At 37.3% G+C, this 288,358-nt stretch overlaps 4 protein-coding genes, 1 long non-coding RNA gene and 1 other non-coding gene across 11 annotated transcripts; 5 read left to right on the forward strand and 1 right to left on the reverse strand.

Moving 5' to 3' along the window:
- The first annotated feature begins 28,016 nt into the window (after positions 1-28,016).
- Positions 28,017-29,916, forward strand: LOC134656257 (uncharacterized). Its single transcript, XM_063511775.1, has 2 exons — positions 28,017-28,022; positions 28,509-29,916. Exons 1-2 carry the CDS (start codon positions 28,017-28,019, stop codon positions 29,385-29,387), a joined length of 885 nt encoding a protein of 294 aa, XP_063367845.1. The 3' UTR covers positions 29,388-29,916.
- A 10,632-nt stretch (positions 29,917-40,548) lies between these two features.
- On the forward strand, positions 40,549-41,557 carry LOC134662152 (uncharacterized). Its single transcript, XR_010098026.1, has 2 exons — positions 40,549-40,818; positions 41,332-41,557. It is a non-coding gene; the product is annotated as an uncharacterized LOC134662152 (long non-coding RNA).
- A 12,158-nt stretch (positions 41,558-53,715) lies between these two features.
- LOC134658200 (peripheral plasma membrane protein CASK) lies at positions 53,716-211,315 on the forward strand. Of its 6 annotated transcripts, none has more exons than XM_063513812.1 (13): positions 53,716-53,928; positions 65,643-66,302; positions 194,846-195,037; positions 198,692-198,856; positions 200,681-200,749; positions 201,369-201,398; positions 201,800-201,898; positions 203,162-203,300; positions 204,619-204,663; positions 206,173-206,292; positions 207,396-207,506; positions 208,331-208,438; positions 209,135-209,521. In XM_063513812.1, the coding sequence occupies exons 2-13, from the start codon at positions 66,021-66,023 to the stop codon at positions 209,488-209,490; spliced, it is 1,716 nt and encodes a 571-aa protein (XP_063369882.1). In that variant the 5' UTR covers positions 53,716-53,928; positions 65,643-66,020; the 3' UTR covers positions 209,491-209,521. The 6 variants fall into 6 exon arrangements, with proteins under 6 accessions (XP_063369882.1, XP_063369889.1, XP_063369896.1 ...); XM_063513819.1 differs by having other exon boundaries at positions 65,674-66,302; XM_063513847.1 differs by lacking the exon at positions 204,619-204,663 and adding an exon at positions 211,048-211,315 and having other exon boundaries at positions 53,723-53,928; positions 209,135-209,310.
- Trnad-auc (transfer RNA aspartic acid (anticodon AUC)) lies at positions 145,274-145,346 on the forward strand. The gene has a single exon. It is a non-coding gene; the product is annotated as a tRNA-Asp (tRNA).
- Positions 211,316-219,710: 8,395 nt separating the features above from the next.
- On the forward strand, positions 219,711-227,579 carry LOC134657657 (elongation factor Tu-like). The gene is made up of 6 exons (XM_063513222.1): positions 219,711-220,060; positions 220,184-220,437; positions 221,108-221,231; positions 225,230-225,480; positions 226,435-226,663; positions 227,360-227,579. The coding sequence occupies exons 1-6, from the start codon at positions 219,757-219,759 to the stop codon at positions 227,560-227,562; spliced, it is 1,365 nt and encodes a 454-aa protein (XP_063369292.1). The 5' UTR covers positions 219,711-219,756; the 3' UTR covers positions 227,563-227,579.
- A 15,563-nt stretch (positions 227,580-243,142) lies between these two features.
- Positions 243,143-258,780, reverse strand: LOC134656266 (meiosis-specific coiled-coil domain-containing protein MEIOC-like). The gene is made up of 10 exons (XM_063511787.1): positions 258,421-258,780; positions 257,073-257,158; positions 255,526-256,553; positions 254,980-255,088; positions 254,146-254,368; positions 252,463-252,656; positions 251,468-251,580; positions 250,239-251,002; positions 245,445-245,552; positions 243,143-243,414 (listed from the first exon to the last, which is right to left on the reverse strand). Exons 1-10 carry the CDS (start codon positions 258,484-258,486, stop codon positions 243,181-243,183), a joined length of 2,925 nt encoding a protein of 974 aa, XP_063367857.1. The 5' UTR covers positions 258,487-258,780; the 3' UTR covers positions 243,143-243,180.
- Between the last annotated feature and the right edge of the window lie 29,578 nt (positions 258,781-288,358).

A 288,358-nucleotide genomic window follows, 5' to 3' on the forward strand; every position in this document is an offset into this window, starting at 1 on the left:
ATCGCAGCGGGTACAGCGCTCATTAATAACGAGTCAGCCCTTAAACTGACAGCCGTTAGCCTATATTTGAATGTGTTAGCAAAATGTTTTGACCTTAAATTTAAGAATTCTGCATGTCAAGTCATTACTTGACATGCAGAATTCTTAAATTTAAGGCATCATTATGCGGTATCAAGTTTTATGGTAGCAATATATGATAACGTCCAACGTCTGTCATAAACTTGTCTATACTGTTTCATTTTCTCCATAGTGGAATAATAAACAAAGAAAGAGCGCATACTTACCTACATGTTTTTGAGTTATGACTATGAAATAAAAGCTACATTTTAAAAGACTCGCCATTGATTTCGTTAATATTAACGTATTATCGATAAAGGTCAAAACTATTACTCTGAATTCAAATTTCGTCTTTAGCTCCAGATTGTTAGATTTATAAGCAAAGTTTTAAGTTTTCTACATTCTTTTCACGCTCCTTTTCTTGACTTTCTTTAAAGTTTATAACTGTAACTGAATTCACTATCTCTACATTTGAATAGAAATACATAGTGTTCATCAATTGACATATAGCGTCTCTGAGCCTGGCTAAATAAAATAAAAAATAGTTATATTAATATTCCTTGAATTAAGAAAAAATATTCCGACTCCATAATATTCCTAGAGTCTATCAAGAATGGATGTAAAACGAGTAAATATATACGTATTTTAATTCCTACACAAAAATGTACTCGTACCTACAGATATTGGTACCTAATTGACCGAAGCGTAGCGAAGGTCTACGTGTTGACTCGGGCATTTTGCTTTTGTATGTCCGGATGTTCCGTGAAATTTTGTGACCGAATTCTATGAGTGACGGTTTTTGGAAATTTTTCAAAATGGCGGAGTCGTGATAGCTCCCGCCTAAACAAATAGTCGTATCGGTATCATAAGAGTTTTTTTCTTTATGAGATATGTTTATAGATTAAATGGCCAAAAATTCAGAAAATTTGTATCGCTGGTTTTGGCGGTATTTAAATATTTAGTTTTTACTTGAGAATGAGTAGCTAAATTTCGTCAGCTTTAGTAAGAACTATAATGGTGTATTTTGCAAACGTTCGCTTTTTTTGTTTGTATTTTTTTATACTTAAATTTCGTATAGTTGTTTTTTAATTTAAAAAAATGAAAAATTTCATATTTTTTATTTATCAAGCACGGGTTAAGCGTATTCGGTTAATTTTTGTTTGTAGCTTTATGTAGTTTTTAATTTTTTGTTTATATTACATGTAATATTTTTGCCATACATTTATTCAGTTTTAAGCTCTACTCGCGAGGTCTACAGCTCACAGAGCCACTAGTAGGTATCTATTCCACTCACCACTTTCCATTTCTCTCCTAAGTAAAAAGTGCATGCAGCATGGGTACGATAGGTAGTTTTGATAAGGTTCATTTATCTATATCCTTCAGTAGGTGTCCACGGCGGACAAATCAACCTGTGCAGCAACCAGACAATGTAGGTTGTATAACCCCAGTCAAAATAACGGTTTAGAAAATGTTAGGAGAACAAATATTTCTACAGGTTGAACAATGTAAGTTACGAGTACTCATTTTGCTATTTTTGCTGCAGTTAAGTCGTAAACCAAGAAATATTAAATACTGAGATACTGACATGGGCGCCGGACTGCTATAAATATCTACATAGTAACTTATGAAGCAATTCCGAGGCTATAGGTTTATAGTAAAGATAGTAGGTATATATTGGTGGCAAATAGGCGTAGGTGCACTTGTCTTTAAGTAGTAATACCATTTGAAAAGCTTAAACTATTTCGAAAAACACCATGTCATTCCATTTCCACGGCAGTTTACTATTGATGACACATGGTTAATGGTTATTAGTTATATTACACAATTTCCGTGGCTATTCCTGTACCTACCGCAACCGTGGCTATTCCTGTACCTACCGTGACCAGACTCACAAAAATTATATCCAATATTTCTTTCGATAGTGTGAGGTCACTCAAATTTATCTATTAATATTTGATTAAATATTTACACATAAATAGAAACCATGTCATAGTTTGGTACAACTTCAAAAATAAAAGCAGATGTATGTAAGTACATATTTTTTATAAAATTGGTTTTTCTCCTTCCTTTTTCTTCACATTTTATTCACATTGTGCTGAGTACAAAAGTGCCTTGGCTAACACACTGAAATGTATTAAAAAGACAAATATTTGTCTCTGGGAAGTGTTAAGGGTCACCCGTCCCTCGTAATACAAGAATACCTTAGTTAAACGAAATCCTGCTGGCGTTTTTGCAAAGTAATAAATTAAATTGGATTTGGTAGGTTTGGTTTACATGGGCCGTTTGTTATTATGATAAATTGCTATCCTAAAGGATTCTGATACCAATTACTTATCATCCTGGAGTGGATACTACAACGCAGTGTACTTCTTATTAGAAATTTAAATTGTAGGTGAATAAAGTGAAACGAAATCTAATGCATTTGTCACGTTGTAACATTTTCCCTCGTTTGCATTTCAAGTGGTATTAAAATCAACAGTTAAGTGTATGTCACTGTGATGCCGAGAGTAAATAGAACATTTTTACTTGCAATAAAAATATTAGGAGGATGCCAAGATTCCTTTGTTTCTAAAGAGCGCAACTACTCGTATGTGGAATATCTCAGCGTTCAGCTGCATTTTTATATTGCTTAAGTTTACGCCTAAAATAATGTTTGTAAAATTTACGCACTAGGTATAGTGCCTGTTTTAAGTAGACAAGTGCAACATTTCGTTAAATGATCGTAGCAAAACTCAACATGGTTACTGAAAGTTTTTAGAATACAGAAAACTGTATTTATTAAATATTCGCCCGTATTGAATTTACACCCTGTATAACTGAAGCCTACTGTAACTCTTTTGTTGGCTGAGCCCACAATGAATATCGTATAAAATTATGACATGAAAAATTACTGGGCTCAAAATTAGAATCACACTCGACATACTTACAATTTTCAAATTGCCAGCAATCATGAAATGCTTTATAGAAAATAGCTAATTATTGAAGGAAATGTTATTTGCCACGAAAATTTAAATCTAGAGGCACACATAAATTATCCCCGGCTCAAATTCCATCCCAACTATTTAAAATGTAATCAGTATTTCGTCTAAATTTAACAGAATTCACAAGTTTTCGTATTAAATTAAATAGTTGAGAAAATGTGCTAAAACAGAGCTGACGCAGTATTTTGAGCACACAGTGTTCTTTTTGCTGAGTTAGCGCCAAATTCTCGTTGTGTTGGTCATTAATCAAATGCTAATGACTTGAAGCTCTGTAAAGTGAGGATGGAGATACGCGTTATCGGGGTAATGCAGCGATTTTTGCTACGAAATCCTACTATTAATATGATTAACGCGACCTCAGGTTTCCTGATTTAATAAGACGTAGATATTAGATTAGTATACGTGTATACACTAAAATGAGAGTGAGTTAAGGGTAAGTAAGTAATAAACTAGGTAGTTTTTAACTGAGCCATTTTTAATTTAAGTATATTATTTTAGCATTTTCTGATGGTACCATTTCGATTTGCAAAATATTTCTAATTGGTCAAAGTACTCTGAAAGTAAATCATATCATGATATAATAATCATTTAAGAAGTGGGTTGAAACTGTTGAGCCAAACTTGACTCGATGCGTGTCTTTAAATTCTTGGTTAACAATATATTATTCACAACACATCCGGTTCATTCAGACATTTTGGATTTCGGGACATTTGGATCGCAATATCGGTCCTGTTCCGAGCTCACTCGATCGCTTAGATAGGTACCTATCATAAAACGTTGCTAATTGCGATGCGCGCCTGGACAACACTATTTGATTCTAGCTAATTCAAAACATGCGCTATTATTAAAGAGATAGCTCTCTAATTAATAATGCAGGCTTAGTGTTCGATTTTGCCAGTCGAGGTGCTCCGTCACTTCAGCCGAGCGCGCAACAGACAACCCCTAATAACGCGCTACCTTATTTATTTAGAGGGTTAGAGACATTCAATTAATGTGTATATACCATCCTTTGAAATAGTAACTTTAGTCTTATAAATAGATGTGTCATATCCATGAAGTTATATTTTTTAAACTGGAGCGAGTTGTCACTTTTTTTGCCATACTAATTTGAACCTTATCACCGAGACAGAAAGTTGTTCGTACCAGACTAGAGAAAACGGTCCACTTGAGATAGAAAAACCCGAGCCCTGTGTCTCACTCGCACATGTTGCCAATGTTAAAAAGATACCACTGTGGTAGAAATTATATCATTAAACTACTGAATTTAATTACCTTCTTATACAATTTTAGTGCTATATTCAGATTACAGTTCTGATATATTTTAAGTAATTTGTAAATAATTATGATGCCAATATTATTAACTGATTAAACCAAGCGCATACACAGCAAAAAAAAACCTAAATTTTAGTATGGTAGGATTTGTAGTAACTTTAAATATTAATTGGTATCCCCAATTTGATGACATTTCTTCAAAACACGTGAATGCGAAATTTCTTAAAAATTGTGAAGAAATGTTGTGTTAAAGGTTGTTGGAGTGAAATAATTGCTAATTGTGGAATATTGTTTCACAAGAAAGCCACAATGATTACATTTTACTATAAAAATACAAGACAACATTGTCAAACTCATTAGGGTGACTATGATGTCGGCACGTTGTGAATCGGTCTCACAGAATTCTTATTATTAACGTAGGTAATGTAAAAGTAAGTTTAACTTAATAGGTATGTCTTTATTTCGGCATGTTTAATTTAAGATTTGTTATAGAATACCTAATTGAAGGAATGTTTACAAAAACAACATAACTGCTTAGAGCGGTTGTCATTTTTTTTAAGAACATGTTAATCGTTTCAGGTGTCAACCAGTGTAGTCAGTTATGTTGTTTTTGTAAACATCCCTTCAATTGCCAAAATTAAAAACCAAAGTGCTTAACTCCTTAAACATTACAGACTCTCATTTATACATAATATTTTGTTACGGAAAAGGTGTGTCAAACTGTTTATATATATGCAATCGATTCTTTATAGGTAGGACACATTTCCGTCAATAGAAAAAAGGCACCAACTTTAAAAAAAACGTCATATTTGCTAAACAGATCTTCAATGACGCTTACACTTAAAAAAAGCTGAAGTGGACAAAAGGGAAGCCTACCTTTATGAACATACCATGAGTGAGTGCTAAGGGAGTGTTCAAGTATTATGTAACGCAATTTTGGACACCTCCCCCCCATGTAACGCGCCGTAACGTTTATCTGTACCCCCCCTCCCCCCTAGTAAAACGTTACGTAACCACCAAGTGACCATTTTTTTACCTAAAGGCCACAATTATGTGGCGTAAAGTACTTACCGTAAAGTGGCGAAAAGTTCTGAAAGGTTAAAAAACAATGTTACGTAACGCGTAGTTCAAACCCCCCCCCCCTCCCGCCCCTGTAACGCCTCGTAACGTTTTACAAGACCCCCCCTCCCCCCAAATTCGTTACGTAATACTTGAACGCTCCCTAAAGAGGCCGACTACAAATGAAAGAAAAAACCCGACTACTTAAAATTTCACTTTATTTAGAAAATGACACACCCTACTGATATATTTCATGTTATCCTAATATCCCACATACAGATGTCTTATGGTCACCCTAATTAGAACGAGATGCAGGGCTCTAGTTTGACTTCTCATGTGGACACACTTTTTGGTCAATGTACTCGATCCAGTTTATTAACTCTAAATCCGTGGTCATATCCCATTTAATTGTACTCAGGAAATAGAATCCAATTGAATTAATTGAATGGTAACAATTCGGCATTGTTAGCAAAAGACAATAAATTGAAACTTCAATGGGACATGGCTGTAGTTTTGGGACATAATAAGTTAATTAATTTAAGTCATTGACTTTGAGTTAAGTACGTATGTAAAATAAGTTTTTGGCAAAAATTTCATTTTTGGTACAACCTTTTATCGCTGAGTGTACTTTTCTTACGACAGACAACTAACATTCATCGAGACAATTCTAAAAACCCCTAACACAATTAGGTTGCGTCGTTTCATCACAGACTTTCTATGGCCACGTCCTGTCTCCATCATCAGATCAGCTCGATGGTACCATAATATTGCATTGTCACCCGACCATAGAGAACCTCTATGACCCGACTTACATGTGTATGCAAAATTTCAACTCAATCGGAAACCGGGAAGTGGATCAAATTTAACTTACAAGATTTCATTACATAGTTACATACAGGTCGACCTAATAAAAGCTTGTTAATGTTGTGATAAACACTCATTACCTACATTTAGAATATTCTGAATATCTGTCGGTGGAACTATTTATATTGTTTAAATTATAATAAATCTCCAGTAGGGATAAGATGGCCAGTTTTTTATCATCTGTCATCATGCCTGGCACGTTCAAACAAGTAGGTACCTATGTAAGTATTGTAAGTAAGTGCGAAAGTGACGCATGACATGACAAGTGACAAAAATGCGACCATGATACCGCCGCCGCTGGTGTCGTCGTTTGGTTTAGGGGTCAATATGTTTGTAATCACACCGACTTGTTTTTACAAACCATAGATAATTACATAATAAGGACACATTTCTAAACAATATCACTTGAATTGACTTCAGAGATTCAACTACTTAACTCCAACTCCAAATTTGTTCACTCAGAAAACATTAACACTTTGTTAGTATTATCATTAATGATCAATGTTTGGCTAACCGTACTTCCCATTCCTAATCAGATTGTGGTGGGATAATATTAGGGTTGTTATTTGTTAGCATTCATGACTTCGACATAGATTTAATTTTAACTCCTCTGTGTGAAAGGTATTCTCTAAGGTATACTTAGGTATACCTACCATACCTATAACTTTTAGCTATTTCTTAAGGTCTGGAAGTCGGTACTTGTTCCGTCAGCTTGTCGCGTTACGTTAGTTACAAAAATAAACATGTCAAAAAGTTGCAAAAGCCTAAAATTAGATTAATACAGCGATTAAATTATACAAAACTATAAGAAAACTATGAGAAAAACAGGAAGGTACGTATCGAGGTGGCTTAGGGCCATTTTGCACGTAGGCAAGTTAAAGAAAAAGGTGGTACAAGGTAAAACAGGCAGAGGTCCCAAGCTTCCACCGCAGCAGGAAGGTTCAGGAGAGCTTTAAGCATCTCCGTAACGTTATCCCGTAAATTTCAGATGCAGATCAAAGAGAATCGTAATTTGAAAAGGAGCCAAAGATAGATATTATCCGGTTGGAATGCTCGGATTTGGAACGATAATTGTTCGCAAACAGAAGGAAGGGAAGGAGGTAACCCAAGGTAAACGCTACAAGCTTTACTAGCTATTTGTCACAAGGGACCTAACTGATCTATTCTCGATGCTCGAGACGTAGTATGACGTGACAGATGTTGAATTTCTTACAAAAGTTTTCTCATTTTACTCCCATCCGAAGTTAAGTAAATAAAAATATTAGTAGGTAGGTACATGTTTTATGATAACGCTCGGTACAAAACGGAAGTCTTAATTAAGAATTTATGTAATCCTTCGATCCACCACACTAATACTTTAAAAAGACAAAACCCTTTCAAATATTTTCGATTGCTATACTAAGAAACTTTGAAACTGGATAAGATTTTCTGCTGACCGCGCATTTCCTACGCAAATCATGAATCATTTCAGTGGCGACAATGAACAACACATTTTTATATCCAGAAGGTAAGTATTTTTTTGGTCAATTCAGTTTCACCACAAATGATATCGCTTTGTGGCCTGGCCGCAGTGCTGGCGCCTCAGTGCGCTTTGGACTTAATCAAAACGACTGCTGCGGTTATTGCACGATAAAAGTTACTGCAAGTAGGTATCTACATTTTAATTCAACATCTCTGCTCTACAATAGTAGTGGTGTAGAAAAAAGCCGTATAGATAACATTTATGAATGTTTATTGAATTAAAAACAAAATTTTCAACGTTGACGAGCTACTGCTGAAAGGCAATACCTTTCGGCTGTTAATGACATAGTTTGCTAGTGGAGCATAGGCAAAGAATACTTATATAACAATTAAAATATGTGTATTTTCAATATTTTGGGGTTGCCTAATGTAAGTTTTTGGTTACCAATATACAATAGACAATAACTTGGTTTCCATACTTTTGGAATTGGGTGTACTTTAATAAAGAGATAAGAGCTATCAAGTTCTGCGTCAAAGGCCCCGGAAAATATCCTATCTGTACGCGCGGTATTGTTCCTAGACGTGAAACTAACTGGATCCACATGATAAATGTGCTCGAGACACGTCTGCAAACTTGATTAGCGTAGATTAACCGAACAATATGAACTGGGTCGCGGCAAATTTAATTTTTGAACTAACCATCTATGTGAAGTTGCTAATGGAATCGGGGATGGTTGGTTAGACGGTTGCACGTTAAATTGATTGCATGGTGCTTTCGTAACAGGTTTTAACCCTTCTCTGCATGTTTCTTTTTCATTTTGCCCGAAATGAATATATGTGTCACGTAATTGTTTGCTGATTCTGGGAAAACTAGGGTAAAAAATATAAAAATTTACTGCGAAATCAGTGTAAGAAGTTGCATAGGCTAAATCATATTTATGTAAACATATAATTTTCAGTACGAGATATATGAAAAATCTAACAACCATCACAAAGCATACATCATCAACTTTTCCGACATTTCGTCTTAAAACAAATGTAATTTTTATAAGTGTTAGTGTTGAGAGTTGACAGTTTTAAAAATAAATATCAAACACTTCCAAATGTACCTTTAATTCATGGAATAATGTTATGAATGTTATGATGGAAATTTTCATTACCATGCAAAGAAGGGTTAAAATCGTTTACAGCACCTAATAAATTTTTTATTAGGTCACTACACATTTTCTTATTTTTATCTAGCCTCGTAAGCTAGAAGACGCTAGAAGTGCTGATTACGCTGCGAGTAAACACTATGACTGACATCATCATACAAATGCGGTAATACTCAAGTTTGTGTTAAGTCCCCAATTCGCATTGAACAAGCATGGAGTCTACACCTACAGCCCAACCCCTCTTGTACAATGAGACGAGGTCTGTGCCCAACTGGGAAACGTATAGTGGCTGGTTAGGTAAGTTAAAAGAAAAAAGTTTACCGATCCTGGTGACATGAATATTAGCCTAGGAATTTATTAGGTACCGATTTATTTACATATTATATACTATATATTATATATGTTATCATGAGAGAATTGAGAGACATTGCAAATACATAATTATACATTTTATAATTATGTATTTGCAATGTCTCTCAACTCTCAATTCTCTCATAATAACAACTACCTGCGGTGGTTTGAGTGTTTTCAACAGTTAATAATGTACTTGTAATCTCAAACACCGTACCTTTTAAAGAGACCAACTTCTACATTAATTGAAACATTTTTAGGGTCCCGTGTTAATTATGTTTTCATGTAAAGATGTAATTTATCATCCGTAATAACGTAACAACAGAAAATGTTCCCTAATTTAATACTACGTTATGTATTCGTACCATCTATAATATTATACAAAAGTGTAAAAGCCTTATTGTACTTTAGGGTTCTCTTAGTTAAACACTTTCTTAGTTAGGGATTTTTGGACTGCACAGCTGAAAAAACAAACGATGCAATTAATAAAGCACACAAAAGTAATCAATTAAAATCGGTAAACTCCGAATAAAAACAGAATATGAAACCCTCACTTGTAACTAGGTGTTACGCTGCACCATCATATTTAGTGTCTGTATGTCGAAGTTAAGCTTGTTAGTTGAATCCACTTGTTACGGCTCTTTGCATATATGCTTGACATTTTTTTATGCCCTTAAATAACATGTCGTTTTTTTTTATTTCCTTGATATCTGGGTTAATTATGAACATCACATTTACAATATGAAATCAATAGGGATTATGTTTAGCTCTTAACACTAATGGGGATCTAGGGTGCCAATTGGCGCATGAATTTCTGCAATCAAATGATTGCTGCGTAATCGAATACGTATTTATTTTAGCATGAAATCGTATCATCAGCGTATGTTCTGTTTAAGGTGGTTCGCTTTCCTTGCAAAAAACAATTGCGTTTTATTAAATCATTACACACTATTACTGCATAAATATGTGGGCATATATCTGCTTTCGAATATTCGTTAGCGCTAAATTGATAGTAAAACTTTGTTTTATATAGAAATCACGCAATGTTCTTTGCTCACTGCGCAATAATTCAGGGCCTGCGTTCAGCGACAACTACTTTGAATATTATTCAAACATAATCTGATTATCATGCGTCGCATACTCGTCCATTAGGCTTAGCGCTAGTGAAAGTGCGTGCTAACAATAGTAACCCAATCCCAGTCTTGATACTATTTTAGCATATTCGAGTAGTAGTTGTAAGAATGTCCTTTTTTTAGGGTTCCGTACCCAAAGGGTAAAAACGGGACCCTATTACTAAGACTCCGCTGTCCGTCCGTCCGTCCGTCCGTCTGTCACCAGGCTGTATCTCACGAACCGTGATAGCTAGACAGTTGAAATTTTCACAGATGATGTATATCTGTTGCCGCTATAACAAATACTAAAAACAGAATAAAATAAAGATTTAAGTGGGGCTCCCATACAACAAACGTGATTTTTGACCGAAGTTAAGCAACGTCGGGCGGGGTCAGTACTTGGATGGGTGACCGTTTTTTTGCTTGTTTTGCTCTATTTTTTGTTGATGGTGCGGAACCCTCCGTGCGCGAGTCCGACTCGCACTTGGCCGGTTTTTTTATACAATTTACGGCTAATAGGTACCTACAACCCTTGTTTTATGGTTGCAATTGTTGAAATTGTGCAGGGGTGTGTCCATTTTAATTAATAAAATTAATAGTTGAAGCACTTCTAGACTCGACTCCATTTTGAAACAAGAAAATCTCACTAGGAATTATATTCCAGGGTTTGCAAGTTTGTAGTAATATAAATGTGAAGCTCGCTTATATTTGGCGTGCCACACCTGTGGAATATTTAGCTTACTCGTTTCTTTGGCAAGAATTGATACACCGGTGAACCTGAATTAAGTAAATACCTTGATTATTCAGTAAGATGGAATGATTTAGTTTTTATTGCTTTACAAGTTTACTCCTATGTCTTAGGTTATTGAAGTTGCAACATGTTGCAAAGAAAGAAATGCGAAATTTCATTGTGGTCCATGTCAAACTGAGCTCTTATTTCATTTTCTTTAATTTAGCCTATCAATCATGACCACGATCTTTTAATATTGTATTGAGTCCCGGATAAAACTATTTACGCTATCCCGATATGAGAGACCCGCTAATATTGAAAATGAAACATTCTTTGCAGCGCTGTAGTCTAATAGAAGGGGCACAAGAGAGAAAATTTAATATGAAAATGTTTTGATGGGAGAGTCTAGCATCAACCTGAAAGCTTGGGAGTAAACATGGCTTTTACGTGATATTATTTTTGCATCAGATGTTCAAATTGTAATTAGAATATTTGAATTTTTGATGTGTTTTTTATATTTACATTGTAAAACCCTAACCTATATAATAAAGGAGGAAAATAATATAGCACTATAATATCGCAAGGAATAATCGTACCTAGGGTTTGCACGACGGATCCGAAATGTATGGGAAGATCCGCGGATCCGGATCCAGATCCGGATAATTGCATACATTTCGGATCCGGATTGCAAACCCTAATCGTACCCCAGTAATTGCTGGGTTTGGTGACGAGAAGACGAGAACATACAATATACATATACATAGGTACATGATTTGAATACCAACTTAAATAGAATAATACCCACAAAAACGTTCGGGAGGTTTCTATTCAATACAGAGTGCTTCCTGTAACAGGAGCAATAAATTAAACTGTAGGCTGTACTCCTCAAACTGACCAACATTTGTTCAGCAACTTTGGAAAATAACTCAGGTTTTGATTTTTATTACACTTTAAAGTTTATTCTAAGACGCAATGTATTGCAAATTTTGTTATGTTTAAAGCGTGACAAGCAACGTCAAACACACTGATGGCAGCGTACATTGAAGGCAATATTTATTTTGTATGAAAAAGAGGAAGTCTAAAGGATTCATAATTTTTAAAAGTTGCAGAATATTTGTATTCACGTAAGCAGGTATTCCATTTAGCACAAAACCCGCGTGTTAAAGAAAGTTTGTAGTTTACACGTTAAAAGATCAATACCTACATATTCTTATATTTTTTCACGTCACGTTTTTACTTAGAAATTAATGACATTCAAAAATATGACACAAGCATTACTGTAAGTCACAACTGCAAATCCAGGAATGTCTTCCCTCCCTGTTTGTCCTGCTATAGGTAGAAGATAAACATAGCTTGTTGATAAGAACCCCTTGGAAATCTTACATCTCGAAAGTGTCAGCACTCAATATTGCGCTCGTATTTGCCTTTCGCGCATCTAATCCCTTTTCAAAGGAAAGTTAATATCGTATAAGCACATAAATTACGCGCCGCGCTGAGCAATATTTCATTTGATTACATTTTTCATGCTAACGCAGCTCACGTCAAGTTGCACGATGCGACGCTCGTCTTATAATACCAGTTTATAAAAAACGACTAAAGCGAATGCGAATATTTATTTTGTTTAGTGTTACTTATCACTACTTGTTCAACAGATCAACACATAATGTACCTACACCTAATAATTACTTCTAAACTGCTTCAGGCGGTGAGAAAAAAAGTTCTTGGCTATTTAGTCACTCGGACCAACGCTGTACGCAGAAAAAGTAGGCAGTTTTTGTGTCGTTTATGTTATGCTATTCTGTTCAGTCGAATGGCATGAAAATGGCACCTAAATTTTCCCATTTATCAATGACGACCAAAGTCGCCACAGTTTACGGTGTGATTAGTTTTTTACAATGATAAATTTAAATTTCCCTGGAAAACGCTACAACAATTCATCTTATTTATCGTTTTGATTTGACTTGTGTGTCGGATAACTTACGCAGAAGTGCAGTTAAGGTAGAAGGTATATGATTTAGGTGTATTAGTAATATATTATTAGTGCCTAATACCAATATCTATTTACGTCGAACGTCAGGTTTGTGACTCGGACACTGTAAGTTGTAAGTGTAGTTGAAGCTTCCCGAATGTATACAGCATGGATACAGGTACATATATTATGTTTTTGTTACAAGTGCCCTTGTAAAGAGGTTCCGCGAAATATCTATCAATAAAATAAGCAATATACCTTAACGCAAGTTAGGGAGGGCAATAGTACTGTTTCTAATATATTTCTCATTTCGGTGTTTTCCTACTAAATCCTCTATTTCCGGGAACTACTATTCCGGAATCGAATTGCTCTGCCAAATGCTTCCCGGAACCTACAGTCGTATACGAAAACTTTTACAAACTTTCCTGGAACTATCCAAGTCTTACGTAAGTTTGTATAATCATTATTTCCCGATTGAATTTATGGCTATAGAATTATCGCAAAAAATATACTGTATGTAACAATATGATTGCAAGAGGTCTCTGGATTGCTTAAAAGTCAAAAAGATGGGAAGAACACAAAGATGGAAAGGAAGGGAAGAGTTTTAAATATCAAATTTGTACTGTGTGGAAATACCAGGCGCATGACCGGCATGACTCACATGATATCAGTGATATTATATTTTCACCTCAGCAGCTCGAACAAGGGTACTATGATTCTTAAAAACAGAGAGCAAAATCGCATTTTGCTCACTAAGTGAGACAAAATGACATTCAAGTGACCTTTAATAGTCAAATGTCATTTCAACATGCGGGGTCTAATAAAAGTTCGAAATACTTGGGTTCTATTATCTCTGTCCCTTTCACACTGTTAGCAAAAAGAAACAGACAAAAAAAAGTTAAAACGACATTCAACGGTACATTCACGGTTTATAATAGACCCCCGAAAAACTTCAGACCGCATCGTTCCAAACCACGTACGAGTATGAATTCTTAATAATCTATATATATAAATGCAAGTGTCCTGACTGACTGACTGACTGACTGACTGACTGACTGATTCATCAACGCAGAGCCGAAACTACAAAAGCTAGAAAGTTGAAATTTGCACACTAGGTTGCATTTGTAAAGTGTACAAGAGATAAGAAGCGATTTTGAAAAATTCAACCCCTAAGGGGGTTAAAAGGGGATGAAAGGTTGTATGGGGTTCAAGTTTTAGTTTAAGCTAGGAATTTGAAACTTTGTGAAAATGTATTATATTAAAAAACAAGAAAACTAATTTCAGCGTTTTTGAAAATTCATCCCCCAAGGTGGTGAAAAAGGGGTTGAAAGTTTGTATGGAGATCAAATATTTTTGTGAGTGTGGGACTTGAAACTCTGTATATGGGTATATTATTATAAGACAGGAAAAGTAATTTCAGCGTTTTTGAAAATTCATCCCCTAACAGGGTTAAAAAGGGGTTGAAAGTTTGAATCCATTACAAATGCTTTGAAACTTCTTAGAAAGGCATAATAGCCGATTACAAAAAAAAGTAATTACGACGTTTTAGGAAATTCAACCCCTAAGGGGGTAAAAAAGGGGATGAAACTTTGTCTTGGGGTGCAAAATTTATTTTAAGCTAGGACCTTGAAACTTTGCAAAAAGGTATTAAATTAAAAAACAAGAAAACTAATTTCAGCGTTTTTAAAAATTCATCCCCCGAGGTGGTGAAAAAGGGGTTGAAAGTTTGTACGGAGATCAAATATTATTGAGAGTGCGGGACTTGAGTCTTTGTATAAAGCCATATTATTAAAACTCAAGAAAAGTAATTTCAGCGTTTTTAAAAATTCATCCCTTAAAAGGGTTAAAAAGGGGATGAAAGGTTGTATGGGGTTCAAGATTTATTTTAAGCTAGGAATTTGAAACTTTGTAAAAATGTATTATATTAAAAAATAAGAAAACTAATTTCAGAATTTTCGAAAATTCATCCCCCAAGGTGGTGAAAAAGGGGTTGAAAGTTTGTATGGAGATCAAATATTTTTGTGAGTGTGTGGCTTTAAACTTTGTATATGGGTATATTATTATAAGACAGGAAAAGTAATTTCAGCGTTTTTAAAAATTCATCCCCTAACAGGGTTAAAAAGGGGTTGAAAGTTTGAATCCATTACAAATGCTTTGAAACTTTTTAGAAATGCATAATAGCCGATTGCAAAAAAAGGAATTGCGATGTTTTAGGAAATTCAACCCCTAAGAGGGTAAAAAAGGGGATGAAACATTGTCTTGGGGTGCAAAATTTATTTTAAGCTAGGACCTTGAAACTTCGCAAAAAGGTATTAAATTAAAAAACAACAAAACAAATTTCAGTGTTTTTAAAAATTCATCCCCCGAGGTGGTGAAAAAGGGGTTGAAAGTTTGTACGGAAATCAAATATTTTTTAGAGTGCGGGTCTTGAATCTTTGTATAAAGCCATATTATTAATTCTCAAGAAAAGTAATTTCAGCGTGTTCAAAAATTCATCCCTTAAAAGGGTTAAAAAGGGGTTGAAAGATTGTATAGGGCTTAAATTTTATTTTAAGCTACGAATTTGTAACTTCGTAAAAAGATATTTCATTATAAGAGAAGAAAACTAATGTTAGCGTTTTTCAAAATTCAATATTTAAGGTGGTGAAAAAGGGGTTGAAAATTTGTATGGAGGTCAATATTTTTTGTAAGTACGGGACTTGAATCTTTGTATAATGACATATTATTAGAATACGAGAAAAGTAATTTCAGCGTTTTTAAAAATTCATACCCTATAAGGGTCCAAAAGGGGTTGAAAGTTTCTATAGGGTTCAAATTTTATTTAAAGCTAGGAACTTGAAACTTCGTAAAAAGGTATTTTATTAAAAAACAAAAAACTTATTCAGCGTTTTTAAAAATTCATCCCCCGAGGAGGTGAAAAAGGGGTTGAAAGTTTGTATGGAGATCAAATATTTTTAAGAGTGCGAGATTTAAATCCTTGTATAAAGCCATAGTATTAGAACAGAAGAAAACTTATTTCAGAGTTTTTCAAAATTCATCCCATAACAGGGTTAAAAAGGGGTTGAAAGATTGTATAGGTTATAATTTTATTTAAAGCTAGGAACTTGAAGCTTCGTAAAAAGGTATTTTATTAAGAGAAAAGAAAACTAATTTCAGAGTCTGATAATTCATCCCCCAAGGTGGTGAAGGGGGTCGAAAATTTGTATGGAACCCAAATATTTATTGGAGTGCGGGACTTGAATCGTTGTATAAAGGCATATTATTACAATACCAGAAAAGTAATTTCAGCGTTTTTAAAAATTCATCCCCTAAAAGTTTAAACAGGGGTTGAGAGTTGGTAGAGAGTTCAAATTTTATTTAAAGCTAGGAACTTCAAACTTCGTAAATAGGTAGTTAGGTAGTAGGTTTTATTAAATAGTGGACTTGAAAATCTTCTGGGGGTTGAGAGAGATTATATCGAGATTATAGAGAACAATTTTATTCAGTTAGGGGCTTGAAACTTCGTAGCCAGGTTGTGAAAGACAAATCTCATGCGTTGTATAATAATTAACAAATGATTAACCGTTCCTACTGCTATCTTTTGCTGCGTAATGTTCTAAGCTAATGTAGAATTTATAACCACCAATATACAAATCCACGCGTACGAAGTCGCGGGCAACAGCTAGTTAATTAATAAAAATAAAGTTTAAGATTTGATAAAAACTGATAAAATACTATATTTTAGGTATTTTATTGTACAATTAAAATAATGAACTCAAAAAATACACAGATCATCACGCAAAATTAATTATTTTACTTTTAAGAATTTCTACCATACTTGACAAATAGTACGTATCCGCAATTCGGACCGTAACTTACAAAGATTTTTTTTACAAAAAAACGTTGTCGATTGAAGTGTCAGTTAATGTTTGTTATTTCTATATTATTTTACTGGAATTTATTATTACGTTTTGTTTTTGTGTTCCATTGCGGTAAATAAACTTAATTGTTTGTATTTCTTAAGAAAACATGAGTGCAGGTATTAAGTGATGAAGAAGGATTACATTTTTCAAGTTGTCTAATAGGTATGTTCTCACTGCTCAGGTGAAAAATGTTGTGTACTACACGAGATCAAAGTTATTTACATCTCGTGCGCTTTTGGGTCCCTTACTACGCTCAAGATTCTAAATCTTCTAAATCTCGCTACGCTCGTGAATCTATTATAGAATCTTTCGCTTGCACGGGACTCAAAATAAGCACTCGAAGAAATATCAAACTTTGATCACTTGTTGTACAATAGTTCACAAAACTTTTCACCTCAGCAGTGAGAACATATTAGAGAACCCGAAAAATGAATTCCTTCTTCATCACTTACCTCTATTCACTCATGTTTTCTTAAGATATACCAACAATTAAGTTTTCACCTCAGCAGCTCGAACAAGGGTACTTTGCTACTTAAAAACAGTGTGCAAAATCGCATTTTGCTCATTTTGTCTCACTCAGTGAGCCAAAATGCGATTTTGCTCACTGTTTTTAAGTATCAAAGTACCCTTGTTCGAGCTGCTGAGGTGAAAATAACTATTTCTGTGCACTACACAAAACAATTCTGTAATTATAAAATGCGTTCAATATACTTAATCATACCATCATACTTACAATACTTACAAACACCATGCGCTCGTACAATGAATAATTAAAGACAACATCACTTGTTTTATAATCATGTTTCATTAACATCGTGAAATTTAAAAAATCTTGCGCTGGAGTATCGTGCAACGGTGATGTTAATTCGTCTACCATAATGCAATGAAACCAGTCCCGCAAGAGCGCTTGTCGAGTGTAAGCAGTCGCTACGTTGAACTACATTATGCATTGAACATGAGCATAAGCTATTTTGCTAGTTGCTGATTCAGTCTCTAGAAAACACTGACGTTTAAGCAGCTACGACACAAGATACAAACTAGTTCGTTAGCAGGAACATAGATTTCACACCATGCCCCGAATTTTATTTTGTCATGGTCTATCCTATTAATTTCTCAGTCTTTGTTTCATAACAAAAAAAAAGTAATATGATTCCTTGTTCTTTTGCAGGTAAGCTTGTTTGAACTTCGCCGCGTAAAGCAGTCTCATACCAGGCAAGTGCGGTTATTGGATATTATTTAAGATATGGTTTTAAGTAAATTTTTGTAAGTAAAAACTCCCGCAATAGTTAATTTAAATTTTATCACTCCTGTAATTGAATTCGATTATCGCTCGACATGTTAATTGAACCCGTTTGGAGAATACACTTTGTTATTTACCTACTTGACCACGGTTCGATCGCAACGGTACATTCTTGGTCGCAGGAAGACTGGCGAGAAATTGTGTGTAGTTACATCGTAGCTAGGAGATTTTTGCATAGTAGCACCATGCAGTTTTTTTCTTGTTATAGCAGCAATACATTTGGCGTCTACACAGCCTAACTATTACTGTTAATGTGATACAGCCTGCTGACAGACAGGGTCAGATGGACAGCGGGGGCTTAAATATTGTAGAAATGTGTTGCCATTATTTCGATATTTGTAGCGGATATAGAAAATTTCGCTATATGCCTCACTATTGCTTGAATATGCAAGAGTGAGAGTTTTGGGGGCTTAAGACGTAATTGTAAAAAACGTGTAGGGCCTCACAATCTTCTTTACCTTGACCGATAAACGATTAAAGTCCCATTTAGACGGATCAAGGTTTTGCATGCATTATTCGATACATTGCTAAGTTTACAATAAATTCAGTCGATCGACCAGAAACCGCAATGTGACGAAAATTACATGCAAGTTCTTGATCCGTCTAAATGGGGGTTGAGCCAATCTCTCGCGTTATCATTATGCTATGTTGGGATTTGCAGTTCCTTATTCTAGAGCTCTGTAAGTATATTATTAATTCAAACGAAAAGTTCATCAATGCTAATAATTTTATACAGTTCGAAGTCCTCGCAGCCAACAACTCTTTTTTTCTCTGATCAATCTTTACTTTCTTGCAATCTTTGCCTTCTTGCTCGTTGACAGCATCATTAATAATCGCTGATTTGGCGCTGTAAGCGTTCCATTAGTGCGTTCGGGTCGCTATCGAAAATTGATTCGGGACCACTTATTGTATTTTAATGGACAATTTTACCACTCATTTTGATGTGTCACTTCTTTGCTAGCCATTAAGACTAATTTTGAAGTTTAAAATAACAAATATCTAAAATCAACTTATGTACGTCCTGAAATTTGTCGATGTATTCCGAGTATTATTAGAGCGCTCTTATACAGTAGAATTACTGTTACCATATAACGTAATTTTAAGATCTGATGTTCCCAGAACATTGTACAATTAGTTTTGCTTAAGGTACTCGTATTGTTTAGATATTTATAATTTTATATTTTCATACGGTACGGAACCTAAAGTAGGTACATGCAAACCTGACAATCCAAATATTAGTTGTATGTTTTTCATTTGAACTGTGTTTCTCAGGTTGGTAATTTCTTGCAGTCTTCAAATGAAACTTCTATTTTACATAGACGTAAAGTATGCGACCCGCAGCCGGCGGCGGTCGCAATTCAGGCCCCGCAAACACTGCATTCAGTGCACAGACTAGAAATATATCGATACAGCGCTCCTCGAGAAATGACTCCTTTGTTCCGCCGCCACAATGCGGCCGCCATGTTTAAAAATGTCCTGTGTTGTTCGTTTGTTTTTAAAAAAGTTTTTAATTAGACGGGTGAATATTAAAAACTAACTTTCCTTCAAACCTTAACCTTTTTTTTCTTTATATATTTCATATCTTATTTGTCCGTTTAATCTGTACCTACTTACGTCTCGTACGGCAAAAGTGTAGTGCTTTGTATATTTATACATTATGCAATGCCTGGTTCTCTTTCTCTAGCTCCTCTCAATGTGCGAGTCTAGCACGTTGCGTCCCTAACCAAAATGTAAGAAGTTTTTATTTATATTGAAATGTTTAAACTCCTACTTCACAGTTTTAAAATTTTGCACCTGAGGGGAGTGAGGGGCTACCGCGAAAACCGAAATTTGTAAATTGCGGGGATCTTTCTCTTTTACTTCAATGAAGGCTTAATTAGACTGACAGAGAAAAAAATAATTAAAAATTAAAAAACACGACTGCAAATCAAAAGCAAACTGTAAAGCTAAATGTTTTTCTAAAGGTTGCGTAATATGGCGATTATGGCGTATTAAGCCCGCTATATTGTATTTATAATGACGTCACATAGCCTATGTTACTCGGGATGATGTAAGGATTTTAATCAATATATATATTATAAAAGAAAGTGTACAATGTGCGTGCCGCTAAAACTCAGAAATGAGCCCCGATACGATCGATGAAGTTATATGGTGTGGTAGCCCTCTATCTCCCGTCAATGAAGAAGTTTCCCGTTTTTACCTGAAGCGTGTGCTTTTGAAGATATATAAGGGCTGAAAGTTTCGCCTACACCCAGACTTAGAAGCAGTCATATGGTTATTGAATATTGAACCTTAACTTAATAGACGAAAGTTCAGAATCGAACGTGAAACATTTACCTTCAAAAATTTGTACCTGGGGTGGTGTCTCGGGTCTCGGAGGCTAGACATTTCTAAAACAGTCCAGAACATTCGGGGAAATTCGAGAGCATTCCACAGCATTTCGGAATATTCTGGAATGTTTTCAAATGTTTGAGAACAATCTAGATCATTGTGGAACATTCCAGAACACTTTCGAATGTTATGGAATATTCTGGACCATTCGAAGGCTTTTTTATAGGGTCCGAGCGGAGCTACCTATTGGTAGGGGTATATAAAGCAAGATCCGTCGTGAGGTTCGAATGTTCGAGAACATCCCAGAATATTCTGGAATATATTTCCATGAAGAAGGTTCCTGTTCTTACCTGAAGGGTGGTGCTTTTGAAGATATAAGGATAGATAATTTGCCCTCTAGACATTTCTAGAACACTCCAGAGCGTTCGAGAGTATTCCACAACATTTAAGAACATTCTGGAGTGTTGTCGAATGTTCCAGAACACTCTCGAATGTTGTGAACTCTGGAATATTGGGCGCCATTGATTTTTGCAACTACCACACAGTCACATGTCTACTCTCTGAGCGAAGCCGGGTACCTCAGCTAGTAATATAATATCTGGGAGACCGAGCTTTGCTCGGAAAACATATAAGAACTCAAAAATGCGCGTTTTCCCAGAGATAAGACCTAGCTAGATCGATTTTTCGCCCCCAAAAACCGCCGTATAGCAAATTTCATCGAAATCGTTAGAGCCGTTTTCGAGATCCCCGAAATATATATATATATAAATAAATAAATAAATAAATAAACAAGAATTGCTCGTTTAAAGGTATTAGAAGACCTAGCTAGATCGATTTTTCGCCCCCAAAAACCGCCGTATAGCAAATTTCATCGAAATCGTTAGAGCCGTTTTCGAGATCCCCGAAATATATATAATAATAATAAAATAAATAAACAAGAATTGCTCGTTTAACGGTATTAGATAGATAGATAGATACAAGAATTGCTCATTTAAAGATATAGATAGAATATCATTCATGTAAATCGGTTAAGGCATTTAGCTGCTAGAGTGGAACAAAGAAACTTACATACCCACCCACCCACATACAAACATGAACCCTGAAAACAATACACTCCTTTTTTGGGGCAGTCGTGTAAAAACCGCCCAGGGGTTCTTACTGAGATACGACTGCTAGAGTTTAATTGGGTTCATTTTTTGCATCATTTAAAGTTGGGAGAAAATAAACTATTATGCTGCCATGGGTGTGGTCTAATGCTGGACAAGAAATAGGTCTAGAACTAGTAAAACAATAATGCAACTCTAACGATAATTAAGTTTGTGAAATGGTTTCAATTTAATATGTTGATCTACGACAATTTATAAATTTTGTTTTAAAAATATCGTATATGACAAAAACTTATTTACACGAATGCTTCGCGCAATAGATTCGTCTGGCGTGTCCAACATATACATATGTATAATAAGAAAAAAAATCACAGCCAACATAACATGAAATTAATTCTCCAACTTAAATTTAATTGCAAAAGCAATTCTTCTGAATTTGCCGCCATTTGTCGTGACGACTCAAATCTCACGTCACGCGCCCGGCATGTTTCATGTGCAGTGACGGCTGTGGCTTATCCAGCTTGCTCGACACGCCGTTAACTCCAATCCAATTGGGTATCATATTTACGTTTCTTCTTTGTTTAACTATCAAACGACTACGTATAGAAACTAAATTAGTACACATTTCCTTCATATTTTTGTCTTTACTACTTGTGTTGATCAAGTTTGACGTTAGTTAAATATGGAACTTTATTGCAGGGGTCGTACTTCACTTATTACTTGTACTAATAGTTAACCTTTTCGACGCCGTGTCAAATACAACAGCTGCCACGCTGACGCCACGTCACGTCACCGAAGTGTCAAAACTGAAATTGAACTTTATGCATATGCACGTAGGTCTATGTTGCTCTGTGGTCTGTGACCGATTAATCGGTCTTTGGCGTTGAACCTACGGTGCGGATATATCGGTCATTGGCGTCCAAAAGGTTAATAATAATGTAATCTAAAATATCATTTAAAACCGCCTATCTCATATTGCACACTTTTTACTTAACGGATGGTAATATTTTCCTTAAATTGCTGCTGCGTTGTCTACTTCCCATGTTAAAGTATTTATAGTTTTAAATAGCTTAGTCAAACTAAGCTATTAGTGTCCTATCAACACTCACTTCAGTTTGCGCCCTATATCCACCTACCTGGTAGCTACTTAGTTGTCATTATCATCTGTCTGCATCATTTTCCATTATCTGGGGGTGGCTTGTATTGTCCGTTTTAGCTTTTGGCCATTCTGGGCGATTTTAAGTGATATTTTTTAATTTTTTGTTCAATAAAATGTGGATGAAAACAAATCGTTACTCTAAAATGCTCTTACCAAATATAATTATATAACACGAGTACCCACAAACACAGTGGCCGGGTAGGCACTCATATTTCATACTGCGCTTTGAAATGTCTCTCTCGTTGGCCCGTTTTGTTTGTGATCCAACTATTTGTCTGCTAGATTTCGCATGTGTATTGCGTAATTTCAGTTATTCCACGTCCGCGTTCCCTAGTCTACCGTAAAATAGGAAGTTGTTCACTTGACTGTCCAAAACATTACTGATTGTTGAAGAAGCTACAGCTAGTGACTAGCGTGTACGACTTATCCCCTTTAATCGTTATTGCTCATAAATGGTGCAGGCATTTTACGCAGGCTTAGCGGGAGAAACAACAAAAAATCCCTAGGGAGTTAAGTTTTTTTTAATTATAATTACTTACATAGTTAAAACTTTTTCTAGCAAAAACGATGGATTGACAAAATAAAGCATCGAGAAACCTGTTATCTATAAGAAAAACAAGTAAAAGTAAAATATAGTTAAGAAAATTATAATGTGTTGTAACTCAAAGATATAAATCAAATACAAGTCGACATATACCTTTCTTCACTATATAGTACCTGAATATAAAAACTAATTATTTTCGAACAATTTATTTATGTGGCAGAATTGTGGCTATTAGAAAAAAAAGTCATAAAAAATAACCACTATATTGGACACAATAGGCTGTCAGTATTTTATATTTATTTATTTAAACTTAACTGCACAAAGATATACAATTATATACAAATGGCGGACTTAATGCCAAAAGGCAGTGTCTAGTGTCAACCATAATCATAAGTCTATAGAGTTGAGGTACCTACATATCGATAACAGATATATCGACAATTCATTTTGTCAATCCCTCCTTAGTTTAGGAATTCCGTAAAAATAAATATCAGTATATTTTTTATTTAATTTAAACCGTAGATGCTTGTAATTAATGGTAGTAAATTCAGAATGAGCCTTAACATCACATATTTTGAACCTTCGTTCTTTGCTAGCTTTAAACCCTACAAAGTAGTTTATGTTTAACATCAATTTTTACAAGCTTTATTTAGTTTCACCTGTCCCGTTGTCTGCCTGTAATCAAATCTTCCAAGGTAAATTTGATTCACTTCCCGGTTTCCGATTGAGCAAAAATTTTGCATACACATGTAAGTCGGGTGACAATGCAATATTATGGTACCATCCAGCTGATCTGATGATGGAGACAGGAGGTGGCCATAGGAACTCTGAGATGAAACAACGCAACCTAATTGTGTTAGGGGTTTTTAGAATTGTCTCGATGAGTATTAGTTGTCTGTCGTAAGAAAAGTACATTCAGCGATAAAAACTTGTACCAAAAATGAAATTTTTGCCAAAAACTTTTACCTAATACGATTTCTCGCCAAACATAGATATTTCATATAAGTGGCTGGCGTAACAGCTGACTTCTGTATCTGGTATCGTATTTATTGTAGTAGAAAAACCGAGATATAGGGATGCCATCTATCTTCTGATCTGTCACGGGCTGCTTATTCCGAAAATACTCGAATACTTATGGAATAAAACCTGACGAAGTTAAGTAAAGAAGAATGTTTGTTGAGTTTTGTTTTATAAACTGAATTAACGTTTAGACCCAGAGAGCATCTGCTATTTATTTAAAAAAAAATCGTCTACGTTGTATACTTAGGCCGAGTTACATAAGCTCAAATTCATTTTAGCTTTGTGACTACAGTTCTTGCTAATTGAACACAAATATACATAATTTTTATCTCATGTAATCGAGGATTTATATAGAAACAAAAATGGTTAATGGAACGACTAAACAACGGTAGGTGCTTTAGGCCTGTAAAATTAATGGTAATTAAGGGTTTCCCGGTGATTAAGAGGCGTACTTAATCGATAGATAAATGGTGTCAATTAACACGAAGATACCAAACACTTTGTCATTCTTTTAGGTTAGGAGACCATGAGAAAATCAAGCGAGTCACAGGCACAGAATTGTTTTACAATGCATTTTTTGTTACGTGCGGTTTGAAGCATGGTTACAGTGCCACAAAAAATGGCTTGTTTTTAATATATGGGATATGGAATAGAAACAATATTTTAATAACATAATAGTTATTAAAATATTGTTTCTATTCCATATCCCATTTTCATAGTAAATTCCTCCCCTTAACTATAGTTCGTTTTTTTTAGCATTAGAAATAAGGTAAACAATCTTGATGTGTCTTTTAATTGAAAAACACATTTTAAAAATAAGTTACGGCAAATATGTAACAATTATGAATCTAATACGATCATTTATATTCTTCTGCTTTCATAAGTAATAGTTTTTGATTTTTAAAAAGCGTTTTTCAATTAAATGTAAGTTGTCATAGGAAAACAGTAAGAAATAAAAAATGAACTATATTTGATTTCTTACTGTTTTCCTATGACAACTTACGCGTTTACTCATGCGGTTGTTTATATTAAAATGTTTAATGTCCAAGATCACAATGCAAAAGTTCTTCGACTTAAATTAGGTCCACCATTCACTGTCTGTACCACCTAATGGGTAGTTCTAGTCTGCCCTTTATATTTTAATCGCTAATGCGCTTCGGCTCGATCCACTCATTTGGATAACGGTAAGGCTTTTTCGACAAATACCTACATTAGGTAACCAACATTAAATTTGAGGCTGTTCAGTAATCCAAAATAAAACATGTTGATCAACTTGGCTCGTTAACGTGGAATATCGTATTGTTTCGTAATTTTTTTTTCAGTGGGCGTGATAGAGTCTGGCTACTAAAATATTACACAAATGTTTGGCGGGAAATTCAAAAAATCTTGGGCTGGTAACACTTTGTGTAGTAGGAATTATAGTTATGATACTAGAAAATATTTTTGATTTTCTGTGCACACATAAGGTACCTAAGGATATAAGTTAAATATACGTTGACGTGCACTCAAAGTCAGCTCACATAATCTCTACCACTATGTAAAGATTGTAAAGTACAGTCAACAATAAACACATACCTATGTTTATATACACTTTCTCACCATATACCATTGTAACAAGGCGAAAAATAAGATGTAGTGTAAATAAGACCTAGCTCGATAATACCGTAATATTAATCCATCACCAAAAAATTACATAAGTACTATGCCAAATATGCTAAATGCTAAGTAGGTATCAAAATATTTATAGAGCACCAACCTCCTAATTTGTTTATATTTGTTTAGGACTTGTAAACATTGCAGTTTTTCGTTATACAACGCTACACGTCGACTTCGCACATTGTCGTAATTATTTACGAGCTTAAATAATAGTTTGCGGACCTCACTCAGTATAGACATTATTAATTTAATATTATTTAAAATAAACCTCTTATAAATCGCAAACAATTTGAATGAATGACATAAATTGACAACTGACTTTATGCTTTTTTTTAATCATAGACAATTGGTGATACAACAACTTCCAAGACGAATGAAAATGGTACTATTCATTTGTTCCAATCATAATTCTATCTCCCCGACAAAATACCCTTACGCCGCGTGGTCCGATCGGCTTGTCCGATCAATCGGACTAAGAATATTTTTTTTTCCTGTTGGCTCGATTGATCGGACGATAAGTACTTATTGAAGTCTTGTAGTCCTACTATCGGATTAACGGGATTTTAAAAGTTCATCTAGTTCGATCGATCGAGCCACGAGACTTTGTAAAATCCTCTTAATACGATTACATAAATTTTATTCTTCCTGGTCGTTCGACCGATCCTTTCGTGGTGAATTTTGTATTCTGTTCATATGTCGAAAGTGTTATTTACTTAGTTAAGTAATCAATGTACTGTATTAGTTATTTTATTTACGATAAAAGAGCGAATAAAAAAATAATAATCTAAATCATAGTAACACGTACGTAAGTAACTAATGTTTATTTGTAATTTTTATCTCATGCCAGTTTCTAGTACCTAAGCTAAGATGAGATAGCCTTCATGTATTTTTAGCTGGACTTAACAAAACAGTTTCTATAAAAATAGTCCGATCAATCGCTTTAACAGGAAAAAAAAATGTCCCTGTGGTCCGATCATTCGGACTACAAGGAAATCAATTTTCCTAATAATTCGATAATCGGGCTACGAGAAATTTAGAGTTCGATCAATCGAGCCAACGGGAAAAAAAAATATTCGTAGTCCGATTGATCGGACAAGCCGATCGGACCACGCGGCGTAAGGGAAAATTCCCTTAGGTCGCATGGTCCGATTGACTAGTCCGATCAATCGGAATACGAATATTTTTTTTTCCTGTTGGCTCGATTGATCGGACTATAAGAACTTCTCAAATCCTGTCAGTCCTACTATCGGAGTAATGGGATTTTAAAAGTTCGTCTTGTTCGATCGATCGAACCACGAGGTTGTTTTTTCTTCCTGTTGGATCGATTGATCGGACATAACCGTAGACTTGATATTTTGCTGTCCGGATGACACATAAAGGTTATCTAATCTTAATTCATTACTAGACACTGGCATTTGATAAACTTTTCTATATTTTATTTGATGCGATGTCAGTTCATAATGTCAACATCTGATCAATGTCAATTTATTGAACCGGACGGACGGAAGATGGAGGAAATAATAGATCACAACAAAATTGTATTCTTACGCCGTAAAGGTGGTTGCGTATTACTGAATAAAGGGCATCAATACCATAAAAATAAAACGTATAAAAAAGGGCCGTCAGTATGGACATGCTGTAATAAAAAAACACAAAAATGCCGCGGAACGATTACCATTCATGTAAGTTTTAATCAATTTATTACAATTTTTAGACTATAATAAAAGTAAATTATGATGTTGTTAGTGAGGAATGACACGAGGAAGTTCCGTGTCATATAATAAGGTTTATTTATGCTAAGCTTATTCTCATCCTTTATTTTTTCACACAGGGTTTGCGGATCATACAGAACAAGGAACACGACCGTTGCGTTCCAGATTATACAAAAAATGAACTAGCTTATCAAATGGGACAGATGCGAAATGCAGCGAGTGAGTCGTTAAATCCTATTAAAAGCATATACGAACAGCACATAATGCCGTTGAAAGATGCCGGTACTGATTTCATAACTAAAATACCTAGTTATAGCTCCGTGAAAACTGGTCTGTATAATAGTAGAAAACGAGCAGCCGGTGTATCAAAATTAGTATTTCAACAACACTAGTGATGGGTAGGACATCAATTTAAAATGAGTTTGTATGAGTACCTCATTTACTAAAATGAGGTGTTACAATGTCTTACTTCAAATGAGGTGAGGTACTAGCATATTTTCAGCGTCGACTATTCCATTAATTCCAACGGCGACAAAAATATTTAATGTCTATACATATTTATGTATTCATCACTTCCTTTATAAATAAATAAATAGTAACTTTTAATTGGAGTGCAATTCTGGAGGTTAAGAATAGAACTTTTAGGAGAAAGATAATTTTAGAATCAAGTAAAATGAATAGAGGAGTGAAGTAAGACATTTTTGCGGTACGAAGTACTGCGACAAATTAACAAAATGAGTGGTACAAATGAGGTGCCTCACGAGTGAGCGACTCAACACTAAACAACACGCTGAGGTTGAGATCCCGCCAAAATTTGTCGACTTCAAATTGGAAGAGTATCGATGTGATGAAACTTGCATAATAGCATTCTGCTCAGAAGAAGCTAAAAAAAGGATTAACACCTATAAGATATTTTATGGCGATGGTACGTTCCATAGTTGCCCATCACCTTTCCAACAGATGTACACAATCCACGGGGACGTCGGGTCCACCACCGACAGTCTAAACATCGTCCCTTTGATTTATGTTTTCATGACGGATAGCACGACACAAAGCTACGTTACTGTTTTTAACATAATCAAACGACACTTGCCAGGGTTTAATCCGTCACAGTTTATGACTGACTACGAAACTGCTGCAATGAATGCCATCTCCGAAGTATTCCCGCAAGCTATAGTAAAAGGATGCTGGTATCACTACGCCAGAGCCATTCAGAGAAAGGCCAAAAAGTTGCGCATTACAAAAAGGCAACATGACAAGAGAATAGTTGCTTTAACACAAGTACTACCATTTTTACCGGTTGATTTAATACTGGAAGGATGGGAATACATCTTGGATGACCTATACGATTCAGATGATGACGAAATGCTTGAATTTAAAACATACTTTGAGGGGCAATGGTTGGAGCCTATACAATTTAAAGAAAAGTGGTCGGTATACCGGGAGCTTGTAAGGACAAATAATTGTCTTGAAGGATGGCACAGTAAAATTAATGGTCTCGTGGGCAAAAGAAAACGACCAAGCCTACTAAAACTACTGTCTATTTTAAAAAATGATGCTGATTATTATATGATCAAGATGAAAGGTGGGCTTCGTGAGAAACGAAAGAAAAATACTATAAAACGACAAGAATTTATTGAGAAATAGTACATTATTGCAGAGGCCGGGAAAGGGCAATTCGTGGATGAGTTTCGATTTTGTCGACAAAGAAGACGAATCCACGAATTGCTATTCCTGCCGAGGCATATATAGTGCTTTTCTCTAAACATGCGAGGAAATAAGGTAAAATAATAATTATTTAAGCATTAAGCATCATTCAATCGAACCTTCACGTCAAAAATGTCAAAAACAATTTCCCTCTTTAATTATCTTTTAAAAGTTAAGGGTACAAACTTATTCTGCCAGTCAGTACCATTCAATATTCGTTCATTCAATATAATTGTGCAATATAGTTGGTCAAACCAATTTGTCAGTCAGTAAGAACCAGGAAAACTATACTCATCCTTTTCTTTTGGGTGCTAGTACTAGTGTAAGACAAAGATAGTATGATTCTCTCTGTCTATGTTTGAAATGAGAAAGTCCTTTGACAAACTATATAAGCTATATGAACACGGATGCCATCCTTAAAAAATATAAAAATAACCTTTGATTTTATTAAGCAGTATTCGCACGATCATACACGAGCACAACGATCTTGTAAGAACGAGAGAAGTAAGGTTGTTTTGTAACGTTAAGGGGGAAGTACGTCCCTGTTGGTAGGGAAGGTAAAAGAAGTACTACCAACTCGTTAACAAATTCAATATTTATTTAAATAAAAAAACTAAGTTTGGAATAGGGTCGTGGGTGGTCAAGGCCCGTCTAAATTTGCACCCGAGATCCGGTACTGCCCTGGCTGGTCGAGGGTCCGCAGCAGGTGGGTGTCACTCGACAGCGCTGAAGAGGAGCAGGGGCGACGGCGGGCGAACGGCTATGGCTCCAACCCTGCCGTCGAGGTGGTGATGGAGTTTGTCGGCCGACGGTCTTGGATTTAAAACGTTACGACGCACCCTGTGGATTTCCAGATGTCTTAGTAAGGTGTTCCTGCTCGCTCTGCTTTTGTGAACACCCTGTGATGATGATGATGGGACCATGGGGAAGCCGGTGCACCATAAGCAGAAAGCGTGTTTGTGTTCACAAGCAGAGCGGAGTTACAAAAACGAAGGAAAAGCACAGAGTAAAGAAAGAAAGAAGAACAAAGAACAAAGAAGTGAATTTAAATAAGTAGGAGGGTACGTACACATACTTACTCGTACCCGCCACTACGAGAACAAAGGAAATTGCTAGATCATTCTGGAGCTAAAAGCATTTAGCAAAAGATGGAATGGAACGTAATATTAAATTTAGGTTTTGCGATTAATATGAATCGAATAACAAACTACTTTAACACTAAAGCTACTTATTCTAATGAAACGTTCAACACTTTGCACTTACCAATACGTGGGTGCGGGAATCGTAATATGCGAAAACGTCGCTGAGCAAATTTATAAATTAATAAGGTGTCCGCGCACACCTCAATTAAATTAAAAAGGTTAAAATTCGTACGGCGCGCGAGACGACACGGATAGGCTCCGTGTGCGCGGCGGTACGTGCGTATGCAAAGGTGGCTGGCGCGGACTGACTCTCCGCGGACAGCGGCGGGAGGGCTGCGCTCGCGCAACCGGCTTCTAGATCTTTCCATGACGTCAGCCAATAGGCCGGTCGCGAGTACAGTCGGTACGAATAAAGTGTGAACGTCCGAGTATACATGCAATACCTAATATAATTTGATTATAACTATACATCAAAATGTTTATTTAGTCTTACTTTACTATAGTAAAGTAGAATAAGACAATTTATGTAAATATAAAATTCATTAATAAAAGTGTATAAATAAATAATTAGTAAAATTTAAAATAATAATTAATTAAGATTAAAATGTAAAATAATAATTCATGCCGTAATAATTTAAAATCGATTATAAATAAGTTAATTCGTTAAAATTATATTAGTTTAAGGTGTAAAAATAAAATAATTAAAGCTTATAATTAAAATATGTACGTGCAACGTTACATTACCCCCTCGCGCCGGAAAAGGATTTTGTTCCTCAGAATAAAATCCGCGCAATATACGTTTTCGTATTTGCATTTACTATTTCATTCTACCTATCATACATCACGCAATCATAAAAAAACATTAGTATCTAGTTTTTTAACTACAGATGCTAATGCGCCCGGACTTTTGCAGGTAACCAGTTATCATTCAACCGGAAACCAATACAAATACATTTTAAGCACTGAGATAGATATTAAAAACGCGAATTGGGAAATAATGCAACAATTTTGATAAAACATATATTATTTATTTAAACCTGATAATTTTAAATCTTTTATGTGCCAAGTCCCTAAATTCTTGCCAGACATGTCCTCCAAAACATAAACCAAAGGCGACTTCTTTTCAAGAATACGACACTGTATAAACTTCGGAGCAAGTTTTTTACTGAAGTACTTATCTTTGTCACTTAAAACATAAGCACGTTTCATTACTATATCTCCTACATTAAATTCGACATGTTTACGACGTAGATTATAATGAGCGGTATTCTTTGCATGAGCTTGATATAACTTTGCCTGTACATTATCAAATATTTCAGACATGCAACCTAGATTTTCGGCGTAAATGTCACGTGGTAAAAACATTAAGTTCCTACCGAGGTCATTATCCACGTAATGCGTACCACAAGTCACAAGATCTCTGGCATATACTAAGAACGAAGGAGTGTAACCTGTTACTTCATTTGCAGCGTTATTCATGGCAAACTGTACCTTTGGTATAAACAAATCCCAAGTCCTATGATCTTCATTGACAAATGTTGATAAGCAAGTGACAATTGTGCGATTCTGACGTTCGACGGGATTAACCTGCGGTGTGTATCTAGGCGTATAGAATACATTGGGTACATTATATTTTTTAAACAAATCTACGGTCATGCCGCTAGTAAATTGACTGCCGTTGTCGAGAAAAATTGTTTGAGGAACCCCATGAACTAAAAAAAGTTGGTCCTCTATAATTTTGGTGATTATAGTTGAAGTGGCATTACGAATAGGAAATATAAGGCAAAATTTAGAAAAACAGCAAGTTATGACCAGGATATATTGGTTTTGTTTTCGAGTGATAGGCAGAGGGCCCATAAGGTCAATCGAAACCATTTGAAGAGGTCGACAACATTGTTTGGGGCGACCCATTTCACCAAGCACCTGATGGTTTTGATGTTTATACTGTAAACACTTATTACACGAGCCTACAAATTTTACGACGTCGTTATGCATCCCTGGCCAGAAGTATCTCAACGCCAATCGACGATACGTTTTAAAGATACCTAGATGTCCAGCCATGGGTTCAGAATGATTTTGTACCAAAACATCGTGACGAAATTCGCTAGGGACGACTTCCTTCCAAGAGAACTCAGAGGTTTGCTCGTGTTTATTTTTACACAATCTATACAAAGAACCGTTCTTAATGAAAAAATTAGGAAAATTTTGAGGTTTTGTTAAGCAAGAGTTATAAATATTTTTGTACCATGCATCTGACGTATTAAGGTAAGAATTTGACAAATCGATAGCGCTAATAGGGACAGCTCTGGAAAGAGCGTCGGGAATCACATTATCCACGCCTCGACGATGTTTGAGCTCGAAATTGAAACACGACAAACGTACTCCCCAGCGAGCCAGACGACCAGTAGGGTTACTTAGAGAAAGGAACCACTTTAAGGCACTGTGGTCTGTAAAGACAGTGAACGGCTGTCCATTCTCCAAATAACACCTCCAATGCTCAAGAGCTATAATTACTGCAAGTGTTTCACGCTCCGTTATGCTGTAATTACGTTCAGCCGGTGACAAGGATTTGCTCATGTAAGCTACCGGGTGTTCCTTACCGTCAATAATTTGAGTCAGCATTCCTCCTACGCCATAGTTACTCGCATCTGTATGCACTTCGAACGACTTGTTGTAATCAGGGCAAGACAACACTGGAGCTGAAACTAAACATTCTTTCAGCTTGCTAAAGGCAGCATCGGCTTCAGGAGTCCACTTGAAAGGCGGTCTACCTTTCCGCGTGGATGTCAGCTGATTAAGAGGACCTGCTATTGTACTAAACTGTGGCACAAACCTACGGTACCAGGTGGCAGTTCCTAAAAATTTCTTTATGTCCTTGACACTAGTAGGTGTCGGATAGTTTAAGATGGCGTCTACCTTACCTGGGTCCGTGCGAAGACCTTGGCTATCAACAACGTATCCTAAGTACTTAAGTTGACTTCTAAAGAATTGACACTTTTCCAAGTTTACTGTCAGGTTTGCTTGGCGAAGTTTATCTAATACCCGCAGAAGAAGTGACACATGAGAATTAAAGTCCTCGGAAACTATAATTATGTCATCTAAGTAGGCAAAGACTTTTAAGTCAAACTCTCTGAAGAGAAGATCAACTAAACGTTGCTGCGTTGCTGGCGCATTTGTGAGGCCAAATGCGGTTCTTTTAAAACGGAAAGTACCACGACCAGGAACATAGAAGGCAGTTTTGTCCCTATCCTCGACAGCAATTGGAATCTGCCAAAAGGCCTTGGACAAATCGATACTCGTAAGGTAGCGAGCGTCGCGCAGATTGTCCAATATTTCCGTAACATAAGGTAAATTGTACGCATCCTTACGAGTAACGGAATTCAGCTTGCGACTGTCAAGGCAGAAACGAGGCTGACCATTCTTCTTCGTGACGAGTAGGACAGGTGAAGACCAGGCGCTTTCGCAGGGCTCGATAACGTCGAGACTAAGCATTTCGTCGACCTGTTCGACGAGGATCCGTTGTTTCTCAGGCGACATACGATAATACCGTTGCCGGATCGGCTGAGCATCCCCGGTATCTAGACGGTGTTCAATAAGACTGGTCTTACCTAAACCCTTGCGTTCGGCAGAAATATCCTCGAACTGTGCAATGATGTTGTCAGCAATGGACTTCTCCGACACGCTTAAATGATCATAGCCATGAATAAATGTAGGATTATCTGGCTTTGGTTCCTCCTGTACTACTGACACACTACTTAAGTTAGGAAGAATATTAAATTTACGCCAAAAATCTACGCCTAATATAAAATCCGTGTTTACATCTGGCACTATATGAGCGGTAATAAAACGGAACTTATCTTGAAAATGTACAGGCAAGTTAATGTAACCCCGGCTCTGCATAACACGTTTGCCAACCCCTATGGCTGAAATAATTTGATCCTTATGAATAGGTAAACCTTGGAGTGCTGGATGAGCCTCACTTTTTAACACAGTTATAGCAGCACCAGAATCGAGTAAACCTGTCATATTAATACCATTAACTTGTACCGTTGCATAAGGACGATTATCAATACTGGGATCATCATTCAGAATTGCGTCGATCTTATACGAACTGAAAAAAATGTTGATCGTTTTCAGCCATTTGCTCCAATCTAAAGGATCAAAATGATTAACCAGATGGTGGGCACAATTCTGTCTATTTAGTTTTTTGAGGTGGAAGGTTTATCCTTTTTGCAAGTAGGGCAATCTGGGGACTTGACACCTTTATGTCCACACTTAAAACAATAAATTTCGTCCTTATTAGCTGGGCACTGACGCAAGTTGTGGCTATTATTGCGACATCTAGGGCAATACAAAGTTTTGGCCGAGGGTGTAGAAGTAACTGCATGTACCTGTTTCATGTTGTTAAATTTGTTAAAATTATTGTTATTTGTAAAAGACTTATTATTATTGTGATTTGAATGAAATTGATTATATTGTTTATTATTGTTGTTAGTAAAATACCTATTATTATTTTGATTAGAATTATATTGATTATATTGTTTATTATTGTTATTCCTGTATGTGAAATTCTTGTTACCATTCTTGTTATAACTATTACCAGTATAGGCAAACTCAGGTGCCAAGGTGTCAGCTGTCCGTCTGGGTGGTTCGCGAAAGTCGGCAAGACGTGCCTGAATACTTTCGTAGTTACGACAGTGATTACGTAACGTATCTATGTCAGTAATCGCGGCTGCTGACGCTAAAGTACTGGCATAGCAAGGCCTGATGTTATGGAGGAGGATCTCTAATTTCTCGTCCTCCGGTAAAGGTTTAGAGAGACGTGAGAATAACCCGGCCATGATTGATAGGTACACGGTAATGTTCTCGGATTCACCCTGCGTGCGTGACCGAATCTCATTACCCAGCCTATAATCATAGTCTTTCTGACCGAAATCTTGTTTAAGCAACGTGGCGAGTTCAACCCAGGTGGACACTTGACCCTTAATATTTCGGTACCAGTGTAGTGCATCACCAGTAAAAATCTCTGTGGCATAGGACAAAAGTTTAGAATCCGAAATAGACCTAGCCTCACAAAATTCAGTTATGCGTACCACGAAGGCACGGACGCAAGACTTGCCATCAAACTTGATCTTACAAAGCTCGTTGTGACTACCACGGTCGCATGTGACGTTTACGCTTATCGGTGCAGTGCTAACAACGGGTTCGGCGTTCGGGGCAGGCCCAACGGTCGCGGCAGCCGTGTCCTTGATGGAGTTAAATCTAGCTGTAAGAGCTCGATACTCCTGGTCGCAAACTTCAAACATGGGTTTGGTCGTTTCGTCATATACTATACGGTTGAGACGGTGATGTAAATGATTTAAGAGGTTTTGTGTGCGAAGCAAAACGTTCCTATCTGGTCGAGAATCTAAATGCGACTGAACTTTCGCGAGAGCATCACTAACGCCCTTTAAATCTGCAGCGACAGAGAAATTACTTTCTAAAATATCCTCGGAAGGAAACAAAGGCCCTAATTTCGAAATTTGTTTCCGCAAGTCCTGGACGGTGGAACCCGGTGTCTCACCACGAATGCTAACCTCATACTCCAACTCCGGCTTTTGGAGTGACAAAAATTTCACGGGAAATTCCATTTTATTAAAATTTAATTTAAAATAATAATAATAATACCGTGCAAAATGACAACCGTGGAAAGTGTTGAACGCTTGGTTTTAACTAACACTACTCCGCCTGTTACAATAATAAACTACGTAACGTTTTGGTTGGCAAAAAAAAAATTCAAGCAAAAATCAAAAAATAAAAAATATACATTCACAAAAATAAAAACAGAAAAAGCATTAATTATTGCAACTAGTGTGTACCACAAGACAACAGAATAAAATATTGCACAAGAAAAAATATTCATCAAATACTTGACTGACTGTACTAGGCTACACTGCACTAGCACAGGATGATTTAAAAATCCAATATAAATTAAGACACACAAAATGAGTTATATTATTATAGAATGTTAAAATTACAATTTGATTATTAATAAATAATTAAAATTATTATTATTATCGGGGTACACCTTAGTTACATGCAACCAAAAAAAAACAACGTTTCACAAAAATAAAAACAACAAACACACAAATTCTGCGGGGCAAATCTAGACCAGACCACGTTTAAGGGCGCCAATGTAACGTTAAGGGGGAAGTACGTCCCTGTTGGTAGGGAAGGTAAAAGAAGTACTACCAACTCGTTAACAAATTCAATATTTATTTAAATAAAAAAACTAAGTTTGGAATAGGGTCGTGGGTGGTCAAGGCCCGTCTAAATTTGCACCCGAGATCCGGTACTGCCCTGGCTGGTCGAGGGTCCGCAGCAGGTGGGTGTCACTCGACAGCGCTGAAGAGGAGCAGGGGCGACGGCGGGCGAACGGCTATGGCTCCAACCCTGCCGTCGAGGTGGTGATGGAGTTTGTCGGCCGACGGTCTTGGATTTAAAACGTTACGACGCACCCTGTGGATTTCCAGATGTCTTAGTAAGGTGTTCCTGCTCGCTCTGCTTTTGTGAACACCCTGTGATGATGATGATGGGACCATGGGGAAGCCGGTGCACCATAAGCAGAAAGCGTGTTTGTGTTCACAAGCAGAGCGGAGTTACAAAAACGAAGGAAAAGCACAGAGTAAAGAAAGAAAGAAGAACAAAGAACAAAGAAGTGAATTTAAATAAGTAGGAGGGTACGTACACATACTTACTCGTACCCGCCACTACGAGAACAAAGGAAATTGCTAGATCATTCTGGAGCTAAAAGCATTTAGCAAAAGATGGAATGGAACGTAATATTAAATTTAGGTTTTGCGATTAATATGAATCGAATAACAAACTACTTTAACACTAAAGCTACTTATTCTAATGAAACGTTCAACACTTTGCACTTACCAATACGTGGGTGCGGGAATCGTAATATGCGAAAACGTCGCTGAGCAAATTTATAAATTAATAAGGTGTCCGCGCACACCTCAATTAAATTAAAAAGGTTAAAATTCGTACGGCGCGCGAGACGACACGGATAGGCTCCGTGTGCGCGGCGGTACGTGCGTATGCAAAGGTGGCTGGCGCGGACTGACTCTCCGCGGACAGCGGCGGGAGGGCTGCGCTCGCGCAACCGGCTTCTAGATCTTTCCATGACGTCAGCCAATAGGCCGGTCGCGAGTACAGTCGGTACGAATAAAGTGTGAACGTCCGAGTATACATGCAATACCTAATATAATTTGATTATAACTATACATCAAAATGTTTATTTAGTCTTACTTTACTATAGTAAAGTAGAATAAGACAATTTATGTAAATATAAAATTCATTAATAAAAGTGTATAAATAAATAATTAGTAAAATTTAAAATAATAATTAATTAAGATTAAAATGTAAAATAATAATTCATGCCGTAATAATTTAAAATCGATTATAAATAAGTTAATTCGTTAAAATTATATTAGTTTAAGGTGTAAAAATAAAATAATTAAAGCTTATAATTAAAATATGTACGTGCAACGTTACATTACCCCCTCGCGCCGGAAAAGGATTTTGTTCCTCAGAATAAAATCCGCGCAATATACGTTTTCGTATTTGCATTTACTATTTCATTCTACCTATCATACATCACGCAATCATAAAAAAACATTAGTATCTAGTTTTTTAACTACAGATGCTAATGCGCCCGGACTTTTGCAGGTAACCAGTTATCATTCAACCGGAAACCAATACAAATACATGTGCGCGGCGGTACGTGCGTATGCAAAGGTGGCTGGCGCGGACTGACTCTCCGCGGACAGCGGCGGGAGGGCTGAGGGCCTACCGCGAACCACGTTCGACGTGTTGCCTCCCTGTCACACTTACGTACGAATTTACAAGTGCGACAGAGAGGCAACACGTCGAACGTGGTTCGCGGTAGGCCCTCTGCGCTCGCGCAACCGGCTTCTAGATCTTTCCATGACGTCAGCCAATAGGCCGGTCGCGAGTACAGTCGGTACGAATAAAGTGTGAACGTCCGAGTATACATGCAATACCTAATATAATTTGATTATAACTATACATCAAAATGTTTATTTAGTCTTACTTTACTATAGTAAAGTAGAATAAGACAATTTATGTAAATATAAAATTCATTAATAAAAGTGTATAAATAAATAATTAGTAAAATTTAAAATAATAATTAATTAAGATTAAAATGTAAAATAATAATTCATGCCGTAATAATTTAAAATCGATTATAAATAAGTTAATTCGTTAAAATTATATTAGTTTAAGGTGTAAAAATAAAATAATTAAAGCTTATAATTAAAATATGTACGTGCAACGTTACAGTTTATCTTAGTATCTCACTCTATCCTATAGCTTGAAATGATAGCTGATCGAGTCGTGTAGACGCGGCTCGCGGCTATAATAATTGGCTGTTTGCGTTTTTTATTTTTAAAAAGTAAAAAACACTACAGTAATAAGTTATTACTGTAGTGTTTTTTTCATTCCCGTCCGCTAGAACAGGACAGCGATAGTTTGATTTTTTTAAATTAGAGTTTGACAATAACGAAGAACTTCCCGTACTATTTTTGCTACAATAAGGTGAACATTTCCGAGCATATTGGAGAAAACGTTTATTATGCTTGAAATTACCGGTATGAACGTTGGATTTTTCTTGGAGCGACTGGCCTGGAAAGGGTTATTTCTTCATTAATTAGGAAGACTGGTCATTTCTAACATATAATTGGTCAAAGAGATGCTAATATAAGTTTGTTATATAATGAAGTGTTAAAAATATTATGTTATAATTTCTTGAACAACTCTGGTTGTCTTTGTTGTTATTGCCGTGGTAATTCATTAAATATGTGTCATACATAAACATTTTTGTCAATTCCTGCCTCTTGGCCGTTTTCAAGGCGTTACAAGACTATTTTCATGCTCAGCAGATTCAAAAGTTCACGAAATGTATTTTAGATACGAGTTTAGTACTTTCAAGATTAATTTTAAGCCACATTGCCGTATCCTTTGTAAAATAACCTCGGCGGATTTTCTTTTCAAAGTCAGGTTTTCTTTCAAGACTAAGCTAGATCGATTTTTCACCCCCGAAAACCCCCACATAACAAATTTCAGCGAAATCGTTAGAGCGGTTTCCGAGATCGCTGGTATATATAAATAAATAAATAAATATACAAGAATTGCTCGTTTAAAGGTATTAGATAGATAGATATTCACTAAAACTGATAGCACGGACCTCTTTAGTAGATATGCCAGCCTCATCACAGATAGAGACGCCTTTGGCCATGGTTTCTATAACAATTAACCTGTCACTAAATGTTATTGTCTGAAGATCTCTTCATTAAGCCAAAGTATAATATTTTGCGATTTGAATACACAGTATATGCCATTTAACTAACATGAGTTATTTTGAGTTAAACGGTAGTAATACTTCCGGGCCGATTTTGAAAAGGGCGATAGTCAACGTCAATAAATGTGTTTTCGACGATTGCTTCGCGGTTGAAGTACTCCCGATTCCATATTTGCAAAAAGCCATGATGTTATCGAAATACAACTTTTACCTGCCACCAAATTCACGAGTGTGCCGCGAACATATGGATGCCGAAAACTGGGACTGTATCATTAACGCTAGTACTGCTGTCACGAGTTTCAACGAAACTCACACATCAAACATAGTACAAATATATAAGAGTGTTCTGCAGTTAGCACAAATCACTGTAGCATCTGCCTTAGAGTAAAAAATAAACTATTATCAAAGAATATGCCTATTATTTCAATATATAAAATTTACTAATTCTAATTCACACCGAAAACAGGCTAAATCCATGAGCGGTTTTTAGAGAATAAGGGCTCTTAAGATTATTTGTTAGATATTTCCCTCGAAATCACTATTTCGTGGTAGTAAAATTCCGCATCGAAAGTGAGAAAATACTTTTGATATGTTGGTAGAATACAAAATTAACCATAAAACTACCGGTCGGACAAACAGGAAAAATAAAAATTGTGTGATCGGATTAAGAGGATTTTTCAAGCTCTCGTGGCTCGATCGATCGAACTAGACGAACTTTTAAAATCCCATTACTCCGATAGTAGGGCTGACAGGATTTGAGAAGTTTTTATAGTCCGATCAATCGAGCCAACAGGAAAAAAAAATATTCGTATTCCGATTGATCGGACTAGTCAATCGGACCATGCGACCTAAGGGCATTTTCCCTGTGGCCACGTAGTCCGACTGCTTTGTCCTACTAGTCGGACGACGTGGATTTATTTTTCCCGTTGGTTCGTCTATCGGACTGCATGGAATCGCAATTCCATGTCGCCCGAGTGATTGGTCTACCTGGCCTTTTTAATTCCTGTTAGATCGACTAATCGGCCTGCATGGATTCGCAATTCCGCTTAGTTCGAGTGATCGGTCTACCTGGCCTTTTTTAGGGTTCCGTAGCCAAATGGAAAAAAACCGAACCCTTATGGATTCGTCATGTCTGTCTGTCTGTCTGTTTGTTTGTCCGTCCGTCTGTCTATCCGTCCGTATGTCACAGCCACTTTTTTCCGAAACTATAAGAACTATACTGTTGAAACTTGGTAAGTAGATGTATTCTCTGAACCGCATTAAGATTTTCACACAAAAATAGAAAAAAAAACAATAAATTTTGAGGGTTCCCCATACTTAGAACTGAAACTCAAATTTTTTTTTTCATCAAACCCATACGTGTGGGGTGTAGGGATAGGTCTTCAAAAATGATATTGAGGTTTCTAATATAATTTTTTTCTAAACTGAATAGTTTGCGCGAGAGACACTTCCAAAGTGGTAAAATGTGTCCCCCCCGTAACTACTAAAATAAAAGAATGATAAAACTAAAAAAAAAATATATGATGTACATTACCATGCAAACTTCCACCGAAAATTGGTTTGAACGAGATCTAGTAAGTAGTTTTTTTTAATACGTCATAAATCCCCTAAATACGGAACCCTTCATGGGCGAGTCCGACTCGCACTTGGCCGCTTTTGTTTCCTGTTAGATCGATTAATCGGACTAGAAACTCTCACCATAAAGTCATTATAATAAAAACAATTAAGTTCATATTTTTTTTATTGTTATAGGATATCTAACTGAATAATTTAATCTAATTGTATGGGAATGGGAATAGTTTTCCTCGATTTGTGGCTTTTCTAGCCGGAATTTTGTTTTGGTTCCATACAAGCTTTTGATCCTCAATACTCTCAATAGGAATGGGATCGATTGGCATCCAAAAAATTTTTTGTCAAAAATGACCTTTTTCTCGCACCCTGTATGTTTTTCCCAAATCTGTAAAAGCCAATCTTCATTAATTTGAAATCGAGGAAAGGTCTTCTAAAACCGTTTTGTCGTACCAGCACGGGATCTGGTAGCTGCCCTCATTGACCCAAAAAGAAAATCCTGTATAGAACGAGCATCGGAAGTCCCTACCTGTCAAGAAAATTTGCCCCACGGATTCCTATGTCTGGATATTACGTAACAAAAGGTGTACAATTTCTACGACTAAGTCTATCAATTTTACATTTTTGCTCTAAAATCGATAACGGACTCTTAACTTGAATTTTATATGTGTTATGCTTTAATAAACTTTAGTCGATTCAATTACTAAGCTAAGCGGCACTTGCACCATCCCACTAACCGGGGGTTAACGAGTTAAACCGCTAACCCAGTGTCAAATTGTACCTAACCCCGGATATTGTTTGCACTGTGTTGCAGCATTAGCGACAAATGTATGGAACTAATAGTGCAGTTAGATTCCTAGAAATTGTTTATCGTGTTGTACCGAATGCTATAACTAGGCGAGAAGTTATCCGGGCAATTTTCGCTGAGTTATGGCTCGGGTCCGACCTGGATTAGACAGATAACTACCCGTGGAAGTAAAAGCGTTATTTCATTGTCAGCCACCTGGCCACACTGTTATACACTAACCTGATATTGAATTATCGTTTTGCCGCAGTATCTCCATAGCGTATAGGGCGTATTCAGGACGTCTACTGCGAACTTCGAAAATAAAAATTTCACGTAACTCAATCACCGTCACTCAAATACAACAAAAGTGACATGGACGGTTTTTGAACGTGGATGTTTGGGGTAATTCCCAAGACTTAAAAAATATTTCAACGTTTCAGTTTTATTTGAACGTCGCGCTCAACGAAAATGAATATCTGTACTAGTGTGACGAACTAATGTTGATATCAAATTGGTAACATTTATTTTAACATGGCCTTTAGGTACTCCTAAATATGAGTATCTTTTCCACTAGGAAAAGTAGATCTTTGTTTATTTATCAATATCATAACACGTTAGATTAGAAGTAAGATTACTTCTAATCTAACGTGTTATGATATAGGAAAATAAATAAGCCTGCTTGCTTTTTATCCTGTATGGATTATGTTTTAACCAGTTCTCGTGTACTACAACTAGTACTACTAAATCACTAAATGGAAGAAAATATTCCTAGTTCTTTTTTATAAAATTTTCATCTACTAATGCGATGAATTTATATCCTACAAAAAATCTATCGGGAAATGGGATATCATGAATTTCCACTGAGTTGGCTTTCCAAATAAGACCGATGAGTTCCGCAATCAGATCTAATGTCGGTAATGGTATCCGATTACAGGAAGTGGTCGTTAAACATCTAGGATTAGATAAGAAGTTTTACGATTTTTACTCACTTTCGGTTATTTTTCCATCAATCGTTGCGATACTCATCATTAATTTTCCTTAAATTTCGAAAATCGTGACTCATGGTACGGGTACTACTGGTTTATGTTCACGCGTGTAGTGAAAGTTTAATTCTTCCCAAGTTATTATTAAATTATTCTTTGATCGTTTTTATAGTTCAACGTCGTCATCAAACCTAAATGTTTCCATCTGACCTACTAGTTCTACATTTCATTTCATTTTTCATTTCATTTTTTTTTATTCATAACAATAAAATTATTGTGTTGAACATAAACTTAAAATTAACACTACATTAAATTAAATTACATGCAATTAAAGCTCAATGAAGTGATCCCAAGCTGATGGTATTAATGAAAGTATAAGTACCTTTATTCAAATTGTAATTGTTATAATTAAAATTATATCATGTCAAGGAATGAAATGTAAATAAAAATAAATAAGTATATTAAAAAATTAAAATTTACTAACTAAGATATAAGCAAAAATTTAATAATATCATCACTTTGGTATCGTCATAGAAAAATACAGTCACATTAAAACATTAAAACATAAAACTCATTAAAAAAATATAATAATAATATAATATATATCTAACAAACTACTATTGACAGCTATCGGCTATAAAGTCAGTTATACAATAGTACGACTTTTTTAATAAATAATTCTTGAGTCTTGCATTGAAAATTTTACTGTTTGTAATTGTTTTAAATTCAGTTGGTAATTTATTGTAGAGAAAAACGGCCTGGTAACTTGTGGCGTGCTTCATAACGTTAAGCCTCGGGACTACAGAATTTTTAATGTCTTTTCGCCTAGTAGACATCCTGCTTTCTCTCTCGGTCGTGCTCTCATACTTGTGTAGGTGTTTTACTAAGTCCGTTAAAAGTACAAGTATGTAAAGACACGGTGCGGTAAGGATTCCAAGTTTGATGAAATGGTCTCTGCAAGAAGCCATTTGTGGTATGCGTACAATCGTTCTGATTGCCCTTTTTTGTAATATAAAGGCAGCATTTACATTATAGTTATAGCTGTTGCCCCATAATTTGATGCTATAACGAAGCTTGGCTTCTATAAGAGCGTGATATACCATTTTTAGTTGTGTGGTATTTATAGAATCTCGCAGGCAGCGTAAGGCATAACAAGAGGAACTAATAGTATTGCTCAGTGCCTGCATTTCGTGCTTCCAGTTAAGTTGTGCGTCAATATAGACCCCCAACAATTTAACAACATCAGCTTGCATAATTTTGTTGCCGTTTAACCACTCACATGATTCCGATTTTAACAAAAGGTGCCCTGAACTGCTCTGCCATTTCGCAGATACGACGGCACAGTGTCATGATATTTTCAAAAATCGATAACTTTACTTCTGCTAAAGCATTTGCAACGATTCTTTTGGTTTTTTAATGATAAAGAAACAAAGAATTTATTTTACTACTATAGCATTGTGCTGTTATAATAAAAATAATTATTAAAAATTCACAAAGTTGACCCAATGAAATAATGTCCGCGTTATAGTAGAAAACTATTTTTAATTAAAAATCTAAATTGATAACGTATCTTTTTTTTGTATTCAATTTAAAGAAGACTTAATAAGTTTTTAATTGGTACTAAACATCTTGATAGCTCACCTATGAAATTGCCGAGTAAAACTAATTCAAATTCCGATAAGAAACTTTCGAATTGCTCAATCTGCTGTGAAACTATATATTATGTTCATGATTTTTTTGTGGCTAATTTAGACACTGAAGTACTAAAATATAGTAAAAAACAGTTTAAGACACTAATAATCTTGAAATAAAATGCATAACTTATGCAATTATAACGATGATAGTAGCTATATAATTTAAAATAACAAAAGAGTATCTACGTACCTACTAAATTTTGGTGTTTTTATAATTGCCGATCACCAACAACCGAACTAACTTATAACTACACTAACACGTTTAATACATCCACCATAACACACACTTCACAACATATTAAGCACAATAAACCAATACTAACTATTAACACATAAAATTATACTGATTACAAACGTAAATAAGCCGGTAAACTGACTTCTTCCATCTCAAAAATAAAGATGGCTACCCATTTAGGGTGGAGACACAACAGCGCGCGGTGCAGATGTTCAACAGAAATAGGAACTTTAAAATTGTAATACCTAATTAATTATTTATTTAATCGTATAATTATTTAGTTTATTCAATGTAAATAGCAAAGAAATATTAGTAAATACAAATTATAAGTAAGTAGTAAAAAAAATCCCAAAACGCGTATGCAACGCGTCTAGTACACCACATGCCTTACGATATGCAGAAATGCTTTAAGCAACCACAGTTGCCGGGTTTGTACTTACAATTTACCGTCACATGTTTTGATCGCTAATCCTGTGTAATACACAGTGATTTAATACATTCTATGGTTTAGTAATGTAACTTAATAATCGAACTATTTAATGTCTATTGGTTGCTCAAGATATATTTAGTAATCTTAGAAATGTAGGGCATTCAAATAAGAAACACGTCAAGAATCTACAGAACTATTGTTTTGAAGTGATATTATTTGGTCATCAATATTAAGTAGGTCTAAAATATAGTTTTAAACTAATAGACCAATAAACGCGGAGTAGTTTAATATACATTACTAATAGAAATATCTAAATTTGAATACTTGAGGCATTTTAAAACACGCAGCAACTTTTTACACATCGCACTTCCTGAACAACTTGCAAAGTAAAATAGATAAGAAATACTGTGGTTGTGTCTATATGGTTGAAACATTTTTTAAATATTGTCACGTTGGTAGTCTGTGTTTTAAAAAATGTTTATACCGTATCTGTGCAGCCCTTCACAGATAATAAATAAAAAACCGCATACACTCCTTTTGCAACTCGAGTTGCGACGATCATTTTAGAGGTGCGCAATCTTGAAACTCTAGTTGCTGGAATCATGTGAGTGGTTAAACTTATATCCAAACTATCCGATTTTTTTGCTGTCGCTGAAAATAGTATGACACTGGTTTTGTTGCTGTTTAGTCTTAGATTATTTATTGCGAACCACTCATTAAAAGCTAATACTGCAGCATTCCCCCTTTCATTTAACTGCGTCATATTTTCAGCAGTTATAATAGCATTAGTGTCATCTGCGAAAACAGCTAACTTGGTATGAGGTTGTGAATTTATTATATATGGTATCAGGTCGTTCAGAAACAGTACAAAAAATAATGGGCCGAGTATTGAGCCTTGTGGAACTCCGCGTCTTATAGTAGCAGTCTTTGATTTGACCACTTTCTCAGTGTCTCCATCTATTGTTTTTAATTCAATGTACTGCTTCCTATTATTTAAATACGAATCTAATATCTCAAGGACTTTTCCTCTAATACCATAATGCTCAAGTTTTTTTAGCATTATTTCATGGTCTACAGTATCGAAGGCGGAACTGAGGTCGAGAAAGATGCCAGCCACTTTCATCTTGTCATTCAGACCTGTTACCACGTCCTGAACCAAGGTGCCTATGGCCTCTCCAGTACCTACTCCTTTCTGGTATCCAAACTGTCTATCGCTTAGGACATTATGAACAATCAGATGTCTTTGCAACCTTACCTTTAATAACTTTTGAGGCGGCTTATGTTTATGTGTATTTAGTGAGATGCCCTTTACCGGCGAGTTGCTCCCATGTCCCATCCGGTTGTCTTCACGCCTCTCTTGTGTCACCGTAGCCAAGTTTCCAGTGCAATTTGAGCGATGAGTTTCAACGCGTGACAACGAGTCTATTTGTGCCTCAAGGTGAGAAATTAGTTCCTTATGCTCTTTTAACTCCGATTCTAGACTTTTTACATGGTTTTTTAAGCTCAGTAGTTCATCCACGTCCTCAGCTTCTGTTTCCATGGTATTATTCAGCAATGAAGAGTCCGATAAAGAACTCGGCGATGTCGGTGATGTTGGAACAGAGTGTTTGCTAGCCATGTTGTGTGTCGATGTCGATCCTTGGCCGAAGTTGGGAGATTGACACAGATTTTTTAATGTTCCATTTTCTGTTTGTAGCCTTTCGATTCTTCTTTTTAGGCCGTTATTTTCGATACTTATTTCTTCAAGCTGCTGTTGGGTAGACGCTAATTCAGAAGTAAGTCGGCTTATCTCTTCTTTCATTTCCAGTGCTGTTAGCACCTCGTTTACTGAGTAGTCCATACTTTTCGATAATTTTTCCTGTGACGGAGCAGCGTTTGTGGAAAGCTCAAGTTCGGATATAAGTTTGGAGCCCGAATCCGCATGAGAACCCACGTGTGGTAGAGAACAATCCTCATCGGGAAATATATTCTGTAGTGCGTTCAAGTCAACCGGCGAAGAAATAATATCGTTTGTTGTCGAAGATATATTCCGTACTGCGTTCAAGTCAACCGGCGAGGAAATAATATCTTTTGTTGTCAAAGTGGTATTAGGAGAAGACTCCGCCTCCGTAATTTTGCACCCATCTTTATCACTTGGCGTGCTTGTCCTTGGACAGCTTTCAGTAGTCTCAGAAACCAATGGTGTATGTGTGGTTTTCATACATAATTTGAGAGGTACCTAAAAGTGGACCTTGTCCACCGTAACTACTGCGATAGTGAGTGAGGTAAGGCGATACTGAATGTTTCTGAATTTAGCCGCTTAAGACAATAAAAGGAAACATTTTTTTATATAACAATTTGTCTGATTTGTGTATATAATATTTATTTTTACAGCAATTTGAAAATTGAATGTGGGGCATAGTTACAATTCCAACCAGCGAATTTTTTTTGAAGTGAAAACTTCTTTAGCGGCGCTGGGCACTTTTTGAGGTGGGGAAAAAATGACAAACTCGAGACAGCGTAAGGCGATCACGTGACCGTAAGGTTTAGATGGCCACTCATTTAGATAGCATTTAAATCAATAAAGAAAAACTCAATGACATTACATGAAAAAGGTTCTAATCTTGTACGGGTTGAAATACGAGGATCTCACAGTTACATTCTACTTTATATCACTCAAATATAATTCAATAAAGCTAGATCTTGATGAAATCGCTAATAAAAGTGAACTCTAGTACTATGGTGAATAAAACTCAAAATATCATGACCAAATATATTTAGATGCGAGGTCTGCAAGGTAACTTTACAATTGCTATCCGAATTTTAAACAATTAACGCTACAAATTTGAATTTCGAATTTTAAACAAGCTCACTGACCAGCAATTTCGGAACAAAAGTTTTTCAATAGAAAGGAGGATGGGTCAATTATACATAGTGCTGCAGACATTTTGGACTAGTCATTAGTTTTCACTTCTGTCGGCACTCCCGGAGTGCAACCCGTTGTTTTTTTTTTTATTGTTACCTTAGTCACCTATGTAGTAAAAACTTTCGGCCGTCTATTTATAAGATACTTATATCAAAAGAGTTTAATATTATTACATGGGTAAAAAAATCGACTTGAACATTTATTTATACCTAACAAAACCTAGATCGAGAATAACTATACTAATAAATTTCCTGCCAGCCTATTATGGATAGCTTTATCCATCTTTATCCACGTGATAAAATAACTGTCACTGTTTAACACCGTGGGAAAGAAAGTGACGGACACCGTTTTATCACGCTGTCACGTAGACAAGAACGACCATCATATCCGTACTGGATTCCGAAATATTATTTTCATTATGCAACAATAGCATATTACGTGCCAGCCTTCACGAGTTAACATTGCTAATATATTTTATAATTTCATTCATCATTGTAGCCTTTTCAGTTCAGCTATCTGTTCTATTCTAATAATGACAGGTTTTGGGATATTAATACCAGACGTAAGTACTCCACATCACCCCGACTTGTATCCAATACCACCGGTTATTACTTGTATTATCGGTGGAGAGCTCTTGACGTTTCCCGTTACATCTGACGAGGGTCCCGCAGCCACAATACCACGAATATACTGCGTTTTGAGTAATGCCTTGTCTGCCACGCCTACACTGTGTCCTATGTTTTATTTATATCCAATTTATTATATGTTACCACCTTAAATTTTTCATCAATGTTCGAAACTTCAATAAAATATGGATGCATTTATGCGAACCAGACACCGACTTAAGTAAATATAAATTTATAAATATTGTGGTACATTATTGTTCAGTCTCATTTTCATTTATTGGCAAACCATTAAAAACATTCAGACCATTAGAAATAACTTAAATTTTTACTTTAGCTAAATAATGAGCGGGCAAAGTTTAGTTTTCCCCGGAGTTTCCTAGAAGTGCAAATCGAGTTTACGAAGAATAAGGTCTTGATATCCACGAGTTTTGATAAATTTGCGAGTAGGTACTTTACAAAATGTAGCATATTTCTAGGCTTGGGAAAAAAAAACTTATTAGCGTGGTAGTTTGTGTATGTTAATCGAACATGTGATGTTTTTTATTTATTTATTTTTTCTCATAAATTTTTACTTAAGTAATACAAATTCTCCCAACTTGTAAGCTATACTTACATACAATACAACTCTACGCGAATGAACTGCAACCCTGACCGCAATAAACCCGAGAGCGGAAAGAAATTTTCATTTGATATTCCATTTTTATGGGGCTACTCGGTCGGGAGTCCCGCAAATGTTACTCTAACGGTGTCGGTCCTGAGAAATAAAGATTGCGCAAACGTTACCGTATTTCTGCCATACAAGCGTTACCTACGTGAACCGCATCTGGCGAGCCATGCGAATTTACCTTTACCTTTATTTAGTTAATGTCAGTTGTTACTAAAATTATTTTTATACTCTTGTATATGTTTTTATACAGGCAATAACTATTGTTATGTTATTATTATCCGGTACCCATGTATTTCTTTGTAGCTACAAATATATTGATTTGGCAGAGAATAAGCATTTCCATCAGGCATAAATTATTGTTATTTTATATGAGTTTTAATCTCAAATTGCCATCATACTTATTATTCGCACTTTCACTGTATTTTCAGCAACTTTGCCACAACAAAGCATAGACTTTATTTTTATGAGCCAACTTTGCTTACGCGAGCTAGCCATAGCCGCTCGTTTTGTTTCAAACTAATTCATATATCGTGTTTATAGCAGTAAGTTTTAATAAATTAACAATAACACCTTCAACAGTTATAGTTTTGAGGGGAACCTATTCTATTGCTTCATTCCGTTTGTTTTATTCCAAGTAGGTATGTATGTCTGTATATATCTTATACTATTTCAAGCTTAGGTAACATTATAACTAGGGAGTCGAAGTGGTCGCCATGGCCGAAATCGGCCGGAAGGATCATCATCATCATCATCAACATTATAACTACCTACTAAAAACTATTTTGAGTTTTCGGTACTTCAGCACTATTACAAATGCCATCTTTATGGAGGAAGTGCTCCGGCTTTTGATTATGGTAGACATCATATCGATCTAGCATACGCATAGCGATCATCTACCCCTCTTTCGAATTCGCTTTTTACGCACGGTATAACAGCTACTACAATCGTTAAAATATGTGTCCCTCAATAAATGAATCATTTTATTATATTATAATATACTCATTATCCATTAGCATTTCTATTAGTATGTTTATTTTTAACGAATATATCGAAGTTTTAATTAATCGCCATTCCGTTCCGCTGTGTAGCGTTTATCGATATATAAAATGATTAAAATCGACTTTTCACATTCCTAAAAACGCACACATAATGTTTTTACGCAACATACACAGCTTTGTAACCACCAAAATGGCAACAACTTGATTTGAAGTTAATTTTGTCAACAGTATGGTTGTCCTTTTTTGATAACGGGCATTTTTTACAAGAGCGAGGAGAGAGAAGTGATACTAGTGGCTGCGCCGTCAAATAGAACAGACAACGTTGGGGCCTTGGATGAAATAGTCTGTACTTTTTAAAGGTTTTTGACATAACTATTATTTCAGATTAGACTAGGAGGTACTCAGTAAAAGTAGACTGAAACTAATTAGCCAGTGGTTCCTAACCTGGGGGTAATTACCCCCGTGGGGGTAAAACTGCTATTTTACAGGGGTAATAAGCTAACCTAATATAACAATACAACAAACGTACACGTTTTATTTTTTATTACCATTGGGAGGAGGGGTAAAATCAGGTTCCCTAGTTAGTCATAGGGGTAACCGGACTGAAAAGGTTAGGAACCACTGAATTAGACGTTGCCTGGTGTTAATCAGTTATCTAATACTTAATAAAAAGCCACAACTAAACTTTCCTGTCAGAGTGACCGTATAGAAATTCAAGCTCTACAATTAATTTCACGATCGCCTGTAAAACCTCGGTAAGATCTAACGGTCTTCGGCAAGTTGTTTTGTAAATAAATTATATCGGTCGTATCGGTCTAGGTCTAGGTATAGAGCCCGTCCAAATGATTGGCGCTGAAATTTAATTATAACTCATAACCATCATCTCTCCCTATTTGCTTGTATCGATGTACAAACTGACGCCAACCTCCGCTATTTGCATGTATGTATCGACATGTAATCGTCGCAATTCGATCGCAATTTATCGATCCGCGAGCGCGTGAATGCCCCAAGTGTTGAACTATTTTGCTCATGTGTTGCCGTCGTCAAAACTGTTTCCGCCGTCGTCAAGGGATTCCTTGTGTACCATTTCTTGAAGCTATAAGACTAATAAGTCTGGCTACAAGTTCTGGTTTAGAGTTATTGTTCATAGGGGTATAAATAAATAAATTAAGAAATGTAACGTACCAACCGTTTTTAACTGTAGCAAATAAAAATACTAATACTGATATACAAAAAATCTAAATCATGCAGTACCTATAGGTACATTTATGGCACTATTCATAATAGTCTGTCAACTCTAACAAGCTATTGATAACCGTTTGTCCCTGTCTGTCATTTTGACATTTGCGTTTGTTAAAAAGAGATAAAATTTGACAAAGGTTTGCTAAGTTTTATGAATGAGGTTGGGGGTACGGTTGTAGTTTTTAGAAATTATTGGTGTCTTTTCTGTTGACAAAATTACTTGACATGTTCTTATTCTATTATCAATAAGGTCGCGACAAGATCATTTTGAACACCTCGCCCGCTTAGCAACTTCTGCTGCTGACTGTACCTAGGTAATGCTGCGGTAAAGAAAATAAAGTGCGCTGGTAAGTTGCAGAATTGGGTTGAGGTTAGTGCAGAGCAAATTCCTCAATGCCCTGTGCATTCTCCTAATGTACCTACCTATTGCAGTAATGGGTTTGTCGCAAAATGTAAACATGAAAAGCAACTTAAGTAAATGTTCTCAAATACACTTGTTATCAAAACAAAACCCGTTGCCAAAATACCATAGATAAACAGATAATACTCACGTCAAATCAGATTCCCGACATGTCGTCCTTTGATCCTAGAGGTATGTAATTATGTTTTCATTTCCGTGACATTTAATTTACCCGCTGCTTACCTTATTTAGACTAAGACGTTATAAGTTAACACATATTTCCCGTTTAACACATATCGCCAAACGGGAAATATGTGTCGTGATGTTCCGTTCGGGTCTTCATCTGCAGTTCCATTTCATCAAAATGTCATGTTTGATTTGGTCACTATATGTATGTATGACTATGAATGTTGAGGAGTAGGTAGGTACCTTCCCTCGATTCCTCATGGATCGCACACGATCAGAACTAGATTTTGACAAAAATGGGACCTATCTGTAAGTAATCAATTAAAGAAAAACAAAGGGTTGCACTCCGGAGTGCCGATAGAAGTGAAAACTCACCTCACTATGTTACCGACGCCCGGTAACACGATACATACGTTTAGCGGAGGTATTCTATTTATTTATTATATATTATTATCATTCTCAAATAAGATCACACTTTTTCATTGACATGTTTATTTACATACTGCCATGACAACGTCAAATTATTTGAACATAGGTAAAGAGTGTGTAAAAAGGTAAGTACTTATAGGTTTTGAAAAGGAGTCCGCAACGTAAATGTCAAATAACATTGAGTTTTTCTTTGTTGAGTTAAATGCCCTCTAAATTATGAGTGGCCATCTTACGGGGCTTACGGTCACGTGATCGCCTTACCCTTACGCTGTCTCGAGTTTATCATTTTTTCCCCACCTCAAAAAGTGCCCAGCGCCGCTAAAGAAGTTTTCACTTCAAAAATATATTTTCCTAATTGGTTGAGAAATGACGGAGTTCTGAGATGACTAATATAAAATAAAATATATATACGTCTTATATATATAAACGGATTGAGAACCTCCTACTTTTGGAATTTTGAAGTCTGTTAAAAATGTGCAAGATATGCCGAACGTCACGTCACTAGTAACCATCACAATTCTACTATGAACTTAGCTTATGGAGTATCTTTGGTATATTATTGTACGAGTATAGTCAAGTTCAATAGCAATTTATTGTTAGCACATGGCGTAGAAGTCCGGCTGTTCTGTTCGGGCTAGGCCTGCCTGGCGGCGAGTGGGTGAATGAAGGCGGGGGCGCCGGGTCCGCGCAGCCTCCGTCGCGCCCGCCCTCGGTCGACTGCCAGTTGACGTCGCGACGAGCGCAAACCCCCACGCCACGGTCGCTCCAAACACGTTTAACTAACCAAATAGTGACAATTAACCTGTGGAAACGTCTTTGTTATCGTAAGTAATCAGTCGTGTGATACAAAATGATCAAATCGGCGACCTTTTCGATAACGTCAATTAGTGCTACTTGAAAGTTATCAGTGAGTCTGCATCGTTTTTGCGCCATTTGAGGGCAATTACAAATGTGTCGGGGGCGTTGAGATGTGCGTTCTCGGCGTATCGTTAAGTCACCTGAGTTGTTTGGAGGTCGCCGCGTCTAGCTAGCTAGCAGGGTAGCTCGTGCTCGCCTGTCGCGCCGCAATCACGTGGCCATTATGATCACTTTATGGCAACTTGTTACAGTTGGCTTATTAGAACTTACCATTCCCTTGCTAGTTGCTGAGAAACTTATAACGATCGATTTTTCTCAATACCTAAATATTTTGTAATATTAGCGCCCTAGATTTACTTATTGATTGGTATATTTAAAATATTGTAATGACAGTTTTCGGTGCAGCTATGTTAGGTATATATCTGCATGCCAAATCCAAGCCAAAATTTATTCCGCACCACTGCTATAGATAATTCTGCCAGTTGGCAAGCTCCTAACATTTGGAACTCTCTTTGTACAAGCTAGTGAGATCGAGTTGAATTTAGAATCTCAAATGTAGTTATCAAGCTAGTAACATTTTTCATAAACTTGGTTATAACTTCCCCGAGTAATAATCTTAATCCTGTCCCTTAGAGGTCGTCCTCCTTTATCAATATATTTTGGGAAGGTCTATTACACGTAACTGCTTCAATGTCGCTTTAACACGTACGGAGAGAATAAGGTTTTCATTAGAAACCGCCTATTTAAAGTTCCTACTAAACGAGAATGCAGGTTTTATGCATTACGCCTTTACTTGATTAATTTCATTAACTAAACAAATACTTACCCGAAATCAATTTGTTAAATTTGTTTTTCCTTTCTTTTCATCTTCAATTTTCTTACATACCTACAGGCATATGTTATATTTAAGCGTTTATTCTGCGAAAACAGACACTAAGTTCTATGTACAAATTGCAAATCGAATCAAAATAAGGACTTTTTTTTAAAACGAAAATCTTATTTTTAAGTTATTCCTGAAAATCCACATTCTACATTGCAGTCTCGAATTCTCGATCAAGACCAGTTACCGCAACTAAGTGCCTAGCCGCAGCGATAAGCGTTCGAGAAATTGAAAAGGATTCAGTTTGAGAAAGCCTGCCCGTTTGTCGGATTAAATTAGCTTAGTTTGCGATCTCGGGATTCGCCGCTAAATACTTATACCAGAGACACACTTTTACTTCGCATTTCTTTCAAGTCAAAATGAAGAATAGTCCTCTTTCACAGATGATTTAATTTATACGAGTACACCCAAGGCAATCACTAAAGCAAGCTGTAAGCAAAGTATAATGTATAGGTATTCTACATATATGTAGAGTATCTTTTTACTAAGCTATATTTATGAGTTAGGTTAGGTTAGTTCAACATTCATTCTCATAATTATATTCGATCATTCGTTTCCGAAGCTTTGCCGGCTGAAAAGGAAAGTACTGTCTCATACCTAACATGCATGACCCTGACCCATATTGGGGTGCCCGAGTTGTCATTTGTTTATATGCACTTACGTACACTGCAGGTATACATAGATAGGAACTGTAACTACGACTTTGGGAGTTGGTACCTGTTTTAAAACGTTTTGAAACCTGTTTTAATTTTTAAGAGATGGTTTTAAAAATGTACTATTAGAAGCGTTTTCGGGCGATCCGATGTTTCAATCCAACCCGTCAATAAATCAAGCATCTAGTTATTTTTTTTAGAAAGGTACAAGGGATAAATAAAACCCTCCAGCTTTGTTTACTGTTTCGTGACCCAGAAACAGATTTCTCTCATCCTCAGCGGCGTATTATGTTTCCATTAGAGCTTGTTGACTTAACCCTTCAAGAGAGCACAGTGACTGCGGTTTTGCCTGACTTCGCGGGCTGCGGGAGCACGTATCAAGGTTTTACGATGCAGAGGCACGCAGCGCTCTGCTGATTTATTTTCATTATCGTGTACAGCTGTGCCGCCGGCGATATTTTTCACCGACCCAGATTGCAAAAAGGGCTCGCGCCTAAAATTAATAAAGTAATGTCACGGCCGTTGCGGAAAATATGCTCGAGAAAAAATACCTCTACATCCATCAACACGGCCAGCTGGGAAGTTTTTTCTTACTGATGAGTTCAGGGAATTCGATGCGGATGCAAAACCCGTTGAGCTCCGCAGAGATATCTCATTGTATGACAAAGGCTGATGACCCACTGACCCAATTGTAGACTGCAGACAGTATGTACCTTATTTGTTTCGCATTCTGGCACTGATTCCTTGCCAACTTATTCATATACATATTACGGCGGAAGATAACTTTTGATTCACTGCGTTCAACTTCTTAATCTGTTACGAAACTAGCTAAAAACTTTGAACATCTCACGAAAAATAACGTTTACACCAGCTAAACTTACATACTTCCCGAACCGACTAACTTCTTCTATTATGGACATACCTTACGCAAAGGCTTTTACTCGTATCTAACCCTTCAGTCTTCACCGCGTAAACCTTGGCTGAAACGTTGTGATCGTGTGTGCCCGGTTATCGTGTACAGTCTTTATACTTAGGTAGTTTAACGGCTGTTTTCTCTTAAATATACCTAATCTTCTTATTTCAGAAACTAAAATTGCGACCTATGCACGTTTATCTAATATCTTTAAACGAGCAATTCTTGTTTATATATATATATATATATATATATATTTCGGGGATCTCGGAAACGGCTCTAACGATTTCGATGAAATTTGCTATATGGGGGTTTTTGGGGGCGAAAAATCGATCTAGCTAGGTCTTATCTCTGGGAAAACGCGCATTTTCGAGTTTTTTTATGTTTTCCGAGCGAAGCTCGGTCACCCAGATATTTTGATTGTTATGTTACCTATAAAACTGGCTACGGATCCGCAAATGTATGCATATTTAATTTTGCCGCTTCTTAAGTAGGTATTGATAAGACTGGCCTACTGGGAAATTAATAGCGTGGGGTTAAAAATGAAATTCTTTACTACATGAATACATTTATACAATTTGGCGTATAAGTAATATTGGAACCTCATTTTCGCAGTAAGGAGTGGTCCGGAAAAAAGTAGCAGCACATTATGTGGATTTATCATTTTATTTTGTAATCATTTGTAAGCAGTTCATTTCTATAGTGATCTCTAGATACTATTCTTTACAATTAAATACACTCGTATTTAATATAAAAGGGTGAATTTGAGTTTTCGCGTTTATATTACATCTCTCATGACACTTTTTGAACAGTATCTTTTGAAGGAAACTATAAGGTATTTCTCATACACATCGTTTTTTCTATAAGTTTGATAAGCGAATTAATATATTATAAAATTATTTTTTCTACTCCCGTACTTTTATTTGTCATTTATAGGGTCGTGCACACACCTTTAAAATCCTACCTTATAGTTGTCAAGACAAGTCTTTAGTCTATTCCCCAAAAAAGAATTTGTGCATACACGCAATATCTTTTTGGCGATTTGGCGTTTTTAATACATGGTTGTGATTTAAAATATGCCGGCCGGAGCGCGGATCCGCATACGAAGAAAATATTAGAAAAAAATAATCACGGCACACGAGATATGATAAATAACAGGAGATGGGAAAAAAGTACCTATGTAGAGGTATTTGTCCTTCAACAAACGATATAAGCGAAGCAGTCAAATTTAATGAGCCCACGGATTTAGAGTTAATAAACTGGATCGAATACATTGACCAAAAAGTGTGTCCACATGAGAAGTCAAACTAGAGCCCTGCATCTCGTTCTAATTAGGGTGACCATAAGACATCTGTATGTGGGATATTAGGATAACATGGATATATCAGTAGGGTGTGTCATTTTCTAAATAAAGTGAAATTTTAAGTGGTCAGGTTTTTTTTTTTCATTTGTAGTCGGCCTCTTTCGTTCATAAAGGTAGGCTTCCCTTTTGTCCACTTCAGCTTTTTTTAAGTGTAAGCGTCATTGAAGATCTGTTTAGCAAATATGACGTTTTTTTAAAGTTGGTGCCTTTTTTCTATTGACGGAAATGTGTCCTACCTATAAAGAATCGATGTCATATACATATCAGTTTGACACACCTAACAAAATATTAAGTATAAATGAGAGTCTGTAATGTTTAAGGAGTTAAGCACTTTGGTTTTAAATTTTGGCAATTGAAGGGATGTTTACAAAAACAACATACCTGACTACACTGGTTGACTCCTGAAACGATTAACAATGTTCTTAAAAAAGTGTCAACCGGTCTAAGCAGTTATGTTGTTTTTGTAAACATCCCTTCAATTATTCTACAACAAATCTTAAATTAAACATGCCGAAATAAAGACATAAGGTACCTATTATGTTAAACTTTTACATTACCTACGTTAATAATAAGAATTCTGTGAGACCGATTCAAAACGTGCCGACATCATAGTCACCCTAATGAGTTTGACAATGTAGTCTTGTATTTTTATAGTAAAATGTAATAATTGTGGCTTTCTTGTGAAACAATATTCCACAATTAGCAATTATTTCACTCCAACAACCTTTAACACAACATTTCTTCACAATTTTTAAGAAATTTCGCATTCACGTGTTTTGAAGAAATGTCATCAAGTTGGGGATACCAATTAATACTTAAAGTTACTACAAATTATACCATACTAACATTTAGTTTTTTTTTGCTGTGTATGCGCTTAGTTTAATCAGTTAATAATATTGGCATCATAATTATTTACAAATTACTTAAAAGATATCAGAACTGTAGTCTGAATATAGCACTAAAATTGTATAAGAAGGTAATTAAATTCAGTAGTTTATTGATATAATTTCTACCACAATGGTATCTTTTTAACATTGGCAACATGTGCGAGTGAGACACAGGGCTCGGGTTTTTCTATCTCAAGTGGACCATTTTCTCTAGTCTGGTACGAACAACTTTCTGTCTCGGTGATAAGGTTCAAATTAGTATGGCAAAAAAAGTGACAACTCGCTCCAGTTTAAAAAATATAACTTCATGAATGAGCCTTCAGAGCAAGGCCTTTTAACTTTTAAGTGTCGTTTCTGCAAACGTTTCCTAAACGTCACAAACACAAGTACCTACGGAAGAATGACAATCAATGAGCACATAAAAAGATATGAAAGGAAAAATCATTTTCACCACACCAATGCGAGGAAAATTCTAATTGTAAAATATCAAACAAAATCAAACCCAAATGAACGTTATTAAATATCTATTATTCAAAATCATCATTTAAAGGTCAATTCTACTAGCCTAACATTAACATATGGAATATGGAAACAACTCAACAATTGCATCGGATTACTTTGCCTCACATGTGGATAACATGCAACTGTCTTATCAGTTTGAACGAACAATCAAGAGAGCTACCCGTTGGTGTGGTGAAAAATCATTTTACAGTACATATGGGGCGACACTAGTGCGTAAAATAGCACTTTTCGTGCGTATGTCGAAACTTTAAAGTGCCATATGTACTGTAAAACGTTGTTCGATACACGTGCGAACTGCGAATAGGTAATTCGCAACTCGTGTCGATTTAAAACACTCCCTTCGGTCGTGTCGAATTTCCTCTTTTTCGCACTTGTATCGAAAATAACTATTTTCTTATTATTGAAATAGGAATGCTTGAAATCGCACTAGATCATTCATATTTTAAGGCATCTTTTGTAAGCCTTTGAATTTTCCTTTTACTAATTAAAAACGTACTTACCCGTTAGTGAATGCTTTGCGAGTGCACGGCTTGAATATTGTATGCCTGCAGTGATTTTGAAAATTAATGTTCGGCGCAGTGCTCGTTATGATTTCGAACAAATTCGGTAGAATATTAATGATTTGACTTGACTCGACTATGTCGCCGTATAATTTCAAAGTTCAGACAGTGTCTTAGGGTCTGTTTCACAATGCCTAGGTATGTAAAGTCTTGAATAAGCTACTTGTCACTTATCTGACGAATAAAGTCATCGTTGGCGTTTCACAATCTTCAAGTAAGCTTAACTGGTAGGTAAATAAAGCCTTTAAGACTTAAGGATATATAAAAGATATACAGAAGGATGTATCTCTATTCTGCAAAGGACATTTTCAAATCTAGATTTCGGATTGTCTTTGCCAATATGTCAATATTCAGAGAGGAAAATGGGGACTACCTTTGTATGGAGAAGCGGCTGTCCCCTTTCCTCTTAAGTCCGCCATTTGTACATTTTTCTCATTTGTTTGTGCACTAAAGTTCAAATAAATAAATAGGTACATATGTCTATTGTGTATTAGGTACCTATATGTAGAATTGAATTTCTCAGGCCTAACCGCTGAGACCCCAAACTGCGGCTTGCCACAGACTAGACAAGTGCCGCTGGGACTGCCGTAACTTAGTACCCTATTATTCCACTATCTCTCTGTCCACGTACGTGAGATCCTTATTTATCGGCTCTGGCTTATGTACGAATGGTTTTTTCTACTTTGATTTTCTAGCCGGTTTTGAATTTTCAAATATGTTTAGCAGGTGCTAATTGTTGTCGTGATTCTGACATTAATTCTGTCTGTACTCTGTATTATTGTAGTATTCGTTTTTAGCCGTCTTTTGCGCCTAGTTATAAAATTATTCGGATCAGAGTAAACTTAATTTTGATCCTGTAACAGGGCTTTGCTTTTACAATGAGTCGTCTAGTAAACGAAAACGAATTTACCTAATATAGAAATACCTACTCTGATTTTTACCTATTTCAATAACGTCTTCTTTAGCATTTATACAAAATACCAATGAGTTGACAGCTACATGCGGAACATTTTAACACGAAATCTTTTCATAATGAATGCTTTTCTAGTATTTATATATTGTGAAAAATGTGAAATTAATGAGAATCAAGATTTATAATACTCTATATATAAATGCGTGTGTCCTGAGCCAGTCAACGTATTCAGCTTACGCGGGTAACGCGCGCGGCGGATAAAAATATTTCATTAAATAATTTGATTTGTTCCCTAGATGATATGATGATATGGGGGTTTTTGAATATTTATCCCTCTAAGTGCCACTTGCACCATTCCACTAACCCGGGGTTAACCGGTTAAACCTGGAGTTACCATGGTTTCCAGTACAATTTGACACATGGTTAACGCTTTAATTAACCGCTTAACCCCGGGTTAGTGGGATGGTGCAAGTGGCCCCAAGGGAGTTAAACGGGGGGTTGTTTTTTTTCTAAAGGGGTTGAGAAGGATTACGTCCAGAACAATTTGTTTCAGTTAGTTGCTTGAAACTTCATAGGTGATGTGACTGACAAAATGCTATGTGTTGTAAAATTAATAACAGAAAATGAACCGTCCCTACTACTATCTTTTGCTGTATAATGTTCTATCCTCATGAACATATATCAACCAACATACGAATCTACGCGTACGATGTTGCGGGCAACAGCTATAGTAATAAAATATTTATTGCTAGATCTATGTAAGCTTAAAAAAAATCCTATACGAAACGAGGTCATTTCAGAACTTGAATGTGTTAAGGAAACACATCGTAACGGAGCTTTTCCTAAAACTAAAAAAATACAAAGATACACGCATCTAATTATCTTGTAGCAATATTAGTCTGCATTAAACAACCACATACATCAATGCAAATTTAATTTATAATTCAACCTGATCGTCGAAACTTTCACACTTTACACATTCGTTTTGAGATACCTACGACAAAAAAGCGAACTGAAAAGCTAGAAATAATTTTTAGTTATGTTAGCTACTCAACTTAATAAATGTAAAACAGAATATAAGGTTCAGTCAGAGTCATAAACAGCAAACGGAAAAGTATAGGCTCATTTAGGATAGTGACTGTACCTGTATATTTTATTTCGATTGCAGTCGGGGACCTTGATATATTAAAATTTTCCCATTCACAGGTCCCCGACTGCAATCGAAATGAAATATACAGGTACAGTCACTATCCTAAATGAGCCTATGCTTTTCCGTTTGCTGTTTATGACTCTGACTGAACCTTATATTCTGTTTTACATTTATTAAGTTGAGTAGCTAACATAACTAAAAATTATTTCTAGCTTTTCAGTTCGCTTTTAAACTGCAGTCGTGTTTTTTAATTTTTAATTAATTTATTTTATTTTATTCATTTTAGTGACCATACATACCAACCACATTTTTTATGATTTAAGGCAATTTAGTTGCTTCAAGGAGCCTTCGTCATGTTGATCTTTGATATGTTAGCATAACACGTGCTTAAAAACCTAAATAGGTCGGACCCAAAAACCAGACGTATTGAAAAGTGCTATGGCTTAATATCTCTGCGAATACATAATTATTTCCTATTAGTCGGCTTTAGGCCTTCGCAATTAAGATACTTGGGGAAGCTGCAGAAAGCGTGCACCTTTCTTACGCTCCAGGCCTTCGGCCCTACGCGAAGCTCGGCCTTCGGCCTTCGCAATTAGGAAACTTGGGGAAGCTACAGAAAGCGTGCACCTTTCTTACGCTCCGGGCCTTCGGCCTTATGCAAAGTTCGGCCTTCGGCCTTCGCAATTAAGATACTTGGGAAAGCTGCAGAGAGCGTGCACCTTTCTTACGCTCCGGGCCTTCGGCCCTACGTGAAGCTCGGCCTTCGGCCTTCGCAATTAAGATACTTGGGGAAGCTGCAGAAAGCGTGCACCTTTCTTACGCTCCAGGCCTTTGGTCCTACGCGAAGCTCGGCCTTCGGCCTTCGCGATTACGATACTTGGGGAAGCTGCAGAGAGCGTGCACCTTTCTTACGCTCCGGGCCTTCGGCCCTACGCGAAGCTCGGCCTTCGGTCTTTACAATTAAGATACTTGGGTAAGCTACAGAAAGCGTGCACCTTTCTTACGCTCGGGGCCTTCGGTCCTACGCGAAGCTCGGCCTTTGGCTTTCGCAATTAAGATACTTGGGGAAGCTGCAGAAAGCATGCACCTTTCTTACGCTCCGTGCCTTCGGCTCTACGCGAAGCTCGACCTTCGGCCTTCGCGATTAGAAAACTTGGGAAAGCTACAGAGAGCGTGCACCTTTCTTACGCTCCGGGCCTTCGGCCTTATGCAATGTTCGGCCTTCGGCCTTCGCAATTAAGATACTTGGGGAAGCTGCAGAGAGCGTGCACCTTTCTTACGCTCCGGGCCTTCGGCCCTACGTGAAGTTCGGCCTTCGGCCTTCGCAATTAAGATACTTGGGGAAGCTGCAGAAAGCGTGCACCTTTCTTACGCTCCAGGCCTTCGGCCCTACGCGAAGCTCGGCCTTCGGCCTTCGCAATTAACATACTTGGGGAAGCTGCAGAAAGCAAGCACCTTTCTTAGGCTCCGGGCCTTCGGCCCTACGCGAAGCTCGGCCTTCGGTCTTTACAATTAAGAATCTTGGGGAAGCTACAGAAAGCGTGCACCTTTCTTACGCTCCGTGCCTTCGGCCCTACGCGAAGTTCGGCCTCCGCAATTAAGATACTTGGGGAAGCAGCTAAAACCGTGAACCTTTCTTACGCTCCGGGCCTTCGGCCCTACGCGTATCTCGGCCTTCGGCCTTCGCAATTAAGATACTTAGGGAAGCTGCATATAGCGTGCAACTTTCTTACGCTCCGGGCCTTCGTCCCTACACGAAGCTCGGCCTTCGGCCTTCGCAATTAAGAAACTTGGGGAAGCTACAGAAAGCGTGCACCTTTCTTACGCTCCGGGCCTTCGTCCCTACACGAAGCTCGGCCTTCGGCCTTCGCAATTAAGAAACTTGGGGAAGCTACAAAAAGCGTGCACCTTTCGGCCTTCGGCCTTCGCGATTAAGATACTTGGGGAAGCTGCAAAAACCGTGAACCTTTCTTACGCTCCGGGCCTTCGGCCCTTAGCAAAGCTCGGCCTTCGGCCTTCGCAATTAAGAAACTTGGGGAAGCTGCAGAGAGTGTGCACCTTTCTTACGCTCCGGGCCCTTGGGCCCTACGCCAAGCTCGGCCTTCGCAATTAAGATACTTGGGAAAGCTGCAGAGAGCGTGCACCTTTCTTACGCTCCGAGCCTTCAGCCCTACGCGAAGCTCGGTCTTCGGCCTTCGCAATTAAGAAACTTGGGGAACCTATACATAAAGCATGCACCTTTTTTACGCTCCGGGCCTTCGGCCCTACGCGAAGCTCGGCCTTCGGCCTTCACCATTAAGATACTTGGGTAAACTGCAAAAACCGTGCACCTTTCTGACGCTCCGGGCCTTCGGCCTTACGCGAAGCTCGGCCTTCGGCCTTCGCAATTAAGATACTCGGGGAAGCTGTAGAGAGCGTGCACCTTTCTTACGCTCCGGGCCATCGGCCCTACGCGATGCTCGGTCTTCGGCCTTCGCAATTAAGATACTTGGGGAAACTGCAGCAAGCGTGCAACTTTCTTACGCTCCGGGCCTTCGGCCTTCGCAATTAAGATATGCGGCCCTATGCGGAGTTCGTTATTAAAATACTCGGGGAAGTTGCAGGAAGAGCCCATCTATCTTAAGCTCCCAGTCTTTGCCCCCTCCGCGGAGCCCGGCCTTCGTAATTAATATTCTTGGGAAATTTGGAAGCGCGCACCGAGCCTGTCTTATGCTCCGGGCCTTCAACCCTACGCGGAGCTCGGCTTTCGACCTTTGCAATTTGAATACTTGGGGTTGTTGCAGGAAACGCACATCTGTCAGTACGCTCCGGGCCGTCATCCCTACGTGGAGCTCGGCCTTCGGTCTAACACTTTGATACTTTGTTCCGTCAAAGTCGGTGCAGAGTTATATCTGAAGACGGACTCTATACAATCTCAGACTCTCTACAAAGAACTTGTTTACACTTTTCTATTCCCTTAGCGCAATTTAGAACATATTGGCTTGGTTTCAAAACAAGTAAAATATGATTTATATAATACCTATGTATAATTTCTTTTTTTTTTATGATCAGCGACCAAACCACTTCCTTTTAATATCCCAACAACAATAGGATAATATTTGGTTTTATGACATTAGCTTTTCTTAACATATTTTGTGAATTCTTACTTTCTCGAAATTAGACTGAAACCCTCATATTGTATATATATTATTGATCGTCTTTCAAAGCGCTTCATTTTGATGCCCAACTCGATGGGTTTGCAAGATATTTTTTTCTTAAAGTTGCGCAATATAGCGTATTTAGTCCGCCATATTGTTTTTATAATGACGTCATATAGCCTATGTCACCCGGGATGACGTAAGGATTCTAATGATATATCATACATCTAAATCGGTTCAGGCATTTAGCTGCTAGGGTGGAACAAAGAAACTTACATACCCACAAACATGAACGCTGAAAAAACAATACACTCCTTTTTTTGGGCAGTCGTGTAAAAACCTACAAGAATCGACATACTGATTCTCATAACTTGCTACCTAACCTTTATGGTGAACTAGAAGTCAAATAGTCTAGAATCGATATGCAATCGCAGCTCCAAGACCAAGTCAGTACAATTGTTATTTGTTCAACTGTAACTGGTCTCGCGGTTACTACCAGAGGAGCAAACTTAAGTCTATTGTGAAAGTTTCCTATTTCGAATCCTTCCAGTATTATTTCAAAGTACAGCTATATTATCAGAGGAGCCTACATGGGCTGCTGGTGAAATTAAATATGTATATTGTTTATTTGGTTCATTTTAACGCACCGGGTCGTTGTTGATGGTTTTCGAAAAGGTCGCTCATTAAAATTTTATAGGTAAGTGAAGTGATGGAGTCTTACGAGTGTTTGCAGTGTTACGGATTCACAGAATGTGCGAATAGAACTAGCTATTGACATTTTAAATAGTTACAGTGTTGCTAAAACGAATTGTTGTCATAATTTAAAACAAAGGGCAAAAAGCTAAATAAAACGCATAGTGTAGTTTTGTAAGCGATTCGGATGAGAGGATGCGCGACTGGCGTTTATCCGCGCGGCGGAGACGCTAGCGGAAGCGGTCGCATCGAGCGGAAAGGGTGTCGGGCCGCGAGCGCGACGACTGGTGCCCGCACGAGGCGCGGCGTCATGCGCTGACGTGCCCCAGGCGCTGCGCGTGTTGCGGCGCGGCGCGATGCCCCCCTGGGCCTGGGCACGGGCCTGACATGGAGGAAGGCGGCTATTGGCGGCCATCTTGCTCGACGCTGTCGCTTGCTGAGCACCATGGCAGCGCCACACACCTGTGTGCGCGCCACGCGCCACAGCCCGCGCGGCTCGCTCACCGCCACCCGCCCCACACCCATCACCCGCACGTGCACCAGCACGCGCACGCGCATCATCTGCCGCAACACACTCACGCGGCGCACACTTCGCATGCCTCAACGTCGTGCCCGGTACACAGCCCATTCAGGCAACCCACGCCCGAATATTGTGCAGCACATTCACAGGTTAGATTTCGTTCCTATCCCTGAAACAGATTTTTTATATTTTTCAAAGGGACATAGATGATGCGGCAGAATAGATGACCCTGAATTGGAGAAACATGGTTGGTTACTTCCCTGATTTTCCATTTCTGGATCTCCTATACTGCTTGGAATATCAATCGCTTCAGTGGTCACGCAAGACGACGGAGCAGCAACGTGGGACGTAGCCGTGAACGATTTTCGGCGCCAAGTCACGCGGTTGCGGCATCTGCTAATAATTTATTATAGAGGAACAGCCTCAACGAATGGGGACAACATTTTCAATATATGATATGATTTATTTACCTCACAATATACAATACAATTTCATTTAAAATTGCACATGGTAAATTCTTAGTAATTAATATTGTGATTTGTACAATTAGGTATATAAATATCAAAATATCAGGGACAATCAATATTTCATAATAGCGATATTGAATATTATTTTTGTAAGTAAGATAATTATTGAAAGATGCCATGTTTAATTTTGAACCAATTTTTTTTTTATATTATTCTTAATATTACGTATGTTATCACTGTTATCAGGTTTGACTAAACAAATTATAAGCTATGTTGTTGTTAAGATAAATAATGCTAATAACCCGTCACAGTACTGCAGCTGGTCTTGATAGATGGTGTCTTCGTCCTTAATACACATAATGGACGGACGGGATCGATTCGCGAAGCTAGTACCTGCAACGGCTACCTTTGCGAAGCGTCTTCGCGGTATTCTTAATGACTTATTCTCGCTTTATTTATTTTTAACTGAAAAACCATAAGCCTTTCTTATTTTCTTCGAGCGGGTCATTAGGTACCTAAGTAAACTCATACATCAAATAGGAATAAAATTACTTCTGTTTGATGGATTATGATCCATCCTTTTTAGGGTTCCGTAGCCAAATGGCAAAAAACGGAACCCTTATAGATTTGTCATGTCTGTCTGTCTGTCTGTCTGTCTGTCCGTCTGTCCGTCTGTCCGTCTGTCTGTCCGTCCGTATGTCACAGCCACTTTTCTCCGAAACTATAAGAACTATACTGTTGAAACTTGGTAAGTAGATGTATTCTGTGAACCGCATTAAGATTTTCACACAAAAATAGAAAAAAAACAATAAATTTTTGGGGTTCCCCATACTTCGAACTGAAACTCAAAATTTTTTTTTTTCATCAAACCCATACGTGTGGGGTATCTATGGATAGGTGTTCAAAAATGATATTGAGGTTTCTAATATCATTTTTTTCTAAACTGAATAGTTTGCGCGAGAGACACTTCCAAAGTGGTAAAATGTGTGTGTCCCCCCCCTAACTTCTAAAATAAGAGAATGATAAAACTAAAAAAAAAATATGATGTACATTACCATGTAAACTTCCACCGAAAATTGGTTTGAATGAGATCTAGCAAGTAGTTTTTTTTTAATACGTCATAAATCGCCTAAATACGGAACCCTTCATGGGCGAGTCCGACTCGCACTTGGCCGCTTTTTTTTTCAATCGCGAGGCGTTAGTAATTTTTTCGGCTATATTGTTTATATTTTACAAGTAATTCATATCATGAAATAATAATTGTAACATTATCACAAATAGTGACAGGATAGCTGCTCCCAGAGATATCCCTTTGTACAGAATAGCCTTGGTTACACTCGTAGCTACATTCGATTTCAAATTTGTTGGCTGCGAGACTTACAATTTTGTACCTGTTCCGTTTTTGATGGGATAAAACATAAAAGCTACGTCTAAAATAAAGACACTAATATAGTGTTTCGTTTATTTTCAGTTTATCAAAAGTAACATTTTGGTCAATGATGGTCCAGAAATGCCGCTATTGACGGCTGACTGATCAAATCCATATCAGTTTCAGGACAACAAGTTAAAATCAGAATCAGGCTCACGAATCCTCCACTGAAAATTTCCCAATAATAAATTATTGTTAAAGCTATATATTATATTTATTTAGTTGCAGTAACATAGATGTTACTTATTTGATTTTGGTACAATGTTTGAATTACTAAAACGTTGAGGCAAATTATCAAACTCAAAATTACATTACTATCCACTGAGCTTATTGGTAACGAATATTTTATCTTTGAAAAGGAATTCAAATTAGAAAGGCTCAACTGAATCAACTTAATTAGATTTGCTGCCTTGATAATGTAATGTTTTCAGTAGCCTCCACGATTTGAAATGACCGGGCTCATAATGGACATATTTAATTTTATTCGACCATCAGAAAGTCGGGTGCATTATGCTTCCATCTGTGGCGATACGAAATAAAGTGAAAATAATACGCTATCATGTTATTATGACTTATTTTAAACTGTCTTTGCTATGATCCTATATACCTAACAAATCCTAAAATTATTGGCTGTTAGGTTTAAAACTGCTACAACTTAAAACATGGCAGCAGCCAGATATCATAAATATATTTTTGGACGCATGCCAAATCTTGACTGTCACTAAAATATAAGCCCCTTATCTACTCATTGTGACAGGGGTTCTCGCCTTCTGTTTAAAGCCGGCTGGTACTTAACATGCTACATTCACGTACGAAAACGGACAAACAGTCACATTATTGAACGGCAATATGCGTTACTTTTGGTTCATATTTAAGTTCATAAAGAAATATTATATAAACACTAAACAGTTAAGTCCAGATTCTTAAACTTCGTGGACAATACATTTTATAAAGTGACTCCATATAAATCAGCAACGAAACAGCCCGGCCCGAAGTAGTTATTCATCCAACATGCAGTTAACGAATGTTACAACGTGCCGTATCCCAATTTGGTCCCTCATTGTGGTTCTCACAGTTCATGGCATAATTTATTAACAAGCCTAGAAAATTGGCTTTGAAAATTAGTCAACGAGCGTATAGTAGCTGCAGAGTAGGTGCGTTCATATACGCTTCACCTAAGCTACGGCGAGGCGTTTGTCAGCATAAATCCGTAGGCACGCCCGGCTTTCCTGGCCCCTCGGTTTGTCTTTGTCTTGTCGGACTGGACAATACTCTACTCTATCCATATGTGAATCAAATTTGATCGTTTCCCTATCAATGAAACCAGTAGCCTTACCACGACTGTCTTAGCAATGTCAAACTTACATATTGGCTAACGTTTACGTAACTTACTTTCTATGCAATCTAGCATCTCGCTCGTTCTCGAGTATTGGTGCGAGCATGCGCTAGCGAATATGTCAGTGTTAAACTGGTACAATAGAAAATTTCCTTATTTAATATTTAGTTTAAAACAATAAACTTAAGGGTGTTTATACTGTTATTGTTTTATCACTTTAATTTATATTTGCGGTTATATAAACACTAGCTGTTGCCCGCGACTTTGTTCGAGTGGATTTTGATATTGGTTGTTGGAATTCTGTTAAAAGGTTCGTATGAACTATGAACATTGTGCACCAAAAAAATTAAAATATGAACTATATTCACACGACATCTCTAATCCATATTTTTTCATGTTGATGTTGCCTATAATTTTTTTCCTCTGTAATTTTGGAATTGCACAATTTCGCATCCTGTTCATTTTGTCTTGTTTATGTATAAAGGAATTTGATTTTTAAAAACTAAGCTTTCAAATTATGTATTTATTAATAGCTTGTTTCGATACTATATCAGGCAAAACACTTGGGACCAAATTTAAGGAAGGATATATACCTAATTACAAACAAAAGATAAATTTGGCGTTCTGAGAATTGGGGAACGGCGCAAGAAAGGGTAGGGATCGTTAGTGAGTTATTAAGTTTTATATGCTAACCCCTGTCAAAAGGAACATTTGTGGCTTAAGTAGTTACATACTCTACTTAAAGTTGTATAGGTACGGGTCACGGTCGTGGACTTGCGATTCCAAAATAGTACCTTTATTTTAATCTCACGTTATTTAACCAGGGTATTATTACTAACGATCGCTTTAATATTAATAGCCTAGATAACATTAACAAAGTATAGTAAAGATAAAATTAAGTGTTTAGCGTTTATATAATATTTCTTTATGAACTTAAATATCCGTCCGACTCGCACTTGGCCGGTTTTTTAGCATTAGAAAAAAGGTAAACAATCTTTATGTGTCTTTTAATTGAAAAACATGTTTTAAAAATAAGTCACGGCACATATGTAACAATTTATGAATCTAATACGACCATTTATATTCTTTTGCTGTCATAAGTATAAGTTACTGATTTTTAAAAAGCGTTTTTCAATTAAAAGACATGTCAAGATCGCTTACCTTCTTTCTAATGCTAAAAAAAACGAACTATAACTTAATTATTTATTTTTATCGTATGGCATTAAAGTTACTGGACTTAATAGTATGTATGTCGTATAACGAACTGTAAGTTCCATATCGGTCACAAAACATAATTATTGTATATTAGGGGCATTTCACGTCAAGCGGACAAGGAAAAAAAGTGAGGTCGTGGATTTTGTTTATATTCCGGTCAATTATATTACTAGTAAGCATAAATATGTACACACATTTATTATCTCCTGTCACTCTTTATTGCCTAGTTATGGGCTATTGAAGAATTAACCATGTTTGAGAAAATACATTTTTTAACGTTTTACTGAGAATCTAGGATATTTTTATTTTTTATAAAATACAAATGACACTGTTTCAAATAGTAAAAAGGATGTTTTTTTTAATGACTTGGTAAACATTTTTTTTTTTTATTTTTGTTGTAGAAAACCGAAAGTAAAGTTTTTACGTGAGATTTTGAGTCACTTCGACGGAACCCTTATAGATTCGTCATGTCTGTCTGTCTGTCTGTCCGTCTGTCTGTCCGTCCGTATGTCACAGCCACTTTTCTCCGAAACTATAAGAACTATACTGTTGAAACTTGATAAGTAGATGTATTCTGTGAACCGCATTAAGATTTTCACACAAAAATAGAAAAAAAAAACAATAAATTTTTGGGGTTCCCCATACTTCGAACTGAAACTCAAAAATTTTTTTTTCATCAAACCCATACGTGTGGGGTATCTATGGATAGGTCTTCAAAAATGATATTGAGGTTTCTAATATCATTTTTTTCTAAACTGAATAGTTTGCGCGAGAGACACTTCCAAAGTGGTAAAATGTGTGTCCCCCCCCCTGTAACTTCTAAAATAAGAGAATGATAAAACTAAAAAAATATATGATGTGCATTACCATGTAAACTTCCACCGAAAATTGGTTTGAACGAGATCTAGTAAGTAGTTTTTTTTATACGTCATAAATCGCCTAAATACGGAACCCTTCATGGGCGAGTCCGACTCGCACTTGGCCGCTTTTTCTTTAGTGTATGATATCCAGATGATATCTATTTCAGTTTATAAATACTCGTATTGTTTTAATGATTGCTTCGAACATACCTACCACAGACACAGCTATCTAATAACTACAAGAACAAGAACACGCTCCTTAAAGTCGCTATTAACGTCAGTATGTTACCCCTGCGTGTTAATGACGCCTAAGTAATCGCAATTCAAGTTAGACGACTCCAACCGACGACTGTGTAGCCGTAACTTTAATTCGGTGTTATATCCACTGAGTTGATTCAAGCCGACGAATGATTCTTTACCATCAGCACTTTGCTTGATTGAAGAAACCTTTCTTTGCTTAAAAATCTCTTCATTCATGTTCATCTCTATTTGCTTTTAAACTGAAAAAATAAGCAAAAAATTTATTTACAAACAAGATATATTCAGTGGTATTACTAAAAGAAATTAATAACTAGCTTAAATCTAAAATAGGCGCTTGAGGCCTTGTACCAAGGATGCTGGCGACATTTCCTCGCTGTATCGCAATGCTGATACGTTGTGCGAGGTAGCCGCCAGCTCTTTGGTCACCAGTTACGTCAACCAGACGCTTCGCGATTTCTGCGAACAACTTATGCGCGCTGGGACCCCATGGACCTAGAGTTTCAACTCCAAATGGTACAAAATGGTACTTATGGTACTGGAAATAATTTTCTTGTTCTTTCAACGTGTCGGCGTGCAATTCTCATACAAGCTGCAGTCGGGTTGCAGTCCGTCTTTACCGGCCCTTAACTTACCTTACCGGGATTCGAACCCAGGACCATCGGCTTCACAGGCATGGTCACTACCCACTAGGCCTGACCGGTCGTCAAGTTTGTATCATAAGGCGATTTCGCGCGGCCGCGTTGTATCCTCTTAATAATAAACGACAGCTTGTGGCGAGCTGTTGGGGAGTAACGACCCCTCGGACCCGAATGCTCCAGAGAGTCGGTCAGGGTCTCCGTCTCCGGCGTGTCTTCGTCGGTCGGAGTGGACCCGCAGGACTCTCAGCTCTGGCTTGCCTTCATTGGCCGTCCAGAGAGGAGTCGTTAGAGCTATATGCTCCAGGGGTGGAAGTGAAAGATGCATAAGACGCGAGTTGGCACAGTGGCTGTTAACAGCCACTGGGTAGAAAGCGGCGCACACCTCTCGACACCCCTGAGCTGCTCACACCGATGTTGCTCCTGGTCGTCATCAAGATGGCAGTTTCAGGAGCCCATCATCTAGGCAGCGGCAAGTCACCACCTGCCTCGATAACGTGTGTTAGCATTGTTATGGCAGGTGTCCGGACTACTTTACAATAACAACAACAACAACATCATGTCCACCTAAACTTCAATCCATAGACCGGTATACTGTTCACTTTTTCTACAATAGTCACAATGCCTGCTGCGCCCGGCTCATGGGTGTCTATTGTTGCACATGACATTAAAGCTCTCCAAAGGGCCTCTACGTGTTGGATCTATATCCCCACGCAACTCTATCAAAAGACCGGGATTTATAGGTCCGTGAAGTCCAAAACGACAAAATAATTAAGTCCACTGCGCTGTGGTAGTAATCAACCAGTTATGCCTATCTTAACGAAATTACTTAGATTTGATATCGTCGAGCCATAAAACTCGTGAATGCGAGGTATGTGTATGATTGATTTAATGCAATTTGCCGGCAGCATTGACCAAACAACGATTTGGCTGCAATGTCTCTGATATACTTGTTCATTTTATTGGTAGCAGGTTTAGCTCATGCTAAGCATGATTATGTTAAAGACGGGCGTGAGTACCTAAGAATCATTTTTTTTTTTGTTATCATGATTTAGTAAAACGGAACATAAAATAGAGCCAGCTGAATAACACACAGGCAGACAGACGGACAGCGCAAGCTCAGCAATAGGGCTCCGATAGTCACCCTTCAGATATGGATCCCGAAAAACGAGGGATGATTTTGCCTCGTAAGACGAAAATCGTATTATTCCACAAACTCTTCAATTCAATTGTGTTCAATTTTCAGGTAATGTGGACGGTCCATTCCCTTCAAATCTAAGAAATATACCATATTTCTGCTACCAAGCGCCTTCGAAAGGACCGTGTGGTCTTATGTTGAATTCTTGGTTCTTCGATATTGTCACTAGAAAATGTATGCCGATGTACTACTCGGGATGTGGGGGCAACGAAAACAGATTTGAGTCTAAAGCCGAGTGTCGAGCGTATTGTGAAGGCACTAGACCGTTGTAGAATTTAAATAGAAAACTCTACATAAGTACCTAAGTACTTAACAATCTGAAACTATACGGCGTTTATTTTCTCACTAAGCTGTACACCACTAAAACATACTTGTTTAGTAAAATGTTTTTTTCTTATTTTATTTTTTTAATTCTTTAACATACATGTAACAATTTGTACCTCATTCGTAGTTAGAACAAGAGTTTGTCACGCGACTTCAATTCATAAGTTTCATATAAGACATGGGTTTCATATAAGACATGGGTTTATATGTTATATGGTTGTATGTATGTTCGTATAAGATGTAACAAAAATAGTGGGATTTTTTTTTACACGAAATGGATCCTTACTACTTTTGTTACACCTTGTACAAACAAAAACGAATGTAACGTTGAAATATATCCCAATATCACTGTTTCGAACAAAATAAACTTGGTGAATGGAAAGTAAATAATACCTGTGAAGTAATGGAGCGGCGCGAATAATTATTAAGCTTTTGTGTCTGTGGAGAGTGGATGAAAGGGTGAAATGGATGTCCATTACGTTGGATTTTAACTAATTATTGAATTTGTTATGGCCGTTACCAATTGTATAATCAGTGATCCAGCGCTTTTATAAAAATCTGTTTTAAGGGAATATTTTTACAGAACCCATGGATATGAACAAATAACGCCATGAATTTGTTATGGCCGTTAGCATTTGTCTAATGAGTGACCCAGTGTTTTTATAAAAATCTGTTTTAAAGGGATATTTTTACAAAACCCATGGATATGAACAAATAACGACATGAATTTGTTATGCCCGTTACCATTTGTCTAATCAGTGACCCAGCGTTTTTATAAAAATCTGTTTTAAAGGGATATTTTTACAAAACCCATGGATATGAACAAATAACGACATGAATTTGTTATGGCCGTTACCATTTGTCTAATCAGTGCCCCAGCGTTTTTATAAAAATCTGTTTTAAATGAATATTTTTACAATACCTATGGATATGAACAACTAACGACATGAATTTGTTATGGCCGTTATGATTTGTCTAATCAGAGACCCAGCGTTTTTATAAAAATCTGTATTAAAGGAATATTTTTACAAAACCCATGGATATGAACAAATAACGACATGAATTTGTTATGGCCGTTATCATTTGTCTAATCAGAGACCCAGCGTTTTTATAAAAATCTGTATTAAAGGAATATTTTTACAAAACCCATGGATATGAACAAATAACGACATGAATTTGTTATGGCCGTTATCATTTGTCTAATCAGAGACCCAGCGTTTTTATAAAAATCTGTATTAAAGGAATATTTTTACAAAACCCATGGATATGAACAAATAACGACATGAATTTGTTATGGCCGTTATCATTTGTCTAATCAGAGACCCAGCGTTTTTATAAAAATCTGTATTAAAGGAATATTTTTACAAAACCCATGGATATGAACAAATAACGACATGAATTTGTTATGGCCGTTATCATTTGTCTAATCAGAGACCCAGCGTTTTTATAAAAATCTGTATTAAAGGAATCTTTTTACAAAACCAACAACAAGAAACGTCATGAAGTTGTAATGGCCGTTACCATTTGTCTATTCAGTGGTCACTGTCAGCGTTTTTATAAAATCTGTTTTAGAGGAATATTTTTACTGAACGGGATATGAAAAAATAACGACAATCGACATTTAATAAGTAGTATGTAATCTGAGAGGTAATTAGGGATTGCAATCCGGTCCGACGGATCCGGTAATCCGGCCGGATCCGGTACATATTACAAGCTACCGGATCCGGTAAAAGGAATCAAAGCGCTAAAATATAAAATAACAGCTTAAAACACTGCAAAATTTTCAAAGTTCTCGCCAATATTCGAACGTAATTCTATATTATTGCTCCCTTCCCCGCGTTCCCGCTCGCAAACAGCAACACAACAACTTGTTTGTTAGTTGAAGCTTGACGCCAGTCTTCTACCGACGAAATATGTATCGTTCTAGAGCTTTGGTTGAGATTCCCGTGCACCGTAAGTACTAAATTATTTTATATTTAATTAATTGTGTTGTTATTTTATAATTTAATGTACAAGTACACGTTGTTTCGTTTTATTTAGTACAAACCATTATAGCTCAGTTATAATAAGTGTTAACTGCATTTAAAATATAATGAAGAAATATTTATAAGACTTCATTCAGCAGTCAAGTTAAATGTTTTGTCGAATTTAAAGTAAATAGAATATGTTATTTTGTTATTATTATGCTACTAAATAAAGCGGGAAAATGTTTTGTGTGAATAAATGAATATATCGGTATGCAGTATGTACGTTAATTTTGTTTGCTCAAATTAAAATGGTTGAATTGAAAGCACCTTTTTGTGGGAGTTGTAGGTGGGGCTAATAAAAACGTTGATTTTTTAAACTTAAAACTGTCGTTTTATTAACCCATTAGAAAAATATGCTTAACTTTGCATATAACGCTAAAAAACATAATAAAATACGTGACTTGATGGAATCTATCTTCCGCAATACCAATCCGGCCGGATCCCCGGATTGAGGCCAAAATCCGGCCGGATCCGGCCGGATTCAAAACCAGACCGGATTGCAATCCCTAGAGGTAATATTTGAGAGAAGAACTTCAACTGAGCGGAAAGGACACTTGCTAGTCTCTTCTTAAGTTTTACAACTTGATGATTTAAAGTTAGTGTTTTCCTCGCGTTGGTGGTGAAAATGTTTGTGTTTCACTCGGTGACAAATTTTATTTTGCCCTCTCAACGCTCAAGATTTATTTTCGGACTACTCGCTACGCTCGTGGTTCAATTTTGGAAACTTTCGCTATCGAGTATCAATATTAGCACGAGGGCTTAAACAACAACCTTCCCCTCTTGAAAACAAATAACTATTACACAACCTCAATAAGTATCTACCGAGAGATTCCTCACAATGGTATTATAAATAAATAAATAATTATTATAGGACATTCTTACACAGATTGACTAAGTCCCACAGTAAGCTCAAGAAGGCTTGTGTTGTGGGTACTCAGACAACGATATATATAATATACAAATACATAAATACGTAGAAAACACCCAAGACTCAGGAACAAATATCTGTGTTAATCACACAAATAAATGCCCTTACCAGGATTCGAACCCAGGACCGCGGCTTAACAGGCAGGGTCACTACCCACCAGGTCAGACCAGTCGTCAAATATTTAATTATAATAATAAATAATAATACTCAAATCGTATGAGTTCCCCATTTTGTATACGGCAGAAATCTACAATTTTAAATCGTAGATACCTTTAGCCTTGACCTGGAATCTCCTTTTGCTCAAACCCCTCCAAATTACAGGTCCATGTTTACGAACGACTAACCAACCCAATTTAGCCTTCTAATAAGCAGTGACCCAGGTCTGCCGATATGAATTTGTGGCCTGGGGTGACATTCACCGCCAGGGGTGCTAGTCGGGTTCTCTGTTTGTAGGCGCTTTTCGCTACAAAACAGAAAATACGTGTTATTGGCTAATGAGTTAATAGGAGTGGGTATATTTAGGTATAGGTATATTAGATCAGTTTTCCAGATTTCTCTGTTGTAACCTAACTGCAGATTGAGTTAGGTGGAATTTATAAAAGTTGTAGGTAATACGTTTTCAAGATTATAAGTTTTTATATAAAAACACTCAAACTCAACTAATACCACAACATACAATGTCATAACACCACACATATTAATGTCATTTCGAACATCGTTAGCCCGTGACAACTTTAATAAACTGCACTGCATCTATTCAAGTGGGTTGGCAAAGCGAAATTTGATAAAATAATGTATATTCTTCACTGATAGACTGCGGAGTAGGTATATTCTTACCTGTAAATCAGAAGAAAGTGAGGTCTAGATTTATTAATTTCCGCTACCTAAAGGTTGTCTGGAAGAGATGGCTTTTTAGCGATAAGACCGCCTGTTGTTTAACCTCTTCTTCCTGTATTATCTGTATTGTTTTCTGTAATGAGGTGTGCAATAAAGAGTATTTGTATTGTATTGTCTAGTAGTATCTTTCAATTGAAATATTTTTGAAGTGAAAACTTCTTTAGCGGCGCTGGGCACTTTTTGAGGTGGGGAAAAATGATAAACTCGAGACAGCGTAAGGCGATCACGTGACCGTAAGGGGCGTAAGGCGATCACGTGACCGTAAGCCCAGTAAGGTGGCCACTCATAATTTAAATGGCATTTAAATCAATAAAGAAAAACTCAATGTTATTTGACATTTATGTTGCGGACTCCTTTTCAAGACTCTTTACCTATGTTGAAATAATTTGACGTTGTCATGGCAGTATGTAAATAAACATGTCAATGAAAAAGTGTGATCTTATTTGAGAATGATAAGAATATATAATAAATAAATAGAATACCTCCGCTAAACGTGTGTATCGTGTTACCGGGCGTCGGTAACATAGTGAGGTGAGTTTTCACTTCTATCGGCACTCCCGGTGTGCAACCGTTGTTGCTTTTTTTATTTAAAACCGTTTAGAGGTAACAAAATTGAAAGCTACGAAAAACATTTTCAAACGCCCCAAGAGACACTGAAGTCCGACTGAGCTGAGGCGACAGAATGTACAATTTCAAGCTCTGATTTACAGCCCGTAATGAATTCCTCTAGCGACAGGAACACTACGAGCTTACGCGTTGACCTACTGGATATTCAATATTACCAACTTTCACCTACATATTTTTTCAGTTTAAGGAAACTGTGTTTATATATATAATATATATGAAGAGTTACGTTATTTACAGTCTATAAAATAAAAAAGACGCAGTTATTTGATGAAACATACCTACTTACGACTAGGTACTTTTTATACTACTTACGTCAAAGCATGTTACTTGAATGGCCACTGAGCTTACTTATGATGAACGCTGTAACGGTTAACAAATATTTGGATAGCTAAATGTATTTAAGACTCTTGTTCCCTAGATATATATTTTGACCGCATACTCTCGTAGCCGGTCTACGCAGACGCGCTGTGACCCACTTCGGTGCTCATTAACGTGTGGCCACGACGCGTCGGGTACCACAATACGATGGTTTACTTATTCAGCTGCTGCATTTTTGGTTTGTAGGAAAATGACCAAACATGTAAAACTTGCCGGGAGTTCTTTATTAGTATCTACTTACTCATGTAAATAGAAGTGAAGCATGTACGATCTCTTAAGCTACTTCGTATCGAGCGATCCCACAGTAAGCAAAATACATTATTTGTCTAAATTGTTGAGGGTAGAAAATAAGGTTGCTAGAATGATTACAAATGGCTCCTTTAGGATCGGACACGCTGTATGCAAATATGTGCAAATTTGGATGAAAGTGTCATTTTATTATATAAATTATATTATAGTGTTTGTTGTATCAGTAGTTACAGCTATTGAAAATATTATGTAATGTAATGTATTTGCTGAATTGACAATTTAATTGTTATAAAGCTTAGAATAAATTTAAAAGTGGAAAAATTACTGCCTTGGGTGAGACTTGAACTCACGGCCTCTGGCTCTTGGAGTTCAAGTCTCACCCAAGGCAGTAATTTTTCCACTTTTAAATTTATTCTAAGCTTAATAGCATCGTTCGCAGACGTTTCTGCTTGTTAAAAAATAAAATTAATTGTTATAACTTACTTATGTTAATATGTGGCGCATTTTTCTACTTGAAATGACCCGTTTTAATATATTTAATATGTCTGTGTCCTTCCTGTTTTGTTATTAAATTAAGTATGATACCTATGTAGAATGATGCTGTTGGTTTATTCCACAGAATTCATTTGATTGAGGGTGTGTTGTTTTTTCTTATAGACTTGAAACCTTTTACCACTATACACGGGGAAATTTATTCGGTGATCAGAAACCAATTTTTCTCATTCAGTCATCTATGGCGATCACCTTGTAGCACTAACACAATTCCAAGTTAATTTTAGGGTTCCGTACCTCAAAAAGAAAAAACGGAACCTTTATAGGATCACTCGTGCGTCTGTCTGTCCGTCTGTCACAGCCTATTTTCTCGGAAACTACTTGACCAATTAAGTTGAAATTTGGTACACATATGTAAATTAGTGACCCAAAGACGGACATATAACGTAAATAAATGAATTTTAAACATGGGGCTTTTGAATAAAGGGGGTAAATGAGAAAGTTTAAAAATAAGGTTTGTCAAACTATATCGTGCTACAATATATCTCTTGTTCTTTACCTATAGATGACCGGAAAACCTATTAGAAATGTGCAGTCAAGCGTGAATCGGACTTAATGTACGGAACCCTTGGAACCGAATAAAAATAAGGTGTCTACTGTCTATGTATCCAGTGGTTATTAATATTAACGATATCATTAAATAGATATTGAGAGACGGTAATTCTATTTAGGTTGGAAATTCAATTTTTCGAATCGTGTGTAAAATTACCTTGCTTTTATTTTTCAATTTCACATTTCAATGAAACGTAAATGTATCGTTTTGTTCCAGGTAATGGCGCGTAAAATTTCTTACAGACGAGAATAAATTATGGTGATGTATTATGAATTTTCTTTACGCGTCTACATCTGTAGACATACAAAATACTTTTTACGAATATAACATATTTGAAAATGCTCTACTCTTAACGTGTGCACCATTGGGTGAAATAGCTTTTACCCTATGGTGTTCTTTCCCTAAGACTTGTGAAAAACCGCACCCGAAATTCCGGGCCTGTTATGCCTAGTAACAGTGATGAAGCACGAGGGGCAAACTGAAAGTTTTTAGAATAGAGACAACTAGTAATTAGGCGGTCAATCTTTACTTTAAGGCGTTCTTAAACTCTTTCTAACCACGTGTACAAATTAGAATGGAATCAAATTGAAACGCACACGACTCATTCTCCCAATCCATGTTTTGTTTTGTACAGAGGTTTTGTATGGAAATTGTTAGGCACTCATCAATATAAAAAAATCTATTAATATTAATTTAAGTATTCTTTTTGTTTACTTTTTACTGCTGTCATATGAATACTTTGGGATGTCAGAATCGGCTACTATGCCAGTTCTTTGTTGGTAATTATTAATAACCGCACAACAGCGATGTTAATTTTTGACTTCGCTGTTGAAATACATGCTTACCTTTGATCATATGTTTAAAAGTACGAAAGCTTTTCGTTATTAAAATTTCGTTATATATAAATGAAGCCTATTGTAACTTATTTGTTGGCGGAGCCCGTAATGATTATAATCGCTTACCATCGGGCGATTCGTCTGCTCGTGTGCCTCATATATCATAAAAATAATGAAAACATAAAATTATGGCACGAAAAAATTTCTCAAGTAAGCATCGGAATAGCGCTCGACATAATTTTCAAATTGCCAGCAAACATGAAATACAAATTACGGCCGAATGAAATATACATCAATTCATTTATAACGAATTATATTATAATATTTAAAGCCTTCGCGTTTTGAACACATATTAACTCACATTTATAGAACCAGAACACCAGAACCAGAACTTGGGAACCAGTTATACAGAAGTTAAAGCCAAAGGATCTATCTTCGGACGTGTGCGTGGATATTGTGTGTGTTGCGTGTCGGACTATTGACAATAATTAACATTATGTGTAGTGGGTGGTTTGAAAAATGTGATGTCTACCCCAAACTTTTTTATACACTTTTCGTCGGGTAGTTGCACAAATCTCTGTTTTAACATTTTGCTGGGACATCAGTTGGCCGCGACCATGACCAGTGAAACCTGTGTCGAAACGTCGGTATATAAAGGTAATTGAATAAATTTCGCGTTAGACCCGTCTATGTGAGTTAATATGAATTATATTATATTTTCATAATTTGTATTCCTAATTTTGTAATTTTATCTCTAAATGGCCCATCCTAAGAACTTTAAGTGTTACCTATGTACTCGTATAAGCTTCTCTTTATATAGATGGCGCGTTGTTATTCGACACCGCATTTTGGTCGGTAGATAGGTATACGTTACGAGTACGAGTATTATGGCAAGTTTGAATTTGTAAGCGATAAATGTGGTGTGCTTAATCCTATTGTCTTGAGGGATAATCGAACTGTACGACATATGGAGTAATAGAATCCGATGAATTATTCGCTTCTTTTATTAAAGTCATTTGTTACGGATACATCAATCTTTATAATTGTTAGTATCATCCCATTGAAAGAATACTCTTAAGCTACATCCATTTTGTAGAATAGAGACAATTTCCTACACCCACCTGGCGAACTAATAACATAACGCGCGGCGTAATTACAATGCTCATGAGAATAAATAATATAATACATACTTTAGACATATGGTTTTAAGGCGTAAAATTTCGATAGTAGTAAAAACTTTTCTGTCTCATCCACTACTTTTACATTCAGGCCAATAAGGCCAATTCAAACCTTACACTGACATCAGAGTGATATCTGAAATATGTCCGCATATGTAGGTATATAAACATATACGAGAGAAATGTACGATAACTAAATAACATAATTCAGAACTCATGTGATGTCAGTGTACGTTCGCATTGGCCTAATTATCATCGAGTATTAAGATACGGCCAGCATAGATCAACCGTGAGACCGTGTTGTGATTGTGTGACCAGTACGGTTATCATCAGTTTGACACTGACATAAACGCCGTCGAGAACGTAATTTACTTTCTATACATCTCGCTCGTACTCGCATATTAGTGCAAACGAGATGTATAGAAAGTAAATTACGTTCTCGATAGCGTAAATGTCAGTTTTGACACTGTCAGTGACTCATGGTACGGGCTCTGGGGACCGAGCGAGTTTTGAATTTCGAGCGCTCGTTTTCGTGTGGCTCCCTTCAATATATCTCTACTACTAGGCATTTAAATTCTATTAATAGAATTGAAAACAAGTGGTCAATACCACTAGATTCCCAATTTATATTGGTCGTAACAAGTCAGACATGCAGAAAAAAAACCAGGACGAATGTTTGAAAACTCGCTTCCAAGCTTAATGTGTGTTCATGCTGAGGCCCCATTTGTCGTTCGCCATTCGGTGCATCGTAGGCATTAATAATTCGTAGGGCGCCACGTGCATTATCAAAAGGCTGCGCTAGTTTCGTATGTTGACGTTATTTTAGGTCGACTTGAAATGTTGCTTTTTAAACGAGTGATTTACTGAATGTTATCCTCGTTAACAAATAATGAACAGGCACAGTCACGACCTTGTCAACGGTACATACTAACACTCTTGATGAATGTTAATGTAATAGCCTGTCCGTGAAAAGCACAGAAAGCACAGAAATTACGGCACGGCATGGGAGCTCATTCTACGGTTAAAGCATTTTCGGGAAGATATGCGATCAATTCGACCGCTTTTTGTATGTTTCTTACCTCATAACTTCATCAAATCTGTAAGATCTTCAATAAAACGAAAGTAGAAAGTCTTCGGGTATTTATTATTAACATCTACTTAGAGATATGCACAATATTATTAATATTATAATAGAGCGAGTTGTGTAGCGTATCAAGGAAATATATGGCAAGCGGCTGTCACAGTGACACTTGGTAAGGTTTGACAGCACGTTGTATTTACAAAGGATGTTATGATAGGTGTGTTTATAGAGTATGCTACATCTTTCCCTTTTCAACGAAAATAAGTTTACAATTTCCAATTACTTAAGTTTTAGAATATTATACATTGGTTTTTCTCCTCCCCTTAAAACGAAGACATTTGCTATCTATTAAGCTAGTGAGACTTAAGATTATCCTTACAGACTATACTAATTACACGCAACTTAGAACTGCGCATTCGACCAACCCTGTGACTGTTTGGCTGATCTGGTGAAACATCAAGTAATCATGCCGGCCTTATATGATACGATGTTCTCGTATATTTAACATTATTTTTATCTATGAGATCATACGACCTCATGCCATTACAATTGGTTATGTTACCCTGTAACCATACATTTTTATTAATATCTTTCTTCCACCAAACATCTTGACCCACAACAAATGGTTGCTTATTTCTAGATCTCTTATTATAATTTATTACATTACTATTTCTAGTTTTACTAAATATATTTTCTACATTTGTGATAGTCTTTGGTTGTAAATACTGTGAAGTAACTAGTAACTTTGTTTTTAAATTTCTATTCATTAATAGTTCACTAGGAGTGACATTGGTGCCAGATGTGGGTGAAGCCCTATATTTTAGTAAAGCTAATCTGTAATCACTTTTATCTTCTAAACATTTGTAAAGCATTTTTTTCGCAATCTGAACACCCTTTTCCGCCATACCGTTCGATTGGGGATACCTGGGACTTGTATATGTGAACTTAAATCCCCACTCCTGTGCAAAGTCCCTACACTCCTTCGAGTCAAATGGAACATGGTCAGATACTACTTCAGCTGGAATTCCAAAATTAGAAAAAATATCCATCAGCGCATCAATTATGGACTTGGAGCTTTTATTTGTTATCTTTTTGATGTCTAACCATTTTGAATAGTAGTCGTAAATTATTAAATAATTCTTTGTTTTAAAATCCATAATATCAATAGCTATTTTATAAAATGGTAAGCAAGGTATGTTGTGCGGCTGAGCGTAACTTTTCACAGATTGAAAAAGAACTCTTAAGTGTAACCTGGTCTACACGTAAGTTTCATTACTTCATATATGGACGTAAAGTGACAATACTTAATGATCACAAACCCCTAGAAAGTTTACTTAAGAAACATCTTCATGAAATACCGTCGCCAAGGTTACAAAGATTGAAACTAAAACTATTAAGATATGACATAGAATTTCTACTTTCTACTTTCGTTTTATTGAAGATCCTACCGGCTGCGCCATGTAAGATCTTCAATAAAACGAAAGTAGAAAGTCTTCGGGTATTTATTATTAACATCTACTTAGAGATATGCACAATATTATTAATATTATAATAGAGCGAGTTGTGTAGCGTATCAAGGAAATATATGGCAAGCGGCTGTCACAGTGACACTTGGTAAGGTTTGACAGCACGTTGTATTTACAAAGGATGTTATGATAGGTGCGTTTATAGAGTATGCTACAAAATCTTGATGAATTCAGACCCATACCTGGAAACATTTAGAACTAAAAAATGGTGCCAAATCAAATAGTTAAAATGCAGGTCACTAACATCCCCAAACTATTAACGGGCATTTCCTTCATTCTTTCCTTCTACGACAGTGTGTTTTTAAAATATGGCTTAGCATCGACATATCAGTTGCTAGCTGATATAAAAGGAATAATATTTTATTCCATCATTGTTGATGTCGGTCGAAATTTTTTAAGATAAATTTTTGCTCTTAGGTTTATGTTTATTACATAACATATTTCAGGAAAACGCATGGATTTCTGCCGCTCGTGTGGCGGTGAAGTTAATTGAAAAGTTTATAAATAACATCAATCACAAAGTTGATTTTTAACATATGCTGATGGGGTTGGGTGTGGGAATTGCGAATATCCAGGAAAACTAAAAATACAATTAGCAAATATGTACTTCATTACAATTCAGTGAAATTCATAATACAAGACAATTCAAAGTCACATGAAGCAAACCACACAGTGTTGTGAGTAACGCTTATTTTTAGGCTTAAAGCCTCGAGCTCTCAAGACTCGTAAGTCTTGAATACTCGACTATATTTGAGAATTGTATTTATTTATTTTACGCGAATGGATGTAAGAAATCGTCTTTGCCGCCTTTGAGGCGTTAAGCCTCGAGAGTCTTAAGGGTTCGAGTCTTTAAGCCTCAATATGAGCGTTATTCACAACACTAAAACCAAAGTTTCCGATATAGCTTCCTAAATTAACACAGTTAATTTGCTAATGATCAATTTATAAATATTATTCCTTTCCTATCTTCAGATATCGACACTCCTACTGGATCACGTGATTTATTTAAATGTTAAATAGTTAGCTTCGGTTAAATATCTTCTTTGATGTTGGAGGACGACCAAGAATATGTCGTAATTTGACGCTTGTGTGCCGTTTTAGCCGTTTGGTTGCATTAAAAGAAAACAGGGAACTTTGTCTACGGCGCCGCCACATCATATTTGTCAAATGATACTTCCGTGGACAGTAATCCTAAGAAAAAAAAAATTATATGGTTTATAAACCGAAAAAAGTTGCACAAATTCAATGAGTTTTTTTGTTGAGTGGTGAGCACTCGCTTGAAGCGTACCATTAGTGGTTTAATCTAATTAATTAGACTCCAAGTTCATAGTTACACTGGTCACATGCAAAACGCTCGGTAAGCAATTGAAATACATGTCCTGATAACGTTAATTAACAGAACGAGTGGCAAACAAAGCGGGTATTTGTCTGATGACTTTCGCTGTTAGCTGTTCGTTTAACAATTACTGACGTATCTCGAGGTTTACAATTGGTCCCCGAAATTATCTAAACCACAAACGGCACTCCGCAATTAATAAAGCCAGCATAGAATTACAAAACAAGTTTCTTCGTCTAGCGGTATAACGGCAATTAATAATATAAATAAATACCGAATCATATATATATTTAAAAAAAATCTCAACAAGTTCAATAAAATATGTGTAGATTGTAAGTTCCTAAACTAAATACTAGATTGTAGACCTCACAGTAAGTCTAAAAATGTTAAAACGCTTACATAAGTATGTATGTTCGAACTTAAACCAAGTGACTTAAAACAAGTGAGTCTAAACCGTAAAATTATTCAAAGTATGTATGTTATTGTTATTTCATTGAGTCATTGTCTATCACAGTGGACTCACAATGATAGGCGCCACATATCCTAATGACGATGGCGCTTAAGTCCTTTGTGTCAATTTCTGCCATTAGAACTAAACGAAATAACAAAAAATCTATGTAACTATCAAACCTACTCACAAAACTTCATGAGAATCGGTTGAGAAATATGAACTGTACATGAAAATGTAAGTTTTTGTCTAAACCTAAACGGAGACCTTCGCATGGTTTGTTAGCTGTACGTCCAATACGCAGTTCGTCCAAATGATATTTCAATTCGCATTTCGTCCAACACGTATTTGATCCAACATGCATTTCGTCCAACAGCATTTCGTCCAACGCGTATTACGTCAACACGTATTTCGTCCAACAGCAAGTCGTCCAATATGGATTTAGTCCAACACACATTTTGTCCAGTAGGCATTCCGTCCAACTCGTATATGTAGGAGTCTTGTCAAGAAAAATATAATTATGAGCCTCTCATTACTGCAGCCACGGGTCATTTATGAAAATTCGAACCGTTTGTCTGAGTTACGTACGCCTTTGTACGACACACCTGTGCGTGAGCGGCGCGTTTTCGTGAACCTTGTAGGAAGGCACGAAGGTTGACATTGGGCTTTGGGCTGTAGCCGCACGGGTCAGTTGACGTATTTGGCGGTCAAGGGCTTTATGGAATGGAAATAAAGATTCATTGATTGTCGAACGAGCGAGCGAAGCGAAGTTCTTCCAATCAACTTGGAACACACGGCTGGCTAGAGACGCACGTCCCGGCATTTCGATATTTCTTGACTGAACTATCCGAGGATAGTTTGTTACGCTATAACTAAATATAGTATATTTGTTCTAATTCAATTGAAATTAGGTAAACGGTAATTTTACTCAAATGGTACCTTTTCCCTGTCACTGTCACAGATATATGCCACGTTCACACAACTTCACATGAACGCGACATTTCCATGCATTCCCTGCGCAAAGTTGCCAGCTCGCTGGCAAATCAAAGGGTCTACCGCGAACACTGAAGTCCGCAAATTGCGGGAATTTTTTTCTGTTTTACTCCAATTGGACGTAATTAAAGTGACAGAGAAAAATGCCCACAATTTGCGAATTTCGGTGTTCGCGGTAGACCCTCAGGATGGAACTGTCGCATATTTGTTAATCAACATTACGTAACGAACGTCAATGAGGAATTTCACATGCTCAGTGTGTGTTGTGTAGGTATTTATTCTTATCCTAGTCTTCCTTAGTCTTATCCCAGAGAACGACACGAGCTTCCACTAGTGAAATTAAAAAGTCGACATCTAAATTGTCAGCCATTTTTGTGCATTTATTAGCACGTGAGAACTATGCAACAGCAAAACAATAACTACCGAGCGGTGCGCCGTCCGCCGCGGCACGGCGCCGTGCCGTTGCACCGTGCACGGCACCGTACACGGCACCGTGCTACTGCACGGCGCCGTGCCGTTACACAGTGGCCGGCGCCGCACCGTGGACATGTGGCCGGGCCCTAACAACTCGTTAACGGCTCGGACCGTGGGTCCCAGTAGCACCATATCATCGGCGTAGCTGATATTATTCACCATTTTCTCATTTCCCATATCCTCTTAATAGACGAATCACGAAATGGACGAACTCCGTAATGATGAATCGCGAAATGGACGAAATGCAGAGTGACAAATCGCGAAATGGACGAACTGCGTATTGACGAATCACGAAATGGACGCATCACTTATGGACAAACTGCGTAGTAGACGAATGGACGAAATGCGATTTGGACGAACTGCGTATTGGACGTCCAGCTAACAAATCCTTCGCATCTCTAAAAGATTTGTTAGCTGTACGTCCAATACGCAGTTCGTCCAAATGATATTTCAATTCGCATTTCGTCCAACACGTATTTGGTCCAACATGCATTTCGTCCAACAGCATTTCGTCCAACGCTTATTACGTCAACACGTATTTCGTCCAACAGCATGTCGTCCAACATGGATTTAGTCCAACACACATTTTGTCCTACTGGACAAAATGTGTGTTGGACTAAATCCACGCATTCCGTCCAACTCGTATATGTAGAAGTCTTGTCAATAAAAATATAATTATGCGTCTCTACGATTTGTTAGCTGTACGTCCAATACGCAGTTCGTCCAAATGATATTTCAATTCGCATTTCGTCCAACACGTATTTGGTCCAACATGCATTTCGTCCAACAGCATTTCGTCCAACGCGTATTACGTCAACACGTATTTCGTCCAACAGCATGTCGTCCAACATGGATTTAGTCCAACACACATTTTGTCCAGTAGGCATTCCGTCCAACTTGTATATGTAGAAGTCTTGTCAAGAAAAATATAATTATGCGTCTCTCATTACTGCAGCCACGGGTCATTTATGAAAATTCAAACCGTACGACACACCTGTGCGTGAGCGGCGCGTTTTCGTGAACCTTGTAGGAAGGCACGAAGGTTGACATTGGGCTTTGGGCTGTAGCCGCACGCGTCAGTTGACGTATTTGGCGGTCAAGGGGTTAATGGAATGGAAACAAAGATTCATTGATTGTCGAACGAGCGAGCGAAGCGAAGTTCTTCCAATCAACTTGGAACACACGACTGGCTAGAGAGAGGCACGTCCCGGCATTTCGATATTTCTGGACTGAACTATCCGAGGATAGTTGGTTACGCTATAACTATGTAAATATAGTAGGTATATTTGTTGTAATTCAAATGAAATTAGGTAAACGGTAATTTTACTCAAATGGTACCTTTTCCCTGTCACTGTCACAGAAATATGCCGCGTTCACATAACTTCATATGAATGCGACATTTCCAAGCATTCCCTGCGCAAAGTTGCCAGTTCGCTCGCAAATCAAAGGGTCTACCGCGAACACTGAAGTCCGCAAATTGCGGGCATTTTTCTGTTTATCTCCAATTGGACGTAAATAAAGTGACAGAGAAAAATGCCCGCAATTTGCGAATTTCGGTGTTTGCGGTAGACCCTCAGGATGAAACTGTCGCATATTTGTTAATCAACATTGCGTATATAACAGTGGTTCCTAACCTTTTCAGTCCGGTCACCCCTATGACTAACTAGGGATTTTACCCCTCCTCCCAATGGTAATAAAAAATAAAACGTGTACGTTTGTTGTACTGTTAATATTGTACCGTTATATTAGCTAGCTTAGCGTTAGCTTATTACCCCCGTAAAATACCAGTTTTACCCCCACGGGGGTAATTACCCCCAGGTTAGGAACCACTTGTATATAACGAACGTCAATGAGGAATTTCACATGCTCAATGTGTGTTGTGTAGGTATTTATTCTTATCTTAGTCTTGTCCCAGAGAACGGGATGAGCTTCCACTAGTGAAATTAAAAAGTCGACATCTAAATTGTCAGCCATTTTTGTGCATTAATTAGCACGTGAGAACTATGCAACAGCAAAACTATAACTACCGAGCGGTGCGCCGTCCGCCGGTGTGGCGGCACCGTGAGGCGCGGCGGCACAACGCCGTGCCGTAGCACCGTACACGGCACCGTGCCATTGCACGACGCCGTCCCGTTACACGGTGGCCGGCGCCGCACCGTGGACATGTGGCCGGACCGGGCCCTAACAACTCGTTAACGGCTCCGACCGTGGGTCCCAGTAGCACCATATCATCGGCGTAGCTGATGTTATTGACCATTTTCTCATGTCCCATATCCTTTTAAACTCTTAATAGACGAATCACGAAATGGACGAACTCCGTAATGATGAATCGCGAAATGGACGAAATGCAGAGTGATAAATCGCGAAATGGACGAACTGCGTATTGACGAATCACGAAATGGACGCATCACTTATGGACAAACTGCGTAGTAGACGAATGGACGAAATGCGATTTGGACGAACTGCGTATTGGACGTCCAGCTAACAAATCCTCTAAAATAATACTTACTAAAATATATGGACGTACGAACAAATACTTAAAATGATTATTAGCACCTAAAGGAAAAGCATTGATAATTGAGTTTATCGATATGCTGATAAATGCTGAGTTATTTGTGTTGCTTTCCTTAAAAATGTGTGCTAATAATTATCAAGGATTAAGTCATTTTCGGTACACCAGACCAAATACCCAAAATGCTTGTCAGTGTCTGTAACTTAACCACTTGTTGTTAATAGTTTCTACTGAGCTTGTTGAGTATTAAGCAAGATCTTCACCCCGACCTAATTGGATAGGCTTCGTATCCCGGTCCTGGAGACGAATTAACATAAAACCCCGAGTAAAAACCCTGAATCTGCAGTAGGTATATTTATTAACGTAAGTACATATTATTCGTGTTCGTGATTTAAACTTATATGCGGACATATGGATGACATGAATAATAAAGAATATTGACATTTCTTTGTTCAATTCCAAATGTAATTTTATTCAATAGTAGTTTATTGCCACTTATGCTGATGGGGGTTTCTGGTCATACTGATAGTGTAAGGTTAGCAGGCCGAGCGGAGGATGATGAGTGTCTGGTCCGAATTATACAGTATCGTATTATAGAACCAAAACGACAATATTTCGTGATTAACGCTGAATGGGTTAAATTAATAAGCACCGTACTGGGAAACTCACTGTAGAGAATTATGTAAGCCACCCCAAACTAAATCGGTACTTACCGAGAAAACCTCTAATGCGGTAGCTCCGCAGCGACATAAGCAGTTAATCTGCACTCAGGCTACGCCACATGGTGCAGCCCGATCCTTGCAACTTACTAAACCTGTATTTAAATCGAAATGTACTTTACCTTGCTAATACTGAAGCTGCAAATTTTAATGACTAGTAAAATGAATATTATTTGTAACAAAAAATTGTCTGTCTCTTTTCTTCTAACGGAGAAAGGTGACTGTTATTAGAGTAGAGAACCACTATTTAATTTTTATGCCAGGCACTGTTTGACTCTGAATATTACGGTGCGAAGTACGAAATAACAAATTCAGAAATAATAGTACATTATTGTCGAGGTTCGGAAGTAGCTACTTGCAGGCTGAGGATTCGTTTTAAACGGACGACCTTGGGAGTCCGTTTAATTGAATCCGAAGCCAGCAAGTAGCCTTCCAGCCGAGTCATATATAGTGCTTTTCTCAAAAATGGTGCAAGAAATAGAAATATTTTACAGAACTTACAGAAGCAACGTTCTAATTTTCACAGAAAAAAATACAACCATTAAAAAAACTTGCTTGCCGCCTTTAAAAAAAAAAGAAGTGTATTTTTCTGCTCAAAATACGCCAACCTATTTGAGACACCTAAATAGTCGCGGTACCAACATTAAGCCTGTAACAGACTATCGCACCGCACCGCGACCTTGGAGCGTCGCACCCATAAGTGAGAGCGAGAAAGAGATATCTGTTTAACCCATAAGTGAGAGGGAGAAAGAGATATCTGTTTCTCGCTCTCACTTATGGGTGCGACGCTCCAAGGTCGCGGTGCGGTGCGATAGTCTGTTATAGGCTTTATAATAATAAGTGCTGATCATCTGTTTGGCTGTTTAAGGGACCTATGCCTTCATTTGATATGGCCATTTAAAGTTTTAAAAATTTTGGAACTCGTTAAATAATGGAATTTGTATGCGACATTGCAGTCCCGAAATCGAGACTGCAATGTTTTTAACTTTTTAATTTTTTGAATGACCATAAACTACGCACTTCGCGACCTATTTTTTAACCGGCAACGTCGAAGTTTCTACCGAAAGAAGCATGTAACTTGAAATGTGTGTAGTCGGAGTAAATAACAGGCACAAAACTACGATGGAAATGTTGCCAAAGACCGCGCGAAACAGATAGTCAGCAGAAGGTGATCTTGGGCTCGGAAGCCTACTGCTTGAGGATGCAAGTTGCAAACCCTAATGACTGCATAGCATATAGTACCTAACTAGTACAAGTGAATGAAGTTACTGTGACGCGACTCCTAAAAACTCGATTGTAAATCTTTTTTAAGATAAATATTGTGAGGCAGACTAGAAAAGTTTCATTTTAAATAAATGGTCCACGTTAACCTCAGCCAATATTTGAAGCTTTTTTATTTTAATATAGAGATTTTATCTTTTATATATGAACATAACCTACGCTTTAAACAAACGGTTACAAATCCCTTTCTTAATAGTAACATTAACATTCCCTACATTCTTTATCGTCTATCCATTTAATTTAAATGCAGAGTTGGCGCTATAAAAGCCTTGTAGACAGTTGAAATAACCTTCTAAATTATTCATTTTTTGTTCAAGATCGGGAAAGTAAGTAGGTCAAGGTGAAGCAATTTATTTTACGGGGCTCTCCCTTATACAAATAACGCTACCGCGTTTTCCTTCGCTCAGAATCTGAAGTGAACAATTTAAACAGTACGAACGCGTTTACAGCGACGAATGAAACTTCAAGCGTCGCTGACTCCATTCACTACTAGCCAACGTCAATTCTGTAAAATAAATGTTTCCGAAAATTAAGCATGCTTGCAAAATTTTCACCTTGTTATTGCCACCGTGCAAAATGCATGGTGGGGGTAAGTAAAGCGGTCGCAGCGCATGCGGTGGTAAAAATTGGCACTAACGGAATGTTATAGCGTCTTTAACATTTCAAGTAGTATATGGCTCGAAATGGAACTTAAATTTACGATTACTCCTGTGATATTCATTTGAATTGTTTGTTGTACCTAATAATCTCTATAAAATAATATAGAAAAAGCATTAGTATATCTAAGCTCCATAATAAATGTAACGAGTAGGTACTAATCATAAAGGGTCGTTAAGAATCAACGTTAAACTGGACATAGAGTTTACATATTATATGTGTAATAAAAAAATATTACGCACGTCTTAGATCTACGTCTTAGATTCTACGTATATAACTCGAGCTGAAATTTTTGCTGCTTCCCTATTTCCTGTTCTCAATTGGTACTTAGTTTGTACATCTTTATTGACAATGCTATTCAGCGCAAACGTGGGGCAATCAAACTTGTGTATATTTTCCATGCAGGTATACAAAACTTTGGAATCACAAATTATCAGGTGTTGCTGCGCTCGACCTATTTCCTGTTCTCGATTGGCACTTAGCTCGACAATTAACTTTGCCGAGGACAGCATCAGGGATGTTGCATCGTAGTTTACCGAGTTCATCGCCTCAGTTTATGAGCGATTGTGGTTTTCGATTACTTGTCATGGCTTAATCTGTAACTATAGTTGAAGAAATATTATTTGCACTAATTAATGTTATATAGCTAATGGCTCTTTTACAATAGGGGGTTTGCTTAAATTGAACCTGAGCTAAACAATCTTGATCAGGTTCCAGTAATAACCAAGAACAAAGAACTAAATCTAATATAATATCTATTTGGGGCCTATAGGAAGTTACAAACAACGGCATTTATTTTCGGGGTTGAAGTAGTCACTTATATATGTAGTTACTTTTCAAATTTATTCCTTTCTAAGTCAATATAACATACTCGTAGTGAAAGTGAGATTGCAGTGTAGTTAGGTACCTAACCTAATAAGACTTTGTATTGCCAACTACGCCACTAAGAATGCAACCGATCTCAACTGTAAAAAATTGGACGCATCTGGGTATTCTAAACATTCCCCTTCAGCACCACATTTCAAATCGTCCTTTGAATGAAATACACTCTAAATAAATGAAATCTACTCGTAAACACACAGACGACGATGTTAAGTGGCGTTTTATTTCGCTAAAAAAGTAGGTACATAAATCTACATACATATGTGTGCAAAATCTCTCTAGTATGAGATTATGTTCTAAGATCTTAACATTTAATGCATACTTGCACTACATTAAAGTTTTATTATTTCAAGTGTTCATGTAAAATGAAGTTTTTAATGGAGTAGGACGCTGTAGAGGACGGATGTTATAATAGAGTTGACAATTTTATGCTATTAGGAAAGTCGTAGTTTAGCTCGATGCCACTGCAAGAGGAAATTTAATATTGCACAGCGAAATCCACGAAGCATTTTCCGTTGAGTAAATTAGTAGGTATTCGAATACGCTTACTTACTTATAACTTATAAATTATTTAAAGTAAAAAAGCAGATTGGCAAATATTGGTTGGGCGTCTTTTAAATTTTAAGTCAAAATCTTTACTTCGAAAGAACATTGGTTCAAAATCAGGATGTTATTAACCTCAAACAAGTAAAACCGCTACTGTCTTTTCGAATAATTATGAGGTAAAAACAGTTTCCCAAATGGGTCAAGAGGGTAAAATATTAATATAGTATTCTTCTTTGACAAAGGAAAGAAAACCTATGCGTTACATTATCTACTTAACTTTTATTTATTCATTTTGCAACATTTTTACTCCTCGTATATACTTTTTGTAGAACATGTGACAATAAGCATAATTCCAAAATATGAAGTTATTTCTTTACGCTTCGGTATCAATAGTACCTACACATTCTGTTTACACATAGGCATGTATTATTCTCCAGCTCACGTTGCTCAACCTAACTGGAAAAGCATGACCCAGTTTTTGGTAGATTTCCATTGAATGTAAAAATTAACCTACTTTATTAAAGGGTTACTTCTTTCACGCTTTCTCGGCAAACAGTCTGTACAAACTCTAATTAGGTATAACGTTGTAATGTACTAAAGCTTGCTGTCAGTGCCTTTCGTTGTATGTACAAAACCAGTCGCATATTAAATTAACCTACCTATATCTTATTTGTTGTCGAAAAGGCGTCGTTGGATGAATATAATCCGTTAGTTATCATTAATCTTCGTAAACGTCACCTACCGCTCCGTTTGTGGGTTAAGAATCTATCAATGCATACCTGTAAATTCAGCTTATTATAAAGTGATGATCATGTATTACGGCCTGCGATTATTGTGCTGTGACTAGGATGTTCGCCTGATTAAATAAATTAGCTGTCTGTAGGGGAGAGTAAATAAATGAGACATAATATATTTTAAACATTTTCGAACTTGGCACCATTGAATACCAATTTATTGCCGTCCATTTGTTGCAGGATCAGTGCTAGTAGATATCTCAAGAGCAGTACGAAGAAATATTTATAAATTCTCAGCAAAACAGTGCCATAAAAGTATCACCCCATAACTTATGACATAGTTTAACAACAAAGCGCTAGCGTTGCCGTCGTAACTTCGTCATGTTAAAAATCTTTTAAGAGTTTGACCTACCCGCTCCCCCGACACATTTAGTTGCATAGAAGACCGACTAGAGTGCTGAGGTCACTTGGCGCGCTAACTTATGACATCATTTATATGCAATGTTGTCTCAAAACAGGGAAAGGCGAAGATATAATTTACCACGTTTTACTTAGCGCTCCCATTTATGATGCCCATAACAAAGTTGACCACATAGGGAATACTATAGTTTACGTGACGCATTTGATTATTTCATTACATTCATTTTTTTATTTCATTAATTAAATACAAACGTGATCTTGCTGATACTTTGTTCTTACTCTATTTTGTACATAAGTTTAATGTGTTTGTTTTTGTTGGTATATACCAACAAAAACAAACACATATTTTGTCGAGTATATACTCGACAACATAAATCTATATGGGTTAGACATGAAAAAAAGGTGACTAAAGTTGGCCAAACCAATTTGTCAGTCAGTAAGAACCAGGAAAACTATACTTATCCTTTTCTTTTGGGTGCAAGTACTAGTGTAAGACAAAGAGACAGTCCTTTGACAAACTATAGTTTCAAACTCAAGTCTGTTAAATTTACTTTTGTTATAAAATTATATAAGATCATCGTAATAAGATTATATATATGCTTGTATAGAATGAAATATACCTATGACATATCCTTTTCACTGTTGGCTAATTTTAGGGCACAGACAAGACATCCTCTAGACTGAGCATAGTAACGCTACCCCCTGCCACAAATATACGGTAGTTTTACTCCATCTTCGAGTCAAAGTGTCAGAATCCCCTGCCGTGATTGGTCCGTGTCTTTGAACGGACGATTCACGGCACGGGATTCGCTCACCTAGTCCCCCGCACCCCAGTATTTTTGGCAGCATCGGTTTCATGAAATAATTGCTCTAAACTCCGTCTAGAGGATTCCTAGTCTATGTTTTAGGAGCTGTATTTTTTAGGTGATACTAGATATATGTACGTAACTGTACTCAATACTGTGAGCGACTTGTTATGACAGCAACCCTGGAATAGCTGTCAGATTAATTTGTTGACACGACGTTGACTGAGTGAGTTCGTGATTTCTGTATGATGCTCTGTGCATTTGCTTTTGGAAATTTTACATCATTTCCATACAACTCATGGAAATGCATGAGAGTCCGCAGAAGCGTCATAGAATATTCAAGTGTTTTTTGTAGGGCATATCTCTCAGCTCTTTCCACTAGCTGATTTTAATAATTAAATTTTGCCGAAACTTTCCTAATGTTACAACCTGTCGGCAACAAAGGAGGCGTGTGGCGTGTGCTATTATTATGCTAATACACGGATTGAGCGGTTTGTCTTTCTTTGACATTCTTTGTCAGTGTAAAGATTTAATTTTGTTAAAATTAATGTTGATCGTAAAGATGGTCCAATTCTCTCAAAGGTCTCCCACTGCTAATCTTGTAGGTAGGTATGATATATTATAATCTAGTTTTCCTATAAAATAATTGAATGTCTAGTCATTAACAAGTCATTAACAATTAATAAACATTGATTTTGGTTTATTTATTATTTTATCATCACCCACGCTCCATCTCGATATCCATAAAATGGTTAATCTGTAATTTTCAATAGGTATGACTGGCCGGAATCATGATCTTTGTCATTCCTAATATAGGTATATACAGTACAGAAGGATCCCTGTTTTTTTACCTGTCGATAAGTTTTATGTTACCGAGGTACGACACAAAAAACAGTCGAATTAGCTACTCTTTATGAAGCGCGATTTTTTACTATTAAGAAAAGAGTTATCTATTGTAGAAAAGTTGACTGAAGAACTAGATGGTGCTATAATGTACTACGAGTTACGATATCTAGACCCGTTTCTCAAAAGCTTGTACCTTGTAATACAAGTGGAAAGTCCCTTTCTAACAAAAGCTGTCAAAAAGCGACAACCGCTGTCAAATTCGACGCACGAATTTTCTTAGACCTCTTTTACTATTAAAGTGCCGTAGGTTCAGAGAGCGGAGTTTTTGAAAAATCGTACCGAGATAATAATACGGTTGCCAAAAATGTAATTGGCAATCTTGAGAATTTTCTCTAGGGACTTCAGCGATTCGAATACAGATTTTTTGACTTTCGCTCGATACAAATAAATAACGAACATAATCTTTGATCCTTATGAGACCGCTTACTGTGATATCACAATTTAACAACGTCCTGTATACTTAATGAGTATTTGTTGATTTTGAAATGAAAGCGCAGAAAAAATCCTGAAAGCGTAAAAAAAAGATTTTTTTTCACTGAGAAACGATTTTAGGACATTAAGATACACTATTAAATAATAATAAACCCCATTTCAAAGTTGTGTTAAGTTTTTATTTATGATTAACGCCGTGAATATATTAAACTCGTTTGCATTCTAGTGAAAAATACGGTAGCGGCACGGAACAAATGCACAAAAACCGTTCAACGTTCCATCACTTCGAAGCCAGATCGAAATCCAATCAATTTATTCTAGCAATAAATTGAATTTAGAGTGTTGAGCGTGGGATTATTTTATTCTATCCAAACTTAACTGAATTATTTCAATCGTATTTTTAAGATTGACAAGCCTGTATATATTTGTACAGGCTGATATTTTAGAAAGTCATTTGAACGGGCATTAATTATAGATAAAATATTGAATAGCAAAAAGTTTTAACCTGATTTCACATTTATTTTATATGTATAGATAAATGTTTAAAAGTTGAACTTTTGCAATAACTACGAATAGATTCAACACCCTCACTTATTAAATTCGGTTCAATATTTGAAGGTGGATGACACGGCGTAATAAAAAACACGCCATCCCTGCTTAAAAATTCAAGTCTGAGATCCTGACAGAATTATATCAGGTTTATATTGACTAAATACACTTAATATTATCACCACATTTAATGTTACTAAATAATTATATTTCAAATTGATAGGAAATGATAAAACTAAAGATCTTTAAACTTATTAACGCTCCAATTAACAGGTCTGAATGGGCAGCACACGTAGCGGGTTAACCTATAGCGTACCGTACCACCAACAATTGACTTTGCGTCGGGAAAGCTTTTAAGGAACAATCGTACCGGATTAGCCTTTCTACTTGTCGGATAAATGCTAAAGGTTCGCTGTTTACTGCGTGTTTATCTTACGTATGTAAATCACCAATTATTAAGTAGTCAATCGTGAACATTAATCTTCCACATAAAACCTAGGTTGTATGTCCCTATCTCATTCTATCTCTATCCTGGCTGTAGGGCTGTAGCTTCCAGAAATGGCATGTTTATAGAAAAAATGAACAAATTTGTTCCATCTATCTATTAATTTATTTCTATATTTTTAACAGTCATAATAAAAAAGTATATTTTTACTGAAAACAAATCAGAGCATTCAAGAAAAAAATCTTGCCGAAGTTAAAAACGTGTTTCCTTAATATTACCTTAGTTAATTACTTGGGCATTGTGCCGTAAAATTTTCCCTTTGTTAAAATTTACAAGCCTTCCAGGGGATATTTCCCTTACGAAGGACACTTAAATTTTTCATTACGGCCTCTTTTAGAAGGACAGTACTTAATTGGTGTTTTTTATTCAAACTACTGAACACAAGATGCGTTTATAATTGTATGTCAATGACTGCGTCGTCTGCGTCTTCTATTATTATTTTGAGACGTTTTTAGCTTTGAGTCTGAAATATATGTACTATGAAATGTATTGTTTTACTGCGCATATTTCTATGTCTGTAGTTTTAATAATATACATACAAGAAAAGTTTTCCGCTATGTTGCATGCAGTTGTGCCAAATCTAGCATTATGCAAACAACAGAAAAATCGTGCTAGCATTTTTGTCTGGATGCATTACTATTATATTTAATGACTTCATCACAAAGAGAACTTAGCTTGTGGCATAAAGTATCTTTTATCTGGGTTATCTACTGAGAGCGTCTAGACTGGAATGTTTCCTTTCTGTGGATATTTTATAAACCCACTTCAATTTTACAAGCAATATCTTAACAATAGATGAATTTGGCTCTAAAAGGATTTAAAATACAAACATTCGATTTTATATAAGTAGAGACTTTACAGGCTTGAAATGGTTTCATTGAAAATGGTTCAATATGGACCTTACATGTAACACTACAATGTTGATAACTTATAATCCTCAGTAATTAATTGTTATCAATTTCAATTTCAAAATCTTTAATGTCAAAATAACACATGTCAAAAATTACAATAAAATAAAAATACAATATAAACAACTAACACTAAATTAGAGACACATTAAAAATACAAAATACAAATCGATCATGAAAAGATTAGTAAAGGGTTAAACACCTACCAGGAATTCTAGGTTAACATGGTGTCACCTCTCTTTATTTTTATTTTTATTTTTATTTAATACCTATTCAATTTGACACAAGTGGATGACTTTTTTTTAACTATAAAAAAATTACCCACTGTTTTTATTTTTGTATCTAAGTTTTTTCAATATTGTGCTTTTATTTTATGTTAAAATTATTATTAGTCAATTATTTGCATGTCGTGTCTTCGACTGAATACTGATACTTACATATAAAACTGTTGTCATCTTGTACCATACGTATTCTGGCAAATAAAGAAATTCTATTCTATTCTATTCTATGCATATAAGAATAATCTTGATTACACTTTACTCAAACCAACCACCGAGGAAGGTGCCTCGTATTATATTGACCTTAACAAGGCGGGCATCCGACTGAAGCTTGTCACGAGGTGTCACCACGTTTCATACCTGTGGGTCTATTGTCAAAAGTGCTATAGGGCTTGTACCTATTGAGATTATAAATACCTATTGACTTGTTGATGTCAATATAATCTCATTACTGCTGTTGTTTATATTTCCTGCTTCTCTATCACGTAGCCATTTGTGCAAGACCACGACTTCATTGGTAGGTCTGGTATTTTTTTTAAGACTTCTGGAATTCATTTAGTAACGAAATAAAGTAGGTACGTATACCTAAGTATCAGCATTCTCTTGAATGCATCCCTGCAACACAAAACTACCATTATTCCCTTTTATTTCAAATCCGGTTTTATTTGAAATTGTTTGAAATATAAAGGCTGAACGCTAACTGTCGAATGTTTATCAAAATAGGTTTAAATTTATAAAGCATAAAATATAATAAAAATTATGTGTTCATATAAATACTATCGCAATTTTGCAGAAATCTATATCGTCGATCGAGCTGCATAAATGCGAATAGAAAAACCGCTGGACCGAAACGGTTTGTCCATCAGAGCGGATATTTAATGGTTTTGGATTTTACTCTTTTTCGTTTCTATTAATAGTCTTTTGTAACGTTTATATTTAATTATGTAGGTATGTACCTACATGTACATTCGACTTCAAAGTAATCCACCTTAATTTTTTGTAATAAGGTGAAAATGTAAACATACTCGTAGATATCTCAGAAGTCCACTGTAGGTACCTCACAGTAAGTGATTTTCGATGGAAGAGTTTGGTAAATCAATTTTATGTTTTCCTTTAAGAGTTTCCTAATCTACAATTTAGATCCTCTGTTTACAGATAGAGAGAGGCAATTGAAATACTTCGTCCTTTTGCAAATTTATCCTCTATCTATTGGTTGGTTCACTTTCAGGCTTAAACTATCGTTTAGTCACGCCATATATTCTGCGGAAAGTTCGCAGCGTAACGCCCCGTCATTGAATTGAATCTTTTGTTCCATTGTTGGTTTTGGCTCTCATATTTCGCGAAACTTAATTTGAAACTGCGAACTCTGAATGAGTTTTTTTTTTCTTGTAAAAGTTAAATTAAGGAGACCACGAATATAATGGAGCTAGGCAAAAAAATAGATGTCGAGATTTTTCCCATGGACATAATTCCTAATTATCCTGAGTTAAGTGGTTGAAATTACAGTATAGGTATAATAAACCCATACGATTTGATAATTGCAAAGTTTTTAAAGATCTTATCTTTTATTTCGATTGGGTATATTAGGTATGATCCTGATCAATCCGATAATGTAAAGGTGAATATGAAAAGATTTGAAAGTATTTACATAGATTTTATTTCTCGAGTTCGATGATTGTATAAATTTTATTTGTCGTATTAAATTTGGGTTTTTTTTTCATTTCATAATGATTGATTTATTGATTGATTGATTATTTATTCATAAAACATAATGTTTTACATGTCAAATAAGGTACATAAACAATTTATACACTAGATCTTAGGTAGATAAGTATTTAACACGTACGTACTAATTTACTTCTGCATGCATTGCATTATTTTCTAAATTGGTTTGACAATAAGGTTCGTAACTTAGATTTAAATATTTGGGTCACTACACGCCTCGACAAATTCGTCAATGATATAGCAAGCGAGGCTTGTTAATAATGTTTTTAGGCGATTTGCAAAAACAACATCGCTTTGTACTAATTTCATCTCCATAGGTAGTGACTAGTGAGTTATATAATCTTGCGCCCGTGACACCGAGCGACCCTCGAGTTTTTGCGAATCTGCAACGCGGCACGACCAAAACATTACTTCGACGGGTACTGGAATGAGTGGTTTACAGTGAACGCATATAAACCATGGAAGTATTCTGTCCGCTCAATTATGACCCAACGTAAAGTATTCGATTGTAGGCGGTGCTTACAGACTGTTCGATTGGCAACTTCAGTGCGGCCGAGATGACAGTCAGTGACGGATGGCTAAATTGGTTTATAAAAACTACGTTTTTTTGTAATTAAAAATGTCTTCATGTGTCGTGAAGTGGTGCAGAAGTTGTTTTAGTTCATATCAAGGACAGTGGAATCACTTTTCACTTGTAGTAAACAGATAACTTCAGTAAAATTTGGAATAAACATGACGACATTTTTTCAATACTACCGTGCTAAGCTAAAACGTAACAACTGCATACGACTTTCATAACAACATACGACTTTTTAAATTGCGAGGATAATAGGGATGGTTTTATGCCAAATGAAGTAGACTATTTTATTAACTTATGATTGGTTTAGGTATTTTCTATATACAGTAGAATCCGCTTATAATGACATTGAAGGGAAGTAACAAACATGTCATACTAAGCGGATGTCATATAAATCATAGTTGATCAACTTTTTATTTTATGTTTTCCAAATTAATCTCAAACTATTTGGTGAGAGATGAGTTTTATTAACCTTATACCAATTATCAACTTTCACCGAGAGTAAAAACTAAAACAATTTAAACGCCACAGACGTCCTCGCAGGGAAAGATGTGGGGTCGGCCACGAAAACCAGCGAATTTGTCAGTATAACCGGACATAATTCTATAAAAATAGTATTTATAGGTCGAAGTCATCTTATCCGACTTTGTCACAAAGAATTTCATATGAAAACCAAACTTCGCACAGTAATTGCGTCATAGTAAGCGGTTGGTCAGTATAAGCGGAGTCATAATAAATAAATAAATAAAAAAAAACGGATAAACGGATAATAAACGGATTCCACTGTAATTATAAATGTAGTAATAAATTCCTTCTTACAGATTTGTATTTTCCTTTTTTATTTCATGAGATGGAGCTATAAAAAAACTACCTAGTTATTTAAAATTAATAATCAAATTTGGTATTGTCATTTTACATTACTTTCCATTCAGATTCCCACAAGATGCTATTCGCAGAGAACTATGGAAAAAAGCTGTCCAATTAGAGAGACATGAAATTGAGTGGATGCCTGGCAAGATATATAATGTTCTATTCAGGAGATAACCCGTGAGATAATCATACCCGGTCTCCTATATGTAGATACATTTTTTTCTATCACGCTTTCACTGAATTAATTTAACAAATACACACATTATCTCAAAATGTTGATCATTTTAATTCACCCTCTACTGTCACATATATGTAGGTTCTCTCTCAAGCCATTTCCGTCAGTAGAAAAGAGCGGCGAATTTAGAAAATGTAAGCGCGCGAACGGTTATGGTCCCATACAAAATTGTGATTATGCGCCTTTTTCTATTGACAAACTTGCTTGACCGGCTATATACATATAAAATATTTCCATTGGAACTGAAAGTGGGGATTTATTGTGACTCCGCCTGTTCAAATGTTGTTGACCCGATTCGTGTACCCATGTAAATTTTGCAGGCTGTATAGCCTGTCCGATTTCTAAGATCAAGTTCGCCGTACATTTACTATGGCGTACTTGATCTTAGAAAAACGGACAGACTATACCAGTACGGCTACCATCAGTTTGGCACTGACAAACGCCGTCGAGAACGTAATTTACTTTCTATACATCTCGCTCGTACTCGCATATTAGTGCAAACGAGATGTATAGAAAGTAAATTACGTTCTCGATAGCGTACATGTCAGTTTTGACACTGTCAGTGACTCATGGTACGGGCTCTGAACGTGACTTCGCACTGCCATACAGATTGATAATAAAATATACAAAATACTTATTATAGCGGAATACATTTATACCTACAACAATGAATATTTAATTATGTTGAGTTAGTCTGTCATTTAATTTCATAACAACATTTTAACTAGTTATCTTTTAATCTGCATTAAATTATTATACGTGAATTATTTGACTGGTTCTTCAATGTATGGCATAAACCTATCCCTGTCCAAGTCATATTCTAATCAAATATGAACCGCGAACTCTCAACGGCCAGTACGTACAGCAAGAAGGTTATTAGCGGATTAATGTCGCTGATTGGTAGTTATTGACATTATATGCATTTCATCTACACTTAGCTGTGTACGTTAGTGTAATAGAGACAGGCTCTGTAAACGTATCGTCTTATTTAAATGTAGGCGTAATTGTGTATGTGTGCTAATTTGGCCCGAGAATTTGAACGGTAATGTTCCCAAAGGCGGTTTCCAGTTATATGCTTTCACTGGTGGTGTATGTGTTCAGGTTTGCTCTCACATATTTGCAGGCGTTAAATATAATGGTGAGAAGTATGAGGGTTCGCGAGGCGTACACAGCTTGGTCTACAGCTGAAAAAATTGTTCACGCCACTCGCCTTTTTTGACCTATCTTTTACAAGTAGTTGTAAAAGATAGGTCTAAAACACTATTATTAGATTACCTACTCACCGTTGTTTATTATTAATTTAGGTATATTTTGCATTACGTTGAGTCAGCGATTACTTTTCAATTACATTAATATAACTTGTGTCCGACATTAATGTCACTTGTAATAACGATACTACTCAATTTAAATCAGAACTTTCTTAAATTTTATTTTGAAATTTAAACTCAATGGTAACGCGAACTCTGTCTCGTTACATTAAACATTAACTTAAGCAGTAAACTAATTCTGAAATAGTTTCAATAATGAAATTCCTCCAGGCGACCCATTTCGCAGGCGAAAGGTAGCTTGGCTCTTTGCCACTTCCGTCAGTTTGGCCAGCTCTGTTCCCTAGGAAATTAAACTGCAAAAACTAACTAGCCTTGAGATATATTGCATCTGTACTTGTATCTGATGCTCGCTTCGGTCTTCCAGCCAATTGTGCCCGGTTTTATTTTTTACAATCTAAACCGCATTCAGGCTAATTAGCATTTTCGCTATGATTCCGAAACTTTCTTTGGAACTGATATTCCTGCCCAAATTAGACGTGATAATGTTAATCAATCATAATCATCTTAGATGTAGGTACGTCTGAAAAACTTTTTTTTGTCTTTTACGAATCAAACGAAAGTTTCAAACAATTATAGTATTATTTACACATGATTTTGACATGATTCACACTTTGAAGCTTTAGATCATGGTTGACATACATTATTTCGATACTATTTGTTCTAAATCAATATTCTGATGGCTTGTCAACAGGACATCAACAGGGGACGAGACTTCCGTATTTTTGTTGCTTCAGTGGGCATCAAATATATCGGAGAGGCCAAGGTGCTCCAAAATATTCATATACATGCACTTAACTATCTTGATACTAAAAACTTTGTTCAGATATTTGTGAAAACCTTGGCCGATCCGATATATCTGATGGCTAATGTCCGGACCTCGTAGTCTTCGGTATTCCACACAAAAAGGCGCAATCTTGGAACGAATAGCATGAGCACGCGCGTCACTTCACACTGCGGCTGAGTAGAATCCAATATTTTTGTTGCAATGCAGATACTTATCTACTGAAATACGATACATTGTTATATTACAATTTTTTGGGCATCTTCGGTTATTTCCAATGTACCTAATCTCAAACTGGATTTATTTATTTTCTCAATTTGGAAGTTTCTAGGGTACAATAGATTGCAGGCTTATTTGAATTTCAAAGGAAGTAGAATTTATTGACATGTTGTTCCAAAAAAGCAAATTTCGACCAAGGTCGAAAGGAGGAGGTTTGCGCACTGCCAAGGAATGGAATTCCTTGCCGGCGTCTATATTTTCGAGCTCATATGACCCGGCAACCTTCAAATCAAGGGTGAACAGGCACCTTCTGGCAGGCTCGCTCCATCGTAGGCCACGTCTTCGCCTCGGCTAGTCTGTAAGCCCATTTATTTATAGTTCACGTTGTCTATAGGTAAACCGTTGAAGCTTTAGGCCATGCGTTGTCTGCCACATGCATTGAAAGTCATCTCATATTGTGTTGTGTAGTGTAGTGATTTAAAGAGGGTGAAAATGGTATTATAAGTTTTTAACGACTTCTATGCGCACGAAGTCGTGGGCCGATGCTGGTTTCCCTATCCGTCATGTTGATATTTAACGATAAGAGCAAAGTTATTTGCCACCACTGATCATTTTAATCAATAGCCGTATTAATTTATGACCAAGGAGCAAGGAGACTGATGATAATGTTTTTACTTTCTTTTTGTAAATTATATCTCCACTCCTTTCATATTGTTTGGCGTGTCACCAAATATTGACAGGGATATAGTTTCCGTAGAAACCATACATAGAGGGCAGATACTAGATATGTATATGTATCTGGTAGTGTTCCTGCAGAGAAATCTTATGTGTAATCTGTAATGTATGTCACTAAGAGATTAAAAGCTTATCGTATTACAGTATCAGTATCCTCATCAATGTCATCGTCATCACAATAAACTACGCGTTTTCATGATTTGTTTTACCGTTGTAAGTAATTATCATCTTCACCTTTTATGTAAATCAAAACAAATACTATGTGTGCAAAACACGTTTATTTTACATGAGTAGTATACTACCTATTACCACCAACTACACCGAGTCGTATCTGTTTATAACGCAGCCTGTTTCGAACTACTAACAAGTTTATAAAATAACTTTGCACTTCCTCTTTTCTAATATCCCGGCTACGGTTTGTATTCCACACACGTTGCAGGGGTCGGACTAGGGTAACGCTAGAACTGCTACAACTTGGTACTTGTACACAGATTTAGCATAATTTAGTAAAGTAAAATAATGAATAATTACATCTACTTGATCTATTATGCATTTGCCGGCAAACATAGTAATGTTGATCTAATCCGATTTATTTTTACAATAATATCGTTTGCCGTTTGTTCGTAAGCCGGCGGTTTGCCAGCTTTTCAAGTAAATACTCTTAAGCTAATTTCACAAGTTTTGATAAAATAAATTTTTTATGTATGTGTATCCATTAGAATTTATTAGATGAGTAATATTAATTGGGCTTAAATAGGCTTCAAGCCCAATTAATATTACTTAATATGTATAATACATTAGGACATACAAAAATAGATTATATAAGACGTTCTAGAGAGTTCTTAAGATGTTCTAGAAAAGAACATCATAAGAATCGCAGGACCGCAGCATCTCGGTGACAAATAGAAACACGCGGTTCCTTTTCACCCGGGACGTACACCCGCCTCCAAGCCGCTTTGACTATAAAATATTTCTTATTGTGCTTACGTTTCGCTCCAGTGAAATCCTGAAGATGTCAGCCTTTGTGATATTTCCCCTTCAACGCTAGAGTTAAGCTGTGAAGAATAATTGAGATAAGATGTACTTAATAGTTTTTAAGCAAATTTTGAAACTTACCTGATCGTGATGATGGGGTCCAATTTCGTCGCTCACAAAATACTTACATATCCCTTGCGGTAGTGTACACTTCTTCTACTTCATTGCCTTAATCCCAGTATATAGTGTACTCTTATGATGTAAACATTGACAACCGACAGCAGTTGTTATTTAGCATCCTCGCAGAAACATTTTAGTTCCTTGGGTAATGAAATATAAACCTATTATAAACAGTTTAGCTCTATTACGTCAACGATATATTATAACGATAATCTATATACGAGTTTAAACGAAAAAGTCCTGACTGGCTGGCTTAAATAATTTGTTGTTGTTATGTAGAACCGCGAATGCGGTGGTGGCCGAGTGGATATGACGCCCGACTTTCAATCCGGAGGTCGCGGGTTCAAATCCTGGCTCGTACCAATGAGTTTTTCGGAACTTATGTACGAAATATCATTTGATATTTACCACTAGCTTTTCGGTGAAGGAAAACATCGTGAGGAAACCTGCATACATCTGCGAAGAAATTCTAAGTTGTATGTGAAGTCCCCAATCCGCATTGGGCTAGCGTGGGGACTATAGCCCAAGCCCTGTCGCGCATGAGAGGAGGCCTGTGCCCAGCAGTGGGACGTATAAAGGCTGAATTATTATTATTATTATGTAGAACCAACATTAAAATCCATGCGAACGAAGTCGCGGGCAATAGCTAGTCATTATACCTATCAGGAACTCAATTTTACCAAAGTGTCGCTTCAAGGGTTTTGTTTGTACGTCGATATGATGATGACAGAGAATTACCGCAAGCGTTAAGAGAATAATAGGTACTTAATCATACTCATATTACTCGAAATACGAATATTAGATAAACGATCATTACCATTTGAAATATGTACAGTCACCATACGGGATTGTTACGCCATTTAGGGTCCTAGCTAAATTGGTTGTTCGATACTTACACTATGGAATGTCCAATTTAGCTAGAACCCTAAATGGCGTAACAATCGCGGAGCGTGATGGTACAAGACTCAAGAGCCAAGCGAGACTACTGAAGTTTATTTCCATAAAACATTATTTTAATTCGAACTGGGACTACTACTAGTAAATTCCGAATCAGTTTGGTACTTACTTATTTATTTAAAAGTATGTAGGTATGGAGCCTGGAAAATGATATACAGTCAGCAATACTATTCGCTTAGTATACTATATAAATTTAGATCTTAACTATGTTAAGCGCTTTAAATTATAATTAGGTACGGGTATTCTCGTTGAAATAGATGATGGATCATGCTTTGAGTACCTGACAGATTTCTTGCTTTATGAAAAAATATTTAGATGTCCATTGTGTAAAAATAGCGGCATTCCATCGATCAGTCTGAGGCTGAGGTCACAAAACGTTGAGCGGAGAACATTTCAGAATGAGTTCTCAGTCGATGCACAAATGAATTGTTGACCGGACCAAACAGCCCGGCGATAGCCGACTGTTGGCTCACTTATTGCTTCCTGCGCGTTCTTTGTAATAACCGTTATTAAGTTTTTGACGGAGCCAGATCACGTGATTCACGTGGAAAGCCAATTGGAATTGTGGAACATTGCTTTAATTTTCTTTTGATCTCAAAGTTTTGATTTGATGAAAAAGTTATAGTAAGTTTCAGTCTACATTGATTATTTACCATCTTTAGCTATTTTTAGGAGACTTGACGACCCGTTTGCCCTAGTCTGTAGGGTAAGGGCATTTATTTACGTGATGACCACGGATATTTTCCATTCCTGGGATATGTGTGTTTTCTATCTATGTAACTGCTTCTAAATATTTACATATCGTTGTCTAATAAGTGCCCACAACACAAGCCTTATTAAGCTTACTGTGGGGCTTAGTCAATTTGTGTCAGAATGTCCTACATAAATTCTTAGTAACCTGCATGTTTCACGATTTTCACAATATTTATGAACAGCGGTCGGACAAAAAGTGCCGATGACGTAAAAATGACGTAATCTTGCACACAGGATGATGTTTGAGTTTGTATTTAAACTTCCGTGTGACATGTAGTAACAAAGTAGTATTAATGAAGTAACAAAATAATCGTAAATAAATCCATGGAATTAATAATACAGGTGGTAGGGTGATGTAGTGAATAAAATAAATGTCTTCGTTGGTATATCTTGATTACAGCAAGAGCAGTATACGTGTTTGTCACGTACCTCCAAAAACGGAAAATTGCCACAATATTCGAGTACAGATGACATTTTAGAGCGTTTTCTTATACATTAGTAAATATACATTTTAGCTAAATATAATCGTGAAGATACAATAGCTAAACAATAACGAAGTCAATTTATTGTTCATCTGATAGACAATGTGTCAGTCAAAAACGTACTTACTCATTTCAAGTGGGGATATCGTTTAATAAAGAGGTTGATAAATGATAAGTGATAATTGTTTATGAAAATCAAAAATACTATTTGAAATCATCCTATAAGTGGTTTGACGTCATCCGCACTTTTTGTCCGACCCCTGTTTATGAATATATTAATCATCTAAAAAGTGATTTGTCGAATTTGGCATTTCGCTATCTTACTAGACTAGAGGAGAGGGGGAATGTCAGACCAAGTTTAAAAATTTTAAAGTTTCAATGCGTCTCCTGAATTTTTCACTCGAATTGAAGCCTAAAAGAACCGTCGACAGCAAAAATCTGCTATCAAATACTAAGCTTTCAAATCTAGAAAAAGTAACGGGTCGCCGGTGCGTCTCGCTTGGCTCTTGTACCTATTTCAACCCGCCTTGACAGCACTGCCGAGAACTACTGAAATTGAGATTTTACAGACGATTTGAAACTGGCAGTGAAGTTTTCGGTATTTTCGTTACGTTTCGTTATTGCGAGTGAGCAGGGTGAAATATACGGGTTTGTCTAACTTTAGATTCATGTAAACATGGGCTTATTTATTTAGATAAGTATCTCGTGTTTGTTCCGCCGTTTTTAAATGAAAATGCTAAGTTAAATATGAAATTGAATGTGCATGTGAGATTTTGTGGAGCGGGAAGTAGGGCAGCAAGTAAACAACACGAGTATTGCGTAAAGACTGGCCTTTATTCAGACAAGCGTTACCTATTTATACTTACATTATTAGAGACATGCACGAAATATAACTCCTCACACCTCCCCTTTTAAAGGAAAAAAAAATGTATAACATATAACATTTTTTTTTTTTAATATACTAGTGATTATACAAGATTTGTTTACTTTTACACTTTTACATAACAAATATATATAATATATATTTTTTTTAGCTAATTCAATATATCTATATGTATATATTATTCATAGTAGGGCTTAGTTCTATTCTTATGTACTAACATTGATTTTCCATCAATTTCGACTTCCACATTAGGAGACAAGTCGCGTAAAACTCGGTATGGTCCCAAGTAAACATTTGCTAATTTATTGCCAACTTCATTTTTAATCAAAACCTTGTCGTTTGGCTTGTATAAAATACAATTTGTTTTTGAATCATACCTGATTTTTCTTGATTGTTTAGATTTTATTAAATTCTCACGTGCTTCTTTTTGACTTAATTGGATTCGGTATTTTAATTCTTTTGGGTAGCTTTCATGATTATATAAGGGTTGTACTATATTTCCCAACAAATTACTAGGTAAATTACACTTCCTGCCATACACAAGTTCAAACGGGGTATATTTGGTTTCGGTATGCACCGATGTATTAAACGAAAAACTCCAAAATGGCAGCCAAGTGCTCCAAGTTTCAGGGTGAGTATCAGTTTGGATACGTAAGAATGCAGCTAAATGTTTATGCGTGTTCTCGAGAGCGCCTATACTTTGATGGTGATACGCTGTGGAGTTTAATTGTTTTATATTTAGTAGTGTACTTACCTCTTTAAAGATGGATGACACAAACTCCGTACCCCGATCGGAAGCTATCTGCCTGGGAACGCCGTATCTAAGTATAAAATTGTTTACCAATGACATAGCTACGTCTTTACTTCTTTTAGAAAACAATGGATAAGCTTCTACAAATTTTGTTAGTTCGCACTGTAATGTGAGTATGTATGAATAACCATCATCATCGGTCTCTAAAGGGCCAACTAAATCTAAAAAAATTTTTTCGAAGGCATATGTTGCAGTTGTCGTGATTACCATTGGTTCTTTAATGGGGGTAGCATATTTATTTTTTTGGCACTTGTCACAGCGTTTTACAAAACTTCTAATGTCATTTTCCATTCCCGGCCAGAAGTAATATTTTTTTAAATTATTATACATTCGTCTCATGCCCGCGTGACCACTAGTGGGCAAAAGGTGAAAGTCATTTAAAATTATCTTACGTTGTTCGCTGTCAGAAACTCTTATTATATCTTTTAAAATGCCAATTTTCACTTTTATTTGACATTCTGGTTTCTTTATTTCATTCATTAATTTTTGTATAAATATTTCCATCATTTTATTTTTTACGATGTATATCATGTTTATATTAATTTTACAACAAAACAAGTCCAGCTCTTTCACAAACTCGCCTGGCGAAATTTGTGATGAAGAGTCCAGAAATTTAATAAAGATAATGTTTTTATTGCAATCATATAAAAATATTTTATTTTCGTAGTCATTTTTTAACATGACTTTTTTTTTTCGCGTATCTAATTCCATCCTACTAATAAACCGTAACTCTACTGAACCCGGTAATTTATTATGGGTTTCTATACATTTCGGTGATCCTTGAAAATCATCCTTGATTGTCATATCCTGTTTAGTTATTGTATTTTCTATTTTCTTCGATTGCGCTCTGGTCGTAACGCATACGTGTTCACTTAGTGTCTTTAAGTCTTTACAAGTAATATAAGCACGCGACAATGCGTCAGCGGGCGCATTATCGGATCCTCTTACATATTCAATGACAAAGTCGTATTCTTCAAGCGCTAATCTGAACTTTAATAGGCGACTTGATGGATCCCGCATTCCAAATAAATAAACAAGTGGCTTGTGATCTGTCCTAATAATAAAACTAGTTCCGTACAAATAAGGCCTGAAATGTCGGACGGCCCAAAAAATTCCTAAGAGTTCCTTTTCTATAGTGGGATAATTTTTTTCTGATTTATTTAATGTTCTGCTAGCATAAGCGACGGGCCTATTATTTTCGTTACTCAAAATTGCTCCCAAAGCATAGCCAGATGCATCTGTCTGTAAAATAAACTTATTATCCGGTGAAAAATCCGGGTATTGAAGTACCGGAGGAGATGCAATTTTTTGTTTTAAGGTATCGAATGACACTTGACATCTTTCGTCCCATACAAAGGGGACGTTTTTCCTTGATAAATAATTTAAGGGTATTGCGATTTCAGCAAATCGCTTAATAAATTTCCTATAATAATTTGCAAATGCCACAAATCTTTTGACTTCGTCACTATTAGTAGGAACAGGAAATTTTTGTATCGCAGCTATCTTATCCGGATCGGGCAATACTCCGTCACTTGACACTACGTGACCTAAATACAAAAGTTCTTTTTTCAAAAAATCACATTTGTTTGGATTTAATTTTAAGTTGACTTTACGCAACCTACTAAATACATCCATTAGATTCTTGTTGTGATCATCTAAATTTTTACCAAAAACTATGAGGTCGTCTAAGTAGATTAAACATTTATCGTATGTCAGACCAGACATAGCGATATTCATCATCCTGGAAAAGGAATTTGGAGAGCTGCGTACCCCCATAGGCATACGGGTCATCATATACTGGCCAGAGTCAAAGGCTGTATATTGTCTACTATCTTTGTCGAGGTCACATTGATAATAACCATTTGCTAAATCTAAGTGACTAAAATATACACATCCTGAAAGAGAATCTAAAATTTCCGTTATATTAGGTAGTGGAAATTTGTCATCCTGTATACAATTGTTTAACTTTCGATAGTCTATTACTATACGCCATTTTTTCTCTTGTGATCCGTGACTTTTTTTTGGAACTAACAAAAGGGGACTAGACCACTCGCTCGAGCATTTTTCTATAATTCCTTGTTTCAACATATTATTTAATTCATCCTTTATTATGGTTTTCTGAGCATGTGGTAACCTATATGGCTTAGTGTATACCGGGACAGTATTAGGTTTCAACGATATAGTATGCTTATAAATATTAGTGGTACTTAATTTATCACCAGGTAGGAAAAATACATCAGGGAATTTAGCACACAAGTTTTCAATGGATATTTGTTCTTCAAGGTTTAGTTTTTGTAAATTGAGGTGTTGGAATAACGTTTTGAGTCGGTCAACATTTACTTTATCGCAATTGTTGAAGGAGCAAATATTATAATCACTAGCCTTTTGAACGGATACGCTAATATTGCATAATTGTATTTCATGTTCCGTTGTATTCAATATTCTAAGTGGAATTTTATTAAAAGTAGGTGAAACTAAAGACCCCGCTAAAAAAATACCATCCTGTATCTCGTTCGAACATATGACACAATCTTCAAGTATATCCGTACTTACATAATACACAGATTCTGACCTAGGTGGGAGCGTGAAATATTTTTGGTTGTCGTCAAGGGGCATGGTGACTTTCGTTTTATTATCTGTAGTCAAAGTTAAAGTATCATATTCTAAATCAATTTTGGCATGATGTTTTTTAAGAAAGTCGCGACCTATTATGCCGTCATTACTACATGGCAAGTTATCAAAAATGTAAAACTTATGTTCAAACACGTGCCCCTGATAGTGTAACTGTAGGTAAATAAATCCAATCGCACATTGTGTTCCTCCAATTCCATTAATAACTAATTCTTTTTTGCATATAGGAATATTCAATTTCAAAGCGCTGCGCAATTTTAACGCGCATATCGTAGCTCCCGTGTCAGCTAAAAAGGAATATGTAGTACATGTATTATTGTTTCCTATATTGAAACTTACGTAACTTGAATTTCCGCTTAAAAATATGTACTCTTTAGTCTCGAAAAAACTGGATCGGATTTACTTTATTTTCGACCGATTGATTTAGAATATTAATCTCATCATTACAGTGCTCATTATTTTTGTCAGTTTCATGTAAAACATGCATTCTTTCACGTTCATATCCATTATTTCTAGAAGAAAAGTACCTACCTTGATTTCCCCGGTAATTCGGCAAGTAGGCACCTCTGCTTGGACCGGCAGCGCCAGCCCCGGTGTAGGGTCGCGCTGTGCGACCCGGAGCTTGACCTTGCGTCAGCGGTGGCCGCGAGCCACGGTATTGGTTGGGTGACCCTCTGTAGTTTTGGTGACCTCGACCACGTACATATTCTCTGCTGAAATGATTATAATGATGATTAAATGCCAGCATGTCACCCGAAGTCGTTGTTATTGCCGTCTCTTCGTCTTTTGCTCCTTGTACAGCGTCCTTCAGCGATTGGTAATCGCGTGCTGCAATAATGGTGCTAATTCGCCGATTTCGCAGACCGTCCGCGAATTTTTTGATGACTTGTTTTTCATTAATTTTTTTTAATACATTAAATGTAGTAGAATCGCCTTCTGACTGCGCTATCGTCAAATTAACAAACAGCTCAGATAACTGCTTACCGTAATCGTCGATTGAACTCTCTCCTTGTTTTAACACCTGTATTTGATTTTGGATGGCAAAAGCTGATTTTTTAGTCAGTAAGTGAGTCTTCATGTCTGTAATCATACTTTGTACTGAACTATAAGTGTCACTTAATTTAAGTTTTGCTAGTTTTGTAATTCGGTTTTTAAGAACGAAATTAATTAACTGTGGTTTGGAATCTGACTTAAGCACAGAGTCGTAATATTCAATGGAATTAATAAGCTGCTCTATTACAGCCTCATCCTCTGTCATAATTGGTATTAAAGACAACGCGATTTTTAAGTTGAAATCTTCCATTGTGGAGGTTTTGTTAGAACTTGTGTATGATTTATTGCAAAAATCTTCAATCCACTTATATAGTCCTTGAATTTTATCACACTCTGTTTGAATGTCGACTAAATATTGACCCTCTAACTTATTATTTTCTATTTGGTCACGTATCTCCCTAATAATAGCACGAAACTTCCCATGAATTACACTTGCTTCGTTTAACTTAACTTTCAATAGCTCTGGTTTCCTTCTATCGTAACTAAGTTTTGATAAGTTTTCTTTTATGTTCTTTAAATCTGAATAGATATGAACTAATTCACTTGTCATGACAGACTAAATTATATTATTGCTATATATTTGTATGTTTTGCATTTAATGTTACTTAGTAGAATATTTAAAAAAAACTTACGTAAATTTCCCTTATTGTACCTACATGAATACACTGATATTAAGTACCTATGTTAAGTATAATGTCTCAGTGTCCATCAGCTAGCTGGAGCGGTGGCGGGAGAAGAGAACGTGGATAGATATATAAAAAAACACGCTATGCACTGGTATCACTTCACTAATCACATTACGCGTAGACACGAATTAGTCCTTGCTAGTACCGGCACGAGCAGCAGAGCATCCACGGCAGTGGGTATCCTCAAGTTCACGGCGATCGTTACGAAGAGATCTGCGAAGGTTGTATTGCACAATCCAGTCAGCAGCCCATGATTCGTGGCATCTTTTGTACAGCCTGTAGATAATGTATAAACCTCCAATAAACATTAAGGTGCACATCACAATCATCAAAATGCTAATCAACGAGAGGTGATTCTTCATTTCAGTCGTCGCATCATTATTGCCTTTCCCGGCAGAATTTTGGGTGATAAACACGGCATCTTTTTCCACTCTGGAGTTGCACATATTAATTTTTAATTGTATATTTATTCTGGCACACGTCGAATAAGAAATAAAAGGTATTAAATTGTATCCACTTTGTTCATATAAAGTGCGCGGTTGCACTTCCGACTTCAGAACCCGACACCGCACGTGGCAGGATCGCCATGTGGAGCGGGAAGTAGGGCAGCAAGTAAACAACACGAGTATTGCGTAAAGACTGGCCTTTATTCAGACAAGCGTTACCTATTTATACTTACATTATTAGAGACATGCACGAAATATAACTCCTCACAATTTAAAGAGAATACTAACTGGGAAATAACTCATTTATTGCATAATAAGTGTTATAAAATGAATATAAAACTAAAATTAAGTACAACTAATACTAAAGCTAAAAAATTAAAAACACCTATCAAAGTTTTGGGCCTTTGGTAAGGTGCCCATCACGCAGGCAGCGTTCCCGCGCTGGATTGCTATGGCCTCACCTGTGGCCTGCCTTAGGCGTTTGCTGAGTGCCTTGTGGAGCCCCCGAGCCCCCCTACCCCACGGACCTAGTGTATCGACGCCAAAGGCTACAAATTCGTAGTGTGCGCCGAGACAACTATATTTATTCGCCTTGAAGCGTTCTCGGGCGTCAGCCGCCGCCCCGGCCTGTTTGCTGGTGGCTGAAATGTAGGACGCCGCCAGCGTATCTGCGCAGGTGGCGTCCCACACCAGCGCGCGGCCCATCCGCCAGGGGATCAACGACATCCCGTCGGGGCGCTTGCCGTCATCCCTTGCGATCTGGGGCTCCAGAGCCACAGGGACGTCGGCGCTGACGAGCGCTCTCCTCAGGATGTCGTTGAGGACGGCATGACGGGATAGGCGGCCGGCGCCCGAGGAGCAGGTGAGTCCGTGGTGGCCAAGGCCAATACTAACTGATATGTGCAAAAAACTGATGAGCTCTTTAATAAAATCTATAGCAAAATCTTAATAATGTTACCGTTGCGACCGGAATAATAAAGTAAGCTATCAAATAGTATGGGCGTTTTTATAACATTTTTACGATTCTCATTCCCTATACGAGCAAGTTATGATATAAAATGTGGCTTCTCATATATTTTGGTCTTATGGTTGCCTTGTCACAAGTGGAAAATAGAACCTCTAGATAATATTTATAAACATTCACACACCCAATCAACGAATTGAATCGGCTAAACAAATCAAGGTGCTACTCGTAATGGATATCATTTTTAGGGTTCCGTACCTTATTGTGTGGAACCATTAATGCTATTTAAATTAGCTTACTTTTAAAATAATTCCTATTTCAATTAAAAACTTGGGTTAATGTAATTGTACATAGCGATACCTACCCTAGTTCACAGTCGTACTACTAACTTTATGTCTGTGCACTATGGTACTAATTACAACGAATTTTTCTCCGTAATTAGTACGATTGTGACCTAGGGTAACGATAGATAAATTGGAAATTTAGTAGCGGCTTTGAAATTAGACTCGCTATTAAAAAACCCTTCTATAAAATCCAAGTCGAAAACTTTGATTTGTGTAGATTATGTCTGATTCTTTATTGCTAATAATCTTTTTTTTTGCGAAGAAGGCACATTTTATTCGTGATTTCGCTGATAGAGCAGATAACAACCAAATGCATTCTATAGAGACCACAGTAGTACGAGACCCTCTGGCTGATCACTTTATTAGCGGTATTGCTATCTCGGGCACGACAACAGGTAAAACCCTAGTGTACAATAAAATTGATAACCGTTTAGTGAGACAGGAACTTGCCAAAGTTGACTGGACTCCAGTTTTTAACATACAAAATCCCAATGACATATATGAATACATAGCTAGTAAATTTAATATGATATATGAATCATGCACTATAGAGAGACCCATTGTAAACAGAACTGTAAATAATTGTAACTGGTTATCTGATAAGCTAATAGAAATGTCCCGTGCCAAAAATAGACTATTACAAATACACCTTAAGGATACAACCAATAAACAAAATGAACTAATATATAAGAGATACAGAAATAAAACAAATAGACTTATGAGTAAAGCTAGAAATAACTATACAAAAAAAGAAATATGTGATAATTATAAAAACTCGAAAAAAATGTGGGAAATAATTAACAAGTTAACAGGCAAATTAGTCAAAGCTGTTGACGACATGTTAATCAAGTCATTTAAAATGAAAGCGAAAGATCTTTCTAACAAATTTGCTCGCGACTTTGAAAGCAATGTAGAAAATGTACTGAGCTCATGTGGTATGTCGTTACTTGATAAGAGTACATATACTAATACCCCTAAGGTAACTTTAAAAATTAACAAGATTAATGAACATGCAATGAATAAAATTATTAGTAACATTAATGAAAATAAAAGTGCAGGATTTGATAAATTAAGAGCAGGAGATGTTAAATTTATTACTAAAGAGATAACGCCAGTGCTTACACATCTAACAAACCAGTGCATATGCTATTCTACATATCCAGATAAATTAAAAGTCGGACTAATCCGACCCATACACAAAAAAGGAAGCTATACCGACACTAATAATTACAGACCTATAACAATACTCTCCATCGTAGATAAAATAATTGAAAAATACATAGGAAAGAAAGTTAACGACTTCTTATCAAGTAACAAAATAATTCATGAGCGTCAATTCGGCTTTCAAAAAGGCAAAAGTACAACACAATTATTGGCACAATTTACTGATGAGATAAATAGACACCTTAGTGACAGGAAACATGTAATAATAGTACTAATTGATTTCAGCAAAGCATTTGATACCCTGAATCATCAAATTCTCTACGAAAAGTTCCAGCAAAATGGTATACAGGGGCCAACACTAAAATGGTTTAAAAACTATCACATAGAAAGATACAACACTGTTAGTATAGCAGGAGAGCAAAGCGAACTACTACAATCCTCTCATGGGACAGCACAAGGATCCATATTAGGGCCTACTGAATATCTAATATATGTAAATGATATGTGTAACATATTCCGATCTGCCTCTGTATACCAATTCGCTGACGACACTTGCCTAATAACAGCAAACACTAACATAAAGATCGCAGAGTGTCAAATGCAAAGCGAATTTGATAAATTATGTAAATGGGCACATGACGTAGGGTTATCCCTTAACTATAACAAAACTAAAATAATGTATATCCACTCACCGTATATTAAGATTAGCACAACTCCTAGAATAATAGCCCACGAACACTTGTGTATGCACTCTCGTTTATCAAGCTGCAATTGTGAGTCGTTAGAGGTAGTTGAAAACCATACTTACCTTGGTTTAAAAATTGACAGCAAATTCAACTGGGGGCCTCACGTTGACCATGTGTGTAATAAACTTAGGGCAATACTTAGCAATTTAAGCATACTCAAACACAAAATGCCATACAACACACTCCGCTTGCTATATATGGCCCTAGCAGATTCGGTAATTAACTACGGAATATCTAGCTACGGACGAACATACAACACATACCTACACAGAATTTATAATATACAAATAAGAATACTAAAAACCATAGTTCCATTAAAAATAAAGCAAAAATATAAGAATAACTATGATAAACTATTTCAATATTGTAGAGTACTTAGCATATTTAATAAAGTAAAACTGGCTATGATTCTTGAATACAAAGACTTATTAGGAAAGCTGGATAGATACAATAGACCGGCCAACCTCCGGCGATTACCCAATGAACCTCAGTTTAAAGTCCCTAAAACAAATAATGAATATGGCAATAGAGTCTGGAATGCATACTTACCTACTATTCTAAACAACTTTCCTAATAGAGTATTACCTAAATAAACCTAATAAGATTAAATATATAATAAAAAAAGAACTGAATTCCATAGTACAAGAATAATTAATAAATAAGTAAGCACATACGAGGGGCGTTCAACATATTCTCGGTATTGATATCTTACGACCTCTTCTAAAATTTCTTTCGTTACTGGCCGCTAAGGTTTATTCATTGACATTAAAAAAAAGTATAATTCGAACCGAGATGGTCTTTTGTTTTTCTGCAATTGCTGAACAAACATGAACATCATGTGCGAATTGACAATGTTAACTAAATTAGAACATCGATGCGTGATAAAATTCTTGACAAAACAGGGTAAAAATCAAAAAACCATAAAAGAGGAAATGGATTGTGTTTACCGTGTGTCTGCTCCTTCTTTATCTACCATTCAAAAGTGGTCAAGCGAGTTTAAACGCGGAAGGGAGAGTATTGAAGATGACCCTAGACCTGGCCGGCCTGTAGTAGCTACTTCACAAGAAAATATTGATAAAGTGGAAAAACTTATATTGGAAGATGGTCGAGTGAAGGTAAAATCTATAGCACAAGTAACCAATCTCTCTATTGGTACCGTACATGATATTATACATGACCATCTTAATATGTCAAAAGTAAGTGCAAGATGGGTTCCGCGAATGCTGACTCGGCTTCAAAAAGACATGCGTGTAGCTTGTTGTTCCGATTTTATTGACCTGTGCGGTGAAAATCCTGATGAGGTGCTGCAAAGAATAGTTACTGGAGATGAAACCTGGGTTCATCATTATGACCCAGAGAGTAAACAAGAGTCCATGCAGTGGCACATTAAGGGTTCAGCTCATCCCAAGAAGTTCAAGGTCATCCCTTCAGCTGGCAAGGTCATGGCCACGATATTTTGGGATTGTGAAGGAGTATTACTAATCGATTATAAAGAAAAAGGTGTAAATATCACAGGACAGTACTACGCTAACATTCTACGTCAATTAAAGGATGTAATTAAAGAAAAGAGGCGAGGAAAGTTAACCAAAGGTATTCTGCTTCTGCATGACAACGCCCCCGTCCATACTGCTCATATTGCCAAGGCAGCTATTGTTGAATGTGGGTTTAAAACTGTTACTCACCCACCGTATAGTCCGGACTTAGCCCTCAGCGACTTCTTTTTGCTCCCCAATCTTAAAAAGGATCTGCGTGGAAATAAATTTTCTGACGATGAAGCATTGAAGGCGGCAGTGGAGGAGCATTTTTACACGAAAGATAAAAAATATTTTTACGAGGGATTAAAAAAAATAATTGATCGATCTTTTAAGTGTATGAACATAGGGGGGGAGTATATTGAAAAATAAAAATATCAAACTTTTCGTACTTGTTTGTTTTCATTCTCATACCGAGAATATTTTGAACACCCCTCGTAGATATAATACATATACACATAAACATATATAAATACATAATTATAATAAATATTATTAGAACTTAAGACTAGGGAATAAGTCCCCGCTCTACCTAGTTAATAAAATCTTAAATATTAAAGATTGTAACTAGGTTTTAGAAATTGTAATTCTATTATTATTTGAAATAAACAGATTTAATAATGCCGCCGTCCCGGAGAGTCACTCAGGCATATCATTTCCGGTTGTTCTCATCTTGCTAACGGCGAGTACTTGCACAGACATAATCTCGTAGCCAGGATTATTCACCAGCAGCTTGCTCTTCTATACGGCCTTGTGGACCGCGAAGTACCGTACTACAAGTATTCACCTGCGCAAGTTCTCGAGAATGGTCGTGCCACGCTCTATTGGGATCGATCTATCATCACTGACAGGACTATTGTAGCCAATAAGCCTGACATTGTGATAATAGATCGATCGCAGCGCCGGGCCGTGCTCGTTGACATCACCATCCCCCATGATGAGAATCTCGTGAAAGCCGAGAAGGACAAGTCTAGTAAGTACCTAGACTTGGCTCACGAGATAACCGCCATGTGGGATGTTGATTCGACGATCATTGTCCCGATAGTTGTTTCAGCGAACGGTCTAATAGCGAAGAGTCTCGACCAACATCTTGAGAGACTCTCGCTAGGTGGTTGGATCAAGGGTCAGATGCAGAAGGCGGTGATCTTGGACACGGCGCGGATAGTCCGCCGGTTCCTCTCTCTGCAGCCCTGACCACCGGCAGCTTGGGCCTTGCCCCGCTGCTGGCGGCACCCTAGGTTAGGTTTTTTATAATATGTTTATACGTATTTTGTATTGTTTTTGTAAGTGTTTTTGTATTTTATTTTTATATCCATATTATAAAATAACCTAACTTAAGATGATAAATAAATAAAGAGAATAATAATAAAACATAAATAAACAACAAGTGACATGTCGAACATACACTTCCTATTGTACGATAAGAATAAATTATTAATCTTTTTTCATGGACTTGAAAACTTTTATAGGTACCTAAAGTATTCTTGTTTCTAAGCAGCTATCGGATAAAGATAATAGCAACACATTTCACTCATAAACTTTTCTACGTCTCATTATCTTGTTTACGATCGCGGATGAAGCCCTAATCGACTCCCTTTATCTATCCACTTTTCTTCTAAAGATGTCCCTTAAATTCAGTTACGGACACTTGCGCCAGGCTTTAGAGCTCTAAACTTTTCACTGTTATTTATTTTAATGGAAAGCGTTTTGAAGGCGAACTGTTTGAATATTGTGCTAAACAAAATTAATTAACACTGAACTTAAACACTTCATTCTGTGTAATGTTCTCTCTGTGGATCCATTCAAGCCATTTACCAATAAGTTTAATTATAGGTTTTACAAATATTTATTATTGTTTCAGGTAATAAATAAGTTGTCGTAGCAGGTGTTCCTTTTAACCGCAGTAAGTACAATTTAACCTACCGTAAATATACGAGGCGTGGGTTTCAGTGTTATGAAACGATTTGAAAAGATTCTTAAATCTTAGCTAACTAGAAGCCAGTATGTTTTTTTTTCCAGCGGCAATGTGTGACAGTTGTGACGTCGCGTCACTAAGTGCGACCTTTTGAACAAAAACAAAGTAATGATACCTTTACTCGTACCATATCGACAAAATATTTCTGATCGGACCAAAAAAATCTTAAATATCATTCCTAACTCCTTCACACAAAGGTTTGTTTGATTACCTCGGCTTTTATTCACAGCAGGCATGTACCTTTCGAAGTTGCCACATTTCGGACTAACTAGACAAGATTCGATTAGGTTGAGCAAAGCCGCCAGATAATTCCATTTAGGCCTAGCCATGTTGCGTGGGTTTGACTGCCATAAATCGAAAACTTGCAAAACAATCTCGATTTTGACGCGAAAAAAACCTGTGTAGGTATTTCTCTGTTCCAGATCTTACTTTACAGTTAATGGTTATTACTTTAATTAGATTTTTCCTTTTTTTATTTTAATAAAATAATACAAATATGTATTCGAATTACGGTTTATTTTAGGTAAATAAATGACAGAACAGTTAATTAAATGCAGAGTGTCCAGCGGCAGATTTCAGATTTCAAATTAAATTCATTTTCGAACGCGAAATGCCAGGGAGAGCCGGGGAGGGTGTTTTAGTTTCTTGAGTATTGCGGATTGATTAGTGGCAATAGATCGCTGGCCAGCAGACGTGCTATTGAGGAGTATTGTACCGAAGACTCTTCACTATAGCACCGCAAGACGTTAGTTTTATATTAAGTAATTTCGCAATATCCGGAAAGGGTTGGAGGAGTAGGTACACAGCGAAGGTCGACATTTAAAATTTCTTTTCATAAAATTAAATAGTTTAGCTTTAAGTAGGTATATTATGTTTTAGTCTTTTAATACAATTTTGAAATCGGAAGTCTGTCGCCAGTACACCTTGAAATTTTTATGCATCATATCATATTTAGGTATCAAGGATAGGATAGTGGCATCGCATAAAACATGGTACCTAACTGAAATAAACTACTCCCAACATCCCAACAAGATCGCCAGTCATAAAACCGTCAATCTTACTTTTCCGAAGCTCCAGTAAATCGATTTTGTAAAGATATTCACAAGGTAATTCCATCGGGAAAGTTTCTTTTCCAACTGTTCCTAAATCAATCTGTAACGTTTTACCTTCTTCCGTCTTAGTGTTTATGTTGGACGCCGTCAATCAAATTATCTTCCCAAAATGTATCTATTTATATAGAAATATCAAAGCTATCACAGCATTAATTTCATAGATGCACTGTGTTCTGGTTAGTTTCTTAAAAACCCTTGCCCTGCTTAAAGCAGGTATTTTTTTTTCGTATCATATAATAATAAACGAGTTTAAATGAAAAATAATAAACTGCATAAACGAAATAGTGAATTCATTATCAGTAGAGTATACTGTGTACAGTCAGCAGCAGAAGTTGCTAAACGGGCGAGGTATTCAAAATTACCTTGACACGCTCTTATTCTCTTAACAATACAGGCGCGTCAAGATCATTTTGAACACCTGGCCCGCTTAGCAACTTCTGCTGCTGACTGTACATATAGATATACGCTTTGAATCAGTACAAGTTCACTGCCTTAATAATGCGCCATTTTTCAAATCTCAAGCCTTATTGCTAGTGTTCGCTCTCAGAAGCTTCAGTCACGTTTTATATGAAATCGCTTTAAAGCGCTAAAAGCGATATTGCACAATCACGCCGAAGAATGTCGACAACTTTATCGTTTTAGGGTATCACAACAAACGTGATGTCACGTTTCTTTGCTCACTGAAATTTAGTTGCTAAATATTACGCAGTGTAAAACGTTATAACAGAAAAAACTACTGAATTATTTTTCGACTGTCCCGACATTGATGTCCCGATTTGTCCCTGATCTAAGATAATAAAGCTTGTGAGTATAAATAATGTTTGACGTTGGGTTGACAGTATCATTCTTAATAAGAATGTTATCAGTCAGGATATACAGCCATATTCGAACTTTAAGATACATCAAATATGACTACGAATACGATTGACACGATATGGATTGGATATGTCATTGTCAAACAAGTGTCAATAGTGACGTTTCTTCAAACAAACACGTCACTTTTAACACTTGTTTGACACTGATATATCTTGGTGATGTCTAATAGATATCTAATGGATATCTAATTCAAAATCGGAATCGGGCCCTTAGTAATTCAACTTGCAGATTCACCGCTTTAACTACGGTTCTAGCGCTACGTCGTAGCCGATATCATGGGTTTCCCGGTTATGTAGCGAAAATGCTTCGTAGAGGCAAAACGACGTGTCGTGATTAGCGTTGAACGGGTTAACAAACAAAAATAACATGATTAGGTATATGACCTTGTTTGCACACTGACGCCATGAACTACGGAAAGTTAAACGGAAAAGCTAAATTTCATATAGCTTTTCCGTAATTTTCTGTCGTGCGGTGTCATTGTGAAAATAGGGTATGTGCATATATTTAAACGAAATGAAAGCTTCATGAGAGCAAATCAATGCAAAAAATTGACAAATTTTATTTTCTTACCTATATCAATATCAAAGTTTACGAAACATTAACCACTGTCATAATTATATTTTACCTGATTAATCCTACTAAAAATAAGAATGACACTCGCACAGTGACAAGTGACACATGGCTTACCTTCAATCCATTAGTGCTTGGCCTCCTGAAATCATCTTTTCTCAAACATGCAATGAAATGTCGTCGCTCCGGGCGTTATATCAGGCTTCGAAGTATCACGTTTAGGGCGGAGCAACTCCAGAGAACTGTAAAGGAATTTCATACGAAATTGAAGGCCTGGGCCGGGAAGTAATTCTTTTTTAAATTCTAATGTAAACATGGGGTCTGTGTCCATGAACAGACTAAACAGCCGAATTATATTTTATTTTTTATTTTTTTGGTGAATGAATGGTTATCGGACCAAAATATCCGTGTTAACGCCTGTTATACACGAACGTACTGATATTAAGAATACGAATCTGTATGTATCAATGTGTTGATGAATAAATTTAAAATGTTGTCTATACGTAAGTCACCAGAGACCATAGACAATATTTAAAATCCTCTGCATTTATTTTATTTATAGAAATTGAGATTATTATTATCAGATTGTGTATAATGGCCATAATAAGGTCTATTCGAACACTACACACGCGAAATACGGACGACTTCCGTAAAAAAAAAATATGGCGGGATTGGAAGAAAAATTAAAAAACTTTTGTTGTGAAGTTGGATTTTTATTATAAAGATTATAAATTTGTTTTTTTGAGTGGTGTATTTTTTTATTTCATTGCATGTTTGAGAAAAGCACTATACATGCCTAGCCGTGAAAAGGTCTTGCCGGCTTCGTATCACTATCCGGCCTCCCTACGGTCGGCCGGCTATACCTACTCACCCGGCAAGCCCTTCTTTCCCGGCGTCTGCAGTAATGTACTATTCCTACAAGTCGGGAATAAAAAGTGCTTCAAATAAGCGTAAATTTCCAACCGTTAATTGGACACTGCCTCTGGTAGAGTATGTGGGTCTATTTGTGTCGTGTATTTCACTGTAGCTTTAAAATTACTTAGGTGATTTTGGTAGGTATATGAAGTATCGTTTTTACACTTACAGAGGAAAAGGTTTTGCACAATAAAATAACGTAGTGGTTTAATTTTTTTAAATGTTTTGCTTCTTGAAAAATGAAACTGTTCGTTTTTCCTCAGAGAAATACAATTATTCTCCGTCAACTTGCCCATCTTTTTTCTATTTAGTATAGTACGAACCAGACACTACCACTAGTAGTCAAGATTAATTACACTGTAGTGATCTATTTCGGTTTAAGTATGAAGTTAATTTAATATTTTGCTTCAGTATTGGACTGGCACAAAAGTCATAAGTAAAATATCTGAAACCTCTGTCCCTTGTTCTTTCTTTTTCTTCTGTTACAGTAACTTTTTCTTAGCTGTCACTGTAACTGTAACCGAAAATTAAAAGAGAGATTAATAAAGAACCAAAACATAGATTTAAATTACGAAATAATCTGCATTCAGTTAGGTGAAGTTATCTTCAAAAGATCAATAGGTGAATATGTTGTGTCTTAACCGTTTTTGTTCTATTATTAACTAAATATGCACCAAAGTATTTTTTATTGCACATATCGGTACCTTTACAATATTTATTATTTATCAACTAAGTACACCATCAATTTTTGAGATAAAAAGTTTGATTCCAGTTCTTGGTAAGAGTTTTCGTAAATATTTGAATGTAGTTTTTATTAACTTCCTATCTCTCACAGTTTCGGATTTCCGTCCCATTTTTCTGTTTCATATTGCAAATTTCTGTGCATGATTAGGACTGTTGGGACCTTTATTTACTTAGGTTTTTTGTTCTACTCTACAAAACATAAATAAGCTTTTAGGAAAAAAAATATAGACTACCTGAGGCTAGTAATTATGTAGAATATTGACAAGTGTGTGAGGAGGTTTTGTCAATTGATAATGTCTGCTCTGTATATGAGTTTGCTATCATATGTGGAACGTGATTATTTTGAACATTTCATAAGTAAGTTATAAATCTTTTATTGAAAAAAATAAAACAATGTCTACTAATATAATAAATGAAATCGACTTTGTTTGTCTGTTACCTTTTCACAGCCAAACTGCCTACAAAATAGTTTTCATATTTTGTATGTAAGCTTAAATAATATTATTGTGTAGTTGTCGATCAACGTTAATATATTCAACATCTTTTGGTACGATTTATTTCATGGCCCCGATAGCGCTTGACGCCTTTCACTCCATTGTACAACCAACGTTGGGCGCCACATATACGAACAATAATTCATGCTCGTTTTATTCGTTTGAACGGCTCTTTACATTGTCTGTAATAATCAAAACATAGTTTCTCCTTACGTTTACGCACATTAGCATTTATTTAGTAGTTAACTATAACTACTAGTGTTACGACAATGGTATCGATAACACAAGGTAAGTGTGACTTGACATCATATTGCAGCCTGTTTACACATCGATTGGTGTTTATTACACTAACCACATATCAATGTGTAAACCTATGTAGGCCAGTTACACTTACCCCGCAGCCATATTTATCGTTATTGACCGCATACATAGAACGAGTACTTTATTCACATTTAATGTATTTTCAGTTAAGACTTGCAAGCAAATTAATTGTCCATAGGTACCGTAACTATCGTAAATTTGTTTGCCTCCGACGTGGCATTGAAAAAAACGTATTTTTCTTTAAAAAAATTACTGTCCTTTGTGTATACACAACCTGCGTAATTAGTTTTCTTGAACCTAATTGCTGGCAAATTATTAAACTTAACGAAACTCTTTAATTAAAATTTGTAGCATGACCCAGTTATAAAACAATCCGCCTATCTTTTCTGCCCCTTTTTGGAGGAGTAGCTGATGAAGTCTGCTACAGAAATAATAAATAGCAAAATCTAGAGAGGGAGATGCAAATGCAATTTTACTTGTGGATATTTTCTTCCGTGTGTAAGCCAAACATTAACGTTTTAAAAATAACTGTTTTGCGGTATGTTATTATACTCATACGTATAAAATACTTATTACTTACGTCGCAATGTTTTTGCTGTGTTCGATTTTTACCCCAGACGGAACGGAGACGGTAGGTACATGCATTTAGGGTGAGAAGCTGTTTATTTGTGTTTGTGTTTGTGCACGCGAAAGAATGTCTCCATTTATCTCTGAAACGGCCTGGCCTATATTAGGTTTCGGTTTTCAATATAGGTTACGTGTTTCTCCAGCGATGGCTTTGCGATTTTAATTCACTATTTGGCACTATTATAATTTTGTCGAGGGTTTTAAATTCTGAGTTTATCGTTTTATTTTTGTTCCAATGGACAATTTAATTAAAACTTTCAAACATTCCTATAATCCGCGTCTTAAATTTTCTTATGACTTTTCTTTAAAGTAAGTATTTAAAGCATTTACATTTTACAAGGGCCGAGAGAACACGTAATTGATAGCCTCGGAGTTAAGGATGAAGTGGGCTTCGGTTAAATTCATTTCGGAACATAAAAAAAGTATATTAGGTCGTGAATGGGCCCCACCCGTTGTAAAAAAGATTCACTCTTCATTAAGTGTACCGATATTGCTTTTCTCCTGTTATAAATAGCAAAAAATTGAAATTTCTTGAAATGAGAAAGAAAATAAACACGATATCATACGACGTATTTAAACATTGAAATAATATACATACTTGTTAATATTATGCTGGTTTATTATTCATATTTTATTTATTTATTAGAAATAACGCAGAAGTAAGCATGTGACCAATGGAAGTAAGTAAGTACACCTACACATATATGCTTTTTGCGAAATTATTTTTTATAAGAAATAAAACACGTACACACTACTTTGAGCTAATTTAAAGACTATACATTGCAGTATTTTAATAAATTCAACGCACTAAATCCTTTTCTTGGTGTAAAAAATAGACAACAATAAGGTATTCAATAATAGTAAGGCATGTAATGCTGCAGAAAACACTATAAAATTTGATAATACTGTAACTAAAACATACAATCCTTATAAGTAATGCGGACAAACGACGTCGTATGTTGTTATAGATGTTCACAAAGCCATTTATGGTCGCGATTAGTCATCCGACATTTGGCGCAGACACTGCCCTGCTGGTTATATTAGGCAGCTTGTGTTGATACAAAACTTTTATTGGCCATGTTGTTCCATCGATAAATTAATACTGTCTTCTCCAAAGATATATTAAGGTTTCAATCTCCGCGAGCACTTTCCCACAGTCAGTTGTTGTGCCTTCAACGAAGAACGACAAATTGTAGGGATATTTATTGTTTGGCAGCAAAATAAATACGTATATTTTGGCAGGAATGAACAAAAATATCTTACACTTTCAGTATTTCTAGGCTTGTTTATGTCAAGAAAACTTATAGATCTAACACAATATTTATGCAAATCTATATAGATGGCGGCCGATCGTAAGATGCATATCGTGAAACGTAAAAATCTTTGACCCGTTTCCTGAGTCGACGGTGCTCCTATTTCTGGGCAGTTTGCCCGAATCTAAAGCAACCTAACGAACCTATCCTACCTATATATTGGTTTAATGTCACTATCGTCAAAACATTACACAGGAACATAACGATCTGCCTGATCTTACGATCGGCCGCCGACATAGACATGAAACGAACGAATAAGATGGCAACACTTATTGTTATTTAACAGCAATGAAAATATGTCATTTGGTAGGTATACGAGTAGAAACTTCCTTTATAAAGTTAAAAAAATGATTAGCATTTTAACTTGATTATCGCCCAGGAACATCGCGGACCATTAAGACCATTAAATAAATGAAGACGTCTCGCGTTCACCTTACATTGGCACTTCAATACTACTTAGCAAATTTAGTATGAGAGCGAAACTGGTGTTGATATCCGTGAGCTTTCTTAAGTGCGGAGACTATTGAAGGGGGTCTATACCGAGGTCTTGTTTGCCAAGCATAACTGCTTACCGCAGAGCAGCTAGAAACTTTCGGCTTTCGCTTCCATATAATTGTAAATTTATTTTTTATTTTTTTGGCATTTGGTTGTACTCAGATTTTCAAATCTCGATACAGCTAATTTTGGTTTACATAGTATTCATTCGTGTCAGCTATGTTGTTATTATCGTCGCGTTCTGGGGGTGTCTAATGTATTAATTAACCTACTACATGTATACTCGTAAAATAATTAATATACACAATTGAAAAATTTCAATTCCTAAACGTAGGTAATATAATTTCAATAAGTACAGAAAGTTCGACTTAAAAAATATTTTATATTCACTTACCTAACTTAAGCGAAAAATTCCGCCCTTGGAAGCCCGCCTGCGGATTATCAGCTTGTGTATTTGTCAACAATAACCTTATGTTAACCTTCAGGCCGTTCTTCTTATTTTATTTCTCGGTAATTTATCAAGGAGCGTCTTGCCGTTGATACGAGCCGTTTCCTGTGCTCTTATGATTGCATTATGGCTTTTTCCTTCTTGACTTTGCCTTTTAACAGAAGGCAATGAAGATAAACGTTATAGTCAGTTAATAGGTCAGTAAAAATTTTACGTTTCTTCTTCGGTATAATGTTGCCTTTCGCTATCTCCGTGACAGCACACACAATTTGACGGATTATCGACAGTAATTAAACGTGCTTATTATATTTTACTGTTAGGAAAACAGATTATCAACTTTATGGCTTATTGTAAATATTTACTTATGTATTTCTACCACCATTCACCAAACCACCATCTACTAAACCACCGTAACCTTAACAAGCCACCAACATCATTATCTAATAACCTTCCATATTTATTAGATGAGCGCGTAGGTACACTGGTAGTACGGGGATGGCCCACGGTTCAAACGTAGTTTATCTCGACCAGTTAGGTACATGGAGTTGTGGATCCTCGGGAAACTATTTGTTCTATGAAAAAGGAATGCGTGTTCTAGATGGAACTGAAGTGGAACAGTTGGAAAGTACTGAATTGAGTGCCAACGATGGCCAGCAATTGCAGCTACGTGATCGATCGATGGCATTTACGGCAAATCTTCTGTAGATTTTTATGTCTTACTTTATTGGCACCCTGTTCAAGACTTGGAAGTTGTAGTTAAAACACTAAATGGAACACTGTTTCACTGTAAGAATATAATAGTAATAGCCTTTTACTATGTGGTATTATGACCCCAAAAATTGGCACAGGCCATCTACTTCAGCGTTATGACGTGATAAAAATCATGAATTAAACTTTTATGAATTTCAAAATTCAATATGTCTTAAAATTGGCTCTCGCCTCGTTGCGAACAGTGCATATTGCACCCAAACTACGCATAGAGCATACATGTGTGCGGTATCAAACGGAAACAGATTAAATATACAACACTTAATTCATACACTGTTCTAAAATATATTACTACAGTTGAATACGGGCCAAAAACTATAACGATGACATTACTTTTAATAAATGACATTACTATTTCTAGTGACAGTGTATTGATTGCAATTAAGAAATGACAGTAAGTTACGGTGTTAGTTTTATCTTGCTGCATTATAAATAAATATTAGGGGACATCTTACTCAGATCTATCTAGCCCAAACCTAAGCAAAGTTTCGACTATGGGTAGTTACGATACGCGATATACTCATTTACTTTTTATAAACATAACGTGAAATATATTAATTCAATGTCCAAAATTCGACCAAGGGCGAAGGAATAATATCATTATCAACACCATTTCGTTTTGTTTGGTTCGTGTTAACATTTCCCCTCAGCTAAATAGTACACGTTTGATACATGACAATGGCGGCGTCATCCATCATCGTGTCGAAACCGGCTTTGTTTAGCATAGAATGTCCAAGAGGCCTTATTTCTAGTAGAATAGGGAATAAGGTGGCTCAGGATAAAACAGTCATTTATCTCTTTTCTTTTGTGAAAACCGGTGTCGAGGGGTTTCCGCTTTACTTTAACGCGATATTTTTCAGTTTGCTTTTCTCGCGGAAAACCATTATTGCGCTAGTTGCTAATGTCGCTATGCTGGAATTTTTACGATGAGGACTAAGCACGGGACGGGAAATCTTTTTTTTTATTTGTTAAGATGTGAGAAAGCTATGGTAACAATGAATAATTAGTATTCCTGATAAAATATATATTTATTTTATCCAGAATGTGCCATGCAGGTGTCACATCATTTAAAGCAGTACGGCATTCAAACCCTTGAACAGCGCAATGTCGAATGGACAGAAGCACTTCACGTATTACAAGCCTATTGTCGTACTGCGTATTATGTTCGTTGGCGGCGAGCACGATGAGAACAAATGATGAAGGCTGCATTGTGCTGAGCTATCCGCAATAAGCAGTAGGTAGGTATTATTATTTATCTAAAACTAGCTTGTGTATAGCATATAGTAATAGTAACAAGTAAGTTTGATGGTGTAGTGACAGCGAAGATCTGTATATAATGGAAACCAATTTTAAATTACTAATGTATTTCATTTGTTTCTAGACGTGTATTGCATACTCTACACACGCGCACGAATAATTAAAAACTAAAGACTCAATGTGGCTGTCTTTTGGTGCTGCAACAACTTATCAAAATTTTCGAACGATCTTTTATCAGGTTTTAATAAGCATCAAGATGGGGATAAGGAGTGACCGTCCGCTTTCGAGCGTTTTTTTGTAGCTTGATAGGCTACCGGTATCATCTTAACGGCAATTTGTTACGCTCTCTGCTTGCTCTGAAACTTAAGTAGCAAGTACCTTAGTACGACGTTTTACGTAATAACCTACTTGCGTTACTTTAAATATTTTTCTTGTCCTTTATTAGCATTGAAATATCCCGTACAATGGTATAAACAATATAGTAACTAATCCCATGAGTAGAGCTGGAGCAGCTAACAACTTTCGGACCAACCCTTGTAAAAATTAATAAAAAAATTAAGATGTATCTATACAATATGATTTTGGGACTTGGCTATCAATTCGGACTACTTACAATTATTTAAATTCTTTAAAAAGCTCATGAACATACATATGTATCCTTCCCATCCTGACCTACGGAACACAGACTTGGTCCTAGAAATCCTCCCAAGGTTTGACAGCGTGCCATGGAGCGTATTATTCTCAACGTGAAGCTGACCGCATCTAAAACATTATACCTACTACACTCCAAAACTGAAATAGCTGACGTGGCTGAAACAGCGGCCGAGCTGAAATGAGACTGGGCACGACATATATGCCGGATGACTTGTGGGCTAAAATAACAACCGATTGGGTCCCACAAAATCGAACCTGGGGTCACTGGGAGATGGCAAGATAACCTCGACGCCTTTGACGGAAACTGGTGGGAGACGGGTCAAGATCAGGATTCGTACGTGGAAAATTTTGGCATTTGCCCATCAGTGGGACATTCAAGGCTCATATATGGTGAGTGTCGTGTAACACTCGGTTGGAACGAAGTTAAGAAAGACGTGTTCATATTCATGCTCATGTTATGTTATGTAAGTTATATTCTTCTTCGTGTCCGTATCCGTCATCCTCAATTCCTCATCCACATTTTCATTCTCATTAGTCTCATTGCATATTTCGCAATAGTATGGTCTGTGACGGCAAAATCTGACACTTACTTACCTACATATTTCGCAGTAAAAATCTTACACTTTTTCCGCTAACCATCAGATAAGGAACATCGTTCTAATAAAAAAGTTAACCTTACGTTGTCTGTCTTTCTTTCAGCGGGTTCTACCTCAAGGACCGTTAAGTTTAGAATAAAATACTGGTTCAATTTTAAATAAATAAAATGAACATACTTCGAGGATTGAGTCATCAGTATACAGGGCGTCCCACGGCGATGCCACATGGAGGGAAAGTACCTTAAATATCATAGATAGCATATTTTGCTGAAAGAAGACTTCATTTTATTTTTAAAACTTAGTTAAATTGCATTCATACTTTTTTTTATAAATTTTATGGAAAAAAATATCGCGTCATTGCAGGAAAAGTACCTTAATTGTTGTAAATGAACATCTTACTGAAAGAAGACATTATTTCAATTTAAAAAAATAAGTTGAATTGCATTTTAAATAATTTCATGTTTAAACCGGGAATCGAACCCGCTACACGAGAAAAAAAAATACCCTGTAGCTTTGTCATATCGATCGAAAGGCTTCAATGTGAGAATTACTTTTTTGCTAAATAACGAAATAAAAATAAAGGCCATGCATTTTAATATTTTTAATACAAAATTAAATCAATTTATCAAATGCTCAAAATGTTTTCCATCCTGTTCAATACAAAGTCTCACTCTTTTCATTATTTCACTCCCTGTCGATTTTTTAATTATGGTGTGGTGGATATTTAAAATAATACGCCTAAGTTCTGCTTGTAGCTCGTGGACATTTTCATACTGGTTCTTGTAAACTACATTTTTTACATAACCCCATAAAAAAAAATCTAACGGGGTTAGATCTGGGGATCTCGGCGGCCATCTAGTTTCTCCATTTGTTCCGATCCAGGAAGTAAAGTGTTCATTGAGATAATCCCTTGTTCTGTGACTGTTATGAGCCGGAGCCTCATCTTCACATCAAATGAAAAAAATAATGGTCTTCCTTTTGTTTCCAACACTATGTTGTGATGGCGCTGTAACAGCGCGCACACAACATCCCGCTTCACCGCCGCGCGACGCACCGAGCCATCGCGCTTCACCGCCGCGCAGACCACCCACGACGATCGGCCCCCCGCCGCGCCGCGCACCGCACCCCGCGAGCCACTATAAAAGCGCGAGCGCGCGTCCGCCCGTCGGCAGTCGTCCTCGCCGCCTTCTGCTGTGAGCACGGCTCTCCCACGGTTGTGCCGGCCTGGGGTTACCGCGTAGGCACCCGTTCCTTTGCTTCCCCCCTATCCCGTTCCTGCGTTTCGGTTGTGCCGGCCTGGGGTTTCCGCGTAGGCACCCGATCCGCTTCCCGCCTATCCCGGTCCTGCGTCTCGGTTGTGCCGGCCTGGGGTTTCCGCGTAGGCACCCTAGATCCAGGATCGTCCTGTATACCTATCCGTCTTCATCCCCCTTACCCTTTGGGGATCCCGAGTATCCCAAATCGCGTGTAGCGTAGGGATCGCGTACCGTAGTGACTAACGGAGTCACCCCGCGCCGTCTTAGCCTAGGATACCTAGACTTACGCCCTAGATAGTTTAGATTCAATAAACCGGCATAAAAGCCCGTCGATTTGCATTTTGCATCTGTGTTTCTATTAGCTACCCTGTACCCCTCTCTCCTCTGAGCTAACTAGGAAACCCTGGTTCCTGTCTGGAACTGGGGAGTTGTATGAGGCCACGCCCGCCCCGGCGAACGTGACCCCATCACATCTGGCGCCCAACGAAATAACTCACGTAGGAGTCTAAACGGTATCCTGGAAGGAACCGGTGCTCGAGAGGGACAGGAATAAATAAATAAATAAATTTTTGTACCGTAGGGCCCTTAAACGTGCCTTTAACAAGTTTATTTCAGGGGAGATATTACGCCCCACCCGCCCGTTCAGCTACCCGCCCGTATAGCTACCCGTCCGAACATTACAACTGGCCTGTATATGCAGGCACCAGAAGCCCAGAAGGCAACAGAATACAGGTAACGACATCAGGTACCTGGCAACCATACCGGTAGGTACAGCAAATGCCTACAAGTTGGATATACCGGCTAAAGAAGCCCCAACTAATACAAGAAGCTACGAAGCGAGACATCCCGACCGAGGGTCTAACCGTGGAGGAGATACGAAAAGGCCTAGCAGACATCCTGAAAGAAGAAAACATGGCAGAAGACAAAGCCAAGGTAATAAATAAGTTACTAAAAGAGTGGAACCTGTCATTTAGGACCACAGACAACGCCGTTGAATTCATAGAGAGACTGGAGGAACTCATTAACGCCAGTAACGTCGAAAAGGGAGACATACTGCCCGCCTTACCACGCATCCTGCAAGGCAGAGCACTATTATGGTACAGGAACAACTCGGAAACCTGGAGCAATTGGGACCAATTCCTAAAGGTATTTAAACAGTATTACTACCCAACCGACTACGAAGAAGACTTAATGGCCAGGATCATAGCAAGAAAACAGAGGGTCCGAGAAAAATTCACCGACTATGTCACAGACATACAGACGCTAGTACGCAGGTACGGGAACCTTGACGAATCAGAAAAATTACACCGCATCCATGAGAATATGCTACGTAACTACAAACTATACATCAAAAAACAAGACTACAAGACCCTACCGGAACTATTAAAGCTAGGAAAGGAGTATGAAAATATAACAACATCTACGGACGACACCATGTCATCACCAGAAACGTGGCGGCAAACTACCGAATATGGAAAGTGGAGAGATGAGGAAAAACCGGAACACACGACCGAAGGTAGGACCAACAGACGACACAGCGACCAGAGACCGAAACCCGAACAGCGAGACAGTACGAGCCAAACAGGGCATCCGAGATATGATTCCAAAACCAGTTGCTGGTCCTGTGGGAAGCCAGGCCACAATGCAGACGAATGCAGAGGCAGACGCCAGATATTTTGCAGCCAGTGTGGAAAGCTGGGGGTGCTCAGCAGGGCCTGCTGTAGGAAAACAACCTGGAAAGGTTACGAAAAACTGGGAGCAGCAAACAGCCCACAACCGAATGACAATCGCCTGTATGTAGATATACAGATAATGGGAAAACCATACCGAGGCGTCATAGACACAGGCTCTACCAACTCCTACATTAACCAACAGGTGTACAACGAATGCAAACACATCGCGTACCAAGACAAGGTAAAAACAAGAGAAATAATCCTAGCGAATGGAACCCGCACCCGAGCCCACAATAACCTACTTGTTGACCTCAAAATCAATGAAGTAACGATAAAACATTGCCTGAGAGTGCTACCGACAGCAACGGACATCATAATAGGCATGGACATCCTGAAGCGAGTCGGAATGTCCATAAAATGGCCAGGAGGAGACCAAGAACCCGAAGAACACGATAGCAAGAGTACACAGAAAGAACACAAGGAGACCGGAAAAGGCGAAGACGGAAAAACCACAGAGAACAAAGACGAGACACACGAAATACAGCCAGAAGAGCAACGCCAGACGTTCACAAACTTAGACTCCGCGCAGCAGCCACCAGACTACCCACTCACAGAAGCCAAACAGGCACAATTGCAAGAAATGCTACAACAACAGTTCGAGCTCTGCGAAAAAAGCCCAAAAGGGAACACCTGGGTACAACATAAAATAAAACTAAAACATACAGAACCTGTAAAACAAAGATACTATCCGAGAAACCCGAAACAACATGAAATTATTAACAAGAAAGTAAACGAGATGCTACAACAGGGAGTAATCGAAAGATCACACAGCCCATATAGTTCACCCGTCGTCCTAGTGAAAAAGGCGTCAGGTCAGTACCGTTTCTGTGTAGATTTTCGTAAGATGAACCAGATATCAGAAAAGGACGCATACCCATTACCACAGATAGACGACACGCTAGAGAAATTAAGACAAGGCATCAAGATGAACCAAGAAAAAATCAGAGCAATCACGAACCAAAACACACCGAAAACCGCTAAAGAAGTAAGAACCTTCATAGGGATGACATCCCGGTACCGCAAATTCATACCAAACTACTCTGAGATAACAGCACCGCTAGTAAAATTATTCAAGAAAGGACATGTGGAAGCAAACAAACAACCACCCCGACACAACACAGAACTACCGCATAACAAACAATTTTCCGACGACCAGAACGATTTTCCGACGCCACAAGTACAAGGATTCGCCAAACTACAGGAAATATACAATATCATACGTAAAAATCAAAAACAAGCATCGGGAAAACAAAAAAGGTATTGCGACGGAAACAAACGCCAGTGGACCCCCCAAGTAAACGACCTTGTACTAAAAAGAAATTTCACCCTATCAAACGCAAACCGCAACTATTCCGCAAAACTAGCACCGAAATACCTAGGACCATACGTAGTGTTTCAACAAAAATCACCAGTGATATACCTACTACGGGATAACACGAGAAGAACAAAGATCATAACCGCCCATATAAAAGATATCAAACCATACCATTATTAAACTGACATAAAATAAAATTAAAAAACACAATAAAACTAAATACAACACGACCGAACAAAAACCAACCTTAATAAGGCGACATAAGGCTCAACGCCAAAATACAAAAATGAGGAAAAATTAAAACAAAAATAAAGAAACCAACCGGTATCTACATTACTTACCTACAGAAATGAAAGCACCGAAAGCAACCATAAGGGAAAAGAGAAAACATAGCATGAAGAGGAAAAATATAAACATACATTTAGTATAGATGTCTACATTAAAAAAAAAAAAACAAAAAAAAAGAAAGTAAAAAAAAAAAGAAAAGAAAAGGGGGATAACGGAAGGGGACATTAAAAGGCATCATGTACTTATACGGTGATTTTTCCCCGACAGGTAAAAATCTCCAGACGGGTGACGGGACTGTGATGGCGCTGTAACAGCGCGCACACAACATCCCGCTTCACCGCCGCGCGACGCACCGAGCCATCGCGCTTCACCGCCGCGCAGACCACCCACGACGATCGGCCCCCCGCCGCGCCGCGCACCGCACCCCGCGAGCCACTATAAAAGCGCGAGCGCGCGTCCGTGCCGTCGGCAGTCGTCCTCGCCGCCTTCTGCTGTGAGCACGGCTCTCCCACGGTTGTGCCGGCCTGGGGTTACCGCGTAGGCACCCGTTCCTTTGCTTCCCCCCTATCCCGTTCCTGCGTTTCGGTTGTGCCGGCCTGGGGTTTCCGCGTAGGCACCCGATCCGCTTCCCGCCTATCCCGGTCCTGCGTCTCGGTTGTGCCGGCCTGGGGTTTCCGCGTAGGCACCCTAGATCCAGGATCGTCCTGTATACCTATCCGTCTTCATCCCCCTTACCCTTTGGGGATCCCGAGTATCCCAAATCGCGTGTAGCGTAGGGATCGCGTACCGTAGTGACTAACGGAGTCACCCCGCGCCGTCTTAGCCTAGGATACCTAGACTTACGCCCTAGATAGTTTAGATTCAATAAACCGGCATAAAAGCCCGTCGATTTGCATTTTGCATCTGTGTTTCTATTAGCTACCCTGTACCCCTCTCTCCTCTGAGCTAACTAGGAAACCCTGGTTCCTGTCTGGAACTGGGGAGTTGTATGAGGCCACGCCCGCCCCGGCGAACGTGACCCCATCACAATGTTATTTGGCAAAAAAATAATTCTCACATTGAAGCCTTTCGATCGGTATGACAAAGCTACAAGGTATTTTTTTTTCTCGTGTAGCGGGTTCGATTCCCGGTTTAACCATGAAACTATTTAAAATGCAATTCAACTTGTTTTTTTAAATCGAAATAATGTCTTCTTTCAGTAAGATGTTCATTTACAATAATTAAGGTACTTTTCCTCCAATGACGCGATAATTTTTTTTCCATACATTTTTTTTTCAAAAAAAATTAAAAAAGTATGAATGCAACTTTACTAAGTTTTAAAAATAAAATGAAGTCTTCTTTCAGCAAAATATGCTATCTATGATATTTAAGGTACTTTCCCTCCATGTGGCATCGCCGTGGGACGCCCTGTATATTAGCTTTGGGGTTTGGTGGCGCGAGTATATACAACGTGTCCCAAAATTCAACGATAAGTTGGCACCAGAAGATGGACCTGCTCATGACTACTCGAGGAAAAATAAAAAATAAAATTGAAAAATTGTAGACATAGTCGTTAAAAATACCTGTCGATTTTCATTTTTTTTTTGTAATTCCATAATAAATTGAGATATTTTTTTTCTTTTTTTTCCTCCAGTAGTCATGAGCAGGTCCATCTTCTGGTGCCAGCTTATCGTTGAATTTTGGGACACGTGGTATATATATATATGTATTTCTCAAAATCATTTATTTCTTGTCCTCGAGTTCAATTCCCACCGATTGAAGAGAGGACGGAAAGCGAACTTCCGGTTCTGTCTGAGGGCCGTTCAAACATCTGAAAATAAACTGATAATGTCGCCATATGGAGATAATATAACATGGTCGCTTATTGACAGTTTTGGGTTGAAATGTCAAATATTGTGAAAGGTCTTTTAACTTCTAGGTATTTCTTATATCTATAAACATGTAACTGAATATAAATATGTCACGCGTGTTTGCCTTTACTAAATTCGAAGATATCTTCAGACATAAAACTGATAATGCCTCTATTAGTTCATTTATGTTTTGTATCTTTATAACACGGATGAACGTGAGATAGGGACCAATGATGATTTATGAAATTATGACTATTTGGCTTTAGAACGTATACGAAAAATAAATTTATTTCACTAAGGTTTAGAATATGCACATAGGTAGGTACACCCGGGGCCGTTGTTTTTTTTAATAGGTTTTTATCTTTATTATTGTATATTGATATGTTAACCAAAACAACTTACACCCCCAATTAAGATAAATAATACAGCCTAGTAATTAAAGGAAAGGAATAAGTGTAGGAAAAGTTACATATCATATACAATTGAAATTAAAAGAAAAGTATTTACCTAAACATGATTGTGTTTGTATGTTTTTAGGGTACCTCAAAAAGAAAAATCGAAACCCTTATAGGATCACTTTGTTGTCCATCCATCTGTCAAGACCCTTTATCTCTGGAACGCGTGGAGGTATCGAGTTGAAATTCAAACCATTCACGCAGGTCTACGGTCCCTTGAAGCTGAGAAAAAATCAAACTTCTAAGTTACGTAAAAAAATAGGGCCGTTTATGCTGCAAAAGACGTATATTTCGACACAAGGTAATCAAAATTGATAGGGTAGGTACTTCCCGTTGACCTAGAACTATGAAATTGGGCAAGTAATATCGTCTTACACTACAAATACAGGGACAAATTTTAAAACTGTAAATTTGTAATAAAATAAGTTAAATTGGCACGGAACCCTCGGTGGGCGAGGACTACAGCACCTGGCCGGTTTTTTTCTATCGAATCTACCCAGGAAAATATAATTTAGTTTCCAATAATAATTCAAGTAAAAAAACAAATATGAGGCCACATTTATTTGTTACCGTAATTCCAAAATAATTGAAATATTATCAGCAAAATATGTTAGCATCATCCACCCCATATTTGTGTTGTACGGTTATGAAAACATTAAATTTAACGATTCACCACCACAATATTTTTCGTTTCAGGTAATATACAAGCTGATATCGGTTTACGGCGAACCGTTAAGAGACCGTGAGTATCCGCGTTTTAATTAAGAATAAAGCTTCACGCAGTGAGGCATGTTTAAAGAGGTCGAGGAAAACGTGCCACTTCCAGTTTTTTAGATGTAGAGCAAACATTCTACATCAGAAAATAGTAAGTAGGTACTCTACGATATAGTATACAGAAGCACTAATTTTACATAACGCAAGGCTGTACCTACAGGAATACGATCATGATTGTAAGTAACTACTTGTGAATCACGAGTAAGTTAAAAATAATATTCGATTAAAAGTTCTGGTCTTAGGACGAGGCTGCAGCCGCTGCAGGGTTACCAGGTGCAAGCGGATTATCGGTTTAGCTAAACTGCAAACTAACGCACTCTGCTCTGGTGTTACGGGTCTCCATGGACGACATTCATATAAAGTGTTGTTGGTAGGCGAATTTTTATTTACGCCGCTACATAATAGTTTTAAGCGCTATAGATTCTACGACCAGCTGCTAATAAATGTCTTCACATTTAACTCCATTTGTGCCACTAACTCCCATCCATTTCATACCTTGCCTTGTAAGTTATAAACAATTTAAAAGTTTTGCGATGAAAGTCTCGGCTATGCAGAGGATCAAATTAAATTTGAGAGTAATATGAGCCGCTTTTCGGCCGGAATTCACTAATTTTATTACCTTAATTAAACGCTTGGCGAGATACTTGCCGAGTTTTTGTAACTGTAAGTTTATGGTTACGTACATAAATTGTAGGCAGGGGATTGGCTTGACTTGTTCTTTTATTGTCTATATAGCTTCAGTCATTCTTATTTTTAAGTATTATAGCCGGAGAGCTAGCCACGGAAATACATAGGTATGCAATTTATAGAGCAACGAAATCCCTCTAGTTAGTGTGCCATACTATCATTATTAATTAATTTGGGGCGCCTGGCAGCTGTTTAGAGGTGGGTGCGGGAGTGGATGGACAACAAAGGGGTTGTAAAATCAATCGAAGGTGTGCAATTTATAGAGCTCTGAGTTTGGTGTGATATAATAGCTAATTATGTATTTAATTCAAATATAACAATGCCAGGTGTTTTATTTGGGGGAAAAGTAGTGCCAGGTGATGAAAATACACAATTACTTGTGCGCCTACAGGAAGATCATGAGCAAATTGCACCTGACTCACAATTGCTTTAAGCATAGTGTCGTATATGTCTTCTACTTTTTATACTGTCACAGAATAAATAACAGTACTCTGTTCAATTACGCCTAGGTAAGTGTTAGGAAAAAGTATAATAAAGTCAGGTGAAATTTTCTCGTGATCTTCCTGCAGGCGCGCAAGTGATTGTGTATTTACGTCACCTGGCACTACTTTTCCCCCAAACAAAACGCCTGGCATTGTTATATTTGAATTAAATACATAATTAGCTATTATATCACATCACACCAAACACAGAGCTCTATAAATTGCACACCTTCAATTGATTTTACAACCACTTTGTTGCCCATCCACTCCCACACCCACCGCTAAACAGCTGCCAGGCGCCCGGATTAATTAATAATGATAGTATGGCATACCAACTAGAGGGATTTCGTTGCTCTATAAATTGCATATCTATGGCCGTGGCTAGCTCTTAGACCATTAGCATGTAGATAATAAATAAAAGATGTGTAAAAATCCTACAAAAAAAATGTCAATTCGAGGCACTGAATGAAGGTTGTTGGGCTAGAATATACTAGTCTCTGGTAGGTATTAGTAGGGACAAACCCCCTTGTTCATAACATTTAACATTACATTTTTTTCTGTCAAATGCAAATTTCTAATTAGTAAGGTGCATTGCGGTGCGGTAACTTTAAAAGTGGAATAATTTAAAAAAATTGCACAGGTCTACTAGAAACACTTTTTACTATGTAACAGTAAGAAGGAAACCTAGGTAAGCATTGCAAAAGCGTTTTAATAGCTATTTAGGTACGTAGTACGTAAAGTCAAATGTTACCTAAATTTGGTGCCGATGCATTGTTTATTCTAATTTTAATGTAATGTAAATCAACATCCTGCAATAAAATATGTCGGTTATTATTTTTTTAACAATGCAAATAAAAATATTTACCATTTTTCTACGTATAGCGCCATCTGTCGATTTTTCTTGGAGCCGCAGTAGCGGGCAGCGGCAAGTACGAGTATAGTTGAGCGCTATATCCCGAAGCTGGTGAATAGCTTGTAGCGCCATCTAGTATCAAACTCTCAATTTGTCTCGGCAAACGTTAGGATGAAAATTTGTCTAACGTCAGCATAAGGATACCCCAGCAGTGGAGAAGAGGGCGCTAGTAACTTTCTACATGCCTGACATCTTACTCCCTTATTCATAAAACTTAATAAGCGTCTATTCACGGCTTTACTATTCAACATCATGCTTTAACGACTTGATAAAATGACGCTAATTGATTTATAGAGATAAACGATGTCCATGAAAATATGTCCATGAAGTTAAAGCTCAGAAAACATATAAAATCTCAAAAATGAGTGTTTGCCCAGAGATAAGACCTATAATATAGCTAGATCGATTTTTCGCCAGGACAACACTCATAATTAATATTGTTTACTTCAATGATGAGTCACATTTGTTATTATAATTTATAAAGTGCTTGCTATCGATAACACTTAATAAAGTTTGTCATAATAATAAAGGGAGGTTGAGGAGAGGCGCAGTAACGCCACCAACACTTAAGTCGATATTTAATTAATCACTAGCACTAGTACGTTTTTGCCCCTCGAAAAACCCGTTTATGTTATGATTTATGATTTATTGTACCATTTTCCTTCAAGTCAAAATGTACCCAAACTGTATAGGTACTTATGATTTCCGAAACCAAATTTACATAGGTATGTATTATAACGTAGCGTACCCTCTTTTATTTTCATATAAGTGACATCGATGAAAAAAAGGAATAGTAAAATGAGAAAAAATCCACTACAATGTACAAAACATTAGGAAAGCAACATTTTTCCCGAAAACTATTCCGAAACGGAAGTCTGGGACCGAAACTTGTCCCAAACAACTAATTTAGCACTTGTCACCCGTCCAATACCCCCAGTTGCCTCCCATTGCCGATATTGTCAGTCCCAACCGATCACATGTCCCAACGACCGAATGTTTTAATAGCTATAAAACTTTTCCGATTGCTCGATTCCAGTTCTAGTAAATTTTCCGTGTACCTACCGTTACTTTATTGCTGCATCTTTTATGTATGGAGTCCTTAAGGTTGTGAGCTTATAAAATCTTACTCGCACTTAAACTTATAAATTATTAAAGATGAAAGATTTGCTAGCTATAGATGAGGTCTTGGTGGCTCAGATGGCAGAGCGCTGGAGTATCGATCCAGAGGCCGTGAGTTCAAGTCTCACCCAAGACAGTAATTTTTCCACTTTTAAATTTATTCTAAGCTTAATAGCATCGATCGCAGACGTTTCTGCTTGTTAAAAATTAAAAATAGTATGGGTAGCGTACTCTTAACTGGTGAATTTCCAATATGACTTGGAACTCCGGTAGCCGTTCAAGAAATGTAATGCTCTTACGGTAAATGTCGCTCGGGTCCCCTTGACCCATATGGTGGAAAGATTTGCTGGCTATGGATGAGGTCTTGGTGGCTCAGATGGCAGAGCGCTGGAGTATCGATCCAGAGGCTGTGAGTTCAAGTCTCACCCAAGACAGTAATTTTTCCATTTTTAAATTTATTCTATATAAGCTTAATAGCATTGATCGCAGACGTTTCTGCTTGTTAAACATTAAAAAAATATATTAATTTTAAAACAATTTAATTTCTGTAATGAACTAATCTATCTATCTAATACCTTTAAACGAGCAATTCTTGCATATTTATTTATTTATTTCGGGGATCTCGGAAACGGCTCTAACGATTTCGATGAAATTTGGTATGTGGGAGTTTTCGGGGGCGAAAAATCGTTCTAGCTAGGTCTTATCTCTGGGAAAACGCGCATTTTCGAGTTTTTATATGTTTTCCGAGCGAAGCTCGGTCACCCAGATATTGAATATTAATTTAGTTTAGACTCTACACGCCATAGCCCGTGCCTAGATTGTAAGTTATACGTCGATACAAAAGTCATACGTCGGCTAAAGCTGCAAACCTCTCAACCCTATTTGAAGGAGGTAAAGAATTTTTGGCTTTCAATCAATCAATCAATCAAACTTTTATTATATTTTTTTTTATTGGCTTTCGAATTATGTTCTTCAGTTGTTTTGCAACGGTTCAAACGCGTCTATTGTCACTTTGAGCTCGTTATAATACTCCTATCGACATCTAGTGGCGGTATTGCGGAATAGCTGTCGTCACGGATTAATTTTAGCACCATCTGTTGGCATCCAGAGATACTCGATCAAGTGAAAGTCAACTATATTTCTATATTGTTTATGGTTATTTTTTAACTTTAGATATCTTCTTTAGTGGTTTAAATATTTAGGTTTAATTGTTCGAAAATATTAACACGCAATATAATTAGTCTTTTAATTTGTTGTTTTCTAATATTGTTTGAGACATCCTTTGCTACATGGCAAATTTCTCGACTCCGCGTCATAGACGCAAGCTTTAAAAAATAATGAAAGGAAATCGATTGCCGAACGCGATCCTCTCGGGTCACTTTGGATTTCGACAGCATGTGAGCGGGCAGCGTCGCATCCTCGGTCAATTCGTCCTGGGAGGCATCCCTTAAAAACATGCAACCACGCTTCTTATAGCAAGGTAAGTAGCAACTCGAAAGTGTAGTGTTAGGATAATATAATCCAGTCTCTGCAACGTTATTGATTTTCCATTCTTTTGTTACAGCACACACAAATAATGGCGTCATGTACCGTGGTTCCTTGAAGGGCCAAATTAAAACTTATTTTTATACATGTCGGAATTTTAGTATCGACAGTTTCAATGAAAATCCGGGTAAGAATTCGCATATTTATTGTAAAAAGTGTAGTTTTCCTTTTTTCCGTCTTTGTCCATATGTGGCAAATGACCACGTGGCAGATTGTAAGTTTTCCTGTAAATTCTTGAAGTAAGATGGGAGTTTTAATTATTGCTGGGTTTATTTTTGTAGGATATGGCAGGAAATGCACATGCATAGTCAAGGTGTGACATGTTTCTTATGATAATTCTTTTCTTTAGCCTTGATGCCGGACCATCCATCCGTCCCTCCATCCGTCCATCCATCCGTCCATCCACTACTTGGGCACGCTTACTCTTTCTCCGGGCACGTGTCAATGCTGGATGCCGCTGTAGCCTTGGGCTCGTGGTCCATGCTGCTCACCGCGACCTTGGCGTGACTGGGAGAGTCAGCCAACTGGACGCGCGCCGACGGTTTCGACGCGTGTCACCGCGACTTTTGGCTGCATCCTCGGCACGCCACTGGAACAGCGTGGCCACGGCTCCCCTGCCTTCTGCTACAGACACGTGACGCAGGTGTGATCCAATCTAATCTCTCAGTTAATTTTAAAACTTTAACAAACACAACAGTGGCCTCTTTATAGACTTTGAATGCTCGGTGCATATTTTAGTGACTAGAACTTGATAAACTTTAATTTAGACTGCGTGACCAGTCCACTGTATTAGTATTAAGCTTAGATACATAAATGATAGCGTAAGGTTACCCGTTGTATTACCTGATAGTTCTTTTTTTTCCAATATACAACTATCTCAAGCTCAAAGAAATAGTTTACTTTAAATCATTCTAGCTTAACCTTCTTTTGTACGCTGTACAGCGTGCTGGCGCCCAATACATAGTTATAAATACGTTTAGTAAGTATATTTCTTAAGGAATTTCACAGACGGGTTGTGTGACAGCATAGCGTCGAACCTACGATCCCTGAGAAACACCACCGATAGTCTACAGCTCAACAAAAGTGACAAAACCTGTTACAGTTTGGGGAAGTTTATTATTACAGTACATACTTCTACAACATTAATTATGATGTATCTTCTCCAGAGTTTATCTATGAAAATTAAAAAAAAAGTAATTATGTACGTTTCTATGAGTGCTTTCGACGATGTAGCAAAAGTTATATCAACGAGTGCACAGTCATATAATGATCACGTACGCGTTATTTGACATACGGAGAAGGACACACGACGACATAGCCGTGGAGGCTAATCGCTCCGTTGAGATTACTCGGGATCAAAGTAAAAGAGGCTGTCAGAACACGATTTGTCTTCCTGTACAAGTCAAAGAATCTCTCCTAAGCATAGATATTTATGATTGTGACTACGTTTGGGACAGCAATTAATGGAATACGTGGGATCAGATGTAAAACGTGATTAATCTTACTCAAGACCGTATTTATGTTGGTATCTTTAGGTATTTGGGCGTTGATTCGAGTAACCGGAACGTTGCGTAAATCCTATCTAATTATTATAACTATTTAAACGTATATCTACCGGGATAGGTTGCTGAAATAGAACTTTTTTATTTAATGTATTAATATTAAGAGCCGGTACATACCAGGGACTGAAAATTAAGGTACCTTTAAAAACGGTTTTGAGCGGTAGTTTTAAAGGTACCGGACCGTTAAAGTAACATTTCGGTACCGGATCAAAACTTAAGGTATCCAAACAAGCTTCCGTCCAATAAATATTTAAAAAATACTTTTCATAATCTGGCATCATAGTCATATGAGCCCATAAAAATAAAAGGTTAAAGAACGATTACCCTTTATCGAACGAGCGAGCGAAGCGAAGTGAAGTTCTTACATTCAACTTGGAGCACACGGCTGGCTAGGAGCACGTCCCGGCATTTCGATGTTTTTCAGCTGAACTATCAGAGGATAGTTTGATACACAATAACTTAAGTAAATTTGTTCTAATTTCAATTAAATTGGGTACATGTGTAGTTGAGGGCATTATATTTTAGTCATTAAATTATGAGCAGGCTCGATCAAGGGGTTATTGAGCTAGAAGAGCTTAGAAGGCTAAAAAGCTATTTGTCAGGGGTCTTGCTATTCTGGTCATCTTTTTTGCAAGAAAGTATGGTCGAGTTTGGTATCAAATAAAGTGCTCGGCTTACACATTTATAATATAGTTTTTAAATTTACAATTTTAAAATAATGATCTTACATTTTGGCGAACCGCGAGTTCTCAGTTCGGGGCGAACTACTAGTAAATATCACCTTAGTCAACGTGTCGGTAGCACACAACTACATTACAAATTTACGATATCTTTAGGTATGCAAGAAGTCCTGGACTCTGACTTTGGCACCAAAACCAGTTTATGGCTGGTTTTGGCAAATCAATGCCCTGGAAAGGGTTGTAAAAGTAGCTTATCTTCTTAATGTCGTAGATACGTCGTACAACCAAGGCGTAGGAAAGTCGTGAAAAAGCAATGAAAATCCATATCTTTGTGTAACCAAGTAGGCACCTTATTAGGGCGAGCGAAGCGAGCCCTATCACTATTCGACAAACTATGCATTCTTGTGGTACACTTTACGGAAAAACTACTGCACTGTTAGGTTTGAGATTTAACATAATAATTTAAATTCATGTCTAGATGTGTTATCAAACATAAAAATATCATTTTATAAGCCTAAAAAAATAAAATAAAGTAATAACACTTTGTATTACAACTAGCGCCATCTGTTGGCAAAATAATGAATTAACATTGGTGCTAATGTTAATTATTTATTTCTCTAACAGATGGCGTTAGTAGTAAATAAATAAATAAATATTAAACATTCGTATACAAATTGACTAAGCCCCACAGTAAGCTTGTGGCTGGCTTAAGGCTTGTGTTGTGGGTACTCAGACAACGATACCTTTTTTTTACCTATACGAAATACAAAAGTGGGTTAAAATCGCTTCGCTTGGTTTGATTCCCAATTTAGCAATTAAGTTTCTGTGAATACCTACTAGAACAATCAATCTTGCTGTATATTCACTGCGGAGGTCAATTTACTCGTATGTTTTGTGACGCTGATGAACTGATCAGTCATGTTGTGTTAGCAAACTTAAATCGGGTATTTTCAGTTCGAGAAACCGTTTTGACGCCATTCATTTATTACGTAAGACGATTTTGGGGTGGAGGGGGATCGAACAATATCTTATTTTTTCTTACAAGGGGGCGGGAGGGGGTTTTTATAGTTCTTACGTAAGATCACAAAGATGCGATGTTTTGTAATTTCTATGAAGTTATAACGTTTAAAATAATAATAATACTTCCACACTATGCTATCAAACACGGTGCAGAGACTGCAGAGTTAGCGTAAATGAGCGCAAGTAGGTACCTAGGTACAGGTACAAATAAACATTCATAAAAATATATTTTTGAAAAATAAACACTAAAACAAACCCAACGTGTACTCCTTTTTAGGGTTCCGTAGCCAAATGGCAAAAAACGGAACCCTTATAGATTCGTCATGTCTGTCTGTCTGTCCGTCTGTCTGTCCGTCTGTCTGTCCGTCCGTATGTCACAGCCACTTTTCTCCGAAACTATAAGAACTATACTGTTGAAACTTGGTAAGTAGATGTATTCTGTGAACCGCATTAAGATTTTCACACAAAAATAGAAAAAAAACAATAAATTTTTGGGGTTCCCCATACTTTGAACTGAAACTCAAAATTTTTTTTTTCATCAAACCCATACGTGTGGGGTATCTATGGATAGGTCTTCAAAAATGATATTGAGGTTTCTAATATCATTTTTTTCTAAACTGAATAGTTTGCGCGAGAGACACTTCCAAAGTGGTAAAATGTGTGTCCCCCCCCCCCCTCCGTAACTTCTAAAATAAGAGAATGATAAAACTAAAAAAAATATATGATGTATTTTACCATGTAAACTTCCACCGAAAATTGGTTTGAACGAGATCTAGTAAGTAGTTTTTTTTTATACGTCATAAATCGCCTAAATACGGAACCCTTCATGGGCGAGTCCGACTCGCACTTGGCCGCTTTTTCATTTAGATTAATATAGGGGGGACGGAGGGTGAGGGGGTCAGCCTATTCTTATTATTTCTTACATAGGGGAGGGAGGGGATCAAAAACTGGCAAAAATTGTCTTACGTAATTAATGAATGGCGTCTTTAGTGTTACTATTGCTTGGAACTGCTAAAATTATAAATAAAGATAAGCGTATTAATACAAAGTTAGTCGTTAAGTCGTTAGTTAAGTCGTGTATCGGCCCTAAGTCACTGAACATAGTTATAGTTCAGTGACTTAGGGCTGATACACGACTGCAACTTGTATGGAAACTGCACGCCGACTGCACGCCAATTGCAACGTCGGCGTGCAGTTCAACAAAATGACCCAGAACCCTGGCAGTTCCTAGTGGAACTCAGGTTTGGTGCAACAACACAAGGTGCAAGGTGTTTGGTGCAAGGCACATTATGTTTTAGTCATCCGACTCATCTTGATGAGCACTTAGGAGAGTAGTACCCAAGATAGAGCTGATGCTGAAACCTGACAGTACCTAGTGGAGCTCGGGTTTGGTGCAACATATATAGGCACACGCTGTTTTGGATATCCGACTCGTCATGTGATCACTGGGTATACCGTCCAGTACCCAAGATAGCTTATGCTGAACCCTGACAGTACCTAGTGGAGCTCGGGTTTTATACAACATATAGGCACACGCTGTTTTGGTTATGCAACTCGTTTTGATGAGTACTCCTAGGAAAGTAGTACCCAAGATAGAGCTGATGCTGAACCTTGGCTGTACCTAGTGAAACTCAGGTTTGGTGCAACACAGGCACACGCTGTTTAGTCAATCGACACGTCTTGATGAGCACTTGGAAGAGCAGTACAGAAGATAGAGCGAATGCTGAACCTTGGCTGTACGCTGTACCTAGTGGAACTCAGGTTTGATGCAACATAGACACACGCTGTTTTGGACATCCGACTCGTTATGATGAGTACTTGGGATAGCAGTACCCAAGATAGAGCTGATGCTGAACCCTCGCTGTACCTAGTGGAACGTGGAACCCAGGTTCGGTGCAACATAGGCACACGCTCGTTTTGGTCATCTGACACGTCTTAATGAACACTTAGAAGAGCAGTACCCAAGATAGAGCTGATGCTGAACCCTGGCTGTACCTAGTGGAACTGTGTTTGTGTGTTTATGTGCGGGGCAGCGTGATTACCGCCAGTAGGTGTCCAGACTTTTCGGTCAATTGTGTGGTGTAGACGGAAAAATAAATTCAAGGACATTGGCTCGCTGACCCAACATTATGTAGGAAAGCAAGTTGGCTTCCTTGCAAAAAGTAAGTACTGGGCAACCGTGTAGGATGTAATAAGCGCTTATGAAATTGTATAATTACGTGTGGATGATTTTTTCGTCTGGACACATTTTTAATGGCCAAAGCAAAAGCTGTAACAGACAGGCGTACCGGACAGCAACCGGGGTCCGGTTAGTATATTCCTTTCTTGTTCTCACTTATAGCTGCATTCTTAACGGACTTATTACGTAGGTACCCACTCGATCGAACATGAAACAAGCCTTGGATTGGATCAAATTCGCGGTCCGGTACGTTTAGGTAACTCCGCGAGCCCTTACAAAGCTCTGCTTTTTGCTAGTATATATATACCTTTTATCGAGTGTGAAGTAATTTCCTTAAGCAAACCTCGTGTCTCGTATAAAGAGAATATTTTCTAGAATGTAACTTTTTTGACCCTTGCTTTCTCAAGTGTTTATTAAAAGTAAGTAGATCTTTACGTATAACCGTGTTGCATACCTAACATAATTGTATATACACTAGCAAAAAGCAGAGCTTTGTAAGGGCTCGCGGAGTTTTTCTACCTAAACGTACCGGACCGCGACTTTGATCCAGTCCGAGGCTTGTTCCATGTTCAATCGAGTGGGTAAGTAATAAGTCCGTTATAAGTGAGAGCAAGAAAGAAATATACCTACTAATTGGCCCCCGGTCGCTGTCCGGTACGCCTGTCTAATACAACTTTTACTTTGTCCATTAAAAACGTGTCCAGACGACAAAATCAAATTGCCAATATCATCCACACGTAATATACAATTTCATAAGCCCTTATTACATCCTACACGGTCGCCCAGTACTTCTTGTAAGGAAGCCAACTGGCTTTTCTTTTCTGGCAATGTTGGGTCAGCGAGCCAATGTCCTTGAATTTATTTATGCGTCCACACCACACAATTGAGCGTAAAACTATCCCGTCTGGACACCTACTGGCGGTAATCATGCTGCTCCGCACATAAACTTATGTATAATTTGCTCTCTTAAGTGCTCATCAAGACGAGTGAGATGACCAAAATAGCGTGTGCCTATGTTGCAACAAACGTGAGTTCTATTAAATACTGCCAGGGTTCAGCTACAGCTATATCGTGAGTATCTCCTAAGTGCTCAAAAAGACGAGTCGGATGACCAAAACAGAGTGAGCCTATATTGTATAAAACCCGAGCTCTACTAGGTACCTACTGCCAGTGTTCAGCATCAGCTACCTTGGGTACTACTCTACCAAGTGATCATCATGACGAGTCGGGTGTCCAAAACAGCGTGTGTCTATGTTGCACCAAACCCGAGTTCCACTAGGTACTGCCCTGCCTCGGGTTTGGTGCAACATAGACACACGCTGTTTTGGACACCCGACTGAACCCTGAACCCTGAACCCTGAACCCTGGTTCAGCATCAGCTCTATCTTGGGTACTACTCTCCTAAGTGCTCTTCAAGACGAGTCGGATGTCCAAAACATCGTGTGCCTATATTGCAAACCTGAGTTCCACTAAATACTGCCAGGGTTCAGCTACAGCTCTATTTTGGGTATCTCCCAAGTGCTCAAAAAAAACGAGTCGGATGACCAAAACAGCGTTTGCCTATGGTGCACCAAACCTGACTTCTCATAGGTACTGCCAGGGTTCAGCATCAGCTCTATCTTGGGTATTGCTCTCCCAAGTGCTCATTCTGACGAGTCGGATGTCCAAAACAGCGTGTATCTATGTTGCACCAAACCTGAGTTCCAGTAGGTACAGCCTGGGTTTACCATCAGCTCATCAGCTCTATCTTGGGTACTGCTCTGCCAAATGCCCATCAAGACGTGTCGGATGACTAAAACAGCGTTTGCCTATGTTGCACCAAACCTAAGTTCCACTAGGTACAGCCAGGGTTCAGCATCAGCTCTATCTTGGGTACTACTCTCCTAAGTGCTCATCAAGACGAGTCCGATGACTAAAACAGCGTGTGCATATGTTGTATTAAACCCGAGCTCCACTAGGTATTGCCAGGGTTCAGCATCAGCTATCTTGGGTACTGCTCTACCAAGTTATCAACATGACGAGTCGGATGTCCAACCCAGTGTGTGTCTATGTTGCACCAAACCTGAGTTCCGCTAGGTACAGCCAGGGTTCAGCATCAGCTCTATCGTACTGCTCTCCCAAGTGCTCATCAAGACGTGTCGAATTATAACATGACTGATCAGTTCATCGGCATCACAGAACAGAACATATGAGTAAATTGACCTTCGCAGTGAATATGTCGTAGTCCGATCGTATAATCCGCCGTATTACATTACGGCTAGCCGTTTTCAAAAACAGGAGCGTTTTGAAATGCGGCGGTTCGACGATTAGCCGGATTGTCATTGCGATACGTACTTCAATAAGGCGGCCTACGTGTAGCCGCATCGTATCTAAGTACTATTTAGATTATAGAGTGACCAGTTCTTTCGGTCGCCTACGTAACCGGAGTTTGACAATGTTTGCAATTTAATTTATTTTTACTATGGTCCCACCGCACTACATGTTTCTTTTCCAAAACATTTCCTTCACAACTTAAATAGAAACCGCCCAGAAATAGGAGCCCCGCATTTGCGGGGCTCCTATTTCTGGGCGGTTTGCCCTTCGGGCATCTGAAGCTACCTAACCTAACGAACCTAACCTACTTACCTACCTACGCTTTTTTCCCTAAAGTGTAATGTTTTCACGGACGTCTCACTAAATCAATAGGTAGGTAGGTTAGGTTCGTTAGATAGCTTCAGATGCCCGAAGGGCAAACCGCTCAGAAATGGGAGCCCCGCGAGGCCGGGCTCCATCTAGTTAAGTTGCGAAGGAAATGTTTTTGAAAAGAAACAGTTCGACGAACTCCAGATTTGATGGACACCCCAGCGTTTTTAGGGTTCCGTACCCAAAGAGTAAAAACGGGACCCTATTACTAAGACTCCGCTCCGTCCGTCCGTCCGTCCGTCTGTCACCAGGCTGTATCTCACGAACCGTGATAGCTAGACAGTTGAAATTTTCACAGATGATGTATTTCTGTTGCCGCTATAACAACAAATACTAAAAACAGAATAAAATAAAGATTTAAGTGGGGCTCCCATACAACAAACGTGATTTTTGACTAGGGCTTGCAATTCGAATATTCGAATATTCGAATTTGTCGAATATTCGACCTGTTTTGATATTCGAATATTCGGCCGCTCAGGTTTCGAATATTCGAATATTTTTTATTCCTATAAAAAAATCTATGTCATCCGCTGTAGTTACAGTTTCTGTGTGTTTTACGGGTATTTACAGGGAATGAGGAACGGTAGGTACCCAAATACGAAGGAAATAATATTTTTACTGTATTCCTCTCGATAGACTTCGTGAATACAGTGAAACCTAACTCAATTTAAAAGAAAACGAAATCAAAAAGTATGTTATTTTTACGGTGCGTAAGTTTTAAGTTAAAGGGTCATTCTGTTTATTCAGTACATACGTTAACGCGCTACGTCGCGCAAAAATACGCTACGTTAAGCGAATTTCTGAAGTCTAAACCTTGCCACTTATCGCAATTCTCAAATTTAATCGTACCAAACCTGCCCAACTTGGTAATCTAACCATGCACCTTTAGCTGACGAATAATCCACCCAGTACTCAACTAACTTTTTCCCTTAAATATTCCAATATTATATAATTAGCCGACCATTAGGAATAATAACTTGCCAAAACAAATAAAGTCAATAAAGATTCAAAATACAATGAAATTAAAGGCCTTTTTACAGGCCTCTGAGTGGTTACAAGTTAATTTAAATCGGAAAATAATTACCCACTAAAAAAATATCTTACATACCTAGGTGTTTGGATGGTTAAAGTTATATTATTTCACGCAACGACGCATTTATAATAAGTTTTATCTAGAAATATTAAATACGTCTAATTTTGGCGTTTTACTTGTTTTTATAAATGTGGGCATCTTATAAATAGTAGGATGATAAAATCTAGTCAATTAAGTGGATTTCTGCCAAATATCATTAGTTTTAGCAATATGTGTAAAAAGCTTTTGAATAAAACGATAATAAACCGATTTGTCGTTCCTTTTCTTATTTTTTATATATAATATTCGAATAATTATTCGAATATTCGAATACGTCGTCAGAAAAAGTCGAATATTCGAATATCTGAAAGTTTCGAATATTTGCAAGCCCTATTTTTGACCGAAGTTAAGCAACGTCGGGAGGGGTCAGTACTTGGATGGGTGACCGTTTTTTTGCTTGTTTTGCTCTAGTTTTTGTTGATGGTGCGGAACCCTCCGTGCGCGAGTCCGACTCGCACTTGGCCGGTTTTTTTTATTCATAGTTTGTTGTTGTTATGTCAGGCAGCGCCACGAGTGTTAAAAATGGGAACTAAAAACTGTCAAAGCGGCGGCTAATGACTCGCTGTATTACATTACGGCTAGCCGTGTTGAAGAACGTATGGCGCCGAATACATTCCGGCGGATTCTCATTCAGCCGCATTTCAAAACGCCCGTTTTTGAAAACGGCTAGCCGTAATGTAATACGGCGGATTATACGATCCGACTGCCACAAATATACAGCAAGATTATTGTTCCAGTATTCAGAGAAACTTAATTGCTAAATTGGGAATCAAACCGAGCGAAGCGAAATGGGTCTGAATCCAAAAATTTAACCCTTTTTAGGGTTCCGTACCCAAAGGGTAAAAAACGGGACCCTATTACTAAGACTTCGCTGTCCGTCCGTCCATCCGTCCATCCGTCCGACCGTCCGTCCGTCCGTCTGTCACCATGCTGTATCTCATGAACCGCGATAGCTAGACTGTTGAAATTTTCACAAATGATGTATCTCTGTTGCCTCTATAACAACAAATACTAAAAAATAAAATAAAATAAATATTTAAGGGGGGCTCCCATACTACAAACACGATTTTTTTGCTCTATTTTTTATTGATGGTGCGGAACCCTCCGTGCGCGAGTCCGACTCGCACTTGGCCGGTTTTTTTGTATTCATCGTTGTTAACACATAGTACATTGACACGAATTTTAATTCATATTTTTTCTAACAGATGGCGCTAGTAGTCATACAAAGTGTTATTCCTTTATTTTATTTTATTAAGTTGATAAAATGATATTTTTATGTTTGATAACACATCTAGACATGAATTTAAATTACTATGTTAAATTTCAAACCTATAAGTGCGATAGTTTTTCCGTAAAGTGTACCACAAGAATGCATAGTTTGTCGAATAGTGATAGGGCTCGCTTCGCTCGCCCTAATAACATTTCTTCTACCTAGTAATAGATATAAACGTTGTAAAAATGAAAATGAATAATTACAAAAAAAAATATGTCCATATACCTACCTTAAATTAATCGTACTAAAATATTGAACAGTTAAATATTTAATATTAATGAATTGTACCATTTATCACACAGACCTTTATTTATCTTAGCATAATTTTAGCAGCATGACCTATTAATTCCTCCCGGGTAGGCTTTCAAAGTGTTTACAATGCTGTCCCCCAAGAATTGCCTAAATTCATTAATTAGAGTAAATTCGACCGTTCTATGAATTAGTGAACAGAACTCGGCCTTCGTACAGATTCTACGTTATGATGACTCTAAATAAGAAATTGTGAAAAAGTGCTAGCTTCTATAGTCTTGCATAATAAGTCCAAAGTCACAAATCTTTCATACATAAAGCTCGATTTGACATAATGGAGTCGCGACAGACGCGCCGGGGCGTGCCGTAATTTTACTTATTTGTAATCTGTTTTTATATCTCAGTTACTAATGTGATTGTTTGGCCAATGTATTTCACTCCCCAATCATCCCGCTATTGTACCAATTTGTATTATATTGACAGATGGGCTGGACAAATTGGACGAATCGAACAGTCATTATAGGAATAAAAACAAGGTTTTATTTGGAATTGTTTGCTCTTTATAATACAAATGCAGTCTTCTGTAATAATAGGTTATGTGACTGCTACATAAAGAATTGCATTAAAATACGTACAGTTTAATAAAAAATCACACACGAGTGTGTTGGTAGGTTCCTTTGATTTTAGACATGATCGACATTTGAATGTAATTATAAAATCGAATTTTGAGGTTATTTTAACATCAAATTCGATTTTATAATTAATTTAAAATTTCACTTACACAGATTATAAAGTTGTTGTAACAAAGCAGTTAATATATTTATGCTGGCCGTAATTTGCGGCTTTTAAATGCATCGTAGAGGGTTTATGATGGGTGTGTAGATAAAAGCTATAATAATAATGCGGCCTTCATCTCATTTACGATATTAGCTGACTAGGTTTTCGCTCAACTCGTTGCCATAGCCCCTGCTTAGGACTTGAGCACGATTCCGATAGCTAAGAACACTCTGCACACAATCGATACTCTTACCGTAGTCGACATTTCCCAGCACGCTCACGTTAGATAATTTTTCATTATGAGGTAAGGGTTTTCCGAACACACGCTGTCCGTTTAACCTGTTATCAATCAATCAGTCAATCAATTAAATTCTTTATTTCAGCAAAAAATACCCATACATAAAGTACCAATATCATATTAAAATTAAAAATTAAATACTTATTAGTTATTATGCTACAGAAAACCTTATTCAGTACACGTAGTCGTTGCATTATATATTGTGTGACTTTACAAACATCACAAAATTATGATATTTAGCTTGCTTACCCCTTTAGGCCTTCATAACCAAAACGGCAAAAACGTAACCCGTCCGTGAGTCAGGTCCAGCTGTCCGCGTGTCACAACTATTTTGCTTGGGAACTACGAGTGAGTGTTGAAACTGTTACTAAAATTTTCAATATAGGTGTTTTTGATAATCCGCTAGTAAAAAATTGTTTAGTTAAAGTCCTAAAATAGTTATTTTCAATACAAGTGCGAAAAAGAGGAAATTCGAAACGAGTGGCGATAAATTAAAACACGACCGAAGGGAGTGTTTTAAATCGACACGAGTTGCGAATTACCTATTCGCACGTGTATCGAACAACGTTTTACAGTACATATGGCACTTTAAAGTTTCGACATACGCACGAAAAGTGCTATTTTACGCACTAGTGCGGAAAAGTAGCCCCATATGTACTGTAAAATATTTTTAAAAGGCGCACTCAGTGCATTGGATGGATAAAAAGTAGCAAAAAACGACACAATTCCATAGGTTTTTAAAAGTCGCAAGAATTTCTAAATTATTAAATTATACAACGGGACTTAATCACGTATCTAAGTGGTCTTCTCCGAGACCACGGGGACAACGCCGTCCTCGAAACGTCGGAGGTAAATCTTAAAACTTAGATACGCGATTAAGTCCCGTTGTATAATTTAATAATGTGTAAAAATCGAGAAAGTTTAAATCAGTGTTATTTCTAAATTTGTTAAAGATTGGTCGAATATTTTTTTGGAAATAAGCACTTGGAAAATCAACAAAATCAAAGAAAAGTTTGATTATAAAAAGTCTCCACCATCATCAGTTATGTAAAACGCGCAATATGAGAATAGGTAAGTATAATATGCAGGAGTTTGTAATACTAAATGCATTGAATTACTTTATCTCAGACAAGTTTTCACATTTAAGAGAAGAGTTATTAATTAGGGAACTTCAAGTCAACTGCAGTGCACAGCCTCAGATATCACTAGATAGTTTTGTTTGGTTAACTTTTGACTACTCTGCAGAGCTTAATCGAGTTAGTCGAGTAAGTTTAATATTGGTGCAGTAAAACGAAGAATTACTGATATGCTCACTACATATTACTCCTTTACATAATTTACATTAAATTGTATTATATTTACATTACGTTGGGATCCGTAATTGATTACTGTAGTATTCATTTTTCCTTTTGATGTTTGCTTAAAACTTTCATGTGCCGATTTTCATTAGCGTTGACTTATGAAATTAACAATTATTTAAATAAATGTTACTGTAATTACATAATATGGGCTCACATTTATTTCAAATTCTCAGGTGACACTCTAGAAAGACGATGAATGTTTATCTATCATCAACAAAGAGATAAGAGATTTTTTTTGATATTTTACCTATTAATAATAATTTCCATAAACTTTTCTTTTCAAACTTAAGTCAGGTTATTTTATAATATGGATATTTCCATTACTAATTACGAATCGTCGTCAATTCATAACAGGGAGCATATTGTGGTAGGTACAGTACACGACCAAATTCATGTACGATATTCTGCTATTGCGCCATCACCGTGCGATGACAAATGTTATTGCTTTGTTCCCGCAACGAACATCGAGAATGCAATAAAGTTCCGATGTTGAGAGTTCCTCACATTTCTGTGTTATGGAAATGTTTGATTTACATAAATACTTGTAGTTTACAAATACTTGACCGGTGGGCGAACGATCGTGCCTGAACAAACTAAATGAATTCAGTCTCAACAGTACGAGTAGGTACCTATTCAAAAGTATCGGTTCCGTTAAAAAGTCAACTTTATAAAATAATATGTGTCACTTTGGTTGTTTTGTACGTAAACGATCCTATTACAATTGAACAATCATTAATTTAAAAATATTGTATTTTTATTATTGAGCTGTATATTACCCAATATTTTTTCACCAGACCACTGTCGTAAAGCTTTCGAATGATAAATATTTAATAACGTTCATTTTAATTAGATTCTTAACTTACACTTAGTATTTTCCTCGCGTTGGTGTGGTGAAGATTTTCTTTTTCACTCGGGAGCAAAGTTTGTTTAACACTTTTCGCTCTCTCTCTCTCTCTCTCTCTCTTTCTCTCTCTCTCTCTCTCTCTCTCTCTCTTTCTCTCTCTCTCTCTCTGTGTGTCTCTCTCTCTCGCTTCGCTCGTGGTTTTATTTTGGAATCCTTCGCTTGCTGGGGTGTAAATATTAGCAGAAGGGGTTAAACAAAAATTCGCCCCCTTGTAAAACCAATTACTATCTTACCTTACTATATAGTGAAGAAAAACTTACATGTAATTTTCTTTCTCTATACAAGAACCGAGTTTCAATGGTTATAGAAACTGTACAAGAACCGAGTTTCAATTAGAGACAGACAAGGTCGAGTTACATTACAAGTTTGTATTATACTCTCGAGTCTGAACCTCCGTTTAACTGTAGCATCCCCTTCCTATTTACATGTACTTGTACAACTTCGAAACTAAATCTTCCTATATTACGGTTTACAATTAGGTAAGACATGTTCTAGTTCCAAAGAGAGAGAGAGCGCCATATATTAAAATATGTGCGAAAGTGATGCGAGTAAACCCGACCTGGAGAAAAATATATATTACAGGTTAAAAATATATGTCCTTCAATAACAAAAAGTATTGACGTTTATTTTGATGTAATTTTGTGTTATAATTAAAGATTAATTTTAAAGCGATTTTCATCGGATTAATCAATAAAATTCTTCTCCTATATCTTTTTTTTTGTTTTTTGTTTTTCCTGGAGGGCTAACTGAAACATTTAAGTCAACATAGATATTAAAATTAACTAAATCTGTAGCAAGCCGTAATGTTTCTTGTCAAATGTCAAATACCTATAACTTTATATGTTTATTTTTCATCACACTTGCACGAAAAAGATCTTATTCGTACTTCATGCAGGTGTTCTGAAGGGTAATGGTCTATATTGTTCCCGCGGGAGTTATGGATCGTGAAAAAAGCTATAACTCCCTAGGGAGCATCTACAATATTTCACTGTTATAGTAACTGAACTATCGACACCCGATACACGCTCGGGTACAAATAAAACATACCCAGTGCCACCAATATTAAACACGAGTTCCACCCGGTAGGTACTGTTCGACGTATCGACAAGTGGAAATTCAAGTGGAAATATGCCATTTCTTTGTTTACGGTTGCCATTGTTATTTTTACACAATGATCCGATCCCAACGATCTTTACTTTAAATTTAAATGTGTATGTGAGGTAAAAATCTTACATTGACACACTTGACAATGGCATTCAAACTAGACCGAGACTCTGTCTACGACTTATACCCGTACCATGAGTCACTGACAGAGTCAAAACTGACATCTACGTAATTTACTTTGTATGCATCACAATCGCACTAATATGCAAGTATGAGCGAGATGCATAGAAAGTAAGTTAGGTTCTCGATAGCGTTTATCTACACATGTTTGAATTGATGTTTTTTCTGTGTATATAGTTTACCAATGCCTGAATTTAACGGTTGAAGAAGAAAAGAAATGGACATAATTAATTAAAAATAGTAAGCATAAACATATTATGAAAGTGTACTTAATGCATGATCACCTTCAGCTTAAACACAACTCAATTAAAATCTAAATAATAATAGATAAATTTTGTTTGTAAACCTTTTTAAATAGTTGTGTGACATAAACAGTTTTAATTTAAATATTTAAACACATTTGCGAACAAAATAATATTTATATAGATAAATAGTATTATCTACATTTAAGTAAAAACTAATACGATAAAACTGACTCTCCTCCAACAGTAAATATATCAACATGTGAATAAAAAGTAATATAAATTATAAATTGCATCCTCTCTGAAGGAGGATCGATCTTGTAAATCCAATTTTCCGTGCAAATTCGAGGTAAATCGAATAACGCGAGGTAATTCTAATTTCTCAAATATACTTGTGATGCGACAAATCCTCCTTCATATTTAGAATAGATTTTTTTTTCATACTGGAATACTCGTATTTGAGTTTTGAATCCTTGAAACATTATAAAGACGAATCTTATTTGTAAATTTCGTAAAGTTTGGATTGGTAAAAATGGTAATTTTGTATTACAAATATCCTGTACACTACGTTTAATAGACTACATTTTTGTTATATGATATGATACTGAACAAGAGTAAATAACGTAATTTTAATACTTAAACAATCTACAACATTTCTTGAAACTGTTCTTATACATCATTTTGTATAATTTACCACATAATTTTTTTGATGATTTTTTAAATACTGCCCCTTCTCGTCATATATTGCCGGTGACGCACGCTCGGGACCTCATTATTAAAAGGCAACATGAAAAGACGTGCTAATAGAAACCAATACTTGGGGCCAGATTCGGATTTTGTAATAGACATCTATTAGATATCTTTTAGACATCGCCATGATACGATAACGATATGTTTAAGATCTAACCTGTCAAATTTGACATTTCCGCGATTCTGGAGATACTCTTGAACTAATTCCACAAGATATGTATTACTTAGAGATCTAATAGATATCTAACACGATCTATCGTAAAAGTGACATTGGTTGCACGAATTGCGCTGCAAAGGGGAACTAGTTGAAATCTAAACTATAACGTATCTAGAATGGATCTAGTACGTGTCGTCTCTTGTGAATATCTTGAAGTTCGAATACGGCACTTGTTATTTAGATATTACGTAACAAAAGGGGTACAATTTCAACAACCAAATTTATCAATTTTACATTTTGGCTCTAAGATCGTTAACGGGCTCTTAACAAAGCTCCCATTTGTAGCGCTACGCCGTAGCACGTAGCAGCAGTAATGGGCGTTTTCATTTTGTAGCAAAACATTCAAACAGAATGTGATTGTCAATTTAATGTTTAATTCAAAAACCATTGCAATATTTTTTTCCTATATAAACCAACATAGTTATATTAATGTTTAGTAAGGATGATTATTTTATTTATTATATGATTTATATCTCTTTGTAGGTAGGTATTGATGTTACTAATAAATTGCGTGATCATTGATTAATCTTCATTGTAATGTTAGACCGCTCTTTAGACGACGATAGCAGACCAATCGATCACTCAATCTCACAACTTCTCAATTGTAAGAGCACAAATGTGCAAAGCTGTCAAATTGTTTGTAATCCCGGCGGTCATCCTGGGTCTCTATTCCGGTCGGTCATCAAGCACTCAACTGAAATTTTCTTCCTAATCGGAGACCATACGTGACGGTTTTACAGAGTCGTGTGCTCAACAAGCGATTGAAATAAAATCCATGTAGACACTGATGTCTCTCGGAATAGTCGGAATAGAGCTTAGACTAGCGAGCAAAATAAGCTTGGCCGTTCAGTCAACGAGGGACTACGCGCCGGGTGGTCGTGCGTACGCTGCGTTCACTCTGTCGCTGTTTTCACTGCGAAACTTTCGTTATTGCGGAAAGTGTATCGTTTCATAATTATATACACAAATCATCAGTGTAAATTACATATATTTTATTTGTTAACGTGAAAAACTCGATAGAATACTGTTTAGTTATAGTGCAATTGGAACCTTTGGGCGGGTTTAAGCCAGATGATGGATATGGGTTGAAGAAATAAATGTCGATATGCTTTGTTATGTAAGTATACAATAAGCTAATTATTAGGGCGAGCGAAGCGAGCCCTATCACTATTCGACAAACTATGCATTCTTGTGGTACACTTTACGGAAAAACTACTGCACTGTTAGGTTTGAGATTTAACATAGTAATTTAAATTCATGTCTAGATGTGTTATCAAACTTAAAAATATCATTTTATAAACCTAAAAAAATTAAATAATGTAATAACACTTTGTATTACTACTAGCGCCATCTGTTGGCAAAATAATGAATTAACATTCGTGCTAATGTTAATTATTTATTTCTCTAACAGATGGCGTTAGTAGTAAAAAAAAAAATAAATATTGGACGTCGTTATACAAATTGACTAAGCCCCAGAAAAGCTCAATAAGGCTTGTGTTGTGGGTACTCGGACCACGATATCTATGTGGTGTTTTCAATTTCAATAATGTCGATGGCGCTTACGCCATTAACAACGATGAATACAAAAGAGGGTTAAAATTTTGGATTCAGACCCACCTCGCTTCGCTTGGTTTGATTCCCAATTTAGCAATAAGTTTCTGTGAATACCTACTAGAACAATCAATCTTGCTGTATATTCACTGCGGAGGTCAATTTACTCGTATGTTTTGTGACGCTGCACATGTTGTGTTAGCAAACGTAGATCGGGTATTTTCAGTTCGAGAAACAGTTTTGGCGCCATTCATTTATTACGTAAGATGATTTTGGGGCTGAGGGGGTCGAACATATCTTATTTTTTCACATTTTTTCTTACTAGGGGGAGGGAGGGGGTTTTTATAGTTCTTACGTAAGTAAGATCACAAAGATGCGATTTTTTTTAATTTCTACGAAATTAAGACGTTTAAAATAATAATAATACTTCCACACTCTATGCTATCAAACACGGTGCAGAGTTAACTTAAACGAGCTCAAGTACCTTTGTCCTGTACAAACGTACGTACAAATAAACATACATAAAAATATTTTTTAAATAATAAACACTAAAACAAACCAAACGTGTACTCATTTTTTCCTTTAGATTCTTACGTAATATATGGTAATATAGGGCGAGAGGGGGCGGGGGTCAGCCTATTCTTATGATTTCTTACATATAGGGAAGGGGGTCAAAAACTGGTAAAAATTGTCTTACGTAATTAATGAATCGCGCCTTTAGTGTTACTATTGCTTGGAACTGCTAAAATTATAAATTATAAATAAAGATCATATTATAATACAAACTTCAGCGACTTAGGGCCGACACATGACTGCAACTTGTATGGGAACTACACGCCGACTGCACGCCAATTGCAACGTCGGCGTGCAGTTCAACAAAATGACCCAGAACCCTGGCAGTTCCTAGTGGAACTCAGGTTTGGTGCAACACAGGCACATGCTGTCTTAATAAATCGACACGTCTTGATGAGCACTTATAGAGCTGATGCTGAACCTTCGCTGAACCTAGTGAAACTCAGGTTTGATGCAACATAGACACACGCTGTTTTAGTCATCCGACTCGTATCGATGAGCATTTAGGAGAGTAGTACCCAAGATAAAGCTGATGCTCAACCCTGGCTTTTGGTCATGATGAGCGATTGGGAGAGCAGTACCCAAGATAGAGCTGATGCTGAACCCCGGCAGTACCTAGTGGAACTCAGGTTTGTTGCAACATAGGCACACGCTGTTTTAGTCATCCGACTCGTATCGATGAGCATTTAGGAGAGTAGTACCCAAGATAAAGCTGATGCTCAACCCTGGCTGTACTTATTGCAACTCAGGTTTGATGCAACAAAGACACACGCTGTTTTAGACATCCGACTCGTCATGATGAGCACTTGGGAGAGCAGTACCCAAGATAGAGCTGATGCTGAACCCTGGCAGTACCTAGTGGAACTCAGGTTTGTTGCACTTAGGAGATTAGTACCCAAGATAGGTTTGGTGCAACATAGGCACACGCTGTTTTGGTCATCTGAAACGTCTTAATGAGCACTTAAAAGAGCAGTACCCAAGATAGAGCTGATGCTGAACCCTGGCTGTACCTAGTGGAACTGTGTGTGTGTGTGTGTGTTTATGTACGGAGCAGCGTGATTACCGCCAGTAGGTGTCCAGACGGGATAGTTTTTCGCTCAACTGTGTGGTATGGACGCAAAAATTAAATTCAAGGACATTGGCTCGCTGACCCAACATTATGTAGGAAAGCCAGTTGGCTTCCTTACAAAAAGTACTGGGCGACCGTGTAGGATGTAATAAGCGCCTATGAAATTGTATATTATATGTGGATGATATTGGCAATTTGATTTTGTCGTCTGGACACGTTTTTAATGGACAAAGTAAAAGCTGTAAGTGCTGTAACAGACAGGCGTACCAGACAGCAACCGGGGTCCGGTTAGTATATTTCTTTCTTGCTCTCACTTATAGCTGCTTTCTTAACGGACCCACTCGATCGATCATGGAACAAGCCTCGGACTGGATCAAAATCGCGGTTCAGGTAGGAAAACTCCGCGAGCCCTTACAAAGCTCTGCTTTTTGCTAGTGATATTTCTAGTATTAGGATGTAGGTAAGATTCATCCATGTTTGTTAACTTTTTTTATTTTACAATTTACGATTTTGTACGACCCGTCTTTGCAGGTTCCATAGTAGTCCCCTATTCCATTACACTGTACCAAATAATTTATTCCACATCCCAAACTCATCCATTCCAATAAACGTCAGGAATCCACAGCGTGCATCTCTGTTTCATTTATTCATTGAAATCCTGGAGTTATTCATGAATAATTCAAATTTTACCGGAAATTGTCACAGAATCGTTCGCATAATAGATTATTAACCTTAAGTCGGCCTTCCCTAATAAAAACGCGAAAGTTGTAAAAAAACTTAAGCTATGAAACAAAAGTTTTACAATCAACAAGATAAAGAATTCCCGTGGGAAATTTACCGTAAAAGTTAAGTTAAATTTTATGGTTAAGAAATTAGGATGGACACCATTTATTATTTAGTTTAAAAATCCCCAATTAATAATGTTTTACTTAAACGGACTGATCTATTTATAATCATAATCATTAATCATAATATCGTTTATTGCACCATGGTAAAGAGTTCTTACAAAAAATACAAAGTTTATTTTTAGTACGTATGTGAAATAACGATTCGAGCACTGTCTAACAATACTATATACATATTTGCATTTTTGTTATTTATTCCTACATTAAGACCTGATTCGACAAAAGGCCTTGGATATTTCCCAAGGCATTGAGAAATAGGTACCCGATTTATTAACGTTGGGGGTAAAATATCGTTCATATAGATTATTATAGATGACTTTATAAACAGATATACCTGCTCAGTGCAAAACAAACAGACATTATTTAGTCTGATATCCTTCACCCGAAGCACATGACTTGATAAATGTCATTGGTGAACCGTTTGCTCGGATTACGGCAAGACTAGATTTATTACTGTGGACGTTTTGGCTGCGACTTCTGTGATACTAACCCAAACCGGAACTGGATTTACTTTCGTCTTTAAATGACAAATTGCTCCTCTCTCACTAAGGTAAAGCTCCGTATCGCTTAATTCATTGATTTAAATCGGGCCATCTCGGAAGCGGCTAAACATTTGTCAAGTTTGCCGCTGCTTCTTATTGGGTCAGAAATGTTGATTTCTGTAGCATTTAAGGCCTTTGGGTTGATATGATTAAACATGAGTTTATGGTTTTCATGTAACTCTAGAGGTATTTGCAAAAGATTTTGATTCAAACATGTCATTATATAGTCAATGACCCCAAAGTCCTCAAGATCGAATTAGTAGGCAGTTTTGACGCTACGATGGAACACACAATTACCTTATACACTTTACACAAAGGTGTAATATTTGTGTAGTGTTGAAAGTATTTTAAATTTACCAGACTAGGAAAACCCACAGTATGGTAGGTATATGTAAACACATTTCGTGTTTACATATACCATACTGTGGGTTTTCCTAGTCTGGTCTATTTCAATGCATTTCTTTCGAATTTAGTTTTTTAAATTAAATGGAATGGTACAGTTACTGGCTATATAGGAACTGCTCAAGTTATTGGGAAATTCGAGTGTTGCCAAATGCAGTTCGAAAAGACTTACTTGCACGCCACGTGCTTAAGAAATCTTTATGGCAATATTCTATTGCGTTCGACTTTATTGGTTTCAATTTTGCAAAATATTAACCTTATCATAATATGTAGTAATTCATGCAAGAATTAACTACTAAGCAGTTTCTAAGAGACAAAGCTCTGGATGATATAAAAGATATTCGTGTTATTATATTACGAACTTGTATTCAAGTTGCATATTGTGTATAGTTACCACTTTTATTTGTAATGTTTACGGCGGTATCACATTTACTCGGTAGGTATTACCGGAAAAGGACATTAGGTATATTGTCATAATCATTGGGTAAATAAAATCGTTTCGCTGAGCCATTATTAATTATATATTTAACCCAAAAATATATCTAATATCTTTAAACGAGCAATTCTTGCATATTTATATATATATATATATATATATATATATATATAATATATATTTCGGGGATCTCGGAAACGGCTCTAACGATTTCGATGAAATTTGGTATATGGGGGTTTACGGGGGCAAAAAATCGATCTAGCTAGGTCTTATCTCTGGGAAAACGCTAATTTTTGAGATTTTATATGTTTTCCGAGCAAAGCTCGGTCTCCCAGATATTTTACATTTAACAATTTCCCCTTTTCAGATCCCCTGATTTAAAAAAGTTTATTTCGTTACATTTAACCCGTTACCCGCAACCGTGTTAGCAGTATTGTAATCATGATTAATGACTAACATATTACTTCGGTTAATAAGGGTAGAATATTAGGGCATTAGGAATAAATATGCAAATAATAAGCATGATGGACTCACAAAATCTAAGTCTATTAAGGCAAATCACAGATTCACATAATGTACCTAGAATCAGTTTTTATGGCTTTTCTTGTAATTTTGACGAAGGTGATTATATTTTTCCTCAGTCTCCCGTTGACCATGAGCGCTGTAAAGGGCTTTAAACGTCGGGATGGATATTAAATTCATTATACGCGATATTATCCATTTAAATAGCTTACTTTGAAGCCATCTCCGTTAGCTTACCCGCTTTAGGCCTCCCTCCCCTATACTTATATGAATTATTGAAATGCTGACGACCATACAATGTATTTGAAAATACTATGTCTAGTATTCTATTAACATAGCTTATAGTATGCATATATGATATTAACATACCCGCTTAAAATCATATAAGAAACTAAAGAAATATATTATAGGTATATTTTAAGGGGATCTGATACGACTGAACGAACACTGGTAAAGATAATCGCCTCCAATGCCTTTTATTTAATAGCATCATCCATCACTGTAATATGAAACCGCTTATAAATAAATGCCATGAAAGGACATCGTAAATCTACGATCCGATTTGCGTTAAGTCCCGTATACTGGTTCAAATTTGGTTGTGACACATAGTGGCATTCATAGTATACAAGTAGAGACGAGAAGATGCATCAAGGAGGTGACAGGTGACGGGCCGCTCGGTATCTTAGGTCAATAATTTTAAAATCTCTGATGTTAGTTGTAATACGAGTATCAGATATTAGCGTCCTCCCCTATGCACGCACATTGTTCACTTGTTTGCTTTCTTAGCAGATTACTCCTTTTGCAGAATTGGAGGTAAACATTTACTTATGCAGCCACCTATTACGGATTACTTTGTGATAATTTAGGTACTTTCCAATTCCACAACACATAGAACGTTTTAATTACTTACATTAGGTTTTTTTTAGACAAGACCTTAACTATAATATACTTACTTTGTTAAATGATAAGTCATGTCCGAGTAGTTATTCAGAGCTTATGAACGGTCGGCTTCCATTCAATCTTCGCCTGACAGCAGCCACGCGCTGTGCCGTCCTTCCTCGGTCGTCCTTTTACACGGTGCCGCGTCAACATTACCAACAACTTTCCAGCTTGTCCAGCTTAATAAAAATAAAAAAACTTTGTCTATCTCTTTCACTTTCTCGTATATGATATTTAATATCTGGGCAAAGCGGGGCTCCTATTTCTGGGCGGTTTGCCCTTCGGGTATCTGAAGCTACCTAACGAACCTAACCTACTTACTTACCTACTTACGCTTTTTTCTCCAAAGTGTAATGTTTTCACGGACGTCTCACTAAATCAATAGGTAGGTAGGTTAGGTTCGTTAGGTAGCTTCAAATGCCCGAAGGGCAAACCGCTCAGAAAGTCTAGTTAAGTTGCGAAGGAAATGTTTTTTGAACAGAAACAGTCCGACGAACTCCAGATTTGATGGACACCTCAGCGTTTTTCATAGTTTGTTGTTATTATGTCAGGCAGCGCCACGAGTGTTAAAAATGGGAACTAAAACTGTCAAAGCGGCGGCTAATGACTCGCTGTATTACATTACGTCTAGCCGTGTTGAAGAACGTATGGCGCCGAATACATTCCGGCAGATTCTCATTCAATCCGGCTAATCGTTAAACCGCTGCATTTAAAAACGCCCCTGTTTTTTGAAAACGGCTAGCCGTAATGTAATACGGCGGATTATACGATCCGACTGCGACATATATAAATTTCAGGAGAATCGCTAGTTCTAAAGCACCCAGTACCTATAGATCACTTTTTAATAACATATATAGATTACGGCTATGGACTAGACATTTTTAATAATAGAATAGAATAGAAATAGTTAATTAGATTTGTTGTCGTAAAATGTTTATTTTGTTCGGTTACAATACGTTTTTGATTTATAAGAAATCAATAATTATTTGATCATCACATGCATTCCCAATTTAATTTTCTATCTGCATTCTAATTAAACATCCAAATGTCAGGTATGTAGGTAATTTATTTAGTTAACCAACAAAATAACAGCAACGAAAGCAGTCACAAGTAGGTAATTTTATTGTTCCCTTTGGGAGGTGTTAATCACTTTTATGTGCTATACGGCTACTTTGTTAGTATTTGCAAGAGTGGCTGAAAATATATAAAGGCAGTTATTACTTTATTTATGTTTCACGACAAAGCTGCACTCGAAATAAGTCCCAAAAACGTTTTAACGTTTGAACGAAAGTAGGAAGTGTAGGAAACAAAGTTCGAGAGTAAAACAAAGAATCTCAGTGTTCTCCTAATGGTTGCTCTTGTGGTGCTATGTTTTTACCTATTTCTTTTTATTTGTTGTCCTATCGATAGCTTGCTCAGTTGTAGGTTGTAAGTAGTCATTAATTCCTGTGGGTGGGTTTTAGACCTCCCGATCACACAAAAATGCTACTGAGAGATTGGGCTCATGTGGGTCGTGGACAGTACAATCAATATGAAATCGCATATTATTGGTACCCACAAGTGGGCAGCAGTTGTTTTAACTGCAATAAAATTAAAGGATGATATTGAATAAAATAAAATAAAATATTTAAACAAATCTTTAATCATTTAATCCCAAATGGTTCAAAATACCTATGTTTAACGCACTCTTTTCTTGACCGAAATATGTAAGTACATAGAGTGCATCCATCTTGATCGCTTAAAAACACATTCTGGCTCCGTTGCGCCCTCTTTCTGTCGCAGTCCACATTCTAAATATTGGATTTGCGCCAAAATTGTAACTAGTTTCTGCGCACTTGCAAACATGCGCTCGTTATGTCGTACTGTTTTTAGGGTTCCGTACCCAGAGGGTAAAAGCGGGACCCTATTACTAAGACTGCACTGTCTGTCTGTCTGTCATTCTGTCGATGTCGCCAGGTTGTATCTCATGAACCGTAGACAGTTGAAATTGTCACAGATGATGTATTTCTGTTGCCGCTGTAACAACAAATACTAAAAGCCATACCATTATCACCACTCATGCCTCATACCATTTTTATAATTGTGCCCCTGATCTGGAGTACATATATTGGAATCCTAAAAACACGTAAAGTTACGTTTTATAAAAAAACTCATTTATTATTAACATGAAGGTCATAAAATACCTGTGGTTAAATTGCCACTTACTTTACTTCATTTTCATTGAAAAACAAAGCCGTTTCATTTTGATGTTGGGTCAAACGTAGATTACGTTTGCCCCAACATCAAAATGAAACGGCTTTTAATTTTATATAGAAAACCCTGGCAGAGACCCCAAAACATAATTAATGGTAATAAAACCACTTTATTGTTTCTAATTTCTTTGATTATGCTTTGAATTATTAGTTAATAATTTATAAGGCTTTGACGGTGTTTATATTTCCAAATGAAACAGAGTAAACATGAAACATTGCTGGCTCATTGTATGCCGTGTTCACATATTTAGGCGAGCGATATTCCTTAGGGCCCATTTAGACGATGCGAGAACTCGCATGCGAGTTTCATTACATTGCGTCATTCTAAATAACGGTATCTTAACGGGTCCTTAACGTTATATGCTTCGAATCCGGAAAGTTATTCGTTCTATAAATTAGTGAAGGTGTGGTCAAACTGTCCCTTAATTAAATAACAGGAACCATCCAATGAAATTTATAATGCCGGTCGTTATGTGCTACTGTATTGTGCTACATTTAGGTTTTAGCGTGCTTTATACAAGCCACCATGCAAAAAATATTTTGTGATGAATGATGATTCATCATAAAATGCTTACAACGCATAAGGTTTTAGTTTTATTTTTCCACCGTCTACATGTGGTACCCTGCTATGTATCGACTCCGAATAAACCCTTCAATGTTTTATGGTATTACCTATTCCCCGATGTGTTGTGAGCGTCCCGCCCGGTTTATTTTAATTTCGACCTTCAGCAACCCGCCCATCTAAGCGTCAAATCTGTGTGTATATTTTTTCGATTTTAGGAAACACAGTCTAAGTTAACGGATTAGTTAGTCGTTAGATTTAACTTACTGATAGAACATCAGAAAATATTTAAGTTCACATCAGATTTTTTCCTAGTTTAAATGTTTGTTGTAGTAATAAATAAAAAATGTAGTATTTACTGCAAAAAATATATTTAGCTTAATCCATTAAAGTTGTTTGCATTATCTTCAAATTTCTTTGTTAAACCTGTTAAAACAAAAGTAGAAGTAAGTACTAGAAGTCGGGATTAGTAAACTTTTGCATCCAATTAGTCGTGGTCTCAAAACGCGGGGCTCTAACCTCATTGTATTAGGTTCACAACAGGTGACATTTAAAGATGATTGCTTTTCTTATTTAAACAAGTACTTACATAACAATTACTCTCCGTTAATGACTTTATTCCCTGGTTTGCTTATCTTGCTCTATAATTAACAACTTTATGAAACTGCGGCACAAGAGTTCGACATTGTGGAACTACATCGCGGCATTAATTTAGCTACTGCTGTACTGTACGTGCCTTTCCAAACTTTGATTTAAACTATTGTAAGAAGTTGGAATGTTGAAGGGTTAAAGGTTATACAATATTCGTTATGATTTCGTCTCAAACTTATTAAACGTAACTCATTTGAAGTAGGTAATTGGTTAATTGCGAATAATATGTACGTAGTTACGGAATTGTAATTATTCTTAAGTTCATTGATTCCATTGATGTTACGAAAAATTAGCAGTTTCTACTTATATTAAGTTACAAGCATGACGTATGCTGGCAAACAAATCCTATAAAAATACCTAAAATCTAAACGACTGATTATATATGTATCTTCATTATATACCTAATTGTACCCGTGTGCGGCCACTTACTCGTAATGTTGCAGGAATACTCGACTCAGTATAACTCTATTACATAAAAACCCCATATTGTTTTATATCGACGAAAGTAACCCCTTAGGTATGATAATTCATAAAAATCATAAACGTAAGGCCTATTTCAAGAAGATACACATTCGAGTCGACGTGCATTGGTAAACACACTGTTATTTTTTCTTCCATTTCGTTCTATTTTATCAGTTTATTGAAAAACTATTAGGTACTGACACTGAGGCAGTTATGACACTTATGGGTCGTATGTATGCGGAACATTTATGTGTTGCCAATATGGTTCTTTGTATTCGCAGCGACCACTGTGCACTGAACTATCGTATTTTTGTTTTAACGTGAGAGAATATGTACGCGGTTAGGCTCAGAAATGTGTGGTCGGGTAAAATAAAATTAACATTTACGGACATGAACACAGACGAACGAATACACGTTCCAAATTAATAACAATTTCGTTCCTATTTGGAAGCTCGTCAAAATTGTACCTAATAATGTTTAACTGACTTCAAACAGAAGGAGGAGGTTCGCACAATTGCCTGTTTATACCTAACCCGAGTTGCCTAAGTGTTCCGTGATTGCTGAACGAATTATATTTTATACCTTTAAACGAGCAATTCTTGTTTGTTTATTCATTAATAAAGCAATATCTGGGAAACCGAGCTTTGCTCGGAAAACATATAAAAACTCAAAAACCAGCGTTTTCCCAGAGATAAGACCTAGCTAGATCGATTTTTCGCCCCCGAAAACCCACATATACCAAATTTCATCGAAATCGTTAGAGCCGTTTCCGAGATCGCCGAAATATATATATAAATAAATAAATAAATATATAAACAAGAATTGCTCGTTTAAAGGTATTCGATTAGATAGATAGATAGATTAGATAGATAGATTATCATTTCATTTCATTTTATTATTATTGAAAATGAAAATGAAAAATGATTTATTTAGGCATCAAAAATGCAGCTTATTACATAGTGGAAGGGTATTACATTTTTAGGAGTAAGTATTCTATTTTTAGACTGCCTAGGAATAGTGTCCTGAGCCCTAAACTAGGTAAACCTGTCTTATAGGGATCAGAGAATAAACCACCGCTACTTCTAGCAATGCAGGTTGGTTGTGAAGTATACACATGTTAAAAATATTATACCTAAGGTCTGATCGCTTACATATGTACTATACGTACCTATACAATGCAACATTTATGGCAACAATTTTTATAGTTTAATAAGGATGATAGAAATATGACATTGCACTTAAACCAGTATCAACTATATACCTACTCATCTGTTTATACATATATATTCACTATTACTATAATTTATTATACCTACTGCTAAGATAATTACGTAAGTGTGTTGTGTATGTGTGTGTTGTGTGTGTGCTTGTATGATGAACTATACCATGATATATATATTACCTTTAAACGAGCAATTCTTGTATATTTATTTATTATTATCTATATATATTTCGGGCATCTCGGGAACGGCTCTAACGATTTCGATGAAATTTGCTATATTGGGGTTTTCGGGGGCGAAAAATCGATCTAGCTAGGTTTTATCTCTGGGAAAACGCGCATTTTGAGGTTTTATATGTTTTCCGAGCAAAGCTCGGGCTCCCAGATATTATATTATTATTACACATATATTGCTGGTTTTTGGACAAGATAAGCCCTATTATACTTATAGTGTATTTTTTTTTCATCTAATAACCAAGTATGTATTTGCAGTTAAACGGTGCTATTTGATATGGAAAGGCTCATGAAGACTAGAATGGAACTCCTCTATTTTTGGTATTAGGAGTTTATGGGCCATTTTATTCAAAGTTGTCCCCTACACTTTTTTTTCCAAAACTAGGAAATTTTATGTTATTTCTACTCAGGATCATGAGCTCTTTTGATCCTAATAGGAGAAAAAAATGACCCTACATTTCCATACATTTTTCGATTTTTCCATTCCGAGACCGCCATACAAAGTCTATGAAAAAGCGGCCAAGTGCGAGTCGGACTCGCCCATGAAGGGTTCCGTATTTAGGCGATTTATGACGTATTAAAAAAAAACTACTTGCTAGATCTCGTTCAAACCAATTTTCGGTGGAAGTTTACATGGTAATGTACATGATATATTTTTTTTAGTTTTAACATTCTCTTATTTTAGAAGTTACAGGGGGGGGGACACACATTTTACCACTTTGGAAGTGTCTCTCGCGCAAACTATTCAGTTTAGAAAAAAATGATATTAGAAACCTCAATATCATTTTTGAAGACCTATCCATAGATACCCCACACGTATAGGTTTGATGAAAAAAAAAATTTTGAGTTTCAGTTCGAAGTATGGGGAACCCCAAAAATTTATTGTTTTTTTTCTATTTTTGTGTGAAAATCTTAATGCGGTTCACAGAATACATCTACTTACCAAGTGTCAACAGTATAGTTCTTATAGTTTCGGAGAAAAGTGGCTGTGACATACGGACAGACAGACAGACGGACAGACGGACAGACAGACAGACATGACGAATCTATAAGGGTTCCGTTTTTTGCCATTTGGCTACGGAACCCTAAAAATGGTATCGGAATAAGAAAAAAAACTTTGGACACTTTTTTTCTCCTATTAGGATAGAAAGAGCTCGTAATTCTGAGTAGAAATAACATAAAATTTCATAACATAGAAATTCACAAATTAAAAAAGAAGTGTAGGGGACAACTTTAAATAAAATGGCCCTTATAATGGTTTATGTGTGTTTAGGGTTACACATTTCGATTATCCGAACTAGTCTCGGTCCCAAATAGTTCCGATAATCAAGGTTCTACTGTATTTCATTGTTTTCGTAATGTAAATTTTGTGAAATTATTTTTACCGCTTGTAAATCTAAATTGTACGTGTTTTAATACCACTAAATCTACCCTACTTATTTGTGTCGCGACAGCGAGAATACTTAATTAGATTTACTACAGTTTTCTGAACACGTAGAAAGAAAAACAAACCTGAATATTTAAAAATGTTCCCCTACTCTGACAACCTCCTTAAGCCTTTGGTTGCGTCAAAGTTGAATTATACCTATGTACCTGCTTTTAAATTTTTGTCTTCTATTTGTCCTTTTTCAAGATGGATCCTTCATTTTCACCACACTCCAAACTGTACCTGCAGTTTGAGTATCGTTTTAGATAAACATAATTTATGAATTCATTTTAATATCTTTATAGATTCAGACATTTTCTAGATTTATTGTTTTCCATGAATCAACTTGGTAACGATAATGGAACGGACGCTGTAACGGAAGAGCCATTTGCGAACTGTCATGACATGACTTTTTGCACACCTTTGCTGTAAATAACGTATTTTATCCTTAATTCTATGATTCTATATCAGGCTAAGGATTTAACTATATCAGTCTGTATTTGAACTTATTGGCTAATGTCCAAGTAAAACGTTGTCTAATCCAGGCAAAGATTTCACAAACACGCGTACGAGTATTTTGATGTGTGCCTCGCGTGTCAAGTCAATAATAGACTCTTTAACGTTTCATACAAACGAAAGACAGTGTTACATCGATTATGTTTTCTTTTTATAAAAATAATTGTTTCATATTGCCTTATTTATTACATATTTTTAGAACAGGGCACCGACCCGGTTCCCCCATCACTGCTACGATTTTAAGTTAAATACAATATCAGATCTATGTTTCGAAAAGGATAAGTAGAATTACCATGCAAGGTAGTAAGTAGATGTAGTAGATCTATACTTTTAACATGGCAATTATCATATTAAATACTTCTTTCCCGGCTGCCCCTTGTTTGTCTCGATGTAATAACGGTTCACAGTGTATGTCAACGAAAATGCTCAAAATGTAATTTCGCCATACGAGGGGTATTCAAAATATTCTCGGTATGAGAATGAAAACAAACAAGTACGAAAAGTTTGATATTTTTATTTTTCAATATACTCCCCCCCTATGTTCATACACTTAAAAGATCGATCAATTATTTTTTTTAATCCCTCGTAAAAATATTTTTTATCTTTCGTGTAAAAATGCTCCTCCACTGCCGCCTTCAATGCTTCATCGTCAGAAAATTTATTTCCACGCAGATCCTTTTTAAGATTGGGGAGCAAAAAGAAGTCGCTGGGGGCTAAGTCCGGACTATACGGTGGGTGAGTAACAGTTTTAAACCCACGTTCAACAATAGCTGCCTTGGCAATATGAGCAGTATGGACGGGGGCGTTGTCATGCAGAAGCAGAATACCTTTGGTTAACTTTCCTCGCCTCTTTTCTTTAATTACATCCTTTAATTGACGTAGAATGTTAGCGTAGTACTGTCCTGTGATATTTACACCTTTTTCTTTATAATCGATTAGTAATACTCCTTCACAATCCCAAAATATCGTGGCCATGACCTTGCCAGCTGAAGGGATGACCTTCAACTTCTTGGGATGAGCTGAACCCTTAATGTGCCACTGCATGGACTCTTGTTTACTCTCTGGGTCATAATGATGAACCCAGGTTTCATCTCCAGTAACTATTCTTTGCAGCACCTCATCAGGATTTTCACCGCACAGGTCAATAAAATCGGAACAACAAGCTACACGCATGTCTTTTTGAAGCCGAGTCAGCATTCGCGGAACCCATCTTGCACTTACTTTTGACATATTAAGATGGTCATGTATAATATCATGTACGGTACCAATAGAGAGATTGGTTACTTGTGCTATAGATTTTACCTTCACTCGACCATCTTCCAATATAAGTTTTTCCACTTTATCAATATTTTCTTGTGAAGTAGCTACTACAGGCCGGCCAGGTCTAGGGTCATCTTCAATTCTCTCCCTTCCGCGTTTAAACTCGCTTGACCACTTTTGAATGGTAGATAAAGAAGGAGCAGACTCACGGTAAACACAATCCATTTCCTCTTTTATGGTTTTTTGATTTTTACCCTGTTTTGTCAAGAATTTTATCACGCATCGATGTTCTAATTTAGTTAACATTGTCAATTCGCACAGGATGTTCATGTTTGTTCAGCAATTGCAGAAAAACAAAAGACTATCTCGGTTCGAATTATACTTTTTTTTAATGTCAATGAATAAACCTTAGCGGCCAGTAACGAAAGAAATTTTAGAAGAGGTCGTAAGATATCAATACCGAGAATATTTTGAACGCCCCTCGTAGTTCTCGTAGGCAGCGCTGCTGGAGGCAATATCAAAAGATTAATGAGACTGCAATGAGTGACAACGGAATAATGTTATTGCTGTACACTTCAATTCATAACTTGTTATGATGTTAAACATCCTAATTTGATAAAAAAAATACTAACGAGATGGATATGATTCATATAGTAAAAGGATTCGATATGTCATACCTAGTCGCAATATTAATGTATAATAATTTGAGATGAAAGATGCAAATACTATAGTTTGTAATTGATTATTTTCATTTAGTAAATTTCGATTGTTAACTTTGATATTTATATTAAAAAGGTCTTAATTAAGGGCATCGTGCATTCGACACTCTTACTAATTGGGAACCAAACTTCGTTAATTGCAGGGATTTGGCTAGAAGTTCCCCTGCAAGCCTCCTTGCCTCAGTTTCACTTAAGTGCCCATATGCGGGCCTCAAACAATCTCCAGCTTACGCTTTCGGGCCACGTTAAGCGAGACTGAAGTGTTTCCATTGTGCTTGGAACCTTTGTAAGAGAGAAGAGTGGGAAAACAAATGTGTATTTGACTAGACGTGTGAAAATATGTTTTTTTCCTTTCGGTCACGATTACATTTACTGTGTCGCCGATGTTTCAGTTGAATTATATGAGATTATTAAACGGTAATGTTATGTCAAATTCGGTTACATACTGCGAAAAAGATTTGATAAGCTAGCTAAATAATAAAACAAACATTCTTTGAATATTTTTGTACGTTGCTCTCAAACTTTCATCCCTACTTTAACAAACAAATGCACTCACCGTAAGATAATTCTAGAAAGGTATTCATCATGCCGGCGGAGTGTAATAATTTCAAACTCTCATCGTTTATAACACTCAAAACTGTCAAGAGAAAACGAGTCTGTAAAGTCATACAACTACCTAACAACTAACTTCGATGTGCTTTGTAAAATACGGTTTTTTTAATAGGTATTTATTTTGGTAGGTATTAGTTTCGACACTTTAGACTGAAGGTCCTCTCAGTTAGTTATTTGTACCTACTTATAATCTCTAAAAAATGTTCTCCTATTATGATTGAAAGAGATTATGATTCTGAGTAGAAATAATAGAAATATGTATTTCGAAAATTATAAAAAAGTGTAGATAGATATTATTAAAATGTTGTTTTTCCTATAAAGACGGTGTAGGTTCGATGTGCAATACATAATTACGTGGAATGTAATAATTTAAGTGGAATAATTATTTATAATAGAGAGGTATAAAGTCTGAGAAAAAAACGTGCCCCTTAGTTTTACACCCAAAACAGAGGCGCTTCCATCTCATTTACCTGTCAAATTCGAAGCACGAAATTGTATTAGATTTTATGTATCTTTGCTCCTAGTCATATAAACAACATACCTACTAAAACTTTCGGTTAATAACTTTTATACCTACTTATTATAGTATACAAGGAAAAAGTTGTACTTTAAAGTCCAGTGTCCACAATAAGACTCAAAAACTTCTGCTACTGCTCTTTTGTCTTCTAAACATTATATACAAGAATACCGGTCCCTCTGATATTGAAGTAACTTTGTTTTCCACCAACAAAGTTGTAAACTCCACGTACCTATTGTTTGAAATGTGTCTGCATTTGTTACGGTTTGGTGAAATTCGACTTGAATTTTAACAGTTTGAGCACTTCGTCGTCAACATGCATGTGACATCTTTGAAGTTGCAAGCATCAATAGTTTAGTTTGCCGCAATAATGCAGGTCGTACTCTTGTTTGCACCGACGTTGCACGTTCTATGAAATTTTCTTCGTCTTAACGCTAACTAAATACAACTAACGGATGCATTCTAAAGAAGAATATTGGCGCAGGCAATAGTTTGTTTTTACAAAAGTGACTGCCTTCTGGTCTTCAAACAAAGATAAGAACAAGGGTATTCTTATTAGGATTAGTCCGATGTCCTGACTTTGTTTTTCTTCACAACAAAGCGACTGGGAAATATCAAATAGTCACGCAGTAAGTATTAATTTACATTGTAATTATAGATAACTGAACTTCACAATCTCAGTGTGGATTATACCCCATTGTTCTTTCGTATAAAGTTGTCTACATTCCGGTTATGTTATACCGCTGTATTCGGAAAATAAGATCCGTTCTAGACTAGAGAACGATACGATATGTACTAGATACGTTGTAGTTTAGATTTCAACTAGTTCTCTTTTGCAGCTCAATTCGGACAACAAATGTCACTTTTACATTAAAATATCGTAATAATATCTTGTGGAATTCGTTCAAGAGTATTTGACTGTATATTTAATTAATGTAACTACTGAAATGGTTTTCGGAGTGGGTAACTATTTTTAAGGTAAAATGTTATGAAAGGCTTATGATATAGTAATACTTACGCTAATTACGCTATGTTGGTATGGTATTCATTAGCAATACAACCAATATTCGGCAAGTAGGTATACGGTATTCGGCCCAAACAACTGTTAATGAAATGTGTACTAGTAGTAAAGTAGTTATAATGTTTAACCATTACTAAAAAGAAAACCTCTTGACATTAGGTTGACTCCGGCATTTCCGGGCACGGCCTAATGTCCTACTCAGAGCTTATTAGGTTCTACCGAATTACTTGAACTCTGCACGGTTCGTTACGGATAATGGTTTCTCGTAGTATCTTAAGGACGCATTTGTGTGCCTCAAATTTAGTACTTGAATCTGCCCTTAACTAAATAATGATGTGTACCTTTCGAAATAAGTGTAAATTCCCGCCAGACATCCACTTTGAGAATATTAAGTGCTACGCTTTTGTTGTACTGTCGTGTCGTTTTGATATTTTTGATGACAGTGGTTGATCCTTTTACTTTCCCTGATATATTTATATTTTTCTGTATCAAACGAAGTAAAAGTATCGTTTGGGCTTTATCAGGTCTCACAAACACATTACTAAATCTCCGGAATTGGCACTGTTGGACCCGTAATAGCCCCGGGAAGTAGGAACAAGTTGTTTTTGTTTGCCTGTTGGTAGGTATATACTAAAAATGCTTACTTCGATATGTCAATAAAATCGTGTAACAAACTTTCATGCAGTATTATATTATATATATGTAAATGTATGAATAACTTATTTTATTGTTACAGTTAGTTTATTTATGGGAACGGCTTAATGCGGATTATTAACTATGCAAACGCATTTTTGTCTATTAGAATATTGGGAATCGTAGCATCGAACATAAACAATTGAGCATCGAATTCGCATGATTTCTTACCGGAAGCCGAATTATTTTGTACTTGAAAAGGACTAAATGTAAGGCCTGAGTGGGCGCTCGAAGTGGAGCGTTCGGCGGAGCGTGCAGCGTGGCGTTGAGCTCCCAGGTGATTTGAGCAGCGTGCACTAAGGCCGCTACTATACGTTTGTATTTGTTTACATGCACGCCGCACGCCCCGCCCCGCTGCACGCCCAACTCGAGCGTCCACTCAGGCCTTACACTAACAGGTAGGTACACCTAATGTAATTTGTAAAAACAGTAGTGGTCAGTTAAATACCTACCATCGTTTAAACAAACTACCTTCCCTCCACTTTTATCTGTCCAAAACAGAAAATTTATACATAGTACGTTCTACAAGCTCGACGCATAATATTAGCAACATGGTGAAATTTACAGCGGAATTGTAAGAAGGGAACATTAAATTCTAGTACGTGAGCAAAAGTCCAACGAAATTTCTAGAAATTTAACGGAACACTCGAGTTGCATCCGTTCGTGGAAAATTGCATTTATGAGTGACAATAATGGAATTAAATATGCTATTTAAGGGATTAGTGCCATGTTGTTTTAAATATTTTACTTTTAATACTAATAATTACACAACATAACACATCGTAATTTTTTACTCAGGTCAGTCGTAGTTTAACAAAGTAACCTCAAAATACTTTATTAAAATCTATCAAATCAAATGTGTATGGAAAATGAGCGCTAGAGGTTGTTCCCTCAAAAAAGTTAGTTAATTTTCTTCCGACAGCCTTGTTTTGGTTGCGACGTACATAATTATATATTGGTTAGGATATGAAATATTCCTTTGCGGCCTCATTATCCCCGTAAGGTTAAAAGTTTAAAACTCAAAAGTTACCCCGAACATTTTTCCCTTTATTTCACTTGGGTCTTAGGTTAGGGGTTTACAATGTGAGTATAAAAGTACAATATTAAGAACACTTACAAAACATTACAAAAATATACAAAACCTTATAAAAATACATACATTATAAAAAAACTTTTGTTTATATATTGAATTGAACACTATCACAAAACGCTTTTGCTCACAGATGAGAGTGATGAGAGACGATATCTTAACACCATTGTGTAATGAATATTCGGGAAGCCTCAAGACTCAAGATCTCATTTACATTGAATCCAGTGTCCAACATCAACTAGGCAAGGAACATAATAATGACAAAACAGATTGTGTGTTGGGTCGTTGTAACTTTAACCGTTCTTATGTAAATATAAACAAAAAACTTGCGATTTGTACCGCAAAAGTGGCCGAGTAGAACGACTTTACCTCTTGACACTTTTTTTACGTGCGAAAGCTACACTCATGTAAAAATATATACAAGATGCTAATAATGTAAAGTATTTAGGTACTCATAACCCTATAAGTAATCGTTTTATAAAATGGTATACCTACTGACAACAAGTGAAAATACAGGACAAGCTACAGCATACCCGTATTTTATTGATGTGAACCCGGCTTAGCGGTGACAAAATTTAGTGTTCCATCGTAACCCTAAAATACGTAATGGCTGGCGCTTCACTTTGATATATTATGACAAAACGGTGCGTTGAAACATTTTGCTTGTACAAATATTTATACATATTTATTATGCGCAGCTAAAAGGAGGGGGACCACTGAAACCAGCTTAACTAGTGCATTAGAGAAAGACTAGATATTACTGGGATGAGATAATATACCTACCGACTACTTAATGTTTAAAGACCTTATTACACGTAGACACTGTCCAGCCATCTGGTCGGCACAATTTAATTGTATCCTATAAGTACTGGATTAAAGGTGGATCTTTGTATTTGACTTCGCATAATGCAAACACTGTGATTTAGACACTAAAACAATATTTTTGGTTTTTACACAGGGAATTAGGAACTTGCGCCTGCGGCGATTTTTGGTAGAGAGAGCATGCATAATACAATATGACCTTAAAACCTAAGTCGTCTAACGCTGTTTGAGAAATCTTAAAAAATATTTTACAATGAATCGCATATTACTTTAATACCTACATATAGCGCTCGCACACTCTTTTAATTCACATAGTTTGGCCAAAAGTCGGTGGCCCTAGAGTTGGGATATAGTAATATACTTTCATTTTCTTAGACCACGCCAGTTACGAGTAAGTAGGTACTACCCCGAGGAAGGGAAGAGTTTAGATACGTTTTTTGCTCCAACTGTTACTGGCAAGTTGGTCAGCAAGATTATAAACGACGTGACCGATGAAGGAAGCACAGAACAAAGAGCTCCTGTTTTTTTTGTGGGTACGAGTTAGCAGTCTCCCGGTCTTGTGCTTTTGTATTCTGGAGATTGTTAGCAAATAGGCCTGAAGAAGGAGTACGAATTTTGTGGTATTATTGACTCGTGATTTTAGTTAACTGTCAGTACGTGTATAAAAGGTTCTAGATTTTTTTTAATTAATTACGGGTATAACACACATTATACATTGTATATGTATATCAGGTGCTACGCTAATAGTTCTGCTGACTACATATGTAGCATGTAGCAACTAGGTACATTTACGGTTCCGAGAATCCAGACATGAACTGGGTTCGTAGACAAGATGCCAATCGTTCACGCGTAGCTATCTCGTAGCGTAGTTTTCTCTCTCTATCACTCTTCTATATTATGCAACAGAGACAGTTGCGTTTCGTTCGCTGCGCTACGGAGCGGTAACTATATCTTGTCTACCTACTCAGCCAAACTATTAGCTTAGCATCTCTGCATACAAATGTGTATGCTTACATGGCTTACTGTACTACTTACCTAGTTTTTAGGGTTCCGTAGCCAAATGGCAAAAAACGGAACCCTTATAGATTCGTCATGTCTGTCTGTCTGTCCGTCTGTCCGTCTGTCCGTCCGTATGTCACAGCCACTTTTCTCCGAAACTATAAGAACTATACTGTTGAAACTTGGTAAGTAGATGTATTCTGTGAACCGCATTAAGATTTTCACACAAAAATAGAAAAAAAACAATAAATTTTTGGGGTTCCCCATACTTCGAACTGAAACTCAAAAATTTTTTTTTCATCACACCCATACGTGTGGGGTATCTATGGATAGGTCTTCAAAAATGATATTGAGGTTTCTAATATCATTTTTTTCTAAACTGAATAGTTTGCGCGATAGACACTTCCAAAGTGGTAAAATGTGTGTCCCCCCCCCCCTGTAACTTCTAAAATAAGAGAATGATAAAACTAAAAAAAATATATGATGTACATTACCATGTAAACTTCCACCGAAAATTGGTTTGAACGAGATCTAGTAAGTAGTTTTTTTTAATACGTCATAAATCGCCTAAATACGGAACCCTTCATGGGCGAGTCCGACTCGCACTTGGCCGCTTTTTATATGTTTTACAATATTTGTCACGTAACAATGCTTAGAACTTTGCCCGCGTCTGTTCGCAAAAGCTTAATAATCTTGACACTTTCACGGGGCTCTTAAGATGATGTGTAGCATTTATACATGTCATGAGGCAACACTATCATCATTTACTGCTAAGTGCCTATCATATGTTTATTTTTATTAAAATTGATGCAGCTGTTGACAAAGGAAATAGTTTGGTAGATAAGTGTTAGTTATATTTTTATTTTTATCATCATCTTCCTCGTGTTGTCCCGGCACTTTGCCACGGCTCATGGGAGCCTGGGGTCCGCTTGGCAACTAAGCAATTTTGCGTCTTTTTTTTTTGGTATTTTTCGTTATTAAAAGTACAAAGGCTACTCAAATTTCGTAGAAGTAAAAAAGTCTTCGTATTATAAGATTAAGTTATAACTTATAACCGTAGTTAGGTATAGGAATCGACTAAAGAAAATATTGCACTGTCTGACGTTACAGTTACAATCAAAAACAGAGGGAAACTTTTTCCTTCGGGGAGTTAAGTTAAATGGTGAAAAATGCAACTTTATAGCTACAGTGTCTTTAGGGAGTACTTGAAATCTCGTAGTAAACACAGCATGTCCAGAGGCATTATTTATTAAAGTATGTACCGTCCTTGTTTTGTTCCGAAGTTGGTTTTAAACTGCACTGGCTTTTACGGTGAATCCAAGTTTATTGTGAGGGTTGATGTGGAGTATTCCTTAACTATTAAGTAAATTCAGTTGCACCCTACCTTCCCTGTTTCGCGTCTTGGGCACGTAATAACTATGCCATATTGATATCAGTTCACTGGTTAACGTATATAAACTCATCACTTGAATTTGTGTAAGTGAGCGTTTCTTTCATTTTTTGCCATTTTTATATATTGTGAAATTTTTAGCAACTTTTATGTTATTTCTAATCAGGATCGCGAGCCCTTTTCATCCTTATAGGAGAAAAAAAGTGTCCTAAAATTTCCATACATTTTTCAAACTTTCCTTTTTGTTACTACCATACAAAGTATATGGGGAAATGGTAACACAATAGGAAAACAACTGTGGGACATTTTTTTACCCTATTAGGATCGAAACAGCTCGTGATTCTGAGTAGAAATAACACAAAAGTGGCAAAAAAGGTCACAATAAATAAAAGCGGCCAAGTGCGAGTCGGACTCGCCCATGAAGGGTTCCGTATTTAGGCGATTTATGACGTATTAAAAAAAAACTACTTGCTAGATCTCGTTCAAACCAATTTTCGGTGGAAGTTTACATGGTAATGTACATCATATATTTTTTTTAGTTTTATCATTCTCTTATTTTAGAAGTTACAGGGGGGGGGACACACATTTTACCACTTTGGAAGTGTCTCTCGCGCAAACTATTCCGTTTAGAAAAAAATGATATTAGAAACCTCAATATCATTTTTGAAGACCTATCCATAGATACCCCACACGTATGGGTTTGATGAAAAAAAAAATTTTGAGTTTCAGTTCGAAGTATGCGGAACCCCAAAAATTTATTGTTTTTTTTTCTATTTTTGTGTGAAAATCTTAATGCGGTTCACAGAATACATCTACTTACCAAGTTTCAACAGTATAGTTCTTATAGTTTCGGAGAAAAGTGGCTGTGACATACGGACGGACAGACAGACGGACAGACAGACGCACAGACAGACATGACGAATCTATAAGGGTTCCGTTTTTTGCCATTTGGCTACGGAACCCTAAAAATGGCAAAAAATAAAAGAAACGCTCAAGTAACGCAATGATTTTGTTTTTAAATTCGGAATTTTATTTCATTTTTTATTTTCTTACCCTTATGGATTCCTGACATTACACAAAATTCTTCAACGTTTTCGTTAAACATTTAATACATGTTAGTCTAATAAAATTGTCTGAAAGGGGTTAAGTAAATTAAGACATTATACAATCATGTGACGTTGCTGAAAGCCATTTGTCTACCCCATTCACTGTTTAATTCGATCTAAGTAAGTTACAACACATGCTAAATGTATTACTTAGACGAAAGCAAATAATCGTATTTTGATCATTAAAGAATTATTTGTTCAAACATTTTAACAAACATTTTATCACACCAGTTTACCATGTTCATCAGTGTAAATCTTAGAAGCTAAATAAATTAAATGCTTTATCACCTACTGTACCTTAATATCCTGTACTACATGTTGTTTTTAAGTATTCTGGCAAATAATTCTGATTCTGCTTCTGAAAATATAATTAGTTTTGAATGATATTGAACGTTTTTTACGTTCGGATTTTGTTGTGACCTCTACTATACTCGTGTGGAATCCGTATATTTAGTTGAAATGTATATTGAAAATACCATTTTTTATCATCGATTTTTTTTTTAATGATATTGAACGTTTTTTACGTTCGGATTTTGTTGCGAGTACCTACAACTATACTGGTGTGGAAGCCGTATATTTACTTGAAATGTATATATATATTGAAAATTCAATTTTTTAACATCGACTAGTTTTTGAGAACGTGTATTTAATGTATTAAAATTCTTCTGACTTAGCCATTGGCCATTGGCGAGTAAAGCAAAAAAAAAATGGCAACCACTCGTAATAATAGAAATAAAAGTAGTATTTCAACACAAACTGTGAACGTGCAAAGTCGTCCCGAAACAGATAAGTACCCCTGAAACCGCATTGTCTCCCATCCCACGTTATTTATCACTAGTGGTTGGGATGCGAATGTTCGAAAAGTGCCCTTTGTATCGCAGGACAGATAAACTGCCTACCTTTAAAGGGATATATGCTGAACAAGTGAACATGTATCTAAACGTGACAGGAATATGAAGTGATGACTAGGGGGAAAGTTGAATTTATGTTTATTTGGAATTTATAGGTATATTTTGTCGTACCGTTAAAAGTGTTAATATTAAGCTTTCTTAGGTGTACCTTCTGAATTAATTACCTACGTTTTTTACTTAAGAAGAGTGATTTGATTTGAGGCACGTAATAAGTAAGTAATAGAACTTAGATCCATTAATTGCGATAAAATACCTAAATCCCAGTTATATCGAAATTAGAGTACCGACGTACATTAATATATAAGTCTATAATTTCATTCGGTATACCGTAGCAAACCGTTTCATCAGTAGAATCACTGCGGAATGGTACATACCTATAGCAGTTTTAACCTACTACTGATTGTTAGGGCCAATTTAAGGCCGGGTAAAGGATTAAAAACTCATAGGTAAATACTTTACCTATTAAATTACGACTATCAATAAGCAAGGCGTATCTGTAGTAATATAAGTATAGGCTTTACGAAAGGTGCCAAAAGCATTAATGACTGGCGTACCGTTGAAGCATCCAAGCGCAACCTCTTGATGCTCCAAAAAAAACTATGCCGGCTCAACTACAGTGCAATTCTTGTAAAATATGAACAAACCCCTTTATTCGCTATTTTATAAATTACAAAAATACTCTTGGGAGCTCATCAAATCCATGACATTTTTCAGATCGAGTTTCTGAGATAGTAGAGTGGATTTCAAAAAATGTCTTGCAATATCCGTAAATCTATAATCTGAAATTGATCTACGCAAATCGTTAGACCGTCACAAATTCTTGAAATATATTTTCAAAGGAGTTTTTAAATTTTCTCAGTATCTTATCTGTCTTCATCATTTCAATCGTTTAATTTTATACAAACTACCGCTGATTCAATTTTTTTTGTTCTGTAATTAATACCAGACAATTGGAACTTTCTGTTAAGGTTTCACTGTCTCAACATTGTCTTCAAAGGAAACTTTTACGACTTATTTAAAGCACGTGAAAGGGCTCAGAAAGTTAATTTGCTATTGTTCAGTTGCATTTCTGAATGAAATTAGTTGCACAACACGAATCCTCGCTGTCGGCTGGGCTGCCTGAGGCGGCTTTATTGCCGACCATAGTTGACGCTGCAGGTTTACTTTCATCGAGGCAATCTTAACTGTTGTCTCTTTCTGAGCTCTTCATAAGTTTTTTTTTAATTAAATCCTAAGTTATTGCTCGAAAATCATAGTATAAGGTAGGTATATAATAGTAGTGTTAATAAAAACGGGCCTTAAAAGTGATCCTTAATGTTCGACGTTTATTTAAAATCACACCCCCTATACCCCAACCCGGCCGACCTCGAAACAAAACCGAGCATGTATGGTCCTGACAAGCTTTAAACACCCACTCAATTTAAACACGTCTCATAATACATATCCATATCAAACATAACCTCTTGAAATAACTACGTATATCGATTCATGATGTTTATTTAGTATTTACCTAGCAGCTTCAAAAGCAAAAAAATATTTGTTGTAGTCGTTTAGTCTGTCTTTTTTTTGGAACGAAGTTCCTTATCGCAGGGTACGGACTTGGATGGGGGATAGGCCGATATAAATATGGAAACTTAAATTGACCGGGAAGATTTTAACAGCTACTCTTCTTAATGATTACTGGCCTTGCTATGTAGCTTTCTGTAAGTGGATATTTACGAATGCAAGATGTCTGTTTGAAATGTACGTTCCGTACCTAATATTATTTGTACACACATGCCCCGATTCAAACACAAGTATGAAGCGCTTTGAAGCATGAGGAAATTTAATTTCATTACACGAGATGCTTTGACGATTCATTAAACCACGTTAGCGCATTCGATTCCGCCTATCTAGAATTGGCTGGAGATGGAGGTGATTTCGTGATTGGCGGTGACGATAACGAGATTACGCAAGGCCGCAATGGCAATGCCAAATTTTAATAGGTAGCCCTTACAAAGTTAACCTTGGTTGTATGGTTACCTTAACAAAGTTAAGGTAATCCACTGAGAACGAGAACAGTATTAAAATTTATTAAATACACTGGGTTCTGGGTTATATCTATATTTAGACGATGCCAATGTTGGATTAGCAGTAGTGAATTGTTTTGGTAATTGGCCACGTGTACCTTGACCAAAAAGGCTGAGTATTTTTGTGTATTTTAATATGAGTACCTGGGAGACCGAGCTTTGCTCGAAAAACATAAAAAAATACAAACATGCGCGTTTTCCTAGAGATGAGACCTAGCTAGATCAATTTTTCGCGCCCGAAAACCCCCATATAGCAAACTTCATTGAAATCGTTAGACCCGTTTATAGGTATAAGATTTGATTTAATTACCTAATTTATTATTATAGCCAAACTGAGACTTGCACGCTTTTACTTAACCTCTTTAGTAACTGTATTATCTAAATGGGTTTTAAACTTATCTTTTCGCGCATTCATTTACTTGTTAGTACTTTGTATAATGAAGATAATAAAAACAAAAAGCGGCTAAGATATATACTGTCAACCCGGGACGATTTATCATGTAGTTTTGAAATTAATTATGCAATGGTTACTGGTTAACGTAAGTAGTACAAGTTAAGAAATATTTTGTTTATTGTTAACTAGTAACTGCTTCGTCACTCTGTATTCGTAGAACTCGTTAATTTTAATCTCCTTCTCCTCCTCAGTCCTTCCCTTCCACTCCACATGACAAGTAGGTATCGTATATGTTAATCGAGGTTCTAAAGTATTTGCGTGCCAAATGCCATCTGAAGCCATTTCTGCGAACAAAATAAAATATGAAATAATTATATCTATTCAAACTTGCACATGCACGATTTTAATATTATAGTTGGATAGGTAACACACACGGCGGGTAAGTAAGTACTCAGTCATTAGCTCTTACCTCTACGTTTACATTGTCGCAATCGAATAAAGTTTTAATGTCAATTAAACTTTTTCGGCAATTACTCATCACGGCGACGTCACTTCTGCCTGCAATTATTGCCATTCTACCATTTTCAGCAGCATGTATGAGTAGGTTAGATATACCTAACCAACATTCGTGAAATGCTCAATTTTTGTTTACAAAACGAAAGCCTAGTATAGTACTGTAATATCTTTACTAAGCAAACAAACTGGTATCAAATAACCCAGTGGCCCAATATGACTACAGCCGGAATGACGATAGCATGTTCCTACATAGAGGATTTTAAATGAAAAATATCCGGTCATCGGTTCGATCAGATGCCAACCCCCGTATTGCCGCTATTGGAATTTTATGTTTTGGCGACAACGCTATCTTAACAATTACCATTAAATATACTTTCACATTGTGTGAATCTCGTTTACATTTTATGGATCTTATTACTCAACAATTTTTTAACGTAACTCTTAGTCTATATTAAATTTGTTGCGGTTATATTCGGCTGCCATTTTCTATTATACCATATTATGCTTGGCTATTTGGTTATATTTATTATTACAAGTTAATTCGCTTTCGCATGGTCATCGAGATGAACAGCGAGTTCCCATGATAACTTTGATGATTTGAAATCAATGGTAGAGACTGAAAAATAAGTTGCAAATGAGCAAATTTGGATAAGTGTATTTAGATAGTACGAGTAAAAAATCCTCTATGAATATTTATGCCTAAGAAAACATTGATCTCAATGGACCCAAAATCTCCATAAAAAAGTGTCTAATGAAAAACATGCCCTACACCTACTATAGTTCGTTTTTTTAGCATTAAAAAGAAGGTAAACAATCTTGACGTGTCTTTTTATTAAAAAATATTGAAAAACGCTTTAAACTTAGTTTATATTATTTATGAAAGCAAAATAATGTAAATGGTCGTATATGATTTATAATTCTAACACACTTGCTCTGACTCTATTTTCAATGGTGATTTTTTTAATAAAATGACATGTCAAGATTGCTCACCTTTTTTCTAATGCTAAAAAAACGAACTATATTCAGTACCTATTATACACCTCTGAAGTTGATAGTTTTATAATAAATAATTATAATATGTCTATTCATGTAGGTACCTATTGTTTATACAACGATATATAACTGAAAGATACGAAACGTTCACCAAACAGACGTACTCGCGTCTGTACATATTTCAACAAAGCCGAGGATTAACTTGTTTCGTCTATATAATCCGATGCTTTTAGAATGCAACTCTCCCATTATCATATGAATACATTTGGTGAGAAGCATTAGCCACAATATAATTAATTTCTCTCGCGCTGAGATAGCTCCAGCAATGTTTAAGCATGAAAGCATTTATTTAGGATTAGGGTTTATTAAATTAGGTATTCTGAATGAATTGGAAATAGTAGGTTATTTATGGGTTGTGCTCGCAACTATGCATTTTTTTTACAAGCTTTTATTTAACTTGCAATGTACCTATGTAATATAGGTAGTTTGTTAGGGTCAAATCATGCAAGTTAAATTTGACCCACTTCCCGGTTTCAGATGAAGATGAAAATTTGAATACCTACGTAAAAGATACGTATATCTACGTGTAAATAAATATGAATTCAACGAAAATTAGTTGTGAAATAGACATGGCCAGTTTATGAATGAATTCATTCTTAAGTGTCCATGCAATTTTGCAGTTCGCTGTCTTTTTTTACGAAAAGGTCCTGAAAAATTATCTTTACAGTTTATACAATATTTAAATTAGGTGACGAAGTGCATAGTTTATGGTAAGTCAAAAAATTCAAAATCCGTTTAAGATGAATACTTTGCCTTTTTGTCCACCTCGAATACAAGCTTCATAAATCGGTTGGAAGAGGTTACCTACAGGACGATGCTGATTAAAATGAATTCGACATAATAAAGGCTAGCATGCCTGACAGTCAGGGAACCACATTTACCTACGGTAAACCTCGACGTCTGTGATGTGGTCTGCTCAAAGCTGCTACACTCAGTGCGCCTAACACTAAATCTTGACTAGCTTAAATAGAGTGTCAAGATTCCGGAATATTTGGCATGAGGATCTACTATGTCATCTCAGGGTTCAATCCCAATCTTTTTACTATTATTACTCGGATAAAATTCAATTTAACTGTATTGTTTGAGGACCCATTAAAAAGTATGAAATTATCTTAATAATGTATGAAATGGTATCGCATTTTGGACAAATTTATATTTATATTCTAGGAAAACAGGATGGCAAGGATCAAGTTCTTTTCTATAACTTTACGCTGTTGGTTGTTAACTTGTTATGACCACATTTATTAGTCCTTACTACAAAAAGTATGACTTTACTAAGATAATTTCTTTGGGATTTATAGGAAAACAAATATTTACTATTCATCATACTTATTTATTTGTGCGATGAACACAAGATATATTTGTTCCTAAGTCATGTGTGTTTTGTATGTATATAAGTATGTATTTATCTATATAAATAGTACAAGCTTTGCTTAGTTTGGGGCTAGCCGCTAGGTCGATCTGTGTAAGATTGTCCCTAAATAATTATTTATTTACTGTTCTTGACAGTCGATGAGACGGATAGCGAGGGATGGCTCTACTATGGTTGTCCGTACACATTGTACAGTCGTTGGCAACATCGGCAAGGAGATAACAGTTCCCATAGTTCATATATTTTTATATATACCATTTATTTATTCGTATCAATTGTTATCGTAACTTTAAACCAAACTCGAATTTAATTTAAATTTAAAAAAGAGAAAAAAGAGCTTCCAGGGAAACTTGTTTGTTTTACAGATATGTGCGAAGTTTAGTGGTTTCGTACTCTGTTAGCTGTAACGACTTTGTGATAGCTTGAATTTTGTTGGTTTTGAAGCGAAATGTTTTTCAAATTGAATAACTTTTTTTATTAGTACGTACATGTTTCTCTCGATCAATGTAGAGGCCCAACCCCACTACCTAAATGTGTTGCAAATGTGTTAAAAATTTTCTTAGATTCCCACGTTACAGGCTGAGCCTTGTGTGGGTATCACTGTACTGTCTCTTTTGGAAATAAATATATTTTTAATATTGATAACAAGTACATACAGGTAATGTATTGTTGCAGGCCCTACTGCAGGCACACGATGTGGTGGCGCGCGAAGTGTACGGGGAAGAGTCGCTGCGCGCCTCTCCGCCGCCGGTCAACGGGCGCACCACGGCCCCGCCCGCCGACGACGACGAGGACACCGAGCCCGAGTTCGAGAACGTGACCAGGGTGCGCCTCGTGCAGTTCCAGAAGAACACTGACGAGCCTATGGTAACACTTTGCCTATGTGTAAGGCCTGAGTGGACGCTCGAAGCGGAGCGTTCGGCTGGGCGTGCAGCGTGGCGTCGGGCTCACAAGTAATTTGAGCAGCGTGCACTAATGCCGCTCCTATGCGTTTGCATTTGTTTGACATGTACGCCGCACGCCCTGCCCCGCTGCACGCCCAACATGAGCGTCCACTCAGGCCTTACACTATATATTCTTTATTTGTCCGACCGATTGTAAAACTTTGCTTTTGCCTGAGAGTCTTTTGGTACTTACTGAAAAAAGTGACACAACACTGTGAGGTCAATTCGAACGTATAGTTTGTAGCTTTCTAATAGACCCCGAAGGCTAATCCTATTGTCTATTGTTAAGAAAAACCGCTCGTGCCACGTGCCACAACCACCTGCATAAAAAATCGGTACTTCGGTTACTGAGTGCCGGCGAGTCGAACGCTACAGAACCAGTCTAAAATGTGTCATCGAGATGCGTAACAAAGGCGCGTTATCGGAGAGCGCACCTACACTGGTTTTTTGAGCGTTGGACTAGCCCGCGCTCAGGTGCCAAATAGAATAATTAGGACCCTTTTTTGCAGGTAAGTAGCACGTGCGGTTTTACTGAACAATAGACAATAGGATAAGCCTTCGGGCTCTACTAGAAAGCTACAAACTATACACTGACTTCATAATGATATCTAAATGCCTTTATTTAGATATCGTTCGTCTCGCACGTGCCAATACATGTACGGATAAGTACCAGGGAAACACACGATAACTGAATTACATCATTAAGGTATCATTTTGATGTCAGTGTACATACGTTCGAATTGGCCTGTGTGTTTTTGCACAACACGTTACAGAACTTCGTAGCTACGGCGTAGCGTACGTAGCGTTGATTTTATCTTATACCTTTAAACGAGCAATTCTTGTATATTTATTTATTTATTTATATACATATTTCGGGGATCTCGGAAACGGCTCTAACGATTTCGATGAAATTTGCTATAACCACTTGACCGTCCGGCCCGCGAGACTGTTTTCCTCTCAACCGTCCGGGTTTTTTTAGCGTCGCACGCCCCGCGCTGCGCATCCACAACTTTCTACAAAACCCTAGCGTACACTGCCATCTATATTTTTTTAGAGCTAACTATTTAGTTAGGCTACGTTGTTGCATCAAGAGAATTAGTAAATAATGCCGAAATATTCCGTTAGATGGCTCTGAAATCAATTCTTTCTTCCACCCCTTTGGATAGTAAGGTTCCCGCGGACGGTTGAGAGCATATTTTTTTCGGATACTATGCTATCGTCGGACGGTCAAGGGAGGTTTTCGGGGCCGAAAAATCGGTCTAGCTAGAAAAGTCTTATCTCTGGAAAAACGCGCATTTTTGAGTTTTTATATGTTTTACGAGCCTTGCTCGGTCTCCCAGATATTTTATACTCAATTGACAGTACATTACTCTTAGTGTACCGCGACGCCCTCCAAGCATGGCCGAGATGCACTTTAATGTCAAATTACCTAATATAATTTACTTACAAGTAGAAGAATATACCACCAGGAGCCGTGTTCCAACTTCACAACTTAATTTCTGTAAAATGGATTATTTTTAGTATGTCAAAATAATAAATAGATTTCCATAATATTTTTATGTGAACACGCGGTGCATCACTTTACCTATACAATTTCTTACAAAATAACACGAAACGAAGATTAAAACGCTTATTTAAAAAGTTAAAAAATATATAAATGTAGAAGGGATCGTGACAAGATACTGAGCTTATGGGTGTAATAGGCAGTTTATTTTCATAAATGCGATGATAGGACACGGGCGGAACGAATGACACGCGCCGTATATTCCAAAATAAAAACATAAGCAAATAACGCGTCGAATCGGGAACGCCTGCGAGGATGGCTTTGTTTTAGACTTTATACACTTGAGCAATATCGCAAATTATTTGAAGGCACTCTTACAGTGTCTCTACTTCTAAAATCCGAAATTTTGTTGAACTGAAATCTAGGAGCCAATCTGAGAAGGCTGAAGGAAAAACGAATGACTAAAACATTGTAACTGACTGCCCTACAATTTAAATCAATTTAAATCAAAAATAGTCATTTTTCTTTTTCAAAAAACTCTCGTGGCCTCTGATAGTTAAATGTGTTTTGTTTTCTTTAATGCCCTCTTAGCTTTGCATCCGTCAGCATTACTACATATATATGTCATTCAACCAGAATGAAATACTGCGTATTGCACTGATTCCATGTCACAAGAAAGGTCCTTAAATAAATAAAATAAATATTATAGGACATTCTTACACAGATTGACTAAGTCCCACGGTAAGCTCAAGAAGGCTTGTGTTGTGGGCACTCGGACAACGATAAATATAATATACAAATACTTAATACATAGAAAACACCCATGACTCAGAAATAAATATCTGTGCTCACCACACACATATTTACCCTTACCAGGATTCGAACCCAGGACCATCGGCTTCACAGGCAGGGTCACACACTAGGCCAGACCGGTCGTCAAAAATATGTACAAAAATATTAACTGAAATAATGTTATCGTGCATAGATTTTAAGTTTAATTTCTCTCAAGTACACTGTGATTGATTTTTTTTTATATACGTAATACTAGTATCCGCCCGCGCCTTCGTCTGCGTAGAAATATGTAGCAGGTATTTTCATTATACGCGTCCATAGTATATTTCACCCCGCTTTTCACCCCGTAAAGAGATGATTTCCGGGATAAAAACTATCCTACATCCTTTTCCGGGACTCAATCTATCTCCAATCTCCATACTAAATTTCATCTGTACCGGTTTAGTGGTTTAAGCGACAGACAGACAGAGTTACTTTCGCATTAATAATATTAATAGGGATTAGTAGGAATACTTAATTAAAAAACTAACCAGACGCTATTGTTAGGTTAGACTTTTATCCAATTCTAATAAAATGTAACATTCACGTTACGATGATTTTGATTAAGTTGTTACTTAGCGACCTTTGCTAATGTAGGGTTTTGCGTCATCACGTGTGTAGTTAGGTACCTACATCAAAGGTCAATTTTGTTTTCTAGAACAGCTGAAATAGAGATCTCGATGCGGGTAATGATGACTACGTCTTTTGTGGCAATCGTGACTGGGTTTCTAATAAGGTTTAGTTGATTTTGCCATAAAGACCAAAGAGATGAATTATGGGTATTAGGTAGGTCATTCCTTCATTTCTATTCCTGATAATAAATGTATCAGCTAATAATTTATTTATTTCCATGTCTTATGGCGAAGTTCTTAACCACATTGAGGGACTATATTTATTTATTAACTAGCGACCCGCCCCGGCTTCGTACGGGTTAACAAATTATACATAAACCTTCCTCTTGAATCACTCTATTTAAAAAAACCGCATCAAAATCCGTTGCGTAGTTTTAAAGATCTAAGCATACATACAGACAGACAGACAGGGAAGCGACTTTGTTTTATACTATGTAGTGAAGCTACCTACGCAAAGACACATTTCATTAAAATGTAATGCATTCGCATTTTTTTTACAAAAAATAATCCAAATTATTTCAGGTTACTTTGGTGGCGATTACTTTGAGAAACAGTAAGTTTTGTTGTAAGTAACAAACTTGGTTTTGTAAGCTTGTTTACTTGTCTGCAGGGCATAACCCTGAAGCTAGCTGACGACGGCAGATGCATCGTGGCTCGCATCATGCACGGGGGCATGATCCACCGACAGGCCACGCTGCACGTCGGCGACGAGATCAGGGAGATCAACGGCACGCCTGTAGCCAACCAGTCCGTCGCACAACTTCAAAGGATGCTGGTGAGTACCATGATACACCAGCAGGCCAGCTTCTCTGTCTGCTTATTGAGACAAAGTGGAAAAAAAATCTACCTGTAAGATACGAAGAAGCTCACATAACAAGTGAACTTTTGAACCTTTTATTTAGCTTAGCAAATGGAGAAAGCAAATAGAGAAACCCGTTACAGCTCAATATTCATAACATAGATATACCTACTTAGAAAAGACACGTCAAACATCACTTCTTCTTAGCCGCTCTAAACTACATACTTGTATAGTATGAATTATCTCAGATGATTTTTTCGGGCTCGAGCACTAATCTGTTAAACAAAAGCCTTTGTTTCTTTTAAGAGCGGTCTTCAGCACGTGCCAAAGTAACCATGTCGTTTAAAAAGCAACTATCGTGATAGTATTAAGGTTCAAATTTATGTAACAGCTCATTCTGAGAACAATCAGGGTGGTCTTTTCTTTGGAGATAACAAAACAAATATACCGACACTGAAACGTATGTACGAGTGAGCGAGTGCCCTACGTACCTACAGTAAAAAGATGCAATAATCCATTTCAATGTATATACCGAACCGTAGTAAACTTAGTAGGCACTGTGAGATCGCGAGGATTTCTACTTTCAGACGTTTGACGCGCCCGCGTCAGGGCAGGGCTTATCCGACGGGCTTACGCTACCGAAATGTTAGCTTCGTACCTACCTACCCAGTATCTACTCGCGGCTTTTGTTACCCCATTGTGGCTGCTGTATTCATACACCGGGATCGAATTGCAATATTCAAGTAATAAAGTGAAATAAGGATGAAATAAGGGCCTTATTACAATGAAATTGTTTTAAACATATTGATACGAGTAAGTGTCAAGTGTGCCTCAAATCAGTGACACAAGCATTAAATACTTCGTAGTATTTAATTTAATTATTCTGCACCGACGCACTTACTAATTGAGATGGACGTTGTGTTCAAACTTATTGAATATTTCACAATTTCTACTGGCATTTAATTTATAAATAATGTACTATATGCTACCGTATAACCCCGTTTATAGTGAAAAGATATCACCAAACTAGTTTTGACTGAAATATCACATTTAAAGCTAGTTATCACCGAGGCCTTAAGGAAAACGCGTTTGCCCCGAGGCCTTCCGGAAAATTTGTTTTAATTAATGAAAACTTGAGGCGATAATCTAGTGATAACTAGGGGTAACGCGTTTTCACCAAAAAGTGGTGATTCCGCTGCTGTCAAAATATGATTCATTGGACTAACCCGCTATCCGAAAAGTAGTTAACCAACCTGCATTGCTATTTCTTCTGTATAGTTGCAGTTATACTAAAGTAGGTATAATACATGCACATCGGTGCTATGTGATCTCATACCGTTCCAGCGGCATTATATAAACCCGTCGCATTTGCTTTAAGTCCGTTAAGGCCGGTTGACGCGACTAATGCCACTAGGTATTATTGCTCACTACAGTAGGTAGGGATTATTAATATATTTTATAAGCACTGCAGCTTGAATGCTAAATATGTATTGAATAGTGAAGGGCGTGGGTCTAAAGTTAAATAGTACTATTGAATATTGGGTAGATACTCTGTAACAATTAAAAACATGGCAAATTCTATAATTAAATTATTTGCCTACCTACGCAATAATTATGTATCTTTAGCAAGTTGTGTAGGTAAATAGGTATACCTATACCTATTTACCTACAAAAATCTAGCTATGAAAAATCAATACGTATAAATTAAGTTGTGTAGATAAAAATATTGATTGTTGATATCCAAAAAACAGTCGTAAGTGTATTATACAATATTGTACGTGAATTAATATATGTTTTCAGCGCGAGGCTCGTGGGTCAGTGACATTCAAAATAGTGCCGTCGTACCGCTCGGCACCACCGCCCTGTGAGGTAATACGAATTCCTTTGCTTTCCCCGGGACTTTGATTTTCTTGTTAAACGTAGTAAGGTTGGCTTAGTAATATACTAAAATTAATTGTTTGGGTTAGTACCTATAATTGTGTGAAAGTGTGGTAAACAGATGGAAGGACTTCGCAGATTGCCGACCATATCTCAGAGCGGCCAGAGATTATTAGACGTATTTTTTTTGTACACAAAAACGACAAAAACGAGTGATTCACTCCCCAGAGTAAAAGCAATACTCAAAGTGGAACATATTTTCTTAACAAAATGAATCATTAAACTCGTCCAATTTACTAAATGTAGTCTCTCGAGATACCCAAGATCCGCGATGTTTATCCGTCTCAACCTTTACTTAGAATTTAGTTATCTGCAGTTAACGTAGAGATTATTAACAATTCAATTTATTTGTACAAATAATAATGTTACAGTCAAATAGAATGTGTGATATTAACGCTTGTTTTGCCAATAAAACACTACGACCTAAAATAAATCCTTAAAAACACACAAGTCGGCAAGCGCACATAAATCTGTCACACTCGTTGCTTGTCTAAAGGCATAAAATTGGTCATAAAAAACGAAATTAAACCTGATACTTTTTTCTAACTAGCTTTTCCGGATTAAGCCTTCGCCCGTACTAGTAAGTAGCGAAGCCAGACCCTGCTACTTTATGTTCATTATGTTGATTGTCTTGTTATGTTATGTTATGTTATGTCGTCTATCACCCGGGCATGGCTGCGTCCCCGCGATCTCCTTCGTTTCTGTGCGCTTGTTGTTCTTTGTCATGGCTTTACACTTATACTATCACCTCATTTTATACTACACCAAGTTGTATGTTTATGTTTAATTTATTTCGTTTAGCCCTCATAATCAACTATCATAAAGGGCACATAGTCAACTTGTCGACATCAGTATTCACACTGAGGCTACACATCATTCTACGCATCTCATAACTCATAACACTTCTTTTGTCATAAATATTATCGCCATCGTGCCTTTTAATAAACGCCTCTTATGTCTTAACGTTGGATGTTTTTTCAGATATTTGTAAGAGCACAATTTGACTACGATCCTTTGGAGGACGAATTGATTCCATGTGCTCAAGCCGGTATTGCATTTACTACAGGAGACATACTTCAGGTAGGCAGTTTGGATTTTTAATTTAGTGTCTCAAAACAATATATTACTTATGCCCCGAGAGAAAACACAATTAGAGAAAAAAATCTTCTTACGTTTTGCGCGAATTCAATTCTGTAGCGTAGGTACTGTATTTTAATTATTGTTTTTTCAGTAACTATAACACAATGTTATATTATCACGACAAGGTACCTATTAAATGGTATAATTTGCAATAAGACTCGATGTTATGAACTTCATCTCATAATTAAATGAATTCTAAATTCTAATAATATAGTTCGCGTCTGGTATTTATATTGTTTTCAATGACAAAAAGCTGGAATAGTGAGTTCTTGGGACCTACAACGGTCGCTCAGAGCATATTATTATTGTTTGGGTTAAAATTTACTGCCACTATTACAATTATGTGAATCCCCGGGACAATGCAACAATGAGAATGGCTCACTAAAATAGACTATTTCGGTAAATGCGAGCTATTATCGTTGCAAGGTATTCAGTATGTGGATTAGTATCGTGCTTTTTCTACATACAAAACAATGTTTTATTTTATTTTAAAATTGCAGGGGTGATAAGCGAACTGCCTGTTGATAGATTTCGGTTACTATTGTAAAAAAAAAACTTTTTTTATTTGAACGTTTTAGTAGCTTAGTAAGGATTGTCGATTACCAATTTATTTTAGTTTGAATCGAATATTATTTCCAAAGACGACAGTGTTATATGTATGTATATTATATTACCGCCAAGGACTTAATATTACGGTAACTTATAAGGTATTAAGGATAAATTACTATAAATTAGATAAATCCTTGATGCCTTAAAAAGTCCGTGAGAATATAACGGAACAATTGTCTCTCAACCCGAATTTTTTTAGGGATACGTACTGAAACCTAAATTTTAGGGTTGAGTTACGTCACCTGAGAGCGGTCTCGGCCTAGTTATTAGGTGTAAATTGTTATTAACGGTTGTGTCACCAATTAATCCAATTATTCGAAACAGGAAAGATAAATGAACAAATAGTTATGACCAAGATTTAACTCTTCTGATCGAATAAATTCCAAGTACGAACTGATTTTCCAATATCACTTGCCTGTGGTTGTTATGCGTGGTGTAGCAGAATATCCGCTTAAGGACGTGGTGGAAACATCAATCACCGACGAGCAAGTACGTGAGAGTGACGGATGTTTTGTCTATAGCGATTAAAATATATCGATCAACTGTAGAAGATAAGTATTGGTATTCCATATTTAGGTTTTTATTCCGTTACAGATCATAAGCAAAGATGATACTCACTGGTGGCAAGCCCGCAAGGACGCGGCGGGCGGTTCGGCCGGGCTCATACCGAGCCCTGAACTACAGGAGTGGCGAGCCGCGTGCGCCGCCGCAGAACGATCTAACACCGACCAAGGTTCGACACTAAACTATCCTTACTATTTTAAACATTCTTAACCGTTTACTTAGACGATGTTGTTGCTAAGTGCCTGACCTGTTTTGTTTTAAAATTAAGAAGTACATTGAAAAGTTAAGTCTTTTGCGTTCTGGTTGAGTTGTCGTCTTCCTAATATCGATGTTGTTTATAGGATGTCCGTAATACATATCATCGTTAGATGGTGTTTGTTTGGTTTGATATTTAGTTAGGCTTTTTACTTTTTTCAGATAATTTATTTGGAGCGACAGGCTCAGATTTGTTGCGTTTTTTTCTGTTGTGTTTTTCGTGTAAAATGGGTTACATTCAATATTTTCTTGAGTTTTTCCTTAATGGCCTCGAATTATATTTATATATGAGACCATTATATTCATTATACATACTTATATGATTTTTTAAATACATTTGATGGGAATAACTGACATGTTGTGTTTTGCTTCCAAACGTAAACATCATTGGACGAACCTGCAGTTGGTATGTAAAATGCTTGCCTATCATTGTACCGAGTAATACAAGCTCCCCTTCAAATTAAACTAATATACTTAACTATATTAACAGTTTGTATTATCCCAATATCTTTGCATGGTGTTTACAACCACTATTGTTACCCTTCAATATTATATATGAACCTTTCGATCAGTCGCATACTTACTCGTAACTCATGCCTAATCAGATAATGAAATGTAGTGAACCTATAAGTTAAAAAGACTGCTATTATTATTATGGTTATGATGGGAGTTTGTGTAACCCCTAATGATATATGTTTTATTGTGAAGTGTTAGGTACACTCATAATTCCCAAAACTAACGATTTTAGTATACATTGTAATTTAAAACCCTTGCATCAGAACAGTCATTGGCTAATAAGCCAATTACCCCTTACCAAAAAGTTATTGGGCGTGGAAGAGGTGTAGGTAACTACAGTCAGAAAAAACGTGTCCCCTAACTGACAGATAAAATATTCTTCTAAGTTCATCGATAAGCAATTATCCTCCTTGTTGAAAATTCGGTTTATTACCCTATCGGAACGTTCGTTTGGCCCGCACAATAGATAACGTTATACGGCGCCATATTTTTTTTCTTTTGACTTTACTAATACCTCTTCTACCACCTATTAATAACTTTATGCCCCTATCCATGGGTGGTGTAAAAACGATATTTAAGAACATTTTGAAGTTTGTGAACTAACGCTTCGCAATAGCAATAGCGCTCCGAGTGTACCCCCGACTACAAGTAGCGGCCTGTACTCGTACCATCCAAGTTGCGTTTGCATGAACCTTGTTGTAATGTTGTGCTGCTAGGAACCGAGGGCTGCGTGTCTCACACTGATGGCTGTGATAACACAGGTAATTGATTCATCATTTATGTATAAGTATACCTAAACCAGGCGTGGCTCACTCCGCGATTTCGTCGCTTTGCTGTAGGTAGCTAAAAGTACATCCGTTCCGCCCCAATTTTGGGGAAAGCCATGAGCCGCGCGTGGCGCTGTCGCCACCTAGCGGCCATATCTGTGCTGATCGTAACTGACGCATTTTGTTAGAGAGTGAGTCTTTTGTACTTAGTACTATTATTTATTCTGTGCTTAAACATAGACGGATTTAATAAGTTTGTGTTTTTCGATTGTAATTTGCTACAATCCTTGAAAAAAAAAAGGCCACGTTGTAAAGAGTCGTATCAATATTGGTTTATAATTACCTACGTAAACGTTTTCCTCAAGTTAATATATACTTGTATTAACCCCATATGTATATTAACTACATATACATACAATTAATTAAACATGTAGGTAAAGAACGGCGTTTGTTTGGATAGAATCGAATATAAACAGGTAATCGTGTTGATTAATAGTCTCAGAAATATAACAACAAAACTAGACCTAATGATGTAATTACCTCAATCTTTTACTTGTTACGACGCTTGTCGGAAAACCCTCCAATATTTATACATAGTCATTCCAATTTCGTAACAATAACGTACGCACAGGTACACACACATGCACAGGTAGATGTTTTTTGTAGGGATGTAACGATACATGATTGTGCCGATACGATACCGATACCGATATTTAAAGTAAATAATCGGCGATACCGATACCGATAACGATAGCCTGGTAGTTAGTTAATAAATCAAATAGGTAAATAAAGAATTATATCCTTTATATGCCTAAAACATATGTTTAATAGACACTCGATTTTAAGAAGTGTAAAAAACTGAAAAAAAAAAAATATATATACTTATATATATTCCTATTAGCAAAATAGCACGATTATAGCAGCTTCACTGTTACGTTGAGTAAGTAATATAATATCGTAGTATAACTTACGTAAGTTTTGACACATAAAGTTAAAATTGAGGTGAAGAATATTCTTGCTCAATAAAATAGGTACCTTACTGTGGGTTGTTTACATTTTGTTATGATATCGGGTGTATTTAAATCGGCGATGCCGATATATCGGCCTGCCGATTATATCGGCCGATATATCGTATCGGTATCGGTATCGTTACATTCCTAGTTTTTTGTAACATTGCTTGACAAAATACAAAGCAGAATAATATTAGTATTTTACTCGCATTAGTGTTAAAACTTTTGTGTTTAACTCGGTAGCAAAGTCTGTTTAACCCTCGTGCCTTAAAACCCTCACAACGCTCAAGTTTCCACTTTTCGAACAACTCGCTACGCTCATAGCAATTTTGGAATATTTCGCTTGCTCGGATAGCAATTCTTTCATTTAGAGAGACTGTTTACCTGCGCTACTTCTAGCCCAGCCCTATCCTACTTATTATTGTTACGCTTATGGCCAATAAGCGTGAAGTTTGGGATTTCATTGACAACAATTTCCCAATGTTTGTTTTAGTGAATTGTTCTATATTCGGACGCAAGAAGAAGCAGTCGAAGGACAAGTACCTCGCCAAGCACAACGCCGTGTTCGACCAGCTCGACGTCGTCACCTACGAGGAAGTCGTCAAGTTACCATGTTAGTATACCTAACTACGTATCACTAAACTGACTAGGTACCTACCTATACATACATAGGTATTAAAATTGACACTGAAATATACTCGTCAACGAACGCCTTGTGCCTAATACAGGAAAAAGATAGAGCAACAAAAAATAAAAAACCGACCAAGTGGGAGTCGGACTCGCGCACGAAGGGTTGCGTACCATTACGCAAAAAACGGCAAAATAAATCACGTTTGTTGTATGGGAGCCCCACTTCAATATTTATTTTATTCTGTTAGCATTTGTTTGTTATAGTGGCAACAGAAATAGATCATCTGTGAAAATTTCAACTGTCTAGCTATCACGGTTTATGAGATACTGCCTGGTGACTGACAGACACAGACGGACAGTGGAGTCTTAATAATAGGGTCCCTTTTTACCCTTTGGGTACGGAATCCTAAAAAGAACGCCCTAAAGCATCAGAGATACACTTGTTTGATATTTTACGGCGCTCTTTTTTAAACTTTTGTATACAGATTCGTAAAATAATTGTAATAAGTATGTAGCAAAGTTTCCAACTCTCGCAAAATAGTTGTCGAGTTGCGGAAACCTATTCGGGCAACAATTCACTACAAAGTTTCCAAGTAACTACCCGCCTACACGAAATTTACTTAAAACCGTAATGGTTAGTCAAATTGAATGTGTACACAAACAATTAGTTTTAACGTACTATAGCTGGTCAACCAAATCTTGTCAGTAAAAAAGGCGCGAAATTCAAATTTTCTATTGGACGATAACCCTTCGCGCCGACATTTTTCAAATTTGCCGCCTTTTTCTACTGTCAAGATCTGGTTAACCAAATATACATTTGTTACATTTTACATATTTATGTACGAAATATCATTTGATATTTACCAGTCGCTTTTCGGTGAAGGAAAACATCGTGAGGAAACCGGACTAATCACAACAAGGCATAAGATAGATCGCAGTCGCTTTCGTAAAAACTATAATAGTGCCTACGCCAATTACTGGGATTAGTCGCCAAGCGGACCCCAGGCTCCCATGTCCGTGGCAGAATGCCGGGACAAACGCGAGGAAAACGATGACATTTGTTACATTTTAAATAAAATGTTGCAGCTTTCCAGAGGAAGACCATTGTGCTGTTGGGCGCGCACGGCGTGGGCCGACGTCACATCAAGAACACTCTGATCGCGCGTCACCCGGACCAATACGCATATCCCATTCCACGTAAGTACAAACTAGTTATTTTCGATACAAGTGCGAAAAAGAGGAAATTCGAAACGAGTGGCGATAAATTAAAACACGACCGAAGGGAGTGTTTTAAATCGACACGAGTTGCGAATTACCTATTCGCACGTGTATCGAACAACGTTTTACAGTACATATGGCACTTTAAAGTTTCGACATCGCACGAAAAGTGCTATTTTACGCACTAGTGCGGATGTACTGTAAAAGTATGTTTTCACACCACCTATTCTTTCACACCACCTATTCGGAAAAGAGCTTTTTCTTCCCTGCTAGGAGGGATCAAAGTGGCACTTTTCCTCCCTGCTAGGAGGGATCAAAGTAACACTTTTCTGTTCTAAGACACTATTTTTACATTTTTTTGCACATAGTTTTTTTAGCTTAAATAATCTGTTTAAGCATCAGATTGTGTCAACACTAAGATTTTTTTTATTTTCCTCATAGTTGATGTGAAAAGTAGTATGTGTCACACGGTATCAAAATTATTTCGTCTTGGACGTTAACACTTGAATCCCTCATTACGCTTAGGATTCTACTTTAGAATTCCTCACTACGTTCGGGATTCTATTGTAGAATCCATTACTTAATTCAGGATTCAATTTACGCTGTTGACGGAAATGTATCATTTTGATCCCTCGTAACACAAACTACTATTTCATATTATAGGTACTTACCTAAGTCTATAAGAGTAATAGTTACACTAAAGCGTCTTTTAAAGTTGCTTATCGAAGACTTGTTTGCACGCCATTCTTATAAACTTGCGTGTAAATTTTGAAACAGATGACAATTTTTGGGTATCTTTACAGACACCACCCGGCCGCCAAGGGCGGATGAAGAAAATGGCAGACACTATTATTTCGTTACGCATGAAGAAATGATGGCTGATATAGGGGCCAATGAATACCTGGAATACGGTAATTATTCGATACATAGTTTATTATAAAATGATTGTGTGACAACCGTTACCGTAGGTAACCTTACTTACAACTTAGTTTTTCTCTCGTGGGCATATATTATAAAAAATACGCGCACTAGAGAAAAACACAAGTAAAAACTTTTAGTAAAAATGGAGTGATCAGAATGTTAAAACTAACTGTTTTGGAAACCACTCACGCAATGTAAGTAGTTTTATTTAATAATAGATTTGGGCTTTTTCTAAAATAAATATCGAAAACCCGATTCTTTCAAATCTGGACGTTCTTGGACTCATTCTACTCAGAATCGACAGCACTCTCCATCCTACCATTAAAAAAGATATCCCATAATTTTGTATGAAAATTGTACATTCCACTACGTCACGTTACATACAAGTGAAAATTTTTCTCATACTAAAAACGTGACGTAATGGAATGGACATTTTGGGACATCTTTTTTTAATGGTAGGATGGAAAGTGCTGTCGATTCTGAGTAGAATGAGCCCAAGAACGTCCAGATTTGAAAGAATCGGGTTTTCGATATTTATTTTAGAAAAAGCCCATTTAACCTGTCCTCTACCAAAGGCTCAAATCTGGGTCAAAAAGGATAGGGACATATGTACATTATTAAAGTAACTTTCATTTTAAGTCAATGCTCGTGGGACAGGACAGGTTAATAATTCAATTATATTGTAGGCACTCACGAGGATGCGATGTACGGCACGAAGATAGAGACGATCCGCCGCATCCACTCGGAGCGGCGAATAGCGATCCTGGACGTGGAGCCGCAGGCGCTGAAGATCCTGCGCACGGCCGAGTTCGCGCCGTACGTCGTGTTCATCGCCGCGCCGCCGCTCAACAACGTGGCTGACGTGAGTCTACTCTCAAACATGCACACAGACACCGTAGTTAGACACGATCCGCCGCATCCACTCGGAGCGGCGAATAGCGATCCTGGACGTGGAGCCGCAGGCGCTGAAGATCCTGCGCACGGCCGAGTTCGCGCCGTACGTCGTGTTCATCGCCGCGCCGCCGCTCAACAACGTGGCTGACGTGAGTCTACTCTCAAACATGCACACAGACACCGTAGTTAGACACGATCCGCCGCATCCACTCGGAGCGGCGAATAGCGATCCTGGACGTGGAGCCGCAGGCGCTGAAGATCCTGCGCACGGCCGAGTTCGCGCCGTACGTCGTGTTCATCGCCGCGCCGCCGCTCAACAACGTGGCTGACGTGAGTCTACTCTCAAACATGCACACAGACACCGTAGTTAGACACGATCCGCCGCATCCACTCGGAGCGGCGAATAGCGATCCTGGACGTGGAGCCGCAGGCGCTGAAGATCCTGCGCACGGCCGAGTTCGCGCCGTACGTCGTGTTCATCGCCGCGCCGCCGCTCAACAACGTGGCTGACGTGAGTCTACTCTCAAACATGCACACAGACACCGTAGTTAGACACGATCCGCCGCATCCACTCGGAGCGGCGAATAGCGATCCTGGACGTGGAGCCGCAGGCGCTGAAGATCCTGCGCACGGCCGAGTTCGCGCCGTACGTCGTGTTCATCGCCGCGCCGCCGCTCAACAACGTGGCTGACGTGAGTCTACTCTCAAACATGCACACAGACACCGTAGTTAGACACGATCCGCCGCATCCACTCGGAGCGGCGAATAGCGATCCTGGACGTGGAGCCGCAGGCGCTGAAGATCCTGCGCACGGCCGAGTTCGCGCCGTACGTCGTGTTCATCGCCGCGCCGCCGCTCAACAACGTGGCTGACGTGAGTCTACTCTCAAACATGCACACAGACACCGTAGTTAGACACGATCCGCCGCATCCACTCGGAGCGGCGAATAGCGATCCTGGACGTGGAGCCGCAGGCGCTGAAGATCCTGCGCACGGCCGAGTTCGCGCCGTACGTCGTGTTCATCGCCGCGCCGCCGCTCAACAACGTGGCTGACGTGAGTCTACTCTCAAACATGCACACAGACACCGTAGTTAGACACGATCCGGATCCATTTATTCTACAAACTAGATTTTGCCCGCGACTAGACGAAGTGGAATTAGTTCCAGCAGTTAAAATATAGCGCCTGGATAAAATCCAATAGCAATAATTTTGAGAATAATGCTTTATTGCTTACACCAATTAACAGGCAATTCATTTATTTTCTCACTTCCACACCCTCTTTATGGATGACTTCCAACATAAAAACTATCCTATGTCCTTCCCCGGGACTAAAACTATCTCTATGTCAAATTTCAACTAAATCGTGCACCAGCGCCGGTGCTACACCGCGCGAGCGGGACAGTTCCTATTGGCAAAGTTTGTTATGCAGTTGTTGTTAAGTCCCCGTACAAAATTTCACCCCTTTAAGGGATGATTTCTGGAATAAAAACTATCCATGTCCTTCCTCGGGACTCAAACAATCTCTATGCCAATTTTCATCTAAATCGGTTCAGCGGTTTAAGCGTGAAGGGGTAACAGACAGACAGACTTCCTTTTATAATATTATATTATGTAGTATGGATTAGTTGGCCATAAATGTGAGCGGCATTGAATAATAGCGGGCCTCTACAACCAGTACAAATATGCCTCCGGTTTGTATCTCCAGTACGACGGTTCGCTGGAGGTGCTGGTGCGCGAGTCCGAGCAGCTGCGGCGCACCTACGGACACTATTTCGACATGAGCATCGTCAACAACGACATCGACGACACGCTCGCGCAGCTCGAGGCCGCGCTCGCGCGCCTGCGCTCCACCCCGCAGTGGGTGCCCGTCTCCTGGGTCTACTGACACGCAGACTCCTACTACCTTTAAACGAACTAAACAAACATTCGAACCGGCGACACTTCTTTTCTCATACAAGTTCGACTTATTTCGGGATTCGTTTTTAAATTTCACGCAAGAAGTTAACTCTTGATGCACTGTTAGCGGTATTTTAGTATTCCCTCAATTTTACGAGTTGTGTATAATATTTTCTTCTTCCGACATAATCTGTCGATCTACAACATTTCAGATAAAATACCTCTATCTGCAATGAGTGATCGTTTTCTTAGCGTTATAAAGATGCTTCGAAAGTCATTACGCTAGTATTGCACTAACACTGCACTACACACACGATACCTACCTTACCTGTTTAATTGTAATAGCTTGTCACAGTAAGATATTTTAGGTTTTTATTTACCGTTTCCAATTTCGTAGACGATGCGTCTGAGTTAACTGAATTTGTATAAGTTATTACGAACATTTTAATACATATTTATATTATACACTTTTCTTATAAATTATTATATTGGCCGCGTCTCCTTCGAGCACAAGAAGTAAAGGTATAGGAGTCTTACAAATAAATACATGCAATTTATCTTCTTGTATCTCTGGCAACGCGGTTTAAACGATGTACCTTTTTAAAATTTTATTAAACAGTTTTCACTGTATGTACTTATCTACACGTTTATGAAATTATAATAAAAATATGTACCCTTAATACACGTTTTGGATGAAAAGCAAAGGAGGTTCTGTAAAAACAAGAATGTGGTTAAATCGCGTCATTTAATAATGACAGAATCATGTATTGTATAAGATTTATAGAATGTAATTGGCGCTGTACGTCGCCATGTTTTGTGCCATCCTTACAGCGCCATATACTGACAAACTGTCATAAGTTCACACATCTTAGACAATCCATGATTCTTTGATAACAATAACACTATTTTCAAGTATTTATTGATTACGATAATCTCGACATTGTTCCTTTCTCTCTTTAATCAGTGACAAAAAGATATCCTTAATTAGGTTTCTAACTACAAGGATCTTGAATCTACTAAAGCTTGCATGGTATTTGGTGCATGACCGCTCAATTTCACTATTATGTGCCAAATGTGTGACTGCATACCAAATCCCACAATAATAACGATTTTAGACACTTGCACATTAACAACATGAATTTTGGATCAATTGTACATATATATACATTAGGAAGTAATTAAAAACTAATCGTCTAGAAAAGTAAAGTAGCTCAACAAATGCATACATTAATAATTATCTTTAAGATCTATTCAACTATCTTAGATACTATTTACCTACCGATAAGGCGCTTTTTTCGCCCTAGGTACACAATGTATTTAGGTTGTAACCTTTATTATAGGTTGAAACATTTTAACCAAAAAATCCTTATGCCACTTGAAAACTAATTTTTACTTCAAGCAACCAGGAACTGAAATCAATTGGCGTGCAGTTGAGTTGTACTGCGTGTACTTAAGGCGAAGAGTGGCCAATCACATCACAGAATTAGAATTCACAGGGTTCCATGTACCAGTATGTTTAAGTGTCAAAATGGTCGTCTTTCTTGTAATGTAGGGTCAAAATACAATTACTCAATACGACATAGTATCGTACAGGCAATCGTATTTCAGCTCTAACGGTAACTCCCTCGCTATGTTTATGTGTAATAACAATAACACAGAATTATTTTGTCATTTTATAGAAACGTCTAATAGCGACTGTCTTATTAGGGAATTAGCAAAATAAATTTTTTGCAAGTATGTACTTAGTAGTTTGACGTTTGGTGAGGTATTTAACAAAATTTGGTTTCATTGCACCTAAATTTAATTTTACCCATTTATCAAAATTCCTAGATCTCAAAACGAATGATATTGGTATTAGGTACATTAAATGATATTGGTATTTATTATTAGATATATATTTATTCAGAGCCCCACAGTGTCCCACTGCTGGGCAAAGTTATCCCGCCTTACATTACATGCATTTAAGTAAGGCTATTAATATCTAATATTATCGTCTTTAGTTCCAGCAGACTGTTAAAAATAATTTTTAAATAAGACAAATGCCAAAAAATTGGTCTTTAAGCGCAGTTAAACTTAATACCTACATTAAAAAAGTCGTATCTGAAATTCGGCATTTGAACATACTTTTTAACATTTAGGTAAGTATGTATTTTGAGACGAGAGGACGATATGAATAAAAGTCATTTCACACATTTAAACGTTTAGGAACTGAGATGTTTTGAAATTTAGGACAAATAAACACAATGGCATCATGATATTTAGGTGCAATAAAACCAAAGCAACATAATTGAGTAGAAGAAAACAGAACAGTATAATTTATAAATCCAAAATACTAACGTCTACGGTTTTTGCTACAATCAGTTGACAACCTTACCAATCAGTGTTTATGCAGTTTATGTTCCCACATTAATGCATTCCATACTGTATATACCTATTAAGTAAACAAGTAGCAAAATTTTACGATTATAACAACTCTCACTGTTTCACTATATTTACTTTATACGAGATAATTAAGCTAAATATAGGTATTAATTTGTTATTGCTAAGGTGTTCTTGATATTGTTCTTTTTAAACGATAAGTACAAATTTTATCAATGCTCAGTGTTTAAAGTTTATCTTTATGTACGAGTAACATACCTTCATAAATTGTTATTTTAATAATATCATTTTTAATCACATTTTTTTTCTTAGGTACCTATTGCAAAGCGTAGTTAAATTTTACTAAATTTGACAACGACAATTGTTTTTTAACTGCGTACGATATGTTAATATTCTTCCTTTTTTGTATAATACTTAATCTAAGTAATTTCTCTAAACACTAAATTTTTGTCTTGTACCTATCCTTATATTTAGGATAATAGCGAATGAAAGTAGTTAAATAAATTAATCATACGATGGTAAATTAAGTAAACTAGCTGATAATAAGATGTGTATTGATGAGCGAGTAGCACTATTGTGTTTAGTTTTTACATGTTCTATTAATGTTGCTATTAGATAAATCATAATTTTATTACACTTCAAATTATATATTTAAGTGGTAATCTGTTCTGCTATTTTAAATATTTTATTGTGATGCAATATTATTAATAACAGAGTAGATAAATAAAATAAAATTGTCTATTTAAGTTGGCTCTGTTAAAGTTATATATATGTATATGTAGCAGATAATCTGATCTTTCCGTAACCAATTTTATCCAGAGGGCATTACAGTTATTAAATTTAAATTTTAAAGTGGAATCCTATCCGAATTACTATTAACAATTTAACACTGCTCGGTTTTATTATGATTCAGCCTTGTTTTTTATATGTACTTATATGTATAATCTATGGGTGTCGTTTTATTGGCATGAAAACAAAATGCATAATTTTATAGTACAAAATAGCGTAATACTCATTTACCAACAACATTACATAAACGGTTATTTTGAGTAAAGTATTTTCATGTAACATACATGATAAGACAAGAAACCATAAACCTCCCGTGAGACTCGAACATAATGATTACTCACGTAGGTATAATTAAGTCGGATACAGGCTCGACATGTTTCGATCAATTTTTACGAGTAGCACCGATGACCGACTGCGCCTTCAATTGAGATCGAGCGCGTGACGTCTGCAGGCCGGGGTTTTGTGTTTGTATACAAAATATTACACACCCATAATATACTTTAAGAAAAAAAAGGGGCGGCCGCTCTGAAACCGCATTTTCATACAAGCGTACTCCCCATTTTCCTCTCTGGATACTAACATTACCTATTGAAAATATTTTAACACAATTTTATGTATTTTAATCATAGCTATGCCCGTTCCTTTGAATTATTTTCGATTTTTTTATTATTATAAGAGTTAGGAGCATTTAAAAATTTGTATGAAACCTGTTTTTCGCTCCTAACTTTTAATATAATAATAATAAAAAAGTAAATAAATATAATAATAATAAAAAAGTAAAAAAAATCAAACGGCCGGGCATAGCTATGACTAAAATACATACAATTCTGTAAAAATATTTTCCATTAAGTCAATATCCAGGGAGGAAATGAGGACTACGTTTGTATGAATAATCGATCGTCCCCTTTACTCTTAATTAAAGGCTAGCGCATCTTTCCGTGATTCGCACCATTTGATAATAAGTACCTACCTATTAACTCGCGCCGACCTGTCCTTTAGAATGTGTTTCGCGGAAGTAGGCTTCAAAATATGTAAGCCGTGCTAATTTGCCTCCGGCAGTTTAACTCTTTAATTGTCAGACATTTTAAAAATAACCGTAATGCTCACGGATTGTTTGTGTCGACTAGAAACGCAGTTATTGATTAAACGGTTTTCTAGAAAAAGTATCAAGGCATTGCAGCAAAGCTGGCAATGACAAATGAAGTCGGAGATAAATTATTGCTTCTAATTTAATAGTTATTTACGATACAAGTGTGAATTACCTATTCGCACGTGTATCGTACAACGTTTTACAGTACATATGGCTCTTTAAATTTTCGACGTAGTCACGTTATGTGCTTATTAGAGCACAGAGTGTCGTAATGGATCACCAGATGTACTGTAAATAAAATTATCGATTTAACAGCACAATCTACCAATAGAATAGAACTAATAGAACTTGGACGTGTATAACTATAAGGATTGAATTTTAAGATTAAAATCCTTTAAATTATGTGTCACTCATAGTAGCCACAATATTGTTGGGTATCAATAAAAATGTGTTGTTTTATGTAATAACTAAACACGCATATGCTAAAACTGACAAGGAGAGACTTAACAACTTGTCAAATATTTAATAGTCATGTGTACTTACAAAATAAAAACTTGTTTTGATTGAGTGGCTCTAACCCTACACATTCCAAAGTTTCTAATGAAGTGGCTTCATTGGAAATGTTAAATTGCTTAATTTCAGTACCGAAATCCGTGAAAGCCGCGCGGCTTAACTGTAACAACTATTATGCTGTCTTTAAATAAATCGCCATTTACTTTTGTTATCGGTATATGAGTTAGATTGTTTTTATTATGTTGAGTAGTTAGTGCTGCTCCTGTATGGAAAGTGGTTGAGAGAGTTTTCGTTATAACTAGGAATGTAATTATTTATTAATATTTAAGGAAAGTATTTTTAATGTTACATGCATCACCTACAACAATGCCTAATCCAGAACATTCCACTATTACCAATTATTATTTTTTATCATTAGAATTATTACGTATTACTTAAATTATATAATACTGTTACAGAGTCATTAGATGGTAGTGAACGTTTTATAATGTGATCCTTGTTAGCTTTGAATTTACTGTTCTTATTAAGTTTATGGAAGCAATTTTGTTTATTTTTATTTAATGTACTTACTTACTCCTTGTGATTTCATGTTTTAACTTGTTTCTCGGCATGTTATGTTTGACAAAGACTAACAGTAGAACCACGTACCTACTTACATAAAAGTTTAATTATTAAGCTAGATGAAATTGAAAAAAAAACGGTAACTCTTGCACGCAGCGCATGTCGAGGCACTAGCGCAGGTCACCATAGATACCAACGCAGCCGATTCGCTCGAGACTCACGCAACACTCGACCTGCGTGATCTGCGCGACTGCAGCAATGTAAGAGCGAGGGTTTATAAGATTTTTGTGCATATTGTTTACGCAAAAAACCCGCGCCTTTACTTGATCGAGTTACCTATTTTAACTAGCACAGCAGCCCATAACAGCTGGTGTGTCACGTTTAAGCATACTATCCGCGCAAGTAGCTGGGACCTATACTTGCTGATGCGCCGTGTGCAACTGTACTGTAATAGTAAAGCTTAATACCTACCTACTAATTGATCATTCTAACTACCTATTATTAATATCTGGTGCAAACTGAATATGACTCTTAATGCAACTGTAAACACTTTGTGTTAAATGTGAAGTGTATCAGGGTGAATAAGCAAAATCCGATGAGCAATGGACATTCTTGACAACTAATGATGACTGAAGTAAAATCTATATTATAATAACTGTTAAAATTGAATAAACCGCACAAAACAATGTTAAGTGTTTTATTTTGTCCTCAGGCTAAGAGGTTCCCATAACTTGTATGGAATTTGTTTTTCGCAACTTACTCTTAACATAAAGCCCCCTCCACACAGGATTCCACAGACTGCAACCAATCCTCCCAGATTGCTCTTGATCACACGTTTAGGGGGAGGGAGGGGGACAAGAAAATGTGACATGGGGGAGGGGGGAGACACAAACTTTGTGACGTCACTTTAACTTCATCAGTAACCGAAAATTTATTTAAATTATTTTATTCGCTGTACATTTAAATAACAAATTTTAAAACGATAATCGTTTTTATTCGTTTAATTTTCTTTCCGAAGCAGTTTTGGGTTATAAAATTACTAATATTTATATCGTTAAAAATATTTTGATATAACATTAATTGACCGAAGCGTAGCGAAGGTCTACGTTTTGACTCGGGCATTTTGCTTTTGTATGTCCGGATGTTCTCCTCTACAGGTCGCAATTCTTAACCGATTTTAGTGAAATTTTGTGACCGAATTCTATGACTAAATAAAAAAAATTTGTCGATCCGGTTTTTGGAAATTTTTCAAAGTGGCGGAGTCGTGATAGCTCCCGCCTAAACAAATAGTCGTATCGGTATCATAAGAGTTTGTTCTTTTTGAGATATGTTTATAGATTAAATGGCCAAAAATTCAGAAAATTTGTATCGCTGGTTTTGGCGGTATTTAGATATTTAGTTTTTACTTGAGAATGAGTAGCTAAATTTCGTCAGCTTTAGTAAGAACTATAATGGCGTATTTTGCAAACGTTCGCTTATTTTGTTTGCATCGGGAGGTCCCTGGTTCCATCCCCAGTAACTGTATACTGCTACATAACTTTTTGTATTTTTTTTATACTTAAATTTCGTAGTTGTTTTTTATTTAATTTTTTTATTTTGAAAATAAAAATTGTATTTTTTATTTATCAAGCGCGGGTTAAGCGTATTCGTTTAATTTTTGTTTGTAGCTTTATGTAGTTTTTAATTTTTTGTTTATATTACATGTTTATATACCTATATTTTAATAAATATTTTTGCCATACATTTATTCAGTTTTAAGCTCTGCTCGCGAGGTCTACAGCTCACAGAGCCACTAGTAATACTTAGGTACTTAATTCGATTTGGCGATTTCGTAGAAAAAAATGTGACGTCACACTAGGGGGGAGGGGTTTGCCAAATGTGACCAAGTGTGACAAGGAGGGGGGGAGGGGTCAAAAAACCTAGAAATTCGTGTGACGTAATTAATGGATTACCACTTACTGACAAATTTGGTTTGACCAACTTTATAATACTGTAAGGCCAGGCCAGTCCATCAGTTATTAGAAAATAATTTTACGTTAATCTCCAACTTTAGATTTAAGGCATGTTAGACGAGGACAATTTTTCGCCAATCTGATTAAATTGTCCGATCAAATCAGAACGTGCGGATACAAACGCCAATTTGGCTCGCCGAATTCTATCCCCGATTATGACCGATACTACCGAAAAAATGGGATGCGGACGCAAGAATACCAATTTGTGATGCTAGTATTCGATTTAGAGCGGTCTAATATCACCATAAATTTAAAATTTGTGAAAGTGGCAAAATTGGTGTTTGCGTCCGCACGTCCTGATTTAATTGAACAATTTAATCAGATTGGCGAAAAATTGTTCTCTAGAGAAAAAAATGCTCCAAAACGAAAATACTAGCGTCACAAATTGGCATTTTTGCGTCCGCACCCCATTGTATAGGTAATATCGGTCATAATCGGTGAGCCAAATTGGCGTTTGCGTCCGCACGTCCTGATTTGATCGGACAATTTAATCAGATTGGCGAAAAATTGTCTCGTCTGGACTCCACTTTAATCAAATTGCGAAAAATTGTTTCCGCCGACTGGCATGTAAAACATTAAGCCTCTTCCACACTCGTACGCGAAGCCGCGATCGCGAGTGTTGAATCGCTTTTCGCTAACAGCGGAATCGACTCCACACTCGCGTTCGTGGCTCGTGGCTTCGCGCCGCGCGGCCGCGATTCACGCACGTAGTCTGAAGGGGGCTTTAGGGCTGCTCTACACGATGGGCCAGCGCCGGCCATTCCAAGAGACGCATTTATGCATTAGAGGGAGCAAGTGATATTGCTAACTCATTCTACCGCATGGCTGCGTCCCTTGGAGTGGCCGGCACTGGCCCATCGTTAGGCAGAGCCATTAGGCAGCAAAACATCTCGCCAAAATCGTCAAGATTTTCACCATATGCGTTTATTACCTACATGCCCTGTATATATGTATAGTGATTATATTTGAAAATCGTCGAAAAATATGTAAAAGGAATAGAGTTTTTAGGTCAGGAGATATTACACGGAAGAAAGAATGAGCGCGCTTATGAACGAAACTCATTTGACACTTTGACAGTATTGACTGGTTTTTGACACTTAGCAAAAGTAATAACCTCAAACGTATTTAATAAACAACAAATTTATGATTTATATAAGTAACAAAACATTTAAAAATGACTGGAAAGTATATTTTACGGTCTATTTACTGTAGATTTTCGCGATTTTCCTTTAAACAAAATGTTGTATCATCAGAAAGATTTTATATGGGGGTTTTTAATCAACACTGCCGAATTTTTTCTGCAAAAGTCAATACAAATGTAGAAGAGAAAAAGCATTGCAATGTAGGAACTATAGGGCATGTAGACCATGGTAAGACGACGCTAACCGCAGCTATAACCAAGGTTCTGGCCAACGATGGACTGGCTCAATTCGTTTCTTATGACGAAATAGATCGGGCACCAGAGGAAAAAGCAAGAGGTACGTATGTTTTGAAGTGGAGACTTAAGTGCGGACATTTTTGTATGAGTACTTTAAATTATCCCAAGTAAATTATTTTAAAACAAGTTACTGAAGTTATTAACGTTACTATCAATTTCTCAGGTATCACAATAAATGCAGCACATGTAGGCTACAGCTCAAAACTCCGACACTATGCCCACACAGACTGCCCGGGGCATGCAGACTACATACGCAACATGATATCAGGAGCTTCCCAGATGGATGCAGCTATATTGGTCGTGGCAGCCAATGATGGACCAATGCCACAAACAAAAGAACATTTGTTATTAGCCAAACAAGTTGGAATTAAGCATCTATTAGTCTATATAAATAAAGCCGATTTGGTTGACAATGAGGTGAGTAATTGAAGGGATGTTTACTAAAACAACATAACTGACTACACTGGTTGACACCTGAAACCATAGATTTCCTGAAACGATTAACAATGTTCTTAAAAACGTGTCAACCGCTTTAAGCAGTTATGTTGTTAGGGTTCCCTACCCAAAGGGTAAAAACGGGACCCTATTACTAAGACTCCGCTGTCCGTCCATCCGTCCGTCCGTCCGTCTGTCACCAGGCTGTATCTCACAAACCGTGATCGCTAGACAGTTGAAATTTTCACAGATGATGTATTTCTGTTGCCGCTATAACAACAAATACTAAAAACAGAATAAAATAAAGATTTAAGTGGGGCTACCATACAACAAACGTGATTTTTGACTGAAGTTAAGCAACGACGGGCAGGGTCAGTACTTGGATGGGTGACCGTTTTTTTGCTTGTTTTTTACTAGTTTTGCTCTATTTTTTGTTGATGGTGCGGAACCCTCCGTGCGCGAGTCCGACTCGCACTTGGCCGGTTTTGTAAACATCCCTTCAATTAAAAATACACAATATGATTAAAATTTAAAGTCAATGAAGATTTCATTAAAGCAATTATTAATGTGTATGTACATTGTGTAGGCATTATACTTGACAATGGTTTTTCCATAGACCTTTCAACAATCTTTAATCATTGTTATTTTTTAGTTACTAGAACTAGTGGAAATTGAAATGCGAGAGCTGCTTGGTAACTTTGGGTATGACGGTGAAACTGTACCTATGGTCTGTGGGTCAGCACTCAAGGCATTGAATGGAGAAGAATCAGAATTAGGTAAGGAAATAGAATAAATATTAAAGGGAGCCAACAGGACCCATTACAATGCCTCCACTTATAGACAGAGATGTACAAAATGGTTTTAAAAAAGCATTTAAATACAAAATGCAAAATACTTTTCAGATTTACTATTTCAAATGCAAAATACCAAATAGTTTTGCGTTTTGTATTTCAAATGCTAAATACAAAATAGGTATTTTCAAAATACTTTTTCAAAATAAAATACCTTTTGACCAAATCTCAGATATTTTTATTTATTTTAGGTACTTATTTATCATGAGAAATAGAGACACAATGCCGAGCCGAACAAAAACGTCTAATAACATGGCACCTTATGCATGACATTTTGGTCATATTTATCAGTAGGTACGCGTCATGCGCATCAATAATGTAAATCATGTAAATGTTTACATTATCTAAATTATCTTGTTGTAGTACAGTACATAGCCGTTTCAGTATTGTAGGGATAACAACAACACTTCAATATCATAAAAGTAGGTAATCAAATCAAATCAGTAACCACTTCACCAGCACCAGCAAACAATAAATCAGTGAAATCATGGTCTAATAAAACATGGTCTTCTCTTCCCAGTGTGTCACTTGCCTACGTCACAATAACATTGCCACTTTATTTCAACATAACATGTTACATGGGTACATTATATCTATGGTTAATAAGTTAAAATATTTCTTTATAATTTTATAATTTTCATTTATATGTATTTTATCTTAAATTTTACAATAACACGTCATTTTTAATTATCCGTTAGCAATATCTTCCGATTCGCGAAAGAAATTTCAGACGTTCGGGTAATTCTGTTTACACTACTGGCAACACAGGATAGCGCTGTCACATTTGACAATCCGCCATGTTGTCCCTGACCGTCATCCTTGTCGAACGCGTGTTAATTGTTATTTCCTTCTCGCTCAGTGTCAGCAGTCGCAGTGTTTTCCAAACTTTTCACGTCGTAAGCTTGGTAATTAATGTTTTGTTACGAAAATGGTTGGCTGTTCTATTCGGAACTGTAAGAGTAGGAGTGAAAAGGGCAGTATAGATTTGTTTTATTTTACTATGTTTCTACATGAATAACTTAAAATTAATGCCGTTAAAATAATTTTCACCGTTGGTTAAAATTCTCCCACATTTTAAAGTTTGAGAACCTGTAAACAGCATGATGACGTAGGCAAGTGACAGTTACGTCATTCGCGAATCTCGGAAGAGAGTACCAGGCGGAGTATATTATTATACCATGAGTGAAATCGAATCGTCGGCGTCAGCGGCGTTGCCTTTCATAGCCATAGATCATGTTCGTCGTTTTCGTTTGACATTGACACTAGTCAGACATAATAGCCGGTTTAGACTCTCGCGCGATCCACGAGACCAGCCGCGAGCCGCGCCACGAAACGCGAGTGTAAGCGGTGGGCTCGCGGCTCGTCTCGTGGCTCGCAAGCTCGTCGAGCTAATATAATTTAAACACTAACGGCACGGCATAAGGTTTATAACCGAATGACAAGCCGAACGCGAGTGCGTCGAGGCGAGCCACGAGCCGAGCCGCGAGCCGCAAGTTTAAACGACTATTGAGACCGTGCACGATGGCAGCGCCGCCTAGCGTTCGCAACGTGGTCGGCGCTGTCAAATAGCGAGCGCAACAAAATAAAGATTATTCCTTAAAACTTTTCACGTCGTAAGCTTGGTAATTAATGTTTTGTTACGAAAATGGTTGGCTGCTCTATTCGGAACTGTAAGAGTAGGAGTGAAAAGTGCAGTATAGATTTGTGTTATTTTACTATATTTCTATATGAATAACTTAAAATTAATGCCGTTAAAATAATTTTCACCGTTGGTTAAAATTCTCCCACATTTTAAAGTTTGAGAACCTGTAAACAGCATGATGACGTAGGCAAGTGACAGTTAGGTCATTCGCGAATCTCGGAAGAGATTAGATTATTATACCATGGGCCATGGTATAATAATATACTCCGCCTGGTACTCTCTTCATATAGAAATATAGTAAAATAACACAAATCTATACTGCACTTTTCACTCCTACTCTTACAGTTCCGAATAGAGCAGCCAACCATTTTCGTAACAAAACATTAATTACCAAGCTTACGACGTGAAAAGTTTGGAAAACACTGCGACTGCTGACACTGAGCGAGAAGGAAATAACAATTAACACGCGTTCGACAAGGATGACGGTCAGGGACAAAATGGCGGATTGTCAAATGTGACAGCGCTATCCTGTGTTGCCAGTAGTGTAAACAGAATTACCCGAACGTCTAAAATTTCTTTCGTGAATCGGAAGATATTGCTAACGAATAATTAAAAATGACGTGTTATTGTAAAATTTAAGATAAAATACATATAAATGAAAATTATCAAATTATAAAGAAATATTTTAACTTATTAACCATAGATATAATGTACCCATGTAACATGTTATGTTGAAATAAAGTGGCAATGTTATTGTGACGTAGGCAAGTGACACTCTGGGAAGAGAAGACCATGTTTTATTAGACCATGGTCTGTTGTGACACTTGTGACAGACGACAGAGGGCCTACCGCGAACCACGTTCAACGTGTTGCCTCCCTGTCACACTTACGTACGAATTTACAAGTGCGACAGAGAGGAAACACGTCGAACGTGGTTCGCGGTAGACCCTCAGATAACCCTACGTGCCAAAAGTGTGCTTTTGACGGGCTTTAAATAACTAATATTACAATCACTTAATGTTGGTACACTGTATTAGCTATTTTATTAACATACAAGAAAAACTCTGTGTTGACATAGACTAGATAAAATGTTTAGCCATTACGTTGTTAAGCCTGGAATAGTACTATATGGTATAAAAAGCTAATATCTAGCTCGGCGTTGAAAATATATAAAATTTACTATTACGGTTTCGTCCAGTATTATTGCAGTTTACCACACAATAGCTATCGTGACCAATTTTTATCGTAAGTATGATTATAAAGCTAAAATAACTGAGAAGTATGGGAATTGACAGAAACACTGATACCAATCTTGTCATTATTGGCCACATCAAGCGCTGCGATCGTTTCGGCTTCCCCTACGGGTGCTTTGCACGGAGCGAATAAGGCGCGCACTCTGACTGGCATGGCTAGCAGTAGGCGCCTCTATCGGTCAAATTCGGCAATACAAGCGTCATTCGTTCATTTCATTTTGTTTGACTGGTAATGTTGGCTAAACTTAATCACAAAGTATTTTGCATTTTGAAATGAATGCAAAATGCAAAATACATCTCGAAAAGTATTTCAAATAAAATACAAAATGCTTTTTACTAAAAGGCATTTAAATGCAAAATACAAAATAGGTATTTTGCATTTTGTATTTGCATTTTAAATAGAAGTATTTCAAATAAATCGCATCTCTGCTTATAGAGTGCTAGACGGAACTTTGAGTAACTAAGTATAGTAAAACTTATGGGCATTTTTGATATATTTTGTCCTCTAAAATACCAATGTTAAAATCGATTTCCCTTTTTAAAGTTTATTTTTAACAGACATGTTTTCATCCCACCTAATAGGAAAGGCTCTCTTTATACTTCAAAAACTGATGAGAAAGTTGCATTTTATCCACAAGAGTGGCAAAGTAATCTGATGCAAATTTTGAGTTGTTTCTTCATATTATTATACTTTTAAGTGATGATTTTGAATTATATATATCTTTTAGTAACATTAATTTGAATTTGAATTGTAATGTTTACCAATCAGTTTTTATGGTGAAGATTTTTGTGTTTCACTCGAGAGTAGAGTTTGTTTAACTTGCAACGCCAAGATTCCACCTTTCGAACCACTCGCTATTTCTCTCGCTCACTCATGACTCTATTTTGAAATCTTACGCTTGCTTGGGTATCAATTAGCACAAGGAGTTAAACAACACCTTATTGCCCCCTTGTAAAGCAAATAACTATTATTCTTAACTTGTTATATGATTTTCAAACTACTTACACACTTCACTCACATTTTTCAGGGGCACCATCAATAAGAAAATTGCTCGACGTCATGGACACATACATACCGCAAATTGAGAGGGATTTGCACTCCCCCTTCCTCCTACCTATAGACAACTCATTCACTGTGCCAGGCAGAGGCACTGTTGTGGTTGGCACTATAAAAAGAGGGATTATAAAAAAAAATGCTGATGCAGATCTGCTAGGTTTTGGTCATAAAATTAGGACAACAATATCTGATATTCAGATTTTTAAAAAGAGTGTTAGTGAGGTAAGAAATCATTGTAGTTATTACAACATTAGCAATTTTATTTTCTGTTTTTGTCATTACTTTATTTCCCACAATACAGCATCGGGTGATCTAAATTAATATCAATTACCTATGTATACAAAAAGCTTATTAGTAGCCAAAAAATAAGCTGTAAATACATACTGTGCGGCTTCGAAGTGGTCGAGTCAAATTCTGGCGGGTACTAATGAGCTTCTGAGAAAACCTTCACCTAAAATATCAACTGGCGATTTTTTTTACATTCTTATTAATAACCTTTAATACAGGTTGTGACATTCCATTTAATGGAGTTGGTCGGTCGAAGAATTTTACAGATGGCGCCATTATGGGTTATTTCAATCCTATCGTGACAACTTCTTGTATTTTTTTTTAATTGTATGACCCTTTAAACCAAATCCCATAGAACAAAACTAGAAATAGAAACAGGGGAAACCTTGGCTAGCGTCATCTATACTTTAACAGCCTTTGGCCACAGTATAATAAAGATTATTAGCGTACAGTATGGACGCTCCCTGCCTCCCGTTGAAAGTGCCGCCCACCCGCTCTCTGTTACCTCACAGTCACCCTACAATACAATGGCTACAATGTCTTATCTCACTCACACAAGCATGGTACGCGTTCACCTACACGAGCTTAGGCTGTGTGCGTAGGAACGCGTTTGTTTCATACATTTGATCGCCAGTGTCCGAGGTGTGCTTTGGCAGTTACCAATCCCATTCTCCGCGCACTCGCGACGGTTGGCGATGCCATTTAAATATGAAATGTAACGGCTTTCACGTTAAGTTTCAAATACCTTTGATTCTAGTAGGGAATACAAAAGAAGTTGGTGGCGGCCAAAAGTTAATTATTGTTCCACCCTTCTAACGCTCCAATGCTTCTTTTATTTTACATAGGTATCTTTAGTTGCCATATAAATAGAAAGCTATCTATTTGCAGGGTATGGCTGGTGACAACGTAGGGGTTTTGCTGAGAGGTATAAAAATAAAATCAGTAGAGACCGGCATGCTCTTGTGTGCGGCCAAAAGTCAGCAGCTAAGCAACCACTTTAAGGCGAAGATTTACTTCCTGGCGGCTAACGAAGGCGGAAGGAAGAAGCCGGTATTCTCCAAATATTCGCAGCAGATGTTCAGTGGGACGTGGAATATTGCGTGCAGAGTTGATTTAGGTAAGTAAACGCCAGTCTAACCGGATGGGTGGATTATATAGGCATCGACAGGAGAGTTGAGGTCTCCCACGACAGCATGTTATGCACCTAAATCACCTAATACAAACAGGATTTTGGAGTCGTTTTGGCCGTAAATGTTCGATGCGTACGTTCTAACAATTTTTTTCCTCGCATTCATGCGAGAATAGTCATGAATTGAATAGTTTAATAAATTAAATAATATAGACAATCTGACAGAAATCTACCTAGTCTCATTGTAAGCTCATATAAGGCTTGTGTAGTGGGTACTAGACGACGAATGTGTACAATAATAGATAGATAATTAGATATACATAAATAAATAGAAAACATCCATAACTCAGGATTAAATATCTGTGACAAACACACAAATAAATGTCCCTACCAGGATTCGAACCCGGGACCTTCTCCTTTATAGGCCGGGTCACTACCGACTAGGCTAGGAGGCCGTTAACCTTTTGGACGCCAATGACCGATATATACGCACCGCGGGTCCAACGCCAAAGATGTATAAATCGGTCATAGACCACAGAGAAACATAGACCTAGGTGCATATGCATAAAGTTCAATTTCAGTTTTGACACTTCGATGACGTGGCGTCTGAGAGACAGCTTTTGTGTTTGACACGGCGTCGAAAAGGTTAAAAGCTAGTTTCTATCAAAGTTCTATCATCCGCAGATCCCGAGGTCCACATGATGATGCCCGGCGACCACGGCGAGGTATACCTGACGTTGCTGGAGACCATGGTCATGACGCAGGGCCAGCCGTTCACCGTGCGCGAGAACAACGTCACCGTGGCCACTGGGATCGTCACCGAGGCGCTGCCCAGCCTCGACGTGCCCAAGGGCAAGCTCGGAAAAGTCGTCGTTAATTACAGTTGAGTTGGCTAAGACGGGCTTCTTTCTACTTTATACAAGTAGACAGTAGGCGCGTTTTTGGTAGACCACTTTCTTGGTAGGCCAAGAAAGTGGTCTACCACCCTACGGTTGAGGTTCGTTTGAACGTCATGAGACAAGGTCGACACACGTACGTCAACTGTACGTCATTGTCAACCTTAGCGATCGTTAGATCTCGCAGAAACTTTTGTCATAACTGGTAGACCGCTTTCTTGGCCCACTGTACATATACCTACATTCACTTGATACGCCGTGTCTATGCCGCAGTGGAACATAAATGACTGATTTGCTGTAATAAAAAAAACTTCGAACGCCGTATAGGTAGGTATTTGTCATGCTACTTCAGTCAAGCTCAGTACTTTTTGTACTGAAACTGACTGAAACAGCAAGACGTTCGTATGTTTCTGTGAAAATACGATGGAAAACAAGTATGCACTACATCTGTACATATTATTAGTAGTTATGATATGGTAAGAATATTCTCAACATTTTTGCTAATCGTTGTGTATTGTATGTAAATAGTATATGTAGATGTTATTAAATTATAATTGTTTAAAGAACACGTTTTATTTTATGTACATAACATTTATATACCTAACTCTAGCTGTCCAGTGGCCTAAGATTTTCCACACAAATCAGCATTTGTTTTAGCGGGTTTATATTGACGGGCGACATTCATATACTTTTTTTATAATACCACATCGGTGGCAAACAAGCATACGGGCCGCCTGATGGTAAGCAGTCACCGTAGCCTATGGACGCCTGCAACTCCAGAGGTGTTACATGCGCGTTGCCGACCTTTTTAAAAACCTGTACACTCCTTTTTTGAAGAACGCCATACTGTAGACCCTCGGGGAAACCTCGGAAGGGAGCTCATTCCACAGCCGGAGCGTCCGCGGGAGGAAATTCCTCTTAAACCGCACAGTACACGACCATACTGCTTGGAAGATAGTGAATTTAATCGTTATTGCTCCCTTGAAATATCTTCGATTTGAATTTTATTTTGTTCCCGTCTGTTGCATATACCAGATACCACCTACCGGGTCATGAGAAAATAAAACTTCACAAAACATTTTATTCATTATATATTTTTTGTCAGAAGGTAATTAATACAGTGCCAAAACAGTAACAAAATATTAGTAAGAAAAAAATTCTGCATCTAGCATGAACTACTGAATATCCAGACGCGCGGTACCTAACCGGTCAAGGACAACATTTAACACTTAAGTTTCACAACATTTGAACAAGACAATTGGCGTAGTAGAACTATCTTTATAAACTTGTGAACTAGACTCAACATCGATACGCCTAAATGGATAATGTTTGGGGTGGTGTGTGCTTGGTCAAATTTTATTTCATAAATAAATCATATGTTTACAACATTACAACTTCATTAGTGAAAAAATGGCACAAAATAAATATAAAATAACCATTTAGTTTAATTGAACTGAAAAACAGTCACAAAGATATAATGTTATTATACAATTACATTTGATTTTAATTGCTAGTATATGGTCAATCATTTGCTTATAAAACTATAATCTAGTAATATACGTTTTTTTATTAACTTCATTAGAAAAACTTTAATAAATGCGCCTAATAAGTAGGTCAATCATGTTCAATCATGTACCTATTATGGTTTATTCAAACCATTTTCATATATACGAACAATAAAACTGAGATTAAAAAATGTAAACATTACGAAAGGTTCGGGTACATACACGTAGGTTACCTTTCGTAACATTCGATGTGACCTGGGTTTATTTTAGCTACGTGTAAATGTTACGCAGGTAAAGATGAATTCAATGAATAAACTTCTAAGAGATGTGACTATGGTAAATATAAAGAAAATAAAACTCGCTGCCTTACACGTAGCTACTAGTCCCTTCAGCACAATTAAGTATATAATAATTCAATATTGTAGGTGTAAATAAGAGTAGAAGCACACAACCACCCGCCACTATAATACTGCTGAGCTGCCACCGTCCGTTACACATAGCCGAAACTGCCCTAAATCAGTCTGTCTTCGCCAAACCGCGTATATCTAAAACATTAATCACAAAGATACTTGTATACATGGATCTAACACGCAGACAGGTTGATAAAATAATTTACTCTTTAGGTAACCAATGTAACCATCCTATGTAAAATGCTATGTATTCAGCAAAGTGAAGTGAGCTACACTTAAATTACAATATCCGTTGGTCCAATGCGACAGCTAACTTGGCATCTTATGAAAAACTATTTTAGCTTCGTATAATCATTTTATTTTTTTTAAACACTTTTTATCCGTTTGATTGCACACGTCTCTACTCCACTAATTCAGCTGCATGGGCTATGCGGGGTAAACTAAGTAAAATTCAGTGTGGAGTGGCTATAAAAATATAAAATATTAAATGCGATCGAATTAGCAGAGCAGTAACTGTTATTCTTTGGGTTGGTCTCGATTATTGAATGTATGACTATGCTATAATTATTGAGTTAAAACAAGTAAAAATGTATAAGTGATACAAATAATACCAGTGATATCAAATTCATTTTGTCTTAATATTGTATTGAATGAATGCTTATATAGGTATTGTAATTGTTAAACATTAAATTATTCGTATCTGCACAGCACAGGTACGAGACGTGCGCCATCAAATACACAACACACGATACACTTGCGATACCGATACTGAATTAAGATTTAATAAGCTCATAAAATTCGATATTCACCACAGACAGTATATTTTGTATTATTTTTTAAGTATCTTAAAACATCTAAGTAATTTTTCTACCGGACAGATCCAAAGTTTACATGAGATAGGACTAGCGATTTTCATTTAGTTTATTCATCTAAAATTTAATTACAAACACAGTTTGCCTACAAAGCCTTGCTTAAACAAAAAATAAAGTTATAACAAGAAACAATGATAAAAATCAGTAAGCTGTCATAGATAATCAGTAAGCTGTCATAGATTAAGCGACAGCGGGCACCGAACCGTGCTGTCGCTTAATTTGTTTGTCGTAAGCGCATAATGTACGGTTTTCCTTTTAGCCAATTACATGTTGCAAATACAGTTATGCCAATATACCAACACGCCAGACTGGCAGTGTACAAACATATAATCAAATTCAACAAGAACTGAGCCACGTGGCTTCGAAACCTGATGTATAGAAAAGGCTAGTTTTATTCATCCATATCTAATTCAAATAGCTACTTAAATTGGTTTTCAACGATTTGTCGTTGATGAACTATGTGTGTATACTTACTGTATACATACAGTGAAATGCTGGTCACTTATAAAGTTATAAATAGGTACTTTCTAAGCGTCGTGGCTCATATAGACTTTAAATTTTTCAAAAGTATGATGCCGTGAAAGATACGCTTATATTTACGAAAAAAAGTGTCAATAAGCTCATGGAATTGATTAAAAGTCAGTTTGTTTGTAGTAAAGCGAAACCCCTTTAAACCGTTTACAATGAATTTATCAATGTCACTAGCGTCCCATACCAATATTATTTTATATGATTTAAAAATAATGTATTGTAAGATATACAAATGTCAAACAGATATCTAATTGTAAGTCAAAAAGATCATTAAATTTACAAACTGAATAAATATCAAATATGCTCAAATTTTTCACTACTTTTAATGCCTGATGCACAAACAATTGGTTTTAATACAAAGTAATACCTAATAACCATAAAATCGGATAGTGACTCGGCGCTATTGTATAGGTACAGTCGACGTCAAAGAGAAATTTACAGCCAAAGTAACAAAAAAATGTTTACACGACCTAAATGCTATGACAATAAAGTCGTGTAAATAATTTTTTGTAACGTTAGTCGTAAAGATCTCTTTGACGTCGACTGTACATGGGAGTTTTGTATTTTACTCGTAAAAGTAAACAGGTTTTTGAAAGTGACAACGACGTGCCCTGCTTCCACACAGACAGCACTGTTAATATATATAATATACCTAGTCGGTGAGCTAATTGCTTTTATTCTGCTTAAATAATTTTTCGGTAGAAACATGGTAATTTTAAAATCAAAGCCTGCGAATTTTTAAGTTTTTGCTACAATAGCCCCGGTTCACAAATGTTCAACAAGAATCTATAAATCAACAAACAATTTACTTGAACACTTAGCGTAAAAACTATGAACTCTACCTACTTGATAAAAGGGTGAAACCAGCTAGTGAATAAAGGAACATTTGTATTCCACATTCAGTCGTATGAATTACATACGCATGGTAATTCCCATGTATTACATCATTTTACGTTCGTTTAGTAACGTTTTAACACTGTCGTTTAAATCACTAATAACTTAAAAAGAATTAAACATAGAAATACAATATTGGTGTCGACCACTGTAGTATAGCACCACAATTAAAACTAACGGTTACACACTACTGAGACGCTGGGTTATATCGTACACAACGAGAGTCTGCCCCTTTTTACCATGCTATCATAATGAAATGGACACTGTACCTATTCCTTATAATCAAGTTAATAGGCGATATCGAGGACAGTTGTGCTATTATATAAAGTTAATTGTTATTTAATTAATTGGAAGCATTTCCGTTTGCCTTTCATTCTGTACCTCTGTAGTGAACCTGATAACAGTTTCCATTTCTCAAATAATATTAGCAAAAACAATACACTTCTTTTTGGCGAGACGTGTCAAAAGAGCAGACTGCGTACCCACGAAAAACAGCATCTCTTCAACAGAGAGATGGAAACAAAATGGCTCTTCGTTTTGATAGCAATCCGTACTTAACCAGTATTGTGTTAAAAATAATTCACCAACACTTACACCTATAAAAATATTTTAGAAATTCTCACTTACTTTTAAGAGGAACTGGCAAAATAAATCCTGTATTACCCATTTTCAACTCGCAATTAAATACAAAAACCAGATTTGGTCCTCACGTATAAAAATTCATGATGCCATTCCTAAAAATTGGACAGAACTCACTGTACGCGAACTATCGAGTAGCAAAAATATTAGTAGACTATCCACGCATAAACAATGGCTCAAAATATATTAAATCCACTAAATATTCAATAGAAAAAAAAAACACGCGACTCGTGCGTCGAGACTACGAGCGTCGACCAACTTATTAAACTAGGAGTAACATTACAGTGAGGTGGACGCGAGTGCCTCCCTGGACGGCGTACAACTAGCCGGAAGGAAATTTATTACATGTAGTTAACAATACTCAGGTAGGTACATGAGGCTACACAGATATTAACTATAAGTGTAATATTAAAGTGATGCCTTACCTACAACTGTAAATTCTTAGACCAATTCGCTTACATTCCAAGCGTAACGGTCAACTAATCGGACCATAGAAAGCTTTGGGATATTTTACACCGTCCAAACGTTGTCATAATCACATTACCAGATACAATCAGATTAGTTCTATAAAAAATTCGAGGTTATCTGAAATGTTTACATGTGAGCTCGCTTGAGGCACAGGCCCACCTTTATATTATTGTCCACACTCATTCCGCTATAACATTAACATTTTGCAACTAATATAAAAACATCCCGATATCCTTACTTCACTACTACCTTAGTATCAAAAAACAGTGATTAAACTTTACTAGAATAGAGTATTTGTGCACGATGCGCTCGCTGGTTCATAAGAATCTCACCTTAACGCAAGGACACCGATCATAATAATAATATAGTTTAAATACCAAATTGTTCTAAGGCCGTCGGCCGTACAAAACGTGAACTACCTATAAGCTTTAGGACCATTCACCTAAACTAAACCATAGTGCAGAGAAAAGTACATCGCTACATCATAAACGCATGCGAGCAACACCTAATAGATATTACAACTTCAAGTTCTTATGTAAACTAAACTACAAGAACGATTTCAGCCAGACGTTGGTAAACGACACATTTTAATGTTACTAGATTTACAAGTGTGTATATATAAAACATCGTTTATATATACACACTTGTAATTCGAACCTGAGCTGTAACCGCGAAAATCGAATTTCGCTAATTGCGGGCATTTTTCTCTGTCACTCTAATAACGCCTGCATTGGAGTAAAAGATAAAGATCCACGCAATTGCGAATTTCGGTTTTCGCGGTAGATAACCCTTCTGAGGGCCTACCGCAAAACACGTGTTCTGACTTGATATTAAACAAATGCAAATTGAAAATCGCTGGAAAGATGAAAATAGGTGCAATTAGATGACAGCGAATAACTTTTCTCATTCCAATATGTTTAAATATAACAGTCTAGGTACACAACTAGCATCTTTTAAAACTGTTTAAAAAAAATGCGTTACACATTGCAGGAACATTTGTCTATACAGTGAGTAATGCTTTCTACAGAGTTTATATTTTATAAATATTCATCCATAGATTATTATCAAATTTCATAAAGCTCTAATATTGATCCACATTCACATAATGCGCGCGTCTCCGCCGAGACTCACTGAAGCAATGGTTGAGGAACATAACGCTAAACCATGCACTAGGTACTATAACAGACTTTAAATCATGATCACCTTCTACAATTAGATCTTATTAACCACCATAAAATACTAAAATGAAAAATACAAGTTTTAATCTTCCATGTAACGAAAATTAAACGAAAAGGTGCGTCTTGCTCACGCCACAATGTTTTGAGATTTTACAGTGTGGTAGTTATATCGGCGCGCTTGAACAATTTATTTAAAAATGTAAGACCTTTTTGATCGCAAATACATTATTAACCTGTCCAATCTTGATATTAGCCTAATATAACACAAACCTAGCTGAACGATAGTGTGGTGTATATTTGTACATTCAGGATTTATAAGTGAAGATTCATGGCATACTGGATAACGATTCTATATAACCATAAGCAGTTGGGACTTTATTTGAATCCACAATCAGGGATAGAATTGCGGTTAGGAATAGAAAAACTGCAACGTTTTAGAATAGGCATCCAGGTATTAAGCTGCAGGCGTCATCGGCGACTAGGACGATGCCCCTGCGCGCGCGTCACGTAGAGATATAGATTACATCTTATCTAGCTAACGATGGATCCAACCCTTAATAGTGAAGCCCCACGGGCTCAAGCTCCCTATACAATCATGGACGCTTTAACAAAAATTTATTAAACTCACTAATAAAAAAATAACCAACAACCGCTATATTCACCCATGCATTATCTAACTACATTATCTAGCGTTCTTAGGATACAGTATTATGACCTTAGTACCATGCTTTAGTCATAGAAAACGTTGCCTCTTTGTTACAAATATGAGAAATACTTTAATTAAAACGTTTGACGGCACAACTTTAAACTAACGGTAAATTTGTAGTGGCGTCACGTGGGAAGCTTGGTGTCAACACTGGGTTCTAGTGCCGTTTTGTTAACCAATATGGATACGTATAAATTGCTCATCAACTGCACAGACCCAGTCAACAGACAGAAGGACGTATTGCTGACACCGTCACGGAAACATTCCTTATATTATTATAAGCCGCAAGCCTGGCTTTTAAGTACTGCGTAGTTTTGGTATTTTAGAATAATTCACATTACATTTAAGGACTAAAAGGACAATATCTTTATAATTACATTTAGGTTATATCACACAATATTCTTACAAAGATATGCTGATTTAAGCGTTGGTCAATAGAAATTCTGAATATAATTTATGATAAGTTATTTAATTACATTCTATAGCGTTTTATTATATAGAAATAAAAAGATCAGAAAGCGGGAGTAAAATGCGCCAGCGGGAAGCTTAATCTATGTGAAAAATTCAATATGATTGGACGGAAGGAACGATTATTTGAGCTAAAACAAATTTGGGCACTGGAGCCAGCGTTTTGACGATTGGAGCGTTGCCTAAAACACTATTCCAACTCACAGCCATGGAACTTTAAAGCTGATATACAATCGTATATCGGTCGTAGGCCAACATGGTGTCTATAAGTAGATTCACCGACGCGACATAGGTATGCCAATATAGTACACTGACCTAATGTGTTATGTACGAAATAATACAGAATGGTTTGAAACAAAACAATAAATGTGTCCTTTACAAGCAAAAAGTCGCACTTTGTCACATGCCATAAGGACGCTTTGACAGTTTATTCGTATAAATATACAAGCAAATCACGTCTTTGTGGTAAATGACAAGTGGGGCCTTTGACTAGACTTCGAAATAAATATAAATATAGGTACACGTTGTTAAGTGTACTGGAAAACACATGACTGCTTTCCTGAAAACGTCTATAGTCCAATCAATATACTCGATTTGCAACTATCATACACAAAATGAATGATTGCACTTAACATTGCCTAACACAAAATAGTCTACATTTTATTTTAATTTTTAAAGAAGAATACTCTTCTAAGCTGAAACATCTAATCAAATCTAAATTCTAGACTAGTTCATTAAAACACACAGCTAGCGATCAATATTAACCTAAACGCGCCATGCATAGGTACATATTTATGATCATAAATTCTGTTTAGATACACCTGACGCTGGCTGTCTACTCTCAAAACGTCCAAAATTAATAACGATATTGCAACGCCCCAATCTAAGCCATCTAATAAAAAATGAAGCTAGTGGTGGCACTTCAATTCAGTGTTTCAGTTCTAAAATCCACAAGTTTGTATCAAAATTTGGCCTATATTTGCTAATGCAAGAAACAAATTTTAACTAACCGTAAATGATCACTAAATACGACGAGAATTTTAGCTCCGATTGTTTATTAGTCTCCGTTATTTTAACATCTAAATCGAGTTACAACGGAATTGCAGCTCGTAATATGACGTTAAATAATTATCTAAATACTTCATGTCTTTTAGAACTGAATTGATCATTCAAGGCAGACTAAGTCCCAGCGCTATTTTAAATTCATTCTCCTCTTGAGTGAAGTTACTAGCACTGGAAATAGAAGCTTGACTTGAGTGTGCACCTATTAGGCAATTTACCAACACTTCTGTATAAAACCTACGTATGGAACTTTGGATTTGAAACAAGCAATACATATATGTTGTTAATGTAAATGAAAATGTACTTTATTAGCTACGAAACGTAAACGGAAATATCGGAATATATGTTTAGTGTACAAAAGACTGCCCGCACCTGGAAAGTCAGTAATACAGGAAGACACAGCTGGTAATATAGGAAGCAGATATTTAATAAAATAGTTATAAATGTGTTTTACACAAACTCATGAATTATATAGTCTATTTGTGTATGATTCACCCGATACGTATAATATGTATATGACAGCAATGTCGAGGCCAGGGCGAATACCATTAAATATGGCCATGGGTCTTATCTTAATGTAAGACAAATAAGTTCACATTCGGAAGTCCAATTAGAATCAGATTAGCAATAATCATCAGTCCCGACTCTAGGCACTTGTTACACCTGTCATGTAATATACGGCACTATAGCACGGGCAAACTCTTATAAAAATAGATTTCGCTTGTTTCAAAGTGACACGTGAAATAATCATATTTTAATATGTAGTAGGTAATATACAGCTGTTTTGGTACTACTGTGATTGGGATTTATTCTAATTCTACTACAAGCAATTCATATCCGCTGTAGTATTTTCATAACAGATTATATGTGTATAAGTAAATAAATTCATCAGAGTCAAATCAATAAACAATAAAATAAATATGAAGCTAAGTTTTAACAAAAACTGCAGCGATGTGTTAGAAGACAAAAATACATACCGGGTGGGGCCTGGAACACGATCAAATAATTAAAACATACATTGTACTCCTCAAACGATGACGCTTTTGTTTAACAAGTTATAATCATTACCTATAAAGTCTTTAGATTTCCTAATTTTCATACAAATTAAATATTATCTTCAATGTACGCCATCATCATTGTAATTCACGTTGCTTGTCAGGCTTTAAACATAACAAAATACATTTAGCAATACATTGCGTCTTAGAATAAACTTTAAAGTGTACTAAAAATCAAAACACAAGTTGGTCAGTTTGAGGAGCCTACAGTTTAATTGTTTGCTCCTGTGTCCTGTTATAGACCCCACCCGGAATACAAAATAATCTTTAAGAGAACGTAGCTCCTGAGGAGATGTGCATGTTCATCATTTCGGTATTTTTGTTTAAGCAGAGAACCAAGACCTTTATCAGGCGAGCAATGTAATAATTAAACGTCGGCTTTATATTACCATTGCTAAAAACCTACCCTAATCATTGTTAGAATACACATTTACTGATAATTTTATCTGTAACACATCGCTCTAGAACAGGCAAGACATAACATGCAACAATCAACAGAAAATATATCTATTTCGCTTATCTCCCTAGAATTGATTTTTAAAATAAATATGCTATATTTTCTATATTTTAAATAATTTTGGTCAGAAATGGGCTAAGCGTCTGAGACAGGACAATAAACGTTCATTAATACTGATAATTTTATTTGTAAAATTAATGTCAGCCGTACCTTGCGCGTGGCCGGAGCGGCAGCGGAAACACAAGCGGATGTGAAGCGTCGTAAATATGATCCCCTCTCCCCTGCCTACATAATCGTCCCTTTCGCAGTTGAAACGGCGGGTTGCTGGGGAGCCGACGCGAAACGCTTCACACGCGACTTAGGACGTCGACTCAGACAGAAAGGGGAAGGCCCCCGCTCCGAGTCGTTCCTCGTGCAAAGGCTGTCCCTGGTGATCCAGCGTGGCAATGCTGCGAGCATCATGGGCACCTTTGCGCCGGGAACGACTTGAAGCGTTGTCTTTTTTTTTAATTTATAATTTTAATTTGTAATTTTAGATATAAATATTAAATTTGTAAAATAGTATCAGTATTATTGATCGAGCCTGAAGAGTGAGGTAAATAGTTACAAGTATGGCAACAATGGAAATAGACACAGAGAAGTTACGAAGGAAATGTATACTAGAGGGATATATTTATGTAAGACGGCTCCTAGTCCGTGTGCAGGAAGAGTTTGAATTTCCCAAGTTGGAATTTTGTTTTATCTGTAATCATGTACAAGGGAGACACTTTACGTGAATTTGTAATCAGAAACTACAGCTGCATGAAGAATAAACACATTTTAGTACCTAGGAACCGTCTCAAACAACGCCAATATTATTTAGTTTGGAAACTAAATTTATTGTGCTAATGTTGAATTACTAAGTACTATTACTAAATTACACTAAGTGCGATATTGATTGTACTAATTTTATTTTAAAAATTTAAACGAATTGGAAGAGATTTCGTGCCTATAGAGTTGAAAAGAACTGCCAATTTTATTATGAGGTTAAATTAACTACAGAGAATATCACCTCAAAACAATTTTGGCACAAAAACCACCATGGTCAATATATGTAGGTACAGTGTTACACAAAAAAAACCTTTTTAACGGCGGTCAATTTTAGACAATAAGATAAAATAAATTCAGCTTAATATTTCAGTGTAATATTTTTGAACCGAAGTTGTTTTTGTTTTCATGACTCGTCATTTATTTTACAAAAACATGCCTGAATCACATTTTTTCAAACAGCTATAATTTGTTAAATGAGAATGACTTTCTAGAATTCGTAAACTCATATTTGTGGCAAATCCTGTGAAATGAAATCTTTGATGGCATATTATATAAATACAAGAAGCTAGAAATAGCTTTTTTTATATGTATTTTGTACTGGTGTCCAATTTAGGAGGGTTGGTCCGAAAGTTATTAACGGCTTCGGCTCTACTCCTGGGATTGCAACATTATTGTGTAGGAGAAATCTTCCAGTACTTATTGAGGTGGTTTATTTTTAGATTTATTTTTAGGAAATGCTTAGTTTATACTTTAGAAAACGCTTCTTACAACTTTTAAACCGACCCTCATACTTGCTATATAAACAACATAGAATGATACGGGAGAGTATGTAGTTTAACATAACCTATACAACACTTTTGCCAAAAATAGAATACATAATAAAATATTACATTCTCACTGTAGTATTTTGCGCCAAAATTGTCGACGATTTTATGTTGAAGCATGTTAATGTCGGATTTTTATATTTTAGCTCACTATTTAAATGGCAGTTCCGTTAGTTCAAAATTCGCATTAATTATACTTTGATAAATTCTCTAACACACATAAAACTATCTTCTAATTCATCTATCATTTCGAATCGACCCTTTTTGACTCGTCCGAATTGAAATGCAACGGTTAAACATTTAATAAAAGCAAAATAAAATCTAAAACAAATTCAATGTCTTAATTTTGTACATTACATAGGGGCTTATAAAATGCATGCACACTTTTTTAGAAAAGGCACTACCTTCAATGAATACTTAATTAACTTATAGCCATTTCATCAATTCATTTTATATGAGCGTTAGTCGATTTTAGATCGAGTTATTACACAAAATTATATATTAATATAAATATAAGTGTCTAAACGGAAAACGCGTTTAATATTTTAATTTAGCTTGATAGAGCTCAACGAGATTTGAAAATTTGCTCTACCAATTTCGGTCAGTGCTGCAAAACTCGGCTATATCTCTAACTTCATCAACAATTAGTACTAACACCTAAAACTAACACGAACAAAAGATGGAAGATGTTTAATAACACTACGAATATTTTGGTTTGATTCTGCCGTTTTATGGCAGTATTTGTGCACCGTTTGTAGGTTATAACTTTTGTTATATATTAAAAATAATAATTAAAGCGTTAACATGTTTCAGAATATGCTTACAGTAGGTACAGATATTTCGTCAAACCCTTTTATAATTACGTAAGATTTTCAGAGCAAATTGACTACAAAAAATTAACTAAGCTAACGTGAGGAACTAACTATTGATCTTACTTCATTTTGGCGGTAAGAAATTACTACGAACACAATACGAAATAGCACTGTAACACGTCGCGATAAGATTCGCAAACGGTCGTCACAGAACAAGTTAAAATTAACAATTGACGAAAACTAGCCGACCCATCTAAAGAAGCGGTCCCAAACTATTTCAAACTACTTAGGGTATAACTCCATACTACCCTGCCATACTAAGCCTAATACTACACACCGTATAAATCAAATACCTTAAATAAATATAAATTGGTACACTTACACTCTAACAGTTAATAACTTTATATATTTTGTTTATTTGCACGAAACGTGATATATTAAAATAGTGTCAACTAGTTATCAAAGTAGAAACATCACATTTTATTATAGTTTTCTTTCTGCGTTGGTGTGAGCGAAAACGTTTGAAAATGCCTTTTATTTGGTTAATGGTCTATCAGTCTCTGTGAATGGGGACGACCCTAGGCTTTACAAGTCTATCAATACTATGATCTTATCAAGTTTACTCAATTCCTGTTACCCTTGGATGACTAGAGTTTTGTGCTCAAAAATATTCTTACAGACCGAGAAATAAGGTGCCTTTCTAGCCTTAGACTACGCTTCGTTACGCTAAATCGATTATCGCTTAAAATAGTAAACGTGGAAAATAAAAACAATCAAATATTGTTATCGAGTAACTATCACGAACCCATTAGGTAACAACGTAAGGGATTATGCCTCAAACTGTGAAGATGTATTGAAATATAATTATTAGGTATTTATAATCTATGTATCGATGTATTTAGAATACCGTTTTAGAGTGACATAAGTCGGCTTGATTCTCGCTCACACCAAAAGAATAATTTGGCAAGTATTAATATTAGCCAATCGTCTTCGTTAGGATAGACATAGAGATAATACTTCGACCCCCTAGCCAAGCATGGTTATAAGTTCACTTCAGAATACTTAATGGCAAATGTATACTACTTTGCTGACTAACCATCGTCTTATAATAAGAATATCTACGCCTCGTTATTAATTTTACAGAACCTTATTATATTGATATTGAACTTTCATGGGTGTTCTGACTAGTAATAAAATTATTTTCTATACCTGTTTTGATTATGCGTATCACCCATATATTTGTTGTGTTGTCGATGTTCTTTTCAAGCACAGTATTAATTCGTTAATGCTACTTGCTAGAAAGTATTCCTTCTGAAGTGAACTGAGTTGGTTACAAATATGCAAGGAAGGTTACTGGCATTAAAAACTAACCCTACACACATCTATTTATAACATTATACTTCATAACAATTAATCGTGGTCTCAGTTATACCTGTGTAAGTGTCGCGAATTCACTTTCTATAAATGCATTATTTCATAATAAAAGTGCATTCGCTCATATATAAGTTAATAATTTACTGTTGATATGATACATTTTCGATTGCCTCTAGCCCTTTTTTGAAGTAGCTTTTAAAGTTATTAAAATACTTATTTTCAGGTGGATATGCTCCTGCCTTGACGGCGACAGGTTTATCTCCAAATGTACTTTTTTGGTATTCCGGTTCATGCGCAAACATGCTTTATATAACCTTTTGTTACTTTTAAATGACTGGATTTCCCGAAGCCAATCAATACACTATGAAAGTAATTTATGTGACATAAAATATTAAAACTGCGTTTAGTTTTTAAATTGACAAGCTTAAGCGAATTTCAATATTAGATAATTAGCCGTATAATGTTATAGAATTCAGATGTTTTGTGTGGCTTCAGGCATTTAGTCGATGACCGAACTGGGCAGTTAATATTCGAAAAGTTTTTTTAAGGTATATTCGCCTATAGAAGATTGAGATTATCGCGAGCCTTTCTAACCTTTCCCAGAGGTCAAAGGTGCTATATCTGCTCCAAAATCATCTGTCCTTATAAGGGCTAGTGTTTTACAGGATTTCTCCCTCGCACACGAGCCGTCTCCGTCATGCTATCTATTTCGTTCTTATTTCCCTGAACAAGACATAATTTTGTCTCGGGTTACAGCATGAAACTATCGAAAAAGAGGTCTAATATTACTACACATATTAGGTACTGCACTATTGTAAATAGTTTGTAGATAGTTTGATATGAGTGCAAATTAATAATAGCATGAAGGAATCAAGCATGCTCTGAATCGCTTCCATATAAGCAAAAAAATGCAGTTTATGAAATGATTTCCCGAATGTTTATCAATAACTTCCGGTATGGACTGGTAGTCAAATAGACTTGAATTTTAATATGAAAACTGTCATTTCAATCATTGATTATCCATAAATTCATTATTTTTGTAACACTAAGATGGATTTCTTGTTCTTTACTTACACAAATGCAGACTTGTAATACTTTTAAAATACAGATCACGTAGGGGACATTAAAAGGAGTATTAAAACTGTAAAAAGTAAGTGTCATCATAAAAAGGCCTAACAATCCTAGTATATTACTTATAAAAAATTGGCAAATCGATTTAAAACAACACATCATGCAGTCACGATCTAGGACTATTTTATATAACAGATGTTTTAAGGCCTGATATGTAACAAATTGTATACAACTCCGATACCTACTTACTACTCGTTGGTATCATTTCATCTAATTTGCCAACTTTTTACAATAAATTGTATTTTTCCAGATTTTTTCATGGAATTTTACTACCATTGAGTAGCCGAACACGGGCTTGCTACAGTTTCATACTTAGCAGGCAATTGCTACAGGTTACTCATACACATTTTCAACTCTATCGATAAACTTACATGTTGTACTATTTCGATCATATACTCTTGATATATGTTTGCCTAGTTGATAGGGCCCGTGGCCAAGTAGTAGGGGTGTCGGTTCGGCATGAACCGGGTGTCGTACCTCTGGTTTTTCTGGTAGAAGTCGTTGCGCCCCTGGTTGAGCTTGTGCCTGTAGTTCTGCGTTTTGCGCTGGTTCTTGTCTTTCTCCGGTTGCTTGTTGGTTGCGCTCGTTTTGTTGTTCGTTTCGGGCTTTGTGTCCGTCTTCACTGTTGAAGCATCCTTGGTTTTCTCCTGGAGGCCAAAACATGGTTGTTCATATTCGATGGAATACAGTTAATGCAATAGTTAGGTCCGTATAAAAATAAATATCATCATACCATTTTAAGGAGGTATGAAACTCCCGTGAGACTTAAAAATATTAAAGCTGTTTTAAGCGGACACTCACGTAAGATTTAGTCGAAAAATCGCTCGATATCCCCACACTATAAGGTCGAAAAAGACGTCGCGTCGTAAGGCGTCGGCCAATATCGCACTTATTGCGTAGACCAGCGGTCGGCAACCTGCGGCCCGCGGGCCGCATGCGGGCCGTGAACCTGTCACTTGCGGCCCACGAGCCTCCCTGGCTATTTTGTATATGTAATATTGACAAACGACGATGTCTGATAAAGCCATAAATATTAACAAAGTGCGGCCCGCGTCAACTTCGTTAACTACTATGTGGCCCTTGACTACTAAAAGGTTGCCGACCGCTGGTGTAGACGAAACTTTAAAAAATGACTGACTAGCACGTTATCTTTTCGCGGATTAGCAAAGTAATATTTTGGTTTTAATTAATATGGATTTCCGCAAAGTAACGCCTGATTCTATTCACTATTAAAGGAAGCTTTTTCCGCGTCGATAGATGTGGGGAGAACCTAACCGCTTCCTTCGAACGCCACGTTTCTCGCAATAAACAAGGATACTCCTTCCTTACACTATTAAGATATTTTGTTTATGTGCGTTTGACACATTGCGTCCCACGCTGCGTTCAGAGCGTAAAGCAATGTTTCGTAATTAGATTATCTGATGTAAAATAATGTTCGTCAAACTCAAACGCATCGCTTTTAACGCAGCGTTTATCGCATAAAACAACCGCGCACTTTAATTCAGTCAAGTCATAGATCTGTTTTTACGATCATCCATCTAACTTACCAACGGTATCTGCGTGGGATTTCGAGCTGCGCCCAGAAGCTAAGATCATGTAACACGTTATACAGGGTGGATTTTCTTTTTGGGTCAGTGAGGGCAGCTACCAGATCCCGTGCTGCTACGAGAAAACGGTCTTAGAAGACCTTCCCTCGATTTCAAATTAATGAAGATTGGCTTTTACAGATTTTGAAAAAAACATACAGGGTGCGAGAAAAGGTCATTTTTGACAAACTTTTTTTTTGACGCCAATCGATCCCATTCCTATTGAGGATCAAAAGCTTGTATGGAACCAAAAAAAAATTTCCGGCTAGAAAAGCCACAAATCGAGGAAAACTTTTCCCATACAATTTGTATGAAAATGAAAACTCTTATGTTTCACATGCTATTTTTGTATGCCAATCGATTCCATTCCTATCCAGTATCAATAGTTTCCTAGGGGTCAACTTTCGATAATGTACTAAAAAGCCACAAATTAATAAAAACTTTTTCCATACATTTACTAAGGAGAAAACATGAAATTTTATTCACGATTTTCTATCTCGCCCATCAGTCTTACAGCAACGTCTTCATACAGTATTATGACCCTTAAATGTAACAGGACTGATTGGGCAAATAGAAAAATGTGAATAAAATTTCACGTTTTCTCCATAGTAAATGTATGGAAAAAGTTTTTATTATTTTTGTGGCTTTTTAGTACATTATCGAAAGTTGACCCCTAGGAAACTATTGATACTGGATAGGAATGGAATCGATTGGCATAAAAAATAGCATGTGAAAAATAAAAGTTTTCATTTTCATACAAATAGTATGGGAAAAGTTTTCCTCGATTTAAAAAAAAATCGATTTAGAAAAGCTTCTAGCCGGAATTTTTTTTTTTGGTTCCATACAAGCTTTTGATCCTCAATAGGAATGGGATCGATTGGCGTCAAAAAAAAGTTTGTCAAAAATGACCTTTTTCTCGCACCCTGTATGTTTTTTTCAAAATCTGTAAAAGCCAATCTTCATTAATTTGAAATCGAGGGAAGGTCTTCTAAGACCGTTTTCTCGTAGCAGCACGGGATCTGGTAGCTGCCCTCACTGACCCAAAAAGAAAATCCATCCTGTATACAAATTTGAAAGGGTTAACAACGTACGTCTTTAACGTCCGAGGCAGCCGGTTTGGAGTTGTTCTGTGCTGGGGCTTTCGCGGCCTCAGGGGGCGCCCTCGGCGACGGCGGCTGAGGCTGCGGCTGCTTCTCGCTCTGCAAACAAATAAGACTTTGTTTACGGAAACGGAAATCGTTTACCTAGGTTCATACGTCTATACGTGATTTTTTTTGGTATTTAATACTACATGTCTGAATGATTACATGTAATATATGCCGATTTTCCATTCAATGAAGCTTCCATAATTATCAGGGATGTTGCGGATGCAGATTTTTTGACATCCGCGGATGCGGATGCAGATGCGGATTTTTAAAGGCTCACATCCGCGGATGCGGATGCGGATGCGGATGTCAAGATTAGGTACTTAGAAAACGTCAAATATTACATTTTTAGTATTTTTTTATTAAAAAAAAACCAAACGTTTAGTATTTGAGCAAGAATATAGGTGCGTTATATTTAATAAACAGTAACTTCGCCGACTTTTCTGGATCTAGACGATTTCGTTATAGGTAATGACGAAATTACCTAGCACTTACGCCGCCGCTAAGACGTTCCTGTACCGACTTGTTCGACATCCGCATCCGCATAAGCTCCGCATCGATTTTATGCGGATGCGGATGCGGATGTTGAAAATAATGCGGATGTTCCGCGGTTGCGGATGCGGATGCGGATGTTCGCAACATCCCTGATAATTATACTTCAATTTATTAAGCATTAAGCCATGTCATTAAACATCAGACAACAAATAATACCCATTCAGTGTGTAACCATTCTGATCTGATCCAAGTGGCTCAGTATCACTTATTGCCGCAGCAACATTAATATGGGATTCTTAATATACTTCATCGTCCTAACTTACTTCAAAACGTCCTCGGCATATTTACTTACTTTAGTAAATATAAGCCAATGCGCGAACCCCAAACTACCATTTGCTTCCTACATTCCTTTAGAATTATTGGACTTGGAAACATATAAGAACGAAAGCACAGGAACTACTCTTATAAACGGAAATTTGGTAGTGAAAGAAGATGTTCCTGTTGCAAATACAAATGAGAGCATTCGCGTCGGCTTCGTGAAGCCAGACGGTAAAAAACCATTCAGCAAAACCCAGTGGGTTTTCAAAATGGACAATCTGAAATGCCGCAGTTTTATTGGTAAGGCAATATTCAATACGTTCAATATTCCTATTACGGATACCTGCACCCTCAAGAAAGGAAAGTATCCTATACGGGAAGTAGACATCGCCGGTATTGATAGAGCATTTAAATTTGCCTTGGCTAGAATATACGGACTATTTGTGGCGGAGTTATCATTTCGTTTGGATAAAACAACCTTGTTCTGCTGGTCTGCATATATTCATTATGGTGCTGATTCTGACAACACAACAAAAAACCTTAAAAATAATAATAAAAATTAACACAAAACTACACAGGTTGTTCTATTATTTTGCATAATGTTGATTTTGTATTATTAATATTACTTACTATTCAATAAATCAGTCCGATCTTAAGAGCCGAATGCAATTTTAATCAATATTATAGATAAATAAAGTAAGATTAGAGTGCTCAATCGATACTAAAATCATAATGTGATTTTTAGTGTTTAGTTATATTTTTATAATATGTATGCTAGTTTTAAGGTATTTATGTATGGGCCACTAGTTGCCTGAAATAAAGATTTCATTCATTCATACGTCAGTTTCCTTACCTATTAATAATACTTGTATGGGTGTATGGTAAAACTTATAATAAGTAAATAAGTTTTAAACTTACTTAAAACTTAATAGTCATAATACTTATTAAGCTTACATTTTATCAGAAATAAGTTTCCGCGTAGTTTGCTTAAAACTTATTATAAATGGGTCTCTATCTATGCATGAAGTGAGCACTGCAAGCTTGCTTATGGTTACTGGTCGACTTGAAAGTACAGCCTGGTCATACAGTCCATTCCATAAATGTACAAATAATTATTGTTTTCACTTTATTGAGCTCATCATATGTATCACGAAACGATCCATTTTTTTAACTGTTTTAATGTAAATAATCTAACACTAAATTCGAAATGTCATTAAATTTTGGGGTCATGTCAGTAACTTTTGTAAAAACATGCTCATTAAAGAAGGGATTTTAACATGTCAATGAAGAAGATATAGTAAGTAAGTAAATATTCATTAGTAGTAGGTAGTTAAAAATATACAGACAATGAAATACAGGTAAAAGCTAGGTAACAACATGCGGTATTATCGCTAAGAAGAGATATCTTCCAGACAACCTTTCGGTAGCAGGAAACTAAGGACTTTCAACATTGAACGGGTAGTGCCGATATACATTTTTTCTACTCCCGTATCTTTATTTGTCATTTAAAAGGTAGTACACACACCTTTAAACCCCTATGTTATAGTTGTCAAGACAAGTCTTTAGTCTATTCCCCAAAAAAGTATTTGTGCATACACGCAGTATCTTTTTGGTACTTTTACGATACTTCGTGTAATCACCACTTAAAAAATATTGTATGAAATACATTGTTGCCAACCTAATTTTAATTTTCTTCTATAGTAGAAACAATAAAATTGCTTCAGAAGTCAGAAACGCGCATGTGATACCCGTAATATAGCAAGATCCATAGACTACGAACACCGCTTAGCGTTGCTTGTTAGTTTCCATAGGCTACTGTGGCCAAAATCGTAAAAAAAAAACTATCCAAAATTGTAATTTAACTAAGAGCAAGTACCAGGGCCTCATGAGTTACAAGGTGTCGCTGACCAACCAGCCGTGGGCCGCGGGGCGCGGTTGGCCAAAATCGAGAAAAAAAACTATCCAAAATTGTAATTTATAGTTGGTCAAACCAATTTGTCAGTAAATAGGAACAAAAATAACTATTTTTATCCTTTTCTTTTGGGTGCTAGTACTAGTGTAAGACAAAGATAGTATGATTATCTCTGTCTATATTTGAAATAAGACAGTCCTTTGACACACTATAACTAAGAGCAAGTACCAGGGCCTCATGAGTTACAAGGTGTCGCTGACCAACCGGCCGTGGGGCGCGGGGCGCGGTGGCCGGGTTTGGTTTGTTTACCTACATATATGTCCTATATGATTCCACTTGTTAAGTATTATTTTTGTTGAATGAAATATTTTTCTTATATTTACAATTTTTTTTTCAAAGTAAGTGCTTGGTCGTAGAAAAAGTATTGTATGCAACGTTGTTTAACTGAGTCAAAAAATACTCGTGGCGTCTTTATTAACAATTTTCGGCTTCGCCTCAAATTGTTACTCACGCCACTCGCCTTTTTTGACCCCTCTTAAACAACGGTTGCATAAAATACTATAATTCAACAATAGATGGAATCAATAAGAAGTTCTTTATGATGGTGACGAAGACAGAGAATACGTATATGGCAGAACTCGAAATGGATAACGAAAAATATGCACTTGACTGCTAGAGCCTGTGCGGAAAGAGAAGAGTCGTGAAATGTAGGGGAGCCCATACATTCTACGACTCTTCTCTTTCCGCACAGACCCTGTTCGTTCGTATTTTTCAGTTAACAATGTAAATTTAATAATAAAGGTGATGGCTAGAATAGCATATATTTTAATTGAAAACTAACAGTTTCCATTGCTATTATTGCTCTTTTACCAGTTTGTCTGTTGCTAGCAAAATTGAACTAAAATTACACTATGTACATTACTAAAAACCGGCCAAGTGCGAGTCGGACTCGCGCACGAAGGGTTCTGTACCATTACGCAAAAAACGGTAAAAAAAAATCACGTTTGTTGGATGGGAGTTTAATTTTATTGTTTTTTTTTGTATTTTTTGTAGCGGCAACAGAAATACATCAGCTGTGAAAATTTCAACTGTCTAGCTATCACGGTTCATGAGATACAGCCTGGTAATAGACATACAGTTTTGCCAGATGGCTTGACTAACGTAGCATCTCATCCATTATCCATTATGTTCGGCGCTTCGACTTCTGGTCAGAATAATTTAACTTCGGGTCAATAGATGGCGCTGAATACTGTAGGACCGCGAATTTGTATAAACATAGTCAATTTGTCAGTCTTCTTGTTTTATTCGCCTGTGATTCTAACCGAGACGAGACTTTATATTAGATTGTCCTTATATCAGATTTGGTAAGCGACCAGATTATTGATATGTATTAATAATTCGGGAACTTGCTTCATACGTTTGGCGTGACGTCAAGTGAACCAAGGGTCGGTTGAAAGCTCTGAGTGATTATTGTTTATCCCATCAAAAACATAAATGTGAAATGAGAGCCAAGTTCAATATTAAGAATATGCGTCGTTGTTAACTTCGCCAGCAAAATAATTGAGAGGTATGGGTGCCATGTTCTAGTTCACTATATGTATAATTAAAGATTTATTTAAGTTCAGGCATTGACTTGGCTAGTTTTTACGTGCATGCTAATTAAAATAAATAAATATTATAGGACTTTCTTACACAAATTGACTAAGCCCCACAGTAAGCTCAAGAAGGCTTGTGTTGTGGGTACTCAGACAACGATATATATAATATACAAATACTTAAATACATAGAAAACAACCATGACTCAGGAACAGATATTTGTGCTCATCACACAAATAAATGCCCTTACTGGGATTCGAACCCAGGACCGCGGCTTCACAGGCAGGGTCACTACCCACTAGGCCAGACCGGTCGTCAATTATATTTATATTATACTTGTCTAAGCTAGTTTTCTATAATTTAGTTTGTTGGCATAAAAACTAGCTAAGACAGGTATGTTTTTGATGGGATATCAATACCGGGGCGAGTGCGACGGTGAGCGTGAGGTCGCACCACATGGCGCAGCGTACAGCCCAGCTGCTTACCTTGGCGGTGCTGGCCGGAGTGTGCGGGGGGGAGGCGGGCCCCGGGGCGAGTGCGACGGTGAGCAGCGTGAGGTCGCACCACATGTCGCAGCGTACAGCCCAGCTGCTTACCTTGGCGGTGCTGGCCGACGTGTGCGGGGGGGAGGCGGGCCCCGGGGCGAGTGCGACAGTGAGCAGCGTGAGGTCGCACCACATGTCGCAGCGTACAGCCCAGCTGCTTACCTTGGCGGTGCTGGCCGGAGTGTGCGGGGGGGAGGCGGGCCCCGGGGCGAGTGCGACGGTGAGCAGCGTGAGGTCGCACCACATGTCGCAGCGTACAGCCCAGCTGCTTACCTTGGCGGTGCTGGCCGGAGTGTGCGGGGGGGAGGCGGGCCCCGGGGCGAGTGCGACGGTGAGCAGCGTGAGGTCGCACCACATGGCGCAGCGTACAGCCCAGCTGCTTACCTTGGCGGTGCTGGCCGGAGTGTGCGGGGGGGAGGCGGGCCCCGGGGCGAGTGCGACGGTGAGCGTGAGGTCGCACCACATGTCGCAGCGTACAGCCCAGCTGCTTACCTTGGCGGTGCTGGCCGGAGTGTGCGGGGGGGAGGCGGGCCCCGGGGCGAGTGCGACGGTGAGCGTGAGGTCGCACCACATGGCACAGCGCGCACGCCGCGCACTACAGCCCAGCTGCTTTACCGCCTCAGCCAGTTGCAGGATGGCTGGAAAAAAAAAATATTTTATTCGATCGATACTATTTTATTTTTGCCCGACCTCATTACAATTTCGTAGGTCGCTCATTAGGGGCTCGATTGTCATAATTTCGGTTTAATAGAAAACCTAGCCTACAAAGGTAGTGTGTAGTGTCATAGAGAAATATAGTAAGACAAGAGTGCTCACTCCATACATCAGTTCAGACTATTAATTTCAGTATCTACATCTAGCATCGAGTAGCGGAACTATCAGTACTGCTACTTGACAATAGATGTAGCACCGACCGGAAAGTCTTATCTCAACAGCATAAGACTTTCCGGTCGGTGCTACGTCTATTGTCAAGTAGCAGTACTGATAGTTCCGCTACTCGATGCTAGATGCTAATAGTCTTTTTGGTACTAAAACTGATGTATGGAGTGAGCACTCTATGTATTTTTTTCTCTATGGTAGTGTGCAGTGTGTGCGGTACTCACGGTCGGTGCGCACGTAGCGCGGCTGCGCGAGCTCGCGGCGGCGCGCGGCCTGCACGGCGGCCACGGCGCTGCGCCACGCCAGCATGGCGCTCTCCACCTCGCTGTGCGGCGCGCTGACGAACAAACAACTTTCATTCAAACGACGCTCACCAAATGGAAAGAAAGGTTTTATCTTGAAAAGCGGTCCTATTCTTTCTAGCTTTTTTACGAAGCCATACGCATATGCATCGACCGCAATGGTTGGAAAAGATGAAACATTGCTTGACGGGGTTGTCATGGTGCGCGCCGTATAAGAAGCCTCCCTTCCCTGCCTTCTTATCTGACCTTCTTTTTTTTTCGCTTTCGACCGCTGACGCCTTTCAATATTTTGGCGTTTAAGTCCATCCGACCATGTGCAGATGTATGCTATCATATACTTGAAAAGTAAGTAGCTATTAAGAGCCAACAGGAGTGGTCATTTCTCCATACAAACGTACTCGACTGTTTCCTCAGTGGGTTTTGAAGCTAGAGCAATGATTTTTTCAACACAGATTAATATTGTCAATATCTGTGTCGGACCGTTTTGATTTTGTTTGTTATTTTTGTTTTTTAAGGCGCTAGAGCCCTTCAAAAATAGCCAAAATGGCCTAATTGACTATTCCGCAATGAGAGGCGTGCTAAACTGATATCAATTAGTCAAAAAAGTAAAACGGTCCGACACAGATAATGTCATTATCATTTAGATTTCCAAATTTGGTTACGATTGGTTAAGTTTTGGAGGAGGAAACAGTCGAGTACGAAACCTCGATTTTTGAGATTTTTACGCAGGATTTTTCGCCTTGTCCTTATAGCACTAGTTTTAGGAGCCGCTTCCGTTAGCGAGACGGGTATATTTACCTAAAATATTTAAATCTTAGCTCCTGTTGGCTCTTAAATCATTTCCTGACCGTGCAAAGTCAACCTTGCCGTCCATTTATAAGCAAAAAACAATTCTGATCTATGGATAGGGTACTGACATTTCCGAGAGATTGTTGACATCCTCCTTCCACGAGGCGGGCTGAAAGGAGTTGGGGTCCACATGCTGGGTGTGCTCGGGCTGGTCCTGGCCGCGCTTCAGCACCGTGATCTTGGCGTCCTCCTTGGCTTTCTTGTGCTGCGCCACGCACACGCTCGCCCGCAGCGTCTCCATCTTACCCATTAGGGTCAGTACCTAAAATGTATGCGTAACCATTTTTTTAAATTTCAGGGCCAACTCACATTGAACTTTAAAAATTAATTCTATTCTGAATTAACAAAGTAATTCCAGTCAAATCAGATAATCTTAAGTCTTAACACATTCAATGCCAGCGCGAGCTACGCGCTGCGTAGCTGCGAATCTGCGATAACACGTATATGATATCCTGGTGGGGCAGGGCGGCAGGCGCGGCACGGGGATGGAGTTGGAGGAGGTGACGGCGCGGCCGGGGTAGGCCAGCGTACCTTAGTGTGCTCCCTCAGCATGTCCACCGTGAGCCGGTCGACCCTGGTGGGGCAGGGCGGCAGGCGCGGCACGGGGATGGAGTTGGAGGAGGAGACGGCGCGGCCGGGGTAGGCCAGCGTACCTTAGTGTGCTCCCTCAGCATGTCCACCGTGAGCCGGTCGACCCTGGTGGGGCAGGGCGGCAGGCGCGGCACGGGGATGGAGTTGGGGGAGGTGACGGCGCGGCCGGGGTAGGCCAGCGTACCTTAGTGTGCTCCCTCAGCATGTCCACCGTGAGCCGGTCGACCCTGGTGGGGCAGGGCGGCAGGCGCGGCACGGGGATGGAGTTGGAGGAGGAGACGGCGCGGCCGGGGTAGGCCAGCGTACCTTAGTGTGCTCCCTCAGCATGTCCACTGTGAGCCGGTCGACCCTGGTGGGGCAGGGCGGCAGGCGCGGCACGGGGATGGAGTTGGGGGAGGTGACGGCGCGGCCGGGGTAGGCCAGCGTACCTTAGTGTGCTCCCTCAGCATGTCCACCGTGAGCCGGTCGACCCTGGTGGGGCAGGGCGGCAGGCGCGGCACGGGGATGGAGTTGGAGGAGGTGACGGCGCGGCCGGGGTAGGCCAGCGTACCTTAGTGTGCTCCCTCAGCATGTCCACCGTGAGCCGGTCGACCCTGGTGGGGCAGGGCGGCAGGCGCGGCACGGGGATGGAGTTGGAGGAGGAGACGGCGCGGCCGGGGTAGGCCAGCGTACCTTAGTGTGCTCCCTCAGCATGTCCACCGTGAGCCGGTCGACCCTGGTGGGGCAGGGCGGCAGGCGCGGCACGGGGATGGAGTTGGAGGAGGAGACGGCGCGGCCGGGGTAGGCCAGCGTACCTTAGTGTGCTCCCTCAGCATGTCCACCGTGAGCCGGTCGACCCTGGTGGGGCAGGGCGGCAGGCGCGGCACGGGGATGGAGTTGGGGGAGGTGACGGCGCGGCCGGGGTAGGCCAGCGTACCTTAGTGTGCTCCCTCAGCATGTCCACCGTGAGCCGGTCGACCCTGGTGGGGCAGGGCGGCAGGCGCGGCACGGGGATGGAGTTGGAGGAGGAGACGGCGCGGCCGGGGTAGGCCAGCGTACCTTAGTGTGCTCCCTCAGCATGTCCACCGTGAGCCGGTCGACCCTGGTGGGGCAGGGCGGCAGGCGCGGCACGGGGATGGAGTTGGAGGAGGAGACGGCGCGGCCGGGGTAGGCCAGCGTACCTTAGTGTGCTCCCTCAGCATGTCCACCGTGAGCCGGTCGACCCTGGTGGGGCAGGGCGGCAGGCGCGGCACGGGGATGGAGTTGGAGGAGGAGACGGCGCGGCCGGGGTAGGCCAGCGCCAGGCGCGCCTCCGTGCGCTTGCGCTCACGCTCTAGCTGCCGCCACTGCTCGTAGCACGCGTCCAGCCGCGCGTGCAGGATGCCTGACGATGTCGCACAGCCTCTGAATAATAACAGGGGTGGATGGTGATATTTGCACTACAATTTTAAGAGGGCGCGTAGAGCCAGGAAATTTAAAGAGGACAAAAATAGGTAAAGGGACGTATGGAAGGTAACGACATTCAAATGAAAAAAAAAACTATCAAGCACCTATTAAGGTTTTGGTTGGAGTCTGCCCTTGCTAGGGTTTGCAATCCGGATCCGAAATGTATGAAATTATCCGGACCTGGATCCGGATCCGCGGATCTTCCCATACATTTCGGATCTGTCGTGCAAACCCTAGCCCTTGCACATTGAATAGTGTAGTGTCCGTGTGAATTTTTTGGCATTTACCCTTGATTAAAACGTAAAAATCCAATATAAAAACTACAATTTTGCGTTAGCCTCCTACTCCTACATTACATTGTTACGTTAGGTGGCGCTATTAGCCTCTGCAAGCCTCAAAAGTGTAACATTTTCAACTGAGCAGTCAAATAAGTTTGAGTCTCCAATCTGCATGTTTTATTTATATCTAATGAATGTAATTTTACCTCCCGATTTTAGATAAGGGAAAGTTTCACCGAATAAACTGTCCGGTTAACAGTTGTGTTGTGTTAAAAATAATCATAGACAAACCTGATGTTTCTCATAGCGTAGAATGGCGCAAGAAGAGGTAAATCCATCATTGGTGATGGCAACACTGGCGGTGGTACAGGAGGACTAGGCCCCAGCAACGCTCCTAATCCTGAAAATATTATAATTAACTTTGTAAAACAACATCATGGAAAAGTCTCATAAACGTATTAAAAAAAAAACACTTCAACAATTCATCGAGTTTATCTTTATCTAACGAACCTAAATTCAAAGTTATTATGTTGGTTCATTACAGAATTCACGAGGCCCACTTAGACCGCGGCCACATTTGCACGCTCGCCTCACTTTCAATTCGCTCGCAGAGTGGCCGCGCCCTTACTGGCTCCATCTCCATTCAGACCAGGAGTAACATAATGATAAAGAAATGAAGTATAAAATAAAATAGCCCTTGGGAGTCACAGCTCAACCGCAGAAATCAATTTCCTTCATTAAATCGCTGTATCATCTGATTCATCTGTATCCAGTCATTTCAAATTTCAATTCATTCCGAATTTAAGTTACAATCCAGAAGAAAAATAGAATACTCACCAAGATTAAAAGGTGTGTTTTCGTGCAAGAAAGACACGTCTACATTTAATTGGTTAGGAGGCGGCCGGTTCCTCATGAGTATATTCATCTGCCGGGCCAGCTCCTGCTGCCTCATCATGGCCTGCTGTGCATTGTTCTGGCCTTCAAAATTTCCCCTCTGATCCATATTGCCCTGAAAATTCTCTCTAGGCATCATCTGGTTCTGCCTCTGCATAAAATCGTTTTGATGAAACCCATTAGGCTTATAATTTGGTGGTGTGTTCTGAAAATCAAAATTCTGTGGTGGGCGGTCTCCCATCTGCTTCATCATTTCGTTCAAGTAGAAATTGTTTTCGCCATTAAATTTCGGTGGTTGCTGGAAGTTTCTATTGAACAACATCTTATTTCTTTCATCTTGCATTTTATTGAATTCCTCATTATGGTAGTGCCCATTTTCCATTTGTCCTTTAAAGTCCATTGGTATGTCTGGCAAGCGGTCTAACGTGACGTTTATGTTCAGCTGGTTTAAATAAGCTAGTAGGTCTGCAGGCTCTTGGTTCTGCTCTTTGGCATAATTGTCAAATTTATTGGGGTACCTTTGAGCATAGTCCATGTTTGTCAAATTATTATCTAAATTCAGACTGTTTGGTCTAAAGTTGTTACTGTACATATTTGTTTCTGGCAGGGAATTCCTTTGGTTCGGTTCAAAGAAATTATAGTATTTATCATCATATTTGTTAGGGCTGGAAAACTGTGCACCGCCAATTTCTTGAGCTGCTAACCTTAGTAAATTCAGCTGTTCTTGTGACACTTCTGGCTCCCCCACAGGGCCCATGAGAAGCTGTTCTTCCGGGTAGTTAGCATAACCATTTCCAAACCCATTTTGTGTGTTGTAGTTGAAGCCATGTTGTTCAGTCTGGGCATTTTGAGCGAAATTAAATGGATCTTGGAAGTTAAATGAGGGTGGTATAAAAGATGTTGTAGGATCATTTTTAGAATATTGTGCGCTTGTTGTTGTACTTAGCATTTTTTCCTGTGGTTGTATAGAGCTGTAATATAAAATAATAAAACATTAAGAATACATGTTTACAAGCAAATATTATTATCATAACATTCATCATTATTTTTTATATTAATATACCATAAGTCATAACTACAATCACTTGTTTTATATTGAAATAAAACATCCAGGGCTGCTCTCTTTCCGGGAGCTGGTAACATGTCTGGTACCAACTCACTTAGAGTTAGAATCATTGATATCAATTTAAATGTAAGTTTTAAAGTAAAATCCGTGGAGCTTATACACTCCAGCAGTTTGAATGAATGATACTGATTAGACTAAGGGTTGGGACGGACACCATTTAGGAAGTTTCATAGTGCTCTGCTGAGTGACGTTGATCAGTCTAACAAGTATGGCAGCAACTGGTCCTAATAGGCTGTCTTTTCAGAGATTATTATTATTCCACGACACAGTGAAAAAGGCTTTTTACAACCTTTTACACTTGTCTGGAGTTTTGCCCTTTTCAAAATGTGTCTGAAGGAGGATAATAAAATCTGATATTACTTACCTGCTCCCTTCTGAGGGTCCGGTCTCATCAAGGATCTTTGTGATGAGATCTCGGACCATTGAGTTTTCTTCCATAATGCGTTCTGACTGCAGAGTAATACATAATTATTTATTTATTGCAACTAAGAATGAACTATTAGCCGGGTCCACACAGAGCGAGCATACGCGCGAGAAAATTGCCTCGCGCATATGCTCACTCTGCATGTACCTGGCTATTGATTGTTACTCGAATTCCTAACAGGATGGGAGGATGCACTTAAATTAATAGAGGGCTGGAACTTAAAAGATCTAAAGCTAAAGCTTTGCCAAGAAGTATAATGAATAAAGATAAATACTCTACTTCAGAATAAAAGGGCTTATAGATAGACAGACATGGAATTCTATTACAGTGGTGTCCTTTAACACATTTACTGTCCGCAGGTTCACTAGGCGGGTTCTCTGTTTGTAGTAGCTTTTTGCTACATATGGGTTTAACTCAGAAAAATACAGTTTGTCAGTAAGCCTACTGTGTACCTGTGTTTGCAATCTAATGCAAATTCCTTGCTTTAGTGAAATTACATTTTTGCTGATTCTTACTTCAATTTGTTTTATAAATTGTTAAATTTGCTAATATTAATAAATTATAAACGTACTTATATATTATAATACAATACCTCTTGGCATACCTACTTTGAATAAGATAATCTGGTAAAGTATTGGATTATAAAAAAAGAGGGTAGGTATTCTATCTACTTACAGAAAAATAAATGCAGACAAACAGATTGTTGATTACAGATCACTATCACATCACAACAGGAAAATAGTGAATATTATGGAAGGTAACATGAATTATCTGTTAGTTTAAATGCATTGTACAGTGATTATGTGATTTGTTTGTACCCTAAATTCACAGACAGATCAAGGAAGAATTGCCAAAAAAGTGGAAACTACTACACAAGACAAGTATTATGAAATAAGCTCTTATAAGAATCTGATACAAATCTCAAACAAGTATAAACAAACTTGTTGAGTAAGACCCCGTAATATATGTTGGATTATTGGCAGAGCCCTGTAATTTTGTCCTCTAACGTACAAACTACATAATTCTAAAAATATTGTGTGCATTCTTTACTTGTCATCTTTCACCTCAAGACTCAAATCGCGACGTGTTTCGGGGCCAACAATCACTACCCCAAGATCTTTACACTTGTAAACCCTTACTATTATTTACTTCTATGACCAAAACATACATATTACATTTTGAAACAAGACCATTACATTTTTCCCGGATTTTGGGTCAGATTGACAGCTGAATTTGGACATGTAAAACACCCACCAATAGGTCACTTACTGAACACACCATCACTTACCTGATCTGTTTCATTTTCGACAGCTTTATACGCATTACTTATGTGACATAAATCACTGAAGGCCATTTAAATTAAAAATTATTTCTTGCCACGGCACATACGAGCTGCTAAGCCATTTTTTTCATTGACCTACATGTGTATAAATACGTACGTATTGCTCACTGGTAGTGTTGGTGTTGCTGTCACACGGCCAACTTCTCGCAGATTTGTTTTGTTTTGATTTGCGAAATAACAGAATACTTAAACACTGATTAAACCTATTTTCAACTAATATTTTTCTATATTTAACAATTTACTAAATTATTACAAAATACTTTTCTACAATTCGCGCGCTTTTAATGTTTATTTTTCTTTAATATTTTTTTTACTAAATGTCTATCAACTCTATCACATTATTAATGGCCATACACATGGCTCATTTTTAATATTTTTTGTAATGGCATCGAGCCTATTCAGGTATTCAATCATGTATTAAAATAAGGATTTTAAGAAAACGTTATGTTATGGGATAAATAATATAAATAAAAGATGTCAAGCAAATCTTGTCAGTAGAAAAAGCATCGGCAAATTTGAAAAATGTAGGCGCGAAGGGATATCGGCACATAGAAAATTTGAATTTGCCGCCTTTTTCTACTGACAAGATCTGGTTGACCAAGTATATAAAAATAATGTAATGTGCAGCTAAAAATCTTGCTTTTTTTGCCCGAGGAACTGGCAACACGGGTAGTAGAGTTGTAGGGAATGTAGGGAATTAATAAAACGCCTCTTTAAATTGATTACAGCGCCACCTTAACTGTCTTTGTAGTACTACGCGAATACAGTGTGAGTGTACACTTGAGTGTGGTGTACACTCTATTCTCTTTGCTCGAACCAACCCATGGTGTGCTTAAACGTCACGAGATGGTGCTAAAAGCTAATGTTGGTAAAAAAAGTTGAACAACTCGAGCGAACAATTTTTTGCGGGTACAGTTTTTTGCAGGATCACGTTTGAGTAAATACTAGAGACCCGCCCCGGCTTCGCACGGGTTAACAAATTATACATAAACCTTCCTCTTGAATCACTCTATCTATTTAAAAAAACCGCATCAAAATCTGTTGGATAGTTTTAAAGATCTAAGCATACATACAGACCACTGATACAGACAGACAGCGGGAAACGACTTTGTTTTATACTATGTCGTGGTAGTGATGATAGCGACACGTTCACACGAGCATTCTGTTTGCGGGAGGGCGGGATACTGCACGCATGCTACAAAAAACTGGATCCTGCAAAAAACGTATTACCTACCCGCAAAAAAATGGACGTAAGTGGAAAACAGCTCTGAGTTTATACCTGGAATAAAATGGTTAGGTAATCAGGTCATAATAATATCTAAAATAGGCCACTGGGTATAAAATGCTAGAATAGGGTTCTTTGTTCTTTTTTCGAACTGTCAAAACGATTTTGCTACTATGGAATTTATATGAAACACTTGCATGTGACGTCACAATCAAATTACCTACTTACCGAAATACCTACTCTTTATAGTTTTATAAGGTTTTAAAATACAAATTGTGTCTAAAAATAACTGCTGTCTATGTTTCTCTATTAATCTTCTGGTGCTTTATTTCATGCAAGGTGTAAAATAAATTATTTTAAACAGTCAAATACCTTATACAGTACAGTCAGCAGCAGAAGTGGCTAAGCGGGCCAGGTGTTCAAAATTATCTTTACTGTTAAAAGAAAAGTGCGTGTCAAGGCAATTTTGAACAACTCGCCCGCTTAGCAACATCTGCTGCTGACTACATTCAGTACAATACAAAATACACTGTGATTTTTCAGCTCGATTGCGAAGAATATATATTTAATAAAGACATTATAGTATTTTATGAAACCGTTGTTTAAGAGAGGTCAAAAAAGGCGAGTGGCGTGATGAGTAATAAAGACGCCACGAGTATTTTTTGACTCAGTTAAACAACGTTGCATACAATACTTTTTCTACGACCAAGCACTTGTACTTTGAAATGAAATTGTAACAAATATTTTTAATTCAAGAAGTAGCAAAAATGGAGGGTACGGGCGGGAAAAGAACTAATGAATGAATGAATGAAAAAAAACATGTCTATGGTTCACTTATTTGTCAGAGATGACATTTAAAATAAGGTTGGCAGCACTGTATTTCATTCAATATTTTTTTAGTGGTCATTACACGAAGTATCTTAAAATCGCCAAAAAGATACTGCGTGTAGGTATGCACAAGTTCTTTTTTGGGGAATAGACTAAAGACTTGTCTTGACAACTATAAGGTAGGGGTTTAAAGGTGTGTGCACGACCCTTTAAATGACAAATAAAAGTACGGAAGTAGAAAAAGTTTTATTAAATGATTTAATCATATTTAAAGGCGTATCTAGACCGGTAAGTAGGTAACTGAACTAGCTCGCGCTGCTCTGTGCTGATACCTAATGTAAATAGTAAATCAGTTTTCAAAAACGCATTAAATAACTAAAATAAATAAATTACTGGTAAATATTTCTGTTTAAATCTTCATGAAAATGAGAAATAAATTTTAAATGATTATTCAAACTCTAGCTATTCAAAGATAAGATAAAAGTGAATGGTAATGAGTTGGCAAACCTTGCGTCATATTAAGTACAAAATATTTATGAAAAGTCTAGCCGAACACTTACCCCAGACAGACACAAGAAGGAAAGTTCAAAAACATAGATAAAAAAGCGGCCAAGTGCGAGTCGGACTCGCCCATGAAGGGTTCCGTATTTAGGCGATTTATGACGTATAAAAAAAAACTACTTACTAGATCTCGTTCAAACCAATTTTCGGTGGAAGTTTACATGGTAATGTACATCATATATTTTTTTTAGTTTTATCATTCTCTTATTTTAGAAGTTACAGGGGGGGGGGGACACATTTTACCACTTTGGAAGTGTCTCTCGCGCAAACTATTCAGTTTAGAAAAAAATGATATTAGAAACCTCAATATCATTTTTGAAGACCTATCCATAGATACCCCACTCGTAAGGATTTGATAAAAAAAAATTTTGAGTTTCAGTTCGAAGTATGGGGAACCCCAAAAATTTATTGTTTTTTTTCTATTTTTGTGTGAAAATCTTAATGCGGTTCACAGAATACATCTACTTACCAAGTTTCAACAGTATAGTTCTTATAGTTTCGGAGAAAAGTGGCTGTGACATACGGACGGACAGACAGACGGACAGACGGACAGACGGACAGACGGACAGACAGACAGACAGACATGACGAATCTATAAGGGTTCCGTTTTTTGCCATTTGGCTACGGAACCCTAAAAAAAGGAATGCTGGCTAAGTACTAGTTATCAGACGGGCGAGTTCTGTGAGGAAAGGGATGCGAGGCCAGCAATCCCTTTTCGCTGTATAAGTGCTTTTCTCGGATAGTCATCGGCTCATAGGTATACGTGGAAAAACAAATGCTGAACAAGTGCTGATTGCCCGTGCGGCGGATGGTATCACCGGCGGCGGCGGCACCGCGCGCGAGCCGGGCCGGTGTTGCGGGACACGTGACGTGCGGCGGATGGTATCACCGGCGGCGGCGGCACCGCGCGCGAGCCGGGCCGGTGTTGCGGGACACGTGACGTGTGGCGGACGGTATCACCGGCGGCGGCGGCACCGCGCGCGAGCCGGGCCGGTGTTGCGGGACACGTGACGTGCGGCGGACGGTATCACCGGCGGCGGCGGCACCGCGCGCGAGCCGGGCCGGTGTTGCGGGACACGTGACGTGCGGCGGACGGTATCACCGGCGGCGGCGGCAACGCGCGCGAGCCGGGCCGGTGTTGCGGGACACGTGACGTGCGGCGGACGGTATCACCGGCGGCGGCGGCACCGCGCGCGAGCCGGGCCGGTGTTGCGGGACACGTGACGTGTGGCGGACGGTATCACCGGCGGCGGCGGCACCGCGCGCGAGCCGGGCCGGTGTTGCGGGACACGTGACGTGTGGCGGACGGTATCACCGGCGGCGGCGGCACCGCGCGCGAGCCGGGCCGGTGTTGCGGGATGCGTGACGTGCGGCAGACGGTATCACCGGCGGCGGCTGCGTCGCGCGCGAGCCGGGCCGGTGTTGCGGGACACGTGACGTGTGGCGGACGGTATCACCGGCGGCGGCGGCGCCGCGCGCGAGCCGGGCCGGTGTTGCGGGACACGTGACGTGCGGCAAGCGAGCGGCTACTTTACTGGCCTAGGCCGGCAATTTTGTATGAAAATCCATCGTTTTATTAAAGCATCTACAAAATAATGTTTCACAACATAATAATGATACAGACAACCTGTTCCGTGCATGTTCGAGAAAAAGTTTTTTACCTTTTGTCTAATAGTACTCGTATTTAATTACTATAGTCTGCCTAACCTATTCCGGTGGGTTTCGCAGTCGGTTGCCTGCCGTAATTACAGCCCAACGGAGTGTCAAATCCCTTTGTGATGCAGTGCATCGATGCAGGGTGAGCCAGCCATGCGATCTGCTTAATTGTTATCACACATGCAGCTACATGCATGGGTACATTGGGTACCTACAAAGAGCCTTCCATTACAGCGGTATATTAGTACGCCTCAGAGCTTATAAATTCGCAATATTAGATACACCTGAAAGTATTTATTTGCACAAATAAATTACGATTAACAAAAAATAAACTTACCTATTCATTTAATTAATTTTTATCATGTTTATCAGTAGGTTACATTAAGTAGGTACAAAAAGTTCTTACATTTTCTCTTAAAGATAGATACTTAGACATTAAATAACGACTGGTTCGAGGTCGATTTTTGAATTTCGAGCGCTCGGATTCGGCATTCGCAAAACCTCGAGGGATAGAAATTGAGAACCGAGTGGTATTCTTGACCACTCGTGTTCAATTATTTTAGTAGACTGTAAATGCCTAGTAGGCGATAGTATTGAAGGGCAGTGAAAAGTCAGTGTCAGTGGAAAAAGTCATGGAGGTGGTCATGAGGTCGGTCATGGGTTGTCATTGGGGTAGACGAGGTGACAGATGACAATGACCACTGTTGCTCTTTCTTAACTGACTATTCTTGCTCAGCGACAATGGGCCCGGAAGTCCATTCCATACACTGATAGTGCAGTCTTTCGAGTAAACTCAAAAATATGTTGTACTTATAAAGTTCATGCGAAACAACAAGGTTCGACACTATGATCTATGATGCTTGCAAGTACAAGCGTCAAGAGGTATATAGGTAAAATATATCTATCTATCTATCTATCTATCTAATACCTTTAAACGAGCAATTCTTGTTTATTTATTTATAAATATATTTCGGGGATCTCGGAAACAACTCCAACGATTTCGATGAAATTTACTATATCGGGGTTTTCGGGGGCGAAAAACCGGTCTAGCTAGGTCTTATCTCTGGGAAAACGAGCATTTTTGTGTTTTTATATGTTTTCCGAACAAAGCTCGGTCTCCCAGATATTATTTAGAATTGTATTAATAAAACACGTGCAAGGATATAGAAGCTCGTTACTTCTTCGTAGAATGGGCCAATTAATAACTAATATTACTTAATTTATATGTTCAACTCGAATTTGATTTAAGCCATTTACTTACGTGTCATATTAATATGATTATGTTATACACTTTGGGCACAAGATTTTTTAGGTCTAACCTAACTATTTATAAAATTTATAAATACATAGGTAAAACTATTTTTTTAAAGTGGTACAACCCACATCCATTGTTTAAAAATCCACCCGCCCCAATATCATAAACAATAATCGAAACTTAAAAAAGAACAAAAGAAAATTCGACTATTATATTCGAACGCAATCGAATCAAGAGTCCGTTGGCCGTAAGAGCGAACGAGACGTTTACATGTGATCTTTGTCGGTTTAGAGCGGGATGAATATAGCGTTAATCCTATTGGCTTATACCGGGCGACGTTTGCCACGATTGGTCGTCGTGCTTTATTGAACTGTCACTGAACGCGGTTAAGGGGGCGAGCGGTAATTCGGGGGCAAATGGCCCCCCTCAAGGAGGAGGGGCGGCCCCCACGAGACGGGTGGAAAGCCGTTTCACAGAATGGAGTTTGGCGATTGACTTGTGGGTAGTTTTCAGGGTTCCTTTGAAGTTGGGGTTTACGCGTATCTTTTTAGGGTTCCGTAGCCAAATGGCAAAAAACGGAACCCTTATAGATTCGTCATGTCTGTCTGTCCGTCTGTCTGTCCGTCTGTCTGTCCGTCTGTCTGTCCGTCCGTATGTCACAGCCACTTTTCTCCGAAACTATAAGAACTATACTGTTGAAACTTGGTAAGTAGATGTATTCTGTGAACCGCATTAAGATTTTCACACAAAAATAGAAAAAAAACAATAAATTTTTGGGGTTCCCCATACTTCGAACTGAAACTCATCATTTTTTCATCAAACCCATACGTGTGGGGTATCTATGGATAGGTCTTCAAAAATGATATTGAGGTTTCTAATATCATTTTTTTCTAAACTGAATGGTTTGCGCGAGAGACACTTCCAAAGTGGTAAAATGTGTGTCCCCCCCCCCCCCTAACTTCTAAAATAAGAGAATGATAAAACTAAAAAAAATATATGATGTACATTTACCATGTAAACTTCCACCGAAAATTGGTTTGAACGAGATCTAGCAAGTAGTTTTTTTTTAATACGTCATAAATCGCCTAAATACGGAACCCTTCATGGGCGAGTCCGACTCGCACTTGGCCGCTTTTTTTGATGTTGTGGTATCTACCCACACCATTTAGGTACCCATATTAGAGTTTAGTCGGGTATTTTGATATTGTTCGCCTATTAAATTTCTATATAATCGTCTAAACTAAAAAATGAAAACACAAGAAACATTTAAATTGGAATTGAACTTTCTTTATTGAAACGCAGGCCAAATGACATTTAAATATGTTTTTCACACCACCTATTCGGAAAAGAGCTTTTTCTTCCCTGCTAGGAGGGATCAAAGTGGCACTTTTCCTCCCTGCTAGGAGGGATCGAAGTAACACTTTTCTGTTCTAGCACACTATTTTTACATTTTTTTGCACATTATGTTTTAGCTTAAATAATCTGTTTAAGCATAAGATTGTGTCAACACTAAGATTTTTTTATTTTCCTCATAGTTGATGTGAAAAGCAATATGTGTCACACCACGTCACACGGTATCAAAATTATTTCGACTTGGGCGTTAACACTTGAATCCCTCATTACGCTCAGGATTCTACTTTAGAATCCCTCGCTTCATTCAGGATTCAATGTACGCCCTTGACGGAAATATATCATTTTGCAGATCCCTTGTAACACAAACTACTATTTTTAAACAAGTCTCCTGATACAGTACCAGCCAAGAGGGCCCACGCAAAAAGAACCAAAGGCTATGGACGTTGCATGAAAATAATACTTAGGTAATATAGGTAGGTATTGGTAGCCATAAGCAAAAAAAATATTAACTTAAATTATAAAATAATCCAAACACAATCATTAGTATTAGGTACATTTAGCCCAAACACGGCCATTACCTATATTTCTACCACTAGGTATATAAAGGCAACAAATCGTCAAACAGTCAAACATAAATTAGGTACTTTACCGTTGAGGAGTTCCGATATTCCGGTGTTATCTTGATTAGCAGTTCTACGCCAAACTAAGGTTTTTAATGCAAATCGTTAGCTATTATTATATATACCTATTAACTATAATAATAAAAAACGACCTTTAAAAAAATACGGCTAATCACCATCCCTATTACAATAATAGAGTTAAAGGTCGATACTGAAATCTATAACAATTCTAGGTTTTATCATTACATTCATTTCATGCTTCAAAAAAGTTACTACGTGGTTAGCCACGTAGTAACTTTTTTGAAGCATGACCATTTTAATGAAAAAGGAACAAACTTCGTTTGGAAACTACCGTCGCGCGTCGATCAATTTAAATATGTTGATTAATAACCTGCGTGCCTTGATACCCTCACAAAGCTCAACATTCCACGTTTCGAACCACTCGCTATGCTCGTGGTCCTCGTTAATTTCCTTGAGAAATTTACGTATTTAATTCCATAAGACAAAATCTCAATTTGAAATTCTACTGGCATAAGTAAGTACTTACCAAGTACCTACCTATGTGCTAAGATTTATATACGACCTATTGGAACTGTGTCACACTCACAGAGAAAGAAACCCGAAAGTAAGCCAAAACGATTAAAACGATTAAAATTGATATTTAACTTTAGTACATACGAACGTATTTAGTAAATCCATAGACAGAACCCAAGCGTAACGTAATCAGAAAATAGCTAGAATTAATTAAATTGGTCTAAAAGTAATAGATAAAATGAATAAAACGAAAACTATTGGGAAAGGAATAAAGCGTTACAGCACCAACTTTCATACATAATTCACAAACGATTTTAGACTTTATTCTACTGATATTAAATTCCTTCGGTGCTCAAAGTCAAATACATTGGCACAGTTGTAAGTGCTACGTGTTTTATTTCAGTGCTACGCATAAAGCGTAGCGCTCGTAGAGCCTTGTTCGTGGCAATTTTCCGAATCGGTTTTCTTTTAAATTCTTGAACTTTTGCTTTAGAAAGATATCACATCTACTTATGTATTTAACAATCCGTTTGTCAATGATACTGTTTTAAGAAATGTTCGGTTACTCTGTAACACTTTACACTGTCTAAATATTTAATTATGGGGATGTGATTGTGCTTAGTGATACATTTATCATGACAGGAAAAATTCCCATAAATCTACGCTTTTTTACAATGCAATACTTTACGTCCTTATTGCCTTTACACGGTGAGACACTCCACTCGACATTATAAAATACCTAAACGTCAGATATCACTCGCGCGAACCACTGTGATTGGCTGATGCCACAAGGGAAACGGTGACTTTTCCTCTCTGACGGGACTTTTCGCGGCCCGCCTCGCCGTCTTATTGGACGACGAATCAAATGTTATTACATAAGGTTTACATTTATTCATGTACTATTTTGACAGAAACAAAAATAATGTAAGCAACGTGTAAGTACGTATCAAGGTTTAGCTTGACATTTTAAACAAAATAAAAAATTAAAACAAGTGGAATATATGGGAACCAATACATTCTTCGATTCTTCTCTTTCCGCACAAACTCTAGGTCATTATTCTCAGACTACTTAGAGTCATTAATATCATTATGTTCATCATATCATTATGTATGTTAGAGGTAGTAAATCCCATCCCATTTCCACGCAAACGTAATCAAAACAAGAACAACCGTTCAATTTCGCGAAACACCGTCATTATTTTAAATAGCGGGCACCGTAATGCCACAAATTAAAGCTTAAAACGGCCGCTTAACAGCTGACCCAAAATCGAACCCCCCTGTCTGGGGGAATACAGGCTACGGTCGAAAAGCAACGGGGCGGGGCGCGCCACGCCTACGACACCAAGCGACGACGCGTCAAAAGTGCCCCGACTGTGGCATAGAGCGCGCGGCTTGCGCCCTCAGCCGAAAAAAAAAACTAAACGTCAAGTGCGTCTGTCAGATTTCGGAGGGAAATTTTGGGTGTTTTAAAGTAAACGCGCACAGAGTTTTTAAGTAGATTGTCTGTTACCTTATACGCATTATTTTGATTACAATTATTCGTGCGTGATCAATGATGGTTAAAGGTGAAATTTGCCGCGCGATCAATTAATTAAAGGTGTGCGTTTTTGTGATTGCTTTATACATTAATAACGACATACAAAAAATATCGAAAATTATAAATTGTTAAAAAAATATGTAGGTATGTTCATTCTTTAATTTAGAGCCCACAATTTATTCACACTGTTTCTTTCACTAGCTCAATTTTGTATTTTATGAAAATCGGGACTCCAACCCCGCTCTCCCCTTTTATCCGTTGTCGGTTGTAGATATACGAGTAGATAATATTTAATTTAGGTAAGCTAGATATATATTATTTAGCGTTATTAACCCCTGGACCTACCGATTCAAAACCGAGTCAGCAAATAACCTCAAGATTCTATTCTAAAATCAAGACTATTACTTATAAGGTAGATTTTTGCCTGCCGATGGGAATCAATCGAGCTCATGGGAATTAAATGGATAAATGGAGCATATTACTGAACATTGACATATGATCTGAAATTTAACAAACACTTGATTAAATATGGTATAGTCTCAAAAATAACATCTATATTTGGAACAAGCACATTTGTATTAAGTAGGTAAATACTTACTTTATTTACTCAGACAGTTACGTTAATTCAAAATAATCATAAAAACATACTCCAGTGTCGTCAACAATTTTATTGACTCCCTATGGGCCCGATTCGGATTTTGTAATATACATCTATTAGATATCATTTAGACATCGCCAAGATACGATAACGATATGTTTAAGATCTAACTTGTCAAATTTGACATTTTGTGCGATTCTGGAGATACTCTTGAACGATTTCCACAAGATATTACTTAGAGATCTAATTTACATCTAATAGACATCTAACACGATCTATAGTAAAAGTGACATTGGTTGCCCGAATTGCGCTGCAAAAGAGAACTAGTTGAAATCTAAACTATAACGTATCTAGAATGGTAGTACGCTACGCTATAGTACGTGTCGTCTCTTGTGAATATCTTGAAGTTCGAATACGGCAGATCTAGCTGACCCAAATGCGGCATTTATACGCAGCAACAAAAACTGTCTACTAGTGATTATCCAATAACTTTCGAGGTAAAACTTTATGTACTTTACTTCATAATGGAATAACAAATGAGTGTGCGATATTGGGCAAAATACACTGTAATGTCATCTGTAACGAAAATCATACCGATAATCATATTTCACATATTAATCAATTACCATTATCGAATCAGTTACTTATCTATGATCTTATTTTGTGTTTTCTTATATATTTATGTACTCGTATTGTCTGTGCTTACGAATAAATTATATTCTATTCTATCATTTTTTAACAGCCGGACAAATCAAAATATTGAACAATAAAGTATTCTTGAACTATATCAGATATAATAAAAAAGAATGAAAGAAATGTAAAGTATAACAGTGACTCAGTGCAATCAGTTGAAGACAAGCGTAACTCACAAAATCCACGTTGACATGGAGGTTGCGCAGGCGCCGCTGCAGCTGACTCAAGAGCACCAGGACAACAGGATGACAGGTACAATTTTAGCCTCGTTTGGCTTTATCTTTTGATCAAATGTATTTCCTTTAATAACACCGTGCGTGAATTAGAAAATAATTTCAGAATTTGAATGAAAAATAAGGTAAACGTACTGGTGCTCGACGAGGTCCCAGTACATGGTCATCTCACGGTCATCTTGAAACTTAAATCATTTTCAATAGAGGTGACAGCAGGGTGTCATCTATTGGGCATTAGCATGTCGAGCACTAGTAGGCACATATAATATAACTTAATTACTATTTATATCACTATGAATGGTGGACCTCTTCGCGAGTAAAGGCCTAAAAAAACATAATAAAAATCCAGAAAGGAGAAAAGAACTTGGTCACTCATTTGATTAATAATAAATAATAATCCAAATGCAGGACAGCTGCTTGTGGCGAGCTGTTGGGGAGTAGCGACCCCACGTACCCGAGTGCTCCTGGGAGTTCTGTCACCCGAAGGTGGGTGTGTGGGACAGGATTATCTGCCTCTGGCTTGCCTTAGCCTGCCCAGAGTGGAGTCGCGAGAGCTGCGTTCTCCAGGGTAGATGTGTGGAAACATATAAGTGGCGAGTTGGTTATAATGGCTATTATGTTTAAATTCCAGTGACACCTCTCCACCCTTAGCCCTCACATCGGTGTTGCCCTTGAGCCATCCAGTATCGCTTTTTGTGGGGGCCCATCTTGTGAGGGCGGACCAATGTTTGCCGGAAATAAAATTGTATACCATTTTATTAGGCAGGCGTTCGGTTTTTATATCCCATAGCCTAGTATTTAGTCCATCGCTTTCACCCAATATCTTTAGTTCGTTTTAGATTCCATTAACTCTTAATAGTCCTCACACCCTGGCGGGTGCTGCCTCTGCGTGCGTCCCATGATACGGGCAAAGGCAGTATCCGCTCGATGTACCCCTCAAATTTCATTTAAGTGTCTTATCTTATCTTATCTTATCTTATTATTATCGGGGGCCCTTACGGATACACTTCGACCCATAGGGATCTTTTGTGCAATTACCCCCTGGAGAAGATCCGTCAGCTACTCAAGAGCTTTTCCCACCATATCCATGTGTCGGATGATGGAGCTCATGGGTAGCGTTTTAAAGTCCTTTGGTTCCAGATATCCTGCTCCAAAGTCCTTCATTCTTTGTCTGGCTAGGGCGTGACATTCACACATTAAGTGTTTCACTGTCTCTTCCTCTTCGCCACACATACGACAATCGGTGTTGTCAGAATGTCCCATCTTGGTCAGAATTCCCTTGACCCCGTAATGACCAGTGAACACCCCCGTTATGATTTGGAGTTGTCTTTTGCTAAGTTTCCAAAGCTTTTTGCTCCAGCCGGAGTCTACTCCTTGCATGAAGAGCTTTGCATGCTTCAGACCCGTCAGACTGTTCCATTCTTCCTGATGTTTGGTCTTGGCATGGTCTTTAATAGCCGTTGTGATGGTTCCCTGTGAGAGCCCCACGAATGGTTCCGGACCTATAAAGTTACTTCCAGATCCGGTTCTGGCAAGTTCATCTGCATTTTCATTGCCTATGAATCCCTCGTGCCCTGGGATCCATACCAGTTGCACTCTGTTTTGCCTTCCAAGCTGGTTCAGAGCTTGGGCGCCATTATATACCAGTCTAGAGTCCACTCTGTGCGATTCAAGCGCTTTGAGTGCCGCCTGACTGTCGCTGAGTATATAGATATTCTTCCCTTGGGTTTGCCTAACTATATTCTCATGCACGCAGGCAATTATAGCGAAAGTCTCAGCTTGGAAGACAGTGGCGTAATTGCCCATGCTTATACTACTACTAAAGTCATTTGCATAAATGCCTGCTCCCGTACCAGATTCTGTCTTAGACCCATCTGTGTACCATATGATGTCGTTTTCATCAGGGATTGGTGCTTCAAGACCTTCGGTCCATTCTGCCCTTGTTGGAATTTTAACGTTAAAATTCTTATGGAATACAAACTTGGGTTGCATTTTATCGCAGCCCATGTTCGTAATCCTTTTCACGAAATTGTCGCATTCCATGTTTGTGTGCTTGGTCTTTGGCTTGCTATCGCTCCAGAGGCCTGTTAGGGCCAACCTGTGTAACGATTTCCGCGCCTCAGATTGTATCACTAGGTGTAACGGTGGAAGGTCTAGCAGTACCTCCATCGCCGCGGTTGGCGTCGTTCTAAACGCACCAGTAATAGCCATGCATGCCGTTCTTTGTATTTTCATAAGGGCATCCCTGCATGTTCTCTTTAGTGTCCTTGGCCACCATGCCAGGCATCCGTACAAGATGATTGGTCTTACCATCATGGTATAGATCCATCTTAGTACCTTGGGGTTTAGACCCCACGTTTTGCCATAAGCCGATCTACACATTCCAAACACTCTAAGTGCCTTGGTGATTGTGAGTTCGACATGCTTTCTCCAGTTCAGTTATTTATCAAGTGTTACGCCTAGATATTTCACTTCATTGGACATTTCCAGGACCCTTCCATAAAGCTTCAGCTGCTTCATGCCATTAAGGGTCTGTTATATATTTAGGTGCCGTAGGTGGACGGTAATTAATTAATACACATCACTACACTTCCAAACACTTGAATATATTTTATTTCAATTAAACTATCGCTACTACATGTTATTAGCTAAACAGAGATGACGGAAGAGAGTGAGTCAGAGAACGAACATCTTAACGAAGGCGCGAATATTTAAATCAAGAATACTGAATGTACTACACTCTTCCCCGCATAACAAATAAAATTTCAAAGTTTTATAACTAGTGAACAATTTATGTTTTAACTCAATAGGAACACCAATACAACCTTAGTCTTGTTGACTACATTCTAATATCTGGTTTACATGTCTTTTCCATCTCAAACCGTCAACATCAATATAATAGGTTGTTCCAGGAATTGATTCTTCAATAATAGTGCCTTTAGCCCAAGGCTTTTGACCCCTCCTGAAATCGCGAGTCATTACTTTTTGACCAACTTGGAATATGGCTTTTCTAGAGCCACCAAATGAATCTACCACCTTGTTTTGTTTTAAAAGTAAATCTTGAAATACTGGAGTTGGTCTCAAAAGTGATAAACGACCCCTGATTTCTCTCCCCAACATAAGTTTGGCTGGTGACGCACCAGTAGCTTTATGAGGTGTACTACGATAATCTGACAAAAATATGTTAATAGCATAACTAAGTGGCTTTCCACTATCCACAATTTTAGTAATATTGGACTTAAAGGTCTCAACAAATCTCTCCGCGGCGCCGTTAGTCGCCGGGTGATAAGGGGGAGTAAATGTATGATTAATTCCCCGTTTATCACAAAACTCTTTAAAATCTTTACAAGTGAAAGAAGTACCATTATCCGTCACAAGATGAACCGGATATCCAAATCTAAGGAAAATATCATTAAATTTTTGCATAGTCAGGGAACTCCCTATGTTGGCCATTTGAAATACCTCTGGCCACTTACTGAAACTATCCATCACAATCAGAAACATCTTGCCATAGAATGGGCCAAGATAATCAGCGTGAATACGATACCACGCTGAAGGCGGAATTGGCCAAGGTTTTAAGTTTGTTTTTGGTGGAGTGTTTCGGTAAGATAGGCAACTGATACAATTTTGGGTAAGACTTATAATATCTTCATTAAGCTTAGGCCACCAAAAATAGGATTTGGCCATGTCAATCATCCTGCTACTACCAAAATGGCTCTTATGCAGTTCATTTAATACATCATTTCGGATAGACTGTGGTATTATAATCCTATGACCCCAAAAGAGACAATTCCTATCAATACTAATCTCATTTCTTTTCATGAAGAATGGCTTTAGGTCTTGTTCTATCAATTTAACATCAGGCCAGCCATCATAACTATATCGAATGATTTTGGTTAATAAACTATCTTTTATAGTCTCCCTTTGAATTACTTCCCAATTAACCTCAGAACTGTCAATGTAATTTACACAAACCCGAAACTTTTCATCAAACTCAGAACCAATATTATTTTGTTCTGATGGCATCCTAGATAAATAATCTGCTGGATTCTTGCTAGTAGGAATGTGCCTGATTGTATAAGTAAATGCGGACAAGAATATGGCATAATGTTGTAAGCGTTTAGCTGCCATTTTCGGAATACCCTTGTTCGGGCCAAATATTCTCACTAGGGCCGCATTATCAGTCTCCAGTTCGAATTGTCTGCCATAAAGAAAATTATAAAACTTGGTTATTCCGAAAACAACTGCCATTGCTTCTTTATCCAAAGTACAATATTTTTTCTCTCTGTCATTAAGCTTTTTGCTTGCAAATGCAATAGGTTTTATTACATTGTCAGACCCTCTGTTTGATAACACCGCGCTAATGCCTTCAGATGAAGCGTCACAGGAAAGTATTATTGGCAATGTTGGATCATAATGATTTACACCCTGTGCAGTTGCAAGTTTCTTTTTTATTACATCAAAGGAATGCTGACATTCTAACGACCATTCAAATTTTGCCTTTTTTGTGCAGTCATATAATGGAGCCAGAATAGCTGCCATGTCTTTCAAAAACCTGGAGTAATAATTAATTTTTCCAAGAAATGATCTGAGCATTGTCATACTATTAGGTGGTGGAAGCTCCAATATAGGCTGTATGTTTTCCTTGATAATGGAGATTCCATCTTTGTGAATTTTATATCCGAAAACCTCAATACTTTTATGGAAAAATTTGCATTTTTGAGGTTTAAGTCTTAATCCTGAATCCTTTAAAACTGATAGCACAGCCTCTAAGGTATTGTACATGTCATTTAAATTTTTACCACACATATAAATGTTATCTATGAAAACGACAGTGTTAGGTACATGACTTAATTTCATGCTCATCAGCCTCTGGAACGAGCCTGGCCCCGTACACACTCCAAAAGGTAAGTACAGATATTTATAGATGCCAAATTCAGTGTTTATGACAGTCAGGGTCTGTGAAACTGGATCCAATGGTGCTTGTAAGTAAGCTTCTTTAAGGTCAAGCTCACAGTAGTATTCACCACCTTTAAGAGTCTGAAATATGCTATCGATATGAGGGAGTGGGTAATGGTCCGTTTCCAAGCATGGATTAATTGTTACTTTATAGTCACCGCACAATCTCACTGAGCCATCAGGTTTTAGAACGGGAACAACTGGTGTACCCCACTCACTATATTTAACGGGCTCAATTCTTTTATTTTCTAACAGTCTATTAATTTCATTTTTTACTTTTTCCTTAAGAGCAAAAGGTACCTGTCTAACCGGCAAAAATTTTGGTTTCACATTATCTTTTAATTTTAATGTAATGTGTTCTCCTTTAAAATCACCCCACCCTGGTGTGAATACTTCCATGAATTTATTTTTAATTCCTTGCACTGGATCACAAGTTTCATTTACCCTCTGTTCACATATCTTGTTATCTAACTCTAGAGGCCACCGTCCAAAAGCCTTTAACCAGCTCCTACCTAAAATTGTAGGTTTATCATTTCCAACAATGTATATATCAATTTCCTTTGTCATTTCATTCCAACAAACATTTACATTTTTAATCATACCGACTGGCTGTGATAAACTTTGGTCAAAATTTTTGAATGTAACATTTGTTTCCTCAATGTTTTTTTCTGGAAACAATCTATTATAATCCTCTAGTGTTATTGTGCTAACCTCAGAGCCAGTATCCAATTCTAGTTTGACTGGCTGTCCCTCAACAAATAAGCTAACATGCTGCGGCGGCACTTTTTTTTCAAGAAAAGCATTAAAAGAATACATACAGTACATCTCCTTGTCATCCTCAGTTTTAAACAAATTATGTATGTCTTCTGCAACACTGTCCTCACCAATCACATCCACCGTCTTTGTTTGTCGCACACGACACACGCTAAAAATATGGCCCTGTTTGCCGCACTCAGAGCAGAACTTATTCTTTAATGAACACTCAGACTTGACATGATTGTCTTTACCACAAACAAAACATCTCACACCATTTTTCATAGCTGGAGCTGCTTGTATAGGTCTACTCCCACCCTGCCTTTGTTTCTTTGACTGACTTTTTGGTGTAGGCGCAGCATTCTGCCGGCTCGCATAAAACATATCTTTCTCTCCATGTGATGATTCACCCAGTTCCTGCTCCACCTTTGACTGTTTTAAGGCAGCTTCAACTGTTCTAGCCATGATAATTAATTTGTCTAAAGAAACATCACCATTCTTCATAAGCTCGAATTTGATTAGGGGTTTGTTGACCCCATCAATAAACTTTTCTTTCACTTGGTCATCCATATCCTTGAACTCACAGCGTTTAGCTAATTTCTTTAACTCAATGACATAGTCTTCTATAGTTTCATCTTTCGTTTGATTTCTAGAGCGAAATGCGGTTCTGTCTAAAACCTTGCATGTTGACTTCGCATATCTGTTCTCTAATAAGGTTATTAGGTCCTTATAAGTCTTTTTTATGGGCTTATCAGGCGCGCATAAATGGTTTAGGGTTTGTAAAACCTTTGGAGTTAAGTTTGTAATCAGTAATGGCGTCTGTTTCGAATCATCGATGTTATTTAATGTTATAATACATTCCAATTGTTGTTCAAACAATTCGAAGTTATCTCCGTTGAATAATTCTATTCTTCCAATGAAATTATTCATTTTGACCGGGATTGGACTTACTCGTGGCGATTCAAACTTCTCAATATCTTCTTTCGAATCCAAAATTTTCCATAATTCACCACTTTTGGTCAACTCTCGAAGTGATTGTCTAAGAGATTCCAAGTTTTGATGGTCAATTTCCGATATTCCAATTTCCTGAAATATGTTGACCAGCTCTTCCTTTTTTAATTGTTGTATCCAACCAGTTTTTTTAACTTTAATCTCCTCTATAAATTGCTGAACCACCATTTGAAGATTTTCGAAATATCACTTGTTGACAAAACGTAACAGATTTCGTCTGCAATGGCGGTCAGGCAAGCCGAATGAGTGAATGATATGACAGCTGAATGAAGAAACGTCAAGTTGTATTACATCAATAACTGAATTTGTCATCTAATCTGTGGTCCATACTGCACAATCTGAGGAATTCAAAATGGCTGTGACTTTCTTCACAATGATGACATTAACACGCACTTTTTGGTAACTATTTTATTTAAAAGTCCGGTGTCCTCGTCGCCAACTTGTTATATATTTAGGTGCCGTAGGTGGACGGTAATTAATTAATACACATCACTACACTTCCAAACACTTGAATATATTTTATTTCAATTAAACTATCGCTACTACATGTTATTAGCTAAACAGAGATGACGGAAGAGAGTGAGTCAGAGAACGAACATCTTAACGAAGGCGCGAATATTTAAATCAAGAATACTGAATGTACTACAGGGTCTTTTTCCTGGTAAACGGTATTACCACTGTTTTGCCTGGGTTTATGGAGAGTTGATGATCATTTAAGTGTCAAAAGGGGCTGGTACATATTGGCCTCGGCTCCACGCACGTCTCCCAAAGGTCCAGAATAATACTGGCCCCGTAGACAACATGCCAATCGCTAACGCTACGTAGCGAAGGAAACGCAACTGTCACTGTCGCACTAATATGGAAAAGTGATAGACACAAAGCGATTCGATGGCGAAGCGCAAGCGATCGTCACCTTGGCTTGGCCGCCTATTCCGTGATGGAAAAGACATATAGTCAGACCGAGAAAAGTCTGCAGCGATTTTGATAGCCCACGCAGTGCAAGTGTCATTTTAAACGTCAAACTTCTATGAATTTATGACGTGTAAATAACACTTGCACTGCGTGGGCTATCAAAATCGCTGCAGACTTTTCTTGGTCTAACTCTACCTACAAATAATAATCCAAAACGTATTACTTCTAAAGTAACAATAGTTATTTGTACAACAAGAGATCAAAGTGTGATATTTCTTTGAGTGTTTATTTTGAGTCCCGTGCAAGCGAAAGATTCTATACTAGATTCACGAGCGTAGCGAGTGAATCTAATTTAGAATCTTGAGCGTAGTAAGGGACTCAAAAGCGCACGAGATGTAAATAACTTTGATCTCGTGTAGTTCACAAAACTTTTCACCTCAGCAGTGAGAACATATTAGAGAACCCGAAAAATGTATTCCTTCTTCATCACTTACCTATTCACTCATGTTTTCTTAAGATATACCAATAATTAAGTTTTCACCTCAGCAGCTCGAACAAGGGTACTTTGCTACTTAAAAACAGTGAGCAAAATCGCATTTTGTTCACTGAGTGAGTGAGCAGTGAGCAAAATCACATTTTGCTCATTTAGTCACAAAGTACCCTTGTTCGAGCTGCTGAGGTGAAAATGAATTTATAAAATATAACTCATAAATATATTCAATTTACTGACAACCCACAATCAGAAAATTCCGCTCTTAAACAATCAACAGCAACGAACATCCAAATCATATTCCATTTTTTCACGCTCGCCACACTGTGTTTTTTAATGCAGGCAAAGGCATTAGTATTCAGTGCGCGCCAGCCAGTAACTCGGGGTCTATTTGACTGATTTTCAGCCCGGTCCATGATTTGCCACTTTACCCGGTCAGTGTGTGTTCTGAATACAAAATAACCAATAGGAGCGGAGATGGGGATTTGAAATTTCATTTTCGTTCCAGAATAATGTGTTCGCATTTCGAATATTGAACTTTTATTTAGTATGCGGCCATGTTGGATAATGAAACGTCATAATGTATTTTAGTGCTTTATAATACATTTTACTAATAAAATTTGTAAATTTCTAATGCCATATTAAAATATATTTTTAAAAATGTAACCGCTGCCAGTCAGTCTGCTAAATAGCAGTTTATCTCAAACCCACAGCTTGTGGTAGAATCACTATAAGTGTAGGGTAAAGTAGTAAAGTCTGCTCTTATAATTGTTAAAATATTATTAGCTTTACGGTGTAGTAGATGGAACGGATCCACACTTGCTCCGAGTTGCTCCAAATATATCAAATATTGTTATCCGAGTAAGACCGAGAAGGTGATGTGGGCGTTTTTTTTAAAGTTGTCCCCTACACTTTTTTTCAAATTTGGGATTTTTTATGTTATTTCTACTCAGAATCACGAGCTCTTTCTATCCTAATAGGAGAAAAAAAGTGTCCCAAAATTTCCATACATTTTTCGGTCTTTCCATTCCGCGACCGCCATACAAAGTCTATGAAAAATGGTGACGGAATGGAAATAAAAACCTTAGGACACTCTTTTTCTCCTATTAGTATAAAAAGAGCTCGTGATTCTGAGTAGAAATAACATAAAAAATCACAAATTTGAAAAAAAAGTGTAGGGGACAACTTTAAGCATACATATTCAAAGTTAGAATTTTACACGGTTTATCATACGAGTATTTACCTGTACGCAGAAACACAATATTAATAATACATATAATATTCCTATAAATTATGTCCTACTACAGTTCACTATAATATATCTCCCGTTGATCGAAGCAGCTACATAGAATCAGGGATGTTGCGGATGCCGATTTTTTGACATCCGCGGATGCGGATGCGGATGCGGATTTTTAAAGGCTCACATCCGCGGATGCGGATGCGGATGCGGATGTCAAGATAGTACCATAAAAAACGTCAAATATTACATTTTAGTAATTTTTATTTCAAAAAACCGGCCAAGTGCGAGTCGGACTCGCATTCCAAGGGCTCCGTACAATAAGTCCCACTCACGCTTGACTGCTCATTTCTAATAGGTTTTTTGGTTAATTACTAAATTACCTAGCAGTCTAACACTTACGCCGATGCTAAGACGTTCCTGTACCGACCTGTTCCACATCCGCATCCGCATTACATCCGCATCGATTTTATGCGGATGCGGATGCGGATGCGGATGTTGAAAATAATGCGGAAGTTCCGCGGTTGCGGATGCGGATGCGGATATTCGCAACATCCCTGCATAGAATACCCTTCTAACCCAACCTTTTTCCTAAAGTCACAGACAATTCCAAACGGCCGTAAGTAGGAGGCGTTTAAACCCGGCTTTAGAGGGCAAGGGGGAGGAAATTAATCAGAGAGGCTCAAGAGCTTGCCGCGTCAAAAGAAAGGCGAATAAAACGGCAAGCGACAAAGTTTCCACGGCGACGGGCGGGATCCGGGACGAATGGAGCCGACTTTCAGCTGTCGTTTTGCGGATTTTGCCTGATTTTATAACAAATACTAGCTTTTGCCCGCGACTTCGTCTGCGTGGAATTAGTAATTTAGGTAGCTATTACTTTTGACTGTGAACTGTATAGATACATGAGTATGTATCTCTATTTGGAAAAATATTGCATTGTGGCAGATACTTTTGTGCATTGTTTCATCCACTACTTTTAAAGCCACGTAGGATGTACATATTTTCAAATGCAGAGATGGTGGACGGGTAACAGGAGATATCTTAATTATAATAATAATCTATCTATTTAATCTAATAGCTTTAAACGAGCAATTCTTGTTTATTTATTTATTTATATGTATATATATTTCGGGCATCTCGGAAACGGCTCTAACGATTTCGATGAAATTTACAATATGGGGTTTTTCGGAGGCGAAAAATCGATCTAGTTAAGTCTTATCTCTGGGAAAACGTGCATTTTTGAGTTTTTATATGTTTTCCGAGCAAAGCTCGGTCTCCCTGATATTAATGAAACAGTAATTACCAAGCAATTTCATTAAACAATAGTTATTTGTCATGAAATAGTTATTTGTACAACAAGTGATCAAAGTTTGATATTTCTTCGAGTGCTTATTTTGAGTCCCGTGCAAGCGAAAGATTCTATAATAGATTCACGAGCGTAGCGAGTGAATCTAATTTAGAATCTTGAGCGTAGTAAGGGACTCAAAAGCGCACGAGATGTAAATAACTTTGATCTCGTGTAGTACACAACATTTTTCACCTCAGCGCAGTGAGAACATACCTATTAGACAACTTGAAAAATGTAATCCTTCTTCATCACTTAATACCTGCACTCATGTTTTCTTAAGATATACAAACAATTAAGTTTAATTACCGCAATGGAACACAAAAACAAAACGTAATAATAAATTCCAGTAAAATAATATAGAAATAACAAACATTAACTGACACTTCAATCGCCAACTTTGACAACAAAAAAAATCTTTGTAAGATACGGTCCGAATTGCGGATACGTACTATTTGTCAACTATGGTAGAAATTCTTAAAAGTAAAATAATTAATTTTGCGTGATGATCTGTGTATTTTTTGAGTTCGTTATTTTAATTGTACAATAAAATAACTAAAATATAGTATTTTATCAGTTTTTATGAAATCTTAAACTTTATTTTTATTTATTAATTATTAAGAATTCGTACTCGTACGTGGTTTGGAACGATGCGGTCTGAAGTTTTTCGGGGGTCTATTATAAACCGTGAATATACTGTTGAATGTCGTTTTAACTTTTTTTTGTCTGTTTCTTTTTGCTAACAGTGTGAAAGGGACAGAGATAATAGAACCCAAGTATTTCGAACTTTTATTAGACCCCGCATGTTGAAATGACATTTGACTATAAAGGTCACTTGAACGTCATTTTGTCTCACTCAGTGAGCAAAATCGCATTTTGCTCACTGTTTTTAAGAATCAAAGTACCCTTGTTCGAGCTGCTGAGGTGAAAACGATATTGTTGCGCAACTTATATACCTACCCACTTATAATCTTCGAAGTCCTCTCCACAGTGTCTCTGTCCTGTAAGTGCCGTACTACAGTACCTAACATTGATTTATCTTGATACCCGCCTCGAGTCTGACTTCCAATTTTCTCCAACGGCGTTTTTATGTCTTGGGACGATTCTTTTTCCCGTTTCCATTTTTGAGGTTTGTATTGAGTATATTGCTGTCTGTCTGCTGTATAAGTGGATATGTATACTTAAGACTATATTTATCACGAATAGGTACATATATAATATTAGGTCAGAAAGTTAAAATTTTCTATAAAAGGTTCACATAGTAATATAACTGTTTAATATGTGGATATGTTTGTTAGTAGGTGTACTATAGTTAACAATAACACTAACATATATATAGCCACCATAGCTAAACTATGTAAGTAAATAAGTACCAAAGAGAACATAACCACTACGTTTAAATACATCAGACTGCAAAATTCCAAGTTTTTTCTTTTCGGCTTTCCTCTAATTATGTTTAACCCCCTAGTCGGGTAAAATTTCCGAGTAGGTACACCTGTTAATATTGAAAATATTCTTTGCTATTTAATGGACATAAATTATTATCATTATCTTATATTACCGTTTCGGAAGCCGGTGTTTCTCGAAGATTACCGCATAATAACTACTCTAGAAATAAAGCAAAAATGTACTTAACTAATCCTACGTCTAAAATTATTAGAAGCATCTGAACATTAAATAACGCCAAAACAAACTGTCATGACCCCCGACTGATCAGTAATTGCACAGACAATATGCATGCATTGTGTTACCTTAGCGAGCTGCCAACTGCAGGCGAGGGCCGTGATTGTGTGTGACAAGTGGGGATTTACAAATTAGTGCACAATGTGATAATCAAATCATTGTCTCTCACTAGCTTTTGCCCGTGGCGATGCGGGGATGTCGCACTATTAATAGTGCTTTGATGAAGACTATTGGGTGAATTGCTAACAAATTGGATATAGGTGCATACTATATTGTAGGAACTGTATTACTCGTAGTCTTAATTTCGTTACATAATTCCATTAAGTTACCAAAATTAGTCACCTTTTTATTTAAGTTGCATGCATGTACACGTGTATTGGCGTAAGCTGGAAACATATGGGTCATTAATATCTGTATTAAATCATTAAAATGTCATACAATACCATTAATAATGGAGACAAATTAAAATTAAATAGGAACAATAATTTTTAATTCACCCTAATTTTAGAATTGATTGAGTAAGCTTGCGAATAGTCCTAGATAAAGGTGTTTTTTCAGTGCGCTGTAAACTGGGTGCGTAGCCAACATGACAATCGTTTATGCTCCGTCGCGAACGAATCGCAACTGTAACTGTCGCCCGAATTATGGAAGAGTGATAGAGAGAAGTCTATCTCTATCAAGTAGTCACTTAGCGTATCATTCGCCATGGAGCGAACGATTGTCATTTTGGTTACGCACCGCACCCAGATATGTCAGTACGAATTTATAGCGAATCGAACGACAAATGTAACTATAGGTAGTTAGGTAAGCTGCCTATCGTATGGCGATAGAAATATTTCTCGTCCCAATATAAGATACCTAACCGTCATGGCGATTGGGACAGTGACCGCACATCCACCCTAACCAACCGGGCATATGTGTGCAAAATCAATACAGGGATTGCTCCCTTGAGGCCGACGCGGATACCTCGGCTTAATTGTTTTATTTTAAACGGTGTAAGCGCGTTTTTTTTATCGCTTTGTTATTTATAAGTCATGATACCTAGACGATCAATATGTATTGTAAGTAGACATAGGTAAAAAATTCTGTAAGAAATAGCTACGAGATTCTTTCATAAAATTGACCTTTAGCTTTATGAAACTAGCGTTAGGTACTTTGTTTTAACAGCTTGGGTATTTAGTTATACTATTTGAATTAAACCTAAACTAAAAAATAGTTATCAAAAATGGTGTAAGTAACTAGATTGTGTTTTTTTAAGCAAAATTGGAAGCTTAATAATTAATAAGCATTTGATTCAATGATCCGTCTGCAAAATATCATAGGTAAAGTCAAGGCTCGCATATTTTATAAAACATCACCGAATTAATAAATAGGTTACAGACACGTTTCAAGAGCAATTACTTTAGCTTATTAAGCGGTAGGTACCTATTAAACGATGGTAAATATTTGTATCTGGTTTGTTGATTTATATGCACCTACCTATATCAGCACTACCCTTTCAAAGCTGTAAGTGCTTAACTTTCCTGCTACCCAAAGGTTATCTGAAAGCGATCGCTTTGAGCGCTGAGTCCGCCTGTTGTTACCTATTCTTAAACTCGTATTTCATTTTCTGTGTATATTTTAACTTTATGGTAGGTACACAATAAAGAATATTTAAGTACTGTACCTACTTACTATTAGTTAGACTAAAATACGCAGCTTAAATTAAACAGCGAATCAAATTCCCTAATCGTAGAAATATTTTGATCAAATCGTGATTTCACCAGAACCATATCAAATTGCTACATCCCTTCACATTTCGACCCTCAATCACTTAATTGATTTGCCACATTAGTACCACCCTAGCATCACTTATCATTTGCACTTCACAAACCCTAAATATCACAGGCGCAAGGACGATCATAGTTTGGCTCAGGATCAAGTGTGCTATGTTTACCAAGGGGGCACCCTTATAGCATAAAGTAGAAATGTTATTCAGCGAAAGGGTGCAATTTGCAATTGTTATTTTATTAGCCATATCGAGATAAAGTGTTTATTGCTTGATTTTATTTTCGTTCCATAATTTTTAAAGGTAATTGTGAAATAATAGACGCGTTTTACCTACCATTAAAACGCATATTAATTTACTTACCTTATTCGAAGCTTATTTAATTGAGATAGGCAGCACGTTTCCCGCCGGGTATTGCTATCTCTTTCTATACCCCTTCCATGTTTCTCCCTCCACCTGGCAGTGGGGATGACATTGGTTCATTCCCAGATTTTAATTTGTTCTTCATTGGATCGAAATTAAACCAGGCAGAGTTTACTCATAAGCTTCGAATAAGGTAAGTAAATTAATATGCGTTTTAATGGTAGGTAAAACGCGTCTATTAATTTGACTTGACCGTTATTCGAAGCTTATTTAATTGAGACATGTTTGTTATCGCCTGGTGGAGGAATTAAGATGCCAATGTGACAAGGGTTCTATAAAATGTATACCACTTGTGGCATGAAATCATTTTTGCTAGATTGTTTGAAAATAAACAAGAGAATTATCAAACTTCAATTTTTAATGAAGGGTTCATACGATGATACATGGTATAGTTTCAATAAATGGATTTTTAAAAATCATCAGAGATATTGTAATACAAACATAAAGCAATGGCAATTAAGATCTCTTGAACACGACTAGCAAGTATTGCTACCTGAACTTCAATGGATTAGTACTTCGTAATCAAAGTAAGATTATTACAATTTTAAAACCGTAAGGGTTATTAGAGTAATCAACAATAGTTGACACCAAATTTCTCAATCAAAGTTTTTGTTAACACCAAGTAGTCCTAAATATGTATAACGATCAGAATATCTTTAGGACTAACTAATATTTATTAGTTATTTTTTAATTAGATCTAATCAACTGCTGCAAACAAATTTGATATATTCATTGGCTTATTCAAGGAGGGCGCAGGCATAACCTCACGTCTGTAATAATTTTTAAACGTGTTTTCAGAGCGCCAATTACCTCGTGACAGAATATCTTCTACAGAACAATTATCCACCCAATTCTTAGAGGCTACAGCAGCACGAATGCTTCCAGGTGTTGCCGTTATGCCTGCCTCCCTAAACACGGATTTAATCCAACCTGCAATCAGAGCACGCGATGCAACTTTAACATCACCTCTCAAAGAAATAAAGAGGCTATTACAATTCGCCGATTCTCTTCTACCTTTTAATAGCGAGACTGTTTGTTTAATCCAAAAAACAGGGTCAAGATTTTGACACGACTTATTAGCAAGTAATCTCCACCCTGATTGTCTGTAATCCGCGCAATCAGTTTTAGACCCGAACATAGGCCAAAAAATTATTGAACCATCCGAGAATACGCAGTGATTACAATCAATATTTAGCAACGTAAGATCGTGTATTCTTCTGCCCGAGCAGAGAAGGAGGAGCAATGCAGTTCTTCTGCAAACCTCATAAATATTGTCATGGTTAATTTTAGATTTTCTAAGATAATCAATCAGGACTTCCACATTCCAAATCGGAGGTTTTTTATCTATTGGATTTCTTAATGCTATGGATTTTAACACATGCTTAACAAGGACATGAGTACTTAATCTTTCCGCAGACTCCGCATTACAAAGAGTCGATACTACAGATTTGTATAAAAGAATTGTCTTGTAAGATAATTTGTCAATCAAATAAAGGTCAGTTAAGTATTTGGCAACATCTGCACCCGAAGGTTGTGTAGTATTTACTTTATGCTGCGTCGACCAAACTACCCACTTCTTCCAGGCTGTATTATACGTCTTGCGTGTAGAGGCACGCCAAGAGGATTGAAGAAGGGAAATTTGTTCAGAATTCCAGCCCGTTAGACTTTCCGACCACCCCCACACTTCCAGACTTCTAGCGTCATCTCGTGAACATTCGAGGGCGGAAGATTTGTGGTCACGTCCAGTAAAACCTTGTCTAGGTGACGTAGAGTAAAGGGTGCGGCTATGGCACGAGCCTTGAGATCCGCACGCCAGAAAACACGGTGCCATCGAGGAACTATCATCAGAAATGTTCCTGAAGCTTGGTTTAGGTGAGCCAGCACCTTCGGTATCAAGTACGGGGGTGGAAAAATCCATGCCAGTTCGAAATTCCAAACCCTTGAAAAGGCGTCGTGAAACAGGGCTTCGTGATCGTTTTGGTCTATCGATACATAGTTGATTACGACATGAGCTCTCGCCGAAGCAAACAGATCTATTACTGGTACTCCCCACTTGGAAAATACTCGCTCCGTGCATTCTGGAAGAAGATGCCATTCCGGAGGTGCACGCAATCTCGATAGATGATCCGCGTGACTGTTGTACCTCCCCGGTAAGTAAAACAGGCTTAGTTGGATCTGATACTGCTCCAGCAATTGGAAGACTCCGTACGTTAGCTGTAAGAGAGGTGTTGACCTTGTTCCTCCCTGATTGCGGAGGTAAGCTATAACAGTCTTGTTGTCGCTCTGAACTAGGACCGTCGAGTGAGACAGGAACTGACAACGATCTTCCAAAACGTTTAGAATGGCAAGCATCTCCTTTTGATTGCAGTGCAACTCTTTTTCCGCACTCGTCCAGAGACCCCAGAGAGACTGATAATCTAGTTGCGCTCCCCACGCAAGATCTGATGCGTCGGTTGTCAGAAAATGAGACGCAGGTGGTACATGAATTGGAGACGCGCAAAGACAATTGTTCATCCACCATACTAGATCGTCCCTCGCATTTTGAGGTATCGCATATATCCTTTTCGAAACTTCTGGTATCCGATTTAGGAGATTTAATAAGGCTCGATAGTTTAGCCTTCCCAAGTGAACCACGAAACTCGCAAAGTTTAGGAGTCCTACCAATTTCTCCAACTCCTTCCGGTTTGTCTTGTTGGTGTTTAACATTTGACGTATCTGCGAGATTAACTTGGGTACTTTGTCTTTCGGCAGATACTTCTGATTGGACCACGGGTCCCAATAAACGCCCAAATACACCAGACCTCTCTGAGGTTTCAGGACTGATTTCTCGTAGTTGACTATCCATCCCAGTGATTCTAGTCTTGTTAGGGCTATGTTTACGTGGTTGACAAGAGTCTCTTTGACCTGGTGGGCAATCAGGAAGTCGTCGAGGTATACAACTACTCGTATATCCTCCTTTCTCAGCGTTTGTGCAATCCAGTTGGTGATTGACGCAAAAACCTTGGGCGCTGTGCTTAAACCAAATGGCAAACAGGTCATTTCTAGTAATTCTTGCCTGTAGATAAGACGCAAGAATCTTCTGTGCGCTTGGGCAACTGGTAGATGAAAATAAGCCTGCGATAGGTCTATTTTGCACAACCAATCTCTTGGTTGAAGAAAGTCCGGTATGCGATGAACGTTTAATAAACTGAAGCGTTCTGTCAATACAAATCTGTTCAGGGCCTTTAGGTTGAAAATAGGACGAGCAGTGCCGTCGCTCTTTGGTACGAGAAAAATTGTGGAAAGAAAACTGGCTGAGGGCTCTGCCACTTCCAGTATACCTTGAGTCTTCATTTGATTGATAACAGCTGTCATTTCGGTCGAGTGTGGGCACTCGTAGTTGCTCTGATGAAGACTCGGATAAAGGAGAGGCGGTTTTTGTATGAACGGTATGCGATACCCTTTTATTATCCGCAACAAGAAGTCTGGAGCATTCATTCCTCTCCACATGTTGTAATAATTTGCTAAACGGCCGGCCCTGAACTGTATCGAGTCAATATCTCCTTCGCTTGTTCTGTCTCTGCCCCGCGGGGGAATGAGGGCGCTTACGTCCTCCTCGACCTCTTTGCTGATAGTCCCTTGGCTGACGGTCTCGAAAGGAGGACCCAGGAATTGGCCTTGTATTAGAGCGAGCAGGATTGTATGTATTTTGATACCCTTGCGAAGGGTACGGATGATGGTAGCCACCCCGCGAGGGTGGAATATTATTATCAGAATAGCCATAATTCTCGTAGTTATTACCAGCAGCATGTGCCTGATTATAGCGAGTACCCTGCGAGAGTACTTTACGAGGCGCTGGCGGCGCTGCACCCTGCGAGGGCGCGCTTGTCATCTTTGAAGGGCCTGCTTGCGAAGCAGGAGTCTTAGGTAATGGCCAGAAACATTTTCGTACACCGCCATATTTTTCGATTGCAGCCGTAAATGCCTCAGCGTTAAACAGTGACGTTCCTGATGGAGGAATCTTACGTAAAGCGGATTTAACCAACTTATCTTTGACATTTTTTGTGATTCCGTTACGTCGCATTTGAATCACTTCCGCTCTGTGGCCACATATAACCTGTAAAAAATCTTCAGAAACCTTGTAGTAATCACCACTGAGAAAAACACTGTTAAGTTTTTCACGAAGAGCCTCGTGTACAATTTCCGTGCTCCCCTGGGCCCAAGTCAGCAC

This window comes from Cydia amplana, chromosome 2, assembly GCF_948474715.1.
Source record: "Cydia amplana chromosome 2, ilCydAmpl1.1, whole genome shotgun sequence".
In the NCBI taxonomy this organism is placed as follows: Eukaryota; Metazoa; Arthropoda; class Insecta; order Lepidoptera; family Tortricidae; genus Cydia; species Cydia amplana.

Excerpts from the sequence above, each read along its gene's own strand:
- LOC134658200 (XM_063513812.1), top strand. The coding sequence starts at position 66,021 with ATGGAGGAAGGCGGCTATTGGCGGCCATCTTGCTCGACGCTGTCGCTT. Across the intron at positions 66,303-194,845 it reads ATTGTGCAGCACATTCACAG|GCCCTACTGCAGGCACACGA; the intron begins GTTAGATTTCGT and ends GTATTGTTGCAG. Across the intron at positions 198,857-200,680 it reads CACAACTTCAAAGGATGCTG|CGCGAGGCTCGTGGGTCAGT; the intron begins GTGAGTACCATG and ends ATATGTTTTCAG.
- LOC134657657 (XM_063513222.1), top strand. The coding sequence starts at position 219,757 with ATGACTGGAAAGTATATTTTACGGTCTATTTACTGTAGATTTTCGCGA. Across the intron at positions 220,061-220,183 it reads ACCAGAGGAAAAAGCAAGAG|GTATCACAATAAATGCAGCA; the intron begins GTACGTATGTTT and ends TCAATTTCTCAG. Across the intron at positions 226,664-227,359 it reads TGCGTGCAGAGTTGATTTAG|ATCCCGAGGTCCACATGATG; the intron begins GTAAGTAAACGC and ends TATCATCCGCAG.
- LOC134656266 (XM_063511787.1), bottom strand. The coding sequence starts at position 258,486 with ATGGCCTTCAGTGATTTATGTCACATAAGTAATGCGTATAAAGCTGTC. Across the intron at positions 257,159-258,420 it reads TCGAAAATGAAACAGATCAG|TCAGAACGCATTATGGAAGA; the intron begins GTAAGTGATGGT and ends ATTACTCTGCAG. Across the intron at positions 255,089-255,525 it reads AAACACACCTTTTAATCTTG|GATTAGGAGCGTTGCTGGGG; the intron begins GTGAGTATTCTA and ends TAATATTTTCAG.